The sequence below is a fragment of the Peromyscus maniculatus genome, chromosome 20, assembly GCF_049852395.1.
Source record: "Peromyscus maniculatus bairdii isolate BWxNUB_F1_BW_parent chromosome 20, HU_Pman_BW_mat_3.1, whole genome shotgun sequence".
Lineage (NCBI taxonomy): Eukaryota > Metazoa > Chordata > Mammalia > Rodentia > Cricetidae > Peromyscus > Peromyscus maniculatus.
In genome coordinates, this window is record NC_134871.1 from 18251300 (window position 1) to 18539657 (window position 288358).

Here is a 288358-nt window from a genome sequence, read left to right on the forward strand (position 1 = left end):
TTACAAAATGTGCTCCAGGAGACCACAGAGATCCTATCTCAAAAAAATAAAAACAGAAAGAAAAAAAGAAAGTCTCACTTTATCTAGCAATTGTTGCTTTTCTGCTATAAAATAAGCACAGTTTTATTCAACAAAAATCAACAAGTTTATAAACAGCAACAGTGTACGAGTTAAGAATTCAAACTATGGTTTGAATATTTTAATAAATTAAACTATGGGGTGATAATTAGTCATTTATAAGGAAACAAAACTGGCAGAAGAGTAGAGTAAGAAAACCTAATGTTGACTAACCGTGTCTTTTGAATTTTCTTTGTGAGAAGTTGAATGTTTTGTTATTCTGTGTCTCAACCAGATCCTACAGATGGTCACAGGTTATAGCATGGAAGGTCTCTAACAAGGCATAATACTGGTCTGCATATGCATGACACCTGCAGCCTTGACCTTATTAGAATTATGACCCAATCAAATGAGCTTTATGACCTAACTTTACACATGTGAAATTATTGTTTTGTCCATATTTGACCCTTGTGAACACCTAAAGACACAGCATTGCCACTCAGCTACAGTCATCGATTACAGAAAATAAAACTAAGGAAATTTTTTCCCATTTATTAAATGTCTCATCTCATGCCCCCAGCCCCAAACCAATACAAGGTCTCACTATGTAGACCTCAGTGGTCTGAAACTCACTATGTAGACAAAGCTATCTTTGAACTCAGGAATCCACCTGCCCTTGACTGCTGAGTGCTGGGATTACAGCCATGTGGTACCATGCCCATTTTAAATAAGTTTTTAGAAAACACAAACATGTTATTTACTATCAGTTATTAATTCCATCTTCATTGAGTTAGAACTGGGAAGAACATCTAAAACCTAATATTTTTGGCAGTTCATAGCACATCCGGTTTGAATTTCATGGAAGTCATAATCCACTGGGAATTCTGATTAATCACTGTATAACCTACTCTGAAGCTTGACATTTTATACCATGTTGCTCAAACTTCCTAAGCTGTATTGTGAAATGATTGACTTACGGGAGTGCCAGGTAGCTTGGATACAGTTTTTCAGACTTAGTGCTAAGCATGTAATATTTAGGTTTCCATTGCTATGACAAAATATTGAGACAAACAACTTAAATGGAGGAACATTTTACTTCGGCTTACGGTTTCAGAGGTCATAGTCCACATGGCGGTGTCCTGGTCCCATTGGTTTTGGGACTGTGCTAAGGCAGAATATCCTGGAAGGATACAGTGGAGGAAAGGTTCTCACCTGTAAAAAATGAGAAGTGACACAGAAGAGGAGTGGACCATGTTCCAGCATCCCTTTCAATGGTACACCTGTATGACTACAGGATAGCAACCAAGCCTTCGAGTAACAGCCAGCAGGGCACATTAGCTTAAGATGTGATGTACGCCATCACACCCTAATTGCTGACATACTAAATCTGGACTTCAATGCAAAGACTATTGCTATGTGTAACTAGCCAGCCTCTCCTACCTTCTGCAAGGGCCAATAACAGCACTGAAGAGACAATTAGGAAATATCAGTAGGACCTCACAAAGAAAAGTGGACAGGGCCTGGCAACTCCCATTTATTTCTTCATGATTTACAACAAGCCTAGTTATGTAGTCCAGACAGGCCATTAATTTGAGGCAATTCTGTCTCAGCCTCTTAAGTCTTGAAAATTGTGGGCCTGCCCTGCTCCCCCTGCCTAGCTAAAATCTCCAATTTAGAGTCAACACTTAATAATCTCATTTAACTACTAAAACCACCACCTCCATTTACTAAACATGCCCAATGGCTATAACCAAGGGACACTGAAGATTAAAAGGTAGGAAGAAAGTACAACAAAAAAAGCTGTGCATGTAAATTTGGTGGGCCATGACTGTAATCTCAGCACTAGGCAGGTAATGCAGGAGGATGGCAAGCTAGAATTACAGTTAGCCTGGCCACAGAGTAAGTTCCAGACCAGTCCAGAGGAGGGGGCAGGGGAGAAGAAAAGGGAATCTTTAGTTATAGTTGCTCCTATGATCTTGAAACAAAACTGAATATTCTAAGCAAAAATAAAGATCACACATACATGTGTACATGCATGCACACAGTTCTTTTTGACCATACAGCAAGTCAAAAACAAAGAACTAGGTCAAAGGTAACATCAAGTTGAAGTTACTGGTGAATCAAACGTCCTCTTCACAAACCTACCATCTTCTCCAGCCCTCTACCTTCCTTCTGAAAAGGCATAATCTCATCTCCTTTCCTAAGACAGCCCATGCCTCACTCCCCACTTGGCTTCCATTAGAATAATCATTCAACTTGCAATGGTTACATTACCTTCCACACCTAATAAAGGGTTTCCTTTGAACAAAGGTATAGAGTGTGAAAGTGACAGCAATTAGTAGATTACAGCAAACCTGAACTAGATAAGCTAAATTAAGGTCAATCTATCAGCTGTATCTGGCTCATCCCATCCTTTTAGTACATGAAACACCATAATTGTCTTAGGGTTTTTGAACACTGGTTATAGTTAGGTTTATACTTGGTAATAGTCTGGTTCAAATGCAGGTCCTATCACTGCCATTTTCTTATTAACTACCAATCTTCATCCAGAAATAGTCACTGTTGTGGCCAGAAGTGAATACACACCAAAACTGAGGAATCTAGATGAAAATGCTTTCACATCATCAGTTCAAAATATCGAGTCAAATATCACCAAGAGCCAAGAAAGGGCATTCTAGCTAAAGCTTATTAAGAAAAGGTTGGGAATTCAACATTTCTATTAAACACATGAAATAAGCTTTACACCTTTAGAATATGAGCTGAACTTCACAAACTATTTAGACCTGGTATAGTTCTTCCGTTCTACAAAGCATCTAAAACCCATTATACTCTGCCAGGCCATGGTGGCATATGCCTTTAATCCCAGCACTTGGGAGGCAAGGGCAGGTGATCTCTGAGTTTGAGCCAGCCTGATCAATAGTGCGAGTTCAAGGACAGCCAAGGCTACACAGAGAAACTGTCTTGAAAAAAAAAAAAAAACAAAAACAAAAGCACATTATGCTTTATCAAAATCAAAAGAACTAAAAGAAAAAACAAATTTGGAAGCTGAAGGACATAGTTTGCTACCATGAAATTTATCATATGTATTTGACTCCATGAATTTTGTGGGGATCATATATACCCAATTTAACACAGAAATTTAGGTAAAAATATTATTCAAAATTGTTAAGGAAAAATCTATTTCTTGCTAGTTTATCGTCTATGCTGTCATTTCTAATGGGTTTTAATTTCTCAAAAGTTCAAGAGTCAAACATAAAAATTAGCTCACATATTCTAAAAGCATGACTAAAGCAGACCTCAGTACTTTACTGCTACTGGGGGAAGGCAGTAAGATGAACTACACTAAAGGAAATTATCCTTTATGAATGCTACATCCATAGACATCATATATATCCTCATAATGACTAAAATAAATACATGGGAGAGAAGAGATTATTAAAATTCTAAGTTTAATTCTACCCAATTGTGAGTATATTGGAGAAAGAATAAACATGGTAACTGGCAATGTGGTCAGGTGCTCAAAAACTCTTCTTACCAGAGTTAAAGTCAACTGACTATAATACTTAGTCTGAAATCTCAGGCTAAGAAAATTTTAAGTCTCAATGCACAGTTATTGATTTTTCTATGAAGTACTGCCTTAATTCAAATATATTAATAATATTTGGCCTGCACACTGTCTATGACATTGTAAAGCCCCACAAAATGTTAATCCATGTAATAACCATGAAGAAAACAAAACATCTTTAAAAATTCCAAAGCCACAGAAAATCAGGCCAGTTATATTTCAATTGTGGAGAAAATTTAATGGTATTCATTTTAAACTGTGAGATATGATTTTCCCCCATAAAACACAATATGCAATTATATTTCTTTAGACAAGTCAATCAATATCACAAACAAAAAAATTATAACTTGGTTTGTATTGAATCAGTAATGTTATCTAGCTGAATGTATAGGTACCCTGCATTATGTAAGATTGAAAAAAAAAAAGATAAATCTTTCAGAATCACTTAAAAAAAAACAAATGAAATTGAAGGCTTTCTGTATTTGAAAATTAATGGCTTTTAAGAAGGATAAAGAACTATGGTCCTTAAAGACACTGTTAACATCTTGACATCTGTAATGAAAGGGAAAAGCTACTAATCCTAGTTCTTAAGTCACACAAACTTGTCATTGCAGCTGATTTTCAACATTTATACATGCAATATAAATTACAGCTCTGTATAACATTATAATACCATCCAAAAGAAAATAAGGATATACAAAATATTTGATAAATAAAATTATTGCATTTAATGTTATTTTCTTGAAAATCCAAATCATCATATTCCTTAATGTTGTACCAAACAATGCCAGTTCAAATTATAGAAAATGTATGTCAACACTACCTGAAAACAAAATTAAAGAGGGTATGAAGCCCTACTTATATTTTGTTTAATTTACGTCAAGTGATCATGGAAACAAAGACTATTAAAATTATTTTATAATTATGCACAATGAATGAAAGCATAATAGATAGCAGAGTACTTTTCTACCGTAAAATTATTTACACCCAATTTATTCAGCTAGAAACACTAGCTTGAGAGGTACTGGTCTGGTATATTCCACTTGAAATAACTTCTCTATAGCAAACAACTGTCTTATATTTGGAACATGTTGAAGAAAATAATTGTCTCATTATTTTTGAGTTTTGAGTCTTGATTACTAACAGTTCAAGGTATTGTGGGAGAATCCTGGTGTCCTGGATGGCTCAAATACATTAAGATCAAGCAGTGTTTGTATTCTGAAATTATCTCCAGTCCATACAAATGCTTGTCCTGTAGGCTTCAGGCCCAGGCTTCTCCTACTGGCACTGGGATGTGACAGGCGAGCGTGTGTTAGGAAAGTTTCACACCGATTTTGTTTTGCTCCTTCTTCATCAGACGCTGCGCCTCTTTCTCCATTTTCTTCCTTTGTTGTTCTGCTGCTCTCTTTTCTCTGTCTGCAATTTTCTGCTGCCTGAAGAGAAACACATTCATATCTTTACTTTTATAAAACACTGCACAGGTAAAATAGCAAATAAATTACAGAAGGGTGCCTTCTTCTAATCAAGAAATAAATGTTTAATGTCTAATTTTCTCATTTCTCTGAAATTTTCAAGGATTTTTCAATAGGAGGATTTCTGCTTATCCTTAGAAGATGACTTCACAAACAGAAACGGTATCTTGATGAACAAACAGGCAAATGAGTGAGAGAGCTGAGACTTACACAGCCATAGTATTAATATGTAGGAACCCACACCATCTTACTTTGCTTCTTCACCTTATTCCACAAAACTCTACTTCTATTCAAGCACAGCCTTTGTGTGTGTCAGGGGAAACTATCCAAAAAAGTTTGACATTGGAATTAATTCTTTTCTTGTTCTAATAGAAACTGCAAAAAGGAAGTGGAATTTCACATGTACCTTCTACTCAGAACTACGAAAGTTAAAGATTAACATTTGAGCAGCTCCATAAGGCATACTGTAGTAGGTATTTACCAATGTACACTATGACTCTCTGTCTGGCTCTAAGCCCAGTACAGCTCCACTGACTAGAAATGACAAAAGCACTCTATCTTTACCAGTGGGCTTGTATAGGAAGGGAGGCTGGGCCTGGAATGATGGCACAAGAAAGAGGGAAAGGAACCTAAGCTGGGTATCAAAAAGTAATTCAAGCATGTAAGGCTGAAGAAGGAAAGCATAGGTCACCACTGAGCATGGAACAGGGAAAATCCAGGTCTATGTAGAACAATCCAGCCTGGGGCATCTAAGTTAGCATATGTTCAACTTAAAGTTTATCAGAGTGATATGTTAATGCATATCAAATGCATGCATGCATGTAAGGCTGATTTTCAGTAACAATTACAAATGCAAGGAGGCAGAGTTACAGATGCTCAAAATTCCACAAAGGAGAAACATTTCTTTGTGGCAACACTCCAACTTTCACCATTAATTAACAAGTTTAAACAATGAAAGAAAACCTACTTCACACTAGCTCTGCTTAAGCCTAAGAAAACCTGAAAATATGTACTAAAAAAGCAGCCCAAAACATTAGCATTAAAAAGTAGAAAGGAAAATAATTATAAAGGTTATAAGAAGATAAACTCGGACATGGTTCCTCTCTAAAATGAAAGCATCAGTAATGAACCTTCCAGGCACAAGAAACAATTGAGATTACTGAAGATGAATGAATATATATATAGCCCACCCAGAGTCAAGCCTGGAACTGCTTCAGTACTAGAAGCATACTCAAATAATTGATCACAGAGCTAGACTATTTCAAGTTGGCAATGGAAAAACTTCTGAGCTTAAAGAATCTGGACCACAGATACACTCTCGCAACGCTTAGTGTCTTTCTAGAGGCAGCAATGCCACAAGCCTCCATGTCGTGTTGACTATACTCATGCAGCACATGGCATGAAACTTGTCTATTATTAACTAATAATCTCATTCAATTAAACTGTCATCATTTTTGTTTTATTTAAGGAATAAGAGATAGGATGGAAAAGGGAAGGTTTTAGAGTAACATTAAGATGCTCTCATAGCTGGGCGGTGGTGGCGCACGCTGTTAATCCCAGCACTTGGGAGGCAGAGCCAGGCGGATCTCTGTGAGTTCGAGGCCAGCCTGGGCTACCAAGTGAGTTCCAGGAAAGGCGCAAAGCTACACAGAGAACTTGAAAAACCAAAAAAAAAAAAAAAAAAAAAAAAAAAAAAAAATGATTAGATTCAAATGAACAGCTCTTTCCTTGTGCTACATAAAACTAATAATTATTAAAACCCTTCAAATTTTCTAAGACATTTGATTTTTGTACCTATTATTAGTTTTTAAAGTTCAGAATAAAAATGTCTTTTTTGATGATCCTTGCAACATTATTACTTTCGTCCACAACTTAAAAAAATACCCTTTATTAAAAAGACTCAAAACAAAAGGAAGCTACGTGTTAAAAACTCTCACAACTTTAAAAATGTGATTCCCCTTCCTGTTTAAAGAAGACAAGTGGAAACAAGATTTAAAAGAAAAACAAAACAAAACCTCTATCTATTTAACTGCACCCCCTGCTGGTCATTTAAGGTTACTATAAATTGGCCATCAAAGACAAGACAAGACAAGAAAAAAAACATAAAAATGAGTACAAGTAAAAGATAATTTACTCTCTATCCTTAGGGCAAAAACAATCATAATTTTAAAATAAAAATTCTATCACTATATTTTGCTAATTTTTTATATTTTATTTTACATGTATGTGTGAACCTTAATGTATTTGCATTATGTGTGTACAACTAAGTGTCCACAGAGGCCAGAGGGGAGGCTAGATCCCCTAAAGCTGATATGGGTGCTGGGAACAGAACCCGGGTCTTCTGGAAGAGAAGCAAGTGCTCTTACCCTCGGAGCCATCTTCCAGTCCCTTGCTATATGATCTTAAACACATAGAGACTAGACAGATTTATATTTGAGGTTGCATCAGAGACAACAGTCACAGTTCTGCTTTTCGCTCTTCTTCCCTTGCTTTTTGACTCAACACAGAAGTTCAATAACTGAGTTTATTACTCAAAGAAACACAGAATGAACATCCGACAGAAATGAACTTTAAAACTACAGAATAATATTTACTTTTCTGTAGAATGGATTGTTAATCTGACTTCCCTGTTTTATGGTACTTTCATGGACACCAAAGTAAGACACATGTAGAGTTTAAGGGTGCTTTACTAGCTACTTTTATTCAACTGTGAAGTTCAGACACTATATTAAACTGAAACAATAAAGTCAAAAGTACAACTGCTAATCTAGAACAGCGTATCACGGTGGTCACATTTCACAGCAGGGCATCATAACTACCCTGTGGTATGTATAGGCAAACAACGTTTACCATTGGGATTATTATCCCTTGAGTCAGACAGTGTTTGAAATTCATAGTACACATAACAAGATATGAAATCTAAAATTCAGAGCATGTTCACTGAGAAACAAGTTCTATAAGGTTCAGTGTAGAAAAATGGAGACAGATATTTGTCAGAGTAGGCTTTCTTGATCTTAAATATAGGAAACAAATCTAAGTTTTCTATTCAAGGTGTACGATAAACATCATCCAAATACCTCAGAACTTCTTCTGCTTGCCAGGCTGCATCTTCTTCCTCTTCCCATGCATTGGTATTTTCTTGCCAGGTATCTAAGTCACCTAATTCTGACTATAATGAAAAACAAAGAAAAACTAAGACAGTAAAGAGCCATCATTTCTCTATACAGCAGTTCAAAACCAGAACAATAAAAAAGAGTGGTTTGAAGCCTAACTCAGAAAAACCTATTACTCTCCTATGGTTCCCTAACTCTGTACCAATCCCCAAATAGGGCATAGATGATCTAGCCTCTGGGTTGTCTACAACTGCAGGTTTCACAGTAATGCTGTGATGTGTGACTTTCCCAAGTGGTGAAAATGTTCTAGGCAACTGGTGTAACAGCGGCACACCTAATGGAGCCAACGGCTGTCTGGATTTGAGGCTGGCTCTACAACTGAGAATTCACGGCTGGTACTATAAACCTGGTCAAAGTCCATGGCAGCTGAGGACATAGGCACTAGTAGGGAACAGCTACCACTGCTGTTCTGCTAGACAGACATGCTGTGCTCACTAAATTACCTTCTAAAGATTTAGGGTTATGTCTATGAATTGGTGCTCCTGTCAGCATGGGTCAAAGAAGCTTCTTCTTCCAGTTGGCTGGGGTTTCTGTAGACTCATAAATGCTCAAAATGACCAGAATCAGCGACTGTTGACTGCTTATCTCTAAGAGGATAACTCTGTCAATACCTCCTGCCTCCATTACCAAAGCTCAGAAAACATCATAATAAGGGGCAGAAGGAACCAAAGAGACTGAGGAATGGTTAAAGTATCGTGAAATGCAGTCTTTTTGAAATGGCACAGCAAGAACTCACAGTAGCTATGATTAGCTGTGTAAGACCTGCATGTGAAGAGTCCCTCAACATTCCCTTGTGGGAGTGGGGAGGGGCTCATGTGGCCCCTTTTACACCTAATGACCTACAGTTACTGACAGCTGGGGGACGGGAGCGGGGCAAAGACATTTTCTTCAGTGGTGCAGGCACTGACAAGTAAGCAACCAATTAAAATTCATTCACAGAGAGAGAGAGAGAGAGAGAGAGAGAGAGACAGACAGACAGACAGACAGACAGACAGACTGACTGACTATGTGAGTATGTTGAAGACGACCACATTACTTCAAATTCTTTCTTCATTTTATATGTTTTACAGAATACTGTTTTCTATTTAATATTGGTTTTCACTTTCTTAGTTTGGATTAGACAAGAATAAATCCTTTTTTATTTTTATTTGTTTGTTTCTTTTTGGGAGCAAAAGGGAGAGAAAGGATACAGATGGATCCCAGAGTTACTGACAATGTTTAACTGGAGTAGTCTGTGCTGGGTGTTAAGTTTAAAACTAGCACAGTACCCTCCAGTTAATCATATGAAGTATAAGGTGTTGTCACAGTCATTTTCTGTTTCCATCCTCTACAGATAGAATAAACCAGGCAAAAACTTATGAAAATTGTACCTTATTATTCAACTGAATTTCTAAAAAGACTAAAAAAAACATGAGATATTATTAGGCCATGTTTCTTGTTGGTAATCTTTCCCTTTATAATATTTGTCCATTTCTCCACTGAAGTATTTGACATGACATTTAGAGATTTAAAATTGTGTGTGTAATATTATTATTATTATTATTATTATTATTATTAAATACAGTAATTTCTTGAGTAAAAATGGCCTTCGAAGGAAAAAAGAAAAAAACTAAAGACAAGACAGGTGAGGCAGCTCAGTAAAGTGCTCGCTGTGTGAGCAGGAGACCTTGAGCTTGGACCCACAGCATCCAGTAAGAAACTGGACATGGCAGTGTGGGCCTGAAATCCTAGTGGCTGGCAAGTGAGAGAGGAAGATCCCAGAGGCTCACTGGCCAGTCTCAACAACTGGTGAGTTCTAGTGACAGACCCTATCTCCAAAAATAAGGTGAAAAGTCACTCAGCATTGACCTCACCTCTACGTGCTCACACATATGTACACACACACACTCTCTCTCTCTCCTCTCTTTCTCTCAATACCTCAAAAACATCCAAATGAAGCCAACAACAGTGGAAATTTGTAAAAGGTGACAGAAAAAAGCAGATATACTTAGTTTAAAGTTTCCATAGCACAAATGATGAGCTTCAGGATAAGAACAGAATATTTGATTTGAAAAATAGTCTACACTGACAACCTACAGGCAGCAGTTAATGCTAACTGGTGGAAGAGACATTTTCTTCAGTGGTATAGACATAGGTAAGGTGTTCATGCTCCCATAAATTGCCATTTTAATAATCCCTCAGCCATGCTCTTCATAAACAATCCTAATAAAACCTACTGGGTCATTAAAGAAAAAGATATGAAAGTCAAAATATCTACAATGTTACAGTTTCATAGCATCATGTGTTATGAATATTGTGTGTGCAATCATTTAACACTATCTCTTCATTATAATCAATCTCCTCCTCTTCCCACACCCTGAAAAATCAATACTTACACACAAGGAAAGCCAAACAGCCCTATAGGAGGGCACATGATAAAAAACAAAAGATTTCATGTATACTTTGAAGGTGAACACACTAGTCCTCCCAAACCCAGGAAAGCCTACAGCTGTTTACAGACTCAACGCAGTGATTTTTTTTTTTTTTTTTTTGGTTTTTCGAGACAGGGTTTCTCTGTGTAGCTTTGCGCCTTTTCTGGGACTCACTTGATAGTCCAGGCTGGCCTCGAACTCACAGAGATCCGCCTGGCTCTGCCTCCCGAGTGCTGGGATTAAAGGCGTGTGCCACCACCGCCCCGGCTAACGCAGTGATTTTTTTACAAACTCACTAGAAACCCTGAGATAGAACCTCCCAGTTTAATCACCCCTGGATTCCTAGACCACAGAGATTCTGTGAGACAATGAATGTTCAGTATTCATTGTATCTGGGGTTTATAACTGTTAGCTGGTGTAATCAATAACCCAAAGCATGCTTAGGTCTGGGGAGACATCTAGGTATCTGTGAGGGTTTTATTTTCATTTGGTTTAAAAAGCTCCCCAGATCATTCTGATATACTCCTTAGTGTTGGGTATCCCAACTTCCTAGCTTTCCCATCACTTTTTCCTTTATAAAGATTCACTTAAGTCAAATTCATCTTAAATTGCATCACAGTTTAAATGTAAACTTACTCTATGATGAAAAAAATTCCTAAGTCAAAATTTACCTTAATCATTATAGGGGCAATTCCTAAAATTCTAATTTGTAAATACCACACTTTTATCTTTACCTTCTCTGTATATAATGGTATCCTGACCAAGTGCCCAATATAATTTGTAATCTTATAAAATATTATGCTGGTAAAGCTATAGAAAAACTTTTAAATTTGTTCTTCAAAAAAAAAACCAAACCTTTCCCCAGATCTTACTAACATACTTACTGACTGATGAATGAAAGGCAGGTCTTGTGTAGCCGCCAATCTACTGGAAAAACCTGTGCTACCATCAGGGATACCAAAATTCAATGGTTCTCTCTTCTTAATGACAATCTGCAAGATAAATTACAACAGGATTACAAGAATATTTTATATAAAAATAATTGATCAATATATTTGGTAATGACTTAAATTGTGCTTGTTCTTTATAATGTACAATGCAGTAAGAATTACCCTGTAAATAGTACCAAAATTCCCATGCAATTAGAACATAAACCAGTTTCATACTAAGAAAAATTGTAGCTCAGTTTAAAAAAAATTTTGTCTTTTTCTTTTCTCTATTTTATGAGGGCCCTAAAATTATTTAAATAATAATATGTCTAGTATTTTCTACCAAAAGTATACCCCACCATCTTTAACATGTGGAATAGCTGTACATGCATTAACTCTTCCTGGCTAATACTATTAGACTATTTACTTGAAATATTGTAAATTTCAGGAAAACACCATCAATCTAAATTAATGTAACAAGGCATCATATAATATACTAAGTCCCAGCAATATATTTCCACAATACAAGATATATATCAACTGAGAAACTTGCAAGTACCCTTCCTTTTCAGTACTGAAATATTTGAACAACACAGTTAAAAAAGAGGGGAAAAGCATATACATAGCTGAAACCAAGAAAAAGCTGGCAAGGAAATACATAAGGAGTGATATATATATATGTGTGTATATATATATATATATATATATATATATATATATATATATATATATATATAATATATACACACACACACATACAAACATACGTATAAAATGTTTTCTGTGTTTGAACAAAAAATGGAATGCTCAGTATAATTATTTGAAATAGAATAAAATGGAATAATATTACAATATTAGAAGATGAAGCAGAACTAACTCTTCATTTATGAGAGTATGATGTGAATGGACAGTATGTATGACTGGTATCAAGAAACAGCAATATGTGATATATAAACAAGCATAAAGTTATTGACTGGCTACTTCTGGGAAGTAGAATTGGCCGAGTGATGAGACAAAGTCAGTCATGTTTCATCACGAGCTCGTCTTCTCTCTTAAGTAGACACTCTATTGGGGGAAAAGACAGGAGAGCAGTCATTGTGCCCCTCCCAGTATCTCTGCATCTCTGAGTGATCTCATTGTCAAAGGGAGTGAAGAACTGCTAACAAACTCACACCAACTTTACAGTATTTTACCATGGACTGACTGCACTCGCTGTACACTGTATATAATGGGAAATATTAATTTATAGCTATCATCCTACTTGGAATGTGTTCAAACTGTTATGTTATTCGCTTACATTTCTCTTAGCAGAGACTTGCACCTACTATCTAAGATCCAATAGAATTTCTGGAAATGCTTAGTTATGTTAGAAAACTTGGGAATATACATTATTAGATCTATGTCTAGGTCACGTGAATACATAAAACTTTTACTTAATGTGAAAGAAATCAAAATGATAAACAGACTTTCTAAAAAATATAATTATACTGTCTGGTTTTAACTACTGGAATTTAAAAAGTATTTTAATCTCCAAAAGCACAACTTTTCAACCTACTTTCTGAGTTTTCCGTATAGTTGGTGTCATGTCCTTGAAATAGTCAGGTTCCAGTTGTTCCAGGGAACTTTGCTGTGTTGCCACATTCCCATTCCCTCCTTCAATCTTCACACTTGTGGGTGCATCTTCATCCCAGGAAGTCCACTCTTCCACATCTGTCTAAATTTAATTGATTAAACTGTCAGCCATGAAGGGACAACCTAATGATCACCACAATCTTTATTAGAGAAAGAGGCTTTCTAAGACAATGGTTTTAAAACTGTTTTGAGCCACGGACAGATATGCAATTCAAGCCACATACCAAAACTTTTTCAAGCAAATGCTTTTGAAAACTGAGCTAGCATTATGTGTACAACACCCAGAAGGTAGACTGGAACCTTCCATTCAATCCTAACCAAACTGATGATCTGACTTAAAAAAAAAGTATCAACACCCTCCACAAGACAAGAGGGAAGTAAAAGTCTCAAAACGTAGTATCAAATGCCTAAAACTAAGCCAGAATTTTCAGTATATAAGGAATCCATGAATCCTATATCACATGGAAAACTAATTATAAAATGGCAATCCCACGATGATATAAATGTAGGACATACATGAAATTTTTAAATACTCGATGTTCCACAAAAGTAAGAGCATGTAGTTAAAACCAGTGTGTGTGTGTGGGGGGGAGGGGGGGATTAGATGTTAATAAAGAAACAGATACAATATAAAGAATAGAGTAAAAGTAACAGAATACCAAACAATAAGAAAATCAGTAAGAGTCCCAACCACCCAATTACTGTGATACAGCCTAGTTTGAAAAGCCGTGTTCTGGACCACATGCTCCATTTCAAACTACCTGTTTAGGGACAGACGAATAATCAACTGTGGTGGGCAAAGTGATTTGGTCTCCACTTAATTTCCTTCCTCTGCCAGATCTGAAAGAAACAGGATATAGTTCAAGGACAACCCAAACAAGCAGGAGTGAAAAAGTATTTTAGAGAGTAATTTACTCAGAAGATGGACTTTTCAATTTATAATTATTATTTTAAATAATAACTGCTCAAAAGAAAAAGCATGACTCAGCAATCTTGTCAAGCTTTCCAAAATCTTGAGCAATGTAGCTGCTTTTTCAGGTTAGGATTCATAAATATAGACAAAATTATAGGACTGGGGATGAATTAAAAGCCAATCACAAATGCAAGCCCCTTGAAGCCCTGTGCTACTCGAGTGCTCTGGGTTCTGTAGGTAAAGCTCTTTGCTATTAACCAGGTAGGTAGGGCTGGTTTTACGCTTTATAGATTGCTTGTAAAATTAAGTATTCAGCTATTTAAAAGTTTGAAAATCGGGGGTTGGAGAGATGGCTCAGCAGTTAAGAGCACTGATTGCTCCTCCAAAGGACCCAGGTTCAATTCCCAGCACCCACATGGCAGCTCACAACTGTCTGTAACTCCAAGATCTGACACTCTCACACAGACATACATGCAAGGAAAACACCAATGCACATGAAATAAAAAATAAATATATTTAAAAAAAAGAAAAGTTTGAAAATCAATTAGCCAAACTAAACCAATTTCTAACAATTTGTAGGAAAATACATTAATCAGTTGTTAACATGAGCAATGGAATCTCTATTAACCAAGATTTTCAAAGTTACTTTCCTGAGTCTGGTGAGAATTACTCAATTTATCACCTACAATATCCTCATCTGTAAACTGGATAGCCACACCTACATTTCTAATGTTCTTTTAAAGATTTAACTATGAAACAGATTTACAGCAACTAGAAGAGCATCAGCTACATAGCAAGATATTAAAACACAGCAGCTACTACAAGCCAGTAGCCTGTAACTCATTCCCTTAGAGCTAAAGGAGTTAGTTTAGGACAAATTCACAAGTCTTATTTTATTCACTTTTAAAGGATGAAGACAAAACTATTACAGCCTATTATAAAATTTATTCCACAAGTATGGAATTTTACAACACACAATCCAGGTTCATTCTGACACCTATGACAAGTTTATTCTAATACAGCTGGTTTTCATTACCACTGAATGTACAGTCAGTCCCAAACATATTGACACTGGCAACAGAAACTCACAGTGACTACAAACAAAGTCCTTAATATGAAATCAAATATAGTTTCTTATGCTAACACTAACCTACACTGACCACAATTTTAGAAACTGAAGATGCATGAAGATACCCATGCTCCATGGGGATTGTTAACAACACCTTTTACCTCTGTGTTTTATTAGTACTCACTCCCAAGCCACCTTCCCAGTAAATTTCTCATCGCTCTTCTTCATTCTGACTTGAGCATTTTTTTTCATCAGCTTTTATCCTTGAGGGAGATTTCAACAGTCCACCACCCCATGTCTTCCAGCTGTTTCTTGACTTCTCATCTACTAGTGACCATTTCCACTCCACATCATTTCATCAACATGCTAACTCCTGAAGAGGCTCAACCTAGCACTGTGTGTAACTTCTAAAACTGCCCACTGAAAAGAGAGCTGATTACCATTTACACCCGTTTTTCTTCTACCTTACCTTAAATGTATCACTAAGTTTTTCTGGTAATATTTAGGCCCAAAACCTAACAGTCTAACAGTTCCACTGATTCATAGCTTTTCTTTTGAGACAGAGTTATTATAGCTCTGCCTTCTGAGCTATATAGATCCACCTGCCTCTGCCTTCCAAATGCTGCGATTAAAGGCATGAACCATGCCTGGCTTCAGTTCCACTGATGACAAGTTAGGCCTGAACAACTTAGTACTTAAATATGTCCTGAGTTCTTAGTAGCCAATTGAAAAGCTCAATACCCACACCCCCCTCTCTCTTCCCTCTATAATTAGAAAACTGACAAAAGAGAATGCAACACTGAGGACAGCCTAAGCTACACAGAAATACGGAGGCTAGCCTGGGAAACACAGCAACATTTGGTTTCAAAACAAGAAAAGAAAAAAAAAAGGCAGAAAATAAAAATTATTATTTTTATTTGGAATAAATTCCAAATTTTTAACTAGTGAAATATGTATGCCTTTTGTTCTTGCACAGCCTCTCAAGCCTTGAATCAGACTGAATACTGCCACCCTCACTTTCTGCTCTACATTAATTTTGGTGGCATAATTACTTTGCAAAGATCTCTTACCAAAAAAGCTGTAGGCCCTAGTTCTGCAAATATGAGCTCCTTGAGTGTGGATTCCATCAGTGCTCAACAGCTCTGCTGGAAACTGTTCAACCTCAGAACACACTTCTGAATGCCATGGTGAGTCCTGAGGCACCTCCAAGTTGAGAAGCCACAGCTAGAGTGTGGCCATATGGTAAGATAGAAGGGTTTAGAATCTAAGGATAACCAGATGAAGCTAAACAATGTATTCTGGCCAATCTGAACACACACCACCACCACCACACAAATTAATTTTATTTATAGTTTCCTTATTTAAAGTTTCTAAAATACATTTTTATTTTATGTGTCTGTGTATTTCACATGTATGCCTGTGCACCATGTGCACACCTGGTATCCACAGAAGCCTGAAGAGGGCAATGGATTTTTCTGGAACTGGAGTTTAGAAAGTTGTGAGCCACCATGTAAATGCTAGGAACCGAACCCAGGTTCTCTGCAAGAGCAGCAAGTACTTTTAACCACTGCCATCACTCCAACCCCTGTCTGTTGAAAGTTTTCAATATAAATATAAAAATGGCATTCATAGAGAAATACACATAGAAACACCTATGCTTAATTTTGCCTAACCACTTTTAAACATTCCAAAATGAAAGAATTCATAATTTCTGTGGTGACAATAATGTTTAATGTTGGTCTGCTGCTTTCTACAATTTCACAGGACTAATTATTTAATATATTTAAATAGAAGATGCAAAAAATCTGAATGAACAAAACAACTGAAATCCTTTCTAGATCTGCAAAAATGTTTTTTAAAAGCATAGAGTAGTGGATATTATAAGCAGGACAACTAGTTTAAATAAAACATTCCATGTCTTTTAAAATTAGGAAGTAATCCAAAGCAATAAAGAGAGACATAGGTCAGTTTGAACACAGAATCATTTACCTGCATATTAGTCTCTTTAGGAATGAGAACACTGTCGCTAGGCAGGTACAAACTTTAAATAACCGAAACTGAGTGATGGCCATGGTGAGAGCCAAAACCTGTGGAAAGGGCACACACACAAAAACAATGTATCAGACTCATTGCTGAAGCCATGTTCTTTTTAATTCAAACTAAGAAGTCCTTATGCAATAAGAAATATCTGACGTTTTCACGTTTCTCTAGAAGCTACAAACATATCAGTAAATTCTAACACAATATAAGTCATATAGATTTTTTAGTAGTTGTGAGGGAGAATTCTCTTTATTCTAAGTCTCTGAAAAATGTTCTGCCTAAATTAGGACAACTTTACTTACAATTAAAAAACTCAAAAAGTATAAAATCATATATATTAAACCTTTCTATAGCTTTTAAAATTTGATTCACTTCAACATTTTAACCTCTAGGTATTTTCATTATGTGTATTTCAGATGGAGAAACTGAACTGAGGAAAAGTCAAATAGCATGTTCTGAGCATAGCTAGTAAGTTCAAACAAAAGATAAAGCCCATCCAGTTCAGGTTTGCAAATCTAGCCATCTGTTCAAAGACACACTGATGCTTGGGTCTACACTTAGTAAGTCTATTAATCCACAGCCTCCGCGGAATAAGTACATATCACATCCAATAGTAACTTCTCGGTTTTTAAAGAGAGTTCACCAGGCGGTGGTGACATACACCTTTAATCTCAGCACTCGGGAGGCGGAGTCAGGCAGATCTCTGTGAGTTCGAGGCCAGCCTGGGCTACAGAGTGAGTTCCAGGAAAGGCGCAAAGCTACACAGAGAAATCCTGTCTCAAAAAACCAAAAGAGTTCATAATACAGTTTCCTCAACTAAGTAGGTTAAAAATTAAACAGGAAGTAAGAATCTTCACCTCTAATGGGCGGGGGGGGGGGGGGGGGGGGGGGAGATAATAAATGATTTAGAAAACTAAGATCTGTATCTTAACCTGAGAGGTTACAATACGATTTGCTTTGTTGTATATATTATTTACATATTATATCTCAATGTAAAAGCTCAACACACACAACAACAACAGTAAAGAAAAACAAAAAATCAAGGAAAACACACTAACTGTCATGTCCCTGACCTTGACTGCTCTGTGGTCACTAACTGGCAGTTCCTTCTGAAGAAAAACACAGCTAGTGCTTTCTGTTTCTAGGGTTAAAAGCAGAATGCAGGCTACTAAAGGCACAATGGGAAAGTCCACAAGGTTCCCTTAGCAGTGTCGTGTATGTTTGTGCACATGAAGACTGCCTATCTTAACTGAATGATCTATTCGATGACCAAGGCTGGAGGTGCAAAGAACAGTGATTCTAAAAGAAAAGGAACCAAGAGCACATTAACAATTTCCTTCTTCAAGTAATACATATATTTCTGACAAATGTCCCCAAAGTGGTGTACTAGGTTTCAAAAATGCAACAAAGCTGACTCCTTTTTCTCAAAGAATCTTCGAGATGCCAAATGGCTTATAAGTCTTATTTAGTTTCCCAATGTTGTCCATATTGTTTCCTGCCTTCTTGGTGGAATAAAGTCTTCTTAATCCCAGTGTTTTTCTACTGGGAAACTCCTCACTTTCTACTTCGTAGTATAGTAATATCTATATACTGTTTCTGCCCTACACGATACTTCTCTAGAGGAGCTTTTGACTTGGTATGTTGTTACCATTTGCAAAGTAAAACTTAAGAAATATTTGATGCCTCATTATAGGCAGAATGAACTGAACAAATAAAATGGTGAATTAAGGCTTCATTTAAAGCTGATTGGTCAGCCGGGCGGTGGTGGCGCACGCCTTTAATCCCAGCACTCGGGAGGCAGAGGCAGGCGGATCTCTGCGAGTTCGAGGCCAGCCTGGGCTACCAAGTGAGTCCCAGGAAAGGCGCAAAGCTACGCAGAGAAACCCTGTCTCGAAAAAAAAAAAACCAAAAAAAAAAAAAAAAAAAAAAAAAGCTGATTGGTCAAAAGTAACTGTCAACAAAGAGAAAAGCAAACTTCTTAAAGAGAAGTTTGAGTACAGTATTAATGCCCTGCACAGGAAATGGATGGAACTGGAGACCATAACATTGGGCAAAATAAGCTAGTCAAAAAAGACAAAGATAGCATTTTCCCCCTCATTTGTACAAGCTAGATTTCCAATACAAGAAGACATGAAAATAGATGTGGTACTATGTGGCCAGAAGACGGTGACCAGAAGAACAAGAAATAGTAATGGCGGGCAGTCAGCGGGGATAGGGGGAACTACATTACATAAAGGAATGAAATATAATGAAGCCCAATATTTTGTACAGTCAATATGCACTAATAAAAATTGAGGGTAAATTTTAAAAATATAACAAATTTTCAGAAAAATTATTTAAAAGGCAGCTAGAAGATTCATGGCATACAACACTTGAAAAGGACATAAATCCAAAGAGATAGTCCAGCAAGATTTTTTAGGGGGAAAAAAAGACATTTAGTATCTTGGTAACATGCACAGGGTTCAGTGTTAGGTTGAGAACAAACTTCAGTCAGAGTCTTGGTAGCTACAGTCATTACCTTCTCAAACATCCTTAAGTGTAAGTACTCAGTAAGTACCTGTCACCTTGAATGACTCCAACAAAAAGTAGAAATAAGATTTCAAGTTTAAATGAAAAAACCAGAAAACCAGATTATTACTGACTACAGAACAGAATTCCCCCATAGCAATGAACAATATCCTGATTCTGTGATAAATCTGCTTCTGTAATTAATGAAAGGGACCTAAAATCACTAACCATCTATTATGAACCAAGCACTATCTAAACGTTAGCTAACTGAATCCACAGAACTTATTTCTAGTGATATATTATTTTCCTCATTTTATAGAATAGAAACAGAGTAAGCACGTTTCCACATTCCTATAACTACTTGCATTCAAACCTACATCGATTTGATTTGAAAACCAAGAAAAACTAGTCATAAACATCCTTAGTAATCAGGGGAGATAGCATAAGTTTCAGGATAAAATTTCCAACCAGTTTCACTAAAATGAGGAAAATGTAACAAGCTATTAAGCAACACTTTATCAATTACACTGGCTTATACACAAACTTTATTCAGGACTTGTATATAATGTTGCCAACTCGAAGGAATGAATATGTATTAGCACATACTATGTTACATATGCTACACTGATAAGGAGACAACACTTGCCTGCACAGAGAAACCCTCTTTGCTACTGAATTGTCTTGAGTTTCTTCCTACATTTACTTTATTCAAAGGAAAAAGAGTCTGGAAATACAAGGCCCCACCAGTGTGACTCAGTTTGTTATCTATAAATCTTAGCCAATGCCAGCATTTAGGTGCTCAAATACTTCTTGAATGAAAAGAAATTAACAGTCCTTGGGCCCTTAACATGTTCAGGATATAATTCAACAGTCTGACCATTTCCACTTAACAGATGAGGGCCATAACTGTCCCGAGTAATTTAAACAAGTTAAATCAGGATTAATTGGAAGAGAAGAATTCCAAGGCCTGGCTATCCCTACATATTTCATTTGAAATGATTTTAATTTTATGCATATCGCTACAGTCTGGTTTCTAAAATACCCTATAGATCACCAACTAGGAAAACATCTCCTTGTTTCTACTTTATAATTTGGGTGCTTTAAAATGCTTTCTAGATCTGGGCAATATTGAAATAACCTACTACCAAAATAAATAAATTAATTTTTTTCCTTAAAACGACTAACAAAATTCAGAAACTTTATATATGCCAGAAGAAGAGTTTTGAAGAAATGTCATCTCCGACTGAGCGACTGGAAAGAGTTCTGTTGTGTCAAGTGAGAAGGATTTCTCTATAGCTGGGGCAGAAGGCATAAAGAAAAAGAATCCTGCATGATCAAGTCAATCCCTCCTTGCACTGGGTGATCACATCCTGGAGTAGAGATCCACCACACAATTCATCAAGCCAAGCCAGCTGACACCCACTAAAGGAGACATCTACCGCTGTACTTCTAAACCCGAGTCTGTCTGAGTCTTTTCACACAAATACTTCCAAGTCCTAGGATCTACAGCAGCACAGAACATACTCAACTGAAGTCCGTAACTCGCTCAAGTTAAAAATCACCAAGCTCCCAATGAAAAGCCACCTGAACTCAAATATGAAAAACCAAGGGTCCACAGCAGAGGCAAGGAAGCAGAAACAGCCGTGCAGTTTTGAAAAGCTGGTGGTTAAAAAAAAACAAAAAAACGACCATTCGGTACCATCGGGGCCTTCACGGGGGACACCGCCTGGACTGTTGTCTGGGTGGGTTGTCTTCTGAACGACTACACCGAGAGTTTCCTAACTAGACTAATGTGCACTTTCAGATCACCCACCTAGAATTTTTGCGGATAGGGAAAAAAAAAAAATCATACCCACTGCACGGATGAGCAAAACAACACGCGAGCGAGCTTTCGGGTTACGCAATCCCACGCCCGGAGGCGGGCGTCAAGTGAGGCGCTCTACACTGCAAGAAGGTGGGAGCCGGGAGGGCTGGGGTGTGGATGTCGGGGCGATCCGGGAGGCCCCAGGGGTGCGAGCGAGGCCCGGGGAGGGAGGGCGGGACGGCGGCACATCGCCCTGCGGGGGGAAGACTGAACATGGGGGGCTTTTCCGGGTCGGCAGCTGGCAGGCCGGTCTCCGGTGCGTGAGCGGCGCGGCGTGGCAGAGGGTGACACACCGCCGGGCCGGTTCCTAGCCACGCTGGGCTCGCCCCGAAGACAGCTCACCCTGACCCGGAAACAGTACCCCGGAGCGGTGGCCCGGCGTGGAGGAGGTCGGGGTAGAGGGCCGAAGAGGAAGGCGGGACAGCAGGAAGTGCGGGACGACCCGGAGGGTGCCGGGGAAGCGCGGCCTCCGAACCGGGAGGCAGGGGCGCGGGGGGGGGGGGGTCAGGAGGCGGGGAAGGGGGGGGAATTAAAAAAAAGAAAAGAAAAACAAAGCCCCTCGCGGGGCGCGCGCGGGCCGCGCACACTCACCTGCCCCTCCCCCTCCCCGCCCGCCCGGCGGAGGCTCCCGAGCTGCCGCGGGCCGCGCGTGCGCGTGCGCGCGCACACGCACACACACCCGCACGCCGCCGCCGCCGCCGCCGCCGTCTCCGCCTCGAGCCCGCGCGCCCGCGCCCGCGCTTCGCGCCCGCGCCCGGCTCAGTCCCAGCTCCGCTCATTCAAAGCCGGGCGCGCGCTCCGCCGCGGCCGCCGTGGCCGCCGCGCAGCCGCCATGGCCGCCCCTGCGCCAGAAACCCGCCCGGACCCCGCCCCAACCCCGCCCAGGCCCCGCCTCCAAGGCGGAGCTAGGGAGCTGTCTCCAGGCTCTCCCTTCTGCACCCCGCCTCAGGTATCCTCTGGCCCAATAGGGGAGAGGCGGCTTCTTTGACGTACAAGCCGCAAGCCAATCAGCGTAGAGGGCGTGGCCAGCGCGACAGCCTTAAGGAGGCTTGAGCCTTTGGCCTTTTGTTGATAGGGGTGGTGGTTGGTTTCCCTGATTGTTTTTATGTGTGTGTGTGTGTGTGTGTGTGTGTGTGTGTGTGTGTGTGTGTCGTGGAGCGATTGGCTTGTGCCAAGTTGTCCTCCTTTCCTCGCATATAGATGAGTGTCTCGCCCGTAACCAAGCCCCTTTCTGTTCCATCCGTAAAACTTATCCTCCAGATGGGGCCAACGGGAAGCTGCATCTAGACTAGTAAACATTAGAGGAGCTCCTGTCTCAGAATGACTTGGATATGACTAGGACAGACCCCCAGTTACTGCAGCACCTGAGACGTTTACGAGTCTCTTCCAGGATTTAGCCTGCTCCGCTTAAATCTTAATTCAGTCTTTAACTGGAGATAAAGGGGCATTTCCTCTAAGTCCCTCATTATATCCTGGCCTGCGTCCGGGGCTAGGCATTTTACCAAGCTCCTGTCTTTATTGTGGTTTTATCTTGGAGTCAGATAGTTTTCTGTTGTGTGTTTGTTTTTGTTGTTTTGTTTTTACTTTTTATTGTACGTATTCGTTACTATGTCCCATAAGAATGTTTTCACATAAGGATACATTGTAGCTTGAACACATGCTTTCCCCCCACACAGACTGCACTACCCCCTTTTTTCTCCCACCTCCCATAGACCTTTGTTTCCCTAGAGTCTAGGGCCTAAATAGTAGCAAAATTACAGTAATGAAGTAGCAACAAAAATAATTTTATGGTTGGGGTCACCACAACATGAGGAACTGTATTAAAGGGTCCTAGCATTAGGAAGGTTGAGAACCACTGAGCTAGAGTTTATTGCTGTTTTGGACTAGGATTCCATAAGAAGCTGCTGTTGGAAAGTGGCTGGTGTGTGTGTGTGTGTGTGTGTGTGTGTGTGTGTGTGTGTGTGTGTGTGTGTGTGTGTTTCTTCAAATTGTTGCTCAGCTAGCCATTTTCTTTAAATACCTTTTAAAAGTGACAACTGCCTTGTTCTCCTACCATGATTCATCCATTATCTATCCCTTTAACTTCCGGCTTTCCACCTCCCCCTCCTCCCTGCAGTCTGCTCCACATTTTTATTAGTAATTTATTGTGTTTTATTTTCTTTATCTTTGAAAAAGAATCTTGATGTTCTCAAACTTAAGCCCCTCCTGCCTCAGGCTCCATGGTATTCTGGGATGACTGAAGTGTACCACCAATCCAAGACAGCAAGTTAGTATGCTTACCCTGCATTTAGGAAGATAGTGAATTTAGGATTCTTACTCTGGTTCTAGGTAAACATGAATATGTTGTTTAATCTTTTTATCTGGATTTCCTCATAAATGAACTTACTGTTCATAAAGCATTTAGTGAAGTCTGGTGTTGTTCATTTTTTTGTTTGTTTTTGTTTTTGTTTTTCTCTTTACTCTTTTGGTGGCTTGCCACCCAGTTCCCAAATAAATCACACACGGAGACCTTTTTCTTACTTATAAATGCCCGGCCTTAGCTTGGCTTATTTCTAGCCAGCTTTTCTTAACTTAAATGACCCCATCTACCTTTTGCCTCTGGGCTTTTTTCTTTTCTTACTTCTGTAATCTTAATTTCACTCTTACTCCATGGCTGACTGTGTGGCTGTGTGACTGGCCCCTTCTTTTCTCTCTCCTTGATCTCTCTTGCTTCCCAATCCCTCTTTTTCTCCTTCTATTTATTCTCTCTGCCTACCAGCCCCTCCTGTCCTTTCTCCTGCCTTACTATTATTGCTATTGACCATTCTGTTTTTTTATTAGACCAATCAGGTGTTTTAGACAGGCAAAGTAACACAGCTTCACAGAGTTAAACAAATGCAACATAAAAGAATGCAACACATCATTGCATCATTAAAACAAATGTTCCACATCATAAACAAATGTAACACATCTTAAAATAATATTTCACAGCTGTTTGGCACATATCAAGCACTAATAGATTATAGCCATTTGACACTTCCCTGCATCAAAGAAATCCCCTGCAATCTCCTAAACAGGTATTCTAACTGTAATCTCTTTTATTGTCCAAATTCCAATAATCTATAATTTCCAATTTTTCATATTTCCAAAGTCCAATAATTCTGACATGAGCTTTTTTTTTTCCTTTTGGTTTTCTTTTAGATAAAGTTTCCCTGTGTCCCTGTAGATCAGGCTGGCCTCTAACTCAGAGATCCTGCCTCTGCCTTCCAAGTGCTGTGATTAAAGGTGTGCCTGGCTGTTTTATTTTTTTAATTGATTAATTATATCTTTGTTACAAATTACTTATTATGCCCCATGATAATTTCTTCCTTTTTGTGAGTCTCCTTCCTCCTTCTTCTTCTTCTTCTTCTTCTTCTTCTTCTTCTTCTTCTTCTTCCTCTTCCTCTTCCTCTTCCTCTTCTTCTTCTTTTAAATTTACCACTTCTGACTAAAAGGAAGGAGGTACATACTTCTATAGAAATTATGGTGCCTGCATACTTACAACATACAACAAAAGGAAAGCAACTGTACTGGCTCGCAAGTTTTATATCAACTTGACATGAGCTAGAATCATCAGAGAGGGAGCCTCAATTTCATTTGGAAAAAAAAAATGGCTTCATAAGATAGGACTGTAGGCAAGCTTGTGGGGGCATTATCTTTATTAGTGATCCATGTGTGTGCTTGGATTCTAATGGATCCCTGAGGGAGGGGGTGAGAAGGTGTGTCATCAACAACACAGACACCTAGAGTCTATTGAAGGCAAATAACAAACTCATTTATTCAATAACACAGAAGGCCTTATATACCCTCCTTCCAGCACCCAGTCTGTGTGGGCATCCCTCATTGGCTGGGCATGATCAGGAATTCTGACAGTGACTAGGAACTCTAACAGTTCCTGTTGCTAGGCCCACAGGCAGACTCCAGGTTGGCTCTTAAAGAGTTTGTTATGTGCATGACTTGGCAACTGGTCTAAGCCAATTTCCTTGACCCTATGGGCCTGTTCTACTACATATCCATCCTTTTGTTTTACTACATGGGCACTCAGCAGGAGTCGGAGTTCTTTGCTCCAGCCTTACTGACCCCGCCTCATGGGGGCTCAGCAACTAGACTGTGCCTGTCTTAGGTTGGCTTGCCAAACAAGCTCTTAACTGTCTTTGACCACCAGCCCTTGAAGAGCATCCATCCTTGGGGAGTCACCCTGAGTGGGGAGTGTCAGGCAGTAGCCTTTTGAATTTCAGAAAGGCAGGCATGCATAACCTCCTGTGGAGGGCTATGAGTTGGATGTCTAAGAGCCATCAACACCTATAGAGTCACCTTAGTGGCTGCCTGTTGTTGCTGGGTGTGCTGTAGGAGACAGTTAAAAAGGAGAAAGAGCAAAAGTATCACCCTGCCAATCAACACATAAGTGAAATCCAGGAGGGATCTAACAACCTCTTTATATTATGCCAAACCTTTGCAAAAAATAAGGAGTCAAAGGCCATAATCTGTGCTCTTGTCTGATTTAATTGGAAAAGTTCATGTGTTAGCTGTAATGGATAATATAGAAACTTAGCTCACCATGGGCCCTTAATATATTTAGCTAGCTTCCAGCCTGCCAAACTAATGTTCCTCATCTCAAAAGGTATTATACAAAATGAGGAAAAACAAGACTCCACAAATCTTCAGCCTTTAGAGAGGCAATGAGAGCAAGAAAGGGGAGTATATACATTACCCATCCTGAGTGATTTTCTCCTTGGTGGAAGCAGGCTGACCTATGGCCAAGTGCACATCTCTTGCTGAGACCCATATTGGCATAGTAGCACTCTGAGGATAAACACAAGCATACCCTCTCCCATGGGTTAGCAGGGGGCTGGCGGCTGCCATTGGAGGGAGATAGGATCTCTCCATCTCACCAGGGGCAGATGCTTGTTCCTTGAGAGAGATGCCCAGTGCTTGTAGGCTGAGCTGAGCCCCCTGTAGAGCCTAAAGGGCCAGGTCTGAGACCTGTTGAAAATAGACATTCAAACCAATCTGTGCCTGGTGCACAGGATGGACATATTCCCCATGCCCTGTGAGCATATCATAGGTCACTGGGATGTTAAGCAAGATGTTTGTCCAGGCCTGGGATTCTGCCTGATTTTCATAGGCTGATCTCCAACTGAGAAAGACTGCAGGCTCCAACACAGCTTTAAGCAAATGGTACCAATGGAAATACGTTTGTAACTGCATCAACCATTGAGCAAGGACCTGCTGAAAGTAGGGGAATCTGAGTCTGACTCATTGGCTGCCTTCCAGATGATGGGGAGATCAGTATGGGGGTGGGAATCCAGGGCTGGTCATCGGCATTTGGACCCATATTGGCTGGGAAGGCTTCTATGGGCCTCGGACTGACAGTGGCGCAGGTTGTGAGGGTTATAAGACATCTGTCACCCCAGAAGAGTAGCCCCCTCCTGAGGCAGGCCAGTATTGGGGTAGATTGCTCCAAGAATACTGTGGCGGAGGGGTAGCTGCCAGCAGTGGTGGTGGAGCAGAGGGGGTAGCAGCACATGAATTCAGGTTGGCTCTTAAGGAGTACATTATTTGCATATTTTGGCAACTGGTCTGAGCCAATTTCCTGGACCCTGTGGGCCTGTCCTACTACACAAGTGGAAAAGTTCAACCAATTGTGGCTGGGGCCACCTCTGTACTTGGTGGCTCTAACTTCTGGAAGAAAGCAGGTCGATCAAGCCTCATGGAGGTTGCCAGTAAGCAGCACTCCTCCATGGCCTCTGCATCAGCTTCTGCCTCTGGTTCCTTCCCTGTTTGAGTTCCTGTCCTGGTTCCCTTCATTGATGAACAGTGATTTGAAAGAGTAAGCCCAATAAGCTTTTTCCTCCCCAGGTTCCTTTGGTCATAGTGTTTCATCACGGCAATGAGAACCCTAGCCAAGACAACAACCAAATTAAAGATTGCAAACCGAACTTACTTTTAAAATACCTATAAGAGAAAAGAGAATATTTTAAATCTTGTTGGTGATCCCACAAGCCAACACTTCAGGATCCCTCATTTAGAGACCACTTCTTGAAGTGTGCAACTTTAAGTCTTGTTTGCTGCTCAAATCTTGGGGGGGGGGGGGAGGCATGCAGAAGGAGATGAGCAGATGTGTTAAGTAGGAAGAACAAAGGAGATTTTCAAATTCTGAGTAGAAAGGGCAATAAAACAGTCCACTAAAATTACCATCAGAAAACACTCATAGATTATAACTGTTTCTGATCCTAACTGTACATGAATGACTTTTTCTGGATTGCCTTTCGCCCTGGGGTCTAGTTCATCCTGCCTGTTCTGTGCATAAAACATTTGCCCATGTTAAAGCTTCTGATCAGCCTCCTCCCCGTTTTATTCAGGCTCCCCCTGGGAGGGTCTTCATTGTTTAAATTATCCAGCTGTGGCTGAACCTGGTGCACTGACACTCGTTCAGAGGTTGACCAGCTCTGCACTTCCAGATCACCTCACTCAATTTCTGGCTTTTCATTGAAGGGTGCCTCTTTTTATTTTCTTCAATTTTAGACCAACTGATAAAACTTAGACTTTAATAATTTTTATTAATGAGCAGCTGTTCATAGTTGAATACAAATTATGAAGTCACATTCATTTCCTGATCAAGTGAGACAAAAGACTTGCAGCTCATAACACAGAGTGACAGTTTGAACAGGCATATTTGAAAGCATAAACCTTTTGATAATTTTAGTATATTGTTTTATTGGTCTGGCTGCTAGAGACTTTTACTTGCTTTCAAAATAATAAATGTCAATATTCTAGAAATTTAAATATTTTTAAATATCTAAAACCACTACTTATTAATTGGGGTTAATGATTTAATAAACAAATTGAACAGTCTAAAGCATCTTTTTAAAAAAAGAACCTTCAGTGCTATTAAGTGAAAATTAACTTTCCATGAAGCAATTGCATAGTTTCTAACATTATATAACAACCAAGAGTAACCTATTACTTAAAACAAGAAGACCTATGAGCTAAGAGCAATTGTTTAAGTTAGCCAAGTTTCTTTAGAAGGAGCCTGGATAGAAGTTTAGAAAAATAACACATGTTTTATTTTATTTTCTTTCTACTAGAAATAGATTTAAGTGAAAAGAGGGATAAGTGTAAACAGAGTTTACCTCTCTTGACTGCCTGGTCCCAAATAAACACACAGAGGCTTATGCTAATTACAAATGCTTGATCAATAGCTAAGGCTTATTACTAACTAGCTCTTACGTTTAAATTAACCTATTTCTATTAATCTATGTATTGCCGTGTGGCTTGTGACTTTACCTGTTCTCTAGCATGTCTTACTTCCTGGGCAGCTGGGATCGAGTCTCTCTGACTCTGCCCTTCTTCACCCCAGCATTTTCAGTTTGGCTTATTCTGCTTTGCTATAGGCAATCAACTTTTTTATTAACCAATGAGAGTAATACATATTCACATCATACAGAAGGATTATTCCACAGCAGATAAGTTCTCACTCTGTGTCTAGGCTTATGGCTTGGTGATGTAACATCACTTGGCTTATTCCACATTTATCTGCTACTCCGTGGTTTAAGTAATCTGATCTGAATATGATGTGGAGACACAAGGCTTTTTATAATCTTGGAATGCAAATGTTGTGTTGTTGTACAACAATATGAAATACTAATATGATTCGTCTTGTATGTGGGTTGCAAACTTGACAATAGTGTGAACTTACAGTGAAAGACTGAACCCTTCAGCTACATACAATAAGCTGGCCATGACAGCTGTGACCTTCAATAATTTTAAGCCTCAGTTTTTATAACTGCAATATTAGGCTAATAAAACCTTTTATTTTGCAAACTAAATGTCATAATGTAAGCAGAAATGTGTTAGAAGCAGCAGTAAAAATTGGTGAAAGTTTTCAGGCAAAGAAGCTTACAGTCTTCTCATCCAGGAAAATTTTGAGCTCACTACTGGGAATGCCGCCTCCAAGGTAAACAGAGGAGGATCCTTCCATCATTAGCAATGGATGCATTTGCCAGTAGCATATTATTTAAAAAGGAATAGGATCATTAAAGGTGGAAGCTGCAACTTAAAATTAACTCTCACCTATATAGGCCCTTTGTTAAAAGCCAGAGTGAAAGTGCGGAGATCAGAACTGAAGCACAGTAACCCTCTTCTTGGCTCCTCAGACTGTAGCTACTACTTACAACATCATCCATGCCAAATTCAATCCACGCTCCCTACCCCATCCTTTCATCACAAGTAAGCATCCTATAATGTGTTTTAAGGTTTTTTTTTTCACCCTATAAGCTAGCTCAGTACTTTTACTATGTGCTTATTATAAATAGGTTTTAGGTGCAGCCTTCTTCATGATTTTAACTTTACTGTTTAAAATAAATAGATTCAGTTACCCTTGTCTATCAGTTCAAAGCTATTTGGGAGGCTTTGTTTTAATAGTTGCTATTTAAAGTCAGAATTTATTTCTAGCTGTTGTTTTGGATCTCCTTCTGGCCACCTACCTCTGGCTCTTGAAATATAATATTAGCAATTCTTGTCAAAGATGTTGCTCTCTCTATAAATAAATAGGTTATATATATATATATAACCTATTTATTTATATAATAGAAATATATATAAATGTATATATATTTACTATGGCAAAGCTGCTTATCTCTCATTATAATAAATATTATAAATGATATTAAACTTTTTATCAGTGAGGGATTAAGTTCAAGTTGCAATCACACAAGAAATACTAAAAATTTTGTCATATATTTTTTCTTCTTAGGAAGAATTTACATATACAAAGGCTCATCAGTCTAAATATATAAATTGCTCTAAAGAAAAAAAAACAGTGAAAGTGCTTTTGTCATGTGGCTGGATACACTCATAAATTCCTTGCCCAAAAGGGATTATTTTCTCTGCTCATAGGCACAGATGCCATCGCCATAGCAACCATCACTATTTGCTCTGTCACTGAGTGTGAATTTTATCCAATCTTATTTAAAACGTTAGGACTGTAAGTCAAGATGAAGTGCAGTTTCTGTAATATTTTGGAAGTATTTTTTATCTGAAAAATATACAATGCAAGAAAATTTTCATTATCCTCTCTATTATTTAATTTACTTAGAGATTTTTTTTTTATACTTAAAGATGTGCTGTGTGCCAAATCCTCACATGACTCTCAATCTAAAGGAACTTGTCAAATAAAGTCAGCATTCATGGGCAAATAATATTCCTGGCACTGCAGTTTTTCCATAAGGATTCAATCATTAATTCATAATAACTGAACTACTTAATATATTAGGTCCTATGAATGGGGTAACAAGCATCCAGACATTCACTGCATGTCCTCTGGTAGATACTTTCTTTGGATATTATAAAATTTATCTAATTATTGTCTAGAGAAAAATCAGAAGAAATAAATGGTAGTGTTTCTTTCACTGAGAAATGGATATTCTTGGTATCTGGAGCCCACATGAATGAGATGAAAATGCCCACTGATGAGTCTGGACCCTGCAGATAAGAGTCCCCTGATCAACCACAGAATGGGTCAAATCAAGATATAGGTTTTTCTGATTTGGATGGTATGGATAATGTCTTAGTTTGGGTTACTATTGCTATGATGAAACAACATGCCCAAAAGTAAGCTGGTAGAAGAAAGGGTTTATTTGGTTTATGCTTCCACATCCATAGTCTATCACTGAAGGAAGTCAGGAGAGGAACTCAAACAGAGCAGGAACCTGGAGGCAGGAGCTGATGCAGAAGCCATGGAGGGGTGCTGCTTACTGCCTTGCTCCCCATGGCTTGTTCAGCCTATTTTCTTATACAACCCAAGACCACCAGCCCAGGGGTGGTCCTACCCACAATGGGCTAGGATCTCTCGTATCAATCACTAATTAATAAAATGCTCTATAGGCTTGCCTACAGCCCAATCTTATGTAGGCATTTTCTTAATTAAGGTTACCTCCTCTCTGATTACTCCAGCCTGTGTCAAGTTGACAGGAAATTAGCCAGCACAGATAATGACTGGAAAAAATTATATAGCACGGCTCAGAGAGACAGATATTGCATGTTCATCCTGGTACGTTTAGCCTGGCCTTTTAAATCTTTTGTTTTCTATGTTTAATTTGGAGGCTAGGAAAACAGAAAGGGGCCATTTGCTATAGTGGATTAAGGGAAAGGGAATAGAATATAGGTTAAAAACAAAAATTAAGAGGGGGGTTCTGGGGGCAGAAAGGTTAAAGCAGGCAGCGGATGAGATGTGAGAAACAAAGAGGATGGAGGGGAGGCTGACCCAAATGAAGAATGTATGAAACAACCCTTGAAAACCTTACAACCCAATTAAAGAATATAATTGGAAGGTATGAAACATGATGAGGAAAGAGAAAGGAAGTATTGGGGCTTAAGGGTTTAAGCAGGGAGGAGAGCAGCAAGATGGGAGTTGGGTCAACATGAAAAACCCTAGGGAGACACACTAGTTTGTAAACTAATTACAAAATATCGTTTCTTTTGTAAGACTGAGTTTGGGAGTCTGAACTGAGGTACTTTGCCTGGGTAGAAAATCCTTCTCCCAGAAGATCGTTATTCAACAAAAATCTCAGTGTAAGTCATAGGATACCTCTGTAAAGTTGAGTTATTGGCCAGAGAAGCCCCAGAAGTCCCCAACAAAAAAAAAGTATCTCTTTTGCTCTTCGTTGCCCATCATAATAAAAAGATATCATTCTATGTTTTATTTAATTTTAATAACATTATTTTCATTAATTTTATAAACTGACCATGGGTTCCCCTCCCTCCTCACTTCCCAGATCCTCCCACCCCGCTTCCTGTCTCTTCCCCCTTCCCTTCCACTCCTCCTCTATCTATTCAGAAAGTGACAGGCCTCCCATGGGCTTGAGCAAAGCATAATGGCATATCAAGTTGCAGCAGGACCAAGCTCTTCCCCTTGCATCAAGGCTGGTCAAGGTAATCCAGCATGGGGAGCAGGATCCCAAAAGGCAGCTAAGCACCGGGACAGTTCTTGATCTCACTGCTAGGAAATCAAGAGAACAAGCTACAGAACTGTCACACATATGCAGAGGGCCCTGGTGGGTCCCATGCAGGTCCAGAGTCTATAAGCTCCCACCAGCTCAGGTCAGATGTCTCTGTGGGTTCCTCCTCATGACCTCCCTGGATCATACAATCCCTCCTCCCTTTCTTCAGCAAGACTCTCAGAGCTCAGCCCAGTGCTTGGCTGTGGATCTCAGCATCTGCTTCCATCAGTTACCGGATAGGGTGTCTCTGATGACAATTAGGGTAGTCACCAATCTGATTACAGTAGATGGCCAGTTCAGGCACCCTCTCCACTATTGCTAGGAGTCTTGGCTGGAGTCATCCTTGTAGATTCCAGGGGGGTTCCCTGGTGCCACATTTCTCACTAACCCCAACATGCCCTCCCTCCCTGCATCAAAACATCTCTTTTGTTACTCTCTCCTCTGTCCTGCTTCCTACCCACCTCCTATACCCAGCCCATCCAACCCACTCCCTCAAGTTCCCATTCTTCCAACCCCCCTCCCTGTCCCCAGTTTACAAGGAGATCTCTTCTAATTCCCTTTCCTGGGAAATCTATAAATCGCTCTTTGGACCCACCTTGTTATCTAGCCTCTCTGGGGCTGTGGATTGTAGGTTAGTTATCCTATATCTTACTCCTAATATCCACTTATGAGTGAGTACATACCACGTTTGCTTTCTGGGTCTGGGTTACCTCACTCAAAAGGAACATCTATCCATTTGCCTGTAAATTTCATGAGGTCATTGTTTTTTTTTTTTTACAGCTGAATAATATTCCATTGTGTATATGTACCACATTTTCTTTATTCATTCTTTGATTGAGGGTCATTGAGGTTTTTTCCAAGTTCTGGCTATTACAAATAATGCTGCTATGAACATAGTTGAGCAAGTGTCCTTATGCTATGATTGAGAATCATTTGGGTATATGCCCAAGAGTGGTATAGCTGGGTCTTGAGGAAGACTGATTCCCAATTTTCTGAGAAACTGCTATACTGATTTCCAAAGTGGCTGTACAAGTTTGCGCTCCACATCCTCTCCAACATAAGTTGTCATCAGTGTTTTTGATCTTAGACATTCTGACAGTTGTAAGATGGTATCTCAGAGTCGTTTTGATTTGCATTTCCATGATGACTAAGGATGTTGAGCAATTCCTTAAATGTCTTTCAGCCTTTTGAAATTCTTCTGTTGAGAATTCTCTGCTTAGCTCTGTAGCCCATTTTTTAATTGGATTGTTCAGTATTTTTATGTCTAGCTTTTAGAGTTCTTTATTTTGGAGATCAGCCCTCTGTCAGATGTGGGATTGGTGAAGATCTTTTCCCATTCTGTAGGCTGTCCTTTTTTTTTTTTTTTTTACTCTTTTTTTTATATTTTATTTTATTTTTTATTTTACAATACTATTCAGTTCTACATAATAGCCACAGATTCCCTTGTTCTCTCCCTTCCTGCCCTCCTCCCCTTCCCCCCAGCCCACCCCCCATTCCCACCTCCTCCAGATCAAGGTCTTCCCTGAGGACTGGGATCGACCTGATAGACTCAGACTAGGCAGTCCAGTCCCCTCCTCCCAGATTGAGCCAAGCATCCCTGCATAAGTCCCAGGTTACAAACAGCTAACTCATGCAACGAGCCCAGGACCTGATAGCACTGCCTAGATGCCTCCCAAACAGATCAAGCCAATCGACTGTCTCACCTATTCAGAGGGCCTGATCCAGTTGGGGGCCCCTCAGCCTTTGGTTCATAGTTCATGGGTTTCCATTCCTTTGGTTATTTGTCCCTGTGCTTTATCCAACCTTGGTTTAAACAATTCTCGCTCATAAACCCTCCTCTTTCTCACTAATTAGACTCCCAGCGCTCCACCCGGGGCCTAGCCGTGGATGTCTGCATCCAGATTCCTCAGTCCTTGGATGGGGTTTCTGGCCCAACTATTAGAGTGTTTGGCCATCCCATCACCAGAGTAGGTCTGTCCCAGCTGTCTCTCGACCATTGCCAGCAGTCTTTTGTGGGGGTATCTTTGTGGATTTCTGTGGGCCTCTTTAGCACTTTGTTTCTTCCTTTTCTCATGTGGTCTTCATTTACCATGGTCTCCTATTCCTTGTTCTCCCTCTCTTTTCTTGATCCAGCTAGGATCTCCCGCTCTCTATCCCTCGACCCTCGCCCTTCATTGCTCCCACTCATGTCCAGGCTGTTCATGTAGATCTCATCCATTTCTCCATGATTGGGTGATCCCCGTGTCTTTCTTGGGGTCCTGTTTTCCAGGTAGCCTCACTGGTGATGTGAGTAGCAGTCCAGTCATCCTTGTTCCACATCTAGCATCTTCCTATGAGTGAGTACATACCATATTTGGCTTTCTGAGTCTGGGCTACCTCATTCAGGATGATTTTTTCTAGATCCATCCATTTGCCTGCAAACCTCATGATGTCATTGTTTTTCTCTGCTGAGTAGTATTCTATTGTGTATATGTGCCACCATTCATTTATCCATTCTTCAGTTGAAGGGCATCTAGGTTGTTTCCAGGTTTTGGCTATTACAAACAATGCTGATATGAACATAGCTGAGCAAGTGCTCTTGTGGTATGATTGAGCATTTCTTGGGTGTATGCCCAGGAAATCTTGGGGGAGATTGATTCCCAATTTTCTAAGAAAGCACCATATTGATTTCCAAAGTGGTTGTACAAGCTTGCATTCCCACCAGCAGTGGAGGAGAGTTCCCCTAGTTCCACATCCTCTCCAGCATAAAGTGTCTTCAGTGTTTTTGATCTTAGCCATTCTGACAGGCTTAAGGTGGTATCTCAGAGTTGTTTTGATTTGCATTTCCCTGATGATTAGGGGTGTTGAGCAATTCCTTAAATGTCTTTCAGCCATTTGAGTTTCCTCTGTTGAGAATTCTCTGTTTAGTTCTAAAGCCCATTTCTCAATTTGACTGTTGGTTGTTTTGATGTCTAATTTCTTGTGTTCCTTATATATTCTGGATATCAGTCCTCTGTCAGATGTGGGGTTGGTGAAGATCTTTTCCCATTCTGTAGGCTGTCGCTTTGCCTTGTTGACCGTATCCTTTCCTCTACAAAAGTTTCAAGAGGTCCCATTGACTGATTGTTTCTCTCAGTGTCTGTGCTACTGGTGTTATATTTAGGAAGTGATCTCCTATGCCAATGCGTTCAAGACTCCTTCCTACTTTCTCTTCTAGCAGGTTCAGAGTAGCTGGATTTATGTTGAGGTCCTTGATCCACTTGGACTTAAGTTTTGTGCATGGTGACAGATATGGATCTATTTGCAGCCTTCTACACGTTGATACCCAGTTATGCCAGCACCATTTGTTGAAGATGCTTTCTTTTTTTTCATTGTACCCTTTTGGCTTGTTTGTCAAAAATTATATATTCATAGGTATGTGGGTTAATGTCAGGGTCTTCAATTCGATTCCATTGGTCCACATGTTGGTTTTTATGCCAATACCAAGCTGTTTTTTATTACTGTAGCTCTATAGTAGAGCTTGAAGTCAGGGATTGTGATGCCTCCAGAGTTTGTTTTATTGTACAGGATTCTTTTGGCTATCCTGGGTTTTTTGTTTTTCCATATGAAGTTGAGTATTATTCTTTCCAGGTCTGTGAAGAATTGTGTTGGTATTTTGATGGGGATTGCATTGAATCTGTAGATTGCTTTTGGTAAGATTGCCATTTTTACTATGTTAACCCTGCCTATCCATGAGCATGGGAGATCTTTCCATTTTCTGACATCTTCTTCAATTTCTTTTTTCAGGGACTTAAAGTTCTTGTCATATACGTCCTTCACTTGCTTGGTTAGTATTACCCCCAAGGTATTTTATGTCATTTGTGGCTATTGTAAAGGGTGATGTATCTCTAATTGCCTTCTCAGCTTCTTTGTCCATTGTATATAGGAGGGCTACTGATTTTTTTGAGTTGATCTTGTATCCTGCTATGTTGCTGAAGGTGTTTATAAACTTTATCAGTTCCTGGGTGGAATCTTTGGGGTCACTCAAGTATACTATCATGCCATCTGCAAATAGGGAAAGCTTGACTTCTTCCTTTCCAAATTGTATCCCCTTAATCTCCTTATGTTGTCTTATTGCTCTGGCTAGAACTTCAAGTACTATATTGAATAAGTATGGGGAGAGTGGACAGCCTTGCCTCGTTCCTGATTTTAGTGGAATTGCTTTGAGTTTCTCTCCATTTAATTTGATGTTGGCTGTTGGCTTGCTGTAAATTGCCTTTATTATCTTTAGGTATGTTCCCTGTATTCCTGATCGCTCCAAGACTTTTATCATGAAGGGGTGTTGGATTTTGTCAAATGCCTTTTCTGCATCTAGTGAGATGATCATGTGGTTTTTTTTCTTTGAGTTTGTTTATATGGTATATTACATTGATGAACTTTTGTATGTTGAACCACCCTTGCATCCTTGGGATGAAGCCTACTTGATCATGGTGGATAATTGTTCTGATGTGTTCTTGGAGTCTGTTTGTCAGTATTTTATTGAGTATTTTTGCATCAATGTTCATGAGGGAGATCAGTCTGTAGTTCTCTTTCTTTGTTGCATCCTTGTTTGGTTTAGGAATCAGGGTAATTGTAGCCTCATAGAAGGAGTTTGGCAATGTCCCTTCTGTTTCTATTATGTGGAACAATTTAGAGTATTGGTATTAACTCTTCTTTGAAGATCTGGTAGAATTCTGTGCTGAAACCATCTGGTCCTGGGCTTTTTTTGGTTGGGAGACTTTTAATGACTGTTTCTATTTCCTTAGGGGTTATTGGACTATTTAAATAGTTTATTTGGTCTTGATTTAACGTAGGTATGTGGTACCTATCCAGAAAAATGTCCATTTCTTTTAGGTTTTCCAGTTTTGTGGAGTAGAGGTTTTTGAAATACGACCTGATAATTCTCTGGATTTCCTCAATGTCTGTTGTTATGTCCCCCTTTTCATTTCTGATTTTGTTGATTTGGATTCTCTCTCTCTCTGTCTTTTGGTTAGTTTGGATAAGGGCTTGTCTATCTTGTTGATTTTCTCAAAGAACCAACTCTTTGTTTCATTATTTTTTTTGTATTATTCTCTTAGTTTCTAATTTATTAATTTCACCTCTCACTTTGATAATTTCCTGGCGTCTATTCTTCCTGGGAGACTGCTTCTTCTTGTTCTAGAGCTTTCAGGTGTGCTGTTAAGTCACTAGTGTGGGATTTCTCCAACTTCTTTATGTGGGCATTTAGTGCTATGAATTTCCCTCTTAGCACTGCTTTCATAGTGTCCCATAAGTTTGGGTATGTGGTGTCTTCATTTTCGTTGATCTCTAGAAAGTCTTTAATTTCTTTCTTTATTTCTTCTTTAACCCATTGGTGATTCAGTTGAGCATTATTCAGTTTCCATGAGATTGTAGGTTTTCTGTAGTTTTTGTTGTTGTTGAAATCTAACTTTAAACCATGGTGGTCTGATAGAACACAGGAGGTTATTCCAATTGTTTTGTACCTGTTGAGATTTGCTTTGTGGCCAAGTATGTGGTTGATTTTAGAGAAAGTTCCATGGGGTGCTGAGAAGAAAGTATATTCTTTCTTGTTAGGATGGAATGTTCTGTAGATATCTATTAGATCCAATTGGGTCATGACATCAGTTAAGTCCTTTATTTCTCTGTTAAATTTCGATTTGGGAGATCTGTCCAGTGGTGAAAGTGGGGTGTTGAGATCTCCCACTATTAATGTGTGGGGTTTTATATGTGGTTTAAGCTTTAGTAATGTTTCTTTTACATATGTGGGTGCCCTTGTGTTTGGGGCATAAATGTTCAGAATTGAAACTTCATCTTGGTGGATCTTTCCTGTGATGAGGATGTAATGCCCTTCTTGATCTCTTTTGATTGATTTTAGTTTGAAGTCTATGTTGTTGGATATCAGGATGGCTACACCTGCTTTTTTCTTAAGACCATTTGATTGAAAAGTCTTTTCCTAGCCTTTTATTCTTAGGTAGTGTCTATCTTTGAATTTGAGATGTGTTTCTTGTATGCAGCAGAAAGATGGGTCCTGCTTTCATATCCATTCTGTAAGCCTATGTCTTTTTATAGGTGAATTAAGTCCGTTGATATTAAGGGATATTAACGATCAGTGATTGTTCATCCCTGTTATTTTTGGTGGTAGTGTGTGTGTACTTCTCTTATTTGGGGTTTACTGTTGTGGCTTTATATATTGCCTGTGTTTTCAAGTGTGTATCTGACTTCCTTCGGTTGGAATTTTTCTTCTAGTGCTTTCTGTAGGGCTGGGTTTGTGGATAGGTATTGATTAAATCTGGCTTTGTCTTGGAATGTCTTGTTCCTTCTGTCTATGATGATTGAAAGTTTTGCTGGGTATATTAGTCTGGGCTGACATCCATGGTCTCTTAGTGTCTGCATTACATCTGTCCAGGTCCTTCTGGCTTTCAAAGTCTCCATTGAGAAATTGGGTGTTATTCTGATGGGTTTACCTTTATAGGTCACTTGGCCTTTTTCCTTTGCTGCTCTTAATATTCTTTCTTTATTCTGTACATTTCGTTGTTAATTATTATGTGTCAAGGGGACTTTTTTGGAGGGTCTAGTCTGTTTGGTGTTCTATAGGCTTCTTGTATCTTCATAGGCATTTCCTTCTTTAAGTTGGGAAAGTTTTCTTCTATAATTTTGTTGAATATATTTTCTGTGCCTTTGAGTTGGTATTCTTCACCTTCTTCTATCCCTATAATTCATAGGTTTGGTCTTTTCATGGTGTCCCAAATTTCTTGGACATTTTGGTTCATGACTTTGTTGGCTTTAGTGTTTCCTTTGACTGATGAAACTATTTCTTCTACTGTATCTTCAATGCCAGAGATCCTCTCTTCCATCTCTTGCATTCTGTTGGTTAAACTTGCATCTGAAGTTCCCGATCTTTTACTCAGGTTTTCTATTTCCAGCATTCCCTCTGTTTGTGTCTTCTTTATTTTTTTAATTTCCCTTTTCAGGTCTTGGACTGTTTCCTTTATTTGTTTCATTGCTTTTTCATGATTTTCTTTCAGTACTTTATTGTTTTCTTTCAGTACTTTATTATTTTCTTCCAGGAGTTTATTGTTTTCTTCCAGGACTTTATTGTTTTCTTGCAGGACTTTATTGTTTTCTTCTAATTTGTTTGCCCTTTCCTCTAGTTGTTTACAGCATTCTTCCCATTTTTTTTGTCCTTTCCTCTACACAATCCTCTACCTTCTTCATGATGTTACTCATAAGGCTATTTTCTTCTGCTTTTTCCAATTTTTGTTGTTGGAGGTGGGCTAGGTTCTGGTGATGCTGTATTGCTCTTCATTTTGCTGTATGTACTTCTGCCTTGACATCTGCCCATCTCCTTGTGGTTCGTTCTTGGTCTTATCTGTGTACTTGGTTCAGAAAGAGCTGACAGATTCAGGAAGTCTCTCTCTCTTGTCCAGATGGGAGTTCTCTTGTCCAAAAGAGAACTCCGGGGCAGGATGGAAGCTCTTATCTGGACCAGAAGTCTGGGGCAGGATGGGAGCTTTTGTCCAGACAGGAAGTCTGGGGTAGGATGTGCGCTCTTGTCCAGAAGGGAAGTCCAGGTTAGGATGTGAGCTCTTGTCCAGGAGGGAAGTCCAGGGCAAGATGGGAGCCCTCTCTTTCTCGGCATCTTTACATGTTGCTTGTCCTGGCGGTGGCTGCAGTGTCTCTCGGCTGTCCTTTTGTCTTATTGACTGTGTCCTTTGCTCTACAAAAGCTTCTCAGTTTCAGGAGGTCCCATTTATTAATTGTTGCTCTCAGTGTCTGTGCTACCAGTGTTATATTTAGGAAGTGGTCTCCTGTGCCAATGCATTCAAGACTACTTCCTACTTTCTCTTCTATCAAGTTCAGTGTAACTGGATTTATGTTGAGGTCTTTGATCCACTTGGACTTGAGTTTTGTGTGTGGCGATAGATATGGATCTATTTGCAATCCTCTACATGTTGACATCCAGTTATGCCAGCACCATTTGTTGAAGATGCCTTATTTTTTCCATGGTACAGTTTTGGCTTCTTTGTTGAAAATCAGATGTTCATAGGTATGTGGATTAATGTCAGGGTCTTCAATTCAATTCCATTGGTGCACATGTCAGTTTTTATGCCAGTACCAAGCTGTTTTTATTACTATAGCTCTATAGTAGAGCTTGAGGTCAGGGATCATGATGCCTCCAGAGGTTGCTTTATTATACAGGATTCAATCATACCACAAGGACACATGCTCAACTATGTTCATAGCAGCATTATTCATAAAAAGCAAGGACCTGGAAATAACCTACATGCCTCTCAACCAAAGAATGGATAAAGAAAATGTGGCATATATACACAATGGAGTACTACTCAGCAGTAAAAAACAATGATATCATGAAAATTTCAGGCAATTGGGTGGAACTAGAAAAGATCATCCTGAGTGAGGTAACACAAACTCAGAAGGGCAAACATGGTATGCACTTACTCATAAGTGGATACTAGATGTAAAGCAAAGGACAACCAGACTACAACCCACAGCTCCAGAGAAACTTACTAACAAGAAGGATCCTAAGAGGGACATATTGATGAAAAAGAAATAGATGAGATCTACATGGGCAAACTGGGGGTAAGGGGATATAATGGAGGGCAAGAAATGGGAGATGAGAACATAAGGAAATGGGAGGTTTGAGCTGGAACAGGGACAGAGTGGGAGAGCAGGGAAAGAGATACCATGATAAATGAAGACATCATGGGAATAGGGAGAAACAGGGTGCTAGGGAAGTTCCCAGGAATCCACAAGGATGACCCCATCTTATACTCTACTAGCATTAGTCGAGAGGATGCCTGAACTGGTCTACTCCTGTAACCAGATTAGTGAATACACTAACTGTCATCATAGAGCCTTCATCCAGTTACTGATGGAAGCAGATGCAGAGATCCATGGCTGGGCGCCAGGTTGAGTTCCAGGAGTCCAATTGATGAGAGAGAAAGGAGGGATTCTATAAACAAGAAACATCGAGATCATGATGAGAAAACATACAGAGATGGCCAGCCAAACTAGTGGAAACTCAAGAACTGTGGGCCCATAGCTGTGGAGCCTCCATGGGACTGGATTAAGCCCTCTGGATAGGGAAGCAGTTGTTTAGCTTGAACTGGTTAGGGGGGCCCAGGCAGGTGATTCGGGATCCATCCCTGATGCGTGAACAGGCTTTTTGGAGCTTAGTGCCTAAGGTATGATGCCTTATGCTGCCTTGGTGCTGTGGAGGGGCTTGGACCTGCTCAACTGAATGTGCCAGGCTCTGCTGACTCCCCAGGGGAGACTGACTTGGAGGAGGTGAGAATGTGGGGAGAACTCGGGGGGGGGGGGAGGTTAGGGAGGCAGGAAGAGGGAGGGGGATCTGTGGTTAGCATGCAAAATGAGTAAAAAATTTCTTAATAATAATGAAAATATAACATTCTTCTAAATCATTTGAAGAGAAAAAAAGGTAAAATTGTGTTAACTAATTTTTCTATATACACATTGATAATAAAATTTTAAAAATACAAAAAAATTTCCATTTCTAGTGTAAAAATGCCAGAGAAAAATTATTTCAAAGCAAAGAATTCAAAAGAAAAAAAGGGGCTATTATATGAATGAAGACATATGAAGTGATATTGTTTATGGATTCCTAAAAACTTGGGAAATATAAAAAAGTAGTGATTAAAATGTGATTTTTTCCCCATTATTTATTATGAGAATGTAGTATGATAATTCTAGAAAGTTTTTTTAAAACAGCCAGAAGCTTTGAACAGTTAATTTAGTGTCTTTTCACAAGTCTGTGGCAAAGAAGAAAGCTTTTAGAAATCCCTTTTACTGCCCAGTAACATAAGACCTCTTGATTAAATGTCTACAGAAAAAAACTGACAAAAACTTCCAGTGGGTGAGACTAAAACTTAGTTAGAAAAAGATCTATATACGGTGCCAATTTTGTGGTGTTTGCAATGCATGTATCTCTTCCAGAACCCTAATTTGTTCTGGAGATGGTAAATTACACATCTTGGGATTTAATTTTCTAACAGAAATGAAGTATCATGAGATGGAAAGAAAAGGGGAGTTGCCTTAGAAAGCCTGACTTTAAGTCTCAGCATGGACTAGAGGTGTGTCTGACCTCCTCAATCCCATCAGGACCAGATGGTTCTCAGTAAGTGACTGAAGCGAGTATGAAAGTGCTCAGTTACCCAGTGATGTCAGACCAAGCATCAGCAGTATCCTTTGACACGGCAAGTGTTTGTCACAGGGCTTTCATGCATCTTCTCCAAACCTCCTGTTAAGGACCTCTTACCTGCAGTTCCCATAAAGTTATGACTTTGTTCTATTCCAGCTGTTGGCTTGAATGTATTCTGTTGCTTCTAGCCATTCATTGGGCCCTCCCTGCTTCCTTTTCCAGTCACCTTCCCTTTTAGGCAGCCCTCCTAGACAATGCTTCTGACTGTTAGACTCTCACTGACCGCCACCCCCCCCCCAACACACACACACACACACACACACACACGCACGCACGCACGCACGCACGCACGCGCGAGCGCACAGACACAGAAGTTCATAACTCATCCCTGCGCATCAGGAAGATGCTACTGTGCAAGTTCTGCCATTCACTACAAAAGATTGTTACTGGCTTTCTGATTAAATTCTTAGGCCACAAACTCCTCCATCGCATACCTTGCCCTTCAAGGATATATATATATATAAAGTTTTCCATGAGTTAAATGTAAGGTCCTTTTCTCTTGACTTGGGGTTAGAAACTGGTTTTGCTATCCCCTCTGTTTTGAAATGTGGCTTCTAAACACAGCTGTCTCCAAAGATCTGCTCCTGAGAAAAAAATCTCCTTCTAGTATTTATGCTTTTAGGCAACTTACTTTGAAACATGTTACATATTTGTGTGGTATCTCTCTTTGTACTTTGTCTTAGCCAAAACTTATGTTTTCCTATCTGGCTAAAGGTGTGTCCTGTGACTGACAGAACAAAGAAAATTTCCTCAGGTGTATTGGCAGAAGGCTGCCTCCGTCCCCCAACCTTGTCTCTCTTCCCTTTCGCTTGCACAGATGCCTAACAGTGACCAAGGGTGAATATACTGGGAGATGGTACGCGGGAGACAGGGCACGGGCTTCACAGAATTTTATCAATTAACCCAAATTCATTTTGAGCTCCATCTGTGCCTGCCACGAAAATGACTGCCATGTCTTTAGTGGGAATTCTGCCAAGTTAATCATTCCCTTTAAAATTTTCTGAGTAAAAGTTATATTAGTTATATAGTAAAAGTCTGAAAGCTTTGGGGTAACTTTATTAATCTGTGGCTTTCTGCATTCTCTAATTTATCACTTTGTAAAATAAGGTGGGGTTTTTTTTATTGTGTTCTTTGTTGTTTTGCTTTTGATTCTGTTGATCTCTGGAGTCGGAACACATGCTCAGTACAGACAGTTTTGAAAGGCAATGCGGGCTAAATGGAAACTAAATTTGTCCCGATGGCCAGTTTTAGGGACACCAAGAAAACTCTTCTTTCTTCTGGGATTCCTAGAATACCTGCAGATCTGAAAGGCAAGTGTTCAGCCTGAGGAAGGTGCAGAATAGTCTTGTCACCAAAACTGCCAGAAAGTTCAATGACAGCCTTTTGGAAACTGGAGCTTTGTGGAGGACACAGAACACCAGAAAAGGTTGGTTTCTTTGCTTTGCTTTTTGCTTGGCTTTTGTTTGCCTGTTTTGTTTTTGTGACTGTTGCAGCATGTAGCCTAGCTTGCCTTGGAGTCACTGTGGCAATTCTGCCTCTGCCTCTTCACCACTAGGGTTAGAGGCATGAGGCACTATGCTTGGCTCCTTCAACTCCTTAATGATACTTTGTGTGGTACTTGGAGACGAAGTATCTGCTTCCACATGTGAGATTCCTGTAACTTTTCATGAAATCAGAACATGTAAGTATAAGGAATCAACAGAAACTTGTATTTTGAAGAAACTTGAACTCTTTGATTAAATATAAGGATTACATGTCAAGCATTATAAAAATACAAAAGTATTTTTTGCATATTTCCTTGAAAATGCTGTAGGCTTTTCTTGCTGTGCAGCAAAATGGCGGATACATAGCAGTTCCTCTGGTTCTGTTTTCAGCCTGTTCTTCAGGAAGCTCTTTAGTTGCTTGCTGTAAAATAACAATAATACATTTTTTAAAAGGGGAGTAATAACATATGGTATATTTAAAAGTATGTGTCATTAATTTTAACTTTGAATATATTTCATAGTTTGGCTAACAAGGTAAAAGTAACATATAAAATAATCTCAAATTTGCAAATTTTACACTATCATCGATAATTTTTTGGTGGAAATGTATATAGAGTTACAATTCATATACAGTTTTTTATGCTCTTTGTAGGTAAGCTTGCAATTTTATTTAGCAGAGCATGGTGATTCTCTTAAAAACAAAGTATTAAATCACAATGAAAAGTCATAAAAACAGTGTTCCAATGCATTGTGGGAATTGAAATTTACCTTCATTACAAATATTAACAGCAAAGCAGAAGCCATTGACAATTTTTTGCATTTGGAAAAAGTCCTGGACATGACTCAATAATTATACAATTTACTATTGATTTGAAAACAGTATGCTCTTAGCTGGCAAACTACCAAAGTTGTGAGGGACAGTCAGAATGACTGTGGACAATAACTGAAAACCAAGCCATTTATTTATCAGTCACAAACTGCACTGGCATACAGTCAGCAGTACTTATCATTTAGTCAATGGCTTTGTAAGTAATATTCATTGTACTATTAAACAATTTTGAAAAACAATCTGTTCTTTTATTAAAATTCTGGAGACAATGTCAGACATAAAGCTGACTTGTGCAACTTATGTGTTGGTCATTTACCTGTACACCTATTGGCCCTCAGCTTAGAGCCCCACTTCCTTCTCCTCCCTCTTTCTCACATGTCCTCAGCTGTGAGAAGACAGTAGTGGGTCTCCAAGACCATGCTTCTCCCTTCCCAGTTGGATCCTAATTATTCTCGGCCATTAGAAGGTGAGCCATTCAGGATCTTCCCCATGTCATGACTGTTGATTCTAGCCTCCTTGGCTGTTATATTACTCCTAGACCCAGCAACATGGTGACCTCTCATCCTGGCCTTCTTTACACCTGGTTTAAATTCCAGTTTGGGATTTTTTATTTGAGTACTTGAGTAGTCTGAATGATTGTCCCACTTTAAATTCTTCTTCACTTTCATTGTTTGTTATGTGATGCCTCCATTTCATTCATCTTCCCCAAACCAGAAGTTCTTATCTTTTAAATAAATCATAAACAGATTAATATTTGCCAAGCTTTTAAGCACTTTAGACTTTGCTTGGCCGGACCCTGCCCAATGAACAGTTCTAAGTCAGAGGTGAGTGTTATTCTCCTTTGGAGAATTAAAATCAACCCTACTGCATTTTCAGTACATATAATACATAAATAATAAGCTCTTTTAGGTGCTTGAAGTTTGATGAAAAATATATTTTGAATGCAAATTCAATGCAAGTATATAAAAGCCTATGATAATTATAAGAATGAAGAGACCAAGGAAAAGGGGAAAATGTTTCACAGAATGGGAAGGGGAAAGGAAAGTAGACTAGAGAATGTGGGTTTTGAGCCAAACCCAGAAAAATGCTGAAAGAGGTAGGTAGAGTTGACAAGTAGACGAACATAGTCTAGATGGAGGAAGCCTGTGGAGTCGAAAGAATGAATTAATTTATGTGTTGTTTATTTTCAGTGCTGAGGTTGAACTCAAGGCCTTGCACATGCTAGTAAGCCTACCACTGAGCTATAGTAGCCAGCCATGAAGTTGAAAATAGCAGGAAGGTGGTCCTTAAAGCTGGTTCTTAGTCTGTGGTCTTGATGACATTTTGTGTACAGTGACACCTGGCAGTTACTGTTATCACCATATGTTCCTGTGCTTCAAAAAGTGAAATCTAACAACAGTTTGGAGGGTAAAAGTGAATGAATTCATGAGGAGAGGTTTTGGAGACTAATACAGTGGATGAAGGGAAGAGTATATAGCGAGGAGACGTTAAACAAGGACAGATATGAGACATTCTAGTCTGATGAAGATGGTGAAGAGCTGGTGATGGATGTGGAGTCTGAGAAGTATGAACTGGAGGGGTCAGAAAAGCATGGTGTCGTTACTGAGACGAGGCCGGTGTAGAAGAAGTACATGAGGACTTAGCGCTGACCGCATTTAGTTGAAGGCATGCCTTTTCCTGCTCCTACATTTTTCTTGGCTCCTGCTTTTCCTTCTCTCTCCAAATGGTAGACATTTTATGCAACACTCCCAGGCTTCACATGCTACTCATAGAGTAACATAGACCATCATTTAGGATCATTCTAGCTCAGAAAGGCCTCTCTTTCTTTTAATCTCTTCAAATTCACTCTCTGCTGGCCACATCTGGTCCTAATATCATTTTCACCAGGTTATACCTGATGTTGCTCAAGCCACACCAACTAGAGCCCTGTGGCCACAGTTACTTGTTCAGTGATGAGCATGTGCCCCAACCCAGGTCAGTGATTGGGCTGTGGGATTGGGCTGCTGGATCTGTTGAGGAGGTGTCTGTGTATTGTGTTGGCCACTGGATTGTATAACATAAGCATAAGTGTATGAGTGTATGGGGACATTTACCACAAAGACTTGGAAGAGGAGTCAGCCTGGAAGTGGAGTTACCCCTAAGAGAATAAAACCAAGAAGTGGAAAAGCATCACCTGAGTCCTTGACTCTGCTGTGACAGACCACTTCTGGGCTTCTTAGCTATTTAGTTGCATAAGCATTTCAAGCTGTGTCTGCCCTTTGCAACACCTGAAGAGTTCTGAGATTATCCACGTGTCTCCACCCCCACATTTTTGTATTCTACACTTAAAGGCGCTATCATTTCCATAGCGCTGTCTTGTCTGCCATCGAACTTATATTTCTCTTTGTGTCTCCAGTGGTGCCAGACACAACTGCTGTACGAACAGCTTTTGATTAGGAAACACTTGCTGGCCCCTGCAAACCTGGAGACAGAGGTTCCATATGGAATGAAGTGTACTTACCTGTGGTTGGGTTCAAGATGAAAACGGCAGCCATAAATACTTCCAAGAGCAACAGTCTTCCTACGAGACAGCCTATTACGACAGTCAGTATCTGGACAGGAGTACCCACAGTGGATGCTTTGCTGTGGCCACTGCTGCTGCTGCCACTGCTGCTGCTACTTCCGCCCCCACCAGGGAGAGTCTGTGCTGACAGGCTGAAGGCTCTCGATTCTGCCCGGACAGTATTATCCAGGATAAATTCAATTTTATAATTTTTTCCTAGGGAGAGAAAAATCCTCGTCGTAGTTGACTCCTTTGCTTGTTTTCAGTCAGTTCCCATTCGTCCTTTATTGGCTTCAAAATCGTGACTAATTTCTAATGAAGTATTTTTGTAAATGGAGTCAGGTGACATACTTTGAGTACAGAGAGGGATAAAGAAGTTCTCAGAGGTTCAGGCTGCATCTGACCACAGGCATGGGAACAGTACTGTCCCTAGGCAGGTAGATCTGGGATGTGAAAAAAGCTACCACAACAAGCCAGAGGGTAAACTAGTGAGCAGCTGTCCTCCATGGATTCTGTGCCAGGTTCCTGCTTCGAGTTCCTGCCTGGACTTCCCTGAGTGATGGGCTACTATGGATGTGTACCCGAAATAAACCTTTTCCTTCCCTAAGTTACCTGTGGCTGTGGTGTTTATCATAGCAACAGGAAATCCACTAGAACACTCTTGATTCTCCACAGTAACTGGTTTATCGACTCAAGGCTCCACAAATAGTCATCTGTACATATTTTCTCTCTTTCTTTTTTTTTATTAGTTTGCAGAAAGTCTACAAGTAACTTCCTAGTTCAGCTCTGAATCCTTGCATAGATTGTTAAATTACTACAAGTCTACCTTTTCTTAAATGAAAAATGCATATATTAATTTTTAAATTATAAATATAACACATTTAGTGAGAAAATTTGGAGCAATAACAGGCAAGAAGAGAATACAAATCATGATTTTTTATGTATGGTTTCCAATTATATTTAAATTTCTCTAATCATTCTTTTAATTTCTTTTTTGTATATTAAATGTATTTTATAAGGGGGGCCAACTATATTCAGAAAAAGGCATAATATAGAATTTTGATTTCTACAGTTTATTGACAAAAGCATTATAGAATATTTTGTCCATTCAAAAAAAAATACACAGCTCTTTACTGAGGAGATGTATGAGGACCTAATATGGTCTACTCACCTGTTCTGTGAGGAGTGAGATCTGTATAGTTGGCCCAACAGTTGCTAAATGGAATTGTTGTATTTCCACTAAGGCCACCAACTTGGTTGTTATTGGAGTCCTTTAGGATAGCCTTCAAAGTAAGTGATGTAATTCCAACTGATACACAGTTACCCTCAAGAAAAAAGAACAGTGGAGAATTATAACAAATGCCCTGTCCTAAATCTTCAAAAAATATCTACTAATTTTTATATGTCTATTACAAATTAAAAATCTACAGAATCTCCTAACCTCTCCAAAAGAGATCTTGAACATGAAATGAAAGCACATTCATTTCAAAGAAACATTTTGGAAACAGTAAACAGAAGAGGCTATCCACAGGTTTTAGTTTTAACTTTCACATTCAAGCTGCCAGGGAAGTGGGTCCCTTCCAGAATTATAGTCAAAGCTATTCACTCTAGGACAATGGGAGTCAGGACTCACCTCAGGATCTATGGCCTTTACTGAGGGCTGCTGAGGAAATGGCTGTCCTGGCTGTGCTGCCACCGGCTGAGCAACCACTGAGAGTGAAGACACAAAGGCTACATAGTGACCAGGAAATCCAGATCTTTCAACTGGCTGGGCAGTCACCTGGGGTGGACAGAGCAAGGAAGTGATTTTTCCAGGACAAACTGCATTTCACAGCCAGCTCAGCCAAGCCAAGTGCAGTATTCAGTTCATTTAAAACAGTAAATTAGACATGCAAGATTGGTATTGTTATAAATTTCCCTCTTGATCAAAGCTATGACACAATGTTAAAAATATTCAAAGCAAGGTGCATGGGAAAAACTAAATTTTAAAAGATATGATCATGTTCGGTGTGTGTGTGTGTGTGTGTGTGTGTGTGTGCACGTGTATTCCTGCAGATACGTGCACCTACCAATGAAGGCCAGAAGAGGATGTAGGGTGTCATTTTCTGTCACTTCTCACCTTACCTGCTTGGGACTGGGTCTCAATAAACCTGGAACTAGCTGTTTCTAAGCCTGGTCAGCAAATCATAATAATCTACTCCTGTCCCCTCACCCAGACCACTACTGGGCTACAGGCATGCCTGGCTACCTTTAAATGTGAATGATGGGAATTCAAAATTTGGGTCCTTGTGTGTGTTTATTAGTTTTATGTCAACTTGACACAAGATAGAGTCATTTGGGTAGAGGGAATCTCAATTGAGACAATGCCTCAATACCATGGGCCTATAAGAAAATCTGTCAAGCATTTTCGTGATTAATGTTTGATGCAAGAGGACTCAGCCAACTGTGGGTAGTGCCAACCCTGGGTGGTGACCTTGAGTTGTATAAGGAAGCAGCATTCCTCCACTGCCTCTGTTTCAGTTTCTGCCTCCAGATTTCTGCCTTGAGTTCCTGTCCTGACTCCCCTTCATGATGGACTATAACTGTAAGCTGAAATAAATTCATTTTTCCCCAAGTTGTTTTTGGTTATGGTGCTTTATCACAGCAATTGAAAACCCAACTAAGACACATGCTTGCACTGTAAGCACTGTGAGTCATTGACCCTTATGCAAACCCCCAGTCTTGTATTTTTTTTAAACTTCATTATTATCATTTTAGTTACCCCATAAAAAATAAATTAGAAAGAAATGCTTTCTAGGCTTCTGTTTTGAAATATAAAGAGGGTCTTAATTTCCTTTTAAAAAGCAACACCATTTTTAAAAGATAAAATACATTTTTATTCTAGATGTGTGTTCTTACCTTAACCCAGCCAGAATCAGTCGGCTGTGGAATAGGACTGGTAATAGACATGGAAGAGATATTGAATCCAAGGATAGTGCTAATTTTGCCTAAGATGACTGCTCGTCCAAGAGAGTCAGAAATTTCCCGGAGTTCAGATAGTTGCATCTGACCTATGAGGGAAAAGCATTAGGGCATCTGGATTACAAGAATTATGGAATTGTGGTAATATGCATAAGTTTTGGCTTTCATTTTGTTTGCATACTTCATCACATCATAGTATGAATTACCCAGGGGTTCTGGGGATTTTTGCTACATCCAGCGTGGGATATCTGAGAGAAAAAAAAAATCTACGTATACTACCCTCTCGTGTCTGTTAACTTCATTCCTCTAGGACAAAATTCTATCAGTACAACTACATCAGGCATTCAGGGCAGGAACACCTCTAGATGCCCCAAGCTCCTTATCTGTCTACTTTATTTATCTGGGATGAAATCCCGTCTAAATAGCTTCAATTCTGTCTGGTTCACTCTCATAGTCCTGCTAAGGACTAAGCTCTTATCTTAGAGCTTCAAGCTCTAAGCCTCATCTTCAACCTCTCTTTCTTCATTCTCCATCTCTGCTACTCTCTACTCCTGGCTCAAGAGTTCTGCCTTACCATCTACATTACCTCCATGTTCTCCTCTTCTCCTGGTGATGCCATTCTTTCAGCTCTACAGAAAAATGCCTGTCTGTCCTTTCCCTGGCCACTAGGTTCTCTGCCTTCTCAGGAATGTTGCTCTACCTTCTACCTTGATATGTAAAACCTCCTTTGTTCTCAGTCAGTTGCTACTAGGCCTCAAGGAGAGAGGATGGTGGGAGCTTCATTAGCACAAGAAACAAAGTTATTGTCTCCACCAGCTTGTCTTTGCCTACTTGACCTTATCCAAGTACTGGCTCTAGCAAGGAAGTTAGTTACCTAGAAGTTCAGCAGGTCTGAGGAGCTGAACTGTTTTCCAAATGGTCTGGGTATATCTGGGCACACAAGAATTTCATAGCAGAAGACAGCTGAAATATTAAAGGCTGGATAACACCAAATATTCATAATAAATGGCTTGCCTTTTGACCGACCCTTAGCCAGCCAAAGTGTAGCTTTACTACACATCTGAATCTCTATAATATATTCTTGTGGTTCGCCACATTATAGACTGCTAACACTTTAGTACCTGAAAAGAATATGACAGTCATATTAATAAACTGGGGTAAATGAAGAACTCAAGAGAATGTTATAAGATAGAATTTAAGAAAGAAAAAGACAAAGGTAGAGACGAACACACACACACACACACACACACACACACACACACACACACACACACACCTGAAAGAACAGTGAGAGAATGTGTCTTCTGATTAAACTAAACTTTCTCATGTCATTCTTTGTTAAGTGAAGTATTGTCAGCCTTTTCTGTAACCACACATTACTTATTCAGAATAGAATATTTTTAGAACTTAAGTATAATAAGCATCTACCCACTATTAGTATGTGCATTAATAACTTGCTAAAGTTATCAGGTTCCTATCACTCTGTTACCTTCTTTGGACTTCTGGCAATTTTCAAGTCTGCACCTGCACATACTTTCCCTTCTCTCTTCCTTTCATGGCAGACCTGGGATTTCCTCTTAAACCTACCACCTCCACAAGGATTCCTACTTTATGATTTGACACCTCCATATTCCTTTGGATAGAGTCTGATACTTTTTCTTGATTTCTTCTCCACTTACCTACCAATCCATATTTAACCATACACTAATTTTCAGCTTTCTTTGTCCTTACTACCAAAACCCTAGCCTAAATTTGTGGTTATTAAAATAGATTTTTAAATTGGCTTGCCATTTTCTACTTTATTCCATGCACTGTAGTCAGCAATTTTTAGAAAACCACTGTAACCAGGATGTTATTAAGATCCTACAGCTTAAAAGACCCACCATCTTCCACATCCCAAGTCATGCCTTCAGGACTCAAATCACCAAATTTCTACCATTAAGGATAAACTAGAAAGCTTGGAAGCTTGGTGTTCTCAGCAGCATTGGCCAATGAGCCTTCTTGACACATTGGAACCCCCACTCAGGGAATTTTCAGTTCAGTTTGAAAGGCCTTGCTTGCATGACTCAGACTCTGGGATAAAGGCGGGGTCTTACGTATTCCTCTCTCTCCCCTAACTCCTTCCAGTTGTCCTCTCCAAGATCTCTTAAATGTGAGCGCGTCTGTGGTCTAGGGTAGATGACCAAGGTGCATCATTCCATGTCCATGGCTACTTTATGGTCACGGGCTCTCAGCCCAGTGGCAGAGCCAACCTCTCCTATGCTGCTCTCCCTTTTCTCCTGATCGCCATCTCACTACTGAAGACCTTAACATGAAAGCTTCTTCCTCCTACCTTGAGGACTCTGCCCACCCAGAGGTTCCCTCAGTACTTTCACTGCCCCTTTCTAGGGTGCCTGACACTATGTGAATGCCATATGACTATGTGTACATCCTGGATACCTGATGTTATGTATCAGCTGCATGACTACGTACACATCTTTATTTTTACCCCTCCATGTTTTTCTATGATTTATCCATTTCAAGCCAAGTCCTAGGGCTTTTCTTGAGACTTGAGGCCCTACCCTATACTGTGTTTTGAAAACACACCATAAACTTGCTGTTCCTCTGTTCCCTGTTCTCAGACCTGAATCTTATATTTATCAGGGTTTATCTGGTATTGCTACAAAGGGTTAAATAATCTGCCTGTGTTCCCTGGGCCTGTCTGCAACTCCTAGGTTAAATCTACAGGTTACGTCATACTGAAACCAGAACACTGGCCATATTAATCCAAGGAAATACAGAGCTGATGAAGGGAAGTCAGCTATGACTCCAGGCAGATAACATCATAAAACTCATTGCTACAACATAAGCCTAGGCTTTCTATGTTCTTCTAAGCAACAGAGTTCCAGTGGCAGCTTTCCTTTTCTAATTGATTATTTTAACCTATTTTCACTCTTTTTTTACTGTTACAATTTTTTTAATTTAATTTTTTTTATTTTATAATTTAATTTAATTTTACATATCAGTCACAGATTCCCCTGTCCTCCCCCTCCCGCCCTATTTTCACTCTATTGTCACCTCCTATTAAGTCAGATCCTTTTGTTTAATTTATTCTTGTGCAACCCCATCATAATTCCTCAATGAGTTATTACCATAGGGTAGAGAAGTAAAAGTGTTTGTAGGCCTTTGGGGTTCAAGAAATAGAGGTGGTAGCATTCCCTATGGCCTGGCTAATCAGGCTCTGGTAGGTTTATTTATGACTTCACACTTTACAATGACATTCCTTTATCTCAAAGTCTGATATCCATACCTGTGCTAGAATTGCTAAAGAACCAAGTGGGAGCGGCTCCGATCTCTAATTCCATTGTGCGTCCCGTGGATCTCTTCCGCCGAAGACTCGCTCCTGTTATCCTGCTGACACGGATTTTGTCATTTGATATTTTTAGGAACAAGGCAAGATTTCTAACCAGATTGTGTGAGCTAAAAAAATCATCTTCGGTCACAGCAGGCAGTTGGAAAGAAACAAAGATGACTGTAGCCGTGTGGACTTCCACGGGTGTAGTACCTTTAACCAAAAGGTAAAGCATCTGGTAGGTTCTATCAAAGTAGTTCTCACCAGGGATAGCGGAACCCAAGTCAGGAAGGAATTGCTCTATAAAAGAAAAAGGCCAAGATAGCAAAATATATTTCTATTAGCACAGTGGCCACACACAGTATTTCATATTTGTTTGAACTCCAAAAAGTTCAATGATACCATTTTCATAACAAAAAACATATTAAAAACCAAATGCTTATTAAACTAACTTGCAAAGTTATACTCCATTAAAAGAATACTATTAATAGTCAATATATATAAAATTTATTTCTAAAAGAATTACTCTATAGTCACAACATAAATGAGAAACCAAACTAATTATACACCCAGGAATTAATTCTGTACTTATAGAATACTACTTATATATTCTGACTTTCAAAGCCACGGATGAAGGAATTTGGTAATTTAAAGTATAAATTTAATGGTCTTCTAATTCATTCTGTACTAGATGCCAATTCTTAAAGGAGCACTTACAGTTAATATTTTTAGTTTTATTGAGGACAGAAGGTATGTAATAAAAATGAAGGATCTATTAAAACATCTCAGAGGAATCTTATGCAAATGAAATGGGATAACATGTTAGCTTGTAAAAATCTACGATTAATCAAAACAAATTCTCCTAGGGATTGTGAAATGGAGGTCATTGTACATTTCCAGTGTGTGTGTGTGTGTGTGTGTGTGAGAGAGAGAGAGAGAGAGAGAGAGAGAGAGAGAGAGAGAGAGAGAGAGAGAATCAACAGAATTAAGAAGTAACAAATCTTGTAAGCCCCAAAAGCTGAACTGTACCACAGTGGTAGAACAAATCATGTAGCTTCTGACTGCACTTCATCGTGTGAATCTAAAGAACGTGCTTTGTGGTACAGAGTGAATAGTGGATATGAGGTCACGTTCTTGTTAACAATGCTGGACCATCCAGCTTAGTTGACTTTTTCATGTTATAACAATAATGAAGGACACAGAGATAAAGACAGTAGAGCATTAGACTACAGAGGGGCTTGTGGTATATGGGAATTCTGCATTCAATGTGCTAAAGCTTTACAGGAATCTTGCTGAAAAATGCAATTTTTTAATTTTAATGCTTGGCTGGAGAAGTGATTATATGTGAAGTCCTTATGTTTTAGCATCAGCACTGAAAAACAAAACAAAACAAAACAAAACAAAACAAAAAACCCCAGCAATACATGATAAAACAAACTGACAACACATACACACAGTCTAGTTGATCTATTAAAAGGCATCTGTAGTGTTGATTTTCAGCCCTTTGTCGCTACATTACATTCTGCTGATTGAAATAGTTCACATTTTTCTAACTTTGAATGATACTGCTTCATAAAAGAGTTAAACATGTATGAAAACTAAACTGGAAATAAATGCCATGATTTGTATTTAAAAGGTTTGGTTATAAAGAGGCAATGCAACATAACCACCAAAGGCATGTGTTCAAGAACTAGGCAATACTTTCCAGTCCTCACTTGTCTGTTCTGGCTTTGAGACTGCTATGAACTGGACTGCATCCTCTCCAAACTTCTATATTGAAATGAAGCCTTAACTCTCTGTTTGATGATATTTGTAAGTGGAGCTCTTTGGAGGAAAATTAAGCTTATGTAAGATTGTGAGTGAAGACTTCATTATGGAATTAGAAACTTTAAAGAAAAGAGTCCAGAGAGCTCACTCTCACAGAGTCGGAACAAAGCAAGAAGACTTTGCAGTCCAGGAAAAAATTTCCTCATCAGAATCTGACAGCAGACTCCCTCCAGAACTGTGAGGATAAAAGAAAAAAAAAATACCAGCATGGAGCCAGGTGGTGGTGCTACAACGCCTTTAATCGCAGCATTCAATAGGCAGAGTCAGGCAGATCTCTGAGTTCAAGGCTACCCTGGTCCATAGAGCAAATTCCAGGACAGCCAGAGCTACGTAGAGAAATCCTGTCTCCAAAAAAAAAGAGAAAGATTAAAAAATGAATAAGCAAATAATTTGTGGTGCAGTCAAAAGAAAAGAAATAATGTGCTGTCTACTATGTAATGTTATTGAATTTCGTCACAGTAGTCTGAGGAGACTAAAGTTGAAGCTTTGGCAAATGATATCACCTCCTGACCTTACTTTATTCAGCTGTTTGTTATTGTCTAAGGCTGTAATTCTTAATCTATAGGTCATGATCCCTTGGCTCGAACACCCTTTTCACAGGGGTCTGCTGTGGGATGTTCTGTATGCTCTGAATGTGTTGCTCTGATTGGTTAGTAAATAAAGTGCTGATTGGCCAGTAGCCGGGCAGGACAAAGAGAGAGGAGAATTCTGGGAAGTGAAAGGCTGAGTGAGGAGATGCTGCCAGCCGCAGCAATTAGAAGAGAGATGTAAAGTACTGGTAAGCCACGAGCCATGTGTCAACTCATAGATTAATAGAAATGGGTTAATTTGAGATATAAGAACTAGATAGCAAGAAGCCTGCCATAGCCATACAGTTTATAAGTAATATAAGTCTCTGTGTGTTTACTTGGCTATGGGACTGGCAGGTGAAAGAGATTTATCCTGACCATGGCCAGGGAGGACCAGGAAAACTTCAGCTACAAATGGAGCCCAATGTGGGCTACAGGGGTCACCTAAGAACATCAGAAAACACAGATATTTACATCAGGATTCATGACAGTATCAAAGCTACAGTTATGAAGTAGCAACAAAAATAAGTTTATGATTGGGTCACCACAACATGAGGAACTGTGTTAAAAGGCCACAGCAATGGGAAGGTTGAGAACCACTGCTCTAATGGTAAGTCACAATATAAAGTAACATATAAAGCACTTAGAGTTGAGTGTCTGACATGTGAGAATGTCTCTGGAAATTTTAGCTATTTTATAAGTAGTGAAAACAAGACTTGTTTTACAAATGGCAAAGAGTACTGACCACTCATTCATACTTCCAGGTCTAGCTTATATTTTGCTGTTTACATTTCTGCAATAGTGGGCCAAGATCATGGACAACACAGATAAGTGATATAAATCTACTCATAGAACACAATATCTACTCTCGACAATATTGGAATCCTGTTTAATAAAAAGCCCTAAAAGAACAGTGATAATTCTTGGTTTATAAATATCACTATGTAGATAAATGTAGCCTTTTTCATATATTACATTTAAAGCAATTTTATTATGTAATATTTAATTAATAAGGTTGATATAATGATAGCTTTCTTGATAATACTTCTGATAACTGGAAATAATTCAGGCATTGACCTCTATAGAACAGAAATAAAACAGAGGGAAAGTAAAAACTTCTGAGAGAAATCTCTTCTGGACATAAGAATAGATAAATTGCATACATATCAAAGGAAAACTTTGTCAGGAAGTTTCAGCATGTCCATGACAAAAACTCTTATCTTCATTCACCTATAGGTAAAGAGTTCTACCAGCAGTGATCTTTCAAAGCACTTTATCAATGATCACATCTTAGTTTTTTGTTGAATGGGGCTAAAAAATTTACTTCCTTCTTTATTCTCCAATAGCTAAGGAAATAGTGTAATAATGAAATGTTTCAAAGAATATTTGCAATATATATATTCACACACACACACACACACACACACACACACACACACACAGACACACACACACACACACACTATCCTAAGGAAATACCTGTGTTCAGATGCCTGTGAAGTTCACAGAGTTTCTTTTGGGCATTCCATGCTGTATTTTTGGGGCAGACCAGTGAATTGTTCACATAGACATCCAAACGCTGAAGTGTGGAAAAAAAAATTCCTACTAGAACTGCCTGTTAAAAACAAACATTTATGTGTTTTTATTAGAGCAATAGAACAGACTGTTTAGAATTTAGTTCTTAAAAACTATGTTTGTTCTAACTATGTACAAATTTTATAAGATACTAAATCCAAGTTTTTGTGAACTTAGGGCAAATATTGAACAAAAATTAAAAATATGCTTGCATTTAACCATTCATGCAGGTATGATAAATTAACCCCTAAGTGGTAAGTCCCAGGACAAGAATGTAATGTAAGAAAGAAATGATTAGAGGAGCCACACACTAAGCTGAAGAAAGGGTCTCTTTCAAAGACAATGAAGTACAAAAGAGACTTTGGAATCCAGGAGCTGGGAAGATACTTAACAGTGTTCTGCTTTATACAAACACAAAATTGAATCTGTAATGTTGAAAACTATTTCACAAAGCTTTGGTATGAAGACTCAGAAAAATCAGTGGAAACATGGGGCGATTCCCATAGAGTCTTTTGGGTCATTGTGAAAAACTGAGTCACACAGAGATGAGTGGAACTGATCTTGTGTTTGCTAGAGGAAAGTCCTAACATTCCCTCTCTGACTGAGGTGAGCAGACCACTGGAGGGCAAGAGTAGACACAGGAAGAAGAGGTGGCAGACAATTGCCTACATCTATGGACAAGATAATATTGCTTCACTAAGTGGTAGCAAGGGAATTGGTAGAGGTTCTCTGACTCCAGATGTTTGAAAACTCAGCAGAATTCACAGTTGGATTGGGTAAGAAATGAAACAGAGTGAGAGGGTAAAATAATAATGCCCAAGTTTTGTCTTGAGCAATGGAAAGGATGGACTTGCTATTACCTGAGAAAGAAGGATGTCTCCCATTTTCGCCCCCGCTCCCTGCTTCATCTGGTCAGATGTTTTCCTGCACCTAATACTCTAGGACTTGGAGGTCTTGTATATGTAGAAAAGAAAATCTGAATTGTGGGACTACTGTTCAACATTATATTTTTTCCCCACTGACAGTTTGAATAAATGTAATGCTCCCAGTTGAGTTCCATTTACAGCAAAGATTTGACACTATCAAAGATATTTAAAACAATATGCTGAAAACATTGGAATAAATTCCACAGTTATATTTCTTGTATGTATATGCATATACAAGAATATGTAAGAATAAGAAAAACAAATACATAGCTTTAAGTAATACATGATTTTAGTATAAAAATTCAAGCTTGCCTGCTAGTCACATGAACATAAATGTCACTGTCAGTCTTCATATATGGAGCTCAGAAATCAATGCATATTGGAAGGAGGTATTTGGTACATACACATTCTTTCAAGAAGAGAAAAACCTATCCAGACTAATAGTATTTTCAGTACTACACTAATGGATCTTTTTAAATGATGACAAAATTAGAGAAGGCAGGAATGAGAGTTAATTGCTAGCAGTGTGTAACTATGACAACCTTTAAGGCATTATTTCTATCTAGGCTCACCTTATTATGTTCAACATTAAGCAACATTAGCCGAAGATTCTGAGGACTTGTCCCAGTGAAGTAAACCTCATACATTTTATTCAGAGCCACTATGCCATGGAACAGGGACAATCTTCTTTGGCATGTATAACCAGCACACCAGCCATGGTCCTGTGGGCCTAAATCCATGCAATATCAAAGTCCATGTTCTTATTTCATGAATGCTTGTCCTCTCCCCTTCCCCCACAACATGAAGAATCATTATACTTAAAGTAAATTGCAAGGGTTTAGTTCAGATACAAGCTCAGCATTTAAATCCACTATTATTTATCCACTGTCTACCCAGACTTCTAAGCTGATTCTCAAACTTTGGCTTGAAATGGAAGGCAGAGAAGCAACTTGCTCCTATCCTTACTTTCATACTGATTGGGGTTAAAGAGATAACAATGTGTTAACCAGGATTTGTGTGACAGATTTGTATGACACTAATGTAATATGGACAAGACTCGTCAGCTTTCTGGGGTTGTTTTCTAGGAAATGAGCTATAATCTACCTCTTTCACTAAAATGGAGCCTGCCAGCAAAGAATGGACATTGTATTCCTGAACAAGATTCATTCATGTTTTTTGGCCACTGGCTCATTTGTTTATTAGTCAATTCATAAATTGCACAACACATTTGATTTGGAACTGTAGGGATTAAACCTCAGGGCTCATGCATGTTAGTCAGGAATCCTCCCTTTGAACAGTTTCCTTAACCCTTTATATGTTTTATTTTGAGGCAGAATTTCACTAAGTTGTCCAGTTTGGCCTTGAACTCACTCTGTAGCAAGATGTTTATCTGTCTTGCCCTGTAAGAGACAGCTAACAAGTTTGTTTGGTTCAAGTCTTTATTATTTTCTTATAGTAATAGTAACTTAGTAAATTTTTGTTAGTAGCATTGGCACCGCTGAAGAGTAAACATGATTAATGGACTAAAATCATCTTAGTCCACTCTATCATCAAGTAGGTCCTCTGAAAAGCTAAGACACAGCAGATGATTTTCTCCTAAAGTCTAGACATTTTCAGAATGAGTACAGCATGGCTTTCACAGCAAACTTCTCTATTTTATTTCAATAAAAAACATGAGACATGACTGATAAAAATCTCTTGATGGATTTCTTTATTAAGTACGCTGAATTTTCTGGCTCACTTAGAAACCTCATTAATATTTATAACTGAACTTCAATCAAATTTTAAATCAATATAAACTTCTAAATTTCAAGGAGAATGTAACTTTATCCCTTAGCACACACATATAAATCCTACTTTAAATATATTTTCTTTGTGGACTTTAAAAAGAAACCTACAAAAAATGTCTATATATAAAATAAAAAATTTTAAAGTAAAAAGACATAAAATTTCACATTAAGATTTGAAAGGAAACTCTGGTGATATTCAGTAATTTTTATTGTATTTTTCCCTAAGCCAACATGATTTTCATAACACTTTCGTGATTTTTTTCCACACTAGTATCACCTTAAGTAGACTTTTTAAATTGATTAACACTGTTAAATTTAAATTCATTTATAAAAGAAATGATGTGTCATTGCATTAAGTGGAAAATGTATCCTTCCTGTCAGAAGATGTAAATATGAAATTTTTCCATGACAAAAATAGGACAATTTGACACTCTCTGAGACTGCAGCTGCTCCCTGAGACAGAGCCTGCCAGCACCAATTGGACTAAGAGGTGAGTCTTTGTTGTTATAGCTGAACACCTCAGCCTCTAGGCTTTGGGCCTCGGGGCACAATCCTGTGCTCCCACACCATCACCCATTGCAGTCTCAGTTTCAGGCCAGCAGCAGTCTGGACTACCACCCCCCACGCCCACCAGACCCTGTAATCTACAAGCTCCCAAACTCACCCACCCTCCAAGACTGCACTTGTTCCCTGAGACAGAGCCTACCAGCACTGACTGCCAATTGGACTAAGAGCTGCTCCCTGAGACACACAGTCCATCAGCAAAAATTGGACCAAGAGCCTCAATTAGACAAAGAGCTCCCATTGGACCAAGAGAGGCTCCCTCAGAAACAAACATTGCTTGCACTGAGTGGAGGAAGAGATGGGTATACACCAGTGCAAAAGTACAGTCAACAACATAAATGCCAATATGGCACTAAGAGAACCTAGTGGTTCTATATCAGCAAGACTTGAACATCCCAATGCAGAAGAAGTAGAAGAAATCGACCTTAAAAAATTACTTTAAGAAGATGACCTTTAAAGAGGAAATGAAAGATTCCCTTAAAGAAATTGAGGAAAAGAGAAACAAAAAATTGGAAGAAATCAATGAATCTTTTAAAGAAAGCCAAGAAAAAGCAATTAAACAGGTAAAAACTGAAATAGAGGCAATAAAGAAGATACAAACTGAGGGAATGCTGTAAATGGAAAATCTGAGTAAATGAACAGGATCTACAGATACAAGCATAACCAACAGAATGCAGTAGATGGAAGAGAGAATCTCTGGTGTTGAAGATAAAATAGAGGAAATAGATTCATCAGTCAAAGGAAACACCAAAGCCAAAAATGTCAGAACATAAAATGTCCAGGAAATTTGGGACATCATGGAAAGGCCAAACCTAAGAATAATATGGATAAAAGGAGAAGAATACCAACTCAAAGGCACAGAAAATATATTCAGCAAAAATCATAGAAGAAAACTTTCCCAATCTAAATAATGAAATGCCTATGAAGATATAAGAAGCTTACAGAACACCAAATAGACTGGACCCCCGCCCCAAAGTCCCCTTTCCACATAATAATCAATCCACTAAACATACAAAACAAAGAGCTGCAAAGGGAAAAAGCCAAGTAATACATAAAGGCAGACCTGACTTCTCAATGGAGACCCTGAAAGCCAGAAGGTCCTGGACAAATGTTATGCAGACACTAAGAGACCATGGATGCCAAACCAGACTACTATACCCAGCAAAACTCTCAATCACCATAGATGGAGTAAACAAAATATTCCATGATAAAACCAGACTTAAACAATATCTATCCACAAATCCAGCCATACAGAAAGAACTAGAAGGAAAAAATCCAACCTAATGAACTTAGATACACCCATGAAAACACAGGCAATAGATAATACCACACCAACAAATACCAAAGAAGGGAGACAAGCAACACTATCAACAAAAAAAGAACAAGAATTAGCAATCACTGGTCATTAATATCCGTTAACATCAATGGTCTCAATTCGCCTATAAAAAGACACAGGCTAACAGAATGGATATGAAAACAGGATCCATCCTTCTGCTACATACAAGAAATATACCTCAACTTGAAAGACAGATACTACTTGAGAGTAAAAGGCTGGGAAAAGACTTTCCAATCAAATGGACTTAAGCAAGCTGGTGTAGCTATCCTAATATCTAATAAAACAGACTTCAAACTAAAATTGATCAAAAGAGATCAGGATGGACATTACATATTTATCACAGGGAAAATCCACCAAGATGAAGTCTCAATTCTGAGCATTTATACCCCAAATACAAGGGCACCCACATATGTAAAAGAAACATTACTAAAGCTTAAATCACACATCAAACCCCACACACTAGTAGTGGGAGACACCCCACTCTCACCAATGGACATGTCTGCCTGACAGAAACTTAACAGAGAAATAAGGGAACTAACAGACATTAGGACTCAGATGGACTTAATAGTTATCTATCTTAACATAAAAGAATATACCTTCTTCTCAACACTCCATGGCACCTTCTCTAAAACTGACCACATGCTCGGTCACAAAGCAAATCTCAACAGATACAAAAAAAATTGGAATAACCTCTTGTATCTTATCAGACAAACATGGCTTAAAGTTAGATTTCAACAACAACAAAATTACAGAAAGCCTACAATCTCATGGAAACTGAATAATGTCCAACTGAATCACCAATGGGTCAAGGAAGAAATAAGGAAATTAAAGACTTCCTAGAATTCAATGAAAATGAATGTACTACATACCCAAACTTATGGGACACTATGAAAGCAGTGCTAAGAGGAAAATTTATAGCACTAAATGCCCACATAAAGAAGATGGAGAAATCTTACACTAGTGACTTAACAGCACATCTGAAAGCTCTAGAACAAAAAGAAGCAAAATCACCCAGCAGGAATAGATTCCAGGAAATAATCAAATTGATGGCTGAAATCAATAAAATAGAAACAAAGAGAACAATACAAAGAATCAATGAAACAAATAGTTGGTTCTTTGAGAAAATCAACAAGATAGATAAGCCCTTATCCAAATTAACCAAAAGGCAGAGAGAAAGCATCCAAATTAACAAAATCAGAAATGAAAAGGGAGACAGAACAATGGACAACGAGATCCAGAGAATCATCAGGTCATACTTCAAAAACTTGTGCTCCACAAAAATGGAAAATCTGAAAGAAATGGACAATTTTCTGAATAGGTACCACATACTAAAGTAAATCAAGACCAGATAAACTATTTAAATAGACCAATAACCCCTAAGGAAATAGAAACAGTCATTAAAAGTCTCCCAACCAAAAAAAGTCCAGGACCAGATGGTTTGAATACAGAATTCCACCAGATTTTCAAAGAAGAGCTAATACCAATACTCTTCAAATTGTTCTACACAATAGAAACAGAAGGAACATTATCAAACTCTTTTTATGAGGCTATAGTTACCCTAATACCCAAACCATACAAAGATGCAACAAAGAAAGAGAATTACAGACTAATCTTTCTCATGAACATTGATGCAAAAATACTCAATAAAATATCAGCAAATCAAATCTAAAAACACATAAAAAAAAAAAAACTATCCGCCATGATTAAGTAGGCTTCATCCCAGGGATGCAAGGATGGTTCAACATACAGAAGTCTCTCAATGTTATACACCATATAAACAAACTGAAAGAAAAAACCACATGATCATTTCATTAGATGCTGAAAAAACCTTTGACAAAATCCAACATCCCTTCATGATAAAGGTCCTAGAGAAATCAGGAATACAAGGAACATGCTTAAACATAATAAATTCAACTTATAGCAAGCCAACAGCCAACATCAAATTGAATGGAGAGAAACTCAAAGCAATTCCATGAAAATTAAGAACAAGACAAAGCTGTCCACTCTCCCCATATCTATTCAGTATAGTACTTGAAGTTCTAACTAGAGCAATAAGGCAACAAAAGGAGATCAAAAGCATAGAAAATGGAAAGGAAGAAGTCAAACTTTCACTATTTGCAGATAATATGATAGTATACAGAAGTGACACCAAAGATTCTACCGGGGAACAACTATAAGCTGATAAACTCCTTCAGTAATGTGGCAGGATACAAGATTAACTAAAAAAAAAAAGTGGCCCTCCTATACACAAATGATAAATGGGCTGAGAAAGAAATCAGAGAAACATCACCCTTTACAATAGCCACAAATAATATAAAATACCTTGGAATAACACTAACTCACTAACTAAGCAAGTGAAAGACCTGTATGATAAGAACTTTTAATCTCTGAAGAAAGAAATTGAAGAAGATATCAGAAAATGGAAAGATCTCCCATGCTCATGTATAGGTAGGATTAACATATTAAAATGTCAATCTTACCAAAAGCAATTTATAGATTCAATGCAATACCCATTAAAATCCCAACACAATTCTTCACAGACCTGGCAAGAACAATATTTAACTTTATATGGAAAAACAAAAAACCCAGGATAGCTAAAAGAATCCTATACAACAAAGCAACCTCTGGAGGCATCAAGATCCCTGATCTCAAGCTCTACTATAGAGCTATAGTAATAAAAATCAGCTTGATATTGGCATACAAACCAACATGTGGACCAATGGAATCAAACTGAATACCCCGACATTAACCCACACACCTATGAACACCTGATACTTGACAAAGAAGCCAAAACTATACAAGGGAAAAAGGAAAGCATCTTCAACAAATGTTGATGGCATAACTGGATGTCAACATGTAGAAGATTGCAAATAGATCCATATCTGTTGCCATGCACAAAACTCAAGTCCAAGTGTATCAATGTCCTCAACATAAATCTAGTTACACTGAACCTGATAGAAGAGAAAATAGAAATAGTCTTGAATGCATTGGCACTTCCTAATTATAACACTGGTAGCACAGACACTGAGAGTGACAATTAATAAATGGGACCTCCTGAAACTGAGAAGCTTCTGTACGGCAAAGGACAAGGTTAAAAAGACAACATGACAGCTTACTTTCACTATTTGCAGACAATATGATAGCATACAGAAGTGACACCAAAAATTCTACCAGAGAAAAGATCTTCACCCATCACACATCTGACAGAGAGTTGATCTCCAAAATATATAAAGAATTCAAGAAACTAGACATCAGAATACCAAACAATCCAATTAAAAAAAAAAAAAAAACAGGCTACAGAGCTTAACAGAATTCTCAACAGAAGAATCTCAAATGGCTGAAAGACATTTCAGGAATTGCTCAACATCCTTAGTCATCAAGGAAATGCAAATCAAAACAATTCAACAAATCAAAACAATTCTATCTCATACCTGTCAGAATGGCTAAGATCAAAAACACTGATATCAGCTTATGTTGGAGAGGATGTGAAACAAGGGGAACACTCTTCCACTGTTGGTGGGAATGAGAACTTGTACAGCCAGTTTGGAAATCAGTATGGCAGTTTCTCAGAAAATTGGGAATCAATCTTCCTCAAGATCCACTATATACCAGTCTTGGGCACATACCCAAGGAATGCTCAATCATATCACAAGGACACATGCTCAACTATGTTCATAGCAGCATTATTCATAAAAGCCAGGACCTGGAAACAACCTAGATGCCCCTCAACCAAAGAATGGATAAAGGAAATGTGGCACATATACACAATGGAGTACCACTCAGCAGTAAAAAAACAATGATATCATGAAATTTGCAGGCAAATGGGATGAGGATCCATCCCTGGTGCATGAGCTGGCTTTTTTGGAGCCCAGTGCCTAGGGCGAAGGCTGAGGGGTGGGAGGAGAGGGGGAATCTATGGTTGGTATGTAAAATGAATAGAAAATTTCTTAATAATAAAATAAAAAGAAACCAAAAATATGCCAATTTGAAAACTTCTTTTCCACTCCACCATTATTTACTGACTCCTCTGAATATTCCCATATCCTCTGCTTTGCGAACCCAAAAGGCAGTCCTTTGCATTGATTGTTTGTTTGCTGCAGGAGCTAAGTGAGGAAAGCCAGAAATCAAGGAACTTCCATCTTACTCTCATTTGTTGTCTTTTGTTTCTTTCACAGGCTTTTAAAAGCAGATTCTGTGAAATAACGACCATTTAGTTGACTCCTAAACTGTTTTTGACACCACGTCTGCACATCTGGAGCATGGAAATTTGTGTGATCCTTGCTCAGTGCCTCTTCAGTGCTAAGCTTGCTGAGAGACTAGCATTTGAGCCCAGTGCTTGTTGGAGATATACACGAATCCCTGTCCCGTGCTTTTGGTAACTTTTAGAAGTTCATCTTATTAATTGAAAACCTCTTGGTCTCCAAAGTCGATCTGAATCTCTATGGAAACCGTTTCTTCCTATTTGTATCCAGCTATCTAGGACCAGAATGGGAAGAGCCTAGACTTAGGACCTTCAGGAATTCTTCTCAAAAGCCAAAGGGATAAGCTATGTGTTTATATAAACAACCTCTATTAGCGCAAAATACATTCAAAAATTCATAGGCTGAGATGAGAGGCCCGCAATTCCTTTCTTAAATATTCTGAATAACACATTATCAAGCTTGCTTTAAATTTTTATAAGGCAAAGTGTAACGTTTTTCCTCAAAATATTTATATATCCTTATCAATAAAGGTGTGAGAGTCTTTACAGGAATAACTTTTCTCCTCATTTTCCTTCCCTTTGGCTCTTTTCCTCTTTCTTCAAGTACTCAATATGAAATAAATGTCCTGGCTTTCCTGGATGGAGAACTGCTAAGTTATAACTCACTCTTGCACATAGATATTTCTTAAATATGGAAGGTAAAGAAGCCTTTATGTTTGCTAATTTTATATGTAAATAATTATTCAGGTAGGTCTATGCATTAATTAAATGCTTTTACTAACTCAGGTTCATTTATACTGAACACTTACCATTAATGAGGTCCACATAACCATTGCTCATGATGGCCACTGGGGAAAGTCTTCGTGTTTCCGTGTCAGAATCTAGGCTTTCTATAACCATCATTGCATATTCCATTCCAGAACACTGATAGCTCTGCCATGCTGGGATGTATTTACAGGTTGTGTCTCTAATAATCCCTAGAAACATGTGTGTTAGTATTTTAGAAATGATAGAAAATCTCTGCAAAATTTCTTTCTGTTGTCTTTATCTTGTATATAAGATCAATAAGCAGAGCCAACAAGCTATTGGTTCATCATCCAATTCTTGAGAAAAAATGAACTTTGTTCCACTAACTTGAGGTTTAATAATAGAATTATTATTATATTATTAGAACAACAAACCTTTATAAGGTGCTTTCTCGGTGACAGGAATTCTACTTCCATTCAAGAATGTGAGCATTGCCTTAGGGATTCGATAATCTCCAATTCCTAGTCGGCTGTTTCCATCCCACTCATATTCTGCTTGGGGGATCACTGACCCAGAATTCCCCAGGAAGGAACCATCCATGTCTCTAAGGAAGGATTTTCTTTTGGCATCACAAACCATGTCCACACAATCAGATGGGTTCACTTTACTGGGGAGAAAAGGCAAAATGAATGACTGAGGTCACTGATTGAGTCATGTTTCTAGAGGAACAAAGTTGCCTATGCAATTAGCATTGGAACAAAGGGTGGTTTCTTTCATGGTGTTTATTTAGTCCATTATGATGCATTCATTAGCCTTTCAAAATGACAAGTTGCACATGTTGGAGATACACTTAGAACTATATGTTGGTATTCTTTATGTTGTATAATCAGATTTTTGATTTTTGTGTGTTGTTCACAATACACTAGCATTTCTCTATACAGCAGATGGACATTTATTCTGTTGTAATGGGATGGAAATCTCTATGTTGGCCAGGTAGTCTTTGTTAATTTTCTCACCCTTCTTATCTCTACAAATGATAAATACTTACTACAAAATAATATAAATATTTTATAATAGTTGTCTTTTTCACCTTCCTATCTAATCTCTTAGTCTCAAAGCTGCTATATAATCTTAAAGACTCTTGTCTATGCATACACAGATAAACGTGGATTGTGATCCTCCTGTTACATCCTGGTAACCATTTTTTTGTTGTTGTTGTTTTGTTTTTCGAGAGAGGGTTTTTCTGTGTAGTTTTGGTGCCTGTCCTGGATCTCGCTCTGTAGACCAGGCTGGCCTCGAACTCACAGAGATCCGCCCAGCTCTTTAGGTAACTATATTGTAAATTTCTCCACGGTTCAACCTAAAATGGTATATTGGCTTCATCTTCTGTTATTTGTCCTCAGATATAATAATGAAAGGCTGCTGAATATGCAATAATATATCAACCATTCAAATCATATACTGTGTACTTAGAATTGCTATGATGTATACAGTGAAGTATGCCTCTCAGATTATTTTGTCATAAGAGAAATATTATCAGTTATCTCTTGTTATAATACACATGCTTGGGAGAATTTCAATAAACATTTTAGTGGTTCACATGTTTTTTGATATTCAAGTATGTGTAGGGTGCGTTTGTAAGCAAATCTGTAAGTAAAGTGCTCAGGGGCCATCAAACTAGGTGGCTGTGTGTGCTGTCTTCATTCAAGTTGCCAAGAGCCTCAAAGGTAGATTTTTGTGAGTTGTTGAAGGGTACCTCTCAAAACCAAGGGAGAGAAGCAACACAGAGCATGCCTGACTGTGATCTTCAGACAAGCATCATTCTGATTTTATGACAAGTTTTGGAAAGTGAACTGCATTGAGTGAGGGTGGGGCAGCCTTATTCTCCAGAATCAGTCAATCATTTCCCTGGGTTGCAAGGGTGATAATAACTATTTGTAATGCAGGGATTTCTATAACAGCAAATGTGAAAAGGCATCCATAGCTGTTATTAACCAACATTTAGAGCTTTTGAAGGCTGAGTGCATTGTTTGGCATAGGAAGATCTGGAAGATTACCAACAATATCCACTGCAAACAAAACTAGAAGAAATACAGTCTCCATGACCTAGACATTAAAATTATACCTGAAATCCGAAGAATTCAATGACCACTAAATAGCAGATATAAATTGTTTAGTAGGTAGTAGTTCTGTTAAATAAAACTACCACAGTTCAAAATTGATTAAACAAGTAAATGTTGGGCTGTTATCAAAATCAAATCATATGAAGTCGAGCTATTTGTGGAATACTGTGTTTTTCTGGGGGAAATACCCATTAAGTTATAGAGCATTGCTCCTTTTAGTCTGTAAACTGGCCAAATAGTTTTGACAGAATATTTCTTTTCTCTAATATCATCTTACACCTAAATTCCTGTTTTAGAAATCCTACAAAAATATCATGAGTTGACTAGATTCTTCTATGACCTCAAATCTATGGAATCATTTTTTTTGAAATGTCTTGACATTAACTAATCAGAAATGGTCTCAGGTCTAAGTTTCTATGTAATTATGTAATTATAATGTGTTGTTCCTGAGCACATTTTTGGAGTGCCTGTGTAGGATATTTGGAAAACAACAGGTTACAAAACATAATAAAATGAAGTGATACAGAGATATCTCTTATCCCTTAATGATGACTGATGGAAAAACATTAATGTGGAAAGCAGATGAAGACTGCATCTCCATGCTTTGCATTTAATGATGATGTTACTAATGGTGCATGGAAAATAGAGTGAGAATACATACAGTGAAGCTCAGTTTTTGAAACAACTGAGAATGCTTAAATTTATATTATTAAAGTCTGAATATCTGTGAATACTACTGGTTTCTAGATAGTAGTGGTTATTTTAATATAGTAACCTTTTCAGATATTTAATAGAGGATAGAGAACAGAATGTTAATAAAGAATATGATGAGTTTTCATAATGATACCTTATGTCAGGTCTATGTATAAATACTTTAGATTGTTCAATAGTATCAACCAGTTGTACATTCTTTACATGAATTGGATGTTGTAGATCTTCATTTAGAGGATTAGTAATGAATATCACATTAGTTTCTCCTGAACACACATCCTTAAATCCAACAAATGTTGAACCTAAAATATAAATAATATAAAAGTGATTATCCTTCTCTGGAGAAATATTTAAGACCAGAATCGTTTCACCCAATATATGTTTTCTCACTGCCTAGAACATGGAATTCTGGGCTGGTATGGCAAAAGCACCTCCCACTATTTATGATAAATGACTGAAACAATATCTGAATGACTGGGTAATCCTCTCCCACATTTTCCCTAGATTTGGTTATGACACTTGGTTTAAATAATAGGACAATATTAACTGTGGCATGAGAAGACACTTGGATGATGCTTTTATATTAGGCATAGTAGTCTTGATGCTTCTTGGAATTCTATAACTTTCAATGTGTAAGTAAGCCTAGGACACACGTGACTCTATCTGTATCATTCCCATCACCATAGCTATTGGCTAGCAATAGTCAACAAGCATCAAGTTCTATAGAAAGAAGTAAGGCTATTTCTATCTAACCAGCCAGCCTAAATTCAACCTATAAACCAGGGGACACTCAATAAAAATGGCCAGGGGACAATACCTAAAGAATTACTTGGCTAAACAAAGTCCAAATAGTAAATCCACTGATTATGTGCTAAAAATTGTTTAAAACTCTTCAAGTTTTCAGGGTGATTTGTTATGCAGCAAGAATTATTTGATTCATTGTTTTTATTTTTGCCTTTCTGTTTATATTATGTACCTCATGCTGGATTGAATAAAAGACTTAATTTTTTAAATCATACTTAAAATTCAATAACATAAAGGTCATTTAAAAATTCTTAAATACGTTTTTCTATTACATTTATTAAATATATTTACCTTAAGAAATTATGTGCATGAATAATAACATAAATATGTAGAAATAAGATGCAGTGATAGATACTGTTTGTACCTTGCCTAGATCTTTATTAAGCCAGTGAGCTCAACTTTGGCTCTTCTTTTAAGTGTTACCTGCAAAGCAGTAACAGCTTTATCATATCCATAGAATTTCTCTTGATCACCTATGGCATCCTTGCCTTAAGAATTGACACTACTCATCAACTGCTGGTGCACACATAGCCAGGCCTGACCAAAAGGAGTTAAGAAAGACTGCCAGGAAAAATATGGGGTGAAATTTGGCTGCCACTGCTCTCAGAATAATCAGGTGGAAACTGGACCCCAGTGAACCCATATACTCGTTTAGTTCCTTCCTCTTAACCTTCCTTACAATGTCCTTTTTCCTGAAAGCATACTTTGAACAAATCACTTTCCAGAAAATTCCACTTCTTAGTCTACCTCTAGGGAGTCTGATCTAAACAGTTGACAGATGCAGTGGCCCTGAGATATAATGTAATAAAATGATGAATTCAGATGACTCCTGTGGTTGATGGAGTTTTGGTTGTCTCTAATATGTTATTATAGTGAACTGGGAGAGAAGTATACATACACAGACTTGAGTCAGCACTAGGTGACTTAACTGATTGGTTAGAAGCAGCCAAAGGGGCCTAATGCAAATTATGCAAATTAATATTAAATCACTATACAAGTATTTTGCTGTTTTCAATAAGAAATATTAAATATTATTCTTCAATATGTAAAAGTTAGAGGTCTAGGGAGATGGCTCAGTGGGTAAGAGTGGTTGGTCTGCAAGTATAAAAACCTCAGTTTGAATCCTTAGAACCCATGTAAAAGGCCAAGCGTGACTGTACATGTCTTGAGGGGTCAGAGACAAGCAGGTCCTGTGAGTCTCCTGGATAGACAGCTTAGACAGTGAGCTTTCATGTCCCAAGACAATAAGACAGTGATAAAGGATGAGAAACATCCTGCTCTGGCCTTCTTCACATGTGCCCTCACTCACACCCACATACTAATGCACATTCATCTCACACACATACAACACACACATATACATGTATGCATTTCGCTAGAGAACCATGCTTGAAATGGATTTTAAAATATGATTTCTTTTATTGTCATTAAAATACATTCAGCAGAGGCTGGAGAGATAGCTCAGAGGCTAAAAGTACTGACTTCTCTTCCAGAGCACCAGAGTTCAATTTCCAGCATCCACACACAGCCCACAACTGTCTGTCACTCCAGTTCCAGGGGATCTGACACCTTCTTCACACAGACACAAATGCAGGCAAAACACCAATGCACATAAAATAAAAATAAATAAATTATTAAAACATATTCATCAGATCACTATGGAAATCAGCTTAAATACATTCTACTGACCATGAGGCATTGTTAACTAATAGGTGCTCTACATATTCCGATACAAATTGAGTAGATTTGTGAAAGACTATATCTAAACTTGCCTGAGACATCCAGAAGGCCACTGATCGCATTGTAACTCATGATCCCTGCATGGGGCTTCCGAGGTGCCATGTTATGAGCTGAAGCAAACGTCGGCCAACAAATGCCACTTCTCCCACCTTTTAGTAAAAAGAAATAAGTTAACCGAAGTTGCATACGCATATACATTAAAACCATCAGTAGTATTCCAAAGTTTTACCTGAGGGGGGTCTAGAACTTCGGTGTGCAGAGGTAAGTTCTACATCAGGATTGTCATCAGTTAGGACATCAGAGCAGTTAAATTCAGGGCTACTTCCAACAATTAATGAGTTCTGTCAAAGACAGCCAAATAAGACAGTATCAACACTCACTTTTCCTAAAAGGAAACATAATCATACTGAACTGTATGACAACAAAATATCAGCTAAAAATTTCAGAAGTAGATTGTTCATTAAACAGAGATCTCAGGGAACAAAAGTTGAGACTGAAGACAGCAACAGGAACAAATAATTATGTTTGATTTCATGCAAATATGTATAAGCATGATTATATTATGCATGAAAATAATTATATTAAATTAAGTGTTCTGTTTCGATGATGATAGAAACATGGACCTTTCCAGAAATAGAAGAAGTACAAAGTGGAGAGAGTGCCATTAGCATCTCTGCTGTTTCAGGAAAACCTTGATGGAGAGGATGAAATTGCAGAGAACTGTCACAGATGATGTTGATAAGGAGAGGTGAGAGCAGAAGGCAGAGTGGTGAGGAGAAAGTGTGTCTGTGTGATCTCAAAGGCATGGACTGGTCAGAGAGGCACCCCGGACATTATTCTCCTGAGACCTTCAAGAATTTGGGTTTCCTCCATGTCGCTTTTTATCCTTATTCATAGCTTACCTTAATTGTCACTGTTTTACTAGAAATCTTGTGAGACACGGAAGATGGCATGTAGATCATTGAAAAAATGGCCATCCCGTTGTTCACCAGGGTCACATTGTAGATGCTCACACTCTCTGTGGTCTGTAACACAAGCTGAGGTTTATATGGTGCTAAGAGTGAGCATAAGAGAAAACAAGCCATCACCACCTTCAATAATATTCACCTGAAAATAAATTCCGTAATCCCAGCATGTCCAAATGGTAAATCCTTGTATAAGAGAACATCCAGGAAGGCCATCCTGGTTCATGTAAATGCCATACAAACCCCCATGAACTTCATTGTTAAACCAGTTTTCTATGGAATTAGCCTGACCTTGAAAAAAAATATGGAATCAGAAATTTAAAGTTACAAGGAATGTTTTATAGTTTTAATCACCACTATTGGTTAAAGATTTTATTTATATATATCATATATATTCTCAATGTAAGTTTTATTGTGATGATATCTTAATGAATCAGCTATGGGTTTTTTTTTTTGGCTTGGTATTACCTTCATCTAACTTGCCTTTTATTACTCAGAATAATTGTGGAGTCACCGGCAAATTGTATAGCCACTTACACTATTAACTCCCTTAATTATTGTATCCATTTAAAAAAAAAGCATGGATTTTATTTGAAAGAGCATGAAGTTTAGATTAAAATGAGTATAAGCTTGAAATGCAAGGATATGCATGAGTAAAATTCATCTCCATCCCATCTCTCTCTCTCTCTCTCTCTCTCTCTCTCTCTCTCTCTCTCTCTCTCTCTCTCTCTCTCTCTCTCTTTAATGTGTTTTCTGGCCACGTCATTTTAAAGAGTCACTTTCTTAAAAGGCTGTTACTGAACCCGTAATTCACAGTAACACTCCAGTCCACTTCCATTGCAATTCAAATGTTACCACTTGGTAGACATCTGATGAATTTTCTTTCCTCTATTCTAGAAAGTTGGCTTCAAGGGAGAAGCCACTATGTCTGCCTCATCCATCATCAGATTCAGCGAGTGTTCCTTAAACGCATTTTGGAGTGATGCAAACATGATCTTGGGAAAGCTGTTTAGTCTCTTTGAGCCTCAATTTCCATGTATGTAAACAGTTTTAATGTCTAGTTTAAGATTATCTTAAAATCAGCTTAAATAACCCAAACAAGTACAAATTCTCTCTATGAAGAACTCATTATTGATATACTACATAATTGAAGAAGATTTTAATGCAAGTCTTACTTAAGTCCAAATTGGATCAATGACCTAAATACATTGGAAAAACTATATTCAACAAGCAGAGTCCTTCCTAAATTACACTTAGGATGATCTCACTAAGGTTCCCTGGCATCTGATTCCTCCCTGCTTCCATTCACTCCCCTCCTTCTTAGTCCTTTGACTTGTACCTTTTATTTCTGGTCTTTCTGGGCTTGGCTTGAGTTTGTTTCTCCAAAAGAGTCATTTACATTCCCTGTTCCTACATAGTGAAGCCCCTTGAAAGAGATAGCCCCTTCTTTGGACCCACATGGGCCACCATCCCCTTCCCTGTACAGGAACTTAAGCCCCTTTCCTCTTTTGTGTTTTATATTTCCATTCCTATAAATACAAACCCTTTTTAAGTTTTAATGTTTTTGTTCCATTCATTTGAAAAATTTGTTTTACTTTATGTACATGGGTGTCTAGGCTGAATGTATGCCTGGGATAACTTGTGAGCCTGGTGTGCACAGAGGCCGGAAGAAGGTATCAGATTGCCTGGAGCTCGAGTTACAGACAGTTGTGAGCAGACAGTGTTGGTGCTGGAAATTGAACCTGAGCCCTCTGGAAAAGGAAGCAGGCAGTGGTTTTTACAGCTGAGCCATCTCCCTAGCCTTTCTCATAAACATTCTCCTCTAGTGATATCAACAGTCAGTGAAAAACATGTATTTATGTATCATTATACCTTACTAGTAAATATTTATATCGAAGGATTATATTTTGATTTTTATAAAAAAGCCACAGGAACTACTTTATAGAAGTTTTAGAAAATTATAGTTTTAAGTTTTGGGCATGTCAAAGAAAAGCTACTTGGAGCTGTTGGAGACTTAAAAATACCTAATAAGACCACGTATCAAGGAATCAGTTAAATGTAATGATAAAGTTGCTTTATGTCTTCAAAATGTATTTTTGGCAAAAATAAAATTGGCTTGAATCAAATTGTTTTTGAATTAACAGAAGATACTGTTTTATATAATCTTAAAAATAATTAACTAGAATATTAGCAGAGCAGCTGAACTTTATAGTAAATACAGTTTTTCCTTGAAGTTGTTATATAATGCTCCAGTGAAACAACACTAAATGGAATGTAAAATTTTCAGATAAAGATCCATTTTCTTTAACATTCTTTCAGTTTCTAAGGGTGAAGTAGAAACTTTATAATTTATCCCCCCCCTCCGTGTGTGTGTACATTCCCATTTGTATGGGTGCATGTGTGTATGTGTGTGGAGGTCAGAGTGTAACACTGGATATCTTCCTTGATCATTCGCTGCATTATATTTAAGTGGGATCTCTCACTTGAACACAGAACTTGCTGATTTTGATAGACTAACCACTTTGTGTAGTGACATTTTGTTTGTGCTTTGACAAATAAAGCTTGCCTGGAGATGAGAGAGACAAAGGAGCAAGCCACAGCCACCTCTTACCTTGCCAACTCCTTAGGCTGAATAGGGGCGAGCTCCTGTCTCCTCCCACCTTATATTCCTCTCTCCACCCAGCCATATCATTTCCTGTCTCCACCTCCGTAGTGCTGGAATTAAAGGCATGAGGTCCCAAGTGCTGGGATTAAAGTAGTGAGCCTCTACCACCTGGCTCTGTGTTTCTTTTAGATTGGATCAATCTCATGTAGCACAGGGTGACCCTGAACCCCTGATCTTCCTGCTTCCTCCTCCCAAGTGCTGGGATTAAAGGTGTGCACCACCACTGCCTGGCCTCTATGGTTGACTAGTGGCTAACTGTGCCCTGTGATCTTCAGGCAAGCTTTATTTGTTAAAGCACAAAAATAACTGCTTCTAGGATGCCCTTTCTGTGGATTCTGGGAATCTGAACTCTGGGCCTTATGCTTGTGTGGCAAATGTTTTATCCTCTAATCTATCTTTCTAGTTCTTATTTTCCTTTATGATCGGCAATAATTTATGGCCATGTTTAAAAAGTTAAGAAACTATAGAATTGTGTAATTATGAATTCCAAGTCACCCTGCTCCCTTGCTTATGCCTTCCACAAATTGTCTTTGTATGTTCATCACAAAGTTTGTCTATGTAAATATAAATACCATGCTGATCTGGAGAGAGTGGAAGTGGGACAAGGTCCTTACTCTTCTAATACCCACTAAATCAAGAATTGATGTAGCCATCGGAATTTGGGCATTATAACACTAGAAAGAAAAGGGTTCCTTCAAAGTGGCTCCAGGGAGTGTAGGTAGAACTCAGTGATAGAGCCCTTGCCCAGGATTCACAAGACCCTACATCAATCCCCAGTGACACACACACACACACACACACACACACACACACACACACACACACACACACACTCATAACAAGTGGAACTATCTGTTAGACTGGATGCTTTTGAAACCATGTACCTTGTTTTAGTCTTTAAAAGGAGGAGATACCATATATCAAAATGACAAGTTATAATCACTCATTCTCATGATTTGGACAAGTTTTTCACTAGTTTTGGCAATTCTATGTTAAAGGACTCACTTGAGCATGGTTCACCGTCAATGCGGTATCCTACTCTTCCAAATCCAGCAACCACATTATTTTGTAAGATTGTATTGGTCCCTCTGTTTATCTGGCATGGGAACAAATAAAACGCTTAGGGTTAGTATTGTATATATTATGCAAGCAATGTAAGTATATTTGACATGTGTGGAAAAATCCTTATTCAGTATTTTGTTTTAATTATGATAACTCATCCCTTTCAAATATATATTACAAATGAAATCACATTGTTTTTCCTTTTGTAGTGCTGGAGGTTGTACTCAATACTTTATATGCTAGTTCTGTAACAATGAGTTAAAACTCTAGTCTCATATTAAGTTCTTAAGTTCTTCATTAAAAAGTGCACCATAGAGGTTTCTTCTTAATTTAGTCATAGATGTGGTTAAATTTTTATAAGGACTAGGCCAAAGTCCAAAACTATAGGAAGAGTTTTTTTTTTGTTACAATTTGTTGTCAATTTAACTGATTCATTAAAAGAAAGATATCTGAAGCCATTACAATCAAGTGCAAGATTCAGTGGTGATATTGATTAGTTTAGTAACATCTGTTCTCATCAAAGACCTGGTTAGTTCAAGTAATAGTAGTTAGCATTCAGTTTTACCATATCAGCTGAGTCAAAATCATGGAAAATGAAAGTGTGGATCACGAAAGTTTTAACTACTTCTCATAGTAGCAACAAAGCAGTAATAAACATAAACAAAAGCAAAAACTCCATCACTCTTTGAAGCATATTAAACAATTAGTTTTAAACTGTGATAACTTTTTTTGAAGTTGTCCTATGGATAACTTTATAGATCTAGAATTGATCTTTGATTGCACTTTAACATCTATAAATAGATAAAAAAAAAAAAAGAATATTTTTTTTTTTTGGTTTTTTCAAGACAGGGTTTCTCTGTGTAGCTTTGCGCCTTTTTCTGGAACTCACTTGGTAGCCCAGGCTGGCCTCGAACTCACAGAGATTCGCCTGGCTCTGCCTCCCGAGTGCTGGGATTAAAGGCGTGCGCCACCACCGCCCGGCATAAAAAAAAAAAAGAATATTTTTACCTCACATATGTATGCTATGTTCCTGCTTTTAGTTTTTTCCTTAAAATAGTTAGTAGGAACACAGCAGCAAAACTCAATCCTTATCCCATTTTACAAAACCAGGCTATTTTAAAACTCATTTCCATTACATTATTAAAGGTAAATAAACTAAAGGGGAAGTTGACTTTTGTCCAAGCCTTCTGTAATTTCCATTTTCCTGTTTGAAGTCTTTCTTACTCTGTACCTAAAATATACTGCAGTAATTGTAAAGAACTTCATGGAAAATAAGGATAAAATGAGTAATCCTTAATAAATATAAGCAATCTTGCATTGAATGTCCACAAGATGCTCAGTCTAATAATAGCAGAGAGGGTCCATAATGGAACTTAAAAATGATGAATAACATTGGAGAAGAAAGACAGAAAGATAATTGTTTAAACTAACAAGCATGAGTAGAAAGCCTGAACACACACCATCATCAATAAGAAACTCAATAGCATCCATAATTCATAATATATTTTTCAAATATCATTCAGCCCTCAATTGGCCATCTACATCACATCACATGTCCCCAAGACTCAGGGAACATGATGCAAGAGGGGCTCAACAGATTGTAAAAGCCAAGGAGGATTGCTGTAAAATAGTGTCTTGTGAAGATGACAGGGCCATTCTACCCATGAACCCACAAAATCTGCACAAGATCAAACTAGTCAACATTCCATACTGGAGAAGATGAGGGCTTATGAGGCTCCACCCCAGCTGAGGAGATATAGACAATTGATGATTGTAATGATTGCTAGAACAGGAAGACTATTTTTTTTTTTCTGAGAGTGTGGTCCCTAATAGGTTGTCCTTGCTCCAGCGGATTGCCAAACACCCACAAGTATAAAGGCAGCACTAATTGGACTTAGTGGGCTATAAAAAAAGATAGGAAAAGGATAGAAAGTTGGGAGAAGGATATGTAGAGAGAGTTCTGGTAAGAGTAGAAGATGGGAGTGATAAAAATAAATTGTAGAGGCCCATGAAATTCTCAAAGAAAAAATAAGTTTTAAGAAAGTTCATCCACTTCTTGAACTAATTTGCTTTAACAGATCATCAATACCTAAGGAGGAAATCCTATTCAATTTTGAGAGTTACAACTTTCACAGAATTGATGTTAATGTTAATGCCCTACCTCAATTGCTGCATGCCAAAGTGTTGAACTCAAGTCTTTTCTGTTCTGGTAGGTTCCTGGCCAAACTGAAAGTGTAACCAAATTTCCCCGTACTCTGTTGGCATCCCCCCATATTCTTATACCTGTATTTTAAAAAGAGAGCAAAAGACTTGTTCATTTAGTAATAAACACTATGTGTAATGTCTTTTATTGTTTCTGCAAAGTTATTTTTATTTTCTAGTTTGAGACTTAGAAAGGGTCCCCTGATCTTTTTGGTAGTGAACTTTATTCTTATAATGGACTTCCTGAATTAGAATCTTCTAGATCAGTGGTTCTCAATTCATGAGTTGCAACCCTGTTGAGGATGAATGATCCTTTCATAGGTGTTGCATATCAGATATTTACATTATGATCCGAGATAGCAAAATTACAGCTATGAAGTAACAATGAAAATAATTTTATGTTGGGGGTCGCCACAACATGAAGAACTGTATTGAAGGGTCGCAGCATTAGGAAGGTTAAGAACCACTGCTCTAGAGACTTGTTAAATTAGTTGACTTATGGGTTTCACTTCAGATTTTAATAAATAAATGTGTATCTTTTGTGTACATTAAGTTTGCAGTATACTTCATATGATAGAAATGAAAGAAACACTCATATTGTGTATAATTTTTAATTAAAGTAACCTTACTTGTGGATAATCTTTATGATTGATATGTGAGGAATATCCTAAAAGTCAAAGTAATTCAGTAGGCTCAGTGGGTCAGTGGGTAAACATGCTTGCCTCAAAGCCTGGCTACCCAAGTTTCATCCCTGGAACCTGTATACTAGTGGAAACAGTCAACAGATTCCTCAAAGTTGACCTCTGACCTCCACATGCATGCTATGGCATGGATGCCCCCTTCCTGTCCACACCATATTCACACTGAATAATTAATACATACATTCAAAATGTATCATAAAGTCATAGTAACTAAATTTTTAGATTATTTTATATTTATAATTTTTTTGCCTGTATGTATGAATGTGCACCACATATATTCCTGGTGCCTGCAGAAATCAGAATAGGGTATCAGATCTCCTGGATTTGGAGTTAGGGATAGTTGTGAGCCACCTTGTTGGTGCTAGGAATCCAACCTGGGTCCTCTTCAAGAGCCACAAATGTTTTTAACTACTGAGGCATCTTTCCAGCCTAACTCACAGTAATTGAAAAGATAAGTGATTCGATAATTCACTTTAGGTTCAGGTCTCTACTGTGTGATAGGACAGTCATAGCCACTGGTGGCTATTTGGATGTAAATTAAATATAACTAAGTAAAATTAAAATATAAATTTATCTCCACAACTGCACTAGCTACAATTCAGAGGCTAATTAGCAACATGTGACTTAGTGATTGTCCTTGGATGGCACAGACAGACCATTTCCACTCTCACAGAAAGATCAACTAAACAAGCTGACTATAGAGAAGCACACACTATGTGAACCAAAATATCATTATATTACCTTCTCCTACTGTAAAGTGGATGATGTTGTCATCTATGTCCAATCCATCTGTCCCAAACACACCAATTGCCGGGGAGAAGCCGTGATGAAATGCACAGCCTCGGACATAAGACAAACCATGTTCTTGAATCTAGGGAATATTTGGAATAGATGAACATTTTTATAATAGAATTCAAATGAATTTAGAGAAAAATTTTAATTAAGTGATTTTTAATAAGCAAGCCTTGATCACATACACATTTTCTTACTTAGAAGAAATGATTTCCCTATAGTCTTTTAATTATGGAAGATTTTCATGTCATGCATTTATGATTAAATAAAGTAAAAAACATATGGCCATCTTAAATGGAGATTAAAATTTTCTCAAGAGCTTTTTCTGTGTGTTCATATTTCTATTATTACCTTTAAAATGCTAATGTGATAAAATTGTTTTATGTAACAATTAAATTGTTAGTGGTGATTTTTAAAAATTAATAGTAACACTTCAGGCAAGAATCATAATCCAGATGTTGATAGGAATGAGTCAGTGAATAGGTCAGAGGTTTCAAATATAAAAAACAAATTTGTAATTAAAATTTGTAATTATTTGTTTATTTACTCTCTCTCTCTCTCTCTCTCTCTCTCTCTCTCTCTCTCTCTCTCTCTCTGTGCATTGTAGCACATGCCTGAAGGTCAGAGGACAGCTTTGAGAGTTGGTTCTCTCCTTCCACCACAAAGGTTCTGGAATTTAACTCAGGTTGTCAGCTCAGTGGAAAGCATTTATACCTGGTGATCAATATCACAGGTTCAAGAGGTTTCAACAGTAAGCACAGAAATATTAGTTTTATTTCCCTTAAGAAATATGCTCTTTCCCATTTCTCTTAACTTTCCAGCCTTCTTAGAACAATTATTCTCCCCTTTTGGCTAGAGACATAGATGTAGATTTTTAATTCTGCTTGTCTTTTGAGAAACTTAAGCAATACTCACTTCACTTAACAGAAAGTTATTCTTTGTCACCAAAAAATAAGCTGGACCTGTGACATGCTCCAGCAGGAAAAAATGCTTTCCATTGAGCTGACAACCTGAGTTCCATCCCAGGACCCACACAGTGGAAAGCGAGAATCGACTCCCACAGCTTTCACTGACCTTCATGCAAGTGGTTACAACATGCACACCATTCAATTTTATGACTTTTTCCTATGGCCTTATTGACCTTAAATAAGCAACTAATGATTGAAGCAAATGTTACTATGTCTATACACATTGATGGGCAGCATGGCCAAGGGAGTTTCCTTATATTAGAAGATACATTTATCTATCTGAAGATCCAGCTATTTAGTCAAGTAAAATTCAAAAATGAACATATTTTAATTTGAACATATACAAAAACTAACTACAAATCTGTCCTAGGTTAAACAATACAGGTAAAGAATATCTGAGTTAAGAAAGAGGCTCTAAAGCTAATTGTTTCTCTACTTCAACTCTGTCAGGGGTTTTTCAATTTTTATAGTTAAGTGCATAAAAATCCAATTGATAGTGAACTATAGAGACTTTGGGTGGGATTGTGTAAGTGCTTGCTTAGGTGACTATGTTAATGTAATGTTTTACTTGCAGGTTTCCTACAATAAAGACTTTTTTATGAAAAAATATATCTCATTTTGAACATATACAAAAATCAAAGCACAAACCTGTCCCAGGTTAAGAAATGTCACAGCATATCTTGGATCTGTGCTATCCCTGAAGCCTTCTTGACCACTGTGATAAAATTCCACATTGCTTATTCTTGCACTTCCTAAGGGAGTATAAGAATAAAAGAAAATTTCCTAAAATGAATAAAACAAAAAATACTGAAAAGCCATATAAAACTACTCAAGTTTTTCATGGAAACTTTATTTTTCTTTGCTCCTTTTCTCTGAATGAAATAATTATTTTCAATCTTTTCCCCAGTGTTTTATTTTCAATTTTCCTTCTTTCCCCATAACATCATAATATTTAAATTATATACATTTAACATGCATCTAAAATATATAGTGACCCTTTAGAATATCACAAACCATTGCAAATTTTTATTTATGTATTATTTATTTATAATCATATCTAAAGGACCAATTTTCTTCTACTTGATGGTAATATTGCCTTGCTAAGAAAGCACATATAAGGCATGGATATAATTTACCTGATGTTTCAATCTTATTGCTATCAAGAGATTTTATTAAGAGAATTCTATTTCAGAGGCTCTTTCAGAATATGTATTGCCAATCATCTGCTGGTCAGTTTGTCATAGTACCACTGAGGTGACAAAAGATAATATTGTAGATCAATAATAAGAGTGGTAACAATCTACAGGAGATTACTCTGTGCCAAGTTCTGAAGCTTCAGGAAGTCCCTGAAACCAACTGGATGCATTGGGTTCCTCTGTCACCAGGCTTATATAACCAGAGTTATCTAAAGAAATGACTGGTTCTTAATTCCAGAAAAAAAAACTATAATAAGTGTTGACTCCATTGGAAAACTGGAAAACGAAGACTAAAAATATTAACTCCTTTGTAAAGGATTTAACCATCAACATTCCTTCATGATAAAGGTCTTGGAGACACCAGGGATACAAGAAACATACCAAAACATAATAAAAGCAATATACAGTAGACTGACAGTCAACATCAAATTAAATGGAGAAAAACTCAAAGCAATTCCACTAAAATCAGGAATGAGACAAAGCTGTCCGATCTCTCCATATCTAGTCAAAATAGTATTTAAGGTCTAACTAGAGCAGTAAAACAACCAAAGGAGATCAAGCAGATACAAATGGGAAAAGAAGAAGTCAAAGTATTGCTATTTGCATATGATATGATAGTATACATATATGACCCTAAAAAATTCTACCAAGGAACTCCTACAGCTTATAAACACCTTCAGTGATGTGGCTGGGTACAAGATTAATTTAAAAAAATCAGTAGCCCTCCTATACACAAATGATGAACAAGCTTAGAAAGAAATCAGGGAAACAACACTTTTCAGAATGGCCATAAATAACATATAATATCTTGGGGTAACTCTAACCAACAAGAGAAAAACCTGTATGACAAGAACTTCAAGTCTTTGAAGAAAAAAATTGGAGAAAATATCAGAAGATGGAGAGATCTCCCATGCTCATGAATCAATAGGATTAACACAATAGAAATGGCCATCTTACCAAATGCAATCTACCTATTCAATGCACTTCCCATCAAAATTCCAAAAAAATTTCCTTACAGACCCTGGAAGAAGAATATTCAACCTCATATGGAAAAACAAAAAAAACCCAGAAGAGCTAAAATAATCCAGAAGAAACTTCCAGAGGTACCACCATCCCTGATTTCAGGCTCTACTACAGAGCTACAGTAATAATAATAAAAAAAGCATGGTATTGGCATAAAAACAAACAGGTGGATCAATGGAACTGAATCAAAGATGCTGATATAAATTCACACACCTATGAACACCTGATATTTGAAAAAACAAAAAAAAGCCAAAATTATACAATGGAAAAAAGAGAGCATCTTTAACAATTGGTGCTGACCTAACTGCATGTTGACGTGAAGAAGAATGCAAATAGACACATATCATCGCACTGCATAAAACTCAAGGCAAAGTGGATCAAATACCTCAACATAAATTCCATTATACTGATCCTGATAGAAGAGAAAGTGGGAAGTAGACTTGAATGCATTGGCACAGGAGACAACTTCCTGAATAGAACACCAGTAGTAGCATAGATACTGAGATCAACAATTCATAAATGGGACGTCATGATACTAAAAACCTTCTGTAAGGCAAAGGACATTGTAAATAAGACAAAATGCCAGCCTATAGAATGGGAAAAGATCTTCACCAACCCCACATCTGACAGAGAGCTGATTTCCAAAATATATAAAGAACTTAAGAAACTAGATATCAAACTACCCAATAATCCAATTAAAAATGGGGTACAGATCTAAACAGATTTTTCAACAGAAGACTCTCAAATGGCTAAGCAATACTTAAAGAAATGTGCAGCATCCTTAGCTCTCAGGAAAATGCAATTCAAAATGACTCTCACATTCCATCTTACACCAGTCAGAATGACTAAAATCAAAAGCATCAATGACAGATTATGCTGGAGAGGATGTGAAGTAAGGGGAACACTCTTCCACTGCTGCTGGTAGTGTAAACTTGTACAGTCACTTTGGAAATCAATATGGTGGTTTCTTAGAAAATTGGGAATCAGTCTACCTCAAGACCCACATATACCACTCTTGAGCATATATCCAAAGGAAGCTCAATCATATTACAAGTATACCTGCTCAACTATGTTCGTAGCAGCATTATTCATAATAGCCAGAACTTGGAAACAACCTTGACGCCCCTCAACTGAAGAATGGATAAGGAAGATATGGTACAGTTACACAATGGAGTATTACCTAGCTGTTAAAAACAATTACATTATGAAATTTGCAGGCAAATGACTGGAATTAAAAAAAAATCATCCTGAGTAAGGTAACCAAAACCCAGAAAGACAAATAAGGTATGTACTCACTCATAAGTGGATATTAGCTGTAAAGTAAAAGATAGCCACACTACAATCCACAAACCTATAGAGACTAGATAACAAAGAGTGCCCAAAGGGGACACAAGGATTTCCCTGGGAAGGGAAAATAGAAGAGATCTCCTGGGTAGACTGGGGGCAGGTGGGAATCGGAACATGAGAGATTGGGTTGAAGGGTGGGTGGAAGGCAGAGCAATGAAAGAGATTTCTCCATAGGGAGTGGCATTTCAGGGTCAGGTAGAAACCTAATGCAAGGGAAACTCACACGAATCTACAAGCATGATCACAGCTAAGACTTCTAGCAATAGTGGATAGCCTGAACTAGCCCTCTCCAGTGATCAGAGTGGTGACTATTCCAATTGTACAGCCTTTGTCCAGTAAAGGATAATAAATAAATAAATAAATAAATAAATAAATAATAAATAAATAAATAAATAAATAAATAAATAAATAAATAAATAAATAAATAAAGATGCAGAAATCCACAGCCAACCACTGGGCTGAGCCTGGGGAGTACTGTTGAGGAGAGGGAGGAAGGAATTTAAGAGCCATGGGGGTCAGGGTCATCACAAGGGAACCCACTGAAGCAACTGCCCTGCTCATGGAAACTCACAGACTATGAACCAATGGCTAGGGATCCTGCATGGAACCAGCCTGGGCCCTCAGTGTATGTGTGATGGTCGTGTGGCTTGGTCCACTTGCTGTACTCCTGGCGGTGGGAGCAGGGCCTGTCCCTAACGCTTTGGCTGGCTTTTAGAAACCTACTCCTAATGCTGGGTTGCTTTGCTCAGCTTTAACACAAGGAGAGGAGCTTAGTCCTACTTCCACTTGATATACCATGCTTTGCTGGCACCCATAGGAGGCCTGCCCCTTTCTGAGCAGAGGTGGAAAAGGGGTGGGTTATGGAGTGGGATAGAGGGAGGTGGGGGAAGGGAATCGGAGGAGGGGGTAAGGAAGGCTGGAGTCAGTATGTAAAATAAATGAGAAATGTTAATTAAAAAAAAGCCATGCATGGTGATTGGGTCTTGATAATTAAAGTGCTGGGGAGAAGAGTCAGGAGGATCTTGGGGTGCACCAGTCAAACTGTCTCACCAAAGGTTCAGAGACTTTGTCTCAAAACATAAAGAGAACAACTGAGGGAGATGCCTGATGTTGAACTCTGGTTTTCATATGCACATGCCTGCATCTGTGCCTGCAACACACATGAGCAAGCATCTGTGCATGCACACACACACACACACACACACACACACACACACACACACACACACACACACACACGGCCATCTTTGATGGATGCAGGAGAATCAATTCAATAGTCAGTATGAGATGGGAATCAGTGATTTTTCCCTGCATTTGCATTTGTAGGAACTCTTCTTCAAGGCTGTGAGGTTTAATGAAGCTTATCAAGAAACGTTTTCTAGATTACAAATGAGGAGGGAATGGCAGAGTTAAAATACTGTCAGAAAAAACTAGATTGGCTAAAACTGGTATGTTAGTGATCACTAGAGGTGATGGAGACATTGGAATTTATTACATTTTTTTTCTCTGTATTTGGTAGATTTGAAGTTTTCCTTAAAACAAATATAAGAGATGTTATGAAATAATTTTTGTTTGGCTTAGAAGCCAGTCTAGCTACCACTTTATGCCATTCCTGGTTTGATCATTTTTACTGTCTATGAAGATGAGGTAAATAGTTAATAATGTTAGGAAATTTACTCAGAGAGCAACACAGACTACATAATCGATTTTAAAGCTTTATTTCTCTGTGTGGTCCTATGAAGAAGCTGGAATTATAAGCACAAGAGATAATGTTATATATTTCACTAAAAAAAAATTGACTGAAATATTACCAACCTTTAAATGTCATCATGTTTCCAGTGAATGAGCCCACCAGGATCCTGGCACCAAAAGAGTCCTTGGACCATTCTGGGTAATCTTCACCAATGATTTTGATGTTCCTACTCAGTATCCCAACATCAGCTGCTAATGTATAGCTCTGGCCAGTTTCAAGGATCTGCTGTCTTTCAGCTGCCAACAGAAAGATGGGTCATTGTCATTGCTAGGAAATAGTTGTTTATTATTTTCTTTATAATTCATAAAGTAAACAACTTTCTAACTTGCCAATTATTGACATAAATGTATAAATTGATTGTATACTCTGTTTCAACAGAGATACGTGGCAAATTGAAATTAAGGTGCTATTATTTATATACTAATGCATCCAAGATACAGCTTCAATGTATATAATAAAATTATTAAAATTAGAAAGTATGGAGTTATTGTTTTCCTCTCTTTTTCCTTTGTTTCTCTAGACAGTTTCATATTTTTGTAAAATCTATAAAGCACAAATGTGAAAAAATCCAGTATTTTTTTTTCTGAGACTGACTTAATTTGCTCAGCGTGTCTGTTTCCAGTTGCATCAGTGTTCCTGAAAACAACATAACTTGATTCTTCTTTATGGTTGAAAAGTTTACCATATATATATGCCATATTTTTTCCTTACCTGTTTTTCTGTGGAGGAATACCTAGACTTGTTCTCGGACTGAATTATTATGAATAGTGAGAAAAGGAACGTAAGATAGTACAGGAGGAATAGACTTAAAGTACATTATATACTTGTATGAAAATATCCTTATATAACACAGTACCATGTACAATGAATACACACTAATGAAAAAAATTGAAAACTAGATAGTTCTTGAGGTTATTTTAAATAAGAGTTACTTTAAAAAATCTTTGAAGACAGTTTGCAATTATATCAAGTTATACATGAAAATATTATTGCAATGCTATTTGAAATATTTGTTTTAATTTTAGTCAATGAGGAAACAGAGTTATACCCTGTTATGCCCTATACCCTGAGAGGAATTGATACTATTTTTCACAGATCCTAGTATTGGGATTGGTCTACTTTCATATGCAATATACATATTGCATATGAACCAGAATTCTATATAAATATGTAATAGTGTATCAAACACAATTTACATATTTTTGTTTTTATTTATTTTATATGTATGGGTGTTTTGCCTACATGTATGTTTGAGTACCACATGCATGTCTCTGTGCACACAAGGGCCAGAAGAGGGTGTTGGATCCCCTGGAACTGGAGTTGTAGATGGTTATGCGTCACTGTGTGGGTGCTGGGAATTGGACTCCAGACTTCTGCAAGAGAAGCCAGTGCTCTTAACTGCTGAGCCATTTCTCCAGCCTCAAGATAAAAGCTTTTAGAATTCCATGGTATTTGAAGAATTACTTGGAAACTTAGAAAAGAAAAAGACAGGGTCTTACTGTACAGAATGTTACATAGTAGGTCTTTGTTGAATATTTGCTGAATAAGTACATGATTGAATAAAAAACACATATAGCAAGGATATTGGAATCCAAGACATAAACAGTAGAATTCACTAATGCCAAAGCCAACTACTCTGGCAAAATGTTTGTTAAGTTTAATCAAAGAATTATAACTATAGGATACATAACTAAAATATGAACATTTCCAGACATTTTAATTACATATGCATTTGATTAAAGAGCAGCCACTTACCAAGGTGAGTGTAGGAAAGGCTATCATTGAGGACAAGAATTTTGTGCCCATGCAGAATTTTCACAATCATTCTGGTCTCTGTCTGGTGTAAATCATAGCTTGTGGTAGTTATCACAATATCTTCTCCCTCCTGAGAAAAATTCAAGTGTCCAATGCACGAGCAATTTTAAAAGTAGGTTTATGTTTCTTACTAACAATCATTAAACAATTCTAAATGTATGTCTTATTAGCCATCAGGGTATGACCAGAAATAATAAAGTATACATTTAAATCTCTAACTTTATTATTAATTCCTGAAAGAATTCTGGGGTATGACCTCCATACATGTACCATGACACAAACACACAACCCTATGCCCACAAATACACACGTGCCATGTCCTCCACCCTCAACCACCCCGCACAGAAACACATACACAATGAACAAATAAAATGTAAAAAAGTTTAAATTATGAGGCTACTACCATTCTCTTGTTTGCTATAGTCATTACTTAAATGTCATCATGTTTCTAAGTTTGTATTCTTTCCAAATGCTTAACATATAACATTAAAATTACAAGTGATAAGGTAACTGAGATAACAGTAACATATATCTAAAATACTTCTACTGTCTCTTTTGCAAGAATTTACAATTTACAAATATTTATAACCAACAGCTTACATATTTTTGTTTTATAACTAATGTACATATGATGCTCTTGATATGGTTTGAAGAACTTTTGATATCATGATTTTTAACCATTATCAGGCCATTCCTTTCAAGCTGACTGTAAGATATACACTTCTCATACTGTTAATTATAGGAAGTAAACAGAGAAGAAACTATTTCAAGTAGACTGATGGTATATTCATCTTATAACATATAATTTGTTTTCTACCTGCCAATCCACAGCATCCATCAGAGAAAGGATTCTTGAGCCTGCCTCTGCAGTTTCTGACAGTTTAGTCTTATATATGGAATGTGGACGTCCATGCAGGTCCAGCTCACCAAACACTCCTGAAAGAAAGAAGCATTCCTCCTTCCCACACATTCCTGAGTTAAGAGCTAGCACAGAGTGAGACTATTCACTGATGTATTTTAGCAAGCTATTAAACATTTAAGAACGAATGGAATGAATTGATTGAGGTTGGCTGTGCAAAAAGCATTGCCATTTAGAACCAGTAAACCCAGAATGAAAGGAAACAAGAAGGCTTACCACAATGTTATTTTGGAAAACAAAAAAATTGGAATTAATGAAGATGTACATAAATGATTAAGTATGTTTCAATTGTATTAATAGTGGGTAACAGTATTCTAAAAAAAGGAGAGTTTTGTCTGTTGGCACTGATTATCTTGACCATATATCCATAATACATTGTCAAAGAAACAAAAAGTTGCATCATGATGTATTTATTTTAACCATGCTTCAACAAAAGGAAAACACAATAATTATAAACAATAAATGCACAAGAGGAATTGATTAAAATGAAAAGATACAAAGCTGTTACCTAATAGAAGTTTTCTTCAAGGTTAGAGCTGGAAAGACATAGGCTTTTAATAGTATTTTCTTTGATATTGTTTTGTAATAATTGATTATCATTTTTGAAAAATAACATAGAAAAACAAATATCTTTAAGACGGTGTTTGCCTGCCTCAGTATTGTGGTAATATTCTTATGTGTCTCCTAAATGAATATGCAATAGTATTAATAAAGGCAGCTGTTAATTACTCTTGTAAGACCTTTGCCTTTTAGATTTAAATAGGACTATGCACAACACACCAATACCTCAGGGAAATTAAGCGCATCTGCAGCTGTAAGTGCATAACTGACAGCATAGTCAACTGAGCCTAGAGTGTTTATGAATACTGAAAATGGAATTATGTGTAGGGAAGTCGTCTTTTAGGGGGAAGCCACAAAATATAAAAAGTATTATTGCTCTTTCATATCAAGGAAAGATTATGAGGAGACCAGTCTAGAGAAATAATTTGCATATATAGAGCTTTACTAAATTTTATTTAATAATAACTTATGTTTTGATTTGAAGTATATATATATATATGTCAGTTACTAAATTGTAATGTGACATTATTTAATATTTTTAAATCTCCGATCCTTGTATGTTTAGCATAAATGAATGGCTACAAAAGATTGCACTGCCATACTATCATGAGCTAAGTGCTTTAGTGCTGTGTATTTTGAAATAGACTAAGAAAAAAGACAAGAGACATTTAATATATGACAACACATACCTAAGACCTTTGCCCCTTGATTTGGTCCTTCTGGAAAAGCCCATTCTGGGGTAGAATGATTTCCTCGAAGAACAATCTGTAATTCTCCTTTAAAAGGGTTATCTTCCCAGCCACCAATTAATCTACCTCCCTGCAGTGAAGCAGAAAATTGTTAGCACTTAAAAAAAATTGAGCAGGAGAAAAAAAAATCACCCATAAAAAAGAAGACAGAAGCCTCCCTAATAAATGGAGAAATTTTGTTAGATCAGTCCTGTAGCTGGAAGTGACTTTAGCCTTAGTAACTTTAGTAACCTTAGACTTTAGTAGCCCTTAGCCTTAGAACAGATAATCCAAATGCTTTTCCAAAGTCAAATTCAATATCTATTTACTGTCAGAATCAGACCTAGAACTAAGATCTCCCACGATCTAAGCTAGTGATGTTTGAACAGACAACACTGTAGGTTATACACAATACTCTGTCTAAGCCATACCAATCAAGGGCCATCATTGCTAATGATGGCTGTAATCAAATAAACCTAATGTAAGACTTCATCTACATTAATTATAAACTTTAGCCTTCATACTAAACCCATGAATTGGTATTTTTATTTTTATTTCATAGGTGAGAAAACTGATGCTGAAATGAAAGCAGTCAGACAACTTATCCAACACTACCCAGCTAATAAACAGTGAAGTAAGGATACAGATGTGGCGTTATTCCTTAAGGCCATACATCTGTCTATAATCTTATGCTCTATAAAGCATCAAAAGGAGTTTCTGTTCTTTATGCTTTCATTAAAAGTCTAGCAAATTCTTTTTAATATCACATTTTTATTAATTCTTTGGGAATTTCACACAATGTTTTGGATCCTATTCACCTCCCATACCTCCCTCTAACTCCTGTTCATCCAGATCTACTCCTACCCCCTGTTCTCAAATTCATGGTTCCCCCCCCCATTTTTATAAATAACCCACTCAAACCAATTTGTGCCCATATATTCATGGGTATGGGGCCATCTACTGGCGCATGTTAATCTGGTTAACAACCCATTTGGGGAGCTCAAAGGCCTAAGGGGTGAACTTACTATTATTATGCAGCTGAATGGACATAGTATCAGACCACTATCTACATTTATATCTCTCTACCCATGGACTGTTAGTTCAGCTCTCAAATCTCATTGGAGAAGTTTGTTTGTGCAATAAATGCTCTTCAAAATAAAGCCTTAATAGCTTTCTTGTTTAGTCATTCCTTTTTCATAAATATCAATAGAATGACAAAACAAGCTGATTAAGCTGTTACAAGGTCAGGACCACCTGAAGTTTATAAAGAAGAATGTGGTGATTGTTCCAAGCAACTGAAGCAGTTCATTGGTGATTCTTGTCTTCATAATCCCATCTATGTCCATTCATTTTTAAGAAATACTGTGAGTATTCTTACAACAATAGTGAAAATCTTTTCATTTTGCTCTCTAGAACACCTAAGGATTTGTTATTTGTTGGGGTGAACTCATAGTTAAACTTTATATGATACCAAAACAAATATTTTAAGTAAAAATTAAATAGGAACAAGCACACACTCAAGTGTATGCTGATATTATCCCAGTAAGGAAGAAGGAAGCATAATTTAAAAGAGAGCAGAAATACATTGGAGGTGTGTGATGCTTGCAATTTCTGGGCTACACCAGCTCTTTCTCCTCTCTTCTTCTCTTCTCTTCTCTTCTCTTCTCTTCTCTTCTCTTCTCTTCTCTTCTCTTCTCTTCTCTTCTCTTCTCTTCTCTTCTCTTCTCTTCTCTCTCTCTCTCTCTCTCTCTCTCTCTCTCTCTCTCTCTCTCTCTCTCTCTCTGTGTTTACACACTAAATACCAATTCCTTAAATTTTCCTGTCAGAAATTAATAAGATTAATAGTATAAATGGTAAGACCTCACTCCTACCTGTACTGATATGTAGGTGGCATTCAAAACAACTCTTCTGTAAGAAGGGGCTGCAGATCCCACCTCAGATCTATCTTCCATTTCTAGAACTCCCCATATAATGAGCTTTTCCATTGGGGGAATATCTATGTCAGCTACAATCCATGAGCCTAAAAAACAATAAGAAACATAATGCGACCCACACCGTGAAGCTCATGACAAAACACTGACAAGCTTGCTCTGGAGTCTCGGTTTTGAAGTCCGTGATTTCCTTCCACATGATTCCTGTATCTCACGGGATGTATAGGCTTGTTGTTTTGTAGCTGTTGTGTGTGTTTTGAAGCAGTGTTGCTATGTTTCTGAAACTGGCCTTGAATGCCTGTGCTGAAGCAACACTCCTTTCTTGGTCTTGAGTCTCAGGGAAAACAGGCAATGCCACCACACCCAGCTAATGTCATCAGATACAGAAAACCTGAAGATTGTGCTTCGTGCCTGAGACACTTCTCTTTACAGTTACTCTTCCCCAGCGTGTGGTGCTTAAAGACAAAGACATAACTCCTGGCACATTTGCTCCGCTGCAGCATTAATGTTACCCAAATGCTAACATTTTACTTATGTATAAAACTTGTGTGTTTACCTTCAGGAATGACCACATTTGCTCCCGGGTAGGGTACAGTATAATTGTTCTCTGGGGATGATTGCCAAAAAGACTCATTTGACCATAAACTGAAAAGAAAAGTAATATTTCCATTAATCGGCACCTCTATGCATTTAATGAGCACTTCCTTAAGGCACAGCATTTCATTAGATGTCTTGTAAATGGTAGAATGTGAATTAGATAGCTAATAATTTTACTAACTAGCCAAGTTAATATGTATAATTAGTAGTATTCATAAAACATATGCAAAGCTGGGTGGTGGTGGCGCACGCCTTTAATCCCAGCACTCGGGAGGCAGAGCCAGGTGGATCTCTGTGAGTTTGAGGCCAGCCTGGACTACCAAGTGAGTCCCAGGAAAGGCGCAAAGCTACACAGAGAAACCTTGTCTCGAAAAAACAAAAAACAAAAAAAAACACAAAAAAACAACAAAAAAAACCATATACAAACTATGTACTTTTTATTGAAAATATTACTTTTAAAATTTTGAACACTTTTCTTCACATCAAATCCTTACTATGACATATGCCAATTTAACTAAACTAATTTAATTTAATTCAAGATATACAAGTTATTCCATTTTCTTATAAGATTTGGCCATAGGACCTTGAAAATCAGGGCATCCTGTATCTGTTTATAGGCCCTTGGCAAATGGTGCTATTTCACTGAGTACACTTTGAGAACATATTTGGGTTGATTCTGTGAATGGAAGGGAGGGAAGAATGATCTTTTACTTGACAAGGATAAATTGAAGTTATGTCCTGGGCAGTGACAGTGTAGGGATTTGGGGTGATAGGTTTGCACCCAGAATGAAGGCTACATCAAACTGAAATAAACATGGAAAGCATTCTGGGAAGAAAGGGCCTTGGCCTTTTTGTAATTGTGCCTTCTAGAAACTACTTGCTAATGTGATGATTCATATAGTTAAAAAAAAAAAGTAGAGACCTGTAAAATCTGATAAGATAGAAGGAAAAAATTTTAACTAGAAAAATTAAAATTTGGGACCAATACTTGAAAAAAATTAAAAGTTCTCCTATGATTTGACATGATATCCATCAAAATTGACACCGCCCAAGACAACTTGGTAATAGTGAAGATGCTTAGCTTCTGATGCTAGACTGGACATGCCATGAGCCAGTTCAGAGAACTCATCCAACTCTCTTATGTCACTGGACTTCATCATTCCCACTTGTGTAATAAAGGACTTGGGACAGCTCTCACAATCCAAATTAACTTTCTGCTAATATAAGACTGTCAGCAACTTTTGCACCCAATTTTTATGAGCTTTCTCCATTTTTTTCATGGGGAGTGGGAGTAGATTATAAAATGAGGAAAGTATGGGTATAGATGTGTTCTGTGAACTAAAAGTCACTGGGCAGGAGGAAGGTAGTTTCATCTCACCCAGGAGAGATTTATAAAAAAGATTGAACAAGAGACATCAAAGCTGTTAGCTGAAGAAGACCTATGTACTTGTAAGTGGCTGGTCGTTTCCTGGGAATTGGTTTTCTTGATGGTGGATGAACAGGAAAGCAGTCTTGGAGAACACAGCAGTAAGCTTGGAAATTAATGATCACATCTTTCACATCAGGATCAAGCGTACCAGGAATGGGCTGGCTCTGAGGAAGGTCACTTCTCCCTGACACTGAAGTAAAATGGCTTAAATGAACATATTAACATAATGATTACAGTACTTAAATCTATACAACGTATAGCATATTTAGCTTAGATAGCATTTTGGAACTATCACTCACTCATAAACAGGAAGTAGACATTGAGAAACTTCAACAAAATAGGTATCATTTTGAGAGATGAAATATTGAGGAGAATGAAAATATCTTAATAAAAATGGATGGCTGAAGGGGTGAGAGAGATAGTTCAGCTGTTAAGAACATGGATTACTCTTCCAGAGGACCCATATTTAGTCACCGAACCCGCATGCCAGCTCACAACTGTAACTACTGTTCTAGGGATCTGATGCCCCTCTCTGGCCTCCATGAGCATAAGGAAACCACATAGAACACATACACACTTGCAAGCAAAACGTAAAAATAAACATACACACATGCACATAAAATAAAATAAGAGTACTTTAAAATGAGTTTTATTTCATTCTTTTTTTTTTGCCTTTTGATTTTTGGTTTTTGGAGACAGGATATTTCTGTGTTGCCCAGGCTGTCCTGGAACTCTCTCTGTGGATCAGGATGGCCTCAAACTCAGACTTGCCTGCCTCTGCCTCCTGGGTGCTGGGATTAAAGGCGTGTACCCCCACTGCCTTTTTATTCTTAAATACTTTTATTTTCTAAAACTATTTTTTAATATTAATGGAGTGAATACCAGCTGCCATTATATTAACTACCTCTAATTCTGTGAAATAAAGTAACCAGGACTTTGTGGGATTATACAAGTATTATCTTCAAAACTAAAACACAAGCTTTTAAATTAAAGGCCTTTTTCCAACACAAATTTTATGTCTAGTATTTTTATTCAAAAATATTTACTAGGTTCTGATAATACAGGGTACCGTATGTCACATATTTCTATTAGAAAATTGTTCTTTTCCTTAGGTTAAAAAAAAAATCACTCTGCGTAGTGAATACATACCCAAGTAATAGAGAGTGCTGGTATTTGCTTCAAGATGCCAGTCTCCATTCTTGCTAGTATTCCAGTTCAATGGGTTTGAGGAGCCATTCCTCATATCAACCACGTTAAACACATCAGGGTTTTGAGTGAAGTTATGTGATATAATGACATAGTCTTCTTCCTAAGATAGTTGCAGAAGAGTGTGGCTTGATTTATCCAGAAATATGTTGCATATTACGACTTAGTTTTAATGTCGTGCACATAGCCCGTGTAGTGTTACAACCACTGGTTTACCTTTCAATTGGCATTTATGTGTTTGACTTGTTGCAGGTCTCTGTCAACAATGCTAGCTCCACCATCAAGGAAAGAAGAGTATCTCTCTTATTTCTCTTTCTTATTTTTTTCTCTCTCTCCATACACATGTACAGGTTCTCCACTCACATGTACACATGGATGTGGATATTTCACACGCATATGTTTTTAAGATATGTGCCTTTTCTATGATACCTTAAAATTTAAAAAATAATGCTAGATATGGTTTCTGGGCCACACAAATATGTAGCATCAGTAGAAGAACGTAGGAGGAATCACTTCAAGATGCTGATTGTAATTACTGAGCACTGGAGAACTGAGGTCAGAGTATGGAGTGCCTAATCTTCTCTGCAAACTTTTATTTCTCTTCAAAGATTGTCAATGTTTGGAAATATGATGATAGAGATATGTGGTGGAAATACAAATACTGTATTCTGTAAGTAATTTTCTCTATTGAGTTCATGATACAAATAAACCCTTAACTGATACTTGGGACTCAATAAGTGTAAGTTATTACCACAGTAATAAGGACAAAGGCAGGCAGGCAAAAGCATAATATGGGAACATGCCAAAACCTGCCTCCTTCTTAGATTTAGAGTGAGTGGGTCATACAGGGAGCATCATGAGGCTTTAAAAGATTGATTTGTGAAGTAAGAGCACTCCGTGTTGAGAAATGGCTGACTAAGGTGAATGAAATGGTTCAGTGAATGAGAGTACTGGGTGTGGAAGCAGGATGACTTGAGCTCCATTCCAAGGCCCCGTATAAAACCCAAGTGTGACTCATGATGCCCGTGTGTAAGCATGCAGACTGAGGACTGATGGGGCTTTCTGGCCTCAGGGCTAGCTCCGCAGGCTAAATAAGATAACCCACCTCAAGGGCGATCACCTATCTCAAGGGAATAAGGTAGAGACCGATAAAGACACAGATGCTCCCATCTGTATACACATATGCACATATACCACATATATGTAAACTCACATACATATGCAAACACACCCAAAAAAGGGAAGAAAAAAAAAAACATGGGTGTGTGAGAATGACAGTGTAGGCTGCTGTTTTGTTCTTTGTAGCTTAAATTTAAATAAATACATTTAAATAAATCTCTTTATTTACCTTAAATCCATAAAACGTTGATGTGTATGATATGTTGGTTAAGTGTTCCACACCTTTAAAATACCAGTTAATGTGATTTGCGTTTGGAATCAGAGCCATCCACCCAGACATATGGGTCAGCCGTTTCTTCTGAAAGGGAACGATGCTAGTGCCTGTAGGAGAACATAAAATAAGCAGCAACCATAATCTCCACATTCATGAAATGCCTCTGCTTTTGAACAAGAGAAAAATACAAAATTCTGTCTTCTCGTTGTGCTGGGACAGACAAGGAAGGAAGAAGAAAGTAAGTCCGTTCCTGTAATTATCTCTCGGGGGGGGGGGGGGGGATTGTGGAGCCTTGGTGGTGCCCTGCATCACCCAGGGAAGAGCATGGTTTCTATGAGTCATCCTACTTCTCATTAGCACTTCCTGACTCTGGCTTTCTTTGTCGTTCCTCACTTCACCCTTTCATGACCAGTTTGGTCATAGATTTTTAGAAATCATACTAAGGTGATATCTGCTACTATATACTTCATCTAGAAATAAACATTTCTACATGAGGTCTGGGGACAGAAGTCTAATCTAAGTTACTTGAATAATTTAGCACTTCTTTCTTACTTTCTAGACCCTTACCAATTCAAAGAGCAAAAGCCACTTAACTGAGAGGGAAGGAACAGTGGACATTTCAAAACCCCATACTTGTATGACCCTCCATCTAGAAAGGGAACTCTAAAGGTAGGTGATAGATTGAATCTTTACTCAGTCTCAAAGTGAGTCCATCAGTGGAGCACAGGTAGTTACCCAGTTTCAAAATGCACAGTAAAATTGGTGTAGAATGTAGAGTTTTGTTTGAAACAAGGGAAGAACTTGGAATTTTTGCAAAGAACTTCTTGAGAGGATCTGATGGGTAAAGGATAACCATATTGCAATGTGTCAGTGTGGATTAGGTACTTTTAGCAGTTAGCATATTGTTGGTATATTCATGTTATAAAAATTTCAAATGGAATAGGCTACTATTGAAATACCTGGTTTTTGTTTCAAATTATCAGTCACCTTATCAAGTTAAATGGGGGTTGGGGTATTTGGAAATACTGAGAACATATTAAAGTGCCATTTTGTAATTATTTACAAAGTGTTGAAGAATAATGTTGAATATTGATAACATAAAAAGACAGGTAAGTGTACTTGATTCCTTTCTATAGTCATAATTCCTTATGTGCTTGGAATCGGGATTCACAGGTCAGATTTAGTTATCAAAATGCTGCATCATTTGGCTTTACCTAGAAAATGTAAAGAATAACATTTGTAAATATTATAAAGATTTTTGTTTAGAAAATCCTTAATTCTCACAGGCTTTCACCCATTATGAGAATCTTCAGTCTATCATAACAGTATGTGGAAAAGAAAGCTCTTTCATTATAGACAAATATTTATTTTATACAGATAAGATATAATTTATGATGGTTCAACTTAATGAGTTATTTTTAGTCTACATTGGTATGTCATAAAATAGCAATAACTTACTATCCAATTGATTACATTAGACATTCAAGCCATTATTATAAAACAGGCTTCGTGTTAGATGACCTTTCTGAACTAGGGGCAAATGCAAGTGTATGAGCATGGATAAAGTAAGCTGGACTGAGGTGTCCTGTTTAGCAAATTATGTGTAGTAGATGCATTTTCAACTTTACTACATTTTCAACTAGGAACAGGTTTATCAGAATACAATCCACTGGAAATCATAGAATATTAGTAATTTCTAAATAGATGGATAAATGGATAAGTATAATAAGAGATAGATAAATGTGAAGATTTGAGTCACTCAAGGTAAGCTAACTAAGGTGTGAGAAAAGATATGCATATAGAAAGGCCCATACTGGCTCAATGATCATTAAAGAGAGAAAAAAAACCCTTAGTAAGGACTAAGAGAACTAAGAACCATGTCTCTCAGACTATAAACAAGGAGATTGTCCTCCATAGGCCAATGTGTTGAAGGTATAGTCCCCAGGTTGGTGTTATTGAAGAGCAATAGAACTTTGAAAAGGTGCAACCTCATAGGAAGTATTTGGGTCATCAAGAACAGGCCCTCAAAGGGAATGGGAGACAATGATTCAATAGCTTTGTTCCACTATGGGTTCCTCACCAGGATGCACTTTCTGGCCTCAGGCTCACAAGCAACTGGGCCTGCTGATCACAGACTGAAACTTCCAAAACTGAGCCAAGATAAATCTTTCTCCATACAAGTGAATTATTTTCTAAGACTTTTGTTATAATGGAAAGATGAGTGACAGCATAACACACTGTAAGGAACTGCAGAGGTCAGTGAAACAACCAAAGATTTATGACATATGAAAAGCAAGATTATGATCACATCCCCATTTAGCTTTCCTTTTGGCTGAAAAAATTGCATATGGATTGTGAATAATAATAAATTAATACAACCTAGTCGGGTAATGATGCCAAGTACTGCAGGTGTACTAAGGACAGTATTATTACGGCTACAAATCCACAGTCCATGACACTTCATATACATCTATTGACCTAAGAAATGCTCAACACATCCATCTCATTCAGTGAACATAACAAAAACTTGCCTTCAGACTGATATATCTGTCTTTACTGCCTTGCTCCAATGGCTACGGTAACTTTCCTGCTCTATGTCATAATATTGTCTGGTGGTTCCTCAGTCAACAGACTATCATACATCTACTTATTGTCCCTCCAGCGTTCACTTTGAGTAGCTGGTCTCCTGCCTGGAATCTGACTGGTGTAAGTGTGTTCTTTGCAAATGTTCAGAACACCATGAAGAAGATGATGACAAACACTTAGGAAAACATTGAAATCAGTGGTTTAACTGTTCCAATTCACTTACCAAAAGAGTCTGAGAGAACTACATCTTTTTCAAGTAAAGATACTGGAGTGGGCTTGTTGAATGCTAAACGGTGAAAACTGACTGAGGCATCACAGACAGATCCAGGAAAACCAATGCTCCATGCAGCCTCTTGAGTGCAGTGTGAAGGGTCCAGTAGGGAGCTGTGTGGAATGACAGTGTGCCCTCTGTGCCCTGGGAAAGAAACAGAACCATCATGATTGCACTTTTATGTAAGAAAATTAATAAAACTGATCTACACTTTATTGATCCTGTGACCACAATATTACCAGTAAATTCCAGAAACATTGGTAGTGGTTTCTGTTTTCAAGAGACAAGGATGCATAGGTTTCATGGCAGACTTTTCTGTCAAGGGACTCACCACAAATGTGTTCAAAACACAAGACCTGAAGCATCCACAAGAGTCAAAGTAAGGGATGGGGAAGTAGCCCAGGTGACTTGATTTCGGATTCACAAAATGATTCAAATCTGAGAAGTCTGCTCATATATCATGTGCTTTTAAACAAATACATAATCAGTTACTAGAGATAGCCCCACATGGCTCCATAATCATTAGAGAGGGAACACACCCTTAGAAAGGACCAAGGGCACTAAGAACCATGCCTCCTAGACACTAAGCAAGATAAGTGATCTCCATAGGCCCATGTGGTAAAGTAACTAATCTTTAAAACCTGCATTAAGTTAGTGGATAAGAGTTATATATAACTATTGACAGAACCACAACAATAGCCTCCCTCCTGAAAGCCACAGTTAGAAAGGAAGACAGAACTTGGACCATGTGAACATTGAAAAGAATGTTATTTAATCTTTCAAGGAGACTTTCAGAACCCAGTCATTACTATCTTTAGGCTTATCGGTCAGTTGATTCTTAAAAAGTATTAGGTAACCCACTCACACATACTTCCTATCCTGTTTAGACAGGTCTATCATTACCAATTTGTAAAGATAAAAACCTTTGGAAATCATGAATATATATAGAAAATATGACATATTGGGACTTACATTACTTAAAATTATAGAACAAACCCTATGATACACATTGATTTTTCTAGGTTTAACATTTTATTTGATAATTTAATAAACTTTATTGTAAAAAAAAAACTTGCAAATAAAAGTCATCACACACTGACTTTTACCAGATTTAAAGTTCATACAGCTCAATAAACTTTGATACAGCTAGAATAGCCACTCTGAAACTATGGAGTTTACATTGAGTTTTATACTTTCCTTATCAAATATATTTTTATGTGCTTATTCACCATCAAAAACAAAAAATACATGACAGAGTTAGAACTAGAAAATAACAGCTACATTATATCCTCTTCCATAATTCTTGTGCATTTAACATATTTTTTTTAAAAAAATACAAATTTAGAATTTAAACTAAAAAGGAGTTGACAGCAAGCTGCCACTTCTTTTAAAAAGTATTCTAGTCAGGTTATATTCTGACTGCATGATTTAAAAATGAAGTTTTAATTTATATCTATTTGTATGGAGTGTGGCTGAGTCCAGACTTGGGAATGAAGAAAACAATTTTTATCTGAATGAAAAATGAAGGCAGATAATGGAGTTCTAGCATTGAAATGGCAGTGAGCAGTGTCCCCACTAATGTTCCATAAAACTGCCATTGATTCATAATCAAACTGCAAATGGAAGAGAAAAGGGACATGTTTGTAGGATGCTTCTGACAGTTAGGATCTTTTTCAAAAAAGAACATTTCATCAGTGCCTAGTGTTTCCTGTAACTTTCAAGTCAATAGCATAGTTTACTGCTGGGCTACAATCTGTGATCCTGGTGAGTCAGCCTTAACCATTCAACTTCACATAAATTAAGTATAGTTCTGATGTATTTTCATCACAGAGTGAAGAATAATATTACCTGTAAGTGAACCGTCAACGTCAATCAGTACTGCTTCATGTTCCCATCGAAAGCCAGCCTTATTTGGTGCATGAAAATACTGGATGTCGACAAACTTTGTACTCCAGCCTCCACATCTGTCATTACAAACCCCAGTGATTGATGTTACTCCCAAAGCCACACAGTCGTGACGGTCAAAATACATAAAGTGCACAGATGACACAGTCAGGCCTTGACTAAATGGGAGAACCAGGCCTTTCGAAGTGCAAAATGCAGGCCCCATTCCCAGTTCATCAAGATGACCAACAATTTTGGCATTTTTAATCACAGCTCCATTGGCTTCTCCCCATCCCCCAACATAAGAAGCCAGGATCCTCTTGGTCTCGATTCCAGCCTCATAATTATTCACCATCACAAAGTTGTGGAACTGCAGGGCCCCTCCATTGACCCATTCTGCTCCTTTTTGGCAATTCCAGACAGTGAGTGAATTAAAGATAGCAGGCACTGGGACTGTAGAAGTACAAGATCCCGTTTGCATGGGGAAATATTCTTCAAAAATCCACAGTCCAAACCACCCTTGAGAATGAACAGTATTGTTAAAGAATTCTCCAAGAGGAACTCTTTTTTGGCAAATGTTTCGGTCATAGGATGGACCATCAGGGTGGTCATTCATTCTGTACCAAAAGCCAAAGTGAGTGCCACCAGCAGCCACATTGTGTTGTATGGTGTTGTTAGGGTTGGTTACCCAGAATGCAGCTGGAGTCACGTCATCATTCAGTAGACTAGTACTTTGTTGTACAAAGATGGCCAAATTATACTGTAGAATATTGCCATGTTCAATACCATCTTCTATGAAAAATGCTCCTCCTTTTATATCATATATAATATTCCTCTCAACAAGAAGGTGATGTGTATTGTGGATTGTAACAGCTCTGTTGTATGCTTGATGAATTGCACAGCCTCTTACATAAGACTTGAACTGTAAATCTCCAAGTAGGTGCCAGTGTATTGGGTATCGTCCCAAACGGAAAGCTTGGCCAGCATGGAACACCTGTCAGGCCAGAAATCAGAACTGTTCAGAAATTTCCTGTTTCAAAATAATCTCCAACTTCAAATTAAGGTATGCATATATCTATTTTACTATCTTCCACATTATTCATGTCATCACTTGAGAATAGTATTTTATTATAAATATACTCTGTTATATAATATAAGACAATAATTGTTAGGGCATGAATGAATGAGGGAGCACATAAATGGAATAAGCAAACCTATTGTTGCAAGGTACCTTTGCTCTTTACTATGTGCCCAAACCAACCTTTGATTCTTTTGTGTTGTACCTCCTCTCTACAACTAAACTTTTGTTTAATAAAATAAAACTCTCTACTACTGAACTTTTTTCTTTAACAAATTTCTATGTCTTTATTTACCTGATCCTTTGATTTCTGTATATAAGAAACACTTTGGGATATTTACAGTGCAAACACTGTATTGTTTTATGTGCAAGGTCACACAGTCTTTACCATAATCATAGGAGGTCACCACTTACTTCATCTTGCAGATGAAGAAACTGTAAATAGTCCAAGCGCCTTGTCACATTTGCAAAGCCTGATGCAATCCAAGTGGGAACGAATCCAGATCAGGCACAATTAGTAACCACTCAGCTCTGTGTCCTTTCAAGTCTGTGATATAATTCTCTATGATTATTTATCTATATTATCTAATTATCTATGATCCAATATACAAGATGCTGACATGTATGATTTAACATAAGCCAGTTGTCTAAGGAAAGAAATTATCAAAACAGCTATTTATTTTATTTTCTTTCTATAAAATTAACTATCATTAATATTTAATATACAACTCAATCCTGGAACTCTCAGGCAGTTCATATCTCAGATGTCACATGTGTAATTTATCTTAAGAAAAGACTATGACAAAATGGAAGTGTTGACTCTGCCACTATCAATGCTATCTAAGTGTGCCCAGAATGGGTTTATGGATTTTAATATTGTGTATTTAATCCCTTCCCTACTCTTTTCTTCACTGATTACTTGATAATAACTGATAAGTCTTGACTATTATTAAGTCTGATCATTAAAAAGACATGAAGAAAATTCTGAAATCCATAAAATATTAGAGTTTGAGTAAATAAAGTTAAAGAAGAGTTTGGGTAGGAATTTTAAGTAATCATGGTAAGAAGAGGGCTTTTTTATGAAGTAACATTGAGAAGAAACCTGGTGGAAACAAGAGTGTGAAGTGTGCAAGCTTTGATGAATGAGCATTTTAAACTGAACAAAGAACAAGGGCAGTGAACATAGCCAGAAATGTGCTTGACATAGTTACATGAGGCCCACATGGCTAAGCTGACTTGAACAAGTCACAGGTGACAAAATCATGAACAGCTAGAATTTAGATCCTATGGTTCCAATGAAAAGGAATTGCATTTTATGTTTTAGATGTAATATGAAGCCATTATTAGGTTTTGAATTGTGTATGTAGCCAGATCTGATTTATCCCTTTTAAAAATAAAAAAACAAATATTTGGAATGATCAAATAATTGGCCGTATTAAAATTGTTCAGTTACTGTCTACTATCATATCAGAAGTAGGGTATGACAAACAGTAGGAGCTCAATACATATTCACTGTATGACACCTTGGTGATTTAACAATAGTGGTCCTTACCTCTACATATTCTATTCTTCCAGTTACCATGTTAGCCCCAGATAAAGGAGCATGCAACATTATACAGCCTCCAAATTGGTCACTTCCTATTTCTTCTCCAAATTTTCCTTGAAGGCATGTCTGTGTAGCAAATTCTCCTTTAAAAATATTTTAATGCATTATTCAAGACCTTACAACAATATTCTTGTTAAAAATTTCCTCATACTTATTTCATATTTCTTCATTTACATATAAATTTAACCTCATTCTGGAACATAATTATTACATATTCATATCATTTTTTTCTAGATAATAAAGTGCTTGGTCTTATTCATCTTTGCATATTCTAAAGCATCTTTTAGAGATAGTATTAAATAATATTTGAATGGTTGAGTGAATAATGATAATTGTATTTTGTTTATTGTTTCTAAAGCTTCATCTTCAAATTGGGAATTAACATAATACAAAATTATGCTTGTATAGCACTAGATTCTGACAGCCCATTTTTGCATAACAGGAAGTATTCTCATTTTAAACAGCTTGAGACTTACTTTCATATCTACAGCGAGACTTAATGCAGATAAAATGACATCAGGAAATAGGTCATTTAACATAAAATCCAAAGAACTGATGCTTACCTTTGAAGAAAAAGCTATTAATGAACTTGTGTCTGTTATTATATCATCACTTACTAATGACTACAAAAATATTAAGAGATAACTTTATTGTCAAAAGACATTCTGCTTTATAGTATAAACACATCATTAAGATGCATTAATATCCAATAATTCTCTACTGTGTGTACAGGCCTTTCACTAACTCATTCCCTTGAACTTCATCATAGCTGTTGACTTATTTCTGGCCAATGGCACAGAAACAGAAACAATATACATCACTTCAGAATCTAACCAATTAATTGGTGGCTTGTCTCTTTAGTCATCTCAAGTTTGCTTTTGAGATGATGAAAGCCCATATTGAGACAAAGCCTACATCTGTCTGAATTCTGAAATGATTATAATGAAAAGGAACTCCTGTTGACCCATATTAGACCAGACAGATGGAGCACAAATAAGTAGCATCCTTTGTTACTGAAAACCATGGATATTATGGAGCATAAGTGTAATTCTATGGCTTGTGACTAGGGATAATTTTGTTTCCAGAGAATACTTTTACAACGTCTGGAAACCATTTTTAGCTGACACAGTGATAGGAATGTTACTAATATTTGACTGGTACAGGTCAGACCTATTGTCAAACATCCTACAGTGCACAGGATAGAACCTCATGCAAGGAATGATTCGGGCCAAAATTTCAAAGGCATTGGAGCTGCCCTAGTCTATCTTTAAAAGTTGTAGACCTATATATTTACACGCATATTTCTTTATTTTCTCATATATCCACTTTTCCATCTAGTAAGTATTGTCCATGAACTACTCACTACAATATCTATCTATAATGAAACTACCCTTACATATAATACAGAGTTTGGAAAAGAAGTAAAGAATCGTTAAAAGTTTGCTAAATAAAACACCAAGTACTGTATTCTGCATTTTCTTGGTAAATCTAAGTGATGTAGCTTCTGGATGACATATGACTCTGTAGTCATCAAGACCACATAATAAAGGATCCTGAGAATAGAAACATAATAAGAAATCACAAGACTAGAAAGGGACTTCATCAATGGATTCTAAACACCCTAATTTCTTCAAATTAGAATCAGTAATGATCAAGATACTTTCAAGCCATCAATGTTTCTAAACTTCCATACTTAATGTCTACATGGTATGCTTTAAAGTAGAAAATAGAATAATACACTTCAATATAAACCAACAAGTCATGAAAATTAACACGATCACTGTCAGATGATGGATGCTAAGTATACCTGTGTCAAATCCATCAGGACACGATGGAATTTTGTCATTCCATTCCACATTATCAGACCCTCTTACTAAGATATTTCTTGTAAGAATTCCAACCTCTGCCCTTGCTTCAAACTCAGTTCCATCGGGGAGTGTGACAGTAATTCCTAAGTGTGTGTAGTTTAGTGGCCTGGTTAGTGTTAAGTTCATCCCATCAGCTGATACCGATGCAATGGTCCGTTTCTCATTCTCTCCTTGACTGTGTCTGCAAAATTTTAAGAAAAAAAGTTAGCATACACATTTGCCGTATTTGTTTTAAACATTTGAATACTTCACTCATAAAGTATGGTGCTTTATTTCTTGATTACTTTTTAATCGATGTGACCAATATCTAAGAAGATAAAACTAACTGGAAGGATTTATTTTTAAAATATACTTTAAGAGATATAGTCTACCATGTCAGGGAAGGTGGAGGCAGGAGTGTAAGGCAGCTCGTCACATAGCCTCCACAACCAGGAAGAAGAGGGCAGGATGGAAATGTCCAGTGCTTCCTCTAACCAGGCTCTACCTCCTAAAGATTCTACAGCCTTCCAAAGCATCCCCAGCTGGGAACCAAGTTTACAAAAACACAAGTCTATAGGGAACATTTTGTATTCAACTCATAGCGCTGAATAACATAATTAAAGCTCCAGTTGATACAAATGAAGTTATGGACAAAATTATAAGAGTCTTGTGCATAGAATACATGCATGTGTATATAAGATATTTATCTGTATTATGCCTGACATTTATTTTTTTATTAATTAATTTTTTTCATTTATTTTACATCCTGACCAGTTTCCCCTCCCTCCTCTCAAGTAAGGTGCTTTTTAAAAATGTCATGTCATATTCTAAAAAGATATTTCAGAAAAGTATTTTATACTTAGAGTAAGTTTTGTGACTCATTTCAAATTTAAGTGCTAGATTTGTTCAGACTTGACAAAAATAAATAGTCATTTATAGTTTTTCTCAGCATCCTGGAAGACATATATGATGCCTTCCTATAGCCACGATCATCCCTGGTCCAAGGTGTCAATCATAGCAATATAGAGAAACGCTCACAAAAGAAAGTCATTAGAAGTTTCTAAGCATGCTGGGCAGTGGTGGCGCATGCTTTTAATCCCAGCACTTGGGAGGCAGAGCCAGGTGGATCTCTGTGAGTTCAAGGCCAGCCTGAGCGACAGAGTGAGTTCCAGGAAAAGTGCAAAGCTACACAGAGAAACCCTGTCTCGAAAAACCAAAAAAAAAAAAAAAAAGTTTCTAAGTTACTCAGGTGCAGTTTATTCTTCAATTCTATATTCAGTTTATACTCAAAATTCTAGCTACAGTAAATGACTCTTGTTAATTCTATGATGTGTACATTCATATACTTAGTTCTTCAGCAAATTTGGGGGCTAGCTTGCTTTCCAGGCATAGAGATAAACCCTGGAAATAGCAAATAGAAAGGGCCTCTGAGTTTAAGCTGAGGGCACCACGACATTCTTTTACAATTTCTACAAAGTGTGGTTAGTTCTGTGAACAGGCGAGCTTAGGGGAGATGACTGAGCTTTTCTTCTGTTCTTTTTTTTTCTTATAATTCTTTCTTAGTTTGAACAACTGGATACAATGCCAGTGTCATATATAAACTAGATTAAAAATGAACTCTTTCCTCTCTCGCAACTCTTCTAGATTGCTATTACCACCCATACACTTCTCCGTTGGCACTCAGAACAACCATACTGCTGTCCTCTTTGTACCTCTCTGTCCAGTCCTCTGCTCTGGCTGCTGCACATTGAATTATTTTGCATTATTTTGCCTGCTGAGCACTTAACAAAACAAGACAGATGCCACAATCATCTAGATAGGGTAACCAAAGTTAAACTGGAAGCAGGAGAAGCCGACGGCAACAGAAGTTCAAGGGCAGAGCTGAAGGGATTTGACACACAGGAGGAGAGGATCATGGGCACTGGAAGTAAAGGATTAGACTCTGGTACAAGGGGAAGGAGGGCGCTTGGCATGACATGGACATGGACATTTTAAACAGTATAATGATTTTGTTTAAGGATAATGAACAAAGTAGAAGATACAAAACAAAATTGCTTTCCAAGATGGTAGGGTGGCCATAGGAACCTAGAATCCCTAAAGACCCATAAGAAGAGCTGTGGGGACAGAGACAGGGTGAGATGTTGACTTTAGGATGTTTAAGAGTGAATCAAAATCAGATCTCATAGGTGGAATGTGGAAGCAGTTTAGGCTGTTCTTGAACTGTCTTAGACCAAGAGGCTATAGAAAAGAGAGTGGGTTTTTTTGTTTGTTTTTTAGAGTCTTATCTATCCCAGGTTTACTTTGAACTCACTGTGTAGCTGAGGATACCCTTAAGCGTTGCCCTCCTGCTGACCTATTGAGTGCTGGCTTTACAGGCGTGTACCACCATGCCCTAGTTTCTATGCTGCTGCAACGTAAAGCCGACTGAGGCTTCGTGCATGCCAGGTAAGCACTCTGCCAACAGAGCTATATCCCTAGGAAGTCAGAGATGGCATTTTTAATGTCATATGAACCTAAACTCATTTTTCCTTCTTCGGTAGTGACATGTCCAGCTCATGAGGCACTTGCTTTGAGGCACATTTTGCTACTGTGTCTATCACCCCCCCCAACACACACCCATACCCCAACAACCCACTCCCCACCCCCCCGCACCAGCCCAGTGCTTGGCTGTGAACCTCTGCATCTGGAAAAAAAATGTTTTCTTAACTCTGATTTTATAAATTCTCATATTGTATTTGTAGGGGCGCCCCCAAACAGTTTGACCTTACAGCTGCCATGACAGGCTTAGAGGCTCAGACACAGCTTCTGACAGGTAACATCTGGACCCAGGAAAAGCCTTAAGCTGACCCCACCCAGGGAGGACCTACATCTAAGAGGAAATACCTGACATTCTGAACATTCCCTACACCCCTAGACAAATGTCAGCCAACCAGGGTCCTGAACCCCAGAAATATCCTCACCCCAACTTCTGCTCTGATAAACCCCCACCCTGCCTGGGCTCGGGGCTCTCTGCCCTAACAGCTGCATCAGACAGAGAGTCCAAGCTCTGAGCTTGAAAATAAAGGCTCTTTGCTTTTATATATGGGATTCGGTCTCCATGGTGGTTTTGGGGGGTCCCTGCCATCTGGACATAACAAATTCGCCTATGAATAGTGAATTAGATTTGATGGGAAAACCCTTAACTCATGTTTCTTGATGTTTTGATTGTGAACCTAGCTTCCAGCCCTAATTCATGTTTCTTAAAACCAGTGCTATCCTAAATTGTAAAGCTACTCTTTTATTCCACATAGAAAAGCTATAAATAAGAATTTTCTATTCTATTAGTGAGCCCCATGATTTTCCTCCTTTTTTATTTTGTCATTATATAATTTAAATTTCCTTCCAAGGGGAGAATAAAGAGGCACTTACAGAGCTAAGTTTGTAAGTATATATTTATCTCTCCCTAACATCTGCAAGCCTATTTTTAACCCGAAAAATGGCATCTTGCATTTTAATTTTTAAAGTCAGTCATAGGCTTGGCAGATGTTTCTTGCCGTAATTACTCTTCATTTCCTGATAAACATAACGACTTGCAATCTTAGTGTCTGTAATTTAAACACCAAGCTAAACTAAAGTCCCTCTCATCCCTGCTCCCTAATATTCTCAGGGCAGCTGTACTATATTTTAATTTCTTAGTTGCTAGAATATGTAACTAAATGGAAATTAAGGGGTGTAGGCAACTTCAGTTGTGAAAAGTTCTGCTAGCTCTCTCTGCTTTCTTCTCCCTTTACTCCATCACTACCTCCAGTTTTGCTCAGTGGGAAACACTGCCAGCCAAGCCTGTAGGACAAAGGAGTTCCTCACACAGCTCAGCATGTCCTCTGGTGACCCCAAAGAAGCTTGTTTACATTTTTGTTTTCAATGAAAGAATGTCTTTAGCTAAAGCATCATTCTGATGTTTTCAAATGACTTTTGGTAGCAGAATGCTCCTTCCCAGGGAAGAAAATCTCATCTAAGTACCTAACCGTGTAAAATATTTTATTGCTACAGATGGTTTTACTAAGATTCAGATCTATTCATGTTCTTATAACAAGTTCAGTCACTGAAAACTCAATACAGTGGTGATCACACAGAGAATAACATCTGACCCACATGTAGTTGCCTGTTTATAGTTCTTTTCCAAATGACTCAAGTTAGAATAAAATACTTTGGGGGAAATTCCAAATCATTCCTCTTTTACATAGATTTTTTTAAAGTCTGTATCTTAGATAAATCCACATCGCTAGGTACCTGTGTCCTGTGCTAGCAATCACGATGCTGTCTCCTGCCTTCCATGTCACTGCTTCCTGTACAACCAAAGTCCATTCTCCTGCATTTGCAGTGTGAGCCAACCGAGTCCAGACCACAGGAACGGGCAGACCTGGAAGCCGCACACAAACCGGGCATTTCTTCAGATGTGTTTTCTGGGTTACTTAAGTGCTTTCTGCATTTGGATTATGTCAATTTGGGGGGAAGACTTATTTTACCTTAGGATATCAGCACTTACCTCCAAAAAGAAAGGTGAAAAATTCTTGCTTCAGAAAATTAACCATCAGGTTCATAATAACATGCCTTTATAATAATTTAATGCATGCATGAAATTAGTAAATTGTGCTTCTGCAATGATGTGTTCTGTTTGTGAAAATCTTTATAGAAACAGTATAAATTCTGATCACATTATCATTGCCAGCATGAACTGCTTAAACTGATAATATACAGATCATACATATAAACGTCTAAAAAATTATAATAGGATGGACAGACAGTACCACATAGGACATGTATGGTCACAGTATTCCTGTTCATGGCATTTTATATTCACAAAAAACTATGATTTTCCCTGTATGGAAGACATCAGTGTAAAAATGACTCAGTTCATGCTTACGCAATGTCACCCTGGCACTTCAAACATGATCATACCTCATTACTTGATGACAATTTCCTGAGATATCGCTACAGTAAAGTATCACTGAACATTTATTTTTATATTTTAGAAATGTCCTATATTCAGAAATAAAAATGAAGATATTACCATCTTCTAATTCCAAAATTAGTGCCTTTTCAGACAGAGTAATGAGTATGCAGAGTACATTGGGAATTGCTGATGGAGGTAATAGTGTTTGGCCATCCATTGAAATGACTATAAAAAGGGTACTGGATGGCCCAGAAGGAAGGCATGACCTCGATTCTGAGACTTGTTTGTGGGGGGCTCTAGGCTCAGGGGTAGAGTCAGAAAGAAAGGGGAAACAGAGACTCTCCCAAGATAGCAGAAGCCTGGGAAGTTCATATTGGGGTGTCTTCAGCCTACCATGCAAATCCAGCGTGCCCTCTCTCACAGCCAATGTTTTAGCTCCGTAGACGGGGAGCTCTGGCGATCTAAGATGCCCATGCAGGGTAATGACAGCCTGGTGCCGAAATGGGGATGCTTCTGTCCCAATCTGAAAGAATTCACAAACCTTGTCCAGAAAACCAAAACTCAACAATTCACAATTCTTAATCAAGCAAAGGTAATTATTTTTCCTTTTCTTTCCCATTTGAGAATTCTCTAGTCATTCACATCTTCCTCTCACCATGTAAGCCTTAAATTTTTTCTGTGGATGCGTTTTCCTGTGTGTGTAGGTGCATGTGTATGCTATTGTGACACAGGAGACACCAATACTGAAAGGACTCAGCTTTTAAACAAAGTTACCCTGGTCCCTCAAATGAGATGAGAGGCAATAGTTCTACATGTGGGGACTAGAATGGGACCCCCAGTGTTGCTTCTCAGGTGCTGCCCACTTTTTGTTGTGTCTTCTTGCTAGTTCCTCCCAAAGATCTGAATTTTCAAATGGGTCAAGACCCACCAGCTCACCTTCAGAAAGCATGCTGACTGACCCAGGGCAGGTTTCCGCTTACTTTACACTCAACAACACGCTATGTTTTCTCTATTAAGATGCAGGGATATTCTGAGACTCAACCCCCTGCAAGTTTGTTACATTAATGAAACCCATCCAAACAAAGACAACTTCAGGAAAATTTGGAGGGATTAACTATTTATTTTATACATAGTATTTTAAACAACAAAATTAGGTGAATATATTATTTTCTATACCTGAAGAACACCCCCATCTGTGATTAGGATGTTTTCTGCCTGGAGTTCAATATCAGCTTCATCAAATATCAGAGTCCCACCTATAAACCACATAATTTGAATATGTCACAAGACCCCAAGAGTTGACAGCAAAAGAAATTCTAGGGCAATTTAAAAAATTCTAGGGTTATTTCAATTATCATTAAGCAGCATAACTACACAAGTTAATTCTTTAAAACTGGGCTTCAAAATATAAATTAAGAACAAACACATGGTGTAAGGCAAATTGCTAAATGGTCTTATTAATAAAAAAAATGGAGCCAGATATTGGGGTAAAAACTGAGAGATCAGAAGAATAGGACAATCCACAGCCAACCTCACCTTACCAACTCCTCAGCCTCCAGAGAGAGATACTTCCTGTATTCCCACACCTATATGCCTTCTGTTCCTGCCCTCTTACTTCCTCTCTCTGCCCAGACACCTCACTTTCCTCTTTCTGCCTAGTTCTGTCACTTCCTGTCTGTCTGTACAGACTTCCAGTCCTCTGTGATTAACTAGTGCTGGGAATTAAAAGTGTGTACCACAACGCCTGGCTCTGTTGCCAGTGTGGCCTTGAACTTACAGAGATCCAGATGAATCTCTGCCTCCCGAATGCTAGGATTAAGGGCGTGTGCTACCACTGCCTGACCTCTATGTTTAATATAGTGTCTGGCTTCTTCCTCTGATCCTCAGATAAGCTTTATTGGGGTGCACAAATAAAACATCACCACAACATGGTTATCTTTATAGAAGCCATTATAAAAGGTCAGCTCTGATCTTTAAAAAAAAAAAAAAAAAAAGTTAGCTCAGAAATTTTTACTATTTTGTGCCACAGGAATAGCTTGACTCGCATTGTTAAGAATATACTGAGATGCCTTTTTATAAGATGGATGTCAGTTTAAAGATAGGACAACTTTACCTTCAGATAACAAACATTTTTATAATTGCAGAAGCTAGATAAAATCATAAAATTACAGTAGTCATCAAGCACATAAAACCTTATGCCAAGGTTTATGCACAAAAGCTCCAAGCACTTTATAATTACTGTTTAATGTTTCTTTTGTGTATAACTGTAATTGCTGCAGTTATTTCATTCTTACAGAAGAGTGAGAATATGAAGAAGCAGAGAAAGCCTAGGTGAGAACTGAAATCAGGCTCATGGCAAAGGAGAGACTCATAGTCAGCTTCCAAGGACAAAGTTGGTTAAGACTGACTTCAGTGAACTGCTACAATTTTGTAGCCTTTGGAATCCACCACCTCAGTACTTTCAACATGGGAAATGCTGTTCTTTCAATCAATTAAATGTGAGTACATCAAGATGTTTACCATCTTCCCATACTATTACTGAAAAAAAAAAGTTTCAGGAAGCAAAGTTTGAAGAATGCTAGTGGGAATACACTAAATAAATTCATAATCATAAACAGATTTTAAAAGCCTAGTACGATGAATGCTCATAATCATGAATTTTGGTTAAATTCACTTCATAAAAATAAGCAGCAGAGTCTAATATACAGATTGTGGGAGCCCACAAAGGTTTTCTAGTGAGATCTGAGCTTGCTTTACACAGCAGGGCTGCATTAGGGGATGGCTGGACCACATGCAAGGACACCAGGTGTTTGGGATGGTCTGCACTCACTGTGCTGGGGGAGGTCTTTTGCCTCACCCCTTGGCATTCCTTTAAAAAGTCCTTTAGTGCTGGGCAGTGGTGGAGCATGCCTTTAATCCCAGCACTTGAGGGGCAGAGCCAGGTGGATCTCTATGAGTTTGAGTCCAGCCTGGTCTACAGAGTGAGATCCAGGATAGGCACCAAAACTACACAGAGAAACCCTGTCTTGAAAAACCGAAAGGGACGAAAGGGCCTGGTGGGTTGAGACCCAGGCCCTCCCAAGGCTATCCTATGTTTTCTGTCTCTTTCTCTATCCCTCTATTTACTAATTCCTCATTTCTCCCTGCTCAAGAGTACCCTGGGAGAGTAAGAGGGAGCCGGTCTCCCGCAACAGATTTCCACAAATGTACCTTGAATGAGTAACATTTTCAGAATAGGGGTACTTTGGTCCAGCAGAATTATCTGTCCTTTTGTAATAACAGCAAGTGACCCTTCCTCTGGTGGGGGGTTTCCTCCCCATGAGGAGTTGGCAGACCAAACATCGACATATAAGAAGTCAGCGTTCTCCTGTAACAATGTGTAAAGAAGCCATAAAATTCAGAGGATTTATCAGAAAATTTCTCAAAAAAAAAGAATAAAATACATTTATCTAAGTAATGAAATGAAATTCACTTTAAAGATGTTACAGATGACTCAATTATTTCATGATTATAAAAAGTTAAAATCTATTATTAATTATTCCATTTACAGAATAGTTAAAATTATAAGATAAAACATGAATGATAAACCACAGAAAATGTGCACTGCTTAAGTTTAGTACAGGAATAGTTAAATTACTTGTTGGAGCCATGAAAAAAGGTATCCACTAGCAATCAGCCAACCTCCAGGGTGTTAGATTTGCATTGCTGTGACTACTATATGCAATTGCTGTTATTACCAATTTGGCCATGCCGATGTTTCTGATGCTGACATGAACTGGCGCCCACCCTGAAGGAGAATGAGTACTTGTCATGCAGATGATATGTGTCTTGTTGGAGTATTGGACATCACATTTGTCATTGGCTATGGAGACACGAACATCCTGTGTGTTTTCACTGCAAAGGAAGAAAAGGTTAACTATACATGCTTATCTTGAATTTCTACTTCACGTATTAAAAGCCCCGCATTCATATGTTACTGTAAAATCACTGATCATGCCCTATGGTCTACCAAAGCTCAGGCTGACACTATATTAAGATTCAGAAATATTTGTTGAGAGAAAAGTAAAGACTTTAAGATGTCAAGATATAGAAATGTACAAACGAGTAAGTGTTCCAATATTAAAGGAAAGCCTGCTTAGGCTCAAGCAACCAACTTTCTTTGTGGTCTCTAAATACTTGCATTTTACAAATTGTAGAAATTGCTCATGGATTTTTTTTCCTTTGCAATATTTTGAGCACAGTCACAAGCCTTAGAATGTAACCTCTACTTGAAATGTGTGTTCAAAGTGACTATACACACTTGAGAAACTAAACCAATCCTCCATGCTTTGAAGTCAGCTTTATCTACCGCAAAATGACGGCAGTGCAGATGAGTGATGCAAAGGAATGGATCCAAAGAGGGAAAAGATGTTTCTTATCCACCAATGAAACACATTGTGGTTGGAGAGGAGCCGGTGGGGAAAGCATAACAAATGATTTGTGTTTGTCTACTTATTACTGGTTTGGGGCAAGTCATCTCATCTCTTGAACCTTAGTCTCCTGAACATTAAGTGGGATAAAAACACCTTATATGGCAGAGAAGGAACCTTCTGTGGGTAGGAAGATCTCTAGCACAGAGTATGTATTCAGTGAATGCAGGCTGTTAGTACTGTTTTGTACCTCAAGCATGACTTACAGACAGAAAGGTCCACATTATGAGACTGTGCTTGATTACTGTGAGGCTTAGGAGAGAGCAAGTGTAACTAACGTCTTGTGTCTAGAAGCATGCTGGTGTGCACCTGTGGGAAGACAGTACCTGAATCCAGATCCTGTGACTGTAAGTCTGGTGCCCCCTGCGGTGCTGCCCCTCCTGGGAGATATTTCAGTGATGACTGGAGTCAGAGACAAGGTGTACGTGAATGGCATCGTGGACTGGGATGAGTCCTTCCCATTGACCACACTCACTCCACAGACTTCATCAGGTCCCCTGCCTATGAGAAGAGACTCAGACTGAGAATACTTCTACCATCAGCCCCAGATTGACTGCCAAAACCTCTAAATATTTTCATTATAATTCTGCTTTTCCTATGAGCACTTCATAATGCCCATAGGTTGTACAAGAGCTAGTAAAGTCCTCTAGCAACAGCTAAAAAATATCACAGAACCTATATACACTGTTAACAAGGAAAGGAGAAAGAGAGAACACACACACACACACACACACACACACACACACACACACACACACACACACATGCACACACTCTGTTTTCTCTCAGAACTGCTCTTGTGGACACTTCTGCAAACCTGTCAGCTTAGTTATCTAGTCCGAGCAGGTCCAACGCTGCAAACTAGAATTGGGGAAAGGAGAGACAGAAACATAGGCACCAGAGGAGGCAGGGGAGGAGCAGGAACACAAGCAGCCCATGTAACAGGAACAAAAGAAGAGGAGCCAGTGTTGAGACTCACAACCTGACAATTTTCACAGTACTGCTGCATAATTTTATCAAGATATAAACTCTAGTGTTGGAATGATAAGTAAACCTGCACATCAAAAATATCAACTAAGCAAAAAGTTCACAAAACTATAAAATATTGTTAAAATATTTTCACATAGAGCATATTCTTTATTAGTCTAAAAAGTCATATATATACCTTCTCAAATTTTGTTAAATAATGATGAAACATCTTTACATCATAGTAGATGGTTGAGATTCAGAACCAACCAAATTAGTGCTAACAATGTCTCCATTTAACAGAAAATCTGGAGTAGGGAGAAGCCTAGTTATTTAGTTGAGGGTAAAAAAGATGTGGCAGAATTTGAGATTCAGGGATTACCCAGAGCTTACGATTTAATTTTCAACCAGCAAAAATAAATAAGAACTATAATAACAGAAAATCATGTATCATGTCCCAGATATCCATCCTTCTACATATATTAACCCCACAGTAACTATGAAGAATGCCACTAAGTGAAACCCAATTGGGTACACGAAGAATCCGAGGCAGAGAGAGGTTCAAAAGCTTTCCCAAAGAAATGCTTAGGGCTCAAATCCTGTTGATGACTGCCGAGGTTTGTACACAAAAGAATTGTACTAATTCATCTTTTAAAGTTACTTTTATCTTTCGAGATTATACTATAAATACACAATTTGCACCTTTTTTTCTTTCCCTCCAAACCTTCCCATATGCCATTCCTTGCTCTCTTTCAAGTTTATAGTTTCTCTTTCCATTAATTGTTATTGCATTCGTGTATGTATACATAGTTACATATATATTTCTAAATACAACATGATCAGTCTGTGTAATGTTACTCATGTGCATGTTTTGGGGGCAGGGGCTGACCAATTGGGACTGGATAACCAGTTAGTGTGCTCCTCCCTGGAGAATATTATTTGTCCCTCTCTCGGTATTCAGCTACTTTTAGTGAAAACTAACAAGAACCAAAGACATGTTCTCCATTTGAATGCCCAGTTAAGACCCAGCCACCAATTGATGTCACAAACTGAAGTCTTCAGAGTTGCAAAGGAAGAAAGTAAAGTTCTGACCAAATTGCTTGAAGTCAGGATGGTCATAAATCGTACTCAGCTACATCAGAAGAATTCAACAACTTGAGAAAAGAGACTAATCATCCTAAAACTTTCATTTTTCAAAGGCTGCCATTTTTTTGAGTACTTACCATTATTAGGTGGAATCTCACAGAACAGTCTTGTAGTGTTAGATCCAAGTTTGTCTACTGCACATTCGGAGCCACAGACCAATATAGCTGAATTCTGTGGGTCAAATCCAGCACCTGTCACAGTCATGGTTTGGCCGCCACCAAAGCTCCCTGAATCAAATAAAACTGAGTGAGTATGCAGAAAACTTTCTCTCTGTACATATTTGCTTTAGTAAAAACCTGAAAAGGAAATTACTTTACATGAACTTTCTTAGATTGAAGTTTATTATATTATTAATAAAACCAAGTATCTTTTAATTGTAGTGTTTAAATTTTCAATGAATAAATGTTATTTCTGGTAACTTAGGTAAATAATTCTAGAAACTAAAATTTAATTTAAAAGAGATGTCACAAAGCATTTCTGAGACCTCAAGACATACATGTAACATTACTACCTTGAGCATTTTCTTCACACTCTTTGGAGGTTTTTAACCATCAGTTTTAAACTAGAAACATTATTTTCTGTGGAAACAACTATATTCTAGTTAAACTAAATATGACTGTAAAATTTTCTCATGTAACTTGACAATTGAAAATGGGAAAATTTTAAATGATACAGTAATAAGAGAAATATAAAACTTATTATTTTGGAATGTTTAATTAACACTCTTATATATTAATTAGTTGGACAAATGAAGTATTTTATGCTTATAGGAAGTGCAAGTTATGGCAGGGCTTTAAGAATATATTTCTAAATGAGTGCTGAAATAATATAAACTATCATATCACCTTGTCTTGGATCAATATTCTGAATATAAAGTGGGTACTCAAATACAATGGAGGAGAGGGCAGAGCCTTTTGTCTTGTGAAGCATCATCACAGGAAAAATGCCCCCTGCATGTTCTCCCACAATGCATTGTAACACACTGTCATTGACAGTAGTCACATTACACGCACTGTCTTTTATCATCACTGAAATTTCCGAGATATCAAATCCAAGGTTAGACCCCATTATTTCAACTTCAGTTCCTGGTGGACCTTAAAAGAAAAAGCAAACAATATAAATACATACTGCATGCTAATGCTTCTATATGCGCTTAAATATGTAGCTTTACTGCTGTGAATAAAATAATATCCAGTTGAGCTGGGCATGCCTTTAACCCCAGCACTCTAGAGGCAGAGGCAGGTGGATCTAGATCACTGAGTTCAAGGCTAGCCCGGTCTACAGAGCAAATTCCAGGACCGAAATCCTGTCTAGAAAACCAAACCAAAACAAAATAATATCCAGTGTTTTAAAACTACATAAATAACAGCACACAGGATGTGTTGTATATATTTTTTACTATAATATATAACAGCCTATTATGCATTCCTTACTTATGGCTTATCTTTTTAGACCGGTAGAGAAAACAGAAAGAGGGAAGAATGATCTAGATAGGGAGCTATGGATTTCTTAGCAGGAGACTTGCATTTTGTGCTATTTTCTCCTTTGATCATAGCAATTTTTTTAAGAATAAGTTGTACTTTCTTTTGCTCATATGTGTTCAGGAGCTATACTTTGAGAAAAAAAATATGTCATGATATGTAGTTAATTAGTTGCAGTTGAAAATAGAGGAAATGAAACTAATTTTAAAAAAATGTTGCTGTTAAGGCCTTAAATAGACATAAACCCAAAAATTTCATTTTAATCTGTTCTTTTAATTTTTTTGATAAAATAATACTTTTATTTTTCAACCTCCCCATGCATTCTAGTTAGTTTTAAACACCTCTTACTTTGTGTAATGGCAGTTAGGCACAACTGTCTTTTCAGGGCTGGAGATATGGCTCAGCTGGTTTGATTTCCAGCATCCACGTGATGGCTCACAATGGTTCCACAAGTGGCACACATACATACTTGTAAGCAAAACACTCATACACATAATAATAAAATGAAAATTATAACTGCCTTTGTGCTTTCATTTTAATGTGAAGTCATTGTATGCATATAAAAATATTTTTGTCTCTTTTTCTGCCAATCTTATATTGATTTAATTATCAAGGAAGATAGAGACTCCAAGATGATGAAGAATATTGCCCTCCTTATATAGCCTCTCTTTCTCCATATACACTATTATTTTATATCAAATTACTATTATCTATAAGACCAAATATTGCACATGTGAATTTTCTTTTTGCTTTCTAATTTTATCTCATCCAAATCTGTGTTATTTGTTGTCCAAGTCATAACATAGATATCATTAATTAATCATTAAGCCAATTATTCATAGTCCGCCATTTCTGCTGAAATTATTTAATGATATCTCATTTATTGAGTAAAGTTCATTCTTTTTCTTTTTTCTTTTCTTTTTTTTCTGAGACAGTGTTTCTCTGTGTAGTTTTTGGTGCCTGTCCTGGATCTCGCTCTGAACTCACAGAAATCCTCCCTAGTGCTGGGATTAAAGGTGTGTGCCACCACCTTCCAGCAAATTTTATTGTTTTTCTAAGCAAACAACAAGAATTTACTTGTTGATACCTCTACTTATCACTCCAATCTCACCTTCAGGTAATTAGCTAATTCCTTTGTTTGTTTGTTTGTTTGTTTTTAACATGTGTACATTGAGGGCAGTAAACATGAAAATTGTATAGGGCATTAAAACAGGTACCAAAATACCTAGATTTCACATCAATAGATAATGATCTTTATAGCTTATTACAAATTAAAATTTACAAGAAGAAGTTACATTGAATTCTTACAATAAAAATTACTTCATGATTGACTAATGAAGTAAGAATTATGAAAACAGAGATAATTACCATAAAATTACACATGTTAATGAAATAGTTCATGCTAGCAATATTTTCAAATATAAGCTAAAATTGTTTTAAAAAGGTTAAAACTTTGTTTCACATTTGAAATGCTATATTCTTTAGTGTGATCTAAAACCTGTCTCATTACTAAATAAAGCAGCTTAGGGCTCACTTTCTACTAGTTCCTTATTTGTTACAGATGTTCTTTGGAGGACACTTTTAAAGACAGAGATGGAAGGAAGAATTGTCATGGAAGCAAGAAACAAATGCCATTACTTTCAGTGACATCAGATAGACATGTCACTTTATGATGAGTGGGTGCTTCCAAATAAACATATTTGCTCAGTTTTAAAGAAAAACTTAGTTGTAAACTTCCTGGAGGTGGTGAGTGCATCTTACCCACACATAATAAATATATTTTCCAGTAGTACAAACTAAAAAAGACATTTTGAATCATTTATTATATTTAACATCCTTAGTTATATATTATTAATGAATTTCTTTAATTGTTATTAGGTAAGTACATACATAATAGTGAAATTGATGTTAAGGGAAAGAGATGTCCAAATGTCATTGTGAAGTTAACTCAGACATCAAGGCCATTGTGCTAGTTACTGCTTTGTCAGCCTGACACAAGCTAGGGTTATCTGTGAAGAGGGAACCTCAGTTGAAAAAATATCTTCATTGGATTGACTGAAGGCAAGTCTATGGAGCATTTTCTTGATTAATGATTGATATGCAAAGGCCTGGGCCAATCGGCCAGTACCAGCCATGGGCAAGTGCCACACCTGGCCAGGCTGTCCCAGGTGGTATAAAAAAGCAGGCTGAGTAAGCATGAAGAGTAAGTCATTAAGTAGTGCTCCTCCACGGCCTCTGTTTCAGAACCTGCCTCCAAGTTCCTGCCTTTAGTACCTACTTTGACTTCTTTATATGATGGATTGTAATAAGGATGTGTTCACCAAATAAACCCTTTTCTACACAAGTTGTGTGTTGTTTTGAGCCATGATGTGTTTTCCCAGCAATAGAAAGCAAACTAAAACAGCCATTCTATTGTCTTAAATTGTGCTGTAGCTCCTGTTCTAGGACCCCTCACACAGATGATGAACATTCAAAGATCAGAAACTGGGGCACACGGCAAAGGATAAGATACCATCTCCATCTGAACATGTCACTTCTTCATAAAGAATTCTGTTGTCCCAACAATAATTAGTTGGACACTAATAAGAAATAAAACACTCAGAGGGGACTGGACCTGCCTGGACTGAGTCTACCAGGTCGATCTCAGTCCTCGGGGGAGGCTTTGCCCTGGAGGAGGTGGGAATGGGGAGTAGGCTGGAGGGAAGGGGAGGGGGGCAGGAGGGGGGAGAACAGGGGAACCCGTGGCTGATATGTAGAACTGAATGGTATTGTAAAATAAAATAAAAGGAAAAAAAAGAAATAAAACACTCTGTATAATTATCAGTGTTAATAAGATCAATCATTCATGAATATTAATAGTTGTTTCTTGTGCCATATCAGTATTAATGACATAAACTACTCACTTTGCTCCTAAGACAGTCATCTGTTTCTCCCTCATTTGTAATTTAGGTCAAGTTGATGGACATTGTGTTCTTATATAAAAGTTGGAATTTTATATTGAGAATGCATGAAAAGAATATAAAATAAAGACTGTATAGAAGTTGAATCCCATGCATTGTATTAATTGGCTTAAGTAGGACTTAGCAAAAGATATACTTTAATACCATAACTCCATAATAATGAATATGACTGTAATATGACATCAATACATTAAAAAGGTATGTAGATACTGGAGTACCTCTATTTGGGATGATTCTTTTGAGAAATGGGGTGTCCTCCATGGTATATGTAAATGACAAATGTGGGTAAATGACTGCATTAACAGAGATCTTCAGATTAGCTGTACCAGCCCTCCCAGCTGGGGCGCTGCAGTAGACCTCGCTGGAGTTGATGAAGACAATTTGACAAGGATTATCCCCAACAGTAACTGTGGTGTTGCCAGGAGAAAAGCCGTTGCCTGTGATCCTCAAAGTGGTCCCACCAGCAATGCTTCCAGAGCTTGGTGACATAGAAGCTTCTGTCGGGCTGCTGACAGTCAGGTTTCCCAGAGCCAAGCCCTTAGACCCAACCACAACATGGAGAGAATGAATTCCAGCAGCTAGCGGAGTCATAAGAACAGTAATGTTATTTTGGTTAACTTCTATTGCTGTGAACTGTTGACTTCCAATAAATACGGAAATCTCTTCCAATACTGTCCCAAAACCCTCTCCTTCAATAAGGATATTTTCTGATCCTTTGATAGAATTTGGGAAGACTCTTGTTACATAAGGAGCAATGTTTTCTAGATATGAAAAGCTGCAGTTGCCCTGACATTGGGCAGGTACTCCATGTATTAGAAGTTCTACAAGAGCAAGCTGTTGGGGAGCAGGAGAAGTTTCACATTCAACAGCTGTGTAGCTCACAGTTAGAACTTTACATGGGAAATCTCCCATAAAGACTTCTACATCGGCAGAAGAAACCATGAATCCAGAGCCTTGGATGGTCACCCTCGTCATTCCTGTAGTTGACCCTGCTTTGGGCAACACCATATCTATGTTCGGCAAAAGTACAAACCGCCTGTCAAGTTCATTGGGCACTGTGTTGATAGCAGTGCCTAGGTTGTAGACAATCAAAGTAACAATTTCTCTGATGCCAACATCCATTGAGTTTTGAGGATCGATATGACACATAATAGTATTTTCACTACTTTCTTCTACAACACAAGGGTAGCTACCAATTGAAACCTGGAAGAGAAATGAATATGAAATAAAGTATATTAATACATAACTCTCATTTGAAATTTATGTTTGTATTAGCATCAATTATATTTTTAAAAAGATAATTGTGAAAAATTTGTATGCATAAAATTAATTTGGGGAATGGATGAAGACATATCTTAAATTGACTTTAAAGTAATGTCATCATTGCACAAATGTGTTAAAAACTATGCTATTCACATTAGCCAAAAAGTATAAAAACTTATAAACTGGATAAATGAATAGACTTCATGTGATATACATGCCATACAATGAAGTATCTATTTAACCATGAAAAAAAATGAAGTACTGACACATGAATGAAATTTCAAATATACTATGCCAAATAAAAATAGATGTTCACAAAGAACTTTATATCATAGAAAAATGTTCAGAATAGGCAAATCTATAGGGAAGAAAACAGATTAGTGGTTACTAGTGTACCAAAATGTATAAAGGAGGTAAGTGATGCCCAAGGAGATTTCTTTTACTATGACATGTTCTAAAACTTATTTCAGTCACAGTTATACAACTCCATTAATATACTATTAAATATACACAAATATTTGTAATTGTAAACTTTAAGTCAGTAAGTAGTGTGCTAATTATAGATCATAAATCTTATGAAATTAAACTAGAGGATTGTGGTCAAAGTATCTTCTTTTCATTGAGTATGCAGACAGGGAGAGGAAGAGATTTGATTTGCTTACCTTATTAGCACATGTAAGATTACTGAAGCCATGTCCACTGATAGTTATGAGTTCATTCACTGTTCCCGTAGAGGGAGTAATGTTGCTTATAGATGGCGAAATACAATTTGAAAGCTCAAAGAATAATTTATTCGAATTTTTAACCATGGTGTCATTCAGGCCACACAGGGGTTCTGTTGCTAGGCAGCCTGTTGCAGAACTTGCCAAGTGCAAATTCTCTGGGCCTGCTTTAGACAAAAGAACTATCTGTAAGCCAGGTATACCATCCTAAAACAAGAACTGCGTTCAGACTCCAGTTTACTTTAATGAAGGAGGCGGGTAGCTTTAAATTCTGGAGATTTGGGTATTTTGACAGAGTAATTTTACGAAATACCCTCTAGCCTTAGGAAAAGACAAATGCAGGGTAGACCCAGTCATCTGATATCTACTCTACAAAGGTCACTTTAAGACTGGGTCACCTGGAGCAGTTTCCATGTTTAACCGTCTTACCTGGAGCATATGTTGCTTCAAAGTTTCCCACAAACAGGTGCAGGGGAATGTGCCTGGTTTCAGCTGGTAAAACGTTAATGACTCCTTGGAGAGCTGTGGAGAGAGTCTCATCAACATATCCGCTGCTGTAGTAATGGATTCCAGGAGAAGTAAACTGGTAGGAAAATGAACCTGCCATAAAATAAGATTGTACACAAGAAATATGAGCCATTAATGAGTCTTTGAAAACTAGGTGAGGAAATTAGAAATTATCATCTAAATGTACGTGCAGATGAAAATTTTCTTATTTTTCATGTGTCTAATGGCTCAAAAGGAAGTAGTAAAGAATGATTCACTAGCTATAAAGGGATATACACACATATATATTGTGATACCAAAAGGCGAGATCCAGCTTTATTTTTTTTTTAAATACTATAGAAAGTCAGGCCTAATTTGTCAACTTTTAAAGTAAAATAACATACAGTGAAGGTGTAAATATACTGTTACAAGCATAGAACAAACTAGTCAATCTGAAAGGCATATTAACTCTTAGCTGTTCTATAAGAAATGCTGATTCTAATCAACAAAAGTTCATTATTTATTATCAGATCTGTGTGACTAAAACATACCGTCCTATTTTCATTGTACTTTGCTGAATAACACGTTTCAGTTGGTCAATTATCATAGCATCAATAAAGATAATAAAGACCAGAATCAATTATAGTATATTTAAGATAACTGCTTACAATTATTTATACTTTTTTTTTTTTTTTTTTTTTTTGGTTTTTCGAGACAGGGTTTCTCTGCGTAGTTTTGTAGTTTTGCGCCTTTTCTGGAGCTCACTTGGTAGCCCAGGCTGGCCTCGAACTCACAGCGATCCGCCTGGCTCTGCCTCCCGAGTGCTGGGATTAAAGGCGTGCGCCACCACTGCCCGGCCTATTTATACTATTTTTTAAGTACATATAAAATTCCAGGTAAACTACTTCCTGGTTTTATTTGTATGACTAATTTATGTAAACATATTTACCAAATCTAAGAAAAAGGAGCATGATGAAAACTTCAATAAAACAGAGACATACCTGATGCAGATTTTTGCCTGCCATTTGTAAATCCTTTGCCATCATAAGTCACACTTTCAGGGCTTGAGACTGAGAAGACTCTGTACCCTATACTCTTAAGAAAGGGGTGTGCTTGCCAGTGCCACACCACAGTGTCGCCCACAGTCACATTTAAGATGGATGGTGACCAGGCATAACCTAGTCCATGCTCTGGGAATCAGAATTGAGGCAAATTTTAAAAGACAAAAAGTAAATGTCTGAAAAATTAACCTTGAAAACAACTATTTTTACAAAGTGAGAACAACTTTTAAATTAGCACTGTACACTTCTGTTTGTACATAATTTAAACAATCAACCAAAATAAAAGCAGGATTACTAAAAAGCAGGATAATGAGATGTAAAGGAAGAAATAAATTGTAACTAATAACTCCAGAAGTGATAAGCAGGAGACACTGAAAACTGCTGGATGCTTAATAAATAAGTTGTTCACAAGTATTACCTGGAATGTTTGTAACGAACTGAACAACTCTTAGCACATAAAATTTTTTTGGCACAACTGGGAATGCTCATAATTTCCACTTGAATTTTCTTTCTGAAATTCATGACTGCTGTAACTCTGGAGGTCCTGGACTGCAACAAAGTCCCTGGCAATTCCTGACCATGAAATTATAAAGCCTGTCCTTCTCAACACAAGAGGGTCTCATAAATGACTACATATATAGTACATAGGCTGGCCTTAACTCAAGAGTATCTCATATATGACTACATATGTAGTATGTAGCCTGGCCTTCTTAACTCAAGCTCATCACATATGTGACTACATATGTAGTATGTATTTGACTTTTTAACTACATATGGAGAACATGGCAAATGTATATAAGAAAAAACATCAATTCTTTGAACAGCTTGAAATGTGAAATAAATATCAACTCAATTTCAGCATGAAATCTCTCCCTTTCTTCCCAACATATAAATGTTGGTTGGTATCTTAGCCATCAGGGAAATACAAATCAAAACTGGTTTGAGATTCCATCTCACAAGGGTCAGAATGGCTAAGATCAATAACACAAGTAATAGCTCATGCTGGGGAGGATGTGGAACAAAGGGAACACTCCTCCATTGCTGATGGGAGTGCAAACTTGTACAGCCACTATGGAAATCAATATGGCAGTTCCTCAGAAAATTGGGAATTGATCTACCTCAAGACACAGCTATTCAGCTCTTGTGCATATACACATGGGATGCTCCATCCCACCACAAAGAAACTTGTTCAATTTTGTTTATAGTGGCTTTACTCATAATAGCCAGAAACTAAAAACAACATAGATGTCCCTCAACCAAATAATAGATAAAGAAATTGTGGTACCTTTCCACAATGGAGTCTCACTCAGCAGTTTAAAAAAACGACATCATGACATTTATAGGCAAATGGATGGAACTAGAAAAAAATCATCCTGAGCGAGGTAACACAAACCCAGAAAGACAAATATGATATGTTCTCACTAATAAGTGGATATTAGCTGTTAAAAGAATTAATAGCTGTTAATCATGTTACAATCCACAGACCCAGAGAGGCTAGGTAATAAATAGGGATCTAAGGGAGACACAGGAATCTCCCTGAGAAAGGAAATAGAATAGATTTTTGTGGGTGGACTAGGGGTGGGTGGGGATGGGTATAGGAAGGATTATGTAGGGGATGGAAGGAGAGGGACAGGGACAGACGTCTGGGATTGGAGGGCATTTGGGGGCTGATGTAAGAAACCTACTGCAGGGGAAAATCTCAGGAATCTACAAGGGTGACACTTGCTAGGACTGTCCATCTTCTGTAACGAGGCAAAGCTTTCAAGGTTTCCAATGGTGGGACTGGATCACCAACACAACCACAAGACCTTCAACCTATGATATTTTCTGCCTGCAAGATGTAATGATGGGGTAATGATGGCACCGAACTTGTGTAAGTGGCCAACCAATGACTGGCCCAATTTGAGGCCCAGGCCAGGAGAGGGAGCCCATGACTGACAGTGCCTGAATGACTAGGATTTCAGAGCTCAGGCAGAAGAGGAGGTGGAGGAGGAGGAAGAGGAGGAGGAGAAGGAGAAGGAGGAGGACAAAGAGGAGGAGGAGGAGGAGGAGGAGGAGGAGGAGGAGGAGGAGGAGGAGGAATTATGGGATCCAGAGGGGTCAAAGACACTGGGAGAGCATGGCCCAGGGGAATCCACTAAGCAGGGCTCATGGGTGCTCATAGAGACTGAAGTGGCAATCACGAAACCTGCTTGGGTCACTCTAGGTCCTCTGCATGTATCTTAAGGTTGTTGGCTTTGTGTTTCGAGTCCACTCCTAACAGTGGGAGAGGTGTTTCTGACTCTTTTGCCTGCTCTTGGGGTCCTTTTCCTCCTACTGTGTTGCCTGACCCAGCCTTTATGTGAGGGTTTGTGCCTGGTCTTGTTGTATCTTGTTTTGCAACGTTCAGCTGATGTTCCTGGGAGGTCTGCTCTTTTCTGGGGGGAGACTGGGGGCCAGGAATATACCTGGGAGAGAAGGGAGGTAGGGAACTGGAAGGAGGGGAGGGAGGGGAAGCTGTGGTCAGGATGTATTTCATGAAAGAAGAACAAACAATTTTTTTTTTAAAATATTGATTGGTACCGAAATGTGAACCATTGTTGGTAATTCTGAATACAGTCCCTGTTGAATGAAGAGTACATTTGATGACATTTTCTGATGATGATGTAATATTGCACGGGAAAGATCCTAAAAAGACAAAGATAGGAAAAACATTTTCAGTTGACTTTGTGAACTAGAGAGATGAACTATCAGTAGTAAAGAGCCAATGCTTAACAAACTCTGTCATATGGGAGGATCTTAAAACTTTTTGTTCCCGATGGTGATCATGGTTATATTTTCACAGAAGTGTTTTATGCACATTAAATACACAGTGATAATTGATTAAAACTGAAAGATTCAAAAGCAAAGTTGTTTGCTTTCTCATCAGCCCTTTAGCCACAAACACTTGACCTTTTCTACATTAATAGAAAAATGAACTGGAGCGAAGGCTCAGTGGTTAGGAGCTCTTGCTTCTTTTGCAAATGCTCTGAGTTCAGTTCCTAGCACCCATGTTGAGTGGCTCACAACTACCTATGACTCCGGCTTCAGGGTGTCCAGTGTCCTCCTCTGGCTTCTATGAGTACCCATATGCATGGACCCACCCTCCATGCACACATTAAAATATAGACCAGCAATTAATAGTATTTACGTAACCTTTCTTACAATGTTAAAAAAGCACAGCAAGTATTTGTGTAACAACCCAGTGCCTCCAGCAGATCCTTTTAACCAAGGAGAACCTTAACAGCCCCCTGAAGGACAAAGATTTTTACCTAAGAGGATGGAATTCTCAGCTGGTATTGTGCTGAACCCAGAACCCATTATAGTGATTTCAGTGCCACCATACAAAGAGCCTCTCTGTGGAAACATGTGGGTAACTTCCAAAATGTACCGAATGGAAGCCTTTAACTTGTTCCTGAAAAGAACAAAAGAATAGATTTCCAAAGAGCTTCCTCACCTCAGGCCCACAGTGTTTGGGGAATAGGAAATAACTGAGTACATATGTAAATAGACATAAATTTTTCAGACCAGATAATCTAGTAATAATATTTATTTTGGTCAAATGGATATGTTAATTTTGAAAGCTAGAATTTTTAAAAATCTAATAGCAGAAGTATGTGAGATGAAAAGTCTTGAGATAATATAGAAAATATGATTATAAGAAATGAGGTCACAAGAAATAAATGAAATTCTTTAAAGTATTTGACATTTTTACTATAATAACATATGAAGGCAGATTTACATGTAAAAAAGGTAGCAACACAATTCCATACATTATTGAAGTAGTTATTTTTTGTGCGATTCTGTTTAATTTTTCCTACTTTTTGAAAACTTGTCAAGACTTTCCTTCTCATTATCTCAGGGAAAGCAGTTTTTACTTTGTTTTATTATAGATATTATGCCATCAAATTGTGCAATGTTCTTTTGATTAGATTCATCCTATGTCCTAATCCCACCATGACAACACAATCTCTGTAGATCCCAATGAAATTTCATGTTGCTTTATGTTAACTCCATTAGTGTGCTGAATTGCCATTTTCCCAACAACCATCTAAATACACAGTTTGTGTTTGACTCTGTACATACTATCATCCAGGAGCAGGGGGTTGTAGGTAGTTGTGAGTCACTCAACATGGGTGCTAGGAACTGAATTCGGAGCATTTGCCAAAGCAGCAAGAGCTCCTAACTCAAGAACTCTGTGAGCTCCTCCCTGTAAACCCACCAAGGAATGCAGCCCTAGAATCTTGGGTTTACTGGTCTTCCGTCCCTCTAAGATTTTGTGGCAATTGTTTGTCCTTCTATTCTGACATCTGCTCTCTTTGCCTTCTTTTAAAGCCATTGACTCAGCTTGGTCTTCTTCAAAGTATTCCAAACAAACAATTGTTTCAGAGAAGAAAAAAAAATGCCATTAACAGTTTCAGGGAAGAAAATTCAAAATTCCTACAGGAAGTAGAATCAGTGAGGGACTAACTCCACTCCTTTCTTTGGATGGCAGATACCAGCTTACCTAAGTCACTTCTCAGAGAATCCTGCCCTGTCCCATGGGATGCTAGTTCCCTCCATTATACACTCTTATAACAACTAAGATCCACTATTAATACACTTTTTCACATTTATAATAGTTACAGTACTCAGTTAATTCTTTGCTGAGAATCCTCCCAAAAAATTGTGAGTACCATTAGTGCAGGAAATTATTGCAAATCCAGAATTAAACAAATACTCTCCCCCTGCACTGTCAAAATTACTTGAAAAACATTTCCTGGATGAATGTTAGTCACATGACAGATACAGAACTCTAATCGCACAGAGATTTTGTATAACCTGTTCTAAATCGTTTGGTAAAAAAAAAACCAAAGTGTTATTGTAAATTTTATGAGAATTTAAAGCATCTTTTTTATAAGGAGCTATAAAAAGGTAAAGAAAGCAATCAACATATTTGGAACTTAATGATTTTACTTAATCTCAATTTTATTAGCCCCAACCATTCCACAGCTCTATCAGTTATAATCAGAATCATACCTCGTTGATGCAAAGCCCCAATTTCTGACTTTGACATAGATGCCATGTTTTCCTGGAGGTAAATCAGGCAAAAGACATCTAATGTCTGTGAAGTTTGAGTGAAGAACTTGGCAGACTTTTCCGCCAACATACACCATATTTTCTGTGATTTCATTGCCAAAGTTATAACCCTTAATTGTTAAATTGATGTTTCCTGTTTTAAAAGAAAAAAATACAACTTGTTTTACAAAAATTTAACTTTTTATCCAGAACCAAACTTGCATATTAACCAAATCAACATATTTATCTTTCATTGGATTTAAAAAACGTTGACACTTTCAGAGGCAAAAATTTAAAAAAAAATGAGTTCATGCTTCTATATACACATAAAATGCATATTTGTTTCACAAAGAAAAAAGTGTTTAAGTACTTTTCAAAGATACGGTATCTTTCTTACCATTGTTCATGTTCAGAGCAAAATTATAAGTTGACTTATTTGTATTTAAAAGCAAAAGAAAGTAAAGAGCATATTCCAAAGTAAGGAGCAAAACTTGGTGAGAGACTATGCTTTGAAAGACTTTTGGAAGTGGTTTCCATATATTCATCAAATGATTGATTTTTTTCTATTTGTGTATTTGTGGGAAAAGTCACTTGTGGACTCAAAATTACAGCAATGTGACAGGTGCTACAATAAAGACACAGTGAAGAATCGCTTGAGATTACACAGAAACTACTATTTATGAAGCTGTCACTGTCCTAGGTGATCATTAACTCAAGAATGGACAATGCAAATGTACATATACATTATGGGATTTTATTCAGCTGTGAAGAAAAAGGATATTATGAAATTTTCAGGTAAATTGATGGAACTTGAAATAATCATACTGAATGAGGTGACCCAGACCCAGAAAGATGAATGATTGATCTCACGGAAGAACTTACCCAAAACTGCCCGTTCTTTAGGGTTGAAATCAGTGATAACTGGTGTTTGTAAGCAGTTGTAACTAAAACTATCCTTTGCTGTGGCTTGAATTCCATTGGTAATAACAGAAATATCAACCGTACCTTCAATTCTCTGAAATAAATGGAAAAAACAAAATAGAAAATTTTAAGTGATGAGGTATTAAAATCTAATCATTTAGCTGGGGAGATAAACAGTCAATGTTTGTGTTGCATGCATGAGGAGCTGTTTGATTCCTAGAGCACATATTAATGAGAGAGAGAGAGAGAGAGAGAGAGAGAGAGAGAGAGAGAGAGAGAGAGAGAGAGAGAGAGAAAGCAGTAAGAAGCCAGAGGTGGTGGCTTGACCTCCCACCCTAGTTGGCAACATCTAGCCGGTAAAACAGCCTGTCTGAAAAAAACACAATGGACAGTTCTTGTGGAACTATATCCAAGGCTGTACACAAACACACACACACACACACACACACACACACACACACACACACACACGCACGCACACATTCAGTGGCTGAAGAAAGGGAATCACTTTAAATAAACTTCTGAAGTTGTTTCATTTCAGTCATGAATCAGAGGTGGTTCTCAGATATTTAAAGTGGTCATATTAAACATAGGTTCTGCATTTAATTCTCAAGACAAAGATCAATCGTCCTGCATGGTTTATGATTCGTTTAACTGCATCTATATTATTAGATTTTTTTGTTTTTGCTTTTCCTTTTTTTTTAATTAAGATAATTTTTTCATTCAGTTTACACATCAAAGATCGCTCTCTTCCCTCCTCTCGACCGCCCAGCTTCCCCCTCCAAACCCACTCCCCATTCTCACCCACAAGAAGAGAAGGCCTCCCATGGGGTGGCACATCCAGAAGAGGCAGGTCCAAGCCCTGCCCCCGGACTCAAGGCTGCACAAGTGGTCTCATCATAGGTAGTAGGCTCCAAAAGGCCCCCCTTATGCACCAGAGATGGATTCTGATCCTACCGCCAGGGGCCCCCTCAAGCAAGTCAAGCTACACAACTGTTTCACCATGCAGAGGGCCCAGTCCAGTCCCATGTAGCTTCCACAGGCATTCATTCAACTTTCATGAGTTCCCTCTAGTTTGGTTTGGTCGTCCCTGAATGTTTCCCCATCATGATCCTGATGCACTTGCTCATATAATTGTGGAGAGGGTACCTGAACTCACTTACCCAAGGGATCAGACTGATGGATACCCTAACTGTTATCACAGAGCTTTTCTACAATGACTGATGGATGCAGATGCAGAGATCCACAGCCAATCACTAGGCAGAGCTCCAGGAGTTCAGTCAAAGAGAGAGAAAAGGGATTCTATGAGCAAGTGCATCAGGATCATGATGGGAAATATTAGATTTTAAGGGCTACACAATGCAACTGAGATGCTCTGGGCAAATAGTTCTCCAATTGATAAAGAATAAGATACCATTTTAACCCTTTTTCTCTTGCTATAGATTCAAATATAATTCTATTTCATTCACAAACTAGGTTGAATATTTAATCTACTTACATACTCTTTAAAAATATAGCTTAAACACTATAAAGCACTTCATACTTTCACTACGGCATCTGTGCAAATTCTCAGGCAGACTTTACCGTCTGGCATTGTATTAATGCACGTGTTGTATTTAGCTGAATGGTTTAAACAAAATGTTTTTCATATTGTCATAGCCTATAAAATCTTATTCTATTATTCAGTCCAATACACACTCAAAGAGTTTTTTCCCTAGACATCTTACCGATGTCCCTTCTTCCTCTGTTGTGTTTTGAGATTGAGTGTATCTGCATTTATCATCTCTTTGCACATAATCGGTGAGCCATAGACCTGATTTAAATTTAAATATAATTTGGGGTGGGGGAGTTCAAGACCATGTTTCTCTGTATAGCCTTGGAACTCACTCTGTAGACCAGGTTGTCCTCAAATTCACTGAGATTCCCTTGCCTCTGCCTCTGCTTCTGGAGTTCTGGGGTTAAAGGCATGCACTACCACCACCCAGCTTTAAGGATGATTTATTAAAAAAAAAAAAAAGAATAATGGCTGATTCTGAGGTCTTATATCCTATAGCAAACTTCAAACTTTTTGCTAACAAATTGGAATTTTATTACTTTTAAACATAATTTTCTGGGTCAACTAGATGGCTCAAGTGTAAAGGTGCATGCTGACAACTCTGCTGATCTGTTTGATCCTAGGAAGATCCCTGTAAAAGATGTGACTCTGCAAACTTGTCTTACCTCCACATAAGTGCAGTGATGGGCATGTGTGTACTTATGCATGCACACAAAGTAATAAATGTAAATTTTCAATACAAAAATACAATTAAAAATAAATAAATTTATTTATTTATTTTTGTTTTCTTCAAGACAGGGTTTCTCTGTGTAGCTTTGCGCCTTTCCTGGAACTCACTTGGTAGTACAGGCTGGCCTCGAACTCACAGAGATCCACCTGGCTCTGCTTCCTGAGTGCTGGGATTAAAGGTGTGTGCCACCAACGCTTGGCTAAATTTATTTTTAAAAATTAACATGTTTAGATTTTTTCATTGAAATTTATAGAGTATTGAGTTCTTTTCATCTTCTAGTTTATTCAGAAATCTTCTGATGACCCTCTAGTGCTGATATGACATTAATTCTTTTATGAGACTCTTTCTGATCTCCAATTTCCACTGAATTTCATCTTTACTTTGTCTCTATTTCTATTATTTCAAGTGAGATGCATTGTTTATTGATGTAGTTGTGTGTAAACATCTTCAGTGTCATTTTTAAATGTCTCAGATGTGGAGATAAAATTTTGGTTTTGGATTTTAGTTAAAAGGTATTGAAGAAACAGTTTTTACAGATAATCATGAAAACTCTGAAATTTGTAGAAATATAACATTTGTCTCTCTGCCTGCGTACATGTTTCTTAGTTGATAAGGTTAGGTCTGTTGGAGGTGAGGGATGACTGAAGTCAGAGGCCTTACTTTCGATGTTCGGCAGGTTATCATATTCAAATCTCCTTCAATCACATTGCAGGTTTCATTTCCAACCAAAACAGTAGAATTTTCACTAAAGCCAAATCCAGCTACAGTCAGCAGAGTACCACCTTTGTAAGAAAAACAAAGAAAATAAAACCCCAAATCAGTTCAACTACAACAGAAACTTCCTCACCATCTAACTCATTCCTGAATCACCCAGTCACACCAGAGGGATGGCGCGTGGGTGGAGAAGTAGCCGTGCACACAATTACCACCCCAAGCCCGGCTAAGCTCTCAATTGCATGGGCTTTTTCATATTGGCTTTGGGATATGTAAGCAGCAACCACTCCGACCTGGAAAGAAGTCACAATATTTCTATTTTCTTTAGCTCATGTGTGTGAAACGATGATGAATTAAGACTTAAATTTTAATATCTCTAAGCAAGAGGAAAACTAAGAGAAAAAAACACAATAAAATAAAAGTAGAAGAGAAAAAATAAAGTAAAAATAAGTAATTAAAACACACACACGCAAATCGATATCAAAGCCAAATATCCAATATTAATCATGGTTAAAAAAACCGCAAAGTAAGTGAAACAGCACAAGAAAAATGTGTTATTGTCTGTGTCAGCCTTCCTTTGTCCTGTTTGTCCCAGAACTTTATTCTAGGTCGAGTAGCTCCATGGAGACTCTGGTTACAAATGGAGCAGCTGGTAAGCAGAATAATAACTAATAAATCTTATCTTGACATAATTAATGAGGTTGTTATAGAAACATGTAATAATTGATGATATTAATTCAATAACCTATGATGTAAGTATAAGCAGTCCCCGACTTGTGCATCATGAGGAAGAAAAGAATCAGCCAGCCATTTAATCTCTGTGCCTTTCGAAAGGACTCTGTCCTTGGTCCTCTGAGGGAACCTTAGGGTCCATGCCATTTTCCTGGCACTAGAAATAAAACACTGAAAACGCAGTTGTGAAAATGTATGTGGTCACCTCGGTTGAGAACTGTTAGCTATTACCTGCCAGGCTTCCAGAATCAGGCCAGACATGTGAGATCTGACTCCGATAAATGAAGTGGGATCCCTCACTCTCTAGATTCTGTGCTAGTCCAACATCAGCAATGGACACAGCAACTGGTACATGTCCAGCACTTCCATTCAGAATCTGGCACTTGATCTCATTATCTTGTGATAAAAAGAAGAGGAAAATGATAAAATACATGTGGCAGGGTTTTTAAGATTAAAAAAACCCTCAGTAAAATTAATTTGCAAATATTGGCATTTGTTTTCAGACCCCAAGAAATATATCCAAGGTCAACTATTCAGGTTTTGATTGGGACAGGGAAGTCTTAGTGGGAAGGTAAAATCTTTGCAGACTACTCACCACTGTAAATTAGTTGCTTCTAGGAACAGTGAACCAACAATGAAAGCATGTCTCAAAACGTTGCCCAGACAAGGTACACATAAAAATTTTTTATTATTCTAATTTTTAATTCAAATTTATACTAAAAATTTTTAGTAAATTTTTGGCTCAACATATTACTTATATCCAAAATTGAGTAAAATAACAGGTTCTATCAATAAAAGTAGTAAAACTAAGTGAAAGAATTTTCTTCACTTTATTTACTACAGTTTAGGTAATACTGTTAAAATATTGGCTATATGACCTCAAGAATACTTTTCAATAAAAATCAACAGAAATGATTTGGCAAGTGGTCTTGCTCATGGTTTTTAAATCTGATTTAATTAAGAAAAATATCTAGGATTGTGAATGATAACTTTCAGTGAAATTAAGTTAACTGTGTTTCCACTAATGTCAAGAAGCTAAAAATGTAAACGATATTTGAATTCTGTATAACTGGAAAGAGGTCCTATTGAACTAGAAGTCGAAGAATATAGTCATGTCCTCTTGCCTTACAGCATTGTCATAGCTAAGACATAGGGTTGGTAATATAGTTCAGTGGTAGAGCACTTACCTAACATGTCTGAGGTCCTGGGTTCAATCACCAGTACATACAAAAACAAACAGTAACAACAAACATGGCTAGAAACCATGGGACAACAAAGTCATACTTTGAACATTTTTTCTGTCTCAGATATACATCAAAGTATGAAAAATCTTGCGCATTAAGTTTGTAAGGTATATATGAATAAATGTATGGCAGGTCACTCTTAATGGGATAAAGACACTGTATAACAATCAGTCTGTGATTATATATTCTTTGACTATATATATACATATATGTTCTTTGATTATGATCATATATATATAGTTTTCCAGACTAGGTTGCTAATTTTATGACTCTGTATATACTAGAAGACATATTATATTTATAATAGCTTTTTCTTCCAATTCTCTTGGAGGAATCTGTGACATTTAAAAGAACCTACCATCCACAGAGAGAAGAGAGCAACTGGTAGACCCAACAGAGACAGATACAGCTGATGTGGGAGAAAATCCAGAGCCTGATATGGTTAGTATCGTGTTTTCTGCAGAGGACCCTGAAAGTGATAAATTTAAGTCACTACATTTTAGATAAAGAAATTAGAACCTATTATTATAAAAATCAGATATTTCTTAAGCAAGACTATGCCTATCTTCTATAAGATATAAACAATAAGCCTGAAATTAAGCAAGGGGAAAAGATACATTTATTTGGTGATGATATTTTCCATATAATTTCTCTGTATTGATAACATATTTCATGCATTAATATATATCAGAAAATTATTTCATTGATATATGGAATTAGATAAGAAAAGAAAAATGTATTCTAATGATAAGCAAGTTGATAGGGCAGCAAGCCATCATGAAACTGGGGAGGAAAGAATGAACTACAAGTGACATTTTTCATTTGCAGAGGACGTGGTGAGAGGAGATGGACCTTGAAGGCAGAGGAAGGGGAAGTTGGGAGAAGTTACTGGAAAGAGGAAGGTGATCAGCTGGAGGAGGAAAGGAGAGGAGAGAAGAGAAGGAAATGGAGGGTGAATATGATCAAAATATATACGTGTATGAAAATGTCATAATGAAGCCTATTATGTATTATTAATATATTCTAATTATAGATAAAAACAAAGTAGACAGGCCCTGAGAAATGACACCCAAGGTTGACCTATCACCTACAGCGCGCGCACACACACACACACACACACACACACACACACACACACACATCAAAATTACTATATATGTATGTTAAATACAAAAGGCATTAAAAAAGCATGAAAGAAAACACACAAAGTCTATTACTGTAGATGCCTCAGGGAGCTCTAGAGACTAGGAGTAGGAATGATACTTAAAAAGAATTTTGGCTTCTCATAATTTTTTTTAAACTGGTGATTGGAATGTGTATAACAAAAAGTAAGCAGTCGTTAATTGTCAATGAAGAAAAAAAATGGCTGGTTTCTATTGTACTTTCCCATTATTTTTAAGTTGATCAAATATAATAAAAGGTAGTTCAAGTTGTTAATTATTTTGAGTCCAAAGTAATTTTTATGAACTGCATACAAAAATGGAAAATCACTAGCAAATACGAGGGCAAAAACCAGATAAAGTTTACTAACAGCTACAAAGACTAAATATAAGATTATGATTTCTGAATTTGTCACTATGGTTAAAAAGTGACAGTCCTTATCCCTGGTGCTTTTTTAAATTTTTAGGAGCTCACACAAAAAGCAAAATTACATTTTCCCCCAATAATAATGCTTCCCCTAAGTGGAGATCAGTTCTTGGCATTAATCGTTCGGTTTTCACAAAGTGAATACTCAATTCTCTTCTTTTGTTAAACCACAGTTATCTTGTTGTTTGCCTAGCTGCTAGCTCTGCTGGAAGTATTCTCACACAATGAATGTTAATACATATACTGGAAGAGTAGAAGAACAGTGTCTCAAAGTCACAGGGAACTTATAGAAACTGATTCTAACTTTGAAAGTAAAGAATAGGAAGATTAATGACTTATATGTTGGCTTCCTAGGTGGTATTTTTTTTAAAGTAATGAGTATTCTTTCCATAGTTTCAGCTAACAAATAGTTTTCACCATATTGAACTGTTTGCCTGCCTTAGTGACAGTAATATATATTTAAAAATCATGATCAGAGAACACATTTTTCTAGCTATCCTCCACCTCATATTTCAAGTTTAAAAGCAGGTGTTACCTTCAGAAGGTGTTGTAGTCAAAATCAGGGGAGTAGCCATGGGATCCCATGTAAAGCCACAGTCCCCTGAACATTTAGCAGGAATTCCATTGACATAGACTTCAACCTTCAAGTCAAGAAACACAGACCAAAAAGTGAACAAGGATAGAGAGACAGGAGAGCTCAGTACAATATGCACAAAATTTAGTAATGAAGTATAGGAATCATCCTTGAAAGCATGTCTTTATGCACAGGATTTAGAACAAATAGAACATTGTCTGCAAAAAAATGTGTTTATAGTTTCTGCTTTGACATTTCATTCATTCATGTATTCATTCATTCATCTATTCATTTGTATAGCAAATGTGCCGTTAGGCTTCTGATGTAGTTGTAAATAGGAATATAATAAATACATGAAAGACAACAGATAATCATAGTAAATCTAGGCTAGAAAGTTACATAGGTTAAATCATGAAGGCATTGTTTTAATTTGTGCTATGAAGAAAAATAGAGGTTGCTTTAGGAAACTCATCTACACTCTCTATATTTTAATGTTCTCATCACTAAAGTGGCAACATTAACAATTATCTGACATAAATATATAAAGGATAAATAAAATAATACTGTTACTAATTCTGTCAGTAATAGATTTAAAAAAAATCTTTCATCATTAGAAAGATAATTTCCCCAAAAGTTGGAGAATAATAATGAGTTAGTTGGTCAACTGTTAACAAAAATATTCACGTGAAACTCAAGTTGTTAACACTCCTGTTTTACAAGGTCTTCGGTACATTAGTGTAAATTAGGTATACAGTTGAAGTTATAAATATTATAGGAAAAGCTTGAAAAATACCTGTGGTTGATGACTGGGGGTGCGGAGCATGTCTCCAGGTATACGTTGTCTAAATAAGCCACCTTCCTTTACTGTGGTAACTGTCACGTTAGCCTTCTCTCCAATAATGTTGGAATCATTAATCTATTTTTACACAAAATGAATTTACTTAAAGTAGCAATGGAGAATGTAACCATGGCTGGAGAAATTAAAAGCTTATGGATGAAAAAATTAAAACTTTAGTTGCATTTGTTTAAAAAAAAACTTTTCCAGAGTAACAATAATCAATTCAAAGAAAAATGGTAAGATTATTGCATAATAATATATTGCATTACTTAAAATATGAGTGAACTAAACAAAACAAATTTATTTAATTTTATGTTAAATATTGTCTGTTCTTTCTCAATATAGCTACTTTGGTAAACGGTTAATAAATAGTCAAAAAGTTGAGTTATTTTGCCCCTTTAGCATTTTTTCATCTCTGGCTACCTTGGTGTCTCATTCTTAAATTATATTGTCTTCTAGTCATAAAAATAAAGCTAAATTATGTCCATATGCATAATCTGGTCATTTCAAAGTCTTTATTCTGATATGGCCACCTTCTGATATATATATAGGCACTAGCACGGACAGATGCCGCCATGATGGACTCTGCATGAGCTAGTGATGATGGACAGCAATGATGAATTAGCAGTGGAGACTGGTGGGAAAAGACCGATGGATACCAGAGATGAGCAGAGCTAGCAAGAGGAAGCCTGTCTCAATTAGAGAACTGTAGACTTCTAGTTCCAGGCATGTGGGTGTAAAATAACCTCTGTGTCCTTGTAACTATCACATTCTGCACATCCAAGTGGATTTTATGGTTACACGCTTCTGTGTGTTTTTGTCTCCTGCTTTCCTCATTCAGATGTTTCCTGAGTAGGGCTCCGCACTTTCTCCACCTTATGTCACAGCATCTTTCCAGGTGAATACATGTGGGTCCAACGGGTGGCTACACAGCTGTCCTCGAGGGTTCTGACATTTCAACAATCGTTCTCCCATAGAAAAGATTCAGGCTTTTAGAGATTTGTGATGAGAAATGATGCAGTGGTGACTACCTTTTTGCTTATACCATTTCCCATTTGTATAATTAGTTCAATAAGATGGAATTATATAACAGATTGCCAAATCACAGAAAGCTATATTAAGATAGTACTACATAATCTTCAAAACATTTGGCCTACTTTACATTCTAACCAACAGGTATGAAAGGAAGTGCTAGCTCGAATCTTTATCATAACTAAAAAGCATCATCCTTCTCTGTGTGTGTCTGATTTATGCTTTTGTTTACCCATATGTAGTGTGTGTGTGTGTGTGTGTGTGTGTGTGTGTGTGTGTGTGTGTGTGTGTATGAAGGTGTACATGCCCTGTAAACACAAATCCCAGAGTATCCTGCTCTATCACTGTCTGTGGAAGACTTGTTTTACTTTTAAACTCTATGTATCCCCAGTTCTTCTACACTAATCTCCTTCACACATGCTGGCATTCACCCTTTTTCCTCTCTGGTGTTCAAAATATAACAATGTCAAATAGTGGATAGCTTTAGATTTGACTTGAAGAGATCATCTTTACAATAACAAGTTTTCCATGGAATACAGCTCCAGAGGAGGAATTACAAGTGATGAGGCTAATTATTCTTCTGTCCTCTCTTAATTAACAGCTGAATTTATCTGTGAGATTGGCCCTGCCTGTATACCATCAAGAGGTTTCTCACAGGGATTTAAAACACCAACAGCTATTCTCCATAAAAAGGAACGCCTGCCTGTTTATGAGCCAGGTGCAGTGGCACCCAGATTTAATCCCAGCATTTGGGAGGCAGAGGCAGGCAGATTTCTATTAGTTCAGTGCTAGCCCCGTCTACATAGGAGGTACCAGGCCAGTCAAGGATAGGTAGTGAGACCCTCTGTCAAAAACAAAACAACAAAATCAAAGCAAAACAAAAACCAAATAAAATCAGTTTATACGGTCCCCAGTCCTTTTTACGATTCTAAGAAAGAGTACAAATTAGCAAAGAGCAGAGATAAGGAGATAAAAGTTGCACTCATGAAGGGACCTGCAGAAGCGGCTGCTTTCCACAAGGGCTTTTCCACTTGATGGTCCATGAGTATCCAGCACAGGTTCCCTCTCTGTTTACTGAGACTTGTCCTATTTCTTCCAGGCTCTGCAGGGCAAGCTGCAAGTCTGAGGCTGACACAGCAGCAGGGATGCCTGCATCACAGAGAGAGCAAAGACTCACAAACTGAGCGCTCCTCAAAGTACCGTGTATCGAAAGTATCACTTGTCAATCACCCACCTCCTCCACTCCGGTCAAAGAGAAAGTCAGAGCTTTTATCCCATGTGTATTAACGAAAAACAGAATTATATGAGTAATGCATCTCAGTGTTGTCTTGGTTTAAAAAACTTGTATTTGCTAGGCAATAGTGGCGCACGCCTTTAATACCAGTACTCGGGAGGCAGAGTCAGGCGGATCTCTGAGTTCCAGGCCAGCCTTGTCTACAGAGCAAGATCCAGGACAGGCACCAAAACTACACAGAGAAACCCTGTCTTGAAACAAACAAATAAGCAAAACCCCCTAAAACTTTTATTTGAATATCAGTTTGCTTTATGGATAATGTATAAGTCATGAATGTAAGAGAAATTTTGGAAATTAAAACAGTTATATATATTAAGGCAGTGAAGAAATCACTCAAATGTCATTTGTTCTGGACAATCTTATTTCATGTTATTGACAATTTTAACTATATAAGTCATGTAGAAAGTGCTACTAAAAGTAAATGTACCAAACACATATTACTTTTGTTTAAATTAACACTCACTGTCTGTTGGATAAAGACTGTGATGCTCAGACATAAATTAACATTTTTTCTGGTACTAGTTGTAATATTTTACAAAGTGAAACTAAAAATGTACTAAAACTAAAACTAAATAAGTATGAAGCCACACATAAATGTTATTAATTTCTACATATGGTGCTTATTACAGCTAGAGTTTTCAGTGGACACATGTGATAGTAGATATCATATTGGATAGCACAGATATAGATGATTTAATTAAGATCATATTTAAAAATTCTATTCCAATCCCATTTTATAAACATTTTAATATTATAACATTTCTGGATATCACAGTAATGATCTCTTTTAATGTATGTATCATATAAGGCCATAACTCTATATAAGGTCATAATTTCAACCACCTCCAGAAAAAGGACTCAAGAATTTATTTATATTTTCAAATAAAAATGTATATAACTTATAATACTAACTTTAGATTGGTGCATTCTTTCCTAAATTACCAAAAGAATAGAGACAAAAATGCTATTAATTACTGACTTTAATATGATACGTATTATTATGTATCCTTTATTTAGATGTTTGAATGTAACATAACTATACACAGCAATTATCAAGAATAGTTAACATTTAATATCCCATGCATAGATGTGTATTTGAACAACTTTAATATATCTCTGGTAATTCTGAACACTTCAAATATACCTTTCAGGGTATGTCCATAAGCTTGGATGTCAAAGCTGCCGCTTATTGGAGGAGAAGCTGCATGAATCTTTTGAATACGAATCTTTGAGTCCCCTGGCCAATTATTTCCTCTGTAAACCGACTCATTCTTTGTCTCATTTGTGGTTATCTAATTTCCAAAATAAATATTGATAGAATGATTAAACCTAACAATGGCTAACACAATTTCCATTTCATCATGTAAGATCCTGTGACATGACATAAATGAGGCTCATATATTCAGGATTCCTCAGGACATTAAGGAGAGTTCCATAAATCAACACAGGCCATGCCTATACAGCTGCAATAATGAGGCCAAAGTCAACTCAGTCATCTGTGCAGCCATCAGCTGGAATCACAGTAATACCTCATTAATTCAGAGCATACCCTCCATCACTCAAGGAGCAAATATTTATCAAGTAAGCACTCTGTTCAGGGTACAAAGCACACCACTGTGTGCAGGCAAAGAAGCGTGAGATGTAATCATCACTATAAAAGGACCAAAACACTTTTTGGAGAAATAACTATAGATACATAACCAACAATATATTAGAGTGACTGTTACAGCCTCACTAAATAATTTTAAAGTATTGAACACCAATCAACTGACAGAAGCAATATGTGTTATCCATATCATATCATAGGTTGTAAGTGTAATAAGGAATATTATAGACTCCAATCTCTGGCCTTTTGAAGTTTTCTGTCCTTGTAGAACTGAAATCCATACAGAAATAAGTAACATAAGTGATAGAAAAAAACATATGTGTGTGTGTGTGTGTGTGTGTGTGTGTGTGTGTGTGTGTGTATACACACCAACTTTATCTTTGCTAAAGATAGGAAATAATGCAAACCTCCATCAATAGAAAGGACAAACTGTACTCTATTTATACTACAGTATATAGCAACTCCAAAGAGTGAACTATCACAAAAGGTAACAAAGTGAATCTTGCAATATTGATAGAGAAAATTTGTTTTAAATCATGTAAACATTTATGATTCTATTTGTAGCAGGATTCTTAAAAGTTCTTATTAATAAAATCAAACCCGAGGCCAGTTATTGGGGTCAATGCTGGTAGATCAGAGAGACAGAACAAGCCACAGCTATCTCACCTCGCCGGATCCTCAGCTGGTCTTGTCTCCTCAGACTGGAGGCCTCTGAGTCCTCATCCGGAATGGGTCTCAGCTGAATTACTGCTCAAAAGCCTGAAGCTTAACCAGGCCAAATTCTTAACCAGCCAAAAGCCTCTAGTTTCTGGTCCTCACGCCTTATATATCTTTCTACTTTCTACCACCACTCCCTGGAATTAAAGGCTGGCTTTCTGGGATTAAAGGTGTGTGTCACCATGCTTGGCTATTTCCAATGTGGCCTTGAACTCACAGAGATCCAGAGGGATTTCTATCTCTGGAATGCTAGGATTAAAGGCGTGTGCTATCACTGACTAACTAGTGGCTTGTCTGTTCTCTGACCCCAGGTAAGTTTATTAAGGTACACAATATTTTGGGGAACACAATACCACCACATCTATTGGGATAAAGTTTAAAAATAGAAAAAAATGAATTATTGATAATAGAAGGCAAAATAGCAGTCATGGGGGAATTAATGGTTTTCTTTTCCTTGATCTAAAGTGATCTCAATAATCAAAGTTAACTTTTTAAAACTCATTGAGTTCATCAAGGCTCAAGGGATACACTATGAACAGCAACAGCAAAAACTCAACCATATTTCTAAGTACAAATAATGAACACCTGGAAACCACAATTTAAAATAAAAGACCAGTTATGTATTCACTTGTAAGTGTATATTAGGTGTTATGTAAATGATAATCAAGCTACAATCCACAGACCCAGAGAGGTTAGGTAAAGAGGAGGCATCTCCTAGGGAAGGGGTGCATCTCCCTGGGAAGGGGAAATTGAATAGATTTTTGTGGGTGGACTGGGGGCAGGTGGGAATAGAGGAGGGAGGGGCCCAGTGGTGGGGAGGGGTGGAGGGAAAGAGCACAGGGAGAGACACTGCAATTGGGGGGACATTAGGAGGGAAACCTAGTGCAGTGGAAACTTCCTGGAATCTATGAGGGTGATCCTAGTGAGGACTCCTAATAATGGAGGATACAGAGTCTGAACTGGCCATCTGTTATAGCCAGTTGTGGGACTGGGTTGCATTCAGTCGAGTTTTTGGCCGAGGTGGTCCCATGGAGATCCCTAAACAACCCAGACTAATGTTAGGACAAAGTGTCTCTCTCCAGAAGCTGATAGTGGAGTCCCACTGCTAAGGACAACACCTACACAGCTCTTCTATAGTCTCTTTGATGTGGGAAAGTCCTCTGAAGGCTACTGAAAGAGAAACTTGGACACCAACCCAGTCACAAAACCATCCATCTACAGTCTTTCCTGACTACAGAATCTGCTAGGGCAATGCGGACACAGAACTTGTGGGAGTGGCCAACCAATGCTTGGTTTAGCTAGAGGCCTGTGCCACCAGAGGGAGCCCATGGCCTACACTGATTGGATGGCCAGGAACCAGAGACTAGATAGCTAGCCCAGAGACCTAGGGTAGAACCAAACACAACTGACTGAAGCAGGGGGCCCAGGGGATCAATGAAATGACTCCTAGCGATATTTTGCTGTACTCATAGATCAGTCACTTGTCCAGTCATCATCAGAAACACTTCCTCTGGCAGCAGATGGGAGCAGACCCACAGCCAGACATTATGCCGAGAGAGTCTAGATTGGAGGTCTCCACTGGGTCCCTCCACTCAGAGCTCAGGGAACCCTGCAGAAGAGGGGGAGGAAAGATTGTAGGAGCCAGAGAGGATGAGGGATACCAGGAGAACTTGGAAATCAACTAAGCAGCGCTCATAGGGGCTCACAGGGTCTGCATGGATCTGTACCAGGTCCTCTGCATACATGTTATGCCTGTTAGCTTGATGTTTTTGTGGGACTCCCCTAACAGTGGGAACAGATGTTTCTCTGACTCTTTTACCTGCTCTAGGGACTCTTTTCCTTCTACATGGTTGCATTATCCAGCCTTGAGATGAGAGCTTTTGGCTTATCTTATTGTATCGTGTTTTGTCATGTTTGTTTTTTGTCTCTTGGAGGCCTGCTCATTTCTGAAGGAAAATGGAGGGGGAATGGATCTGGTGGAGATGGGAGGTGGGGGGAACTGGAAGAAGTAGAGGGAGGGAAAACTGTGGTCAAGATGTATTGTGTGAGAGAAGAATATATTTTCAATAAAAATGCAAGACCATTTATAATTGCTTCGAAATTGAAATAATTGCATACAAATCAGGCAAAACATTTTCTGAGTACTGGTGAGACGGCTCAGCCGGTGAAAGCACTTGTTATGCAAACGTGGGGATTTGAGATTGGATCCCAACACCCACATAAAGAGATGGACATATCCATAAATTCCTGTGATCCCATAGCTACAGAAAAGAGACAGGAACATAAGTGCAGCTTGCTGACCACAAGCATGTCTAGGCTTCAAAGAGAGACCCTATATCAAGAATATAAGGTGAAGATTGATAGAGCATGGCACCTTATCACCTTATATCTTCTTCTGGCAAACTTTCTCTCTCTCTCTCTCTCTCTCTCTCTCTCTCTCTCTCTCTCTCTCTCTCTCTCTCTCACACACACACACACACACACACACACACACACACACACACACCCCATGTTCTGAATCTGACCTAAGAATTACAAAAGTCTAATAAGAAGTAATCAAAGAATATCTAAAATACTAATTTTGTAAAAACAGATTAAAATAAACCAAGAGAGATAATTCATAGATTAGGGGATGCAACATAATAATGATGTTATTACTCCAAACAATGCATAGATTTAATGCAATTGCTATCAAAATATCAGCGAGACTTTCTGTAAACTCAAAAAAAATGTAATAGAATGTATATGAAGACAGAACCTAAAATAAAATGCTTTAACATAAGAAGAATAAGGCAAAAAAACCCATTCCGTTCAATATTCACGCTTACTTTGCAGACACAGTAACTGAGAGAGTGTGATATTAGTGGAAGGAAATACATATAGAGAATGGAAGAGAACACATACCTATAAATATAACCACAAAATGTGTTTAAGTAACATTTTCCCAAGTGCATGGAAAGCATCCATTAGAGGAATGAAAGTATCTTCAATAACTGATGCCAGAGCAACTAGCCATAAGCAAATATACACTATCCTAAGACCAAGTCTTATTAAAGCTCACCTCAGAGTGGGTTATAGAATAAGTATGAAATGCAAAGTCTTTAGAGCTAAAATTAAGGTAATGTTCTCAGATTTAAAATCAGGAGAATCATTCATCAAAAGAAAAAAATTCATAAGTTTCAACCAACTGAAATTAAGCGCTCTCTGGGAGACTTTACAGTGCAGATGAAAAGGCAGGTTACAGTCTCAGAGAAAATGTTAGTTAATGTATAAAGATGTTATAAAACTAAAACAATGAGCAATCGGCGATCCAATTTAAAATATAGAGACAGGTACTCCACAGACAATACATGAGTGCTGAAGAAGCTCATGAAATTATGTCCAACATCGCTATCCATTAAAATGTAAATCAAATCCTAATGAGATTAGTATCATCTATCCTAATGGCTAAAATGAAAAGCAAAATGGGAAACCACAAAAATGTTGGAAATTTTGTTTGGTATCTGGATCATTCAGATATTGTTGGAAGGAATGTATAGTAATGTGGCCATTTTGGAAAAGAGCATAAAGTGTCTTACAGAATGGTAGATGTAATTGCCAAATTATCCTATAATTGTACCTTCTATGAACACAACACCCTAAAAGAGCACTAAATGTGAATAGATCTCATAGGAATTATGTTCAGTGAGAAAAAAGCAATCTTAGGAGGCTGTATATCATTTTGTTATTTAATGTCTTGATCCATTTATATAATAATGTTGAAATGATAAAATTATGCAAATAGATCAATGGCTGTCAGATGGAAATGTATGTCAGGAAGCTTGTAAGGAAAGTGGTTTTGGCTATAAAAGGATAACATGTTAGATATTCATAATAGCACAGTTCTGCTGATAGCTTGATGAACCTATAGAATTGTATAGAAACACACATAAACTTGTACATATAAAACTGACAAAATCTCACAAGATCACTTGGTGGTTGTACCAACATCAATTTCCTTATTATCCTGTTATGTTGTTATGTTACTAGCAGAAGAAATTATTATTGAGGTAAAATAGCTGGGGGATATGAGATTATCTTTGTTATTTTTTTCTATTGGATGTGATATTGCAATTACCTCAAAGTTAAAATTTCTAAAATAATGTGTGTTGCATCATTTATCTTGCATGTGAATATGCTTTTAAAAACACAAAGCAAGTCCCATATTCTCCAATTTAACCTTGAATAAATAACTAAAACTGCATTACAATTAGCAATTACTGGTGCAAATGAGGAATCTTGGGAAATGAGACAGTGGTGCTTGTGTTGGAAGAACCCGAAGCCCCAACTCAGCACATTTTACTCTATGGTTAAGTAAAGCATTTACGGGAAATATAAGTATCTTGAAGGCAGCAAGACTAAACACTGATCCAGAATGAGGTAAAGACAATGTTTTGGAGGATAATTACAGTTCTTCATTATCTTCAATTACGAAGTTGGTGACACGGTGAGAGGTTTTCTGCAGGTCTCTAATTACAAGGGTCAATTAAACTTTAATTTTGAGCCTTCATATATGTTTTAAATTTGTCATGGAAATGAATCTAATAAATTATGTAATTTTATAGAAAATTAAGTTTTCAAATGTTCATTATATTTTTTAGTGCTGAATTCTGGTTCAATGTTTGAATTTTAGTAGTTTTGCTGCTCAGATTCCTTTAGATCCATAGAAAAACACAACCTCCCTCTTTGAACAGATTTTCATACAAGCAATGAAATGCTGCTGTTCATAACAGAAAAAAATTAAAACATTGCAACATTCAACTTTTTCTTCAATGACTTATATTGAAGAGTCTCTTATGTGGGCTCCGAGGTGAAGAACCCTGGCGCCATTCAAAGGATGCAGGTTTAATCTTCAGCGCCCACATGGCAGCTCACAACCATCTGTAACTGCAGTTCCAGTGATCTGATGCCTTGTGTAGCCTCTATAGACACTGCACATGTGGTGACAGACATACATGAAGGCAATGCTCCCATACACATGAATAAAGTAAACTAAAATATTCTTTTAAAAAATTCTCTACTGGAAGAGCCCATGAATTTTTATATTTACAAGGAAAATTCTATTTAACTCTGTCATACTTTCTTTCTTCCTTTTTATTACATTTTAATTTAATTCTCTCTCTCTCTCTCTCTCTCTCTCTCTCTCTCTCTCTCTCTCTCTCTCTGTGTGTGTGTGTGTGTGTGTGTGTGTGTGTGTGTATGATATGTCATGATGTGCTATGGAGGTCATAGGATAACTTGTGGGACTTGGTTGTCTCTTTCTACTATGTGGTTCCAGGGATTGAACTCAGGCCCTCAAAACTAGCAGCAGGCACCCTTACCCATCAAGTCACATCATAGGACTCCAGTCTCGACGTTTATGGGTGTTTACCTGTAGTTTTTCCCATAAAGACACATTTTTAAAGGAATTCTCAAAGCATTTTTATCTTCAGGATCAATAAGCCTATATGCCATGATCACTGCTTGGCATGAATGCTATTCAACTGTATACTAGCATTTTTTATTTAAGAAAATGCACTACATCAGATCTGGGTCATGAAGTTGAAAGCGGTAACTACAAAGCTCTAGGCTTACCTGCCCAAAGCTCACAGCCATCATGGGTATATTGTGACTGCAGTTATATGAAGTCATGGTAACAGAATACTGAATTGCTGTAGTTGATCCATTGAATTTGGTCTTATTCACTTGAAAATACTTTAGAAATATTCCTTTGTTTGCTAATGCTGGAAGTCTTCTCTTTGGCATTTCTGAAAAAGTAAGTGAAAAATAAGATTACAGTGTTAAGGTTTTGCTATGTTTTTGACATAATTCATATATGTACAAATCTATGACTAGGACTTGGTAAATGATGCTAAGATGTGTAAATAAAATTTTCACTTGCATCATTATTACCATGTAAGTCTATGAAAACTTTCAGGTCAATCTTATTAGAAAGTTTTTACCGTCAAATAGCTAGCTGCATTTGAAGAACAGTGTTCTTTCTTCAAAATTGTTTTCTCAAAGATAAGCAAAGCAAAAAATGTTTGTCATTGTTTATTTATTAACAAGCAAATCCTAGAATCATAAAATTAATTATTGATATGATGGGAAGAAGTCACCATTAAGAATTCCTTCATTGTTAAAATAACCACACAGCCCTAATCATTACAAATGAAGTCATGATACTACTGAGGTAAAAGAGCATATCATTATTATTTAGAGATAAGTATTTTGTCTCTACCACTGAATATAAGAATGATTTCCATGGTAATATTCTAAAAGCTAGATTTAGAATGATGAACTATATATAAAATGAAAGAACATACCATGCAAGGCTGAGACTGTAGGTGTCTGTCCAATGTACACTGCATCCACATAGATGGACTGGAATTCTGATGAGTTTTGTAAGCTAATCCTTTGTAGAGAAAAATTTGTCCCAGCATATTTGGTTTGCAAGAAATCTAGAAGATCTATGCAAGTGTAGATCCACCTGAAATATGTTGAATAATTTTGTGTTTAAATTAGTAATAAGTACATATGTATGTATGTATGTATGTATATGTAATATAAACGACATTACAATTTAAAGAACAACAGGCTAGAGAGATAGCTTGATTTGGAAAGTGCTCACTGCACAAGCCAAAGGACCTGAGTTCAGATCCCCACATCTATGTAAAAGCTTGGTGCAATGAAGCCAACTTGATCATGGAAAGAAAAAGAAGTGAGACTATCTTTATAGTCTACATATTGTAGTGTAAATTTTTTGAACCTGTAATGTATCTTACTTATTTCCAGATGAAAAGTTATATTCAAATTGCATATCAGCACTTCTAACGATCTTGCCACTGTCTTGGTACTTGAACTTCAGACCAATGTAGTTGGCCAAGGATCCCTTGTATGCTAAACAAAACTACATGAAAAATACAGAAGGGGTTAATAGCAATATTTTACAATTATTTTGTATGATAACAATTCAAATGACTACAATGCAAATCAATATATATTTACTGAACATTTTCATATAAAGTATATCAGAACATTAAAAAACAAACAAAAGCAGTAGATTTTTAACCTGTTAGCTGTGAGAGAATTGGGAGACTTCCCCTTACAGAAACAAAACCTAATGATAATGTCTTTGTGTATTTGACTGTGATTTCCTTTTTAAAAAAATAGAAAATATTCCACCTTCTGTGAGAGTGAGTTATCTAAAAATTCCAATTAAACTTTATGCAAATAATTTCTTCTGAAATTATAAGATAAAGCATACAACATGACAGTTTATTTCCTTCTTACTATTTATTGCTCTCTCTCTCTCCCTGACCCTCTTCCTCTTTTTTCTTCTGAGACTCACCAGGAGAAAGATCACAGAAGCCAGAATGTGAATCATTATTCCTGTCCAACATGACATGATTCAAAATGGCAAGCACTTTCCCTAGTCTTAAAATTTCATGAAATTTTATTAGCAGGGTATTTCCCAGATTCAATTAGCGTATAGCTTTCACAAGCTCACCTGATTATAAGGAAATAATAAAATGTCTCCATATGGTAATTTGTTTGGCTTAACATCTGCTGAGTCAAAAAGAACAGCTGGGTTTTTCAGGGAGTAACGGCCACAGTAAGCATCCGTCTCCGTTGTCTTCTGCCCTCTATTAATATGTTCCTACCGAAACAACAATATTTCAAAGGAAAATATGATTTATTTTCTTGCTTTTCTTTCAACATATCCAACTAAGTTATTCAAGATCCTACTCTCATTCCCATTGTTTCTTTGGTATTTAACTTGAAATAATCTCTTCCATCTATAAAATTCTGCATACATTCATTCTGCTCCTTAATCATACAATCTGTTGTGCTTCTGTGTGACTGCTTCCAAAGCCCTATAATCTTTTTTTTTAAACTACAATCTCATTAAAGATGCCTATTCATTTTCCATGAATATTTGTTTAGTACCAGGTACCAGGTTTTTGTTTATATTTATTTTATTTTTCATAATTCAACTGATGAAGAACACTATCTTTATAAGAAGGGGCAACACTCTGGGACAAAAGAGCATAAGGATTATGTTAATCTTGATGAGAGGTGTCTAACTCATGTAAAAGCAACCTCACTAGAAGTGACAAATGAGTTGCCTTTAAATAAATTGGAATTGAGCCGGGTGGTGGTGGCGCACGCCTTTAATCCCAGCACTCGGGAGGCAGAGAAAGGTGGATCTCTGTGAGTTCAAGGCCAGCCTGGTCTCCAAAGTGAGTTCCAGGAAAAGCAGAAAGCTACAAAGAGAAACCCTGTCTTGAAAAACAAAAACAAACAAACAAAAAAAATGGAATTGTTCAAATCAGAGAAATAATCAACAGACTCCAGAGGGTAAAAATCTGTATAAAACATTAAAGAAAGGAGGATCCTAGTGCTGCAAATATTGAAGCTAAGCAGAGCACAGAAACGAATTCTGGAATAGTGTTGGGAGATGCAGTAATGAAGGAACTGAGTATAAGCTCATCCTCATAGTCAGTAGGACTACATTCAGACACACACATGAGCATTAAGTTGAAAAGGCTGCCATTAAGCTGAAAACTTTCCATTTTATCTCTAATAAATCTGCTAATGCAAAGTATCATGTAGTATTCATTTTAAATAATCATGGTTATTTCTATAGTATTCATCTAATTTAAATATCTAGACCCTATATTTTATCTTTGGGTATGCGTATGTGGAGGATATCTGTACATGCATGTTTACGTGTGAGGTGTACATGTGCCATGGCACACCTTCAGTGATCAATCCACACCTTCCACCTCATTTGGGTCTCTTGCTTACTGTTGCATATACAGGCTAGCTGACTGTGGGTTTCTGGGAATTCTCATGACCACCTCGAATCTCACTATATGAGTGCTAGAATTACAGAAACTTGCCACTATGCCTGGCTTTACTTGCATTCTGGACATATGAACTAAGGTCACATTTGTACGAGTGTTTGTTCACCGATCCCTCTCCCCATGCACGTATGTCATACTCTTGGAGTGTTACTTGGAAAGAGTACACATCTAACATTCTCAAGTATTCAGAAGTAAAAGTTAGAATATATATTTTTAATATTTTCCTCTATATACTAAACAAATTTATATATCTCATAAAGAAATAAATAAGAATTGTAATAATTGACTAAGTGATTTCAAAAAGCAAGAAAACGAATTAACTGCATAATTTATTCCTTCCCACACAAATTATATGCTCTGAAGCTGGTAAGGAAGAGAACACATTCTTCACTCATGTGAAGAAAATACATAAACAAAATCTTGAAGTTCTTACCTTTACCCATTTTTTTCACTGTCTACTTATCAAGTAAACTCATGCATGATGGAAGTACTGTTTTCACAAATGACTCATCTTAGAGTTAAGAAGACGCTAGACTGAGCCTTGCCAGCAAATCTGTAACAAATTACCTTTGCAGTTTGACTTAGAACTAACAACTAGTGTTCGCTCAAGAGAAATCTCAAGGGTCATTAAACTCTACATACCAGTTCAAAATCAGTTTCATAGTCTCTGAAGTATTTTACGAGAAATCCTTCTTCCAGATGTGAGATTTCTGGTGGACACTTGGCACTCACCATCTCTTCCACGGCTACCTGAAACTAAAAGAACAGTGTGGGCTTAGTAACTTCTTTCTAATCAACCTAGAATATAGTAACTCCACTATTAATTTGACTAATTAGCTCTCTATTGGAATATTTTCATGAGATAATTCCCATGTTAGCCATAATTAGGATACTTTCATCTATAATTTCCTAAGAATTTTCAAGTTACTATGTGATTATTTTAGTGTCCATTGGTCTTATCATGATAATTATGTCCAATTGGTTATTATTATTATCTTAGTTTTTATATAATGCAGGCATTTTATTAAGTAGTGTTTTAAGGAGAGCAATAAAAAATTGAAATAAACAATTAACTAATTAAACATATTCCAAAAAAAATGATTTCCCCAATACATCCAAATCAACTAGGAAAAATATGCTGAAATATATTCTATTTTCAAAAGAACAGATCAAACACTGACTGTAACCCTAAATTTCTAATTATCTAAAATACTAAATATTTTGGATTAAATAGGAATTTTTATACACTCATGAGTCTTGTAACTTTTATTTCTATTTGTCTAGCAAAGCATAGAAAATGATTGTTGCTTGGAATTGTTGGCTTAAGGCAAAGCATAATATTTAATCCCCAAGCAAACACTAATTGAAACTCACTGTACACATTCCAAGACTAGGTAGCCCACAAGCATGCTACCTTTCAAAACAGCCCCACTCCTCCCCTACCCAGCGTAACAGGTCATATTGACACAGGTCAAAGACTTCCTTTTTTCTTCTCTCAGTCTTTGTAATATTTCTTCCCTTCTTTCCTTACAATGAATTGGCCAAGACAGTAGAAGAAGTATTGCATCTCCTTGAAGTATTATTTACATCATAAGATTGATATTTAGGTGGGTTTCTTTTTTAATAAAATAAAGTATTTGAATTTTGTAATAAAGTCTTTGCTGTATCCATCTTTAAATATCTCTTTGACTTGTACATAATGAACATTTGGATTGGGGGAGCAAGAGAATACTGGGATGGGTAAGGGGCATATATCTCCCACACAAACCCAGAGAATGGATGTGATGGCTTTTAGATGCTTTCTCCAGAAAAATGGGTGGTCACACTAGATTGGATCTGTGCCCATTTGAGACAGAAGCATGTATGGTATACATTTCATTAAGTTAACCAAATGTTAAGTGATTTTCACTGATGCCATGAAGCAATGTCCTTTCTTATCTCCCTATGAATGGACTACGTGAACTGTGAAAGGATGCAGAAGAAATACATGTTAGAATGTTCCTGGAGCATACTTCAGCTTCCGATGACTCTGGGGCAAGGGGCTTGGAAGCAATCCCATCCCAGTTTAATGTGAACGTCTCCAAACTGGGTTTTCCTCTGGTTTGCTCTGTGATATCCAGCGTGATATTATTCCCTTCAAATACTTCATAACCAAGCAGATCAAAGTCTCCTGCGTGTGGTACCAAATAGAATTAAAAAAAGAGAATTAACATGACACCCATATATCTAAAAGAGACATTCAAAACTGTAACCAAATTGATTATATTTGGAGTTCTATTAACATAAAAGAAAGAGGAATGGGAAAGATGCAGAGTATTGTAATGTAGTTTTATTCACAGCAGAAACAGCAAAGTAACATTCGATCCATTTAAATTCTATCTATGGGTTAAGAGGAAACATACGAAAAGCAGGTTACATCCAAATTGGGCAGTTAAGGGGAAGAGAGCAGAAGGGTATTCAAAACACTAATTTATGCTTTTTCAATGTAAGTATTTTAGTGCAAAAATATGTTTAGCTTTGTTGACTGTCAATAGAGCGTAAAGTCTATTTCCAATAACAGCTTACACTCAAGGCTTGTGCACAAGGTGCCACTTTGCGACAAGTAAGGCCCTGAATTCCACTGCCTCTCTCTATTGGGTACAGTATTGTAATATACCCTGTTTTGATTTTGCCATGGATTTATTAAGGTCTCTCCTGAAGTTTCAACATTTCTCTATGATCTGTAATACAAATGAAGCACAAGCTTACCTCTTGCTGATACAAAGGTTATTGTGTAGATATAGCTCTGGAGATCCCTCTTGCTGGTCACTTGAACTGAATCTGGCTTTATAGACCAAAGGTCATTTAAAGCTGATTGCAACATGAAGTCAGAAGCATCAGCAGGCAGCCAGACTTTGGACGAATTAAAAAAAGGAAATTGAAGTATTGAAATCTTTGTGGCCCAAACTGGTGTCTTATACTTAAATTTATTTTTCATAACATTAAAGTCATCAAGCAGAAAATTGATCTGGGATAATAATGTTGGCTGTTTAATTGGTTAGTAATGTCTTTGATTGTAGGGAACCATACTATTTTAATATTCCATAATCATAAGTATTGCATGAATTAATTGATATTTCTTGCTTAGGACAACAAAAAATGTTTAGGATTATTAATTAGGATTTATTAATATAGAAATGTGTTATTAACTGATAAATTAGTATTTTGTAGGTGTATTACTAAAACAAATTATGATAAATTCAATTCCTAGTTTCTGAACTTATATCTCTGAGTCATATGTATATAGATAAGTATATGCTTTTAGGTATAATGTATTAATATTTTTATAAATAAATATGATGATATATGTGAGAAAGTTCTTTTCTTTTTTCTTTGGTGTTTCAAGACAGGGTTTCTTTGTGTAACAGATTCTTTCTAACTTATCATTGTGCTAGAGTGAATACTTTATACCTAGGTGTATACATAAAAGTAAATAATTTTCTTGTTAGCATACCAGTCTTTTCCATGTTGTAGATGAGTCTGTATTGGGAAAGTGAACATGAGTTAGTTCCCATACATGGGCTGGTTACTGCAACCTGCTGAACTTCATTAGTAGCATTAGTTGTCTCCCAGTTTTCCAATGTTATAATCTATTTTCCAAATAAATAAAAAATTAATATATAAACATAAATGAACTTTAAATAATTGTAATTTAGCCATTCCATGTCTCTCCACTATTCTGTTTTAATGTAAATAATATTTAAACAACATTTTTAAATGAGTCTTATGAAATAAAAGCCTGATGGTTATAGCATAGATATATACAATATAGATAATGTCAAGACAAAACACAACAACTACAAAATTACATTCCCCTAACATACAACCTAATAACTAAATGGACTCTGTCATACATTTTACTCTTTCAAGGGATAAAGAGTGAACCCAGGGCCTCACAGAAGCTGTACAAATATTCCAGTGACAATCCTCACTACTAGACACTGATTTTTCAGTAAAGTGGATCTGTCATCACTGCAAACCTGTACTTCCGGGATGACTGTTGACTGAGACTTGATGACCTGTTCTTCATCTACTGCATCTCCTGTCTGCTGTTCAGTGAAGACATTCTTATATTGGTACAGTCCAACATCAACAAACGCACTCAAGCTATACTCTTGCAGCAAGATTTCAATGTAATATCTGGGAAATAGAGTAAGGAAGATAAATATTTTCCCCAAAGCATAGGTCATAAAATATTTTTAAAAAATGAATAAAACTAGTAACACAAATAAAAGTTATTAAATTATAATAGTATATAAATGTATAATTAATACAAGGTTTTATAGCAGTCTGTTTAAACAAAATTGATTATGTAATATATAAACATTACCAAAAAGTAGTTCTACTCAGGTCAGCCAATAAATATTTACTGGAGAAGATAACAACCTCTAAACTTGAGGAGCTGGAACAAAATAATGGTGCAGACCATGGTAATACCTCTCTGGAACACAACACTGAGGACAGCAGGAAGTTAAATGAAGAATCTTAGAGCTTCAAAGAAAGCAGCAACCTGGTTTACATTTGTCATAATTCTATAGCTCAGTGGATGTATGAGTTGGGCTGAAAGTTCTTGATATGGTTTGGAGCATTTGTTCTCCAAAAGGTCAAATGATAAGGGCTTGGTGGAGGGCTTATGGCACTATTAGGGTAATGAAACTTTCATCAAGTGGAAAGAAGTAGAAGGAAGTCTTTGAAGACATATCCATGAGAAAGATATAGAGTCTTTCTTCTTCTATCCCCATCTCTATCTCTCCTTCCCCCCATCCCCAGAAATACAATGAGGGGAATAGGCTTTGTCCACCCATTACGCACTCCCTGCCGTGATGTACTGGACCAGCAACAGGGTCTAGGGACCATGAACTATAGCATCTGAAACCATGAAACAATATCAATCTTTCTTCTGTCTAATTTGATTATCTCAGGTGTCTATCAGTGACATAAAACTGACACGGATCTATAATAATATGCCTTAAAAGCAACTCTATTTGTCATTTAGACTGACTGTGTTTTTCCAACAAGATTGGTGCAATATTTAGAACTGTTGAATTTTTAAGAACACCTAACCTTCATCTAACTTTATATCTGGGCCAGAAGTTCTCAACCTATGGGTCTCAACCCCCTTGGGGGCCAAAGACCCTTTCACTAGGGTCATGTATCAGATATCCTGCATATTATATATTTACATTACAATTCATAACTGCAGCAAAATTAGAGTTATGAAGTAGCAATGAAATAATTTCATGGTTGGAGGTCACCACAATATAAGGGACTGTATTAAAGTTTCACAGCATTAGGAAAGCTGAGAATCACTGGTCTTGACTAATGGTCACTGACCATCTCCTATACGTGAGTAAAATTCTATTCTCCGTCGGAATCTCTGGGAATGTCACTATCATGTCCATCTTTGATGAGGTTACATATAAGCATTCCTATAAATTGTTTCATATTACAGATGTAAGTTCATAGAAGACCCTGAAAGAAAGGCATTTATGGTTAAACTGGTACTGGAGGATGACAAGAGGCTCTGAGGTGCCTTAAGGATTGGCTAAAACTGATTGAGGTTCATGACCCTAGAAGACACACTAAGTTCTGCATTCTTATTTGTGGCATAAAAATATTAACTCTGCATTAGAAAATCAAATTAAGCATTGTATTAACATTATTCCGTTCAACTCACAAATGCCCCATTAAAACAGATATCATTTTTATTCTCTTCAAAGGAATGAAAGAGACCTAAAAACATTAAAGATTTGTTTTTTAAAATGGGCAAACTTACCAGCATGTAGAAGACATCAATGAATAACAAATATATATTACCAGTGGCACTTATAAAATTTATATGGTTTTGTGGGTTATTTTCTCTTTAGCAATGCTCAAACCCTCAGATACTGGAACAATGAAACTAGTGAAATGAAGTACCTGAAAAGCCAGCCTTAAAAAGCATCAGTGTTAAACTTCACAAAATTATAATTTATGCAATAGGATTAATTTAAAATTTAAACTTACCTGTTTAGTGTCAGTATTCTTGAAAATATAGAATCAAAGTTCACAAAATTGTGGAAAATAAACAATTATAAATACCTTTGTGGTACAGGACACTGAGCCTAAGGCTTTGTGCATAATTAGCAGGCTTGTTACAGTGAGCAATGTCCTCAGCCTTTGAGAACGATTAACTCTCTAAATCAAGACAATAGACCATTGCGTATACCAGTAAAAACAAATTAAAATGTTTTAAAATATAAAGCTACAATTTAAACACCACACAAGAACTAAAATACAAGGAAAAAATGCCCTTACGCTTTTCCTTTCTGAAGATGAATCTCATCCGATCTTTGTGTTGAACTTGAAAAATAACTGTTGGCATTGGCAGAGTGATATGCGATCTTCACCTTGTCCCAGAAAGAGAGAAGAAAGAGTTTAAAATAAAACTTCTCAACAATTAATTTTCATTTATCACTACTTCAATTTTAGAAATTTTATCAATAGGAAAATGTGAAAATCCATCTTTTTCTTCTAAGATCTGTTATTCGTAGCAACATTAACTTTAAGAAAATCATCAAATCTTTATTTTTTCTATCCTTTCCCAATACCAATATCATTACCCAAGTCTACTGAATAGTTCTAGCCTTTCCAATAGTAGAATTGCAGCAGAAAATAGCAGCAATACAAACTAGAGATAGAGTTGTTATTATTATTAAACAAATGGACTTTTGTTGTGGAAAAAAAAACTCTTAAAGAAATTATCTAAATTACTTAGTTGTATGTTGGAAGTTACCCAAGCTAGTTAAATGCATAAGAGGGTGAGAGGACTTTATGCTTCTCATTAAGAATAATTATATTGTCCTTGAATAACTGTGTGAACATGCTCTGGAGCATTAGCATTTATAAACTGCAAATGACAATCTAAGCCTACATAGCCAGTACAAGATAACATCTTGTCAAATAGATTGAGTATTAAAGTGTGATTTTTAAATTGATTTATTATTTTCACACTCTTAAAACTGTCTTGAGAGACTAGTCCATAATACTAAAACTTCAAATGAATACTAGTACTCAATAGAGTATTTATTCATGGGTGTAAAAAAATCCAAAGTTTAAAAGTCATTAGTGGTAAGATGTATAAGCTTAGTAAACCTGTGGAGCAGCATAGTCAGTAATTTAAAATGACAACAAACAACAATTGCATTTACCATATACTACTAATACAAAATAAAAGATGACTATGAAATTGGATTTCTGATTCTACCTATGCAAAAACCCAAAAATATATTGTAGCATTAAGCCAAACTTTCATCTCATAACTGAGAAAATGTAATAAGATTTTTAAATTATTTTAAATTTTCTTTTTTCTGGTTATAATTACATCATAATAAAGAACACCCCCCCCCCTCTCTCTCTCTCTCTCTGTGTGTGTGTGTGTGTGTGTGTGTGTGTGTGTGTGTGTGTGTGTGTGTGTATGTGATGTTTCCCTTGGCAAAAGATTTGATTAGGGAAATAATTTTCTCTCAGACTGTCAACTTCCTACTAGAAGTTTACAGTATTGGAGATAACATTTGTGTTAAAATAGCAAGGACCTAATCTCATGAAATCATTTCTCATAAGGTTGTTAATATATTCAATAATTTTGATTAAAATAAGCGAAACACATTAAAGAGATTATAATAGTGTCTTCATGCTGTCCAAAAGCATCTTGCAGGTTCCCTACTTACCTTGTCCTTTGGGTGTCCAGTCTGGCTGAAATAAATAGCATAGCGGTCATCACCTCTGATATAAAATCTATAAACATCAGAATCTGGAGGCACCAAAAATCCACTGAAGCGTGCAACAAATACGTCTTGTTCCATGGGCCAAACATAGGAAGCAGAATCTATCCAACTGGCACCCAGGTACCCTGGGGTATGTTCATTGTATTCAAGTATGTCTTCTAGATGTACTGGCCGGCTGTTATTCCAAACCTCCATCTTTAGACCTCTTCCACCTACATATAATTGCAATAAATGAAATTGTTCACCAGGATAATGGTGCTGTATCTCAATGGCCTATTTGGTGGAAGTTACTGAGGTCCTGTGTCAGTTCATGTTTTTAGAGCATATATATATAAACAGTTACACGTACCCTAGATATGCCTGATCCTAGAGACAGTGCTTGCTATCAGAACCATCCACTGTTCACTTATTATTAATTTCTCTGAGTTGATAGTGCCATCCATACTAAGCATAGAAATGATAGTGTGGGTGATATGCATTTTAACTATTTTATACCTGGTTAATTCTTTAGGTAAGATGACAACATGTGGCTATACTATGCTGCTCAACTATATGGCTGATGCTTCACATAGCAAAGTCCCAAAGCTTCAAAATTCAAACCATTTGATTAAAAAAAAAAAAAAAAAAAAACTTGGCTTGATAATTTTCCCTAACGAAAGTTATCCAATAACTGGCTTGCAAAGCGTGGAGTGAAAGTACAGATACTGGTGTCTTAATATTTCTCTCAGTATTTGCTTTCTTTTGTTGTTGCATTTTAGAATGTTGATTCAGGGCTAAGATGTCACCCGCTTCTAGATTAGGTGTACCTACACTTGTAGGATAAACTCTAATATGTCACCTGCTTCTTGGATAGAATCAAAGAGGGAATATTCTCAATTAGGTGTAACTACATGTGTTAGATAAACTCTAAATTGTCACATTCTTTTTTCTTCTTTTTCTGAAAAATGTAACACCATCAGGTCAACACCTTCCTTCAGCAGTCTTCAGTTTGTTTGCCTCTGTTAGCTAATGCTCTTCATCTGAATTTGCTGAGGAGAAACTTGAGTACATCAAAGTCAGCCTTTTATGGTGTTAGTGGTCACTGATACACAACTTTCTCTGAATCATCGGTCATTAATATAAAATTTGTTTTGTAAATTGTAAACATTTTCCTTATATTCAAAGCAAAGAAGTCTAGGAGGTTGCAAATGATAATTTGTAAATGTGGTGATATTTTAATGGTGCTGAAATGTGATTTGTGATTTTATTTGTACATTAATAAATAAAATTTGCCTGAAGATCAAAGGCCGTTAGTGAGCCAGGAATAGAAGTCAGGTAGTGGTAGCCCACGCCCTTAATCTGATCACATGGCAGGCAGAGTCTCTGTGTGGTCAAGGACACAGCCAAGTGTGGTGACCCTTGAGTCTTTAATCCCAGTACCAACCATAGAGACCAGGAGGTCTGTATAGACAGGCAGTGATGAGGAAGTCATGTGGCTTGGCTTAGAGCCAATGAGAAGGCAGAACAGGAAAGCAATAAAACACAAGACACAAGGAAGAAGCTCTTTCTGGGGAAGTGATGGCAGCGAGGTGGTCAGATAAGGAAGTCGTTGCTCTTGCTCTGACCTCTTTGGCTTTAACTCTGTATTTGGCTCTGTGTTTCTTATTTAATAAGACCATTTAGAATTTTGTCTACAATTGGCGCCCAACGTGGCAAGAATTCATTAAAAAAAAACTGTTGGCCTCACCAATGGCATGATAAAGAATAGATTTCATTGTTTTCAAAATAAAAGTTGCTGCTCCATAGAGCCTTTCAAAGTTGCAGTATGCAGAAACAGGATTGCCATACCTGGCAATCTCAAATGCAACAATGGGAAAGTCTACAAAAGAACTTAGAGTGTCATTTTTATGCCCAGATCATTCTAGGACAGTCAGATTTAATCTCCCACATTTATACTTTAAGCACAAAAAGTTTTTTTAATAATTTTGATAAAAGCACTATTTTTGAGAATATAATTTACTTACATTTATCTCTTTTTCTTCCTCAGAACCCTCCTATACACTCCTTCTAACTCTCCTCCAAATTCATGGCCTCCGTTTTATTAGTTGTTATTGTATGCAGATGCATACGTGTGTGTGTGTGTGTGTGTGTGTGTGTGTGTGTGTGTGTGTGTGTGTATGGATATTCCTAAACAGACCCTGCTAAGTCTTTATACAGTTACTTGTATGCATGTTATTAGGGATGACCATTTGGTATTGGGTAATTATTTAGTGTGTTCTTCCCTGGCAATGACAATTTATCCTATGATCAGCATTCATTAGTTGCCTGTTAGTTGTGTAGGGTTTAAGCCTCATAGGCTGTTAAAATTTCCACATTGACTGTGCCTATATTCAGTAACCACAGTGGGATTTAAAGAAGCAAACCATTTCATTTTTTCTAATAAGGTCATGATATATCACAAAAAGATGTTAGAATTTAGGGTCAGTTTTCTCCAAGGTATAGCTTTGATGCAGCTATTTTAATATAAACATGCCCTTGGGTTCAGATGTTGTTCAATTAACAGAGTGTCTGTTATAAAAAATATCTATGGGCCTAGAAAATATAAACCAGAAGTCTTGTAGGAAATTTATTAAAATTCCTAAAAGTTAAATTAATATTTTTATACTAAGAATATATCTCAATAATAATTTTTCCTGCAAATACAGAAATTGGCATTCTCACTTACAATAGCTTACCTGGATATATGGTTTTGAGGATCTTAGGCTTGGGAGGAGTCTTGCAGTATATACTGTTTTCTGTGACATTCAAAATATCACAGGATTGACCTACAGTGAAACAAAATATAAAGCTGTTGCAAACAATCTTTATATGTAAAACACACTAGCCAGTCTTGAAAGGCTGTTAAAACCTTTTATTAGACTTAATTTTATTTTATGTTTGTTTTGCCTGAGTAGATGTTTGTCCACCACATGCATGCTTGGTGCCTGGGAAGGTCAGACAAGAGCATCAGATTCCCTGGAACTGGAATTATGAATGGTTGTGAACTACCATATAGGTGCTGGAAATTGAACCCAAATCTACTGTGAGAGCATTAGTGCTTTTAACCTCTGGACCACCTCTCCAGCCCTTGAAATTCTTTTTTAATTAAAAAAAAATGTATAACCAAATGACAAAGCTGGGGCTCTTATGCCCTTCATATAGTCTTCAGTGGACTCCTCATTCACCAGTTGTTACACTTCCACAAACGAAAATTGCTTCCTGGCAATATATCACAAATCTGAGACAGAAATTTTCTTTAAAAAAAATATGGGGAAAAGCTCCTAAGACTACATGTAAGTATAACATGTCACTTCTGGGTCCAAAGGGAAGCCTTTAATTTTGCTTTTTACTGATAATTGAACATTCAAGAAGTTCAGATTGTATGAAGGTACAGGATCCCTAGCCCTCTTAGGTGGAAACTCGGGGCCTCTATTGCAGTTCTTCAGCAGTTTGTATACAGTATTTTTGTAGGTAGACTGAGAGCAAAACAGACAAGGGTCCTAAGAGGAGCATTAACACTTCCATGTAAACACACTTGCACTTGGTAGAAGAGTCTGGATTTTAGACCCCAACACAGGCTTCACATAAGGCCAGGGCAAGGTGAGTAATTTTTGAAATAGCCATCACACTCTATAAAAAGTGAGGATGAGGAGAATAAGAAGGTGTTTTTACCAAGTTTCATTTGGTGGCCTGGAATATTTAAACTGTGGATACACCATTCGGGCAGAGTCATAGACTGAGTCCTTAGAAGGTAGCAAAAACCAGGAAAAGGGAGCTATAGTAGGGAATTATGGGCCTAGTGCATGGGCAGGAATCTGTCCCTTGGCTATCAAGTGATGTGATATCCTGACCCAGTTGGGGGAGCCCCACCATGGCATTGACCTAAACCCCATTAATAGCTGTGTACTTCCTCCCAAGCGGGATCCCGAAAGGACAAATTACAGTGGTGTGTCGGCAGAGAACGAGCCGCCATGGGCCTTTATAAATGGGTAGGAAACTCATTAATGCTGTTTCCAAGGCCAATATCACCAGTAGTCACTGCTAATGCTTGTAGAGTACAAGAAAAAGTGTAAGAGTATCCCCCGATAACAATTAAAATCCTCCCATTATTAGCAAACGCATTGAAAGGTAACTGCAGATAAAGAAGGGTGTTTAAGAAATATCCCAGAGGGTATCCTCAGCTGCAGTGAGGAAGTGGACGGTGGGGGGCAGTCAGGATGCTCTCTGATGCAGAACTTGGAGTTCAAATTCCAGTGGCACAAGGTTTCAGGGAGTGGGAAGAATATTAACCCCCAGAGCCAAATATTTAGTGAAAATACCCGGTACTAAATAGATGATAACAATGGTGAGAAGATAACTTTCCACACAAAGTCCTAAAGAACAGGCAGGATTTGATCTTATAAAGTAGTACAATAAAAAAAAAAGTATTAAAAAAATACCTCCAACTAGAACTCTCGCTGGGAGATCGGTCTGATCAAAGAAGCGTCCGTGGACTGTCAGTGTGGTGCCGCCTGCAAGGCTGCCTTTCGAAGGGGAAATCATCGTGACCTCTGAGGAAGGAATGCATATTGTGTAAAATGTGGTAACGGTCACACACAAATCCAATCTGCTTCTTTTTACAAAGATTGCCATGTATCCCTGTCACCATCGCTAACACAAGAAAGCTTGAGTGCACCTAAGGCAGACTGCCAAAGAAATGAATTCAGTCTTCCCCTGGTGCAGTCCAGCAAAGAGGCTGATAACACAGCTTTCACAGAGTCCTCTAGCAGGGAATGGTATGAAAAAGACCGTGGCCCTCAGAAGGTTGCAGTAGTAGAGAAAACCTGAGCTGAGCATAACCAGCTCCCAAAGAAAACAGGCAGAATTAAGGTCAAAGCACCTCTGTCCCCACAGGGTTTTGAAGAACACATATTTATGGGGCAACACATTGTTTTGGCAGGGTGTTATTATATAGTCCTGGTGGGCTTGGTACTCAGTAGTAGCCAAGGCTGACCTTGAGCTCACTGCAAAGCTCCTGCCTCAGCCTCACAAGTGCCAGAACCATAGGCAGGAGCTATGTTTTGTTTTGGACTGACATCTGATACTTTCTCAAAAAAAATGCTTTTAACTATGGATATATATATATATATATATATATATATATATATATATATATATATATATTACAGAAAAGGTTTAGCTTTATTATTAAAACAGCCCAGTCCAAGACATATGGTAAATCAGTGCTAATTGTTTTCATAAATATTTTTCTTCTTGTAGTTACATATAATCTGTAACATTTAACATGATCAAATTAGTAGGTGGATATCTTATTTTCTAAAATAACCTCAATCTCAGGACAATTATATTATTATTATTACTATTATTATTATGATGATATCACAGTTCTATACAGTAAATAAATTTGAAGGACAAGTCAAGATTTCCCACAGCCAGTTGATTTGAACACTCACACTATTCTCTCATTTTTAAAAATAATTTATTTACTGTTATTTTGTACACACTAGTGTTTTGCCTGCAACCATGTATGCCAGAATCAGATCCCCTGGAACTAGACAGCTGTGAGCTGTCATGTGGGTGCTGGAAATTGAACTTGGGTCCTCTCGAAAGCAGCCAGTGCTCTTCACCACTGAGCCATCTCTCCAGCCCCAGAATCCTTTATATTTTTAATGCCCTTGGAATTTCATCCTGTCCTTGGGTCACTCCTGATCTGGGAAGAAGGACAGTTCTTCTAGCAGACTTGATACTTGCTTTTGATACTCTCCTGGGAGTAGTTTAACCTGAGGTTTCCTCAAAATAATTAAATAAAATTAAAGTGTGCTAAGGGATTTTTGTGGACCACACTGAGAGCACAAACCTGAGAATACTTGGCATGTGGTTGAAATTAAGAGACTATTATCCCTTAACTCAACAACTAAAGTTGATGAGGGCATGTTTCAGTGCTCTCCCTGCTAGTGTGGAGAGTTTATTTTTCAACTTCACATTGAGAATAGCTTTGAGGGGTTCTAGCTCCTTGTCATGCCTTCAGTGACATTTTTCATTGTGGGTATTTCTCATTTACTAACAGTACATAAAATAATACACACCTGATCGGCATTACTATATTTGGTTGGGTGAAGTATACAAACACCTCTCTCACACAAAAGTGGGGGAAATGTCTCATACCTGCATATGTTTGAAACATTGAAATTTTATTGAGAGATGACACAAAATACGTCATTTTCTCTGGGAAACTCCTGTTGAAAAAAAAAGCAAAAGTTCTTTGTTTTTAAAATCACCTTTACTAAAGGATTTTGTTACTCAATTTGGTTACTACAATGGTAAAAAATTACATCATAGTCTGCAAGATAGCAGAGCAGAACCATCAAGGAAGACAATAAAATGTTTTACACCCCCATTTGCTTGTTGGTTATGCATACACATAGATTTTGGGAGAACTTACTAAACTGCACATTCCAGATATCTACTATTTATTATATCCAAATACTTTTAAAATAAAGTTCACTTTAGGAAATTTTTTTTGCAAAAGGATTAAACCAGAACTCTTCAGGAAGACTCCACTTTATACAGGTGAGCTGTTCTGCTTGCCACCCAGACCATCCCTTTGCATAGCGTCTCCCTGGGATCCAAGAACACCGAGTTAAGAGTGCTCAGTGTATAGTGTCATCAGATCTTCATATGTGAGGGAGATACACATCAAAGAATTAATTTAGTCAAGGATACAAAGCCAGTAAGAAAAAGCAGAACCAGAACCGCAGCCCAGGCCCCTTGTATCCACAGCCCAGGTCCGAACTAGAGATTGCATAGTACTCCCAGCCAGCCCACTCGGCTTGTGTGATAGTAAAAACAGTGAGAGCAAGATTTTGCTCACAAGGTTTAAATCATCCTTCACAAACACAGAGCTCTAATAGATGTATATGTTTTTGATAGACAGTCATAATTCCATAACTAGAAGGTTGAAAAGAATCCTGAAAATTAATACTGTTATGATAATTATTTCAATAAAGTCATGATTATAAAAGGTTAAGAAATTCAAATAATAATTTAAGAGCCAAACACAATGATCATAATCATAATACACTGAACTAGTCTCTGGAATAAGCCAAAAGTGGCTGAGACCAAAGGTGAACTCTGCTATCAATCTAACCCAGGTTTTACAATCTGCACTTTCAACACTGAAGTGTCTAGGAAAATACTTTGTTAAATTTGTCACTTAAGGAGACCATCTTAATTTGTCTATTTTCATATTATAAGCTTTTCAGTTGATTCCCATGATCTGAAACCATGCCAGCATCAATAACATTGTGTCTGGCCAGACACTGCATCTTAAAAATGAATGCTGCTTCTGAAGTTAACAGGAAAATTGCCTCCTGAAATAAAATTTGAATGTAATTTATTGTGGATGACACTGAGGTGATTTCCACTAATTTATTGATAATGACTAGGCATTTCTCAATTAAGACAGCCTCGTCTGAACCTTATCAGTTTGGAACAGATGTTGTTTGAACTTGGGGAAACAGAGCATCAAAGGTTGGGCATTCAAAGAAATGCAGAATGGATGCCAATATGGCCTTTAATTGTTTCATTTGATATGCGGGGGTGCTCTTAAAACTTGTAACATACTAATTTTATAACTTATAAAATGATTTAACACTTTTTAATAATACCATGTAATTTTAAACTGAAGATTTTATATGGAAAATGTCATATTTTAAAAGCTACCTTAAATTTCTAAGACTATTTTATATAGAAACATTGTTTTCTAAATTATATGTCATTAATGCAAAAATATCAGCCATAAATTTTCTTTTGTCTTTCTTTCTTTCTTTCTTTCTTTCTTTCTTTCTTTCTTTCTTTCTTTCTTTCTTTCTTTCTTTCTTCCTTCCTTCCTTCCTCTCTCTCTCTCTCTCTCTCTCTCTCTCTCTCTCTCTCTCTCTCTCTCTCTCTCTTTCTTTCTTCTGTTATTTTAGAGACAGGGTCATGTTTTGTAGCCCTGATTGTCTGGTATTCACCTTGTAGCCCAGGGTATCCTTGAACTTATGGTAAATCTCTTGTCTCAGGCTCTCTAGCACTGAGACTGCAGGCATGCACCACCATGCCCAGCTGGTCATTAACTTTAAAAAGAATGAAAATGAAATTAGAAGTCAGGACCACAGAATTAACAGTTTAATGGAGTGTTCTTGTCAACATTATGTGTGAATTTGAAAGCTTTAAAAATATTTTTTGAAACAGGGTTTCATTTTGTAACCCAGACCATACTGAAAGTTTTTATGTAGCCTAGATGGGTCTTAAACTTGTGACGATCCTCCTGTCTCAGCTTCTTGAGTGCTGAGGTTACAGGTCTGAGCTTTCCTGATCAGCCTTTGGTGGGTTTTTAGATGGAGTCCAAGCCTGTTGGTGCAGCAGGATTGATTTATGTATGCTGCACAATCATATTCTGCCTTGATCACTCAAACCATTTACTTTAGAGTAATTACTTCTTGGAGAGATGCATGATGGATTTGGCAATTAATGCTTTTTATATAGACTTAGAAGCAAGAATTCATTTTATTTCATCTTAGAAAGAATGAGATTGAGAACCTAAAATAACTCTATGTGGTTCTAGAAATCATTTAAAACTCAGTAGTGCTTGGTTTTGACACTGTTTTGTAAACTCTTTGGTAAAATTCTACTGCCTACACAAATTCTTTGGACATAGGTCTGTTCTTGCAGAAAATAGCTATTAAGTTACATTGATATTCACATTGAATAATTTTCAAAGATGTTTTCTAACACATTTGTGTATCTTCTACCCTGATTTGTGCTTGAATTATACTAATCTTCATGTTTCTCTTCCAGTCCACATTGATCTATAATAAAGTATCCAGCGTGGGCATCATTTTGTTAGAAAATTTTTGCTTCTATGTGTTTAGAACTAAATACAATGATAGTGAACCTTGTCCCAATTGTAATTGCAGTTCCATGCAGGGAGGGACAAAATCTGAATCCCTCCTTCAGCCTGTGACACTGACAGGAATGATACCATCTACTTTTATTATATTGCTGTCATTAATGTCACACTTTTAATCATTGAGTCCTTCTTCAATCAAAAAATAAATCAAAAGGCCTATGTATTATTGATTCACTATAACTTTATTAGTATCAGATACTAAACAGTATTACTCATTTGGATGTCTGTCACCTAGCTCATTTTCTCAATGAAAGACACTATGACATCTGGGACAGAACATTTCATGCACATTTGCTACATCATGGTCCTGTTCACAAGAGTCATTAGCATGCACAGTTTTCCTAACAGTCAGGAAATGCTGCCCCAACACACATCTTCAAATGTTCCCAAGAGTGCAGTAGCCCTGTTTGGTAAAACTCCTAGGTCAGAATTTTAGATAGTGAGGAGATGTGGTACTGAATGCTGAAACCCTCCATCATCATGGCAGAGTGCTGAAATGATATGCCCAGGACGTGGATTTAGACAGCATGCATTAGCTGGTTCTACACACTAGATACTTCTGATGAACTATTTAATATTCATCTCATTTTTTCCAGTGGGGAACAGGGTGAATGATAGCTTGCTTTATAGGTTCTTTGGAAGATGAAACTGGATAACGCAGGTAACATGCCGAACACCATTCCTGACATGATTTTATCATTATATACACCAAAAGCTTGCAGCACAATGAGATATGTACATTCTTATTTTTCTATCAATATTTGAAAGCATTTTTACTGGAATATGGGAATAGGAAATTTGGAAATAAATTCTGGTTTTACTCGAAGACAGAGCTCTATGTTATTAGTAGTGGTTCTAAGACACAGTCTTGAAAACTACATCACATTTTCAACATTCTGAGTATGGATATATTAAAGGAAAATATCAGGTAACATTAGTCATGACACTTTATTTATTCTTACATTAATTCAAAACAAATTTTATTTTTTTCTGAAAAGAACTACAATTAAATCAAAAGAGGAAAAAGACATAAAATGACACTTTTTCTGTCTCATAGCTACATTGTCCCTTTTCACTGTTTTTATAAGCTAGATTGACAATAACAGAAAGCATTTTTTGTGAGTCACAAGTTATAAGTGAACAGGAATCACAGACTCTTTAAATGTAAATTTTGGTGAAGAACATGATTAATCCTTTAATCTCTGCATCAATAGAGCAAAGTAAATATATACTTTATTTACCCATTTGAATAAATTATGAAAATTATTATTTACAAAATGGCCTACCTTCCATAATCACTATCTAAGATGAAGCTGACATTGTGATGACCTGGAATTAATTAAAATACACAATCAATTAAATTCTCAATCAGAAGAGAACAATAACTCTACATTAAAAGGCTGATTAAAATTTAGAGAAATTTATAAAAAAATATACTTGACCTATAAAGCCCTAATGAAGTGAAAATCGAATTATTTTTAAAGTATGTACAACATAAATTTATATAAGCAGGTATTTTGAGGTTGTAACTGGATAATCCGACAAAATACTATTACAGATGATGAATGATAAAAGATGGTATGTGTACTGCCCTGAAGGCCTTTCATTCATTCAAAAGCTATCAAGTTGTTTAGAGTTTTGGCCAGCAGTAGCAGGTACAATGAAAACAAAGTGCATGTCCTTCTTCTAACACAACACATTATCTCGGGGAGAGTAGAGCCAGTCAAGAGCAATGACACAGAGAACTAACCTTTATGATAATGTTATCACAGCAAAGAAATGGGAGGTTTGAGAATGGAAAACAGGGGTCTGAGAAAGAGTTCCTGGCCAACAATTTTATCTGAAATGTTCAGGCTAGAATGTTTACACAGGGCCTGAGACAGAAGGGTGGAAGCTCGCTCAAAAATTAAAAGCTATGTAATGGGAGCTGGAGGAGGCAGGAGAGGGTAATGGGGTAAATACGATAAAGTACATTATATGTGTGTATGGAACATCACAGTGAAACTCTTATGGATATCTATATGTGCTAATAAAACCTTAAAGAATTAAAAGATCTATATGTTTGGAGTATACACGGTGGGAAAAAAATTCCCAAGGGAAACCTTACTCCATCTGAATGGAGAGAGAGGAAGAGTGGATTGGTGGGGGTGGGGAATGGGGTAGAAGGGAGGTGGGGGAGGGCACAAGAGGACAGGAAGGAGGGGAAACTGGTCGGTACGTAAAATAAAATACAGGAAAAAAGAGAATGAAAAGTGAGAACATCAGAATACAAAAGTTAAGTATATTTTCTCTCCTTTGTGAGACAAAAACCACTAATTTTGCTGCCTTTCTGTTTCTGATCTCCATGAAAAGAAATAAAGAAGAAAAAAAGGGTGCTAAATTAAAGAATAAATACAACAGCGGAATTAGTCATGAATCCTCTGAGGGAGGAATGCAGTACAAAAGAAGAAACAAATTACATCTTGTGCAAACCTCAGGAAGAAACGAAGTTAGAGATTTGAGGGGAAAGTAACCTGGGGAATGTCGAGGAGGAACTAACCCAGGGAAGAGCCAGGCTGGAGAAGACGGCTGTCAACACTCACCAATGTAAGTCCCGGTTGTCTTACAAGTCGCAGACCCCGCGTCTCCATTGGGATGATCGAGTTTTAGACCATACCTAGCAAAGTAGATAAGCTTGCATCGAAATTCACATTGATTATTTGATACCATCACTCCCTAAAACATCTCATGACTTCACAGCACAGGTCCAGATGGCAGCTATTGATGCAACTAAAATTTCAGCAACATGAATCACTTCTCAGGCTTTACTGAAGATATTTCAATCAAATTCATTTATCAGTCAAATAGCTTATGATTAATTTTGGTATCTTTGCGAATGCTATTTTAAGGAGTTTAAAATACTATCAAGTGAAATAATGATCTCATAAAGCTATTTTTTAGTACAAAAGAACCCAAATAGTGTACTACATTAATGACATATAGATGTGTATAAGGAAGAAGCCAGTTACATAAATGAACATGAATTTACTACACACAAGATAATTATTACAACACATATAGGTATGCATTATTGTTTACAATTACTACTTAAAATTATTACATTCATATGAATTTTTATTTTGAAAATTATTCTAATTACTTACAAGTCATCAGAATGTGGTATGAGGAGTTCACAGGGCATTCCTCCAATATAAATTCTGTATAAATATTTTGTATTAGAAAAATCAAGTCATATTTAATAAATTATTTAAAATTTTACTTTTTACCAAACTCAGTGACTACCTTATTTTTTTCCCTCAGTCTCTTATTATTCATCATTCACTCCTTAAACATCTATTCATCATCACTATGTGTTAGTACTTGCTCTTGGCACTGGGACACATCTGTGAATGTGAGACTTCTCTATATTTTTGTGACAGACAATTTTCTGGGAACGATCACTAAATATGACAATCATGACACTTTTGGTATAAATTAAGCATGAAACAAAATAGGGACTTAGCCACTGAAAGTTTAATAAAGTCATATAAAAATATTTTTGTAAGTCTAATATGTATAAATTAAATATCAGAACACTCAATGTCATCACCAAATGCTTTTGGAAGCTCACAGTTGACAATTATTTTGTAATACCAGATTTTACAAAATTGTAATACCAATTTATTTTTTATAGTATCAGAACACATTACCCAGCTTCTGTGAACTCAATTCCAAGCTACATATAGATATGAACTATAAAATTTGATGACTTCTATTAGAAAAAAATGCTGATATTTTAAATGTACTTTTATGCGCAGTCCTTTTTTTTCATTTTCTCAAAGCAAAACATAATTACATAAATTTCCCCTTCTCTTTCCTCCCCCAGACCCTTCTATGTCGAAATTCCCCCTGCTCCCTTCCAAATTCATGACCACTTATTATTGTTACATATACGTATAAGTGAATAAATATATTTTATTAACCATTACAATAGGTTTCTTAATAAATAAAAAGAAAAATAAATCATTATTCCCAGTATGGAACTCTGTCAAGTTGAATTCTCCTTTTAACCTTCTGTCTTATTCCAACTAAATAATAAATTCAGCAACTAACATAGGCTCTTATTAGACAGATTTAGCCACTGTGATCATGCTATAATATAATAATTATTACCCTCCCATTTTCTTCCATTTTTAGATGAAGAAACCGAAGCAGAGATATGAAGTAGCTTGTCCACGTCTAGCTATTGAGGGATACAGTAAGAGTTCAAACCCAAGTGTTCTGTGTTCTCACATGTACTAATTCCCCTGGGTAGGAAAAGTATGTGTCTAAAATAGTACCCTATATGACCTTAAACATATATATATATATATTTTAGTATTTTTTCTTGTTGAAACTTCTAGGTCAAAACTTGTGAATAGTACAAGTTCCTCAATTCATTTGAGTGTCTTTTATGATTTGTGCCTACACCAGTTTAGGAAATTTGGCTGAAAGGTCTCTTCACTTTGTTCCTAGTACACAGGCCCTTTGCAACTCAGGTAGAGTAAGTGTCTTGGGAGCCCCAGGGTCATAATCAACAAGGTGCAGATGAGATCACTGACTGTTTGAGAATTCTCATCCTCTTAAGCAGGTGAAAGGTTCCGACACTTGCCTGTAACCTCTCAGATTTCCAGGCTACAAGGGTTAAGTAGGCTGACCTCTGAGGCCCCTTCTGAATGATTTTGTGATTTCATAAAACAGGTTTCATTGATTTCCTGTTATGGCACAGAAATAAATTCTAATGGTAGGGAAAGGAATCTCTTTTTTCAATTTTAGCTCTATTTGTTACTGTGTATGTGTGTATGATGTGCATCTATGAGGCTTTGCAGGGGCTGGGACTTGCATTCTTTCGTGTGGAGGTCAGAGGTCCACCATGAGCTCTGAGGCTCACACTCAGACAGATGGGCTGGGTGGCAAACACTTTGACCTGCTGAGCCATTTTCCTGGATTGGAATCTCATTTTGAAGCTTATAGCTTCCATTCCTAGAATCATTATAGGAAAAGATAAGTGAGAAAATTCTAATAGTTGTAATATAAGTCTTTCATAACGCTCAATTATACTGAAGCAAACACTCGTTACTTACACTGAATTGTGCACATAAAGTATTTCTCTTGTAATTATTTACATATATGTACATGTTCACTATGAAGGATTATAAAACAGTATATACTACCCAGTTTCAATTGTGAGTTCTGGCTCACAGCATGCCATAGTAATCATTTTGATTTCATTTAGTACAAATCTTTACATAGTTTGGAAGACTATATAATGTAAAATTGTTTTCTATAACCTTTTTAGTATTTAGCAAATCTTTTAACTACTATACAAATTGTAAATTGAATTTATCCATCATCTGTCTAATACCAGTATTCAGCAGGCCTGAAGCATCCTGAAAACAATAGTATGGCATCTACACTTCCTTAGGTAGGAAATGGAGACCTTTCTGTCTTTTGAGAAAGGGCTGACGGAACCCCACATATGCTACAGGAAAACACTCAAGCGACAGCAAAGATCTCCAACCCAAAATGTGTCAGTTGTTTTCTGACTAGCCAGTGCTATTATCTTCTGGCCCACAGCTAGTAAATCGAGTAACCAAGACTAAAGCTCTGGCTGCTCAGGAGCTGTTGACTGTTCCTACTTTCCATACTCCCCCCATATCAAAATACAGTAGGAGGGTGTAGATTTGTGTTAGAAGCGTTGAAGTCTACTACTAACCTTCACCGAGCTATGCATGCCAGGCCTCAGGTATGTTCACCTGAGTAAAATGTGGCTGGATAAGTAGTAAGGTTCTCTATTAATTAAGTTCTCTGGCTATACCCCAATTATTACTGGACATCACCTTCACAGAAAAAGGAGTGATCTCAGACCAGAAAAGAAGGAATCTGCTATACTCTGATTTTTTCCTCTGTAACTGAAACCCTGACCAGTTCCATCCAATTATAGTCGGCTTTTATATCACTAAGACTTTATTACTTTTAGAATATCATGTTTCATCTATGAGTTATAAGATTATTGTAATATTTCCACAATAACGGATTACCTCAAAATCCTAACATTTCTTCCATTTGAGCTCAATGCAGTATTACTTCCGTAGACGTCAGTGAAGAGCCTGCCTTGAATTGTTATTAATGTACCTAAAGGCAAAACAAACCAAATCTTCAAATTGGTTCTGGTTGAGAGTATCTATGTGTACATTTCATTCCAAAACATTATAGATTATCCCAATAAAATTAGAATCCAGGTCTGTAGGCGCCATGTCGGGCCACGAAGGTGGCAAAAAGAAACCCCTGAAACAGCCCAAGAAGCAGGCCAAGGAGATGGACGAGGAAGATAAGGCTTTCAAGCAGAAACAGAAGGAGGAGCAGAAGAAACTCGAGGAGCTAAAAGCCAAGGCCGCGGGCAAGGGACCCCTGGCCACAGGTGGAATTAAGAAATCTGGCAAAAAGTAAGCTGTTCCTCATATGTGAGATGATGGTGAGCCTCTTCCATTCCTATTTAAACATCTGGATTCCCTGCCATAACATCTTTACCACCTACAGCTAGAATGAAGTGTTATCCTGGAGCCTGCTAAACATCTGGATTCCCTACTATAACATCTTTGCCACCTATAGTTAGAATGAAGTGTTATCCCGGAGCCTGCTGTACATTGTAATAAACTTTTGTAAAAAAATTATAATAATAAATAATACAGTGGCTCATTGTCTCTAGTGTTCAGCAATTCCTACCTCAGCTGTGAATTTAAAGTAAACTCAGTCCGAAATCCTACCAGAGCTGTTTCATCTCTGTTGTACTCTGAATTCTGTATCACTTTGAATTAATTAAACCAACTCATTAAAAGGCAAAAAAAACCCTAAAATCCAGACAGATATTGATTGCTAAACACTATTTTTCAGTATTGTTTTGAAATAGCTAAAAATACAGCAAAACATGAAAGAATATCAGTAAAGAGTCATATATTAATGTGTTATAAAATGAATAACAGGATAAATTTCTTAATAAATATTACTTGAGTCAGTATTTGACTTACTTGGAAAGAAAAAAAGTCCCACTTTATCCCAAATGTTAAAAAAAAGTAACTTAAATAAAAATAATATAAAAATGAAATTAAAAAATTCCTGAAAACTAGATGGAAGTTTTACAATGCATTTATGGTCTTCCCAAGTGTAAACAGGAAGAAAAAAAAGAGATATTAAAATCTATAGATTGAATGAAGAAAACTACTTCACAGAAAACTATTAAAATTTAAAGCAAATTATAAATTCAAAATATAATTTCTCACATATATGACAAAAATGAACATTTAAAATCATTGCAACAAAGAATTCCCAGTATGGAAAAAATGACTACCACTACATTCAGGTGTTTCACACCTGGGATTGCAGTACTTGGAAGAAACAGAACTGCTATAATTCAGGCCTAGCCTGCTCTTCAAAGTAAGTGTCAGGCCAACCAGGGGTACACAGCCAGATCTTGTCTCAAATTTTTTAAAAAGCCAAATAAATGAACAACATTTAAAAGAAGACAATGAAAAATAAACCCTAGATAAATTTGGTGGCATACATGAAAGAAAGGAGAAAGATTTAAAAGCAGTTTGTTTTTTTTTTAAATCAACCTTTTTGAAACAAACTGTCACTTGGTATCAGCTAATTTTCACCCTCAACTCCTGAGTTCTGGATATGCAGACATGCCTACCACAAAATTCTTGACAATAATTAGGACTTCCTTTAGTCCAGGCTGAAGAAAAGGGCATTCTCACATATTTCTACAGCATTAGAAACTGGTGAGATCATGTTATCATAATAAACACTAGATACTAGCTAAATCTCTAACAAGGAAAAAACATTATTAGTGATTAAGATTCAACCTTTGTAAATAATTTTTAAATTACTCATTATTTTTGTAATCAGAAAAATATACTTATGAATTAAATATACTTCTATACACTAAAAGGAAATTAATTGCCACAAACCCCAAAACATTTCAACTGCCATAGAACAGACCTGGAGTCCCAGATAGAGGTGTGATGCTCCTTATTGTTGGGGTTCTAAAACTTCTTGCCTGTGAAAAATATTTATAATCATGTCAATTAGCATTCCTATCTCTATTTTGATCCTAATTTCATGATTCTGTTTTTTTTATTATTATTTGTATTTCAACATTACCCATAATCTGACTGTCAAAATAGTTTTTCAGATAAAAATGAAGTTTAGGACATTTTCTGCTTTTTTTTTCAAATTTTTTTTTATTCTCTAAAAATTGTCTTGCATTTCACAATATCCATAGTCTAGAATTTTAAAAGTCAATTGTCCCTTTGTATAAGCCAAATCACAGCAATAGCCCTCTAGTAAAGACTTTCGGGAATGGATGAAATAAATTTTTAAGACTGCTTTTGATTAATCTTGTGAAGAAAAATAAATAAAGTGTATTTCAAATATAAAAATGAAAAGCAGAAAAATCTCAGCAAGGCTTAGTCACTATGCAAATGGTATTCTTCTAGAGCAGAATTACAGGGATGTCATCAGTATGACAGAAATTCCAATACCTGTGACAAAAGCTCCCCAAAGGCATGTATGTTCCAATCTGTGACTACATAAGGATATACACAGATGGCTACAAGTGGACTGAAGATTGCTAAGTAGCTGGCCTTGAAATAACATGGTGTGATGAAGGATTAGAATGTCGTTGCTGGTTTTGAAACAATGAGAGATGAACAGGAGCTAAGGAATGTGGGCAGCATCCAGCAGCATGAAAAGTCAAGAAAACATGTTTTCCCTCTAGAGTCTACGGAAAGAATGCTGCCCTTCATAGGCACCTTGCCAACTTAAACTCACATCAGACTTCAATCTACAGAGCTGTAGGATAGGATACTTTATTGCAAGCCACTGTGAGGATGATTTGTTACAGCATCAAATTAGAAACAAATACCTACTTCTCAGACATGCTCCAGTACATGCATGAAGAAGGGGATAGTCAATGGTTCAAATGGATATTTAAGTTCAACCACCTACTAGTCATATGATTACATGTAAGTAATAAAATTCTTCTGTGCATCTATTATGATATGAGCAGTCAAAAATGAGATTGTTATATAAGTTGAAAGTTAATAATCACTAAATACTTAGAACACTGCCTGACATATAGTATATAAGACATTGAACAATTAATCAAATAAACATGAGCATTCCTTTTTTGCAGAACAAAATGAGAGATAGCTAATAAAAAACACAAATATTAGTATGTGAAAAAGGTAGTATTGATTAAGTAAAGAGCAGAGGTGATGGACAAAATTGGTCATCCTAAGTGGCACTGAGACATCATGATATTCAATATTAAACAACTTGAAACCTAAGTGGAATTTTAAAGAATGTATAAGACAATATTTGGAGAAACATATTTTCATCAATACTGTTATTTAAAAAAAACTAAATTAAGGGGTGAATATGTTCCTTTAGGTTCATTATGTTAGCAATTATATAGAAAGAAGAATAGTTAACATTACTATTTAAAATGGAGGGGTGACTCCCTTGACAGAAAAAAATGAGAAAATCAAACCCAGAGCAGAATTTAGAAGGAAGGGAATGAATGATGAACAGAAAAATGAGTTCAGGAAATGAGCAACTAATTCATTGATAAAACTAATGTAAGGAGGCAGAAACAAAGCAGCGGTAAAAGAGGTTCAGTTAGTTACTATGGAAGTCAATTAAAATGGAAAATTACATTTCACTACCTGTTAATATATCTTTTAACGTGGAAATGGATAACAATCTATAAAACTAAAAAAAGTCCAGGTTTGTGAGAAAGAAATAAACTCAATTAATGACAATGAAAAGCTCCTGCATACACTGAAGCTGCATGCCCGGCTGCTGGTGAGTCCTTTGCAAGTGTTATTTTCTGCAATAGGCACCCCATCCACACTGACTCGAACAGTGTAGGTATCTTCTGGCATTGGTCTGGAAAATAAATGAAGAACACATGAGTGTTATTGCCTGTTTATTTTATTTGGGGGGCACATGACCCAGCTCCCAAATAAATCACACAGGGAGAATTAGTCATCCTTAATTATAAATGCCCAGCCTTATCTTCATTTAGTTTCTAGTCAGCTTTACTTCTTAACTTATCCCATCTACCTTTTGCCTCTGAGCTTTTCCCATTCTCTTACATCTGTAAATCTTACTCTTGCTGTGTAGCTGGGTGGCTGGCCCCTGGAGTCCTCCTTTTTCTCTGACCACTTCTTTTCTCTTCCCAGATTTCTCCTTCTATTGATTCTCTCTGCCTGCCAGCCCCACCTATCCTTTCTCCTGCCTTGCTGTTGGCCATTCAGTTCTTTATTAGACCATCAGGCATTTTAGACAGGCAAAGTAACACAGCTTCACAGAGTTAAACAAATGCAGCATAAACACAAGTAACACACCTTAAAATAATATTCTACAACACATGAGACACACAGTAACTTCTTTCAGCATATAGTAACAGTGAGAACTACTGCTCCAGTCTACATCATTGTTGAAATAAAGCCTCAAATCCTAATTGATCTACTACCGTAAGGTCCACTTTCATATTATGAAAAGAACTTCATTCTAAACCACCCTATATTACAAATTATAATACCATTAAACAAATGCTTGTTGTGGTTCACATATGGGTTTGTATTTAAAAAAATAAAGTAAATGGTGCCACATTCAGCAATAATAATCATACAAAGTGTGCCATCCTGGTACACTTAGTTACTCTGGCTACACATTTCAAAAGCTGTTAATAAGGTCTCCCTTAAAAGTTTCTACAGCCCCTGAACAGGTAGCAAGCCTAATGCAGATAATATCCTTCCAATGTGCATTTAAGTCAGTATTAGAAGTTACACTTTAAAATGGTTTAATATTCTCCTAAATTATTAATAACACAGATCAATTTGAGGTGATAGCAAAGAATTTGAAATGTTACCATACAAAATGATCATCTTTAATTATAGTAAACACATGAATATTTGAATAAGGTCAATTAAACTGAACAGGAAAGCATGATTTGAATATTTTGAGACACATCATTACTAATTACTAATAGCAGCCATCCATTTCTTAGAAGAGTCCAGTAATGTTAAAAATGATAGTGCCTGATGGAAGCAGATGCAGTGATCCACAACCAAGCACTAGGCTGAGCTCCTAGACTTCAGTTGAAAAGAGGGAGGAGGGACCACAGGAGCAAGTGAGGTCGAGATCATGATGGGGAAAACCACAGAGACAGCTGACCCAAGCTGGTGGGAGATTATGGACTCTGGTCTGTCAGTTGGAAAACATTCATGGGACCGAACTAGACCCTCTGAATGGGGGTGGCAGTTATGTGGCTAGATCTGTTTGGGGAGGCCCTGGCAGTGGGACTAGGACTTATCCAGGGTACATGAAATGGAACATATTTGGAACATAATCCCTAGGGTGGGATGCTTAGCTCAGTCTTGACACACTGGGGGAGGGGCTTGGTCCTGCCTCAATTTATTATGCCAGACTTTGTTGACTCCCCAAAGGAGGTCTTACCCTCTCTGAGGAGTGGATGGGGGTGGGATGGGGGGAGGTGGGGAGGGTGAGAGAAGGGGAGGGAGGGGTAACTGGGATTGGTATGTAAAATGAAAAAAATTGAAAATGAATAAATAAATAAAATGATAGTGCCAATAACAGCAGAATGTGTGCAGAGTATATATTTATGATGTCGTCATGTATAAAGAGCATTGTGATTGACCATAATAACAGTATAAACCAATATCAACATCACAAAATCAAATACAATGACTAGTAACCTGAATTATTACCTGTAATAGGCAGAGTGATCAAACTGTTAAAATACCAATGTACATAACTGATTTCTGACATGATGAAAATAATGTTATTAAAGGTGTATTTAAACAGACCTAGTATAGCATGTAATTTGAGTTGAATGACTTGAATCTTTCTCCACATCACAAGTAATTGACTGGAAAGATGAAACTAATTGCACATGGTTTCCCAATTCAGTATTGTCAGCTCCATAGTTGAACTGATTTGCTTGAGAAAAACCTGCAAAAGTAATAAAACTATTATTAATGACATTCCGTTTCTTGAACTCTAACAGATATAAACCAGTATTGAACCATTATTTATAACATAATAATGAACAGTACTGAAGGAAAAAGTTAAATTTATTTCATACTTAGCCCTATGTCCATACTCTGAGAGCATAAATATTGGCCTTGAATTAACTTATTCATGACTTTTTGTTAAATACACATAAGGTGGAAAGAGAGAGAGATCACACTTTCATTTATATACTCTACAATCCTATACAATGAAGCTTCCTGTGAGCATGTACTATATAGGTCCCAATGTTCTACTTAACTTCACCAGAGAAGCCATTTGAGGCAACAAAGATGTGTGGAAATTTCGAGAAAGAAGACAGGCAGAGAATGAGCCAAAATACACAAAAATCTGTTTGCTGAAGTTATGATTAGAAATGAAAGTAAGAGCAAGAGTATGTAAAGGTAACTCTTTCTAAAGGACTGAGTGGAGGCTATTCCTCGTATTACACAAAACTGCTATGCCCTATACTTTCTTTCTTTGTTTTTCTTTTATTTTTTAATCAAGAGTATCATACATCCTGGGCTGGCCTTGATCTCCTGGTTCTCATTATAATTGCCTCTCATCCTTAACCATTGCCACAGCTAACAGGGTAACAGCAACCTTCATCTCTCAGTGGTCAGAAGTCTTAAGTGCCTTCTCTTTAATGAATTATATTGCTACATTTACCCTTTCTTAGTTATCCTTGGATATTGGAGCCAAGAGATATGTCCCCCAAATACCATGAATTCCAGATATACTCCTCCCCGTTATTATGAAGCAAAACATCATTACTTCTCTGTGATAAGCAGAATGAATTATCTCTAGTCGTGTACTCAAAATGCTTGATGAAATCAAGCTGATAAGTATTACTGGTAATTTCCAGTCAGTAAACATCAAAATTCATGTTGTAATCCCTAGGAGAAGCCTTTCCTACCTAGGAACTTGGACAGCAAGTTCAAGTCCAGCATAAACTAAGATTTCTCTACTCCTGGCAGACAAGGCATTCAGTGATAGCTTTGGTGAAAAACAATGCCTGTTTTTTTACCATATGCAGCCTCCATCACAGGCATGTTCTTCACAGACCTATTGCACAAGCCTTGAGCTAGGTCAATGAGGGAAGCTAGTGTCTTGAGTCATGGAATCAGCTTGCATGTTCCACTCCTCTGTGAGGACACTCTCTTGTAAGACTTAGCTTGAGACGTAGATTTGCCTACTTTGTTCTTGGTGCCATGAGTCCCCTCTCCTGCTCATTTCTAGGAATTTCTTGTTCTGATCTTTCAATGCTTTCCTTTTCAGACCCTGCATAATCATTAGCTACAACCTTGGAGCCATAGACAGATGTCACTTAATCTTGAACCACTCTCTTCTGCATGTCAAATCACTGACTGTGCAATCTTTACAGCTCATACTACCAGGGACATTGGCAGTGGGAAAGAGAGACAAGCTTTCAAAGTGACTTTGCATAATCCGTGACTGAAATCAGAGGTGATGCTCTTAAGTAACAGAGACATTAAGAGACATATAAAGATGGTCATGGGAACTACTCAGAGGGTGGAAGGCCTAAGAATGTCTAAAAGAAATGCGCTTCAGGTAGAGGGAACAGAATGTACCAAGGCAGTAGACTAGACGGACCATATTTGTAGAGCCAATTAATCAAAGCTGTGGCTAGAGAAGTCTAAGTATGAAAATGAAGAAAAGAACAAAAACAGGAGAAATGTAGGGATTTGGATGATTTCTGTGTGTAGAGAAACACTCAAGGTTTTGACGCAAATGAGTGGTCTTCCTAGGTTCACTGCTATTCTGACCATGAATTTCTCAGCAAATGATGGAAAATGTTCAGATTAGTGATTCATTTAAGAGAACATTGAAGGCAATAAGCACAAAAAACAAAGCTTGCTAATAATCATCACGCTGATGGAGATAATGAAACTGAACACAGCAAATGGCTAGTGCAAAACAGTAGAAACCTAGTTTAATCTTATATGGAAATAAAAAAGTATACATAGGAGTATTTAAAGATACACTAAGTAGTTTATGATGCATAAAATATTTTATGATGTTAAATAACATTAACCGAAATAAACCTAAGAAATGAAACCAATAAATGAGATTAATTAGATAATTGATTAATTAAAATACATCTTTAATTTTCTTCAAATAATGTTAAAGAGGCACTTACTGTTATTCTAGTATAAAAAATCATATACATTTATGGAATTATCTAAGATACAATTGTTTTATAAATTTAATTCCTTACAGTTTTGTTCAGATTGCTTAAAATCCAAAATTATTAAATTTTGAATTTTAAAAATATATGCATTTAAGAATGTTTTCCTAAGCTAGGTAGTGGTGGCATACACCTTTAATCCCAGAACTTGGGAGGCAGAGCCAGGAGGATCTCTATGAGTTCGAGACCAGCCTGGTCTAATGAGTAAGATCCAAAACAGGCACCAAAACTACACAGAGAAACCCTGTCTCAAAAAAACAAAACAAAACAACAAGAATATTTTCCTAAAGATATCAAAGCACTTAACTTTAAAATACCACTATGGCAAAATTTTTGACTTATAGTGAGTTTGAAATTACCAAAATTTTTATTTTATGTCATCAATGTCTATTATAAACTGTTTACATTTTATAACATAATTACCTTCAGACTATGGCTCCTGAACAATAACTTAATATCAACGAATAAGAAAAAAATGATGAACCCTGAAAGGTTAATAAACTTTAATTCCTCTGTATAACATTATTTATAATAATACAAATGACACCGTGACATTAATATTCTGTTCATTATATTAATTAATGTTAGGAAAACATAAGTAAATCCAGAAAGATATGGTGTGACTCGCTGTCAAATTAACTAGACATTTTCATAGCCTACAAAGGTCCACTAGACAATGTGCATGTAATACTGTCTAGTTTAACATAGGACTAGAAGCAAGACTTCATTGTGACAGATGCCCATCACACCCAAGCTCCTGGCCTCCAGCTCAGATAAAGCTACCTGGGACGGTGCCTTTTCATGGAAAGAATCCAGGCTTCGACTGTCAGATCCTGGGCTGGAGTCCTAGTGCCAGCACTTCCTGCCAAGTTGACTTTAAACAAACCTATAAACTCTCTTCTTCTCCTCATCAGAAACACCTCCATCACCTCTGCTGTGGACTGCCAGAATGCTAAATAGTGGTGTGTAGTGCTTAACTTGGTACTAGTTCAATAAGATCTCATCTAGGAGTTCTTTAATCAGCTGCTGTCATCCTAAAAACTCTACCATTCAGATCCAGTGTTAATATCCTTTTAAACATAACACAGGACCCAGTACGCACTGTTTATTATTTGTTACCAAACTTAACTTCCACCATCCTCTCTTTTTCAATTCTTCTCCTATCCTTTCTTTCATGAATAATGAAAGTAAGAAGAAACGCATCAAAGGACAGAGACCTTATTCCTCAAAACTGAAACCTTAATCAGACAACTTATTCAGGCATAGATTTACAAAAAATACAACTATTAATCTTGCATATGAAAGATACTATCACTTAATTTGAAGTTTGAAGAGTATAAAGGCAGTTAGTAATAAAATAGAGTTGTGAAAAGATACATAAACAGCCCAAGGCAAGCACTTGCCAACCCAATCTTTTTCTTTTGCCAACTTCTGCTTATCTTTGGGGTTCACATTGAGTTTAAAGCATGCAGGAGTGGTGCTGGAAACTAAAGAATGGGAAGTTTTCCTTGTGATCTGCTTCAGGATGTGACACACCACGTGTTTATTTTTATATTGGGTACATGCTGCATCAATGATATGCTAACACAAGTCTGCACTTTGGCATTCTGAAGACAAGTACAATATTCAACAACAATACTATCAAATGATTACATCAGTTTTACCTTAGGAGTGCCTATAATATCAAGCATGAATGTGTGACATCGTCCAAATAAAACCAATGAGAAAATATAAAGAAAACTAGCAAGGCCTTTAAACATTTTAATTATACATTCTGCCTTAAAAACACAGATTAATGGGGTTAGAGCGATTGTTTGGTAGCCAAGAGCACTAACTGCTCTTCCAAAGGAACTGCTTTTGGGTTGCAGCATACATACGGCAGCTTGTGACCACCTGTATCTCTAATTCCACAGGATCTGACACCCTCTCTGGCTTCCATGGGTACCAGGCATGCATGTGATGACAGACACGCATGTTGGCAAGGCAAAATAAATAAATAAATAAATAAATAAATAAATAAATAAATAAATAAATAATAAACAAATAAATAAAATTATAAGTAAATAAATTAAAAATAAAAATAAGGCCGGGTGATGGTGGCGCATGCCTTTAATCCCAGCACTTGGGAAGCAGAGCCAGATGGATCTCTGAGTTGGAGGCCAGCCTGGTCTACAGAGCGAGCTCCAGGAAAGGCACCAAAACTACACAGAGAAACCCTGTCTTGGGAAAAAAAACACCAATAATTAGATAAATAATAAATAGAAATAACAAAAAGAAATGCTGAAAAATAGAGATATGTCTGATGTTAAGTTAACCCAAGGAATAAAAAGGAGTGCAAACGGATTATTTGGTAAAATTAATTCTAAGTATAATTCTACATAAGTCATTGGATAAAAAGCTGACATCTTGGAAGTTTTCCAAAGCACACGATTACAGGAAGGGTTGGGTGTACCCTGGAAACAGAAAGGATGAGACTTCGGATGGAAATTCCTTACATGTTGATTTCCCTTTTTCTTTTCTTTCTTTTTTTTTTTTAAGCTGGAGATAGGCATTGCCAGGTACACAGGGCTGGGTCCCCTGATAGCAGCAACCCAGCAGTTACACCCATGCTGTTATCGTGGGACAGTGTTGTTTAAACTGGCCGTTGTCATGCAGTGTAGGGTGTTTTGGCTTCTCTAGTTTACAAAACTGGCATTGAAAGTGAGATGTCCTTCAATGTTGTAAAACCATGGGGGAAAAAGATACAGAGGAATAAGTGGAAGAATAAAACCAAGCCTATGAACACAGAAGAACAAAAATAAAAGCTCAATGGATAGAGCATAGACTATGTGACAGGTACCCAGGTTATGACACCCTGTTCCACACTCACATGAGCACCAGCAGCTGGGAAATGATACCTATTTTACTGATGAGAATGCCAGCAATCACAGAATTAACTTGCTCCAATGTAAAGTCCAATTAAAAGCCAGTTGGATTGAACCAAAACCTGTATCTTTTCCGAAATATAAAGTGTCTATGGTTGAACGCTTCAACACAATGTGTGTGCCAGCCATTGTCATAGATAAACAGAAAGGTTACCAAAATAGCATATGTCTTTCTTTGCCCTCCCAGAAACAACCTGGTTGCTCTCCCCAACACACTCCCTTTTTTCTGCTTCAGTGCTTGGAGTGGAACCCAGGGTCTTATGTATATTAGTCAAGCAAACTACCACTGAGCTACACAAACATCAAACTCAAGCATAGCCTTTTGAGCAAAATAACCTTTAGAAAACCTTTGTCTTTTAAGAGCCAAGAGTCATTTAGATACTGTGAAGTGTCAGTAGTCAGAGTTCTAGTGGGCGGGATCACAGAGAACTCAACTTGCAAATCTGTACTTTCTCCCATATCTTGCTTTTGCATAATACATTTTATAAAAATAAAGCCAGGTGATGGTGGTGCACACCTTTAATCCCAGTACTCGGGAGGCAGAGGCAGGTGGATCTCTGTGAGTTCCAGGCCAGCTTGATCTATAGAGTGAGTTCCAGAACAGCCAAGGCTACACAGAGAAACCCTGTCTCGAAAAAAAATTAAAAAAATTAAAAATAAATAAATAAAATATTCATTCATAAGCTTTGGTGTATAAGTTCATTATCATTGCTGTATAAAAATTTATATATACATCACAGACATCCAAAAACCAATTTTAAATTTACTTTTTTGTTTAAAACTATATTACTGAAGTATGATTATCATACAAAAATCTATACAGACTTAATGTACTGTATATAATTTAATCAGTTTAGATATTTAAAATATACCCATAAAACATCACTACTAGCAATTCTTCAAACATAGTCATCATTTTGAAATGTCTCTTCCTAGGCCCTTTCACTTATTTTTAAAAATTGTAATAATAGCACTTAGCATGCAATCTTCTCCCTTAGCAAACTTTAAGCATGCATGTCATACCATCACCAATAAGACACTATGATGTACAACAGACCTCCAGGCCATACTCTTTTCTTATAACTAAAACTTTGTGCAACTTAGCCAATAGCCATCATTCCACCTGCTCCCAATCCCTGACACCTACCATGCTAAACTCTGCTTCTATAAAGTAGCAAAAACAATATTTAAACTCAGTTGGGAAAGAAAGACGTGTACCAATACTGTTTTAGTTAGCCACAGAGAGTTATTAAAGAGGAGAGAGGGAAAAGATGTAAAGGTGAGGATGCAGGTGTCGCCAATTCAAAAGGTATAAACTCTGCCAAAAGTATGTAGATAGTAGGAATTAGAAGGAAAAGGAAAAATTTGCCTTAACACCTTACACTTCATTGCTGAGAAGTCTAAGCATGATTGTCTCAAGGGTCACAGAAGGGCAAAGATTACAGCTGAGGAATGGTGGCTTTGAAAACTCCTGAGCAGACCTGTTCTGACTCTGTGTAGCTTAACTAGATGTGGTGTCTGTACCAGGAGTTCAAGTTTAGAGACAGAAGGAAAAGTTGGGGTATGTTGATTTGAAGCATTAAAAGTAATAAAATAAATTTTAATATATATAATAATAACTATTTCCTTATGCCAAATTCTGACTCCAAAGGCTTGCTTGTTGTTTTAAAGACCAAATAGAAGATTTTGTCAATGTTTCTTTGTTTTTCAAGTAATTCTTTCATATTCTTCAAAAATTCCTAAGTGTCTGAGTACTATTGCCGTTTTTATTGCAAAGGCCTGATGGCTGACAGAACCATATATTTATTTCATCCTAGGAGGAAGTGCACTTTGACTCTATCTACCGTCTATGCTTTCACTCTGAGACCAGGCAGGAGAAAGCATCATACATAACTCATGCCTTGATGCAGCATGTGATAGGGCTTGGGTGGCAGCAGGAGGGGGCCCACGTTTTGCTCTCTGTTATCTTACATCTTTCATTAACATTCTATTTCTCCATCAACATCCGGCCTCTCCACCCCCAGCATATTACATTCAAACACTGAATGAGTAAAATCACCAGACCTGTGAGGAAAAAGGGAAAGAACTGGAGCTCAGTTAAAGTAATTCCTTTCTCTTTACCGTAACCATTAAATCCAGATCTTTCAATGCCAAAGAAGTCATTGCAATTAGAGTCCGGGTGATCAAGAGGACAATAGCATGGGCTTGTTGCGTTTTTTGATTATTTTATTTGTTTATTCATTTATTTATTTTTGCTCTCAAGGAGGAAGATTTCAACCACATTGGCCACGTGCAGAAACTATATCAGTGGTGTGTGTTTTTTGTGTTGGGGGTTACTTTAACCATAAAACTCTAAGAGGGGAAGAGTATCCACCTAGAATGTCTGCAGCACTGAGTTATGTGGAATAATAAAGTGGAACCCCGGTACCACAAAATTAAAAGAGGAAAACGCCGGGTTTGCCCGTGGGCAAGCAAGGGCCACCATACCTTCTCCTTTGATAGTCAGTCTTGTCGCTCCATTTATACTGCCGTATTTAGGTACAACTTCTGTCACTTTGGGAATTGTGCCATCTGAAAGACACACGAAGACAGTAGCAGTGAATCAATCATCATCAAGCACCATATTTCACATTCATATTCTAAGATGTGAACCAAAGGTGACTGATGCCCAAACAGGGACTTAAGGACTTAAAATAACTTACTAACACTCACTGGCCTTGTGTAAAGAACTTTCTTGGGTTTACAAAGAGGAAGACTAACAACCATTTTCAACATTCGTATCTACCCTATTATAAGACACTTGGAATCCCTTAATCGTATGTCATACATGGAGAAATGGACTGCTGCGGAGCACAGAGTGCCATGATAAGGAAGGACAAAAACAGATGCTGCGTTTGAAGATGAAAGCGTTTCCTGTCACTTTAGGAATGACAGATAGCTCCTGACAGCTTTCCCGCGACTCAGTGATGCTGAGGGCTTAGTGTGAAGACCACTGATCTCCTCAAACTGGGTTAGCTTCCTGCAGATAGAAAAGTGGACATTAGTGCCGGCTCCCCCAAAGTCTAGTTTAGTACAAAATGATAGAAAGAGCATAGGGTCCTGGGTCCTTGGAAAAGACATTTCACTCGTACTTCTGGGACCGCACTGGTTTCTAGAATGGGCTTCCTCTGCTGCATTGTGAACGACAAATATGAACTAGTCAGCCTGAATCTACCATGAAGAAATAGAAGGAGTTGCTGGACCAGCAGAGCAAACCTTAGCAGATTGTCTGGAGAACTGCTCGAAATTTTTTAACATGAGTCGGAAATACAATGCGCAGTGGCTACAAGTGTTTTATTTTCTACTTAGAGTGGCAGTTTAACTAGAAGCAAAAACAATTTATTGGAGTAAGTAGAAAATATTAAGACACAAAGAACAGCCACGGAAATTATGGCTTGGAATGGATGTTTGAAAAAAAATGTTAAGGAAATTATGATTGCATTATTCATTGCGGTCTGTAAACATGTAGCATGGACTTGATTTGTTGCCTCCATAGCTTGTCAGTATAAAGGAGGCACCGGTGCCCAGACCCAAGGCCTGTGAGCTTCAGGTTAGCACAGATCTCGAGTTTGCCACGTGTTGCAATATGTTCCTACTTCCAGTGCCTGCTCCTAGAGAGCCAAGAGAGAGGATCGGCGGGGAGCTGGATCCTATCTCCAGACATTGCCGCCTATCTCAAGTTCATCCTCTCCTTATCTCAGCACTCAACTCCAATTTCTTATCACTTTCTCCCCAGCCCTCTCCTGGGGATTGCTTTGAAGACGCTGGGCAGCTTACCCTGTAATTGACTGACACCCGCCACAACAACCCATTCTTGCCTCCTGGGACTAGTCTTCCCTTCAGTAGAGAAAGAGACCTAAGAAGACCAAGGGGAGGGAGAACTCAGGTGGTGTCTACTAACTGTATCTCACCCATCACGTAGCAACTTTTCTAGTCTCTTTTCAACTGTGCCATTTTGAAGGGAGGTGAAGAACTTCCTTAATTCAAACCCCAGCACTGATAACATTTGTAAGAGCGTTTTTTTTTTTCGAGCTAGCCCTACCGGTGGTGTCTTTCTCTGGACCGTACCTCTGTTTCAGTCTCTCCCAGTACTGTCTGTACCATGTCAGAAGGCCCCGTGTGAGGCCGTCCTCCCAGGACCCCAGGTTCCCAGGAGTGCCTCTGCCCAGGGCAGATGGCAGGTGGTCCCGGAGCCCCTCTGTGACCCGCGTAGCCTGATGTCTGGATTGGCTCCCCCACCGGTCCTGACTGCTTACCGGTGCTGGAATCTGCTGCATATCGAAACAGCCCCAAGAGAAACCAGGTCCCCGAGAGCCACAGGTGTCCCATCGCAAGCCAGTGCTGCAGAGTCTGCACCAGCCGCTGGCTCGCAGCAGCCTCCTGCGCTGAAACTTGGCTCGGGACGCTGCTCCTGCGCACGGGACTCGCCCCAGAAGCCAAGGAGAACTTGGCCCACAGAGGCCCGCCCCGCCCCGCCCCCAGCTTTCCTGCTGTGCCTGTGGGACTTCATAGACACACACACACACACACACACACACACACACACACACACACACACACATACACTTCTCTTTATTTCCCCCACCCTTGTTTCCCTTCTTTTAAATTCTAGAGCTATATATTTTTATTTCCCTGTCTACCTTGCTCATTAATCGTCCGAGATACGTTAATTATAAGACCACATAATACACAAACCCCGCTCATTTTTCCTTCACACAGGATAGTGCTATCCCTCCAGCTGACAATGATAAAAACCTTAAGTGATAGCTCCAAGTTTCCCAGACACCGTGTCTATGGCAGAGCAGACACAACTCACGATTGATAACCTCCTTGCTGGTACTGGCCCCTCTGTCATAGCAGACTGAGGCAGAGTGACTTGGGGCAGTTTGCTCCGGGATATGCACCTGATGGAGCGAGCGCTTAGCGGTGTGCCTGGAGCCAGTGTGCTTATTCTACCCAGAGCCTCAGTAGGTAGCTCTCTGCTGAGAGCTTGCTGCAAGGTGATGGGTAACAGCCACTGCTGTCAGGGTGCCAGGTAGCAGAAGAATGAGAGCCATCAGTACCCACGTCTGGGCTTTGTGGTTCTCACAACTACTGAATGCTCCCCAGGGCAACTCCAGAATCTTCGCTGTCCTTAACATTCTAACCTCATGATCCTTCGACTGCCCACCCCCTCCCTCTACTCCACACATCCTAGTTTTCAAGGTACCTTGTTCTTACAGGATGCTGAAGGGAGCTGACTTTGGACTGAGAGCTAAGGCATGGTGGAAGTGTTTGGATAAGTAGAGTAACAGTATCATTCCATGAGGGAGATGTTCATGTTTTAGATCTACATGCTGAAGCGTTTAGGGTCCCAGCATCATGATGCCTAGAATTAGTCTCATTTCGTTTGACCAAAGAAAATATGTGAAGTGAAATAAAAGTAGTGATTAAATAAAACCTAGAATTTTTAAATAATTTCAAATTTAGGTATCTACATTTCCATATGCTTTCCAGTTTTGAAAATTGTAATTTTGAAAGTTTTCCTAACTAGATCATTTAAAATTCTCAGTTCACATTTCCACTTTTCACTCTTTTGGGAAGAATTACTTTTCTTCCATGACAAGCTCTCCATTGTCTTATGCATTCTCAAAACTCTTTCTTCCCCAGCTTATTGCTTCATAAACACCCATTTTACCTCCTTCTAATGAGTGCCTTTTCCTCTTGCTCACTTTTCCTAGAAATCAGCACAATTTTCATTATGTAAAGACTAAAAACAATGTGAATATTGAGCGGGATGTGTGTAATATGTGTGTGTGTTCCTGACAGGATCTTACTATACAGCTCAAGCTAGCCTCAAACTCTGGATCCTCCTGTCTCAGCCCAAAAGGGATAGAGTGACAGTCCTGTGCCACCACACCCAGTTAGACCTTTATCTTGTTAAAAAAAAATGGCAAAATCTCAAACTATTTGTTTTTACACTTCTCAAAATTACTTCCTACTTAATAAACTCCTTGTCCAAGGCCACTGCTCACAGTATTAATTTACTCCAAGAGGCAATCCATGTTCCAAGCTCTCTCCCGATTGCTTGAAGGATGGGGGAGAGGTAGAATTTGGAGGGACACTTGACAGATGAAGCAGCCATCTGCTTAATTTTGCAAAAGATAAATAAGTATAATTTGAATTCAAGATAATAGCAGCCCTCCCTTTCTCCTCCTCTGCATATGCATATCTGATGAAATGCAATGTTTAGGACATAACCTGTATTAAAATTTTTGATATCATATCTGAAATTCAAATTTAACTCATGTTTGTCTTATTATTTACCAATGACAACTCCAAAATTAGTAAGATAAATTCCTTGCTGTTGAGGAGCTGAGGCACTTTTAGTATCAAGCTGAGCTTGCAAAAATAACATTCATCATCCAGGTCATTCCATACATCTCACAGTTGTCGGCAAACTGACCTTCAGATTACTGCTGGAGCTACTCAGAGCAATTAGTCTGTGTAGGCACACCAGGGGTCTTCCACACACTCATCTGACATGGGAAATCCCATTCCCTGAGCCGTCTTACCTTTCTCTTCACAGCTCTCTCCCGCACTCTTTCTGAAAATCAGCATTGCTCCAGGTTCAGCTCATGCTGCACCCCACTCTTCTATAGAGGCAGAGAGCAAGCAGGAAACCACCAGTAACCAAAATAAAACTTAATATGGGATTTTTTTTTATGCAATTGTTTATTTCGGTTTCTCTAGATGATTTGGTATTAAAGTTAACCTGAATTAAACTTTAAGAGGTTTACCTAAAATGGGATTTTTTTTTTTTTTTTTACAGATACTTTCATGTTATCCTTTGTGGAATTAAGCCCAGGAGCCCTTTCATGTTATGGAAACACTTTACCTCTGAAATACATCCCCCTCCTTCAGTTGCTTCTGAATTTACAAAACAAGATGGATTTGAGGACAAGGTTAAGTGATACTGAAAGAATATTAAAATGGTTTGATTATTAAAATTCTGAAAATGATGCTGGAAGAAATTATAAAAGATTAGAAAAGCGGTTGAAAAAGTTGGTCCTTGTTGTACACTGGAGCTCTGAATTCTAATGAAGGATCATTGGATGAGGCAGGCTTTCCTGCAGCAAGGATGCTAACAGTTTACAGTGAAGAGGAAAACAGTACTGTATTCCGGGCACATCAACAGAGTGATTAACAATGTATTTTTGCTCAATTTATTTATCCTTAATATTTAATGTTTTTAATATTCTTTTATTTCTCTCCCCGCGCACACACACACCCCTGCTTCAGTGGGTGAGGGTGAGGAAGTCAGTATTGAGAATGAATCCAGGGCTCAGCACACGGTAGGTCAATGTTTTACCACTCAGCTACTTATTTAGAACTGATATTTGTTTGCTTGCTTGTTTTTAAATCTGAGAAAGCCTTGCTAAGTTGCCCAGGCTGACCTAGAACTCACTTTGTGGCCTAGGTAGGCCTTCAAAACATGTGATGCTTCTGCTTCAGCCTCTTGAGTAGCTAGCATTACAGGCCTCCATCACTAAGGCCAGCTTTTACAATTCTTCTAAAGCTTTTTAGACAACATGTCAGCTGTCACCTAAAAAGTGGCATACAATAATCGCTATTTAAATTATAATATTGATTACTTCAATCGTATTCTATTTTTTTTAACATCTTAAAATCTACATGTATTTATTTATTTGCATGAACATTCATGTGTGGGCACTGGTGTCTCTGCTATAGTATTTGGCAATCAGAAGGCAACTTGCAGTGGTCAGTTCCTCCTTTCTATCTTGTGAGACCCAGGGGTCAAACTCAGAGCATTAGACTTGGTGATAAGTGCCTGAACTCTCTGAGACATCTTTCTGGACCTATTGTGTCCTATTTTGCGTTTCTGCTTAACGAAGACTAATTACCTGGTCCATTACAGTTGTCCTCTCTACTGAGCCTCACCTTCATTAACTCTAGCCTTTTTAAACAAGTTAAATTTGCATGTGTGTATATAACTATGTGTGTATGTGCATAAATACATGTTTGCATGTATATTGCTACATATGTGCATGATGCATATGAGTATGTGATATCACATTATTACTGATTCATTTTATATTTTATATACTTTATATACTTTATATATATATATATTATGTATAATAATTGGTATCCCAAAGTTTAAAAAATCCTGTTAAAAGCAGACAAATATTGCTACAGTCATTCTATTCGTCTGGCTTGACAAATTGGTTACTCAACAAATAGATCATTTGGCTAATTGGCTTTAAAATAGTTAATATTTTAAAAAGCAAATTAGCCTGTTTTCTTATAATGCTTGCTTTCTTAAAGAGCCAAGCACTGTACTTGGCATATATAAATTTTTAATAAGCTTTTGTTGAATGAATGAGCATCTTTACCTGATTTTCCCTATTTAAATGGTACTTATTTATATGATAAATAAACTCCATGAGGTAAGATCACACCAGTGAGAGTTTTAATCCTGAATTATTAAAATAATTTGAGTGGGTAATGTGGCAATAAATAATTATAACCTGATGAACATTCATGTAATTAAAGGTCTTCTAGGGTCTAAATATGTGGCTATGTGGTTTATGACTAAAACGGTATTCGTCCTTAAAATCTTCAAGCTTTTGTAATTTACAGCCATCATGGGGCATGCGGAAGCATGAAAGCAACCCCTGATGTCATGTATTTCTCTAACCAATCCTTGTCTACAGGCTTGTGTCATGGGCAACCGAGCGCTGCAGTCCTCTGTGTCATTTAGTGCTCTGCAGTTTCCATCCTGAATCCTTCACACTTTGAGTCAGAGGCTCCTTGTTTTCACTTTGCAGGCTGTCTCGAAAACTGAAAACGGTGCTGCTGTCCTTCTTAATTGTGTGTTGAGACACAGAGATATTAAAATCATCCCTTGACTAGGAAACAACGAGAAAGTGAAAGGTGTTGGTAAAAATTTGTGTGGAAGCCGAGGGAATGGAGGGAGCCTCCAACTGTGGGTGTTGGACTTAACTTTGAAACCCAGCTGAATGCTGGAGCCTGATTTTATGACTAGACTTAACTGTGACGATGAACAAAATGAAATATGTACAAAACAATAGCTTGCCTTTAACAAATATTTAGCATCCAGGACAATAAGAATATGGTTAAGCCTTTAAATGTCCCATATTTATAGAGGCTATATTCTTGACATAGACAATAAGTAAGGAAAATGTGTAGGATATATAGCAGTTGTATTCAATACCTTGGAAGAGTTAAAGTCTTACACTGTGTGTTAAAGTGTTAGATAACTGGAATAAGTAAAATTCCATAACTCTCTAAGAAGCGACACAGCCTAAGCAATGTCAAATACATACGACTACTAAGACAATTATTGCTGTTAAAGTCATTTATTCTTGCTAAAAAAAATGTGAAGAAATAGAAATATTGTAGTTTGGTGATCTATGAAGGGTAAACTTTCTTCCACTTACTGATTTATCCCCTTCAAATACTTTTTGAACTTTGTGTACTATAAAAGGGGCATTTGTGATTATTATTCCACAAATATAGAATGTTGTCTTTATTTGTTTGTTTTATAGTGGTGCATATTAAGCTCAGGCTCCAGGGCATGGTGGATATGTACTCTACTCATGAACTACCTCTCAATACTTAGAGTGTACACTTTAAAAATAACTGCAAGAAAATGATAGCTACAAACCAAACTCAAGAACACATCAAAAAAATCATCCATCACTATTAAGTTAGCTTTATCCCAGGGAGGCAGGAATGGCTCAGCATATGTAAATCAATAAATATAGTTCATCATATGAATTGACTCATGGACAGATATTACATGATCACCTCAGTAGATCCAGAAAAGGCCTTCAACACAATCTAACACCTCTTCTTAATAAAAGCCCTGGAGAGTAGGGTCTCCAGAACATATCTCAACAAAATAAATGCTACATGCAACAGGCCTATAAGCAACGTTACGCTAGGTGGGAAAAAGTCAAAATATTTCTACTAAAATCAGGAATAAGACAAGGATCTCTACTTTTTCTACTTCTTTTTAATATAGTGCTTGAAGTCTTAGCTAAAGCAGTAAGACAAGAAAAAGAAATTAAAAGGATACAAATGGGATGGGAAGAAGTCAAGGTATCCTTATCTGGAGACGTAATCCAGTTTTCATGGTACAGATGGGAGACTGACTACTTGGTGGTGGAAGTAGATACAGTGATTAAGTTTAGTAAATAGACAGAAATAATGGATTAGAGGGGAGGTGGGATAAAAAAGGGATAAGTTAAGGATAACTCAAAGGTTTCTAGCTTAAGAAGTATGTCATTGGGCTAGGCTTTGAGATTAAAAGCCTTGATCCACTTTGAGACCACTTTCTCTGCTTCATGCTTGTGTTCGAAGATGTGAGCTCTCAGTTTCCTGCGCTAGCTGCCATGCTTGCTCTTTGCTGCCATGCTTCCCTGACATGATGGACTCCTATCCCTCTGGAACCATAAGTCAAATAAACTCTTTCATCTATAAATTGCTTTTGGTAATGGTGTTTTTTAATCGCAGCCACAGAAAAGTAACTACTACAGAATAACTAATGCAGAAATTGGTCCCAGAGAATGGGCTGCTGCTGTGGAGAACCTGAGCATGCTGCTGTTTGGAAGAATGTGGAATACTTTGGAACTTTAGACTAGACAAGCCACTGAATGTGGTAAGCAGAGCTTCCACTGTTCCAGTAGGAGTCCTAAAGACAGCAGTGCTGAAAGCAATGTGAACTGTAGAGGCTTAGCTCCAGAGGTTTCAGAAGAAAGGGAAGATCTTAACAGTAGCTGGGCTAGAGACCACTTGTATGATATTTTAGCCAAAAAGTTCTGGCTGCCTTCTCTTTGTATCCTGAGAACTTGCCTGGAGCTAAATTAAAAAGCAAAGGACTAATTTCATTGGCAGAGGAAATTTCAAGAGTGCATGATGTTGGAACTGTGGTATGGTAATTATTGATAACCCCTATGCAAGTTTACAGTGAAAAAGAGCAAGTGGGCCAAAATGAAATACAAAATGCACGGTTTTGAGGGAAAAAGAGCACAAGGATATTTAATGTCACAGCCGAGGTGTATGCTAGAAGAGAGACTGTGATTATTAAGGAGAACATCACAGTTAAGGAGAGATCTGCTCTGCACTGGAGTTAAGTGAAGGGTGTCCTCTGGGAAAGACCCCACCCAGCTAAGCTTCCAATCTGTGAAGGGGCATAAGCAATTTTCTTTTCCCAGAAAGGAACTGGACAAAAATGTTGATACTGATGTGATTCATGGGGATCAGGGTCTATCCCTTACTGGAGCCATGCTTGGCAGTGTTGTCCACATGGAGTTGGCTTTACAGGCATAAAGGATGAAAGAGTAAAGAGGCCATGGATTATTCCTCTGTAGTTTCAGAGAGCTGCTGAGGCCAGACAGTATGGCAGGGGAGTCCCTGCTTGAGAGGGAAAGAGGCCCTCAGAGGCCATTGTATGAAGCTGTGAAAGTGAAGCCTGGATTGCGTTGGAGAGCAAAGATGTTGGAGATGTCAGAGCAATAGGATATCACTCTGTGAGAGCTGTGTACAGGAAATGGAATCAGCCCAGAAGACAGCTGTGTGTTGCAGGGAGAAAAGCTGGAAGGGTGGAGCCATCTACCCTTTGGTGAAGGCCACAGAGCTACAGGACTTCATCCTAACTGGGCTCTGGTCTTGCTTTGGACCAGAATTTATTTACTATGTCCCCATTCTTACCTATTGGAATGGTAATGCATATTCTATGCCATTATATGTTGGAAGTATGTAACTTGCTTATTTATTTTATAGGAGGTTACGATTAAAAGATTGAGTCTCAGAAGAGACTTTGGATCATTCAACAGTGTTGAGACCGTGAAAGACTGTGAGGACTTGTAAAGTTAGATCAAACAGATTTTGTATTATGATATGGCCACAAACCTATGGTGAACAAGGAGTAGAGTGTGGTAGTTTGAATGAGAAATGTCCTCTGTAGACTCAGGCATTTGAACACTTGGTCCCTAGCTGGTGGCACTGATGAGGAGATTTAGGAGGTATGGCCTTGTTTGCAAAAGTATGTCACTGGGGATGGGCTTTAATATTAGAAGCCTCACACCACTTTTAGTTTTCTCTCTTCTTTTTGCTTGGGTTTTGAGAATATGAGCTCTCCGCTTCCTGCTTGCTGCCATGCTTCCTCACTATGATGTGCTCTTATCCCTCTGAAACAGTAAGCCAAATAAATTCTTGTATTTAAATTAAAAAAAAGTTTCCAGCTTAAGCAACTATATCAATGAGTACCATTTGCCGAAAATGAAGAGTTCAAGAAAAATAAATACAGCCTGGTACTGGAACAAAAACAGCCATATAGATCAGTGGTATAGATTAGAGATCCTGGACATAAACCTATGCAATTATAACCATTTGATTTTTGATAGAGAACAAAAATGCACACTAGAGAAGACAATGGGAACCATACAAACTACAACCTTAGCAGGTATCCCATGGCTCTGGCATGTCCAACATCTTGGGGCCTCCAAGACAATCCAGGCTTCATCTTCACAGCTTCATACGATGGCCCCTCTAGGCCTCCATTCAGGGACATTCCTGACACATGTCTAACTTCAATGGCTTTCCTTACTTGTGGATGAAGGTTCCATAATGCCTTCCTTCTGTCCTTGAAGTCAGAACCATGTGGCTGAAGCTACCAAGTTCTGCTGCTTGCTGGCGCTGGAGCACAGCACCCTCATTCAATTACATATTCACCAGGTTTCCTGCCTAAGCTTGGTTGTTCTGGAACTTACTCTGTAGACCAGGTTGTCCTCAAACTCAGAGATCTGCTATAGGCTGGGCCCTTTCACATCAATCAGCAGTCAAGAAAAGGTCCCACAGACATGCCCAGACATGCCAATCTGTTGGGGGCCATTCCTCAATTGAGGGTTCTTCTTCCCATACGACTTTATTTTCTGTCAGGCTAACAAAAACTACCGAGCACACTTAATTAAGATTTGTCACACTTCGAATATAAATTGTCTCCCATAGGCCCATGTACTGAATGCTTTGTTTCTATTTTGGGAGGTGGTGAAGTCTGAATGGGGAGCCGAGCTGGAGGGGATGGTCTCTGTCCCCCTTCTATTTGACAGGAAGTGCTGGGCCTTCCGCACCACAGGCTTCTGCCTTCAGTGCTCTGCCCAAGTGCACAAGGTCAAGCGACCTTGAGAAGAATCCTCTGACACCCAAGAGTGAGTGCCACATCAAAACCTATGCCAAGTAATAGAATTCAGCCATTTTTAAGCAAACGTAGGGCTATGAAATGTTATTCAACAAAGTTGAAATGATAGGTACCTCCACAAAATAAGTGTTGGGCAGTCATGTTGAAGTTAATAAATGGAACCGTGTGTGATTAGAAAAAAAGAGAAGCAGGCAAGGTGTTCTAATGATAAACCACAGACTCTTAGCTCAAGTGAAGTAAGTACTTGCAGCTCTGTAGAGTTACTATAAGAATAAAAGGGATAGTGACTTCACTGAAGTCTGTACTAAGGCACTACAAAGCGGCAGAATTGGAGAACAGAAAATGCAGTGGATAAATGTCTTCATTTTCACTAAATATGCGTGTATATCTGTGTGCAAAACCTGCCTTTAAGGGTGTGTAAAATATGAAAGGCAAACCTTCTGCATAGAACCATTTTATGAGGACTAGATGTCAGAATATATGTGCTAGTATCTTTCCATTACTTTGATTTTTATATCACCTTTCCTAAGGCACACCCATAATCTCATACTTCATTGCAGTATGAATGTCCCTAGCAAAACAGGAGATACCATATTGATAGGCATTGTCAGGTGGAACTCTTAAGTAACTGAAGAAGTCCTTAACCATATTAATGGTAGAAACAACACTCCCATGTTGTTAGCATCTTGGCCACAGTGTCAGTATCTCCACCAAACTGAATATGCCTCAAATCATACAATGTACATTATTACTTAAAGCACTTGAATAGCAACCAAGTTATAGCTCTATGGACATTTATTATCCTGTTTTGTGGTGTGGCTCTTACCTTGTCAAAGCCCCAGTTTGATATAAGTAACTGTCTAGAAGGGATACATTTTGAAGGATATGTCCTCAACAACAATAAAATTAGGCCAAGTGGAAGTCATTTACTATTACTTACTTCTGGCCATTCAAGCACAATGTCAAACCATGCAATAAATATGGCACTGGCTCCTATATTTAGAATTATGCTAATGCAACATAGCAACATGAGTATAGACTCCACATGCCTTTATTCCTTGATTTCTTTTTGATTACTACGGTCATTGTAAAACACATCATTGAATGTCCGGAGGTTTGGGGTATTACATATGCCCTATATTTTTTTTCTCTTTAAAATAGAACAGAGAATGAAAAGGAAAAACATGAATATTATTCTTTTGGGAACAATGAAAATATTTTTATTTCATTTGTTAAGACTCATGGGCTTGGGATGCAGCTCAGCAATAAGCATTTACTTAGCATGCACGAGGTCCCATGTTTATCCCCTTCACTGTGATAAATATAAGGGTTAGTTAAAATATTTTCCCCTTTCTGGTGGTTATAAGTCAGTGAAATAAAACTACTTGGGGAATCGTACATGCTTTATTTTATTTTGGGAATTGTATATACCCTTTAAGTCAACTTCCTGAATTCCCAAATTGACTACTGAAGACCCCAGCCTGACATCCACAATGAATGACAGAGGCATATTATTTGTACCAGAAGGACATTCTGATGTTCTCACATTAAGTTTTAATCCAACACTTTCATCTTGAACAAGCTGGTTGGCCTCTAAATTGGAATTGGGCCTGGTAAAATGTGATGCAGTTCAATTAGTGAGTCCCAGAGAGGATCAAAGTATGGGCGCCAGGGGCCCCCTTGTGGCTGACAAGTAGAGTAACCAAACATAATTTGAAATCTGGAATAAAAAGGAACATATTGAATTTACTTGCCATAAATTTATTTGTATTTTTCTTGCTGTTGATTCAGATAAAATTTTAAGATTTCTGTTAAGTACTAAAGACAGAAAGGTAAATGTGATACAGTCCAAGCCACAGAGGAGTTAAGAGGCTAAAAATGGCTAAATTTCAACCCTTTTTGCTAAGTGCTACAGAGTGACATTGATCTTGGGAACCAACTTTGAATCATTCCAAGTATGCACCTAAAACTCAACTACTCCCCACCCCAGGGACAACATTTTTGTGTACATTTCACAGCAGCTATACTATCCAGAAACTCCTGACAAATGTGATTTTTTTTTCACACACAAGCGTGGTAAAATGTGTAATTACAGTATTTCTAAATTTCTTGGTAACATAAATCCATATGCTTTCATTATCCTATCAGTATTTAAGTCTTTATTAATTCCAGCCAGGACATTATGATTTACTATCTAAATAGAGAAACCAAGGGAAGAGTCATTCTTATCTGTTAACACAGTATCATGAGTTCAGAACCTGAATGATCTGATTGTACTTGTTTCCTTGGTAGGTTCATTCAATTTCTGTTCAAAGGTTCCTAGTAGAAAATATATAGGATTTTAGGAAGTCAAACACAAGCTAGGCTTCTGCAAGGGTCAGACACGTGCAGCTGCATGTGTGAAACATGGACACACACACATACACACACCACACATGCAGGATCAATTCCAACACCAGCTACTGAGCAGCTGTCACAGTTCCTTTGTGTTGGGTGGCATTTTCTACCAAGTTATGTAAAGTCCTGTATCCAATTACCAATCCCCAGCATCAACCAGTCCCTGGCTTGGCACTGCTTAACCAAATGATACACTTGTAATGCCCAAAGTGATTGTATAAATAATTTAGTTGGATCTTCTTTTACCCTATAGAAGAGGATACAGTGATGCTGATACTAACCCAGTGCAGGCATGGAACAACTCTATTACATTTCCAACACTAAGTGTGAAAGGCTGAAAAGGTTTCAGTGTATTCCTACTTTACATAAATCAATGAGAGCCAAAATGTTCACAAAGTTGATTTATTTACAAATACCAGTGATTCTAGATTCAATCTACAAGACATTTAGAAGATGCCAAAGAAAAAAGTGGTAGGGGAGTCTTAGCATTATTTTAAATCTAGACTTAGTTACGGGCCCCGGAGGTGGCACACACCTGTAATCCCAGCACTTGGGAGGTAGAGGTAGGAGGATCAGGTATTCAAGGCTTACCTAGGCTACATAGCAAGAACAGGGAAAGCCTGGACTACATGTGACCCTGTCTCAAAACAAATGGCAAAATCCCAAAATAACATAAACAAAGCAAAAACACCTTCAAAAACCAAATCTATGCTCTTAACTTAAATTTCTACAAAGTATTTTCAATTCAGCTCAAGATATTTCCAAAACTTGATCATTTTTTTAAATCTTTTGGGATATTAAAACATTATCTTTATAAGCCCTTTCCATTTGTTTCTATGTACAGAATTGTGAAGAACTACCCCTTATTTCTAATATTTTCTGTGTACCATGTAAGACTATTTCTTTTTTGATAATGGTTAACAAAATGAACATCCCTATCAATACTTTAGAACATCATGAAACTGAAACAAAACATCACTTTGGGTAAGATTTTGTGTGTATACATATATCAAGACACAGTTTACATAGTTATGTAAATGACTTGACGACATTTGAACTCATGACTTTAAGTGTGGACCATGAACCACAAATTGAGAAGCCTTTTCTCAATTATACCCTATTAGGGCTTTATCTCATGTTCCTGTAGCACACACTCCATTCATTCATTCATTCCCTTACCCATTTATTTACAAATGAGCATCTTTATAATGAAGACATGCTTCCTCCCCTCCAGAAGTATCACCAAGCCAGTAAGCCCAGCTCTCAGGGTTCACGTTCAAAGCCAGCTTGGGCTATGAGTTTGAGGCTATCTGGCCTATAAAGGAACAGCCTATCTCAAAAATCCAAAAAAAAAAAAAAATCAGTGATAAGGAACTGAAATTATAGGACTGTCAGAACATTTAGAAACACAAGTTGAACTCTGAAGGTAAAGTAGTAAGATGACTTTGCGGGCTTTGTTTGGAAAAGTACTAAGGGATAGAACAATTTAATATGTTGAGGATTCTACAGATTGGAGAGGTAAGTACATACTAGATTTAGAAAGGTCTAGCTAGTATGATGAATTTGGATTCCATCCAGTATTGAAACATTTCATGTAGGGGAATAAAATGATCAGACTTGAATTTTATAAGGCCACATAGGCAGTAACAGTAAGGGAGAGATAATGGAGGCACAAAGAAGTCACTGCAATCACTTGGGTTTAAGAGGGCCAAAAAGGACAATCCAAGTTTACATCGGATATTCTCATAGCGGTCCTCAATCAATCAGCAGCAGTAATACAAACTTAAGAGTGTTTCAGAAATAATCCTGTCTCTTATCTCTTACCTTCAGAAATAGCACTAACTATCATCTTGAGTCATCTGTAGCTGAGAGACCCCATGAATAAAGAATAAAACAAAGATGGTTACTAGGGGGAAATGCTACTATTTAAAGTATGGTCATTTTAAAGGTGTTTGTGTAATATCCAAGGAAGCAGACTCACTGATGGTTATTCGTGTATTGAGGCTAGAATTAAGTCTGGCTATGAGGAAGTTTAGCATTTATCAATCTGTTGGTATTTGAAGCCATGGTCAGACCCATTTCCTGGGTTTCAAGCCAGGGAGTTAATTAGAGGACTTAGAAGAAAGTCCTACAAAACATTACTTAAAAGTTACATACAGCAAAAAGTACTTGATGAAAAAAACAAACAAACAAAAGAAAATCAACCAACCAAAAAAGCTCCCAAAGAAACACACAAACAAAAACAACCAGAAAAGGTGTGAGGAGTGGGATGCAAAGTTCCAAGCAGAAGGATGGTCAACATTATCACTCTGCGTCAAAGGTCACATTAACAAACAAGAGTCCATTAGCTCTAACAATCCTGAGGGCAGAGGAAAGCTAATGGGTAGAAATCATTTTCCATTAAAGTTCTTTCTTGACCTCAGTATATAGGGATGCAATTTAGAGATTCTGCTTTCAAAGTTCAGATGAGTAGAGAATGTGGTGTGCAGCCAGCTTGCAAATGTCCTGTCTTCCACTAGATGGTAAATTCTTTGAAGCATAAGGAAGGCACATACAGATAAGACCCAGTCCTAACCCTCAGAATTTTTAACAAATAAGAAATTAGACAACCTATAGTACAAGATGGGGCACAACAATTATCAAATATGATAATTCAAAAGAAGAACATACCATAAGTAGACAACCCAGAAAGCCTTCTAAGCTGTTAGCACAGAGAACCACACATTATAAATACTGGATTATTAAGTAATTGCTGGCATTTTCTCTCAACATATCTAGTCAATCAGTAATAAAATGAGTCCCATTTATTCCAAAATCGAAAAAATTTGAAACTCATTCATGAGATATTTATTAAAATAACACATTTAGGGAAAAAAATCAATACAATGTATACATCATTACTGAAAACTGTATACCATCATACAAAAAAGGACTTTATTTTGGGAAATCAATCTCTAATTTATGGCAAGTTTTACTTTCAGAACTAAACCCACAGAACACCACATTCTAGTTCACCCTTAAAGACTGGCATGCTGAGCAAGGAATGTTCTTATTCTTTGTAGGAGCTCCTTCTTTACACTGTCAGGTACCAGGGCTGAAACATAAAAATCAAACAGCAAAGTCAGAGGATTCCAGTGACCACATGTCAATCTGACTTGATATTTTAGTATACATTACTAATACAGTGATTTCACAGAACTCTCATGGTTGAATTAAAAAAAAAAAAAGATGATATCAGGACTTAACATCTAAAACCTAAACATAGCACATCAATGAGAAGCCAGCCTAGGGAAGTGTTTTTTTTTTTTTTTTAAGGATTTATTTATTTATTATAATGTATACATTGTTCTGTCTGCACATATTCCTGCATGCCAGAAGAGGATACCAGATCTCATTATAGATGGTTGTGAGCCAAAACGTGGTTGCTGGGAATTGAACTCGGGACTTCTGGAAGAACAGCCAGTGCTCTTAACCTCTGAGCCATCTCCCTAGCCCCCCGGAAAAATTCTTTAAATATATATATACACACACAAGTCCATTTGAAAATGCAAAGGCACAGTGACAAATCTGGCTTCAACAAGACTGACAGCAAGCAAGTCAGCTCTGAATAGTCTGACTGTAAAGTCATCAATAGAGTTGGAGAGAACTTTTATTTGAGGAGAGGGGGTGAGGAAACTCTTTATGAACCTTCTTGAGGTAGTGGCCAAACGAATCTATACATGTGTAAAAATACAGGAAATTGTTCTTTAAAACAGAGGCCAAAAATTTGAAGAAGTGGGGGAGGGGCGTGAAGATCAAGCAGGAGAAAAGGGAAAAATGTTGTAATTATAATTTCAAAAAAGGGGGCAATTTTACTGGATACCAATAGAAAAGCTGTAAGGTATGAACATATCCAAGATGGAAATGTTAAAGGAGAAACAGAGGATAATTTCTTATTTAAATAAACAATGTCTAAGCAATCTTAACAGATTAAGGGAAAAAAATAGAAAAAGAAATTAGAGAAAACTAGCTTAAAGTATAAACTCATAAAATGAACAAATATTTTTCCTGAGCCATAGTTGAAAAAAACAAATGTTTTTAAGTTGAAAATAAACTTTAAGAAAAAGGACCATGGGCTTTATAGTTCCTTCTCAACAGGGAATTTGTATTGTCATAATTTTCAGACATTTATTATAGTCAAGTGGTTTTGACCATAGCTATGTGTAAAGACATTCTAATCTAGAGGCTTTCACTTCTAAGTCTTAAATATGTATCACCCTGAATTACCAAATTCTTAATTAGACATTCAAGAAGACAGACTTTCATTTATTTTTAATAAGGAAAGAGTAGTACAATGACTCAGGACTGGAGCAAAACTCTAAATTATTAAATATTTAAGTGGAATCAGGCCATATCTAATAAAGTTTATAAATCCAAGCTTCAGGTGACATTTTCCTGTATAAAATTTCACGTCTAAAATAATCTGTTTTAGCAAACATCAACCACACTGCATACAGTGTGTGTGCCAATTTATAACAACTACTCGAGACTGCTACAGCAGTCAGTGAGGCAACTGTACTCTTACACTTTCCCCACAGGAAGAACAACTCCATGATTTTGGCAAGGATGTTTTTCCTACAGAAAGCCTGTATTTCCTCTGATACAATTTGTGTTTCTTACCTCTGCCTTTTGGAGTGATTTCAGCCACCAAGTCATCAACAGTAACGTGTTCTAGTCCTTTTTCTTTAATTACCTCTTATGCAAAAGCAAAAAACAAATCATATCATTTAAAATCATTATCTGTAAGAAAGATTTTCATAGAGGAAGGGTTAAAATCATGTTTTTAGAGTATAGATTGGTCTTTAAATAAAAAGAGGACACTTCCTTTTTCTTTTTTAACGAAAATTTATAGACTCATAAATGTATTAATCTCCAGATTATAGACAGTCAGTATATCCTTCCACTAGATAACTTAAGCAAATAGCTGGAATACTTAGGACAAATTAGAACTGTGTAGTGTCAAATCTAACTTTTGTAAAAAGGTGGAAATTTACAACCGAATAGATTTTACTCTATTAGGTTGAGTTGAAATGCATATAGGAAATAAAATTTATTTCTGGAATCTACTGTATAACTTTATAGGCAAGAACTAGGATGTAGAGCTACTTTGCTCTTTTCTCTTCTCTAGCCTGCACCAAAGGAAATGAAGAAGGAATACAATCAACATTTACTGGTACCCTGGGAGCTGGTTTACAACTTTCAATAGCCACAGTAACTGTAGGTCAAAGGTGAGGCAACTGAAGCGTGAAGACCACTCATTTGTACGTGGCAGAGCACAGTTCAGCTTCCCTCTTTATTAACTTGTCAAAATGCTTTTTATAGTTAATAGAGACACAGTCTGTTGTTTTTACTTGTAGAAAATGTACTAAGGACAACTCATTAAAAATATCTATAATTTTACTATACCAAAAGTTGAGCCAGAAAAGGGTTCATTTTAAAAGCACATGTAATATCAACAATAGCTACCAAAAACATAAAAACTTTATTGTACATTTTCTACAGTACGCTTAGTCCCCTGACAACACTGTTACAAAACACGTGACCCTATTTCTCACACAACTGGTCTATCAACCATCAAGCGCTCATTTTATTAAGAGAAAGTACATCAGGATTACTAACATTACTTAAAAACACAGGCAACCATATTTTGGTCCCAGAGGATCTGTAGTATTTATGCTTCACTTTTGGAAAATACATGGAAAATTCAGAAATTAAGTCTAAAAATATCACTAGGAAGAAAACTCTCACCATAAAACTCAATTTCCTATTTGCTTAAAATGATGCTTGAGGATTTACACTGTAAGATACGAACTATACTTTCTTGTAATGACTCCCATACCAACCCAGTTCAGAGCAGCAGCCACAGCTTATCTAAGTGAAACTGATTACCTTTACAATGTGCCTTCAATTGATCCTTCCAGCCACACTCGATTAATTTAGCTCTCAGCAACTCTTTGAGGCTGTTTAAAGAGGAAATGTTTTCCATTTAATCGAAGCAAGATACTTTAGACAGAAATGTCTGAAGCAATGTACTAGTACAAACTGTTCAACCAAAAACCCGTGGCTTTCTGTCCCCAGACTAACTGGGGTCTAATCCTGAGTCATTACTTAGTTTTCTGATGTTACACAAGCCAATTCTCGTCCTCACTTATCTCAGGTTCCAAATCCATTCACTGACTATAGTATTAACCTGCCCTATGTCTCTCCCCATTTCCATACTTCAGCAATTGGCATGTATGCTGAAATTTAATTAACAGGATTTTCTTTTTCTTAATGATGAAAATGTTGTACCAATTAGTGACACCAATAAAATATTATGCTATCTTTTTTGTCACACCCATTTTTGTAAATTCAAAACCCTTAATTGAAAAACTTTTTGTTTAAATGTGTCAGGCTTTAAACTAAACAGATTTTCTTTCCCTGCAAAGCACCACTCTTTCAATAATATCCCCAGAGACACACTATGTGGTATGTCTATCTTGATGCCTAAGTAGGTCTTTCCATTTCAAGAGCCAGAAGCCAACTTCATGTTCCCTCCCACTTTCTCTCCTTCTCAAAACAACAATCTCATTCTCTGGTTTCTTGAGCTAGAACTTGGGAGTATCCATCAAGTCGCTACACACAGGAATAAGTAAATCCTGCAGTTTCAGTTTTAAAATGCTTACCTAGAATTCAAATGTTTCTGCCAAGAGTTCCCTAGTTCCAGCTACCATCTTTTCTTGTCTGGACTTACACCTAACTTCCTACACACCTCCCTGCCTCTTCCTGATCATAACATTCTCCTCAAAATCTTCCAGTGCCTTCCCAACTTCCTCAGGGTAAAATTCAAAGATTCTACTATGGACCAACAAGCTCTGCCTTCTCTTCAGTCATGCTTCCGGCTCTATTTCTTCCTTTCACTCACTTGATTCCTTAGCTGGCATGTGATCAGTAGACAAGTTTATCTTAGACTGTGGCACTTGGAGCTCCCCCACTCTTTCATACTCGTCTGATCGCTTACAAGAGATGCTTTCCTTTTTTTTTTTTTTTTGTCTACAACATCTCCCTCCCTGCATATCCCTTGCTTTCTTCTTCCCCTGGCACTCATTACTGTGTGACATACTACACAGTTATGATGTGTTTCTTGCCATGAAAATGTTAGTCGCACGAAAGTCCACTTTACTACTGTATCCTGGGCACCTAACAGATAATGGCACACAACAGACACCGCATGAAAAAAGAAAACTGTAATTCTCTAAACCCATTCCTATCAACACTATCTGTACACATTCCAGCACAGCACCTGTACCTCTTTCTCCATATGGATGTCTGTTTTTCCTTTTCATTATGAAAAAGTATCCAGGTATGTCCTCCTTTCCGAATTTTTGCTTCCTTTCACCTTCACACCCGTTACCTTTCTAACTAATTTTTCTACCATTTATCTTAGCCCCTTCAAATCTACCTTCACACTGCCAAAATAATATCCCTATGATGAAAATGTACCCTAATCATTTCCTTTCCAAAAACTCTTACTAATTCTCATTATCTAAGGATAAAGACAGCAACATTATGCTTGTGCAAACTCATTTTTCTGCTCTGTAACAGAAAAACAAGCAAACAACACTATTGTGTCACTCTCCCTATACAAATCTGGACATGGTTCTTGTAATTTGAAATATGACCTGGGCAAGGCTGATCATAACTTGCCTATTACCTAAGAAAGATGGTAATCAAGTGAGGCTCTTTGCTGAGAAAGGTACTCTGAGCTGGTGGAATGTAAATTTTGAACTGCTAATCTCTGCCACCTGTGGGTAGGGCCTGTTTGAGAATAAAGACAACAAAGAGGAAAGGAGAGCTGAGAGAGGAAAAGATAAATCTTGCAACAATTTCTAAGTGCCTGGTCTCAATGATGGAAAACCATCTTCAATCTTTTAATTAGACGGGCTTAAATACTCCATTGGCTAGAACAGTTTTGAAATTCAGTATGTTTTCAATGGACAGAATTCTTACACAAAATTCTACACTCCTCACTTTCCCTACATCCTGCAGTTCCCTGAGCACTTCTCAGGTACCAAAGCTCTGACTGCATATCCTGTTCAACATGCCTGGACCATCTTTTCCCTTTGTGACCTAGAGAAATACTGATTCTTCTTCTACCCTAGGTGAAATTCTTTTATTATCATAATTTACCCAATCACCTCCTGGTAACATGGAAGAGATTCCTCTGTTTCTGAATATTCAGCTTCCTTTTGTAAATTTGATTACTCCGCTCTGGGATCCTTTCTGTTTCTCAGTCCTTTCTTTGTACTTCCAAATCATTCCTTTCTCTAAACATTTGCTCCTTAAGTTAGGTTTTAAGCATAACATTATATAGTGGGTATACAAAGATATTTCTGTCATGGAACCTGGATTACACCGAAGACCATAAACTAATGGAATATGTAGTGGATACAAGAGTTACAATTTGGAGATAAATAACTGAATATTAAATATGAGGAGGAAGAAAGTACTGCAGAAAATAGTCGCAGCACAAGCTGCTCAGAGTCAGGAGCATGAGGTAACTAAACTAGTTCTATAGTAGAGCCTGGGTAATGGTCTCCAGCTGTGTTACTTGTGTCCCTGTTGTCACATTAGCAGCGTCACTCACTGCTTACCTTTGTATGTAACTCTTCCGAATCTTGCAAGGCTGACTCAAACTATTATAGCTGTTAGGAATAGAAACTCTGGTAATCTTTCCTTTTTTCTAATTCCTTCCTTTCCCCTTGACACTAGAAAAATATAACGTAACTACTATGGATTAGTAAAACCTAATTTATTAATACAATGTATTACTCACCGTTCTCTTTCTCCAGTTTCTATTAACTTTTGGTTAATCGCTGCTCTCATCTGCGCATCTTTGTTCATCTTGCTAACCTGGACATCAACATGCATTTTGAGATACATAATATTTAGAAAACTGTTTCCTTCTAAGTCCTCTCTAGACAACATCCTAACAGCACATTGAACATTGTAGCAAGGAGAAGATGAGAATATCAAGTATGCTACATGGTATCGTTATTCTTAGTATTATTTAGTGTATCCCAATTCCTATTTGCTCTGCTATTCCCTTCCCTTCTATGCTCTTTATTAATGAGTTTGGGGAATCACTACTATTATAACCTCATCAAGCACTTACTACCTAATACAAGTTTAACTCCCAAACTTGCTCATTTTACAGATGAGAACACTGAGGCACAGAGACAGAAAATGGTGATGGGAGAATTTAAACTCAGACACCAGGAGCCCCAAACACCTTATTTAACTGGACATTCATAACTGACTACTGTTCCTTTCTGCACCTTAACTGAATTCAAATTTTGGGAAAGCCATACAGTATGCATACCAATAAAAGACACTATTATGAAAAATGAAATAAGACTGCGTGCTTTACTCTTCACTAAAATTTACTGAGAATTACAACTGCCGCCCTAGCTGTGGGGTTCTGTGCCCACAAATACAGTTATTATTGGAGGGTATGATAAGGGAAAACAAATCTCCAACTAGTCCTTAATTACAAAAATTCTCCATTTTCATTAAAAACAGACAACCAATGCCAACATTGGTGTAGAAAAAAAAAAAAAGGACGGTCTTAAATTGGGCATTTTTGCCACTTAAAGGTTTAAAATAAAGCCAGGGCTAAGCTAATGTTTTCCTACTGAATGTCACTAACTTGAGACTACTTGGTAGTTGCCCAAAACTCGTCCACATGAAAACTGGCGAAGAATTTTCAGAGTTGGACTGGGCAAGGAACAGGAGATCAGAGGGTTAATCACTAGGTAATGCCTGACTTCTGCAGCTGGAGCTCAGCATTTCTAAATTAACTGCAAAGTTCAGTCTGTACCCTACCGAGGAGAGCGAAACTTCATCTCGCCTTGGCCCCTACAAAAAATAAAAATAAAAAAAAAAAAAAATCACGGCTGGTGACCTTGGACCAGTCACTTAAATTCCTCAAGGCCTCAGTTTTCTCACTGGTAAAACAGGGGCGCTAGGGAATCCCTCCCGGCTCTGACATTCTGGGGGGGGGGGGGGAGAGTAAACTCGGCGGGGACAGCTGGAGAGGCGGGAGGGGAGGAGCCAGAAAACAAAGCGAGGACGGGCTCCAGGCCAACTCCAGAAGCACGCACGCCCTGTCTGCCGGAGAGCCCTACAGGCCCGCGAGCGCGGGTCGGGGAAGCTAACGAGAAGACAGCACATCGAAAGGAGCCTGGGCCGGGCCCGGGTCCCGGCCCTGAGGACCACGGGCATAGCTCACCACCATCACCGCGGGCGAGGGCCGTCCCTTCCCAGCGACGAAATGACCCTTGCGCTGACGACCGTTACCTACCACACTCTTCGGCTGCCCGGACTTAGACCCTCAGTAGCTCGGGCACCTAAAGCACACAGAAAGCTAGCACACGCATTTCCGGGGCGGGATCTGGCCACCCTGCCTATAATGTGGGAATTCAACTAGCGCGGGCCGCCTTCTGGTCGCTCCGCCCTCTGGGTAAGGGAGTCCAGAGCCCGCGGAACGGGCGCGAGTTCGGCTGTCGGGAAACTACAGTTCCCAGCATGCAACAGGGCCAGCTTGCTCGTGCACACTACACTTCCCAGAAGAGATTGGGCGCCGCAGCGTCCTCTGGGATGGGAACCACGCTGCTTCCCACCCTGGGTTCCAGGAGTGAAGCGCGGACCTTTCAACAAGAGCTTTATTGGTTCTCTCGCTGGGCTCCCGGGACGCGATGGAGGCAGCCAATTGCTCCCTGCGGGTGAAGAGACCCTTACTGGATCCCCGCTTCGAGGGCTACAAGCTGTCCCTAGAGCCGCTGCCCTGCTACCAGCTGGAGCTTGATGCAGGTGGGAATCGGCGGCGCCCTCCGGCACTCGGTTCCTTTGCGTTGTGAGGCTGCCATTGGCGCGACCCTCTGTCACTCTGGCCAGCCAGGCGTGGTGGCCTTCCTCCACGCGTCCTGCGGGGCTGCACCTAGAGCGGCCGTCCCTGGAGATCGGTGCCCACGCGGGGACCCGGGGGCACCCCGTTCCCTCCGCGTCTCAGCCGCGCGCGGGACGGTGGGCCCTCCCCGGCCTCCGCAGCCCAAGCTCTGGTTCTCCGCCCATGCATCTCTGGCCCCTGCGGTGGTGAAGGTTGCCCTCCCTTCCCGAAGCACCTCTTGTAAACGTGTTCGCTGAGAAGCCACACCTCCTTGGAAAATTCCCCAGCCTCCTTTTTCTTCTGACGCAGAACTATTTCTTTGGAGAATTTTTTCCACATTCAGTTAGCAGTTTCAAGACACATACATACACACACACACACACACACACACACACACACACACACACACACAAACACAACGACACTATAATGTATTGAGGGAAAGTGAGTTAGTGCACTTAACTACTGCTTACGGCTACTACTTGACTTTATTTGTTACTGGCCAGAGGCTATTCTCATCCTTCTTTTTACAACGTTAAGATCTGCAGTTTTATTAATGAAAGCCCCCAGCGATTTTGTGTTTTTAAATACATGCCTCTGCAGATTCTGCTTTTGATCCACGTTTTCCGAGGGTCGCACTTTGAGAAATACTGATCCAAAAGTATTAGCAGACGTTTGAGAATCAAGCAAGTGTTGGTATTTATTTGTTTATATATAGAGAGACTCAGTAGCCTTGACCGACTTGACACTTGCTTTGAAAACTAGGCTGGCCCTGAACTCAAAAATATCCAGCTGACTCTGTGCTGGGATTACTGGCATACACCCCCATTCCCTCATGCAGCCCAACAAATGCCTGTTTTTTAGTTTGTTTATTTAATTTAGAAGTCATTGTGGGTCTGTTTTGTGTTACATTATGGTGATGGCATGATTGGTATGAAACAATAAGTACCTAATAAATCGTAATCCGTTTAAGAAGAAGCATCGAATTACAGTATGGGCAAGCAATGATAGGTGTGAACAAAATGTAATGGTATAATTGAGTATGTTTTCTCAACTTGTCTGGAGATCAGGGAAAGCTTCCTGAGGAGTTGATAACTAAGTTGGCGGTGAAGAATAGGCAGGTAGCTGTTGGGCAGTATAAAAGAATAGCTTCCTTTTACTCTCTGTCCTGGGTATTTTGTTGTTTTTGTCTCCATGTCAATAAATGATAACTGGTACGTTCAGTTAGTTAATTAATTGGGAACAAAACATCTAGAGGAACAAAGCCTATTGGCTCAAATCAGAAGGTACTGTTGCTCTCTAATGGACATGTCAGCAGGTCCTCCTCACAGGGCCTCCTCACAGGGCGCATTCCTGCATCTTTGCTCAGTTATGGGTTGGCAGAAGCAGTTCTGGCCATCTTGGCTCAACTTTTCAAGAGGGTTTGCTGACGATTCGCTTGTTTCAGAATGTGTCAGATGGTCTTGACTTGAGTACTCCATGTGGTTGGTCATCTTTCAGCAGGCCAACTCAGGTCTTTTGCAGGAGGTAGGTTGTTTCAGTGTGCTTTCAACAAGTTTCCATGTGTTCTCTTTGCCAAAGTAAATTAAATGATCAAAACCAAGAGTCACTGGAAGGTCCCAGCAGAGGATATAGATCCAAAATGATATTTTTCCTTTATTCATTCATCTATTGATGAACATCTAGATTGATTCTGTTTCTTAGCTACTGTGAACAGAGCAGCAATAAACATGGGTGTGTAAGGATCTCTTGGTGGTAGGATATAGAATTCTTTGGGTATATGTCCAGAAATGGTATAGCTGGATAATATGGTAGTTCATTTTAAGTTTTTGAGGAACCTTCATATTGATCTCTACATGGCTATAACTAGTTTAAATTTCCACCAGTAGTGAATAAGGGCTCATCAGTATTTGTTGTCCTCTCATTTCTTATGGATAGCTATTCTGACTGGGATGACACCGAATCTCAAAGTAGTTTTAATTTGCTTTTCCTGGTTGCTAAGGATGTGATGTGATGTCTATGTATGTGTGTTTTAATTTTTGTAGGGTTTTTTTTTTTTATAGTTAGTAACCTCTTGACTGAAATGTAGTTGGTAAAGATTTTGTCTCATTCTGTAGCTGTTTCACTCTGTTAATAGTTTCTTTGCTGTGCAGAAACATTTTAATCTTATGTAATCCCATTTATTAATTCCTGTGGCTACTTCCTGTGCTGATGAAGTCTTGTTCAAAAGTTTCTGTCTATACCTATGCCTTGAGGTATATTACCTTTGATTTCTTATAACCATTTCAATATTTCAGGTTTTCAATTAAGACCTATGACGGAGTTTGAAATAATTATTATGCAGGATTTGTTGAATTCGCTATCTTTATTTCCAGTTATGTTTCTGAAACCTTTGTGAAAAATTAAGTAGTCCTAGCTGTGTGGGTTGATCTCTGGCCTTCCACCTGTTCCATTGGTCTACGTGTCTGTTTTCGTGCTGGCGTCACACTGTCTTTGTCACTGTGTCTGTTTTCGTGCTGGGGTCACACTGTCTTTGTCACTGTGTCCGTAGAATAAAGTCAGATATTTGATACCTTCAGTAGGATTGCTGCTTAGAATTGCTTTAATTATTTGTGGTCTTATGCATTTCTGTGTGAATTTTGGGGTTATTTCTTCTACTTCTATGAAGATTGCCATGGAATCTTGAAAGAGGTTGCATTAAATCTATAGAAAAAATTTTGGTAATATAGCCATTTTTACAGTATTATTTTATCCAGCCCATGGTCATAGGTCTTTCCATTATTTAATATCATCTTTGATTTATTTTTTAGTATCTAAAATTTTCATTGTACAGAAAGATCTCTCAGTAAGGTTTGTTTCTAGATTGGCTGGTTCTTTTTTTCTTTCCTTCTTTCAAAGAATTTATGACTAGAATATTTTATTTATTTCTCAGCAAGCTCATTATTAGTATATATGAAAGCTGTTAATTTTTGAATGATGATTTTGTATCCTACAACTTTACTGAAAGCCTTTATTTGATCTGAGAGTATTCTGATAGAGTCTATTGAGTCTTTATAGAATCATGCCAGCCTATGAGTAGAGATAATTTATTTTGCTTTACTTTCTTATTGCTCTACTTCAGACTTCAAGCACCATATTAAATAAGATGGAAAGAGTGGTTACTCTTGTCTCATCTTACTTTTAGAAGAAATACTCTTTTTCCTATTTAGTTTATAATGTTGGTTATAGGTTTGTTACTTATTATTTTGAGGTATAATCCATCTATTCCTAATTTCTCTAGCACTTTTGTCATGAAAAAACTATGAACTTAGTCTAGTGCCCTTTCTGAATCTATGAAGATGATAGATGGCTTCTTATGTTTATTTATATAGTGTATTACATTTGTTGATTGAGTATGTGGATATAGAACATTTTTATAAGCTTACAGTTTTCTTAAATGCTTTCCCCCTAGGATATAGTTCAGTTATTTGGAAACATTAACACCATTAGGTTTTGTTTTTGTGGTTAAGCTGGTTTGGAATAGTGCTCAGGGTAGGACAAACTATTAGTACTGAGGCAAGACTTTCCCATGTATCCCACCCAGCAGACTCTAATTAGGACATTTTTCCATTCTACCTGCTGGTCTTAGTCATTTCCCAGCCTTGTGTGAGTGTCCAGTACTGCTCCCTCCAATCCTTGCTGTGGGTCTGTCTTAGGCCCATTACTTTCATCAACTCATGCAGGTTCTGCTATGCTGAGTGCTTGATGGGGACCTTGTGTCCTTCTCCAGGGTGGTGTCTTGTGCTCTTCTCCTCTTCTCTGCTACTCTGTGCCAGGAACTATGGCCGCTTAGGTTTTCTCAGAATTTCAGGGCAGTGTCTTCAGGTCAAGCACTATTTTCTATCTCAGGTACCTTGTCCTGTGGTCTGGAAGCTTTTCAAGATTGTGAGATGGGGCGTGGCAGGCTGGCCTTCTGTGTGTCTGGTGTCTTGAGGATCTCTATCCTTAGTTGCTTGTGTATAGTTTTGGGAAACTTGCTTCATGTAATTTTGTTTGATTTATCTTACTGATTATTTTGATGAAAGAGAAATTGGTTTCTGTTACTGCATCTTGGTTGGAAATAAAAATTGTTCAAGATATATTTTAAGTGAAAAAAAGTGATTTCTGTGGAGCATTTGGACAGGTGTAACATGAATTGCTAGTTTTATAATTAAAAAAAAAAATCCAGAGCCAGAATATTGGGGCAAATGCTGAAAGATCAGAGAGACAAAGGAACAAGCCACAGACACCTCTTACCTCTAGGACTCCCCAGCCTGAAAAGCCTCAGCCGATAGGCCTCTAACCGAATGAGTTTCCTTAGCCAAAAAAGCTTTGGTTCCTGTCTCCTCATGCTTTATATACCTTTCTCCGCCCACCATATCACTTCCTTTCTCAGCCTCTCTAATGCTGGGATTAAAAGCATGTGATTCCCAAGTACTAGGATTAAAGGTGTATACTACCACTGCCTGGCTCTGTTTCTCTCCTAGACTGATGTCTTTCAAACTTACACATTTTATACCTCTTTAGTGAGTTTCTTTTCTGAATTTGTTAACAAGGAAATCTATAGCTATCTAATCTTCAACTCCTTCAGAGACCCAAGAAGGAAATGTGGTGATATATTGTGTACCCTAATAAACTTTGCCTGAATATCAGAGGACAGAACAAGCCACTAGAATAAACACAGATGCCAGACAGTGTTGGCACACCTTTAATCCTAGCACTCAGGAGGCAGAGATCTGTCTGGATCTCTGTGAGTTCAAAGCCACCCTGGACTACATGGTGAGATTGACTCAGTCTAGGAGAGAAACAGAGCCAGGCTGTGGTGGCACACACCTTTAATCCTAGTACTTGGGAATCACACACCTTTAATCCAAGCACTAGCTTGAGAAAGGAAGTGATATGGTGGCCAGAGAAAGGTATATAAGGCGTGAGGAAACAGGAACCTTAGCTTTTTTGGCTAAGGAAGCTCATTCAGTTAGAGGCCTATCGGCTGAGGCTTTTTCAGGCTGGGGAGTCCTAGAGGTAAGAGGTGTCTTGTTCCTTTGTCTCTCTGATCTTTTGGCATTTACTCCCAATATTCTGGCTGCGGGGTTTTTTTTTTTTTTTTTTGTTTTGTTTTTTTGTTTTTTATTAAAAAGACATTTAGAAATTTGTGTTACAAACAGGAAACAATTGGAAATGGCTGATAAGGATGTGTAGAATGGAAGAAGATACAGCTTTGTAAAGAAGTTTGAGAGGTGCAGGGAGACTGTTATTCAATTTGTGTCACAACTTCAAGGAAAAGAATTATTTTGCTCATGGTCTCAAAGTCAACCTTGCAAACAATGTTCTTTGTGTCCTGCCCCCCCCCATTGTAAACTAATGCACTTATATACTTAATAGATTGTTTCATACTTTATTGCCCAAGAGTTAAATACAGGGAATTTCAAGAAGTTCTGCATAATAGTATATTTCAAGAGATCAAGAAATAGCAGTGAGTAGCATTTTTAACACCATTAGCAAAGGAGTGAGGTCTGCTTTTCTCATCAATATGTGCCCAAAGCCAAGTACAATCAATGCCTGGCCTATAGTAGTCAACATATAACCATAGTTGTTTTTATGGGTTGACTGGGGGCAGGAGTTGTAAAGATTTAGGGGAGATCACTTTCTTGGATTCTTTATATGAAAAGAGTAAAATAATGACATTTTTAGTAATGCTTCTTTATAGTGCATAATAACATTAAATAATAAAACATTAACTTTTGGCTTCTCTAAAAGTGGTCTTCATCAGTTTCAAATATCCCAGAGAGATTAGATCCATCCTGGCCCCTCCTCCCTTTCTTGGAATGGGCAGGCTTTTTGGAAGAGTTCTGGTGCTTAAGCTCTGCCATGGACTGAACACTGCTTTCTTCCTTTGGGGTGTTCTGTATCTCCTTTTTATATTTAAGATGATTGGCATGATAAATGCAGTTACAACTATTCATTGCTCATTTGAGGCCAGAGAAATAGCCTTTTTCTATGAACTTTTTAACAGTTTTATAAAATAGTCATCATGTTATATACCTAATGCTGACTTTTGTATTTTAATGACATGTGAATTATATTGTAGAAATCTTATCAATCAAACTCAGATCTATGTATGTTTGTGGGTGGTGTTATAATGAAGCTAAAGGTTAAAAACTTTTGGTTTGTTTAGGGTTACCCAGGGTTCTTTATCCAAATATAACAAGAACATACTTGGCTTATTATTATCTAATATCATTACTGCTTTGGGCTATTATGTTCATATATGCTTCCTGCATTATTAAGTTTCATCCACACAGTGGTGCTAGAAAACCAACAGTTGGCTAATGTGTTGCTCTTATTTAGTACAGTATATATTTCTAACCATTCCTTACAAAATAAATAGTTCATTAGACTAAAGGGGACATTTCCACAGCTCCCACCAAATTCTCATAAACTTAGAATTTTGCCTGTGAAGTCTGAAATATTGCCAGGCTTCAGTCACCCCTCTTGGATGTGACATGGATGACCACAGTAGCTTGCTAATAATGGTTTTGCCCCTTCTTTGCTGCAGGCTGTTTTCCACATCTTATTTTTAAGTGCTGTCTTAGGAACTCAAATCTGAACTTTCCTCTCCTGTTTAGACACTGATGAATTCTTACTTACATCGAGTTTAGAAAGGAAGAAATCGAGATAAAGTCAGATTAGATTATAGAAGTCTAGCTTCTCCCCTTATTCTCCAGTTGCATTCATTTGCAGCTAGTCTTGGTGCATAATTCCTGTAGTTTACAAAGCCAGTGTGGTGGCTGCTGTGGATATCGCTCTATATAAATAAAACACTGATGGCCAGTGACCAGACAGGAAGTATAGGCGGGACAAGGAGAGAGGAAAATTGGGGAAACAGGAAGCAGGGGAGGGAGACACTGCAGCCACCACCATGACAAGCAACATGTAAAGATGCCGGTAAGCCACGAGCCACGTGGCAAGGTATAGATTTATAGAAATGGTTTAATTTAAGATATATGAACAGTTAGCAAGAAGCCTGCCATGGCTATACAGTTTATAAGTAATATAAGCGTCTGAGTGATTATTTTATACGTGGATTGTGTGACTGCGGGGTTTGGTGGAACCTGGAGAGAAGCTCTCCAGCAACAGGTGGCTAGTTCTAATTGTCACTTGACACAATCTGGAATCACTGTGGAGGAAATCTCAATAAGGAGTAGATTAGGGTGGCCTGTGGGTATGATTGTGAGAATTAATTGATGTTAATTAATTAATTGTTCAGTTAATTGAGGTGGGAAGGTATACCTTGAATGTGGTGGCACTGTTCAATGGGTTGGGCTCTGGCTTGAGTGACAGGGAAGGGAAAGATGAGTTTAGCACTGAGCATGCCTTCATCCTCTTTCTGTTCTTGACCGTGGATGTGAATAGCTGCTTCAAGTTTCTGCCATGACTTCCCTGGCAGTGATGGATGGTGATCTGGAGTCATGATGTATAGAAATCCCTTTTCTCCCCAAAGTTGCTTCTGTCCAGATTTTATCACAGCAACAGGAAAGAAAAACTAGGACATCTAGCATGAATACTTGTCTTTTTCTTCCAGTTTCTTCCTGCTTTTGTTTAGAAGGTATATTATTTAAACATGTATTTCTTCAACTAGTTCTTCTTTCTGTATCTTGGCCTAGTCTTGGAAAGCTGTTCTTAATCTCCTGGAGATCAATTATCTTTTATATTTCCTGTGGTATTTGTATTTTTTTTTAATAATTTTTTCCCTTGATAGGGTTTCTTTTTTTTAATTTCATTATTTATTTATGTATATGAGTGCTTTATCTGCATGTACAACTTTATGCCAGAAGAGGGCGCCAGATCTCATTACAGATGGTTGTGAGCCACCATGTGGTTGCTGGGAGGTGAACTCAGGACCTCTGGAAGGGCAGGCAGTACTCTTAACCCCTGAGCCATCTCTCCAGCCCTGGTATTTGTATTTTTTTTTAATGTAACGGTTTAATTCTATAGAATTCAGTATACAACACATGATTATTTGACCAGTGTCCCTTAGTTTTGTTTGGGGGTGGGGTTATTTATTTATTTATTTATTTATTTATTTATTTATTTATGGGGCACGGTCTCACTATGTAGTCCTAGCTTATCTAGAACTTGCGGGCCCCTAAATCACAGTGATCTGTGTGCCCCTGCCTCCCAAATGCTGGGATTAAAGGTGTGTGCTATCACACCTGGCCCATTATCCTTTGGTTTATTAGATCCTAAGTTCTTAGAAAGTAGAGTATGTTCTCTTTGTGTATCACTAGTATCATTGGTGCTTGTTAAAAGACTAAATAAATAAATGAGTGAATAAATATGTAAGCAGGACTCGGTGCAGGCATTGAAAACAGGGAAAGTGGGGCTGGAAAGATGTAGAGGGTTCAGTGCCCAGAACCTAAATCATGACTCGTAAGCATCTGTAACTCCAGTCCAAAGGATTGGATGCTCCTTCTGACTTCCAGGGACCAGGCATGCAAGTGGTACACATACATTCCTGCAGACAAACAAATATACAGAATAAAATACAAATGAAAATAACAAAGTGATATGATGTCCTGGATGGTTTTTGTTGTCAACTTGACACAATTAGCAGTTGCCCAGAAAAGGGAATCTCAGTTGAGGTAATACCCAGATCAGATTGGCCTTTGCCCCATATGTGAAGAATTGTCTTTAGTTTGATTGACATGGGAAGACCCAATCCACCATGGACAGTGCCACCTCTGGGCGGATGATATATACGATAAGTACATGATCATCTCATTAGATGCTGAAAAAGCCTTTGACAAAATCCAACACCCCTTCATGATGAAGGTCTTGTAGTGACCAAGAATACAAGGACTGTACCTAAACATAATAAAGGCAATTTATAGCAAGCTGACAGTCAACATAAAATTAAATGGAGAGAAATTCAAAGCAATTCCACTAAAATCAGGAACAAGACAAGGCTGTCTACTCTCTCCATATCTATTCAATATAGTGCCCAAAGTTATAGCTAGAGTAATAAGACAACAAAAGGAAATCAAAGGGATACAAATAGGAAAAGAAGAAGTCAAACTTTTTGCTATTTGCAGACGATATGATAGTCTACACAAATGACCCCAAAGATTCTACTAGGAAACTCCTACGATTGATAAACACCTTCAGTAATATGGCAGGATGCAAGATTAATTTAAAAAAATTGATAGCTCTCCTATATACAAATGATAAATGGGCAGAGAAAGAAATCAGAGAAACATCACCCTTTACAATAGCCACAAATAATATAAAATACCTTGGGTAACTCTAACTAAGTAAGTGAAAGACCTGTATGACAAGAACTTTAAGCCTTTGAAGAGAGAAATTGAAGAAGATATCAGAAAATGGAAAGATCTCCCATGCTCATGGATAGATAGGATTAACATAGTAAAAATGGCAAACTTACCAAAAGCAATCTACAGATTCAGTGCAATACCCATCAAAATTTTAACACAATTCTTCAGAGACCTGGAAAGACCAATATTCAACTTCATATGGAAAAACAAAAATCCCAGGATAGCTAAAACAATCCTGTACAATAAAGCAACTTCTGGAGGCATCACCATCCCTGATGTCAAGCTCTACTATAGAGCTATAGTAATAAAAACAGCTTGGTATTGGCATAAAAACCAACATGTTAGGAAAAGATCTTGACCAACCCCACATCTGATAGAGGGCTAATCTCCAAAATATATAAAGAATTCAAGAAACTAAACATAAAAATATCAAATAATCCAATTAAAAAATGGGATACAGAGCTAAACAGAGAATTCTCAACAGAAAAATCTCAAATGGCCGAAAGACATTTAAGGAGTTGCTCAACATCTTTAGTCATCAGGGAAATGCAAATCAAAATGACTCTGAGATACCATCTTTCACCTGTCAGAATAGCTAAGATTAAAAACACTGATGACAACTTATGTTGGAGATGATGTGGAGTAAGGGGAATACTCCTTTACTGTTGGTGGGAGTGCAAACTTGTTCAGCCACTTTGGAAATCAGTATGGTGGTTTCTCAAAAAACTGGGAATCAATCTACCTCAATACCTAATGATAGCACTCTTGGGCATATACCCAAAGGATGCTTAATCATACCACAAGGACACTTGCTTAACTATGTTCAAAGCAGCATTATTCATAATAGCCAGAGCCTGGAAACAACCTAGATGCCCTTCAACCGAAGAATGGATAAAGAAAATGTGGTACATATACAAAATAATTGAGTACTACTCAGCAGTAAAAAACAATGATATGAGGTTCACAGGCAAATGGATAGAACTAGAAAATATCATCCTGAGTGAGGTAACCCAGACTCAGAAAGACAAACATGGTATGTACTCACTTATAAGTGACTACTAGATGTAAAGCAAAAGATAACCAGACTACAACCCACAGCTCCAGAGAAGCTAGCTAACAAGGAGGACTCTAAGAGGGATGCATGGATCCCCCTGGGAAGGGGAAATAGATGAGCTCTCTATGGGTAAACTGGGGATGAGGGGGCAATAGCATATAGGGGATAGGGGATGAGAACATAAGGGAACAGGATGGTCGAGCTGGAACAGAAATGGAATGGGAGAGCAATGAAAGAGATACTATGGTAGAGAGAGACATCATGGGGATAGAGAGAAACTAGGTGCTAGGGAAGGTCCCAGGAATCCACAAGGATGACCCCACCTTAGGCTACTAGCAGTGGTGGAGAGGGTGCCTGAACTGGCTTACCCCAGCAATCAGATTGGTGAATACCCTAACTGTCATCATAGAGCCTTCATCCAGTAACTGATGGAAGCAGATGCACAGATTCACAGCCAAGCACCAGGTTGATCTCCAGGAGTCCCAACTGAAGAGAGAGAAGAGGGATTCTATGAGCAAGGGGCATCACGATCATGATGGGGAAACCTGCAGAGACAACTAAACCAAGCTAGTAGGAACTCAGGAAGTTTAGACCAACAGCTGTATAGCCTCCTTGGGACTGGAGCAGGCCCTCTATGTGAGCGAGACAGTTGTATAGCCTGATCTGCTTTAAGGGCCTCTTGGCAGTAGCATCAGGATCCATGCTTGGTGCATGCACTGGCTTTTTGGAGCCCACTATCCCTGGTGGGACACCTTTCACAGCCTTGATGCAGAGGGCGGGGCTGGGACCTGCCTCAACTGAATGTACCAGGCTCTGCTGACTCCCCATTGGAGGCCTTACATTGTAGCAGGAGAAATGGGGGGTGGAGGGGGGGAATCCTGGGGGGTGGGAGGAGGGAAGAGAGGGGATCTGTGGTTGGTATGTAAAATAAATTTAAATTTTTCTTAATTAAAAAAAGAAAGCCGGCTGATCACAAATCAGAGGAAGCAAGCCAGTAAACAACAACAGTCGTCCATGGTTTCTACTTCAGTTCCTGCTTGAGTCCCTGTCCTGAATTCCCTCAGTGATGAACTGTGACCTGGATGCCAAAGCTGGAATTAACCCCTTTGTCTCTGAGGTTTTTTTTTTTTTTTTTTTTTTTTTTTTTTTTTTTTTTTTTTTTTTTTGGTCACGAGGTTTACGACAGCAACAGAAGGGAAAGTAAAACCGTAGGTAAAGAAGAAAATAATTGCAATGAGAATAGAGTTAAAGTGAGTTTTATATAAAGGTAACATGTAGCTTCAGTGCAGTTTACTTCATTTTTTTTTGTTACGACGGAAATTAGTTGTAGGATATCAGTAGTCCTGAGCTGCAAGAGTTCTTAACTGCACAGAAAGGCAGGAGTGTGAGGGAGAGACTATATTTGGCCAATTCAGAATGAGGAAAACAGCTCATGTGTTAGTTTAGAGAGCCCTGTTCTATACATAGAAAAACCTATGTATGTCCTGACTATGATATTGTTTTATTCTATATAATTAGGAATGATTGACTATGATGATGAGGTGACTGTGTTTACACATTGTTTTCTAACTGTGTAATCATATAATAAAGACATTTTTTCTTTCTTTATGTGTGATAAAGATGAATAATACACTGGGGTAAGATTGTTTTACGAAGCATGAAATGCTTTTATAAACTGGGCTTGTTTGCCCATAGGTTAGAAGTCCTTTGTTTTTAGAATTTCTATTCTTGTAATTCAAAATTGTAGAGGTACATAAAAAAAAAAAAAAGATTGTACTATGAAAGTCCTGTGTGTTGTAGCCTCTGTAGCTGGAATTGCCTGACTTCTGTACCCTGTAGGCATTCTCCAGAAAGTAATGATCTAAGGTGCAAGTTTTGATGATTGTGTGATTTGATATTTGATGATTTTGATGAACTGTACATATCAGTTTATGTAAATATATATGTGTATATTTATATACATATATTTGTCTTTCAGCTGTAGCAGAAGTAAAACTTCGGGATGACCAGTATACGTTGGAGCACATGCATGCTTTTGGAATGTATAATTATCTGCACTGTGATGCCTGGTATCAAGACAGTGTCTACTACATTGATAACCTTGGGAGAATTATGAACTTAACAGTGATGCTGGTAAGAAAAACATACAGAGTATAAAGACAGCTCATCCTGTTCTGTTTGTTCTTTAATCTCTTTGAATCTGATGTCTAGACAATCAAGGTGAGCATACCTTTGGAATGTGGAAACCTGTCGTCAAGCTGTAAGGCTCCCTTTCTGCTTATATCATTTGTAGCTTTTACTCTTGTTCTTGTATTTTATAATCCTTTGTCCCCAGCCATTTCCACCTGTGTGTGCACCAGGGATGGATCCTGGTCCTACTGCCAGGTTAAAGTTAAAGTGTATCTCTTATAAACAGCTAGTACTTCATTTGGATAAGAATTTGTCAATCTTACTGATTTTTCTCAAAAACTCAATGCTGTGTTTCATTAACTCTTTTTGTTTTGTTTTGTTTTGGCTGTTGTTTTTTGTTTCTGTTTTACTGATTTTAGCCCTGAGTTTATTTCCTGCTGTCTACTCCTTTTGGGTGTGATTTTTTATTTATTATTATTACAGAGTTTTCAGCTGTGCTGTTAAATTACTAGTATGAAATTTCTCTAATTTTTTTTTTTTTTAATGTAGGCACTTAGTGTTATGAATTAGCCTCTTAGAACTGCTTTCATTGTGTCCCGTCAGTTTGGATATGTTGTATATTCATTTATCCATATTAACAAAATTAGAAATGAAAAGAGAAATATAGCAACAGATACCTAGGGACTCCTTATGATTATAAGGGCATACTTTAAAAACCTGTACTCCACCAAATTGGAAAATCTAAAATAAATGGATAATATGCTCAATACATACCACTTGCCAAAGGTAAATCAATACCAGATGAACAATTTAAACAGACCTATAACCCCTAGTGAAATAGAAGCAGTTATTAAAAACTCCCAACCAAAAACAGCCCCAGACCAGATGGTTTTAGCACAGACTTTCTAAGAATTAATGCCAGTACTCTTCAAATTATTCCATAACATAGAAACTGAAGGAACATTGTCCAATTCATTTTAGGAGGCCACAGTTATCCTGATACCCAAACTGCATAAAGGCCCAACGAAGAAAGAGAATTAAAGACCAATTTTCCTTATGAATGTAGATACAAAAATACTCAATAAAATACTTGCAAACTGAATCCAAGAGCATCAAAAAGATTATTCACAATGATCAAGTAGTCTTTATCCCAGAGATACAGGGATGGTTCAACATACATAAATTGATAAACGTACTCTACCAAATAAAGAAACTGAGAAATAAAAACCATATAATCATCTTACTAGATGCAGAAAAGGCCTTTGACAAAATCTAGCACCCCTTCATGATAGAAGTCCTAGAGAGATTATGGATACTAGGAATATATTTCAACATAAGAAAGGCAGTTTACAGCATGCCCATAGCCAACATAAATTTGAACGGGGAGAAACTAAGATGCAATTCCACTAAAATCAGGAAGAAGACAAGGCTTTCTGTACTCCATACATATTCAATATATACTTAGGTAGAACAATAAGACAACTGAAGGAGATCAAGGGGATGCAAAGAGGAAGGGGAAAAGGCAAAATATGTTTATTTGCAGATGATATTATACTATACAAAGTGATCCTAAAAATTCCACTAGGAAACCCCTACAGTTGATAAACATTTTCTGCAAAGTAGTTAGATAGAAAATTAACTTAAAAAAAAAAAATCTGTAGTCCTCCTATATTCAAATGACAAACAGACTGAGAAAGAAATCAACACCTTTCACAATAGCGTCAAGTAATATAAACTATCTTGGGGATAACTCTAATGAAGCAAGTCAAAGACTTGTATGATAACAATTTCAAGTTTTTGAAGAAAGAAATTGGATATCAGAAGATGGGAAGATCTCCAACGCTCATGGATCAATAGGATTAATATAGTAAAGATGGCCATCCTACCAAAAGCAATCTCAAGATTCGATACAATTCACATCAAAATTCCAAAACAATTTTCACAGATCTTGAAGGGAAAATTTTCAGCTTTATATGGAAATACAAAAAACCCAGGATAGCTAAAACAGTCCTGAATAACAAAAGACATGCAGGAGGTATCACCACCCCCAATTTCAAGTTGTGCTACAGAGCTATAGTAACAAAAACAGCATGGTACTGGCACAAAACAGATACAGTCAATGGAATTGAAATGAAGATCCAGACATAAATTCACACATATGGACATCTGATTTTTGATATAGAAGTCAGAAATACACACTAGGAAAAAGGAAGCATCTTCAACAAATGGTGCTGGTCAAACTGGATGGCTGCATGTAGAAGAATTCAAATGGATCCATGTTTATCATCCTGCACAAAACTCAAGTCTCAATGTATCAAAGACCTCTACATAAAACCAAATACACTGAATCTCATAGAGGAGAAAGTGAGGAATAACGTTGCACTCATTGGGACAGGAAAAGACTTTCTGAATAGAACATCATTAGCACAGGCACTTGTAGCTGAAGTTTTTTTGGTCCTCCCTGGCTCCCGTGGCCCCTCCGTCCCAAGTAAACACACAGAGGCTTATATTAATTAAGATTGTTCGGCCATTAGCTAGCTCCTACACTTAAACTCAGCCTGTTTTTGTTAATCTATAAATTGTCACATTTTCCATGGCTTTACCTGTGTGTCATTACATCCTGTTCCCTGGATGGTGGGCTGGTGTCTGTTGACTCAGCTTTCCCCTTATCAGAATTCTCCTTGTCTGCTTATCCCACCTATACTTCCTGCCTGGCTACTGGCCAATCAGCTTTTTATTTGTCAACCAATCAGAGCAACACATTCACAGAATACAGAACATCCCACAGCAGGCACTAAGATCCACAATTAATATATGGGACCTCATAAAACTGAAAAGCTTCTGCTCTGTAAAGGACACTATCCTTTAGAACAAAGTGGCAGCATAGAGAATGGGAAAGGATTTTTACCAGCTGCACACCTGATAGAGTGCTATGTTGAGTAGTTTTATGTCAACTTAACACAGCTAAAGTCATCAGGAACCCTCAGTTAAGAAAATGCCTCCATAGGATCGAGCTGTAGGCAAGCATATAGGGCATTTTCTTAATTAGTGATTGATGGGGGATGGCCCTGCCCATTGTGTGTGATATCATCCCTGGGCTGGTGGACCTGGGTTCTATAAGAAATCAGACTGAGCAAGCCAGTAAGCAATACTTCTTTTAGGCCTCTGCATCAGCTCCTGCCTTCAGGCTCCTGCCCCGCTTGAGACCTGTCCTGATTTCCTTTGATGATAAACTGTGATGTGGAAGCATAAGCCAAATAAACCCTTTCCTCCCCCTGTTATGGTGTTTCATCACAGCAGTAGTAACCCAACTAGAAGTAATATTTGAAATACATAAAGAACTCAAAAAAACTAGGTATCAAGAAAACAGATAACCCAATTGTAAATGGGGATACAGATCTAAATAGAATTCTTAAAAGTGGAAACTCAAATGGCTGAGAAACACTTAAAAAAATGTTCAACATCCTTCATCAGGGAAGTGCAAATCAAAACTACTTTGAGATTTTATCTTACACCCATCAGAATGGCCAAGTGACAGTTCATGCTAATAAGGACATGGAATAAAGGAAACATTCATCCATTGCTGGTTAGAGTACAAACTTCTACAGTCAGTATGTAAATCAGTGTGTCAGTTCCTCAGAAAGATGGCAATCTATCCACCTTAAGATCCAGCTACACCACTCTTGGACATATACCCAAAGGATGCTTCATCCTCCCTCACACTTGCTCAACCACATTCATTGCTGCACTGTTCATAATAGCCAGAAACTGGAAACAATCTAGATGTCCTTCAACAGAATGGATAAAGAAAATGGTACATTTATAAAATGGTGCATTATTCAGCTGTTTTAAAAAAGAAAAAAAGAAAGAAATCATTATTTTTGCATGTAAATGGATGGAACTAGAAAAAAATTCATCCTGAGTGAGGTATGCCACACTGAGAAAGAAAGTCCGATAGTAGCTGTGAAGACAGTGATAACCAAGCTACAATCCATAGAGCCACAGAAGTTAGTTTTAGAATAATGGACTAAGAGGGACAGATAGATTTCCTTAGGAATGGGAACTAGATCACATAGTTATGTATAGATGGTGGAGGATGGAATAGGAAGATCAAGTGGGGAGGGAGACGGGCACAAGCGAGGAAATATGGGGAGAGACAGCTAAAATTCAGGGTCACTTAAAGGGCAGCACAGAAACCTAACACAGTAGATGCTTCTTAAAATATATACATATATGGAGGTGATCTAACTAAAAACACCAAATAATGGGGGAGAGAAAGCTCCAACTAGCTTTATCTTTTCACCAAATGAAACTCCTAGTACTGGAATTAGGTTACATCTAATTGAGATATTGGCCAAAGGGAATCCCCAAACAACCCAGACTGTTGCCAAGACCATAGGTTGCTATCTACATATTGACAAAAAGTCCCCACTGCTGAAGACAATACCTACACAACTCTTTGAACACGGAGAAGTCGAGCTGATACTCAATTATAGTCTTCACCCAGTGTGCTAATGTCTTTTGTACAGGAAGATACTCTGCACTCTGCCAAAGAGAAACATAAACATCAGTCTAGCCACAAACGTTGATCTACAATGATGTTCTGCCTGTTATGCTAGTACAGTGATGACACAAAGCTTGTGGGAGTAGCCACCTAATACCTAGTTTGACTTAAAGCCCCCTCACAAGGTTGAACCCATACCTGATACTGCTTGGGTGACCGAGAACCTGAGACTGGTTAGTCATAGCGCAGGGGCATAGGGTAAAACCAAATACTACTATCCTTAAAAAAATAAATATGTAGCCATAAAATGACTCCTAATGACATTCCACTATCCTCATAAATCAGTGCCTTGTTCAACCATCATCAGAGAAGCTTCCCCCTATAGCAGATGGGAACAAATACAGAGACCCACAGCTGGACATTATGCAGAGAGACCTGGGAATGTAGAGCCCTAAAAGGGATGTCTCCATCAAATCCTTCCCCTCAGTGTTCAGGGAACCTTGTGGAAGAGGAGGCTGAAAGAGGGTGAGAGTCATAGGGCATGGAGGACACAGCCCTAAATCAGCATGATCTCACAGAAAACAAGGCCCACTAAATCAACATAATCAAAGCTCATATGATCTCACAGAGACTGAGGCAGCATACACAGGCCTGTACAGGTCTGCCCCGGGTCCTTTTCATATATTTTATGGCTTCCTGTTTTGTGTTTTTATGGATTTCTGAGTGTGCAAATAAGAGGCCTTTGTTTCTTGTGCTTTCTCTTGGGCTCCTTTTGTTTGTTTTTGTTCAATTCTGTTGTGTTAGTTTTTGTTTTATATCTCATATTTATCTTATTATTATCCCTCAGAAGCCTGTTTGCTTCTGTCTCTCTAATAAGAGACTAAAAGGGAGTAGATCTGGATGGGAGGGGAGGTAGGGAGGAGCTAGAAGAGGGAGTGGAAACTAATCAGGAGATATTTTCTACGGAAAAAAAAATCCATTTTCAATAAAAGGAAAAATAAATGAATATTTAAATAAATAACTAATAAGTAGCTAGCTGTTAGTCTTTTACCCAGTATAACAATCTTAATTAGAAGGTTAGTATATCCATGGTTAATATCTTGAGTTTTATGTTGGCCTCCCTCCAGTTTGTACTCTGACTCCTTGTTCTTCCTGCCTCTAGGAGGAAAGCAAGCCTGAGAAGCTTAGTCCATGTTTTTCAGTGACTACTTTTAAAAACTTTATGTGTGCACATATGTATGAGGGTATGCTCCTCTCTGCAGACACATGTTCAAACTGGAGTTGGATGTTAGCTTGGTGCTCCTCCACCAGGTTTGGTGGCACACACCTTTAACCTCAGAACTTAGAAGGCAGAGGCTGGTGGATCTGTGAATTTGAGGACAGCTGGATCTACACAGTGAGTTCCAGGACAGCCAGGGCTATGCAGAGAGACGCTGATCCAGAAAAAGAAAATGGTGCTGCTCCATCACTTTCCTACCTTGCTTTTGAGACAAGTTCTCCTGGTAAACCTGAAGCTCAATGTTTTGTCCACAATGAATGGCCAGGAAACACCTACATGTGCCTGTTTCTGTTTCCCAGTGCTGCGATTGGAGGCACCTCTGTGCTGGGATTTGAGCCTAACTGAGCACAGCTGCTCAGATCCTACTTTTTCCTGAAATTTTATTTGAAATTGTCTTGTCTTATTTCCTAACATGGTGACATTATTATTTATATTGTTCAGTGTAGAGATCATGGTACATAGCCTTCATGAATGCTTCTATTTATGTTATAAAAACCATATACAACCACTTTTACTTCTCTCATCTTTTGAGCTATTTGTGTTATATATTTTATTTCATCATATAAATGACTCATGTTAACGTATTAGCTAAACGGCCACTAAATGGTATGTTAACTGATCCCTAACTGTTCACTGCTCCTTTTGTCTTCCTGTACATTTCCCCTACAGTGCTGTCTGTTTAATTGCCTCTCTCATTTAAGTTCATTTAATAGTTATTTCATGTTAGGGCACAGTGTTTGGTATGTAACTAGAACAATCAGTGTTTATGTGATTAAAAAAAAAACCTGAAAACAGCAAAGGTGCTTAGTGATGTCTTAACCACATTGTTGCTCTGTCCTCGCCAGTGCTCATTTGTTGTGAAATTTCTTCATTTATCTAAAGCAAGGTGTGCATGCATACCTAAGTTCTTAAAAATGCAATTTTGATCATGGAATAGGCTCCCCCGCCCCATCTTGTCTTCTACCACCTCGTCCATGATACTCCATCAGTACTAAACTAGTGCAGTCCTGAAAACCAGCTGCTGGCATTGGGGCTTTTCTCATCTGGTCACATCCATTTGGCCCATACTCTTAGTCCTCTGTCCGGCTGCTTCCAGGTCTTCATGTAAGTCTCGGTAAATCATTTCTTCATTTGAGCAGCTCTGTATCTTTTTCCTCTGCTGCCTAGGAATAGTCACGCCACCAATGCTCAGACGTGCATGGACCATGACCTCCTTTACCAGAGGCTAGCAGATTTTCTGTTCAGGGCTAGATATATCAATCTTAATAGGCTCATCTTCTGTTACAACTACTTACTTTTTGCTTTCCTTGGGAAAATAAAAATAATTGGGTAAAAAATACAAGTATGACTGCCTTCCAGTAAAACTTTATGTATAAACACAGAGAGTGAGCCAGAAGTGGTTGATGAACTGTTGTTAGCTGACTGTGGACTAGGCCATGTGTCTTTAATACATTTACATTACTGCATTTGCTACTACTAATTTATATTAATAATTTATTTTAGTTTTAAAATTAATTTAATATATATGAAAATCTATATATATATAGTTTTGGTTGATTCTCCTTCCTTCTTTACTCCCCTTTTTCTCTCTGTCCCCCTTTTCCTGCTGTAACCTTTCACCCCTGGTATTGCCCCATCCATTTTGTTGTATTGTTTTTCCTACTCTCCACTCCCTTAAAGCCTCTTTTTTTTCTCTTGTCACTTGGACCGTTTCTAGTTTCCTGTCTTTACCCATATTTACTCCAATCTGAAAACACATATTTAACTATTGGAGTCTAGGATCTGTTTATTTACATCTGGGTTATCTTGTTAAACAGTATTTTCCAGTTCTATCCATGATGTCATATATGTTATTGTATATGTATTTCACAGTTCTATTGTCCATTCACATTGATGGGCATCTAGCCTGACTCCATTTCCCTGCTAACATGACTAGAACAGTGTTAATGATGGCTGTGCAAATATTTGGGTTTTGTGTATATGGCCCGGTGTGGTGTAGCTGGCTCACATGTTAGTCCTCTGGCTAGTGTTTTGAGAAGACCTTGCACTGGTTTCCATAGTAGCCAAACTGCCACCAACAGTGGCTAAGGATCCTCTCGCCTACATTTTTTCCAGTGTTTGCTTTCCTCATAGTGGCTCCAGGGGTGGCTCTGTGTTTTCATCTGCTCCATATGATTTTTGATTTTGGTTTTGCTGTTGTTGTTGGTAGAAGTTCCTGTCCAAATCAGGCATACAGAATAGCAATCAACTATGATGGCATATGAAACTAATCTAGAACATGATTTTATTTTTACGTAAATCTTAATGGATCATTCCACAGAATGCACTGTTTGAATTCCATGTATAATGGTCATTCCCTTAATTCCAGCCTTTGAGTCTGCTGGCAGGAAAAGTTACCGGGTAAAAATCACAAGCCTGCATGATCTACAGGTGACATTATATTTCTGAAATAACTACCATACTCTCTATATATTTTTAACTTTTGTCAAATAATTCTTAAATTTTTTATGTCATGGTCTTGAGAGTATATGATTATGGACTTGAATTAGTGAGTACGGTAAGAAGAGTGAGCCTCTTTAACGTAAAGGAAGAAGAGTGGGCAGTTAATGTAGGCGCTATGATTCCTTTGTCTTTCTTACATCCTTTTTCTTTGTAAAAAGATGATTCAGACTACTTAAGTCAAACTGCCTCTTTTAGTCTTGGTTCTCTGAATAGTGTCTCCAAGCAACTTGTATTATGTGCTTAGGATCAGTTTGGCCTACTTTTGACATGTGTATATGCTTCAAAACTTTCCACTGTTATTCATCAGTGACATCATACTTCTTTGTTTCTTCTTCTCTCAGAATTTTCTTAGTAAGTAGAGGTAGATTGCTCTTGGGAAAATATTTTCAATAAAATCTAGTGGTTCTCTTTGAAGGGGAACATTCCATTAGCATACTATAAAAGACTCATTTCTAACCCTTTTTATTCTGTTTTACTCATTTTACACCATTCAATATTTTTAAAAATCCACATGAATGCGTATTCTTAGTTATCTTTAGTTTTTGATATAAATTAACCTCCCGAGTAAAGAAATACTTTTCTTCAAAGATTGACTGAATGCTTCTATATGGTTAGTCAAAAGTAAGTTGATCATATGCCGAAGTGAAGTCCAGCAGTAAGATGTACCATAGTACAGAGGAGGAAATGACAGATGTTGGGGATGCAGTGTTCAGGGTTTCCTGAGTTGATGTTACCTCAACAGAGTTTGGAAGGATGAATTAGAATCTGCCTCATAGGAGCTGGATGTGATGGTGCACACCTGTATTCACATCACTCAGGACATGGAAACAGGAGAATTATAAGTCAGAGGCAAATACATAACAAAACTATCTCTAAACAAAGGAAGGAAAGAAAAGAACTTGCCTTTTAGATTGAGGCAATGAGTATTCTGGCAACATAGAAACACATTGGACAAACAAAGTTAAGGCATAGTGGCTCCCTATAGGCAGTATGTTGAACTGGGAGGGGTGTATGGACAGGATCACAGTTAGAGCCAAAAGCTTGGTTGTTATCAGTTGTCTTGCTGATGACCAGGATTTGGAGTACCATGTCCAACTTAAATCACAAATACTTGATTAGAAATCTGAGGTAAAATTTAATTTCACTGGAAATCTACATAAACATTGTAGCTTGGTCCAAGTATTTTCCTCTGTTGGAAACTTCCACAGGAAACATATAATCAGAAGTTTTCCTGGGTTCTTCTGCAGCTGCTCTCAAATAATCTCTCAGAGGCATAATATGAATTATAAATGCTCCACCAATAGCTCAGTCTTATTATTAGGTAACTCTTATATTTAAATTAACCCATATTTCTATTTATGCTTTGCCACGTGGCGATACCTTTATTGGCATGGCATGTTCATCTCCTGCTCCCTCTGCATCTGGCTGGTGACTCCTGACTCCACCCTTCTTCCCGTCATCCTTTGTTTGGTCCCCTGGCCTATACTTCTTGTCCAGCTACTGGCCAATCAGCATTTTATTAAACCAATTCAAGTGGCAAATCTTTACAGTGTACAAGAGGATTATTCCACAGCAGAAACAAGTTACTTATAATTATATCCAAACCGATTATTTGACATGTAATTGGAGCAAATACCAATACTTTTGAAATTCATTTTTTTCTGACCTAATTTGTATTATCTATGGGCAACTTAGAGAAAGTGGTTATACTTTTTTTTTAGTTTAGTTAGTGCCTTTTCTATTTTCTGCAATATTCCTCTTTTTACTCAATCAAGTTTTAAAAAGAGACTATTATTATAATAGTATATATTATAAAAAGCCATGTTTTAGAGGTTTTGTTTTGTTGCTTTGTTTTTTGCTCCATTAATTCAGCTTCTTTCTTTGATTTTCCAACTCTACTTCACCTCAGAATCATGAGAGTAATTGGCTAACATGGGAACTAATTTCAGGATTCCATTTCCAAAGCCTCTGAATCAGTGTGTTATGACTGACGGTGGTCAGGAAATTTAAAATTTTATCCAGCACTGTAGGTAATTTTCCTGGGGTCCTAGTAGTGACTAAATCTTGAAGCCCAGTGGAATATCATACTTACTATTTTTTCTCATCAACAACAAAATAAATCAGCGAATTCTTTGAACTACTATGTTGACAGCATGTGAAGAATGCAGAGCATTAATTAGACACCAGCTTTTCCCTGTGGCTGGTGTAAATGAGCACCCTTGTTAAATCGGCAAATAACACCATGGGCAAGTGGAAGGCTCCTTCCTTCCCTAACTATTAGGAGCCAGCAGATGGCAGCAACTCAATATAGCGATAACAGAGGCCTCCCACGCCAAGCAAGTTACTGTGGGATTGCAATGTTTAAGCTTTGAGAAATGTCAATGAGGAGAAAGTGTGCTTGGGGCATAGAAAAAGCTTGGAGGGAGAAACATTTTATTTGCTGCTACTGCACAATTTAAGGAAACTTGTTGTTTCTCTGTCTTTAGAATACTTCTGTCATAATAGACTTCTGTTTACTTGACCAGCTATCTTGTGTTCTCCAGTAACAAGTATGTCATCTTCTTTGGTGTCTTTAAAATGTAGGCAGTAGTTCTTGGATTTCACTTGTAAACATATATTCTGTGGCCATGCCATAGAGAAACAAGTTAGAACTACTTTTCAGCCCAGATCCTTTGGTGCCAGCAGGCTAATTCTAGGCCTGAAGCTTGGCTTATTTATAACAGTTCAGTTAGGTAATGGGACCTAGTTATTTAAGGTAAAAGAAGAAGATAAAAGAGAGGGGTGAATTTTGAAAATAAAAATGTTTAGTGCAGTATTAAATACTTCATTTTACTTAGACATTAATGAAGCTAAATTGATTATAAACATCTATGCTTAAAGCTTTATAAGAATAGAAATGGAGAAAGCTTAAGAAATGAAGTTAGTTCTTAACAGTGATGGATGCTTTTTTTGCTTCCTTTTTAAGGAACAAAGTTTTAAATGCTGTTCTAACAGCACTGGTGGGTGGCATCCCTCCTAAGTTCTGCTTGAATATGTTTTTAACCTTGAGTTTCCCTCTAGAGTATAAGTATTAAAAAAACAAAACTTCATTCATTCAAAGCTCTATCTCCAGCTGTACCTACAAGGGTCCCAAAATCTAATTTAGATAAATATGTGCTATTTAAGTGTTTATTGACTATTCCTATATAATGCCATCCATCTGTAATATATGAACATTATGACTTATATTACACATTATTGGTATAGGAGCCAGTATAGCCTAAACTATCATGTTTGGTTAAAGAAAAACTTAATGTGGTAATTGCAGTCAATGTGAATGTTTTAGGGGATGATATTTGGAAATTGCATTGGGATTTGAAGTATTTGTTTAGAAAAATGGTTTCTTTTCTAGAAGATAATGATAAGGGAAAGAAATACTAACCATCCATAGGACTGAGCAGGATTGGAATCTTGGCCTATGGCAGTGGAGTTTCAGTCAGATTTATCCATGTGAACCTCTTCTTAAACTGGAGTTAATGATTCATTGGTTTGGTGATGTTTAAATGAGATGGCCAAAATTGGAACTGCTTCATACTGTAGTCCCTCATTGAGTAGTAAATTTGCCAACACAATTCCAGTCCTGCAAACCAACAGAGAATTATTGCCTCAGAATAATTTTCCAATATCCTTGAATATGGTTGCCTTACTTTTTGTGAGGAAGGGGAAATGGGTGGAACCTGGAACTGGAGATGTCACTTTCATAAGGCATTATTATGAGGACGCTTTCAAACTGAACTGAATTCTAAGTTGGGAACATTTGGGTTGTTTTTGTTTTATCATTTAACTCAAGTGAGGCAGACACTGTGTGTTTTAAATTAGTTAATTTTGGTTTCACATTTATATACTCAGGCATCTTAATTATTCTATTAGATATTGTACCAATTTATCTGATAATTATACTGCTATTAACTTCAGTCATGTGTAGCCATGTATTTAAAAGAAAATGGCCTGAAACACTTACTGGTATATGATTGAACAGTGATTGCCTAGTTCAGTCCTCCTTCTTAATGATGGTTCACTAGAGTAAGTCTGACGGGCCGTGCAGTAAACACCTGCTTTGTGAAATTCTATTTTACTCTGTATTATTAATATTTTTAAATTATCTGTGCTACACAAATTATTTGGAATAGGACAAAAATAGCAACATATTTGAAGCAAAGGAGGAAAATTTGCCTTCTCCCTCATCTCCTTGGCCCCAGTCATACTCCAGTCTTATTTCCCTTCCTGATACCAAGCACTGTTGTGTGTCTGTCTGTAATTTACTGTGAGCTGATGCCTCACATTTGTTTCAGAATGTATGAATTCACAATGAATGTTAAACACATTGTGTCATTTTGTCTTTTTCTTTGTTAGTATCTCATTGAATTTATTATTATTTTTTTTTTGTCAGCAATACAAATCTATCTGAGTACATTTAACTGGTATTTGGGATTCCCTAGAGTGGATGTTCTATTTCCTTGCTAGCACTTGCTAGGCAAACAACAGTCACATTGTTGAACAAATTGGATTTGTTACTTCTTACAGTAAGGGAGAACATAAGTGAAGGAGAGCCACAGGGTATCTGGGAGGGTTTAGCATTGGTGGTAGTGAGGTATCTGACTCACATTAGGTGATTTGGAGGGGCAGGGTTTAAGGCAATGGATGTGTGGGTATGTCAGGTCTCACCTAGGAAAGAAGACTGGAATGGAACTCCGGCTGTCATTAGTCAGGAAGATGTAGTGGCTCACACTAGTGCACTATAGAATCAGATTTGTAGTGTTGATGTGTTCTTCTGTGCATAGGAGTCCTCATAGAGTGATGTTGTTTTGTCTTGCTCCATTGGCGTCGTCGTGTTTGTCTGATATGTGTGTTCAGTCGAAGAATGCTGTAAGTATTGGACTTTTGTAGACAAACCAAGACCTGAGCGAGGCTCCCAAGGCAGCTGCACTGTGTCGGGGCTGCTGTTACACTCCATCCCAGTTTTTACTGGCTTAAGTGTCTTTTTCTTTATACTTGAGCTTTATATTATTTGAAATACTATATAAAGTCCTATAGGCTGAGTTATATCAAAGGGTATGTAAAACACCAATAAATTTGATTTCTTTTCATTTTTAATAAGTCTACTTATTTTGTCTACTAACAGGGCACCTCAGCCAAGGCTGGCATTGCAAGTCTAATTTTTTTTCTCTCTGCTAATGGTAGAGTATTATTTTACCTTTTATAAAAGCATTTTTAACAGGCTTTGAGGACTCTTGGAGTTTTAAAGACAAGGTGATTTTTATACAGACATTAGTCCTGTGTTTGTTGTCTTTGGTTCCTATATCTTGCATTTTTGTATGGGCACTCATTGACTACCCTAAAATTATTAAAACAATCCTCTCTCAGTTACTTAACTTCTCCTCTAAAGCATTCAGATTAATAGTCCATCTGGAATATTGAATATTTTTGTGTATGTGTCAGGTTTGATTTTTTTCCCCAGAAGTATTAAGCATGCCAGTATCACCTATTGACCAGTCTGCTTTCTTTTAGTGGAAATACCATGTTGTGTTCTATATGTAGATAGACATGGACATCAGCCTATGGCAAAATTTCTGCTCACTGACCTCCATCTAACTGATTGGATTATCTGATGTTCTTTCCTCTAAAACGTCAGGACTGGAGACCACAATAAGCCAAGTGTTTACTGATGGAGGCTGTACTGCACTGTATTTGAGGCATCTCAGTACTGTCATGATGTAATCCTGTTCCACATGGCTAATACTCAGATTTGATGTTTCTACAACAGTTGTTGGTAGCTATGCTTGCTATTTTTTATTTCTTATGTAATACAACATTACCAAATTTATAAAACATGAGTAAAAAATTAAAGATATGATTTCATAGATAACTAAATTTTTCAAAACCTTGTAATTAAAAGAGTACAGATTAAAACAGTTGTAGAATCGAACAAATACAGTGCATAAATTAAGGATTACTTTCCTTCTGTAGGGAACTCTGATAGTTAAAATTTTTTTTTAAATGAATATAGTCTTTTAGTTTATGAGCACTTGTTTCCTAAATGGTAAATTTTGAATGTATTTTCTCATAAAACATTTTGGTGATTCTTCATATCGTAGCTCTATATTATAAAGACAGACACAACTGAAAATTTGTTAATAAAAATCTGAGTTGGTAGTATCTAAATGTAACACTCTCCCCACCACACCCTAGACAGGGTTTCTCTGTGTAGCCCTAGCTGTCCTGGAACTCACTCTGTAGATCATGCTGGCCTCAAACTCAGAAATCCTCCTGTCTCTGCCTCCTGAGTTCTGGGTAAAAGGTATGTTGGTTTGTTTTTCAGGTTTTTTTTTTTTTTTTTTTTCTATAGAACAGTGGTTCCCAACCTGTGGGTCACAACCCCTTTGGGAGTTAGACAATCCTTTCATAGGGGTCACCTAAGACCATTAAAAAACAACAACAAAAACAAAACCCACAGATATTTACATTGCAATTCATAACAGTAGCAAAATTAGTTATGAAGTAGCAACGAAAATAATTTTATGGTTGGGGGGGTCACCACAACATGATTAACTGTATTAACAGGTCACAGCATTAGGAAGGTTGAAAAACACTGCTATAGAATATTATCTACAAAGGCATTTGAAAATATAACATGGTATGTAGTTAGTAAATTAGCACTACTGATCATTAACCCTAAAACTAAGAACGAAATTAGATTACTGTATTGCACTAGCTTCTCTTGATAGAACAGTTACAGAACTCAGTCACTTGAAACAGTAGGCAATGACCATCTCACTCTCTTTGTGGTCAGGAATTCACAAAGTGGTGAAAGTGACTGTCTCCCTTATGATTTCTCAAGGGAAACTTGACGACAGACCTCTAAGGAATGCAATTTCAACATGGTGCTGTTATTGTTGGGAGCCCCGGTTCCTCTCGATGTGGGTCTTTATATTTACTCACTATCTTATCTTCACCAAGCTTGACTGCTAGCCACCTTACAGTGTGTAACCTAAGAAAGAGCAAAGAGGGTGATGTAAAATGTTTGTGATCTCATCCTAGAGGCTGCGTGCCACCTGTCCCATCTACTGTGTTTTATTTGTTAAAATCAGTACCGTTCATACTCAAAGGAAGGGAAATTGACGCAGCTTTTGAATACAGAAGAATCAGCCGTACTGTAGGTATTTTGTGTGTGTATGCATCAGGAATAGGAAGGATTTTTTTTATAATCCTTGGTTTCGTTTTAGGACACTGCCTTAGGAAAACCTCGAGAGGTGTTCCGACTCCCTACAGATTTGACAACATATGACAATCGTCTTTGTGCTTCTATCCATTTCACATCCCCTACCTGGGTTACCTTGTCAGACGGAACTGGAAGATTATATGTCATTGGAACAGGCAACCGTGGAAATAGTCCTGAAAAATGGGAAGTGAGTTGTTTTTTGTTCTTTGTAAGACGTGTGCAGAGTCCAGAAGGCATGTGTAAATTAGATGGAGGAGCCATTTACGTGACTGTGCTGAGTGCTTTGTGAAGCATCCCCCTTTCCATTTATGGTTCTCTTCCCCCGTCCATTCTGTTCGAATGTCCTGTTATTTCTTTGGTGATGATCATATTTCTCTTTTATAAACCATGCATTTAAAATATGTGTGATTTTTTTCCCCCTATAGATTATGTTTAATGAAGAACTTGGGAATCCATTTATTATAATTCATAGTATCTCATTGCTGGAAGGTGAAGAGCACTCAGTAGCTATGCTTCTTCTTCGAATAGAGAAGGAGGAATTGGACATGAAAGGAAGTGGCTTCTATGTTTCTTTAGAGTGGGTCACTGTCAGTAAGAAAAAAGAAGGTAAAGTAAACAAGATTCTGAACCTCTCTGGCTTGCCTTAGCTGGTTGGGGCTTGAAATGGAATACTGCTTGTTTCTTGAGCATTGTGATAAATTATGCTTCTAAAAAAAACTATGATATGCTTCTACAACCAATTATTCAGTCTATTTAAAAGAATTACATGAATTGAATTTTGGAGACATATATATATATATATATATATATATATATATATATATATATATATATAACAGCTAAAAGTTTATACCTAAAAATTCATATATATGAATGTGCATATAAATAGCTATTGTGAGACATGAATAAACTTCATCCACACTAGATACAGCACTGACGATGACCAAAGTCACTACAGTGTATAGCTTAGTGAGCCCTAGCGTTTACGGGGCTACATACAGGAGCCCCAGTAGATGTGTTATTTGCAGGGCCTGGGTGGTGTACAGGCAGCTACAGCACTGAAGAGCTCACCCCTGCGTTGGTAACAAACTCACAGAACTGTCTCCCTGCCCCCAACTCCCAGCGTGCTCCATTACAGCTCATATTACCTTGGGAGGGCCTTTGAATTTTGTAACTTTGGGGAGTTTCCTGAAAATTGTTTCTTTCACCTGAGTCTTAGGAGCCTCTCTTTTTAAAATGAGGATGTGTCTCAAATTACAGGAAATAACTACCTAATAGCAATAGTAAATTTTAATCTAACTTAAATACATTTAAATATAAATACAAAAAGGAAAATGGAGTGAATGCTTTTATTTTGTTCAACCTAGTCTTTTGCTTCTATCTTCCATAAAACTTTCTTATCAATGTATGTCAGACTTCAAGCATGACATTAAAAAGTAGTTTTTTTGTGTTACTGAGGTTCCTAATGGTGAATGCCTGCTCTTTGCCATTGCTTAGTTCTTAGTATTTAACGTTCTTGCTCTCAGTCACTCTCCATTTTTCTCTAATTGCTAGCTAAGAAGAGAGTTTGCTTGTTTTTCTTTGTGTTTGTTTGTTTGTTTTGTTTTTTCCATGTTGACATTGTCCCACTGTTCTTATTCATTACAAAAAAAAAAAACTGCCAATTACATTGTGCAGTGCAGTAAGGCTTTCTGCATACTTGCTTTCTAAAAGGAATAACTCTGTTAAGAAATGTCTATATTGACATGGAATTGCTTATGCTTAAGCTGAATAAATCTTCTATGTTTGTTTTTCACAGCATTTATCTCCATCTCTTTAGGAAAGCAGTAACTATATTTTAGGAGTTGAAAAAAAAAAAAAAAAACTGCTTTAAAGGACCAGACGGTAGCCATCCAGTCTGTGTCACAGCTATCCACCTGTTTTGTTACGACAAGAAAACAGCAGTGGATAGTTTATGAAGGCATGAGTAAGCTGGGCTCTAAAATACTTAGGGACATTAAAGCTTGAGTGACCAGAATTGTTACAGGTATTTAAATATTCTTTTGATTAATTCTCTACCATTTGAAAGAAAAAGTAATGCTTAACCCTCAAACTGTACAAATACAGGAATAGATTCAGCTTTGGCTCCTAGGTAGTACTTTGAAGACTGCTACTTAAGGAAACAGTAGAAGTGGTTTTCTGTTTATTTGTCCTTTTTTTTTTTTTTTTTTTTTTTTTTTGTATATGATTTAGCTTCTTAGAGGAGAAATCATCATGCATTTTCCTTCTCCCTGTTTAAGAAACTTGGTTCTGTAGTTGCAGGTCAGTCCATGTTACTTACCTGATGCCTGTAGATTTCACAGCAGCTCTGGCATCACAGCCCCATTCTTCATCTCTTACCTCATTTGAACAGGCACATTTAGATTTACCTTTCTGTTTTCACCCAGGGTTGTTATTTGTGGAACTCAGCAATTCTCTTATTCTTTCTCTGCTCATTTTAATATCTTACCTTCCCCAATTATTACTAATAGAATTTTTTTAAAAAATATTTTAACCCCCCTGCCCATCTTGTGTGTGTGTGTGTGTGTGTGTGTGTGTGTGTGTGTGTGTGTGTGTGTGTGTGTGTGTGTGTTCAGGTGCATTTAGAGGCCAGATGCAGTCCACCTTGTATTTTGAGATGGTATTTCTCACTAGTCTGGAACTCACCAAGTAGACTAGACTGGTTGGCAGTAACAACCTGTTCTGCTTCTCTAGTGCATGGCTTTTTAAACGTGCATTCTGGGGACCAATGTCAAATTCTCATGTTTGCAGAGTAAGCACTTAATGGGCTGAGCTGTGTTTCCAGTCCTTTTGATGTTCGAATCTAACAAAGCAGAGCAGTATTTTTCTAAACCATGTTGAGGGGAACATAAAATTAATTATATCTTTATGTCAGTTAAGTTGGAAAATGAAAATGTTTAACATCCTCCAAACACACTAAGAATGCTAAAGCTTCTCAGTTTTATTTAGCAAAATAGAAAATTTAATCATGGAATCTACTGCTTAACACTTACTATTATTTACTTTCCCACACATATCCTTGGTTTGGGGTCTTGAAAGAAATGTAGGACTGTTTGGTATGCATGTTTGTGTGGATGAAATATAGGAGTTTTTAGTTCATTCATGAAATGACAAGCTGGTTCTTAAATAGTTATGAACTGAATGTGTGGCTATAGGTGAGGATATAGAGTAAAAATAATTACATGTTTTACAGAAGATTGTATTGTTATATTTAATTCATAACAATGAGTTGTTTTTTTAACTACATAGTGTTAAGCTTATAAAAATTAGTAGGAAATGATTTTTTTGTTTTCTTGTATGTTTGCATTTCTCATTATTATTTTTAAAATTTTTGTGTAATATATTTTGATCATATTCTTTCCCCACCCCAAGTCTTCCCATATCCTTCCTACCCAACTTCATGTTCTTTCACTCTCTCATAAAACCAAAAGAACCCTAAAACAAGAAAACAAACTAAACAAAAAGGACAAAAAGCACACAAAAAACACCATATTTGGTGTTTTAAATGTATATTCTGGGGACCAAATTGTTGGTCAACTACTCCTAAGCATGAAGTCTGCACTGAGGTGTGCTTGTATACCAAGTGATAATGCACTGGAGAAAACTGATTTTCATTTTACCGGGAGGTATCAAATGCAAATTACTTCCTAGTTCATAGTGGGACTTTTATACACTTTCACTTATACTTCTTTGTGGTAGAATTTTATCTGGCATGAACTTGTACAAGTCTTGTGTGTGCTGTCACAGTCGCTGTGAGTTCATAGGTGTATTAGCCCTGTTTTGTCTAGATAACTCTACTTCCTTGAAGTCATCCTCGACCTCTGGCCTTTACAATCTTTCCACCTCATTTTCTGCATAGATCCCTGTGGTTGTTTGAATGTAATTGGCCCCCATAAGCTCATAGGGAGTGGCATTATTAGGAGGTGTGGCCTTGTTGGAGGAAGTGTGTCACTGGGGGTAGGATTTGAGGTCTTAAATATACTAAAGCCACGACCAGTGTCTGAGTTCACTTCCTATTGCATTCTGATCAAGATGGAGGACTTGGAGCTCCTTCCTTCTCCAGCACCATGTCTGCCTGCATGCTGCCATGTCCTGCCATGATGATAAGGGACTAAACCTCTGAACTGTAAGCCACCCAGTTAAAATGTTTTCCTTTATAAGAGTTGCCGAGGTCATAGTGTCTCTTTGCAGCTATAGAAATCCTAAAGACAGAAGTTGGTACCAGGGACTGCGTTATTGTTGTGATAGGTCTGGCTATGCTTTTGTTTGGAGGAATTTGAACTTTGGGAGTTTGGATTAGAAAGCAGTGGAATGCTTTGAACACTGCTTAATGGGCCATCCTAGTAGGAGCATGGAAGACAGTGGTGCTGAGTGTGGTTTGAACTGTGGGAGCCTGACTCAAGAGGTTAAAGAGGAGAATGTTAATGTGTGGCTTAGAGATCATTCTTGTGATATTTTGGTGAAGAATGTGTCTGCTTTTTGCCCTTGTCTAAAGAGTCTGCCTGAGACTAAAGTGAATTTTTTTTTAAATTAGTTCCATTGCCAGAGGAAATCTCAAAAACAGCCTAGTATGGATTCTGTTGTATGGTTCTTAGTGTTAAATCTAATGAAGATTTATAATGAAAAGGAGCAAGCTGAGCAAGGAAAAATAGAAAGTGTAAAATTTGAGGAGAAAAGGAGCACCAGGAAGTGGAATGGAGCTAAGTCCTGTGTTCAAGGAGATAGACAGATTAAGAAATGGAATAAAGGGAGTGGTAACCTCAGGGCAAGATCCCAACCAGCAAAGTTTTCAGTTTGTGGAAAGGAGTTAAAGAAAAGCTTACAGCCAGGTATGGTAGTACCCGCCTTTAATCCCAGCACTTGGAACGCAAAGACAGGCAGATCTCTGAGTTTGAGACTAGCCTGTTCTACAGAGCAAGTTCCAGAATAGTGAAGCTTAGGCCGTGAAGGTAACCTTCGAAAAAAGAAAGCTAGTGAAGATATAATTAAACAAGGGGGCCATATTCCAGCCCAGTAAGCAGCAGAACTCTGCAGCTTCAGCCATGTTCTAGAGTCAAGGATAAAAGACAGGCATCATGGAATCTTCCTCTGCAGCTAAGGAAAGCCACTGAGGCCAGGTATGTGTCATAGGTATCCCTAAATGGAGGCCTAGAGAGGCCATTTTCTGTGAGTTGTGAGTTGTAGCCTGGATTGCCTTGGAAACCCCAAGATGTTGGAGAGGCTGGAGTCGTGGGATATCTCCAAAGGAGAGATGCTAACAGGGAGTGGAACCAGCCCAAGAGAAAGAAGTATGTTGCACTCAACAAAGCTGAACAGAATTGGAGATCTGAAGAGTAATTTTGACATCAGACATGGAGATGCAGTTTGGAGTTTGCCCAGCTGGTTTTCAGTCTTGCTTTGGTCTAGTATTTCCTCCTTATGCTCTCTTCCCTACTTTTGGAATGGTAATGAATATCCTCTGCAATTATATGTTGGAAGTGTGTGATCTGTTATTTCATTTTTATTTTATAAGGGATTACAGTTGAGAGATTGTGTGAATCTCAGAAGAGACTGAACTTTGGACTTTAAAACATTGTTAAGACTGTAATAGACCATAGGTCTATTTTGATCTTGGACTAAATGCATTTTACATAATGCTATATTGTTGCAAGCTTATGGGAGCCAGGGAGTGGAATATGGTAGCTTGAATGTAGTTGATCCCCATAAGCTCATAGGGAGTAGCACTATTAGGAAGTGTGGCCTCGTTGGAGTAGGTGTGGCCTTGGAGGAAGTGTGTCACTGAAGGGTTGGACTTTGAGGTCTTATATATGTTCAAGCCATGACCAGTGTCTCAGTTCACTTCCTGTTGCATTCTGATCACGATGGAGGACTCTGAGCTCCTTCTCCAGCACCATGTCTGCCTGCATGCCATAGTGATAATGGATGGACTAAGCTCTGAACTATAAGCGAGCCCCAAAGAAATGTTTTCCTTTATAAGAATTATCATGGTCGCAGGGCGGTGGTGGCGCACGCCTTTAATCCCACCACTAGGGAGGCAGAGCCAGGAGGATCTCTGTGAGTTCAAGGCCAGCCTGGTCTACAGAGAGAGATCCAGGACAGGCACCAAAACTACATAGAGAAACCCTGTCTTGAAAAAAAAAACAACAAAAAAGAATAACCATGGTCATGGTGTCCCTTCGAAACAATAGAAACCTTAACCAAGACAATCCTTGAGCCATAAAAGGAGAAGTTTGATAGCCATCCCATTTAGGGCTGAGTTCTCCAACATCACTCACTGTCTGCACACTGTCCAGTTGCGGGTCTCTGTGTTAATTCTCTCGTAAGGGTTGAGCAATGAAGTGATCTGGGTCCCAGCCAACTGTGGGGGCTGTGGGGTTCTGGGTAGATGTTGCGGTAACGCCCGCGTCACCGCTAACCGTTCACCACGTCTGAGCGAAGGGCTGCGGATTAAAAAATAGAGACAAAAGACAGCGAGTCATTCGTACGTTTGGATGTCGAATGCCGTTTATTGAAAGAGGGGAGAAACCTTAAATACGTACAGGCTTACAGCACAAATGGAGGAACCCCCGGAGGGCAGAAGTTCGCTGTCAATGGTCTACATTCCAGACTCAATGTTAGTTAACGCCCAAAATGCAGGATACACAACAAGGAACTTCCCTCAAGCATTCAGAAGGGTGGATACCGGCAGGGAATCCGAATAGGGAGGACACAAGGAACTTCCCTTAAGCATTCAGAAGGGTGGATACCGGCAGGGAATCCAAATAGGGAGGACATCTGATCAAGGTCAAGCAAGCAAGGCCACAGCCACTCCCAGTCGGGGGCCAGGGCCCATGGCGCCCACAGGTAGAGAGTGGTTCTTTTATCTGAAGTGTTTTGAGTATGTAGAAAACAGTCTGTCTTCATAAGAGAATAAGTTTATTAAAACTTTAAAATTTAGTTAAATTGGTGTTTATTGTAAAGGTTTTAGATTCTGTTATTTCATTATTGATTATAATAATCATGTAGTTCTATCTTGGTATATAAAAATCAATTGCTCTGAAAATATTTCATTTTTAGAAACCCTCTTTATCCTTAGCTAAAACAAGAGAAAAATAGTTCATTCCACGTTTTTCCCCTCGATCTCAGCTAGTGTCTCTTTTCAAAAGGTGCCTGTCACATACCTGCTGAGAAAGTAGTCAGTCCCTTTGAAGGTCTAGACTTTGTTCTCCAGAGGAAACATGTACAGATTGGACATGTGCTGTGTGTGTGTCATTCACTGGGATCAGCCGCTTGGAATGTGACTAAGTAACTGAGGTAGTGAGCTTCAAAATGGACTTCATTTTAACAGCCATTTGCAGCAAGTGGCTGCTGCACTAGACAGTACAATTGAGAGTCAATTTCATCAAAAATTTCAGTATTTTAAAGTAGAACTTGAGGTAGGTAAAATTGTCAGGTGTTTGTGTGTGTGAGAGAGAGACAGACAGACAGACAGACAGACAGAGAGAAAGAGGAGGGGGCGCAGAGGACAGTTATGGGAGTCAGTTCTCTCCTCCCACCATGTGGGTCTTGCCCATCAGACTCTTGCCATCAGGCTTGGTGGCAAGAGCCTTTATCCACTGTGCTGCTGCCTTGGTGGCCGTAAGTTGTTGATTTTTTATTCTTACCAAAAGATTTTTTTAAATGTAGCTTTTCATAATACTTATTTTCCTGCAGATAGTAAAAAGTATGAAATTACCAAGCGTCGTGTTCTCCGTGGCAAGTCAGTGCCGCATTATGCTGCTATTGAGCCTAATGGAAATGGTGTAATGATTGTATCCTACAAGTCCTTCAAGTTCATTTCAGTTGATCAGGATCTTGAAGAAAGTATGGATGAAGACAGGTCAGAGAAAATCAAAGGTAATTTAGCCCATCAGGGGGAGCTCATGCGTACTTATGTACATAGACAAGGATGTCTACTTTGTCCTCCCAGATGCTATGCATCCCACTAGGGCACAAGAGATGCTTACTCTTAATTTTATTTCATATCACCCACCCCCATCTTTTTGGAAGATTCTCCTTGAATGATGTGGACTAGTTTACCTTTACAATTTTGTAATTATCTGGTGCTTTAGAAATTGAAGTTGCTTACATGCTTCCTTGTTTAATACTTAATAAATAATGTTTATATTAACAATGGATAAGGCAGTATGATAGTGTTCTTCTAAAATAAGATGTAATATCCATATTTTCGCCTTCATACTAAACTGACAGTTCCTTGAGGGCCGAATCATTGTGTTTCTCAATGTTGAGTGAGTGCATAAAGGTTATGAGGTCACGCCTTGGAATGAAGAGCTCAACAATGGAAGAAGCTTATATTTATTTATAAATAAGGATATTGTTGTTCCTATCAGAGAATAGTATATTTAACAGAATTATAAAACGTTTGATAGTTGCATATTATTCTTTGCATCTACCTTTTATTTTGAAATAATTAAATTATTTGAAATAAAATTAAGGACTGCAGTGATGACTCAGATGTTAAGAGCACTTGCTGATCTTGCTGACCTGGGTGTGGTACCCAGCACCCACTTGGTGGCTCACAACCATCCTTATCTGCAGTTTCAGGATCTGACATCTTCTGGCCTCTGAGGGCACCAGGCACACATTTACACATACATACAGACAGACATACATACAAACATATATGCAAGCACACATACATATTAAATAGCAATAAATAAAGCTTTAACATAAAAGTGTCCTCAGTATATTTGTGTACTTTTTAAAAAAATGGATCCTTCAAACCATATTTAAATATACTAATGTAATCAATATTTAAAAGTATTTCCCCAGATTTACAAATGTATGGGCCTCTAGATAGAAAAAGTTGTGCCTTGAGGCCTTCTCTCCTTCCCCCACTTTGTTTACACACACACACACACACACACACACACACACACACACGTTGTTAGACTGGGACTTCTCTCAATGAATTCCCTAACCTTGTTTCATTGGTAAATGTGCTTAAGCCCTTACCAAGTCAGTGCTCATGTATCAAGTCTACACACCCTTAGAACTCATTCACCGAGCAATTGTGGAGGAAGGAAGGAACGGGAGCCTTGATCACTGAGATGTCTCTATCCATGTTGGGACCAGCACCAATCACAGTCCCACCAGAGTACTGTATGTGTTTATGTCACTGTAGTTCAGCTGCTGGTTTTCTTGTTGATGCTTCATGTTACATCTTGAATTCTTTTGCAATTTATTTATTATTATTTGTGATTTTTTTCACAATGATAAAGGAAAAGAGGCATATTTCAAATTACATATACTTGATTGATTAGCATTTTTTAACACTTCTGAGAATAGAAACTGGTTTCGTTTTCTGTACACCTCATGAAAAATGGTGTCTGGACTATTTGGTATCATCATAATAAGACAAATAATTATATTTTCTTGTAAAAATGTAAACATAATCTCTAATGGCACAGGATGACACCTCAAGTTTTCCACAGTCAAAAAGGTCTGAAACAGCCTACTAGAGGAGGGCTTTCATAGCATGTGCAAGCCCCAGGTTTGACCTTCACCAGAAGAAAACAGGGAAAAATGTAAATGTTAATATACTCCCTGTGATGAGGGGATTAAGAAATTCTGGATTTTCTTTAGTCTATTTTCGCTAAAAACACATGTAATTTTACAGGTTCCTCTTATCCTCATTGTTTGTCAGAAGTTATCCTTTATGTGATTATATTGAGTTAACTGATAGGTTCACAATTCAGGGAGACTGGTGAGTGTGTGTGTGTGTGTGTGTGTGTGTGTGTGTGTGTGTGTGTGTGTGCGCGCACATGTGTTGTAAATAAGAGGGAGAAGAAAGGGAGCAGTAGAGAAAAGCAGATAGTGAAGTAACGAAGTAAGGGATTGCTGTCAGCAGTATTTATGAGTGCCCATCCCTTAATGTATTGGGTGAGCCTGAAAGAGGAAAATACCATGTGTATTGGTTACAACTCTTTGTGTCAAATTCCTTGAAGTCTCCTGTGTTTACAATTGGTGTATGTGTGAGCGGGATTCTGACTAGGAAATATCCTGATTGACTTGGCTAGGTGTTCTCTTAGAAGTCTAAGTTTGTTATGTTGTATCTAATTTTTATTACATAATGCATTCTCTTATTTCCAGTAGAACCTTTGTATTACTGGCAACAAACTGACGATGATTTGACAGTAACAGTAAGGCTTCCAGAAAACTGTGCTAAGGAAGATATTCAGATACAGTTTTTGCCTGATAACATCAACATTATGCTGAAGGAAATCCAGGTTTTGGAAGGAAAACTCTATTCATCTATTGATCATGAAAGCAGTACATGGACAATTAAGGAGAATGATAGGTATTTTTGTAGTTTTACATTTGAAATTTTATTTTTTATTTTACTTTTTATTTTTTTCTCTCTACAGTAGTTATATTGAAGATGAATATAATAGTCCACCCATAGTGATGGTTTTTTTAGGTAGATTAAAAATGCTGAAACTCCATCGAACAGTAATTGTAGTTAAGAGTAATGACGCTGCTGCACTTACCTGCTTCTCATTACCACCTGTAGATACAGTGATGACAAAAGCTGAGACTATTTGTTTAACTTATACTCTTAAAGCTTTGTGATAGACACAATTTCAAGTTTAATTTACTTATGAAATAATATAATCCCATTCTTTAAAATTTATTTAAAGTGTAAAAAGTTATAGGGTGAGAAGTTTCCCTCCAACCAGTACCCCCAGTCATCGGTGCATCCTCCCCTCTGGCTACTGTTACTAGTTTCCTTCTAGAGGCATTTTCTGTTTATTCTACTAAATGTTTTATTTTGTTTTTAAGGAAAAAAAATCTCTGATATATGGCTATACATCTTGTCTTTCTGCATTTGCAAACAATGAGTTTTAGGTCTTTTCCCATTAAGGATACATGATTATTTTCAGTACTTTCTTATGTCTTTGTAAAGTTAAGTCTGTTAGGTAGATCATCATTTAAAACAATTAATTTTCTGTTGTTGAACATTTAGAATGTTTCCATTCTTTTGCTACAGTGAATAATTATCTGTTACTTTGCCTATATAAAATATATATGAAAGATAAATTTCTACCTTTGAAGAATTAATTTTGAGAAACAAATTTTATTTCAGTATAAATTGATCACTTACATTTCTTTTATGTGTTCTGTGTTTGGTACACAAAAAAGTTAAATCATATAAGAAATGCATGGTAATTGGACTTGGTCTGAAATGTTTCTGCTCTTTAGAATTGAGAAGTTAAGCCAAGTGTGGTGGTGTGTATGACTTGTATCCCAGTGCTTGCAAAGCTGAGCGTCAGGAATTCAAGGTCAGCCTCAGCTATACTTTTAGTCTGAGGTCAGTCTGGGTTACATGAAACCCTATCTCCAGAAGCCAAAATCAATTTTTAAAAATTGAAATTTTATGCTCATCTAAAAATGTTTTACTTTTAAAGTAAGACATGAACAGTTACAAAAATATTTATATAGAAACTTACATTTTCAATGCATAAAAGACCTACAAATTCCTAAGATAACCAAGGGACTTGGACTAGTTCAGTTGGTAGAGAGATTGCTTAACATACACAAATTTACTGTTCTTTTTGTTTTTTGTAATATATGAAAACAACTATCTTCAAAGTTCTTTTGAAAAAACTGTGCATTTCTACAGCTGTTTGAGGATAGCAGTTAAAATTATCAGTTAAAAATTAGCAAATAAAATAGGTAGCTAGAACATACTGTTAAATGCAGTGCTTTCCTAACTTGCAAGTCTGGCAAGTTACTTAACCTCTTAAGTGTTTTTCATTCATATTTGGAACATGGACCTAAAGACAGAACTTTATTTGGTTGTGTTAAACAATAAATGAGGTAAAACATGAAGTTCCCAAGGCAGTCCCTATCATATGGGAAAGCATTAGGTGAGTATGAGCTAGTGTTGTTGTTTTTGTTTTTATCACTTTTATCAGATTAGCATATTCCTTAAGTCTGGGCATTATTGATTGTGGTGATATTTTTCAGTGTTAATGATAAGAACTTCATATTGCTCTGTAAGTGATATTATTTTGTATAGTCTATTAAATAGTTGCAGAAAATTTTTAATGCTTTAATTATTTTATGAATTCATGATAATAACAACCTTGCTAAAGAATAGTTGATAAGTTTGCATATTCTATTTGATAATTGCAGTAGTGGGTTATTATTGTACTGGTGGATTTGTTTGCTTGAAGCTGTATTCCAGGATGTGGGTTAGTGTGGTGCACATTTATCAGAGATGGCTCATGGAAAAGATTCCTTCCTGTGGAAGCAACACAAGGCCTGCCACTTGATTTGCCTGTCCTGTCCAGAGAAACTTGGGGTAGCTGCCTCCTCCTCTGTCCCCGTCTGCTCTGACCCAGGCCTTCATTTTCCTGTAGCCTAAGTTCTTGATCTGCGGGTCTCTGGCTGGCCCTGCCTAGTGCATTTAGAGTTGCTCTTTAACAGCTTAAATGTATAGAATTAGATAGAAAACAAGTTATATAGACTATACTAACATTTCTCCTGTATTACAAAGTTTCTTTTTTGAATTCCTACATTTGTTTTCAGTTCTTTAAAAAAATCCGTGTTTTAAAAATTAACATTGGCGTTAATTTAACTTGCTCTGTCTTTGATTAGAACTACATGTTAAGGCTCCTGGTTTATGGTAGTGAATTGTTGGCTCTGTGTCCTGAGAGGTTAGCTGTAGGCCATTTTTTTGCTGTCTGTGCTCCGCTGCACAGCTGCTGCACATAGATCCATGCTGCTTGGACTTCATTGCTTGGATTTATTGACACCCTGCACACCTGCGTTCCAACAGCATTTTCCACATGCTCTCTTTCCAACCATTCCACATTCTGTCTTCAAGCCATTTGATGCTCCATTTCTGGTGGTACTTTCATGTCTAGTTATTAAGTTTAGGTTACTTACCATTGGATTATAGATTTTTCCATCAGATGTAAAGCCAAAGTGAGTAAGATTTCTGGTAAAATATTCTCTAGATACCAGATATTTACCTTCCTCTCCTTCTCCCTCTTCCTTTCTAGTCTTCCTCTTCCCTCTTCTTCCTCTCTCTCTAATTTTGATATGTGCTCTCACAACATGGCCTCAAGTGGCCATGAACTCTTGATTCTTTCCTGTGTGAGTCTACTGAGTGCTGGGATACTGACTGGAATGAAATACCACATCTGGTTTAAATGTATACTATTTAATGTAGCATCAGGTTTCTCATTTAATCTTTTAGCTTGGAGATTTCCTTGATTAAGAAGAATGAAAGTCTGACATGGCCAGAGCTGGTGGTTGGCGACAAACAAGGGGAACTCGTAAGAGACCCAGCCCAATGTGCTGCAATAGCAGAGCGCTTGATGCACCTGACCTCCGACGAGCTGGTAAGTGACTGCAGTAGTCAGGCACTGTCCGAGAATCCAGAAGTATCTTAAATGATGGTCATGCATGTTAAGCATTAGTGTGCCTTTCCTAATAGAAACGACACAGATAAGTGATTATCAACCTAATTAATGTTTTACTATGGAAGTTCTAATATTTCTATGTTTTACTCTGAATATATATAGAAATGTGAAGGCATATTTTACATGGTGTACAATATGTAGAAATATACCTTGAGATTCTTTAGAAGAATCAACCAATGTTGACAGAAGCAGACATTATAATTATGCCAAATTTATGTTAATAACCTAGACTGATTCTATAACTTACTATTGTAAATAGTGCTATAATAAACATGAGTGTACAGATGTCTCTTCAGTGCATACCTAACCAGTGTAGAAATTACTATGGAGTTTCTTCATAAAACAGTAAAACTACTGTGGGTCTGAGCTGTACCATATACCACTCCCAGGTAAGTGTATAAATCCCTCTCTCCCCATGTTATCATGAGCTCACAATCATGACTAGAACAGTCAAAGTATGACCAATATAAAACCTAATTAATTATTGACTATATGAGAGTAAGTTTAATAAAAGGATAAGTCGAGGTAAAAATAAAATAAGAGCAACAGTGACCATGTCTCTTTTACAGTGTTAGTAAATGTCCTGCATTCTTTTTGTTGTCTCATGGATTTAAAGCTTTGCCCCTTTGTAAGTCTGCATTCAGTGTTCTTACCTTTATCTGTTTTATGTCTGTATTTATTGCTGTCCATTGCCACTGCGTGCTTCCTCCTTTTTTCTCAAGTCCAGTCTTGAGTTAAGATGTGTGGAGATGTGGAAGATTACTGTTTGTTCCTACTTCACCATCTTCTAGTACAGGAATTGTTTCAATGGATGAAATATTTCCTTATAATTACAATGGCCTGACAATACTTATTCAGCTGCGGGGTAGAAAATATTACCACGTTAATAATTTGCAATAACCTGTTGAAAATTTGAAAACATTCAGCAATACTTTAGAACATTGGTAATATAATCATTTACCAAAAGTGCTACCAGCATGTGTAATTGTCTGACTTATTGCTATGTTGAATTAAAGTGATAAAGAAGATTCTGAAAAATTATTGACCCTGAAGGGTTAGGAGCATCCTAGTCTAGAAAAGAGAGATTAAAATATTAAAAGTATTAAGTGTCCTTATCAAAAAGAAGTATGGCCCAAATAGAGAACACAAGTTTCATCTTTGTCAGTAGTCATTAACAATTTCAAGAATTATTGGAATTCATATGCCAGGATACGAAGTGTGATTTCATAGCTCTTTTTACAATAGCTTCATTCCTTAGGCTCATTCACTTGGCAGATTTTATTATGACCAGCATTGTTGTGAATATAATAATTGTGACACTAGAAGAGACTGTAGATAATTAAGCTGAGTGTTTTTAAACTTGATAGTTTCAAAGAAGCATTGATGTTTATGAGAAAAGTTACTTATGCCTCAGGCAGTGCTTTATGATTTGAACAATAGAGAGATACAATATTGTCTTCTACATCTAACATCAGTGAACTAGGGAAATGGTAAATGGTAAATTACTATGACAGGTAAAAGCTAGATAATCCTTATATTATAAAATGATAGGGAAATCATCCTCCATCATGGAAGAGATTATATAGTATCACTGTTATGTTTTAGCCATCTGAGCTTTGAGTTCCCTTCTTTGGAAGTTTTTAACTATTCAATTTAATACATGGAGTTTTATCTTAAATATGAGTTTCTATTGACTTTCAGTTTTTTACTTTCTAAATTGCTAAATTTATCTTGCCCCTTTGCTTACTTTGAATTTAGTTTGTTCTTTTTCTGCCTTTGAAGGTAGCTTAGGCAATTAATTTTTAAAATAATTAATATGTATACTTATTTTTGTTTGGGTGAATATTTGTGTATATATGTTAAATAACTATCTCTAATATCATTTCTCTTTTTAAAAGTATTGTTTCATTTACAACTTAAGAATTATGTAATGTATCCATTCCTTTATCGTTTGTATTGTTGTCATGTATTTTATTTCTGTCTCCAATCCCTAATAATTCAGTATTTTTCAGCCTTAGTCAGTTTCTTGAAGAAGAGCAAAAGTGGAAGAAAAGAAGTCTTTTCAACTTATGTGCTTGTCCTCATTTCCTCTGGTTTCCATTTGGGTCGAGTCAGACGTCACTGACGTTTTCCCTTGCTTTAGGAATTTCCCCAAATGTTTCTTGCAGTAGTGTGTATATGCTGGGGATTCATTCTCTCAGCTTTGTTGGTGAAAGTATTTTTCTTATTTAACCTTTTTCAGTTACTTTTGTTAGGAGTATCATTCACTGGTAGCAGCGGTTTCTATTTCTGTGACAAGTCAGTTATTTGTATCTGTGTTTAGTCATGCAAAATGTTTGCTACTGACTGTTTTTAGCATTTTCTCTTTATTACAACTTTTCAGCAATCTTATTATTTTGACTTGCTATACTCTGACTTTTTTAAACATACAGTGATTTCTGATGTGTTATAGTGTTTAGCTTGTTCTATCTTTATACTTCATGCATTGGCTAATTACATAGCTCACTTTTTTTTCTAGTATCACTTTGCCTATTCATGTCCAGAAGTTCATTAAGGTTCTTTTTTTTTCCTGTCTTTCATATCTCATCATGTTCAGTTTTTATTTCATCTTTGAGTGTATAGAATATATTTACAGTAGCTAAGGGTTTTTTGTTGTTGCTAGCTGGTTGATTAATTTGTTGGTTGATTGGTTTTAGTTTCTTGATACTGGACTCCAGTCCAGACCGAACGCTGTCTCTCTATGTATCCCAGACTGGCTTTGAAGTCATGATGGTCCTTTTGTCTCAAACATTTGAGTCCTGGGTTCATAGGCTTGAGACACTGTGTCCAACTGACTGAATCTGTCATTTTGACAACATTTTTTTAAGGATGGATAAATTATTTCCTATTGTTTGATATATTATTTGCTATTTATTTATTTATTTGTTTGTTTGTTTTTGGCTTAAGAATCCAAATCCAGATAAAGAAAAACCTCCTTGTAATGCTCAGGAATTAGAAGAATGTGATATCTTCTTTGAAGAGAGCTTCAGTTTATGCCGATTTGATGGCAATACATTAAAAACAACTCATGTGGTAAGTTTTTGATAATGGTAATTCTAAAAAAGCTGTGGATAATAAGTAGAAATTTGGCAGATAAAAATTGAATGAAATATGTTTTGCAAAAATTATTTGATTGATATTTATTGGGTATAATAAATCTCATCACTCCACAAAGTAGCCTCATTTCCATACTACCAAATGCAGTAAAATGCAGGCCTGTTGTTTGAAACTATTGTGCACTGATTTTTTTCCAGTCTTTGTCCTCTGCCTACTTTTTATATACAGTTGTGACTCTGTTTTATATATATATATATATATATATATATATATATATATATATATATATAAAATTAGCTTCCTTCATGCCTGTTTTCTGACACTGACCATGAAAAAGTAAGCATTTTCTCTTGCTATTAATAACTTAAAACAATGGCTTATTATGCGTGCATGTACTCAGGAATGTTCGGAGAGAGGCCAGTAGAGGGGGTCAGACCCCTCAAAGTTGAAGTTACAGGCATTTGCAGAATGCCTAGCTTGTTATGTGGTGCTGAAATACAAACTCTGGTCCTTATGGTTAGTCAGCAAGTGCTCTCAAGTGTCAAGCCATTCTTCCAGCACCCTTTAATAATTAAACAACAACAACAACAAATCTTTAGTTAGGTCAAGTCTTTTTTATGTTCAGAAATCTTTAAGGAAGAGTTAGAGAAGTCAAATTAGTCACAGACTAATGCTCTTGGAGACTGGCTTCTACCGTCATTCGCATAGCTGTGTGTCCGTCACTGCCCACTTTACTGCACTTTACCCACGCCTTCTGGGCTGCTGCTGTCAGATATCCACTTCTTAATAACTACACTCTGTCAGCTGTTTCAAGTCTAACACCCTTCCATGCAAAGATGGCGTTTCAGTGATTGTGGCTCCGGTGAGAAAGCGTGGTTGTCATTTATTCATACCATCCAGCTTCTCTAATATATTGGGGAAAGTTCTTGTGAATAGTCCTTTTTAAAAACCCTTGATGCTTGCAGAACCTGTGGTAAGTCTCTTTTATATGTCATATTATATTTCTTGATCAGTCTGGCTAGAAATTGATCATCTTAATTAATTTAATAAAATAACCCAGTTTCATTATTTTTTTGTTTTTGCCAATTTTATTCACTTTGCTCCTTATTTTTTCTGCTTTATCTAGTTTAAATTGTCTTTTTAATCTTAGGAGGAGATTAGATAACTGATTTTTTAATTGTTGTCACTGAATGCTCACTAGACTTTCCTGACCCCCAGGTTCTTATGCTCTCCACTGAGAGAATTCAAACAAGACACAGAATGTTGTGTGGATGATAGGGAATGTACTGCAAATGAGAGCAGTGTTTTTAAGGCCAGGAGTGGCTGGGCAGGCAGGGATGGACCAAGTCCATTACTAAGCAGCGTAGCTTCAAGGAGTGAGTGTAGACAGTGGCCAAAGATACCCTGTGTAGAGTAACATTTTAGGAAGGCTTTCCATTAACCCATAGAACCGACAGCTTGTCCTGGGGTAGTTTTTTTCCTGGGGTGGGGTAGGGGGGCAGGGGTTATTTTTTTGTTGCTTTTCCAGTAATTGACAGGCCTACTTGGAAGGGTGTTTACTGGAAGGGATGGTGATATATGCTTTTTCTTCGTGGTGATATTGTGTTCCCCAATATATTGTGCACGCTAATAAACTTATCTGGGGTCAGAGAACAGAACAGCCACTAGATAAAGAGGCCAGAAAATGGTGGCACTCACACCTTTAATCCTAGCGTTCGGAAAGCAGAGATCCATCTGAATCTCTGTGAGTTCAAAGCCACACTGGAAACAGCCAGGCATGGTGACTCACGCCTTTAATCCCAAGCAGTGATGGCAGGAAGCAGAAAGGTATATAAGGTGTGGGGACCAGGAACTAGAGCCTGGTTAAGCTTTTAGGCTTTTAGAAGCAGTTAAGCCAAGATTCATTCCAGATGAGGACTGAGAGGCTCCCAGTTTGAGGAAACATCGATCAGCTGAGGAACTGGCAAGGTAAGGTTGGATGTGGCTTGTTCTGCTTCTTTGATCTTCCAGCGTTCACCCCAATACCTGTTTCCAGGTTTGTTTTTATTAATAAGACCTTTTAAGATTCATGCTATAGTTCTTTATCAGAACTCCTTTCATACAACTGTAGACTTAGGTAGGTGACCCATTTTAATGGCCTTCTGGGCAGGTTCAGAGTCTCCTGTCTCTATTGAGTGCCAGAGGTAGGACTTGGATCAGTTTCTTGACCCATAATTAGAGTAGCATTATTGGGTTGGATTTTACAAACTACTGATTATGAAGGAGGGCCATCTTTAATGATCTCCGTACATGTCCATTTCTAACTGGCTGTCTAACGTTGTTGAAACTTAAATGTCCCTCCAAAACTCACTCTAAAATTTAGTTACTATTTTAAAAGTATTAAGAAGAGGTGTGTCAGTTGTCATAGTCCCAGGCCTAAGGTCTGCTCCTGGACACCAAACAGACCATGCCTGGCCACTTGCTTTACTTCCCAACAGGAGGGAGTTCTGAGCGGTGAAGCTGGAAAAAGGTTTGAATTTGCTTTCTGAATGAAAAAATGAAATCAAAGGAGGAGGCCATGACTACTCCTGAAGCATGGAGAAGATTTTTATTGTAGATATAAAGGGGAAAGCAGGCAGAGGGAAAAGTCCAGACTGACCATGGCTGGCAGACTAAACTAGACCATGAGAGGAGAAAGTGGGGAGAGCAAGAGAGGTGGCCTGAACCAAAAGATCAAGAGACTGGAGTAGCCAAAATGGCTGAGTTCTATTGGAATCAGGCGGAAGCCCCACAACTGGGAGGGAGAGATTTAGGGTAGGGGTGGGGTAAGGAGTGCTGGGAAGAGCCACAGGTACCCAGTGAGACTTGTCCTGGGTTTGAGACCTAGCACTGTCACAGTGGTGAACACTGAGAAGAATTTCAGTCCAGTCACATCTAAGCCGCAGCTGTCTTCTAGGTGTTCACAGTAGCTCTGGGATCATAGGGTATGGACCAAGGTGGCGATGCAGAGGTCTGTATGGTTAGCAGTCTGGCTGGTTGGTTATTTTGTCAGGTCTAGTTCTAAAAGGCCATGCTTATAGCAGGGGAGAAGTGAGGGGCAGCTTCAGTTCCCTTCTTCTTCAGGGGAATTGCTCACAGGGCTTGTGCTTAGAATTCACCATCAGCTGAAAAGAAACAAAATGAAACAGTCAAGTGAAGGAGGGGGCTGAGAGGCAGGAGGGACAAGGTCACCACAGCATCCCAGAAAGACTTAAGGAAGCTGTGGGAGCAGGCAGCTCCTAGGGGGAGGCAAGGAAACTCAACAACATCTCAGCCCAGGAGGGCACAAGGAGAGAGAGAGCAGGTAGCTGGGGTGGGGGTAGGGAGACGGTAAGGAAAAGGTCACAGACCCAGGAGTGTGTAGGAAGCTTCCTGGCACACTGATGTGGCTTTTCTAGTAAAAATAGATAAAAGCAGGGGGCTCTGTATTGACACTTACCCAGTAGAAGGGGAGAGACTAGTAGATAGAGCAGATCGGAGAAAACAGCTGAAGAGGTGTGCTAGGAGAGGCTTTTGGAAAAGGGAGGGTTCTAATAGAGGGAGAGGCGCAAGTGTCTTAATAAGTAAAATTCCCGTGTGGTGGGGTTTCAAGAGCATAACAGGGACATGCCCAGAGAATAAGAAGAGAATGCCTGGAGACATTGGTTAGCAGTATAGCCATCAGGAGTAAACACTAAAATTTAAGAGGTAGAACAGTGTGTGTGTGTGTGTGTGTGTGTGTGTGTGTGTGTGTGTGTGTGTGTGTGTGTGTGTGACTTCAGGTCAGCAGCAATGAGTTCTCAAGTCAAATGATTTGTACCAAGGACAATGGATTGGCCTTTGTTGAATGCAAAGCCAGCAAGCACAACCAGGAGACAGAAATAAAGAAAAGCTTATTACTGGCAAGTAGTCTACTCCAAAACAGAGAGAGACAGGGCTTTTTTTTAATTGGGAGAAACTTAACACCCATTGTCATCTGTAGAATCATGTAAAGGCATGCCTGAGCATGCTCATTTTGTGGTCATACATCACATGAAAAATGGAAAAAGGGTTGGCGGGGGTAGAAATGTCATCTGATCTGAAAATTTCCTCCAAGTCATCTAAAGAGAGTGAATCAAGGTAGTGTAGAGATGGCTTATTCTCTAGAAGGTTTTCTGGAAGATCTTACATGAATGAACAACCACCCTAAAAACTCAACTTTAAAGAAATATTGACAGTCACGTCAAGGGCCCCAGCTTCCCTCTTCTCCTTATGACTGCCAGACAGCTAGCACATCATCAGGAAAAGAGACTGACTACAGAGAACCTTTGCTTTGGTGGCTCCTCTAGAGGATTCCTCGCGTATCTGAAAGCCGTGTGTGGCAGGCAGCAGGAAAGCGTGGTGGAGTTAGGAAGTAGCAGCAATCTTTAATCTTTGCAGTACTCCATAGCATCTGATACTTTAAATTATTCTGCAAAAGGAAGTGTACATTCGCATCTCTCTCCAGGTAAATTTGTAAAGGTGCACCTTCATGAGTAACTCACCTGCTGATGGTAGTTACAACAGTACACTGTGTGTTTATTCCTTATAGTTAAGTCCGAGATGTTTCCTTCTTAGATTATTGTACCCTTACAGAGTGAGTGAAGAAAGTAGTGATTTTTGTGGTCAGTTTGATACTTAATAGCTAAAATTTCTTTCATTTTAAATTTTGACTTTTAATTTTGAAAGTAATTTAAACTTTGGGAAAAGTTTTCAATAACAAAATGAATTTCCAAAATTCAGAGTTAGTTTTTTAGAGCCGCCATAACAAAGTGCCAAGAGACTGGATGGCTGAAGTGACGGAACTTCTCTGCTCATCATTGAGGTTGAAATCACAGTGTGGATAACTCTGGCTTCTTCTAAAGTCTGGCTTTGTAAATGGCCAGCTTGGCTTTTATCTTTACCTGGTTTCCGCTTTGTATTTCTGTATCCTGGTGTCTTCTTTTAAGGGGCAGTCCTTCTGGATTAGAGAGGGCTCTTTTAAAGGCACTCTCCAACCACAGGCACATTCTGCAGTGCCAGGGTTTGGTAGGTACATCATGTATCGGGGGCGAGGTGCAATTCAATCTATAACTGAGATCTTAGCAGCTGCTGAGATTTTACCACCTTTATTTTTTTCTCTGTTCTCCCTTCTTTTTGCTGGAGTGTTTAGGAATGAGCTGCAAATATTGTCCCTTTGCCTGTCTGATATAGACACTAAAGATCAAGGCATCTTTTACTGTAATCATGAGACAGTTAAGGAAATTTAATATTGATAGAATAGTTTTACTTACTATAAAACTCATATTCAGATTTTACTAGTTGGTCGAGTATGTACTTTTTGGCAGTTTCGATCCTGACTCACTTAGCCCCTGCACACACTACATTTAGGTTTAGTGTCCCTTTATTCTCCTTTACTGTAGAACAGCCAGTTATAAAACATTCTTGACACTGAATTTATTTTGTTAATTCATTCAGTACATTAATATTTTTCTATTAGAATTCTTTGGTGGAACTTAATGACAATTATGATTTATATCACTAAACACCAAATTTTGATATATCACAAAACATCAGTTTTGAAAATGGAAAAATTGTCAGTCTTTTTCTTATAAGTAGAAATTATTCTCTTAGAGGTTTTTGTAAATATTTGAAAGTTTATTTCCATCATTTGCATTTTATATCACTTAGCTAATTATATCATCCTAGCTTCTACTTATGGAAAAATTATATAGTTAATTTAATAAATGAGTGATCAAACAAAGTGAAACAGGATTTTATAAAACTCCCATTTTCAATTTAAGATATAAAGGTGTAAACAACTTACTGTACAACCTAACTAACAGAAATAGAACAGCAACATAATACAGTATGTAGATTACCATATCTGAAATAGTACAACACAGGGAAACTAGGGTAGTTGCTTCATAGTTACTATAAAATGGATTGTTGAAGATAATACAGTTTGGTAATGGAGAACACAAGTTTGGAAGCACATCAGAATTTAAATTATAGCCACTATTTGTTACCTCCAAAATACCTCTGCTCCTTAAATTTGAATTTCTTCATTTGTGAAGTGGGATCATATTTTTGTTTCTTTGACACTGAAGATTAAATAAGGTAGAAAATAGAGATCTTCTGAGTATTCCAGAGATTTAATCTGTGTACCAATTATGAACTGGAAATCCACATCTTGATCTGGTATCCCAACTTTGTTCTTGAATAGATAAATAGCATCTTTTTCTCAGTAGTATTTTTCAGTTTCATTTGCTAGTAACAGTAACAAGATTCTTTGAATTTCTTCATTCTGCCATTGAATTCAAGCCTGCTTACTGGGTAAGAAGGATTTCAACTGAGTACTTGATGAAACACTCTTCCCACTTTCAGGAGAATAGTTTACTCTGAGTGTAGTCTTCACTGGACATCAACATTAAATACAGCCATATTGACAGTGAATATGAAAAGAGATAATGTGAAATTTTGGACAAAAGATTTATTAAATTTAGGCAATAAGGTATGAACAAAGAATGAGCCTCTATAAAGTAAATTGTCTAGATTAATTTTTCACATTTAAATATAAAGCATATATTTAAAGCCCTGCCAATGGTCTCATTCAAATCTTTCTTTTCCCATTGTTGTTAGGTAGAGTATCCTGAAGAGAAAGTCACCTGTAAACCTCAGTTACCAACTGTCTATTCCTATATGTGTCTATAGAGGCCTTGGAAGTCATTGGCATTTATTGCCCCTTGAGTCTGCTCCTACAATGTTCTTTTCTGATTGCAGTTGGTTTACCATATTCTTTGTACTCCTAATAAACCATTGATTATTACTATTGTTGACGGAATGTCTGCCCACAGCAATCATGTTTTTTTTTTTTGTCATGCTCCCAGTTTACTTTGTCTGCAGTTATAAATTCTGTGAGATTTTCATTATAACAGGGATATAGAGTTCTCTGTTGAAAATTGTAATTTATGCTTCCTGTTCCTGACTAAGGATTGAAAAATATCTGGGGATTGAATCCAGAGCTTTGTAGACAAGGGTTGTACTACTAAAGTACACTTAGTAGCCCTTGTAGTAACGTTGGCTACTCTGGAGCTCTCTAAACATTTTGTTCTTTTTTTTTTTTTCCAGGTAATTGCTCATGCTAGGTAATGATTAATGTCTGACTTTTGTCTTCTTCAACTTGATGTTTTTTTTTTTTTTTTTTTTTTTGCTTAAAAGTGACCCCCCTTCATTATTGCTGTTTCAGACTCTTTAGGATCATACAGAAATACAAATTACGGTTTTTAGTTATCTCACTTCAGTTCCTTCTCTTATTGAGGTAGTTATGTTAATCAGCTTAGTCTGCTGTACACTGAATCTTGGCTGTCATCTTGAATGGATTGAAAAGCATGTAGATTAGAAAAGTTCATTTCTGGGGTTGTTGTGTGAAGGCTTTTGCAGAGAGGAGTGACTAAGGGAGGAAGTCCTGCCCTGAATGTGAAAGGTGCCATCTGATAGGCTAAGGTCCCAGATTGATAAGTACAGGAAAAGAGAAAGCCAGTTGGCACAAGCATATGCCCTACTCCACGCCCATCCCCGCTCTACCCCTGCCACCATGATATAAGCTCTTCTGTTCCTGCTCCCTCCTCCACTGTGGTGACTGAAACAGGGAGCCAAAGGAAGTCTTCATCCTAGACGCTGTTTATGACAGGCACGTCGTCACAGAAGTGGCAAAAGCAACTCTCCACAATAGTAAAATCCTGTTGTTAAGAAACAAGGCTCAGGCCGGGCGTTGGTGGCGCACGCCTTTAATCCCAGCACTCGGGAGGCAGAGGCAGGCGGATCTCTGTGAGTTCGAGGCCAGCCTGGGCTACCAAGTGAGCTCCAGGAAAGGCGCAAAGCTACACAGAGAAACCCTGTCTCGAAAAACCAAAAAAAAAAAAAAAAAAACAAGGCTCAGAAGTGACTCATGATTGGAATTACCACAGTATTATGGTAAAGACAAAGTAGAAAAGATAAAGACATGCTACACATTAGAGATAAAAATTGGAAAAGAATAAAATTAAGAATTAAAAAAAAAGCAATTCAAAAAGAATTGCACTAAACAGACTCATGTGTACTCAGTGCACCACAAAACCAACAAAATGAATAACCTTGAGAGGGGCATGCTAAAAATCTCCAGTACTGAAACTTTCCACATCCCATCAAAGTGTCTATTTGCAGCGCACTGTCTGGCAGGAGAATGTTCAGTGTTTGCTGTTGCTTCCCTCGAAACATATGCAAGGGTCTGTATATAACACTAAGTAGAAAGTCTGAAAAGAGCCAAGGAATGCTCATCAAAATAGAGCATACTCAAGACCAAACAAAAACAAGTTCTAAGAGAATGGATAGAAAATGCTCTCTGGCTAGCAGCTTCAGGCCATAAGTTAGTGATGCAAAAATATGTGGAAATTCAGGGACACATTTCTCAGTAACTCACAAGTCAAGAGGACTTTTGTGTTGAGTACAGATGACACCCAGCATAGACAGGAGGCTAGGTGCTTCAGGGGGAAATTTACATCACCCCATGTTGCATTACTTAAGTTTCCACATGAAGAAAAGAGCAAACTATAGCCAAAGCAGAAAGTAACTTGTAGAGGTGAGTTGTCTTCATCAATTAAATTAACGCATGGAATGTTGTAGTGCTGAAAGTACAGAGAAAACTGATGAGATGGAGCTGGGCTGTTGGAGTCATATCCTCTGAAGAGCTTGATGTGGGTGCATTAGAAGGAAATGCATGGACATTGTCAAAAACACTGAAAGCCAGGGCAAGGGGCGGGAGGGTGGGGACAGGGCAGGATGGGTAGCCGAATTTGGGAGATCAAAACAGAAAGCACAGAAACCCATCTGCACCAGTGAGCCTGTTCCCCACCAGGTATATTCTTTAAGAATCTGGTTGTCAAATATTTCACTTAAAAGTCTTTTAGTTTTTCTAACTGTAAAATAGACTGTAATAGTCTCATATCTGAGTACAGAGCCTTGGTGAAAATAGTTTTAAAATAATTATGCAATAAAGACATAGAATATGGAAACAAGACAAACGTTTAGTTCTCAAGCTATTTACTAACATGGCCACTATCTTGGGTTACTCTTACTGTGACAAATCGCATGAATTAGTGACTAAAAAATCGTAATTCATTCCAGTTTAATTCTGAATGTCAGAAGTTCTAAAATGGTTGTGAGGTCTGTCTGTATTGCTTTGAGGATTTCTAAGGGAGACTTCATTCCTTCATTTCTCACTTTCAGAGGCTGCTTACATGCTTGGCTTTTGGCACATCCCTTAGTCACACAATCAACAGTGTAGTATCTTGCAGTCACCCTCTTTCTCATTGTGTCTGTTCTCTTGTTTTCATCCATGTTTTTTACCTTCTCTCCCTCTTACAAGGAAGCTCACTAATACATTGAGTTCACTCACATAATTCAGGGTAATCTTGCCATTTGAAAATCCTATACATACCTCATCACTATCTAAAGAAATATTCAGAAGTCAGAAGACTAAGGTGTGGGTGTACCAGGGTGATAATATTTGGCCTACCATAGATGGTCTGCATGCTTAACTATAATCTAGTATAGCAATATATTTTGTTAGAAATAATAGACATGTAATGAGTTTTTAGAATTGAGCATCTCCTAGGATCATGATAAGTATTCCAGGAAAAGGTGATGATTGAACTGTGTCTTGGGGGGATAAGTAGAATGTGAAGGGGACAAGAGGAGTCAATAAATACAGACTGTAGCACTTTGACATACTGTGTGATGCAAGTGTATCAAGGACTAAGGGGATCCAACCCTTTGATAGTCCCCTCCCAGCGTCCAGGAAGAATCTACAACCAGCTGATAATTAATCTTTGATGAAAAGAAATGAATTTATATACACGAAACTCCTTAGTTCATACACCTTATTATTCTATGATAGTTCTCTCTGTATACAGCTTCTATTCTGCTCTCATTTTTAGCTCCTTTCTTGCCTGATTTCTCTCTACAGTCATCTGCTGTCCCCTTTAGGTTCTATCTTAATTCCTTCATCTTAGTTCTGCCCCTTTTAGGTTCTCATCCATCTAGTTCTTTCCTATATCAGTTCCTCTCCCATCTCTTTCTCTCTCGTCTTGTTCTTCCCCATCTGGCTCTTCCTCATCTTCCATCTTGTTCCTCTAGTATTCTCTTTTAGCCCTTCAATCTAGTTCTTCCCATCTAGTTCATTCTTCTCCAGTTCTTACCCATCTAGTTCTTCCGTTCTCTTGTCTCTTTTCTGTCTTGTCTTCAAGTTCTCTCTTCAAAAATCCTCCTCTCTCAGCCCTTCTACCTCTCTGTTCTTTGTCTTCTCTCAACTCTTTCTAAATTTCTCAGGAATCCAGTTATAAACCCAAGCAATAGCAATCCTCTTCCCGAGCAAGGTCACCAGGTTAGAATTACGGGGTTAAAAAGATAGGTAAGCATTTTCCTCAGGCAGTGACCACCAGGCTTTCTTTTATAATCCAAAATGGGAGTGGTAAAAGAAGAGGTCAACTGAGTGCTGATGACCGGTTAGTATATCCAAAAAGGGATCTGTGTGCTCAGTCCAAGAAGTGGTTAGGTAAGAAGTTAGGGGTCTATAAAGTTAGTGAGGCTGTAAGAAAGTAGGTTCCAAGCTATTACTTAAGGTCCACCCGACCTAGGCGGTGTCTCCTTGTGGAATTTACCTTAAATCAGGAGACTTGTATGTGGTGGTCTAGACTGTTATTACTGTTAGTCCTTGAATGTGGAGATATCTGATTCCAGTGCTGAAAGGGAAAAAACAGATGGGCTGGGGGGAAGGAAGCCTTTCCTGAGGCTGTTCTCCAAATACCATGAAGGTATATGTCCAAAGAGTGATCAGTCCACACTGTTAGCAATTCTTAGGGAAAAATCAATTGCTACGAAGGCACACATGATTTTCATAACAGAAGACATCTGATATATATATATATATATATATATATATATATATATATATATATATGTATATATATATGTATATAAATAAAACAAACCAAATAACACCAAAAGCTCCTTGGAATTTGGCTTCCTCTGAAGAAATTCCTTGATCCCTTCAGGTAGTGGCTTTGCCATAACCAGCTGAGTTCTTATAATATTTTCCTGTGGCCCGTAGCACAAGTATGGGTAAGTAAGTGGATGAAGAGAAAGATCTAGTCAGAACAAGGGGCTGGCGATGAGAGACCTGATCCACACCCTCTCGTTTGATCTGTCTCTTGGTTAAGCTTTCGGGTGATGCTTGATTTGTTCCTTTCTCACACTGTCCAGTCACCGCATGCACAGGAGGCTCAGGGATGAGTTAGTTATTTCATTAGTAATGGTAATACTCACTTCACTCATGAAAGTAAATGCATTTTTATGAAAGTTCTCTTGTAGCCCACTTGTACCTCAGTTAGGTTTGTCCTCCTGGGAAAGCCTGGTAATTCAGAGAAAAGCAGTGGAGGTGAGGAAAGCCGAGGCAGTGCTGGCTCCTCTGAGGCTCTCTTAACAGGCCCGTTCAGTAGTGGTATTTTGAAAATAAGTCTCACTTAGCGCCTGACAGTCCAGAGCAAGGGAAGAAGAGATAAGCAGTGGGGAGAGCACCCCAGCCCGTTTCCTTGCTGCAGACTGAGCTCTGGGGCTCCCTAAAATCTCTGTTCCTGGAGGTTATTCTCACGAGGTCGGCAGCTTTTCTGTTGGACTCTGAGAGCCTAGGTTGCCCTGGTGAGCCAGTAAATCCTTGTGCTATAGCCTTTCACAGTGTTCCTTACAGAGTGCAAGTCAGTTCTCAGCTTCTTACCCAACGTTTTGTTCTTCATTGTACTGTCAAATTTATAGACTCAAGTCAGCATTTATCATACACTCGGCATCTCCACCCTAACCCTAACCTTAGCATCTACATTTGATATTATTTCTGCCAATATTTAATTCTTTAATAATAGAATGGCTGATAAAGAACATGGCTACAACCTAGCTCTATTAAAGAAGTTTCCCTATGTGTGGGATCCAACTGTGAATCTGAAATGATGATTTTTGTAGTGAAATGCTTTCCTCAAGCATTAATATTACAGTAGTAGCTGCTAATAATATTGATATTAATACTGCAATTCAGGAGCACAGTGGAGCAATTGGCTCTGAGGCTTTATCTAATACTGTGATTTTTTTCCTTGTAGCATAGAAGCAGTTACTCAAAATCTCAAGGCACTGCTTTGAACTATTGCATGAATATAACAGCAGCCTCTTGAGCTATGGGAATTAGTACTTAGACCATGCCTGACATATAGAATATGCCCATAAGTTGTAGTAGCTGTTAATTATTCTTGGTAATATTGACAAGTTAACATTAGTAAGTTTAATCTTTGTATTCTGTGATTTAAAACTATTCTTTTTATTCAGTTGGTACTTCCTGTGTGAAATGCTAGGTTTAAACAGGAGAATTTCCAACTAAAGGCCAGCCTGAGCTACATACTAAGACCTTGTCTTAGAAAGAATGGAGGGAGGAAAGTTCATTTTACAATGGTTGCTGATGATGTTGTATGTCAGTTTTCATCACTTTTACTAACTTTTTGAATAAATTTATTCTTATCACTTTAGGTGAATCTTGGCAGCAACCAGTACCTGTTCTCAGTCACTGTGGATCCTAAAGAAATGCCCTGCTTCTGTCTACGCCATGATGTTGATGCCCTTCTCTGGCAACCACACTGCAGCAAGCAGGATGACATGTGGGAGCACATTGCGACCTTCAATGCCCTAGGTAGAAAGCATTCTCTTCAGTAGCGTTTCCAGTCCACTCAATTAGTCATCTCAAAGGAAAACTATTCTGCTAGTTAATTGGTTCATGTTACGATTTAGTTGTCTATGTTCTATTCACTGTTAGAATAGAATGATGAACCTGTTCTTACAGTTGCACAGACGATAACACAGAATGAACATGGAAGTGGCAATATAACCATTTGAATCTTTCTAATGGGTTGAATTAAATACTGAAAAAATACAGTTTGAGTAAGGGCTTTGGCATTGTGGTACTCTAGCCCTAAGTTTCTCAGGTGCTGCTCGGACCCAAGTAAATACACAGAGACTTATTTATTTACAAACTGTATGACCTATGACTTTAGCCTCTTGCCACCTAGCTCTTTCGTCTAAAATTAACCCATTTCTCTTTCACCTTAATTCAACCCATTTCTATTAATCTATGTTTTGCCATGTGTTCCATGGCTTTTCTGGTCTGCTGGTCTGTTGTTCCCTGGGCAGCAGGCTAGTATCTCTTCCACCTCTGCCTTTTTTCTTTCCTGTCTTTCCTTGGATTTCCTGCCTGCCTCTAAGCTGCCTTGCCATAACCAATGGAAACAACATATATTCACAGCATACAGAAAGATATCCCCCAGCACAGTACGTGCAACTTGTGTTTAAGTCTCTTCAGAGTAATCTCTTCTAAAACATTATATAGTTGTTGTACAAGGATGTACATTTTTAATGAGAAGACATACTTTATTGAACTTAAGTGAAAAAGAATCCAGGCCTGGTGGTACATACCTACATTCCCACCACCTGGATGGACAAGGCAGGAGGCAAGAGTATGAGGCCAGCCAGAGTTATATACAAAGAGCCTGACTCAAAATCCAAACCACAATGAAAACAAGAAACCATGGTAATGAAAGCAATTATGAAAAGGATAAGTATAAATTGAATTTATTGTTAAAATGTATTGTTAAAAATATTTTTTAAAACCACACCTTGAAAAAAATTTAAAAGTATGTAACAATAGACTATGCAATCATTGGTTTTAAGCCAAAATATATCCATATTGTGTGGGAATTCTGTTGTTATTTAGCTACAGTTATTGCTTTATTGTAAGCTTATTTTAAATTGGCAGCAAAAATGTAAAATTGTGGGTTTTAATGCCTATATATGTGCAACTCTAATTGATGAGGAAGTTTGTCACCTCGCACTTATGACTAAACTGCTTCACTCAGACTCTAAGTGGATTTGTATGACTTGAAATGCTAAAGGGGTTGATGGATTAATTAATCACACAATTTTGGGCCTCTACTGTAATTCCTATTTTGTAATTATCTTCTTCAGGAAGAGCAAAGTTCGTCCACGTCACCTTTAGATGCTCAGAGTCTTCAACTGCATGTCAAAACCCTCTTGCAAATGAATTCTGGTGTGCCTGATCCTAAGTTCAATCAATTTTATATTAGATAGTACTTGAGTTATTATGTGCATTACTATCAAAGTTGCCTGGACAGCTTATGTTCATCTACTCAGATAGATCCCTACATCTTCACTTTTCCATCTTCACATCTTACCTAATATTTTAAAAGCAGTATTGACCTGCTTGTGCCTCCTGGCTTTACTCACTTTTGCATATGTAAACATATATGTAAAAATATGTAAATATACATGTTTGCATTTGAACCTAGAATTTGCATATGAGAAAACTGTGATATTTTGTTTCCTCCCTTATCCTTCCTTCTTTACTTCCCACTCCCTTTAGAACCTTTCCTCTCCCTACATTGTCATCTGTCTGACCTTTCTATCTTTCTTTGTATTTACATATATTTGTGTGTGTGTGTGTGTGTAATGCATGTGCTTAAATCTAGAGTTGGTATGTGAAAGAAACATGCCATATTTGTCTTTCTGAATCTGACTGATTTCATTTAGCATAGTAATCTCCATTCACATCTGTTCCCTTGTAGATGACATCATTTTGTTCATTCGTTTGTTTATTTTTCAAGACAGAGTTTCTCTGTGTAGTTTTGGTGCCTGTCCTGGATCTCACTCTGTAGATCAGGCTGGCTTTGAACTCACAGACATCTGCCTGGCTCTGCCTCCCAACTGCTGGGATTAAAGGCATGCTTCACTACTACTGCCCAGCAAGAGTTATTTATTTATTTTATGTATATATGAGTGCTCTATCTGCATGTATGACCTTATGCCAGAAGATGGCATCAGATCCCACTATAGATGGTTGTCAGCCACCATATGGTTGATGGGAATTGAACTCAGGACCTCTGGAAGAGCAGCCAGTACTCTTAACCTCTGAGCCATCTCTCCAACCTATATTTTGTTCTTTACAGGTGAATAAAACACCATATTTTTGTGAGTGTTTATATCACATTTTCATTATGCATTCGTCTGTTGGGTATCTAAGCTAATTCTATATCTTCACTTCTGTAAATAGTGTTGTAATAAACATGGGTGTGTAAGCATGCCTGGTTCGCTAACTTTGGTTTCTTCTATTATATGACCAGCTATAACTGGATCATATAGTAGTTCTGTTTTTCAGGTTGTGCTGATTTCCATAGTGTCTGCACCAGTGTACACGCCCATCAGCAGTGAAGTGAGGGTTCTTCTTTCTCCACATTCTTCTAACATTTACTGTCCTTCATTTTCTTAATACCAGATATCCTGAGAATACTCAGGTAGAATCTCAATGGAGATCTAATTTGAATTTCCACATTAAAGATGATAAACATTTTTTATGTCTACTGGAAATTTGTGCTTTCACTTTTGAAAACTACCTGTTCATTTCATCACTCATTTATACACTGGAGTTGTTTGGCTTTGGGGTAGTTATGACTTCTTTATATATTCTGGATACAAATCATCTCTCTGATATATTGATAGCAAAGATAGTCTCCCACTCTGTAGGCTATGTCTTCTCACAATTGTTTCCTTGCTGTGCATTGCCTTTTTAATTCCACATTATCCAATGGCATTTTGGGTTTTATTTCTTGAGCTATTGTAGTCTTTCCCTGAAAGTCCTTCCTTTGCTTATCTCTTGTTATTTACATGTTTTTCTATACTAGTTTCTGGATTTCAGGTCTTAAAGTTTTTGATCCACTTGGAATTGTTTCTTCATTCTTCTCCATGTGGCTACCCTGTTTCCCAGGATCACTTGTTCTAGAGGCTGTAGGATTTCTAATGTTTGTTAGTGACCCCTTTGTTGTCAGTTAGGTTGCTTTGGCTGTGCTTATTTATTTATGGGCCCTCTATACCATTCCACTTATCTGTATGTCTTGTTTTGTGTCTGTGTGTGCTGTTTTTGTTCTTGTGCTCTGTAGTGTGGCTTGCAATCAATAAGTACTGTAATAACCTCTAGCCATTTCTTTCTGCTTAGAATTTCTTTGGCTATTTAGGGTCTTTTGTGCTTCCATAGGAATTCCAGGGTTGTTTTATCTGTTTCTGTAAAGAATGTCATTAGAATTTGATAAGGATCTTTGGCAGACTATAAACCACTTTCACGAATAGAGCCGTTTCACAGTACTAATTCTGCCAATCCGTGGGCATGGGATGCCTTTCCATCATCTAGCGTCGTCTTCATTTATTTTTAAAATAAAATTTAACATGTCATTTTAAGTTTTTTGTTTAAGCGAGGCATTTAAATTTTTTATATATTTGGTATTTAAAATTTCAGATATTTATTATTTTATCTCACAGAAATTAAATAGAACTGTATTAAGCTTTTTGTTGAAGAGAAGCCCTGTTTTTTTCCTTAGTAACTAAATTAAACTTATATTTTTGCACTTATTAGAAGGAATTGTGGCTTAGTGTTAATGGTGCTGAATTCATCCACTGTTGACTATTATGGTATATGTTTCACTTAAGTATTGAAATTTGTGATGGGTACTGTGAAATAGTAAGTGTTCAGTCGTGACTGTTCTCTCATCAGTTTAACATACAGTTCTTTTTCCCCCTTATATTCTTGTCAGGTTATGTCCAAGCATCAAAGAGAGACAAGAAATTTTTTGCCTGTTCTCCAGATTATTCCTACGCAGCCCTTTGTGAGTGCCTTCGCCGAGTATTCATCTATCGGCAGCCTACTCCCATGTCCACTGTGCTCTACAACAGAAAGGAAGGCCGGCATGTGGGCCAGGTTGCTAAGCAGCAAGTAGCAAGCCTGGAAACCAACGATCCTATTTTAGGCTTTCAGGCAACAAATGAGAGATTATTTGTTCTCACTACCAGAAACCTGTTTTTAATAAAAGTAAATACGGAGAATTAATCCTCCAACATTTGGCTGAAAAGTTTCCAGTGGCACCTGGAGAGCTGAACAGTTGTACTGTAACCTGTTAAGTTTTAATGTGTTAAATGAAAATATCTTTCATGAAGTTGTATTTTTAAAGGATATTGGAAATGTATTCAAGAGATTATGAATCTGTAAAAGCTATAGGATAGATGAAGCTACGGATTTAGAGAACATTGGCTTCTGTAAAAAATATGAAGATTTTGGCAAATGTAGTTATTTTTTAAAATCTGGTGATTAAATCTCATGTTTTATATGACAAACATACAATTCATTGTTTAAAAATAAAAATATTTATCATGTGCTTAGCTCATTGTTTAGATTGCTACAGTCACTATATAGAATGTTTAGGGTAGCAGTAAAATACTGAGCATTATAAGGTATTTTAATGGGCTGAAGTCTACATAAAGAATTGTGAGTCCAGAGTTACAAGAGTACAGCAATTTTGATAATGTTGCTTATAAACCTTAATTGTTTTCATAGTAAGCATAGATTTATTTATGTATTTTCTCTACTACATTATAGAAAGTTAGGCATTTTCCATTATTGCATAACCAAGTACCACAATGCTCAGGTATTTAAGAGTTTATTTCAGTATCTGGGAGGCGAAGGCTGGAGAATTACCAGTTCAAGGCCAGCCTGGACACATAACAAGACCTTGTCTCAAAATAAAAATAACTCAAGGTTTATGGTTTTTCTTGGTTCTGTGAACTGGCTTCTCCTGCTCTGGGTGGTCTCTTGTCTTCTGGTAGGCTAAGCTGTGCTTCCTGCCATGAAAGAGAACAGTCTAAGAGCAAACCCGGGTGCAAGGGTTTGCCAAGCTTGAACTTCCATGGTTGCTAAAAAAAAAAAAGGACAATTTGACTCACATGGCCAGATCTAGACAGACGGCAGAGCTGTAACACATTAGGGCCATTGATGTGGCAGGCTTGTAGGACAGATTATACTATAGTTGTCTCATTAAAATCTCTTTACTGTTCTGACAGGTTTTTTTTTTATTTACACATTGAATTTTTTCTCCACAAATATTTGTAGTTCAGACTTACTCCCCAAACTTCTTTCAATTTGTATTTATTGTGGGTTTGTTTTGTTTTTATTTTCACATTATTTTTAGAGTTCTTGTTTTATTAAAGTCCTTAAGAATTTAATTGAAGAGGAAGAAAATAAAGGATTATAAGATGGAAAATATTTGTATGAATGTATGTTTTGCCTATCTGGAAAAAATACTTAACTGAATTAAATTTAAACAAGTATTCAGTCTGGTGGGGGGGGGGCGGGCTCTGTCGGTAAAATGATTGCAGCAGAGGCATAAAGACCCAAGTTTAGATTCCTGTAACCCACATGAAAAAAAAAAGGAAAAGAAAAACAAGCAGACATGGCTGTGTACATCTGTAATCCCAGCATTTGGGAGGCAGAGATGGGAGGATTCTTGCTGGCCACACAGTCTAGCCAAATCAGCTGAGCTCCAGGTTCTGTGAGACCTTGTCATCAAATAAGGTCGAGACTGAGCAAAGTACCTGGTGTCAGTATTTGCCCTCCACATGCATGAATATACATATGCACACAGACTCATAAACATCTATACATATCATAAGCATACACATATACATAATAGCTCACAGAGAGAGAGAGAAATTTTAGCCAGGTGTGACTGACTAATTTGTTGTTACTCTTGTGGCCTAGTTCATCTGAGACAGTTCTTACTGTAGTCCAGGCTGGCCTGAAACTCGTAGCCACACTTTTCTTACCTCAGTCTTCTGAACAGCATTATCCAGAACACCCAGTTTCAACTGAATTTTTACTGAATTTAAATATCAGTGAAACTCTTGCATTTTTTTCTCTAGCATAGTGAGTGAGACTAGGAAAGGAAGGAGGGAAGCAAGGAAGGCAGGCCATCTCGAGAGACAAGAGAGGCAAAAAGAGACTACACATTGAAATTCTACATAGCTCAGGGGTGGAGCTCTAGCATTAATAGGATTAAAGATCACTGAGCTTGGACCCTTTATAATCATCGTGTAAAACGAGGAACGCAAACTGTGGAACTCTGATTAGTAGCCAAAAGACTGGGACTTGAGATCTTGGTGGAACTGTTGAAAAGATCCCAAGATTACTGTCTGGTGAGAGTTTCTAATAAAAACCAAATGATGTCCTGACCTCCTCCCTTAAGAGTTAAATCCAGATGAGCCTGTCAGTCAACTGGGAAAGAAAAGGCCCAGGAAGCCCTCGGTTCTAAGGACTCAAAGAAAAACTACAGAGCATACCTAAAAATGTAGGTCAGTACTATAGTCTCTGCCCACTGTCCACTTTCACCTTGAGGTTCCCCTAAGCCCACCCCACCCCCCAGTGGCCACTTTGGCCATTGCCCTCCTCATCCTCAAAAATGACTCTTTTTACTTTGTAATAAACTCTTCCTGTCTTCTACAGTGTGTTTTGTGTGTCTTGTCTGAATTCTTTCAACAGAGTTCCTAAAGACTGGGGAGACCAGAGTGAAATATGGTAGCACTATGTTGAAAGCCCTGTGTTTGATGACCAGTACTGTAAAGTGAGTAGGTAACTCAGCTCTTTGTCAGAATGTAGTTTTCCAGAGAGAAATTTAAATGGCCTCAGATTATTGCAGAACAATCCCTCTCCATTTGGAATAAAGATGTATAGTTTAGATATAGGAATTTGTAAACATTTTCAGAATTGGAAGATTCTGCAACTTTTCTCTTTCCCTCTTGGTATCAAAGAAGGTTCTTTCATTTTTTTTTTTTTAATATATAAGTATGTATCTTTGAGGAGTCACTAAACTGTTTGAGAATGGCCAAAGAGAAGCCATAGTGATTCACACTACAGGGAAGTCCAAAAGTAGAGCTGAACATTGGTAGGTGGTACTAGAAGACATCATTAAGGCTCATTTTCTCTTACAGTCACTAAGCTCCCTCTCTCAGTTGGTTATATAGTTTGAAAATTTTTTTACCTTACTGCAGTGACAAATACAAGTCTTTAAATCTCATCACTATCATATCCAATAAATGTTTGTTGCAAAAATCATAGTAAATGCCTATTGTGAACCATTGTTTCTAAATGGGTCAAGTGCCCACTGGAGCAAATCTCGGTCATTAGGGACATCACATTTTCGAGGTACCCACTGGCTTATCCTTTGTGATATTCTCCATACTGGTGCCAGGAATGGATCCAATAACACACAAAATACATGGAATTAGAAATGATAGTGTCGCCTCCAATGTAAAGGAAAATAGATGCTGATGCTCAAAATACAAGAAATGTGCAGCGAGAAGCCATTCCACACAAGTGGAAATGTAGCAAAATAAGATTATATGGAGAATTTTGATAAATTTCAATACCTAATTTAAAACTCTTAACAGTGTTGGTGATGGATTGCCTGAAATTCAAAAGAAAAATGTAATGCAAGAAAGAAAGTTTTTCAGAATGGAAGCTATTAAGCCGCACTTACGCACAGTCCCAGCTGCTGCCTAGAATGTGGTCGCTTCCATTCTAACCGCAGGCATTGGAATGCTGGACTGTACTGTGCCCAGAGGGTCGAGATGTCCTCAGGCTTGACTCATGGACACTACCACTCTGTTCATATATCCTTTTTCTGTTGTGTGCTGTGTCCCTTGGTCTTTCTCAGCCTTCAGTGTCCCATTTAAGCTCCTACTTTTTATACCTTGCTTGGAGGAACATTGATTGACAGCTACCTAAATCCCTGATATCTTCTGAATTGCAATTCCTAAAATCCCTGCTCTTCCCCAAAGACAGTTTTTTTTTTTAGCCTTTCTGGTATTATGTGAACTGATTAACATACAATAAGCTGCACAATTAAGATATGAAATATGTGTTGATCTAACATTCCTTTTCCTGCCATATAATTCCTAAAGCTATAAATGTATTTTTTTGAAGCCATGTTCATCTCTTAGAAAGCTCCCCAAACACTGCATGTTGAGGGCTCCTTGGACTCTACAGAGATAAAGTGTATTTTTGTAATACTTTGATGAATAGCTAGTCACCTGTAGGTAACTTCTGAACATATCCCAGCTTTAACAAGGCTCAAGCTCCCTTTCTGGACAAAGTGCACATGGCTGTCGATTTTCTCCAGGATCACACTGCTCTTCTTGCCAGAATGGCACCTTTTCCATATAATCTCTGCTTCCCTCTCTCAGACTGAATCCACTTCCACTCTTTCCCACTGCAGATCCATAACGAAGTAAGTAATAACCATGCCACTGCCTGGATGTTACATTGTCTTGAAATTTCTTCTGCCAAACACCTTAGTCCATGACTTTTGAATTTAGCCTCATTCAATTTTGCAGTACACAGGTGAAACAATCAGTGTCTTTAAAATGGTTGGTTTTAATGTCAGTTTGCCACAGTTAAGAATCAGCCCGGTAGTGAGCCCCACCTGAAGAACTGACTTGATATGGAAAGGCTGGTCACCTTCGGGTAGCTAACCAGATAATAGAGAACCTTTCAGAAGGAAGTTTCTCTTGCCTGCTGCTTACTCACTTGTCCTTCCCTCTTGCTGGCCAAGTTCATGGGCCCTGTTGCTGCTCCTGCCCCTTTTCCCATCACAACCAGTAGCAGAGTCAGCACTTCCAAGCTTTTATCCTGGACGAGGGCTCTCGGGAATTTTCCAGGTTTCCAGTACCAAACTGGGACTACTGAGGCACCCTGCTTTGTGGACTGAGTAACTGCTGGTCAGCATTCCCTAGTGAGAGAGAACTATTCTGGGACTATTCTGACTGTTGAGGCACCCAACCTCAAAGGACCCAATATCATGCTCTTACCATCCGAAATGTGATTTGACTGTCATTACTATTTAGAAGCTCATGTAATAAATTCTGGGGTGTGTGTGTGTGTGTGTGTGTGTGTGTGTGTGTGTGTGTGTGTGTGTGTGTGTGTGTATTTATCTTGATTCTGTTCCTGTAGAGAACCTGACTGACAAGCCTCTATCAAATTGTGTCCTCTTCTGAAGCTCCCTGTATTTCATCTGGTGTTGCAGTCTTCTGAATTCGAAGGGAATGGCCCAAAATCTCTGCTTCCCTATCTTTACAACATTCTAGGACCTCCCGAGCCCACAGCTCCAAACTCTTCAACATGAATCCCGCAAATCAATGAACCATGTTCGCTACAGCATCATCTCCTCTTTTCAGTAACAATTTTGTCAATATAACCACTTTTCTCCTCACTGGGACAAGAAGCAACCGAAGGACAGGTTTTCACCTCATGGGTTAGGGGATGCAGGCTGTTACTGCAGAGACCTGTAGCAGCAGGAGCAGCTCGCTTCTGTGGGAGCAGAAAGGTGCTCACTCTGACGTGGAACAGGAAACAGGCAGGAATCCTGGTGCTCAAATGGCTTTCTCCTTTTTACTTTTCTTCAGTCTGGGCCCCTCATGGGATGCTGCTGCACATTTAAATGTGGACCTTCTCTTGTCAGTCTTCTTTGGAAACCCCCAAATGCATGCAAAGGCGTGTCTCTTAAGTGATTCTGAATCTTGTCTTTGACAGTGAAGACAGCCAAATGTGTGTTGGGAACAAAAGTGTTCATGATGAACTACTGTAATAGCACTGAGCTTATAAGAGGTATTATTGTAAAAGGAACATTAAGTAATAGTCAAATTGGATAGGGCCTTACATATTAGGTTTTGAAGACAGGGAACTGAAGGAATTTGGGAGCTAAGTAGTACAGGAAATAAATTGACACTTGAAAACATTCATCTCTAGTTAGTGTCGCTCAGCAGCTCAGTGTTTGCTTAACAGGTTCAAGGGCCAGGGTTTGTTCTCCATTACTGTTTTAAAGCAGCATATGTATGTGTATATATATATACATACATATGCTGTGTCTTTAGCTTATGCCCGAGTTTTCATGATTCTGATGGTGATGACTTAAATCATTTCTGTCCCACATCTCTAGTTTAATAGGTGGATAAAGCATAAGAGCATGGGGCACACACACGCATCTTAATATAGTCTCTTATACTATACATATATAGTATAAGAGTGTAGACAACAGAGAAACTGGAGGCATGAGCTCTTTGCAAGAGCTCCTCAGTAATAGTAGAGGCAGTCAAAGGATAAGGACATAGAAAATATTAGAAAAGAAATAGTAATGGCAGAGGCAGTCAAAGCAGAGGGACATAGAAAATACTAGAAAAGAAACAGAGTAATGGCAGAGGCGGTCAAAGCAGAGGGCAAATAGACAATATTAGACAAGAGTGGCAAAGAAACCATGAAATGAAATATATTACAAATTTCTCTTTAATCATGCCTTTAGGATTAGAGAAAAGTTGTAGAAGAAATATAATTACACATATTAAACCATTCTCTTTTGAACACTTCAGTCTTAAATTCCTTTGAAAGACCTTCCCACATTAAAGACAGAACTCTCCTTTCAGAAACAATAGCAAAACCTCTTGAGATCTTGAAACAAGATGAATGAACACACCTTCAACTTACACATTTAGTGGCAGATTGAAAGACTTGAAAGACTACTAAAGCTAATACATCGAGAGCACTACTTTGAACGAGCCAGTGTTGGCATACTTTATACATTAATCCTCTTTTTATACCAACCTTCAAGAGAAATTAAGTAGCCGTCTCAGTGACACAGCCGGTAAGTGGTGAGGCCTTGATTTGAACCAAGATAATCAGGTCTGCTTTGGACAAACATCAGCTTATCAATGTTTTCCTTTAATGCTGAGAAGCAAAGGCCCCTGGCAACCTAAGCCAGCACTGCAGCACTGAGCTGTGTCTTTAGCTTATGCCCGAGTTTTCATGATTCTGATGGTGATGACTTAAATCATCTCTGTCCCACATCTCTAGTTTAGGAGGCAGATAGGGCATGGTGCACACACACGTGTCTCAACAACTGCTTTTATTTTGATGTTTGTGACTTTCCTTGCAGTTATCAAAATTATCTTCAAGGACAGGGGCTTTGGAATAGTGGGTAAAAGTTTTCACACCAATGGGAAACTTAATTTCTGATTTTAGAAACTCATGGTTTTATCTCATACGTGGTGGATAGGTCACTTTCCACTGTGATTTTCATGAATACTGGTTTTGGAGTTGCTTTTAAATGAATTCCTTTTTATGATTTCCCCTGTGCTCTGAAGGAGCCACTGACTCCAGCTGTGGAATAGCTCCTAAATAGGCTTTAAAATGTTAGTAGAGCCTGTTTGTTACCTTGAGAAGGAAAGCTGCTGGTCACGCTGCTCCTGAATAGCTTTCATTCAGGCAATGATTCATTTGCAGGCTTACGTCTGTTTGTTTTTAAATTTTTAAGCATTTATTTTTGGCAAAAAGGGAGCACATGGCAGTGGTCTTGTGTAGGTCAGTGGACAAATTGGAGTCAGTTCTCTCCAGTGAGTTGCAGGATCAGACTCAGGTCCTCGGGTTTGGTATCAGTGCCTTTACCTGCTCAGCTCTCTTACCAGCTCCTCTATGGTAAGAGTTATTTGACTCTGTCCTCCAACTCTTGGCTCCAGTATATTTTTAATTGACAATTAAGGCATGATGTGCCTTGATCAAATCTACTCACCTTTCCCTCCCTTCCAGTTAGTTCCTCCTACATCTGCACAGCACCACCACCATTTTTCCATTTCACCTTCATGTGCTCTTTTCTTTCTTTTTTAAAAACCCAATGAGCCCATTTAGTGCTGTATGCATGTGCATGAGTACGGGAGCATCTACTGGAGCATGTGTAGATGTCTGGGGACCATATCACTGAATGATACTGACTCTCGCCTTCACAAAGCCATTGGCCTAAGCTCCTCAGTAGGGATGGCACTTCATGGGCCCCTCCCTCACGCTGTTGTTTCAAATAAATTCTCTGGACGTATTTTCTTAAAGTACTGTTTTAATATTTGTTTAATCTTGGCCTAAAAGCACTTGTTTACTTGTCTGTACACCCTGTTTTACAAAGATAGCAGTCATCTAAACTCCCTGATAAGCCCAGTGTTCATGAGTCACCTACAAAGCTGGAAAACCTGGGGTCCTGTTTGCCATGTCAGCCTCCTGTCAAGACAGGTGCAATGACAGACTTCTGTAGATGAGTGAAGTTCTCTGATAGACATATAACTAGTAGCTCCCATTGCCTTCCTGATAGGACTTGGAAAGCGTGATTCCTAAGAGTTGGCTCATTGAAGAGAGGGAGGAGGGGAGCAAGCATCTTTCCATTAAGAAATGTGTTCACTTGGCATTAACAAGCATTGATCTCAGGTCTAACAACAATATGAAATCACAACACAGACTGATGTAGACTTAGAAACTCTAGTTGATTTATGATAAAGTACGAAAAATAATGGTGCTTTTTTGGGTCAAAAATTCTTATTTTAATCAACAGAGAAATTCAATTTTGCCATATGTATTTATGGCTGGTAGCATGGAAATTTTGAGAATTACATTCCCTAATTTTCTCCAAGAATTGTATTTAAAAGAACATTAAAAAGAGGTTGCTATATGTTTTTAATCATTAATTTGTTTTTACCAAGAGGGAAATAATGTGTTGAGAAAGAACATTCTTAAAATTATGTTACTTAGCTTATTTTGCCCATTCTAGGTGTCTAAAAATAATCATGGTAAGAATCCTAGAGATTGATTAGTTTGAGATATTCCTTGTTGTACTAGTGTTATAATAAAGTAAATATCTAAAGTAACAAAAATAAAACAGACTGGAGAGGGAATTAAGCTTATTAAAATGCTAACTTTATAATAAATAAAAAGATTGCCAGGGTATTCCCATGTAATTGAAAGGACACCAAGGTGTGGAAGTATTGTATAGCATGGAGAAAACTCAACCATTGCTGGCTTCTGGGTGGAAGAGACTCTGAGCCACAGAGTGCATGAAGCCTGTGGAAGCTGTAAAGGCAAAGAAAAGGAATGCTCCCCATCGTCTCTCCAACATCTGCTGCCTTGCCAATAGCTTGACTTGAGTACTGTCAGTACTGGCTTTGGATTTCTGATCTCCAGAACTCTATATCAATCAGTTTGTATTTGTTTTCTTGGTGCTGTGACCAGATATCTGATACAAAGTCTGAAGGAAGTCTTCAATTTGGTTTCTGATTTTGTTTTTTAAAACAGGGTTTCTCTGTGTAGTTTTGGTGCCTGTCCTGGATCTTGCTCTGTAGACCAGGCTGGCCTCGAACTCACAGAGATCTGCCTGGCTCTGCCTCCTGAGTGCTGAGATTAAAGGCGTGCGCCACTGACGCCCAGCTTGGTTTCTGGTTTTAAGAAGAGGTAGTACCTCGGGGCAGGGAAGGCATGATGGCAGGAGCGTGAAGCAGCTGTTCTCTTATCAGCAGTCAGGAGTCAGAGAGTAGACAGAAAGGAGGCCAGTCTGTAAACTCAAGCCCTGATCCAGTGAACAACTTCCTCCAAGGAGGCTCCACTTCCCAAAGGTCCATAATCTTCCAAAACATGTAGGACCCCAGTGTTGAAACTCATAAGCCTATCTGTACTTTTCCTTTCAAACCACAGCAGCACAATGTAAGCTTTTGTGCACAAAAACCTATGTAGGACATTTACAGTCAAAGCACAGTGTAGACTGTACTGTTTAAAGTGACTGTGTTTGTAATAATTTGCTATTTTTGTGATTTTCTGTATTAAAAAGTATAAAACGACCTGCCAAACTAAATGAATCCAAGATTTATATTGTGATTGATATTAAATTATGTACATGTGTATGTCTCTATCACTCTATCTATAGATAGATTGAAAACAGTCTCTACTTCAACTCCTGTTTGAAATAAAACAACATACAAGGTCATATAAGTAGAAATGTTTGCTAAGACAAAAAATTTATAAATGAAGTGATCATAGAAATGGATAGTAAAAATTTAAAAATGACTTTCCAATAGGCAAATGGGAAGATATCAGATTCAGCACCTTTCAAAGTAATTTCTGGAAAGCAGAAATTTGAAGTGGGCTAATGACGAAATGAGGAGAGGAACACACACTTTGAGAAAGCTACTGAGGAAACAGGAACCAGCTCACCAAGCTGGAACTCTATGGTAACCCTGGACTCAGATTCAAACACCGGGCAGCCAGAGGGAGCCTCAGCCAGATACAATCAGAAGTACTATTTAAACAACTCCATTGTTTCTGTATGACCAAATGTGCCTGTGGCTTCCTTTTTTATCCCCTTCCCTGTTCACAGGTCATAAGGATATAGCATTCTTCAGGGGAGAAGAGCATCTGTGGCCTTTTCTGCTCAAGTGAAAAACCAGAACTGATTCTCTGAACCCATTCAGGGTTCTTGGTAAAGACGTTAACATTTCTGAGAAAAGTCTTTCTCGTTCGAGAACTTAGGCAGATCTGCAGCTTCACAGACAGTTCTCTGCTTGCTCAAAACAGGGGCCTTGTACTAATGAACCGACGCTGAATTCCTCACTAGATTTCCTAGTTTAAAGAGGACCCTGTTTTTTGTTTTGTTTTGTTTTTTTTGTCATCTGCCCCCCATAAAATGACCTAATCAGAAAAGAAATCAAGATTCCCAATATTAGAGAATATGATCAGTGGTAGTATGACATGACATTTATTTTTTAAAAAATTAGATGATGATTGGTAATGACAATTGTGTGAATATTAGGAAAACAACGAAGAGTCTTCAGGCTAAAAGGACTGAACTTTTACAGAGAAACCCATATCTGAATAGTGCCATGAACTTTCCCAGTAACACCACAAAATTATAATCCTACATACTTCAAAGGAAAAAAAAAAACAGTTCACCTAATTTTCCCCCAGTTCTACTGACAAATAAAAATAATGGCACAGTAAATTAAAAATTCTGTCATAAGGTTATTTCCAATACAGAAATTTTTATCCTAAAAATCATCAGCTTAAGTTCAGATTAGATACATTCCCTGTGTGTAAGCTCTCAGAATAGTGAATTTTTTTTCTAAGTATAGGTTTGTCAAATCAATGAGAGAAAAAAACAGGAGAAAAAAAATCAAGACACAGGAAGTGAAATGATAAGGCAGCGATATAAGTAAAATAATGAGGAACAAGATTTCGAGATCAAAAGCCTTAGAATAGAGGTGGCCCTTTATCGAGTGCAATCCATATTTGACCTTCTCAGTGTTTGCTAAATATACTTATCATGTATGAGAGTAAATGGTAAATCGAATCCCTTGTGGGAACCCACAGAGGTTTCCTAGTGAGATCTGAGCTTGCTTTACCCAGCAGGACTGCATAAGGGTGCTGTGGAATAATGCTTTTGTACACTGGTTTAATAAAACGTTGATTGGCCAGTAGCCAGGCAGGAAGTATAGGTGGGATAAGCAGACAAGGAGAATTCTGGGAAGAGGAAGGCTGAGTCAGGAGACGCCAGCCCACCATCCAAGGAACAGCATGAATGGCACACAGGTAAAGCCTCAGAAAATGTGGTGACATATAGATTAACAGAAATAGGCTGAGTTAAAGTGTAAGAGCTAGTCAATACTAAGCCTGAACTAGTCACCAAGAAGTTATAATTAATATAAGCCTCTGTGTGTTTGAGTATGAGTGGCTGTGGACCGGGCAG

General features: G+C 37.7%; 5 protein-coding genes across 11 annotated transcripts; 2 read left to right on the plus strand and 3 right to left on the minus strand.

Moving 5' to 3' along the window:
* Positions 1–4021: 4021 nt before the first annotated feature.
* On the minus strand, positions 4022–22301 carry Ebag9 (estrogen receptor binding site associated antigen 9). 2 transcript variants are annotated; one of them, XM_076555794.1, is made up of 7 exons: positions 22225–22301; positions 17211–17308; positions 14001–14079; positions 13163–13321; positions 11563–11670; positions 8172–8263; positions 4022–5055 (listed from the first exon to the last, which is right to left on the minus strand). In XM_076555794.1, exons 2-7 carry the CDS (start codon positions 17291–17293, stop codon positions 4935–4937), a joined length of 642 nt encoding a protein of 213 aa, XP_076411909.1. In that variant the 5' UTR covers positions 17294–17308; positions 22225–22301; the 3' UTR covers positions 4022–4934. The 2 variants fall into 2 exon arrangements, with proteins under 2 accessions (XP_076411909.1, XP_006978762.1); XM_006978700.4 differs by having other exon boundaries at positions 21622–22242.
* A 22273-nt stretch (positions 22302–44574) lies between these two features.
* On the minus strand, positions 44575–193642 carry Pkhd1l1 (PKHD1 like 1). Of its 3 annotated transcripts, none has more exons than XM_042264702.2 (78): positions 193435–193642; positions 190979–191062; positions 183157–183301; positions 181102–181210; positions 179261–179318; positions 177301–177394; positions 174385–174438; positions 173824–173897; positions 172528–172570; positions 168457–168527; positions 166731–166841; positions 164988–165077; positions 162217–162485; positions 160805–160896; positions 158488–158647; positions 157962–158097; positions 157217–157360; positions 156481–156638; positions 155111–155224; positions 153109–153258; positions 152384–152508; positions 151925–152088; positions 151194–151366; positions 144402–144549; positions 142958–143112; positions 140887–141009; positions 140055–140160; positions 138291–138401; positions 136920–137084; positions 135903–136024; positions 132919–133051; positions 131998–132190; positions 130251–130393; positions 129523–129627; positions 126901–127089; positions 125843–126013; positions 125354–125580; positions 123647–124631; positions 119833–120081; positions 119065–119214; positions 117202–117376; positions 116144–116300; positions 115617–115773; positions 113583–113662; positions 112800–112929; positions 111743–111872; positions 107434–107675; positions 105573–105709; positions 102907–103936; positions 101011–101202; positions 98157–98308; positions 96752–96911; positions 95621–95792; positions 94133–94221; positions 93517–93665; positions 91607–91736; positions 90255–90373; positions 89378–89507; positions 87685–87858; positions 82952–83055; positions 81285–81414; positions 79802–79923; positions 77584–77674; positions 74056–74204; positions 73851–73973; positions 73178–73289; positions 72981–73097; positions 70541–70706; positions 68005–68237; positions 67633–67800; positions 59505–59662; positions 57911–58046; positions 53994–54335; positions 50642–50793; positions 49377–49523; positions 48915–49068; positions 47702–47959; positions 44575–44793 (listed from the first exon to the last, which is right to left on the minus strand). In XM_042264702.2, exons 4-78 carry the CDS (start codon positions 181204–181206, stop codon positions 44783–44785), a joined length of 12438 nt encoding a protein of 4145 aa, XP_042120636.2. In that variant the 5' UTR covers positions 181207–181210; positions 183157–183301; positions 190979–191062; positions 193435–193642; the 3' UTR covers positions 44575–44782. The 3 variants fall into 3 exon arrangements, with proteins under 3 accessions (XP_042120636.2, XP_006978763.2, XP_076411911.1); XM_006978701.4 differs by lacking the exon at positions 193435–193642 and adding an exon at positions 192787–192965; XM_076555796.1 differs by lacking the exon at positions 174385–174438 and having other exon boundaries at positions 193435–193630.
* On the plus strand, positions 177507–177854 carry LOC121824272 (translation machinery-associated protein 7). Its single transcript, XM_042264705.2, has one exon. The coding sequence runs from the start codon at positions 177515–177517 to the stop codon at positions 177707–177709; it is 195 nt and encodes a 64-aa protein (XP_042120639.1). The 5' UTR covers positions 177507–177514; the 3' UTR covers positions 177710–177854.
* A 13337-nt stretch (positions 193643–206979) lies between the features above and the next one.
* On the minus strand, positions 206980–214675 carry Eny2 (ENY2 transcription and export complex 2 subunit). 3 transcript variants are annotated; one of them, XM_006978706.4, is made up of 5 exons: positions 214537–214675; positions 213010–213086; positions 210084–210154; positions 208815–208889; positions 206980–207249 (listed from the first exon to the last, which is right to left on the minus strand). In XM_006978706.4, exons 2-5 carry the CDS (start codon positions 213075–213077, stop codon positions 207173–207175), a joined length of 291 nt encoding a protein of 96 aa, XP_006978768.1. In that variant the 5' UTR covers positions 213078–213086; positions 214537–214675; the 3' UTR covers positions 206980–207172. The 3 variants fall into 3 exon arrangements, with proteins under 3 accessions (XP_006978768.1, XP_006978767.1, XP_076411912.1); XM_006978705.4 differs by having other exon boundaries at positions 214465–214672; XM_076555797.1 differs by lacking the exon at positions 214537–214675 and adding an exon at positions 214059–214086.
* Positions 214676–214769: 94 nt separating this feature from the next.
* Positions 214770–278026, plus strand: Nudcd1 (NudC domain containing 1). 2 transcript variants are annotated; one of them, XM_006978703.4, is made up of 10 exons: positions 214770–215045; positions 227504–227658; positions 243203–243385; positions 243624–243804; positions 250930–251112; positions 253372–253576; positions 256484–256628; positions 259656–259781; positions 272406–272565; positions 276527–278026. In XM_006978703.4, exons 1-10 carry the CDS (start codon positions 214931–214933, stop codon positions 276817–276819), a joined length of 1746 nt encoding a protein of 581 aa, XP_006978765.2. In that variant the 5' UTR covers positions 214770–214930; the 3' UTR covers positions 276820–278026. The 2 variants fall into 2 exon arrangements, with proteins under 2 accessions (XP_006978765.2, XP_006978764.2); XM_006978702.4 differs by having other exon boundaries at positions 214819–215045; positions 253369–253576.
* The last annotated feature ends 10332 nt before the right edge of the window (positions 278027–288358 follow it).

Coding starts and splice junctions, on each gene's coding strand:
- Ebag9 (XM_076555794.1), bottom strand. CDS start 17,293: ATGGCCATCACTCAGTTTCGGTTATTTAAAGTTTGTACCTGCCTAGCG. Junction 14,080..17,210: donor CTAAAGAGACTAATATGCAG/GTAAATGATTCT, acceptor TGTTTCTTTCAG/ATCTGGCAGAGGAAGGAAAT. Junction 8,264..11,562: donor TGCCTTTCATTCATCAGTCA/GTAAGTATGTTA, acceptor TTTTCATTATAG/TCAGAATTAGGTGACTTAGA.
- LOC121824272 (XM_042264705.2), top strand. CDS start 177,515: ATGTCGGGCCACGAAGGTGGCAAAAAGAAACCCCTGAAACAGCCCAAG.
- Pkhd1l1 (XM_006978701.4), bottom strand. CDS start 192,859: ATGGGACACCTGTGGCTCTCGGGGACCTGGTTTCTCTTGGGGCTGTTT. Junction 89,508..90,254: donor TGGATGCTGTGGATTGGCAG/GTAGAAAACAAA, acceptor AATTTTTCTCAG/GAGGGAGAAGATATTGTGAT. Junction 68,238..70,540: donor ATACATAGACCTGACATAAG/GTATCATTATGA, acceptor TTTTCTCCCCAG/TAAAGTGAACCCATCTGATT.
- Eny2 (XM_006978705.4), bottom strand. Junction 208,890..210,083: donor ATTGAAGGCACATTGTAAAG/GTAATCAGTTTC, acceptor CTTTTGCATAAG/AGGTAATTAAAGAAAAAGGA. Junction 207,250..208,814: donor AATCACTCCAAAAGGCAGAG/GTAAGAAACACA, acceptor TTTATGTTTCAG/CCCTGGTACCTGACAGTGTA.
- Nudcd1 (XM_006978702.4), top strand. CDS start 214,931: ATGGAGGCAGCCAATTGCTCCCTGCGGGTGAAGAGACCCTTACTGGAT. Junction 243,805..250,929: donor TGTCAGTAAGAAAAAAGAAG/GTAAAGTAAACA, acceptor ATTTTCCTGCAG/ATAGTAAAAAGTATGAAATT. Junction 272,566..276,526: donor TGCGACCTTCAATGCCCTAG/GTAGAAAGCATT, acceptor TATTCTTGTCAG/GTTATGTCCAAGCATCAAAG.